Source organism: Bufo gargarizans, chromosome 3, assembly GCF_014858855.1.
Source record: "Bufo gargarizans isolate SCDJY-AF-19 chromosome 3, ASM1485885v1, whole genome shotgun sequence".
Classification (NCBI taxonomy): domain Eukaryota; kingdom Metazoa; phylum Chordata; class Amphibia; order Anura; family Bufonidae; genus Bufo; species Bufo gargarizans.
In genome coordinates, this window is record NC_058082.1 from 420,239,882 (window position 1) to 420,456,515 (window position 216,634).

A 216,634-nucleotide genomic window follows, 5' to 3' on the forward strand; every position below is an offset into this window, starting at 1 on the left:
ATCAGTTGACTGGACATGATTTGGAAAGACAAACACCATGAGGAGAAAAGAACTGCCTGTAGAGTTCAGAGACAGGATTTTGTGAAGGCACAGATGTGGATAAGGGTACAAAAGGGTTCAACAAATTTCTGCTTTATTTTAAGTTCCAATGAGCACGGTGGTCATCATATTTCTTAAATGGAAGACGTTTGGAGCTAGGACTCTTCCTAGTGCTGCCCCACCAAACTACCGTATTTTTCGCCCTATAAGACGCATTCTCCCCCCCCCCCCAAAATGGGGGGGGGGGGGAAGTTAGTGCGTCTTATGGGGTGAATATAGGTGAAATCTGGGGTGAAAAAGCAAATCCGGCGCTTATGGTATGTGACATGTACCTGTCTGTAGCGCTCGCAGCGCTCACATGTCCTGCGGGCGGCGGGCGGTGGGCAGCGGGAGGCAGGCGGCGGGAAGCGGTGCGGGTGTCTGCGATCCGCCGCAGATAGTGATGCTTGTCTGTTCCTGGTACGGGCCGGCCGGCCTCAGTAAGTGCTGAGTTGTATCGACCGGCCGGCCCGCGCTGTATGTAGGAGGAAATGGAGACTGGAGAGCAGGTCGCAGGAGCAGGAAGACGAGGGGCGGAGCTGGCATGTGTGACAGGGAAGTCTGCTCCGCCCCTCGTCTCAGTCGTGACAGTGAGAGGATCGCTGGAGCATCGGGTACGGAAATGTTCGTGCAGGCAGTGTTTTGCACATTTCCTTCCCCCCACTTTATATTTAAAATGCTGAAAGACATCCCTAAGGAATTCCAGTGTGAATAAAGTGCCACCCATAATAATAAAGCTATGTGCCCTGCCAGAAAGACATCCCTAAGGACCCCACTGTTAATAAAGTGCCCACCTCCTAATAAAGTGGGCACTTTATTAACAGTGGGGTCCTTAGGGATGTCTTTCTGGCAGGGCACATCACTTTATTATTATGGGTGGCACTTTATTCACACTGGCATTCCTTAGGGATGTCTTTCAGCATTTTAAATGTGAAGTGGGGGGAAGGAAATGTGCATAACGCCAATCTTGACAGCCCCCCCACCCTCCTAATAAAGTGCCCCCCTCCTAATAAAGTGCCCCTCCTCCTAATAAAGTGCCCCCCTCCTAATAAAGTGCCCCCTCCAAATAAAGTGCCCCCTCTTAATAAAGTGAGCTCACTCCTAATAAAGTGAGCTCACTCCTAATAAAGTGACCCCCCTTATTAAGGCATCATGCAGACATCCGTGGAGCACTGTCCATGATATCCCGGCTTGCCGTCCTGCTGAGTGCACGAAGTGCATGGCGTCATTGGTTGCTATGACGCTGTGCCCTTCGTGCACTCAGCAGGACGGGATTTCACGGACCATGCTCCATGGATGTCTGGATGATGCCTTAAAGTGTCATTGGATCCCCCCCTTTCCCAACAAGTACAGTACTGTATGTCAGCAGCATATCTCCCCATAACATTGTGTTAGTGGCAGATCCCCCCAATAACATTGTCATCCACTGATGTTCTTAGCTACATTACCCCCATAATTGTAGTGCTAACAGTTCTTCCATTACTGTATTCTATTGCAGAAAATTACCGTAGTCTCCTGCTGCATATTGTACATTTCTGAGCGATGTCAAAGCAGAAAAGGCTTTCCTATAAAATTCCTTTTAAACTAGAGGTGATAAAGTACGCCAAAGAGTATGGAAACAGGGCAGCAGAGAGACATTTTGGGCCGCCTCCAAATGAAAAGATGATTCGTGCATGGCGGAAACAGAGGATCAGTTGGAGAAAGTGGAGAAAAGTAAATACACTCTTCGTGGGAGTGCTGAAAAGTGGCCACAGCTAGACGTGGACATGAAAGAGTGGATCACATGTCACAGGAACAACGGCTTCTCAGTATCCACAAAAATGATCATCTATGAAGCCAAACGTCTTGCTGCAGAGAAAGGCATTGACGACTTCACTGGATCGGCATCATGGTGCTACAGATTCATGAGAAGATGTGGCCTTGCTATGCGCACCAAAACAACAATAGCACAAAAAATGCCCAAAGAATATGAGTCCAAGATTCTTTCTTTTCATAAATTCGTGCTGGATTCAAGAAAGAAACATAGCTATGAAATAGGCCAGATTGGGAACATGGATGAAGTTCCGTTAACCTTCGATGTTCCATCGAATAGGACCGTCGATGTGAGAGGCGCAAAAACTATAACTGTGAAGACCTCAGGACACGAGAAAACGCATTATACGGTTGTCTAGTCCTGCTGCGCATATGGCACCAAACTGCTACCAATGCTGATTTTTAAAAGGAAGACCATGCCAAAAGAGGTGATCCCACGAGGAGTGATTGTCCATGTTCACGACAAAGGGTGGATGGACGAAAATGGCATGAAAGTATGGATCGAAAAGGTGTGGTCCAAACGCACTGGAGGACTTCTGAAGAAACCTGCCCTACTAGTGCTTGACCAGTTTCGGGCACATATCACCGAATCCACAAAAACGAGATTTAAGGAAGTGAACACCCATCTGGCGGTAATTCCTGGGGGGCTTACCAGCCAGCTACAACCTCTGGACGTTTCCATTAATAAGCCATTTAAAGTGTTCATGAGGGAGGAATGGAACAAGTGGATGGCAGCTGGGAACCATGACCTGACTCCCACTGGACGGATGAAGAGGCCCACCATCACCCAAGTCTGTGAGTGGGTGAAAACATCATGGCAGGCAGTCAACGATGAAATCGTCGTCAGATCCTTTAAAAAGTGTGGCATTAGCAATGCCTTGGATGGCACTGAGGACAATATGCTGTATGACGAATCTGAAGGCAGCGATACTAGTGATACTGAGCCACAGAGTGCGATTAACCTGGACAGTAGTGATGAGGAGTTTTTGGGGTTCCCTGATGAATAGAGGAGTACTGTACCTGGACATTTAAGTCGATAATGATGGTTATTAATGCTGCTGGTTACTACTGTTAATGTTTACATTGTTAAAATATTGGTCTGTTAATTTATAAAAAGTTTTGACACACCTTTTGTCCAAAATCTTTTTTTTTCCTATTTTCACCCTCTAAAACCAGGTGCGTCTTATGGGCAGGTGCGTCTTATAGGGCGAAAAATACGGTAATCAATAAAATGTATATGTACAGCACCACCTGCTGTTTTTTTTCTTATTTCTTTGTCCTGCTCACTGAGAAGGTCGCACATGCTCAGTTTCTTTCCTTCAGCTGCCTCCTGAGCTATGATAGTGAGACCACAGACACGCCCCCTTAGCTGCCGCAGATAAGACCCTCCCCTTGAGCTGTCAGCTTGATGTAAATCTAGCAACGCAATGAATAGTGATATCTCTGGATCCATGTGAGGTACAGGGCTGGTTCTAACTTTGCAAGAAAGAGATTGTCACTTTATGTGGTAATAACTCTGGATCGCTTTTACTTATCCAAGCAAATATGAGACTGTTTTCTCGTGACATATTGGACTTCATGTTAGTGGTAAATTTGAGTCAATATGTTTTACCTTTATTTATTAAAAAAAATACCAAATTTACAAAAAAAAATAGAAAAATTTACTATTTTCTAAATTTGAATTTGCTTTTAAGACAGACAGCGATACCTCATAAAATAGTTATTACATAACATTCCCCGTATGTCTACTTTATGTCAGCATCATTTTGTAAAGGTCATTTTATTTTTTAGGATGTTACAAGGCTTTGAATTTTAGAAGCAATTTTGACATTTTTAAAGAAAATTTCTAAACCCACTTTTTTAAGTGCTAATTCAGTTATGAAGTCACTTTGTGGGACTTACATAGTAGAAATTACCCCAAAAATGACGCCATTTTAGAACCTATGCCCCTCAAATTATTCAAAACTGATTTAAGGAGCGCCATATGGTTTTTGGAGTCCAGATTTTGCTGGATTGGTTTTTAGACACCATGTCACATTTGAAGACCCCCTGATGCACCCCTACAGTAGAAACTCTAAAAAAAGACCCCATTTTGGAAACAGTGACAGTTTCATTGGTACTATTTTGGGGGAAATATGATTTTATATTGCTCGATATTACGCTTTTTGTGAAGCAAGGTAACCACAAAATGGGTACTGTGGCACCGTTTTTATTTTTTTATAGAGTTTTCCTGACAGAATAGATCATGTGTTACATCTGCGATATGGATACAACAATCCCAATATTTGTATTTGTATTTATTTTTTTCAGTTTTACATAATAAAGCATTTTTGAAAACAAAAATAGTGTTTTTGTGTCTTCATTTTCTGTTACATGGCAGGCGGGGACGGGGACAAGGTAGGTTATTGGTGGCTCACCTGGTCAGTACAATGTGTAGGTGCTCTGGTTCTGGACTGATTCACCCAATCAGGAGGCGGTTTATAACAATAAAAGTATATAGTGGAAAAAACCGGCACTCTACATCTATCAATAATGCTAGGGAGGCAGTATGTGGGATAGTAAAATATGTATTTATTTTTGTAAGGGTACGTTTTAGGAGTGGGAAATAAAGAGGTAGAGGTTCTAAAAATGTGAAGGTCCAAAGGATGAGGTTCTCATAAATAAAAATAGCAATAAGAATGATGTTTTGCCATATACAGCGTTTGCAGATGCACGATACCAGAGATATGTCAAAAAAAATATACCAAAAAATAACAGGAGTAGCAAAAAATAGCAGATATATGCAGAGTGGAGGTGTGGCACTGCAGTAATTATCTAATAGCGGTTTTCACCTTCCGTGGGTACAGTGAGTGGTTGTGTCCATTTATATGTAGTCCATAAAAATTGTCTGTCTGTACCTACGGTCTTGGGGACGGGGACAAGCCTCCCTAGCGTCACCCGCATTGGCTGCTGCCACCCAACACTGGATGTTTTCATCTGTGCACGGGGGAGAAGCTGCAGCGGGGGTGCGGGGACCAGGAGAGGCACAGGGAGCGGGAGCCAGGAAAGTATATTCAATGTGAGGGGCCCGGCATATGGGGGAGCATTTTATAGTCTTGGATAACCCCTTTAAGTTAAATGTCTGTAGTACCTGGAACCATAAATGTGTACTGATAAGATTTGGTAATATAGCATTTCCTGCTAGGTCAATGTGAATGCATCAGAATGAGCAGGCAATGATCAGGGACAAATGGTTCCTTTCCGATCATTGCCCTGTGCAGACAATTGAGCAGATTTGCTCTGTTTGAAACTTTTATCTGAGCACATTTTTCCGGGGGATATGTTTGGTGTACAGCTTGCTACGAGGGGAGAAACAGGACTACATCTCTCAGAGAGTCTTGAGAAGAAGTTTGTTAAAGGGTTTGTCCCATTCCAACAACTTATCTCCTATCCTCAGCACAGGCAATATGTGTGATAGGAGTGGGTCCCACTCATGTTCCCCTTTAAATGAAATAGGACACATGCATGCATGATGCCGCTATTCAACTCCATGAGTACAACAAGCTTTAAGCTATATCCGGCAGCCACACAGAGTTGAATGGAGCGGCAGCACGCATGCATATCCGCCTCTCCATTCAAACTGGGGAACACAGGATGCTATTCTTGTGATTGGATGGGGCCTGCAGCTATTGGACACTAATCCCCTGTTGTTGTAATGTACAACCCCTTTTAAGTGAGTAGTGGCTAAAAGCATTCTAGCTAGCTCATACTGCAGCTTTCCTATTATACCCAGAAAAAAATGTATCAAGTGTTTTCCGGATGGTATAAATGCCCTTATCTGTTATATGCTATCTACCCAGGACTGGGATTACACAGCAGCTCTAGCACAATAACCCCACCAGCCCATATACATTACTGGCTGCACCACCTTCACAGAGAAGTAGTGCGTACAATGCATGCAGCAGTGAATTTTACAGTCCACAACTCTCACCGCCCTCTTATGCAGTAAGCCGGATTGGGGTTATGCACACTGGCGCAATAATATGCACTGACTGGGTCAGGTGTAAATGATAGTTAAGAGTTTTTTGTTCGTGACGCCAATTGCAGCATGCGTAGGGTACAGTCCCAGGGCCTTTTAAAGGTGTTGCAACTCATGTACCAGGCTAGGAATGCCAGAGTGGTATAATGTCTCTGTGTAGTGAGTGGTAGGTATAGTGTCAACGGTGTCTCCTACCTGTGTACGGCTGGACTCCTGGATCCAGTCTCACTTGCAATAAATGAGTGTGTTGCTAGTAGGAGTAATTGAGGAACTTGGTAGTAATGAATGAGATCCAGACTTGAAATATAATTCAACGTGTCTTTACTGGAGGCAGCATTAATCCATATGAGGTACAGCAAAAATCTTTGGGTCCCAGCAGGTATTTGGCAATGTATGGCAGGGATCAATATCTCTTCTGCATCTATCATGTGCCTGGAGCTCTCTTGCAGGATTAGTCGTCTGCTTATGGCTCTGTAATATGTGGCAGGAATCTGTCTTCTGCTCTATCTTCTGCTGTTTTGGGGCTGACTAGCTGAGAAGAAATATGGCTTCTCCTGGTCTCTGGATGTTAACCACAGTTATGCTCACAGGGATTGGCTCTTCCTGGAGGTGGCTGCTTGCTTGTCAACCAGCTGAGGCTGAAGGGCTCAGACTGGGAATGGTGATCTTTGGCCTCAGCTGAGGCACGATCCTGAGTTGGGATCCCTAGAACTGGGAGCTCCTACCAACGCAGCCTTCCCCTAGCCGGGGTGGCTGGTACACTAATTAGAACTTCCTTTCCTCCCCATGAGACAGGAAATGGGACCAGCCCACTTCTGCTCATAGAGAGGGAGCTAAACTGGAATAAACTATTCCAGTTTAGAAACACTAAACTGTCTAAGGTCCTGCTGACACATTGCTGCAACCTGCTGGTGTACATGGAAATTACAGCAAATACATGAAACAGGCCTAGAAAATGCACATATTAAGGATGTGATGTTAGATTATACAAGATGACAAGATAATTACACTTAACATGTTGTAGCGGGGTAAAAGAGTGTAGTAACATAACTCTGGGATGTTACACTTACATATAGAAACAACATGTAACAGCGGCTGCTGTGCGCCACTGTTCCCCTGCTTACCGCCACGGTCCTAGGCGCCGTTTTCAGTGGTGATCTGCTGCCAGTGTTTCCTTTCAGCCCTGGACACAGCATGCTTGCTGCTTGTTTCCTGCAGCATTTCCTTAAAGGGAACCTGTCATGTGGATATTTGATTATAATCTAATATATACAATTATATACAATCATTAACTACTAAAAAGTGCCTTAAATGTATTCATTTACTGGTGTGACAGATGGTTACCTCATAATATACACACAAAGATGCCACATGCCGCATGCTAATGAGTTGATTTGAGTCCAGCGTGATGTCAGTGAGTCCAGCGTTTTTTTAATTCAGAGCTATAGCCACTCCCCTGCCCACCTGCTGCTGATTCATATGGAAAATAACTGTCAATCAGCAGCAGGTAGGCGGGAAGAGTCAGGAGCTCATGAATATTCAGGACTCATCATTATGAGCTGGAGCTTTTCAATACAAGATGTTGGCAGATTGACTGCGTCAATTAAAGAAAGTGACCCAGCATTTTGCTAAGAGAATCAGTCACTTATTTATTTTGCCCTTAGTTAGGACACCATAAAACTGGTGACAGGTTCCCTTTAAGGGCCTGCGCACGTCACTTCCTGTGTTTTATGTGTTGGATCATGTGACTTTGCCAACCAAGCCTAGCCCTCCTGCACATATATAAGTGGCTCAGCCCCCTTCCCAGATGCCTCAGTGTCCTGCTAAGGTTCCTGATATCCGCTTGTGTTCCTGGACTCTGCTACCTGTTTGATCCCTGCCCGCTTGCCTTGAGTCTCCTGTTGCAAACCCAGATTGCATGACCTGTACCTGTGCCGCCTGCCCTGACCTACTGCCTGTCTGACTTTGCCTCTGCCTCATCCTTTTGTTCTGCACTGTTGCTCCTGGCAACTACCCAGCCTGCTTACAACGCCCGTAACTCTGCTACCTTTCTCAGGTACCTCCTGGACCAGCTGCCTCGTGTGCCTATCCTCATCAAGAGGTAGCGACCTGGTGTTCCCCTCGGGAAAGTCTATTCCCACCATCAGGGGTACTGTAAAGATCAAGGGGTTCACTAAGACAATGCCCTTAGAAAAGGTAGGACACGTGGCACAGTGGGTTCATTGTGACATAACAATATCAACAGAAGATATGTAAAAGTGGAGAATAAAAAAAAAAAAAAAAAATTATAATATTGTAATATGTCTGTGAAGGTTCTCATTTATCCAGGTCATAAATATTTATTCCCAGAATTTTTTGTACAATCACTCAGAATTGAGAAAGCTTGTTGGAAGAACGAGTGAAACGTTTTCAAGAAATCTTCAGTATGTCCAGTTGCCTTGATTTATTCTTTACAGATATAATATTGTACAATTATAATAAGGACAGACAGGTCCACCCTTATAGCACTGCATACCGCAGCACAAAATACTGCCCCAGCAGCTCCAGATCAACATCATCCACATCATCTGCACCCTAAGGACCCTTCTTAGGGTATCTTTATATGCTTTAACAATTTGTACAATTTGGAGGCTTTTAACTTGCACAACTATCAGATCCTCTTTTTGAATAAGTTAAGTGATGTGTGTTTAAATGTGTTGAATTAGTCCATATGGATGGGTGGTTCAATTCCCAGGCTATCAAGTGATTGCACATATACATGATTGCACTTATGATAAAATTGATGATCAAAATTAGTCAAATCACATGTATTTTGAATCAAAGGGGTTGTCCAACCCACACCGCAATTGTAGTTATGTGCCCAAATATGCAATGCTTGGCAATTATCCAGTCACTGAAGCTCTGTTCCAGGGCCGAGGGTCCCATCCCTACTGCATCCGATTCCCTGTGAATCGTGACAGTGGCCGTACTAAGGGGGGCGGCGGTCCGCTCCGGGTCTCAGGGGGGTGCCAGAAGCAATGAGTGCTCCCATTAATACAGATGGAAGCGCTCATTGCTGGAGCGCTGGGTCCTGTCACTCCCCTTCCTTCAGGCCGGCGGCGCAGAGAATGGTGAAGCAGGAAAACTTCTCCTAGCTTCACCATTAAGCCTGCAGGCACAGATCGCGCTGCCGGCCTGTGTGAGCGGAGCCTGCAGCCCGAAAATCCACACATTGTTGCACAGCGATCTGTGCCTGCAGGGAAGAGAGGACTGTGAGCTTCAGGAACGGGACAAGGTGAGTAGTGAGTAGTGTGTTTTTTTTTAATGCAGAGGGGGCACAGAGGGCTATATTATTATGGAGGGGGGACAGAGGACTTTATTACTATGGAGGGGGCACAGAGGACTTCATTACTATGGGGGGCACAGGGGACTTTATTACTATGGAGGGGCACAGAGGGCATTACTACGATGGAGGGTGCACAGAGGGCATTACTAATGTGAAGAGGGCACAATGGGCATTTCTACTATGGAGGGGGCATAAAGCCATTGGGCATTACTACAATTAAGGGGGCACAGAGGGCATTATTACTGTGAAGGGGGCACAATGGGCATTATTACTGTGAAGGGGGGACAATGGAGAATTCTACTATGATGGGGCAGAGAGGTCATTACTAGCACAGTGGGCATTACTACTATTAAGGCGGCACAATAGGCATTATTACTGTGAAGGGGCACAATGGACATTATTACAATGAAGGGGGCACAGTGGGGATTATTACTGTGAAGGGGTACAATGGGGATTTCTACTACAGAGGGCATTACTAGCACAGTGGGCATTACTACTATTAAGGGAGCACAATGGGCATTATTACTGTGAAGGGGCACAGTAGGAATTATTACTATAAAGGGGGCACAATTGGGATTATTACTATGAAGGGGGCACAATGGGGATTATTACTGTGAAGGGGGCACAATGGGAATTATTACTGTGAAGGGGGCACAAAGAGGGCATTACAACTGTGAAAGGGGCACAGAGAGAGCATAACTACTGTGAGGGGGCACAATATGGGCATAACTACTGTGAGGGGGCACAATATGGGCATAACTACTGTGAGAGGGGCACAATGTGGGCATAACTACTGTGAGGGGGCACACATCTGTACAAAACTACTGTGAAGGTTGAGGGCAATACTACTGTGAGGGAGTACAATTTTTTTTTTAGTATTTGGGGGGGGGGGGGGGTACCAGAGAAAGGATCCGCCCCAGGTGCCAAACGCTCTAGGCATGCCACTGAATCGTGATGTCCTGTTCATTGTCACGTGCACCACTGCAGCCGTTCAGAGGCCTCTGCGGTGACTCTCAGCACTGGAATGGAGTACCAGTAACCATTCTTTCTTTAGGTAGAGCAGATTCGTGCACATAACTACAATTGTGGTGAGGGTCAGACAACCCTCTTAAAGGTACATTTCTTGTAGGCTGCATCGGAAAACCACCTATCTGCTAGATCTAAAATTCACTGATTGTTTGAGATTAGTGGATTGATGTCTATGCAATCATGCTGTATGCCTTAGTTTCCCTAATATATAGAACTCTGATCTACCATAAATCTGATGTTCAGCCTGTGCACCATTCATTTCATTGCTATTAAATCAGAAAACTACAGTAGTTTAATTGCACTGATGTCTCAGTTTTTTCTTTGTTATTTTTTATTATTGCTGCTTTGTTTTTTTGCAGTTTATAATGATTAGATAAAAATTTCCACTGGTGGGCCCAAGAAACCCCAGTCCTACACTTTATTTACAGTAGTTCATCTAATACATACAACGGATACTGGTTCCCCCATGTGGCCAACCTCGATACTGCAGTTACTCAACATTCCCTTAAAAGGGTTTTCCACCATTTACATTTATGGAAAAGGCTCCGCATGATGTTAAATAATAAAATTAGTCCATATTCATCTATCTGATCCCGCACTGCTGACACTTCATAGCCACCTGATGGTCTTTGCTTTCTGCTCCTTCATAACACACAGGAAATGCCCAGTCAATCACTGGCCACAGCAAGGACCCACCTCATCCAGGGAAGAAAACACTGACAGTGGACTATGAAACATCAGAACGGAAGTGGCAAGAAATTGGTAAGGTGAGTAATGACATTGTATTATTTTACACCCTGGAGAGCATTTAAAAAATATAAATGGCTGGATAAAACTCTTTAAATATTTCTCCTTCTATATCCATCAGTCCCATAGAAATTGAACGGATGAACAAAGTGCATGCTTAAACAGCTGCTCCCTTTTCCAGGGGGACCCCATTCTCGAGCTCCGAAAACTTGTCTTGGAAGCCACAAAAGAACCAAGAGAAACGTCTAAGTATCTGTCATGTCCCCTCAGCTAACATCAGCTTTTATGATGCCACAATTAAAGTGAGATTGGGTAAATATAGTATACATGGGAGAATTAAGGAAACAGACACCCCTAACCAAGAAGAACATCTTGAAAACAATAATGACTTGCAAGCCTTATACCCATCTCAGACACTGATGGCATATCGCTCAGATATGCTACCAATGTCAGATAGCCATGGGCTCCACCTCTAGGACCCACTCCTATTTCCAGAATAGGGCCCCAAAAGCGAAGGAGAGTGAACTGCGCACATGCGATGTGCTCTCCATTCACTTCAGTGGGAGTTCCAAAAATAGCCAAGCGAGCATGCTCAGCCACATGTCCATTCACCTCTATAGGACTGCCAGACATAGCTGAGCCTCAACTATTTTCAGAACTCCCATAGTGGTGAATGGAGGCTGCTCTAGTGCTGTGTGCCCTCCTTCACTTTAGGGTCTCCGTAGAGGTAGAAGGGGGTCCTAAAAGTGGGACCAGCACCTATCTGTACTTAGTGACATATCCTAGAGATTGGAATACCCCTTTAATACTCTGGAAAATGTTATGTGAAATGTTAAGAGTCAAACTGTCGATTTTTGATAGACACGGATTCTGTCTCATTTGATATAAACTAAATCTAAGATGTGAACGCAGTGTTCTCTTTACTACATGCTCGCTGTCGACACTGGAGCGGCAAGCAGGTGTTATTACAGTAGCAGTTGTAGTTACTGTACGTCATCAATATAGGAAACTGGACAACCCCTTTAAGAACTATCTTCAGCATAAAGAAGAACAAGGAGTCCTGGAAGTGATGATATGGTCCCACAGAGCCAGGACCTCAACATCATAAAGTCTGTCTGGAATTACACAAAGAGACAGGATGATCTGAGCAAGCCTAAATCCAAAGAAGATCTGTGGTTAGTTCTCCAAGATGTTTGAAACAACCTCCCTGCTGAGTTCCTTCAAAAACTGTGTGCAAGTGTACCTAGAAAAATGTATGCCCTTGTGAAGAAGGCAAATGGTGGTCACAACAAATATACTGACTTGATTTATATTTCTTTTTTGTTCATTCACTTAGCATTTTGTTAACTCATAAAATTATATGTGCACTCTAACAGGAGTAGGTCAGGTCCCCGACTGTTACTGTCAGAAAACAACAGAAAAGGTTAATTACTGCTTCTGTAGCGCTCAATAAGCTCTATGCCGTGTATATAGGAAGCTGCAATCACTGGATTGCTGGGTGTCTCGGGTTACAGTGGTAATTATGCAAAATACATTTAAAAAAAAGTGGCAGTGTCTCCCAGAGCTCTTTCAGTGACCTCTTTGAGGACATATGTGGCAAAATATATTAAAAAATAAGTAAAAATGATAAAATAATAAAATATAGTAAAATACAAAATTATAAAAATAAAGGCAAAAGTCCAAAATAAAATAAAAAAGTGTCAGTGTCCACCAAAGGACTTTTAATGACTGGTTGGAAATATTGGGACAGTATGGCAAAAATATACATTAGGTATGAGGTAGACAAAAGGGGTGTTACTTAAGAATAGGAATTTCTCTCCTTAACTAGATGGTAGTGGTTCACATCTTGCCCCCTGGAGGCCCTGACAACATGTTCACCTAGAACCGCTGACTTGGATACCCTCCCAGTGGACCAGCTAAGTATATTCTTTACTGGTTTGAAGTCCGTTGATCTTCACATAACTGCGTGCGGACTTTTGTTATAGTCAGTGATTTGGTTTTTTGTTTTTGTTTGTGGCCTCCAGTCTTAAGATTCATCTTCATTGATATCCTTTGAACACTTTATGTGTTCGATTGACATTGGTTTTTTGTCCCCTGATGAACCCCTTCAATGAGAGGAAGGGGGGAAACGCGTCGGGACACGTGATTATATAACCGATATCTTTTTCCATATATACTATTACCCAGATATCCATATGGGATAGTATATAAAGGGCACCATAAGGATAGACAGCATAGGTACGTGGACGGAGTGTGCCTACCATCAAGACACATCTCCGGGCTGAGGAGGAGTTATAAAGGGATATTGTAGGGACAGAAATTGTCATGGCTCGGATGCCCTGATGCGTTCCTCCCCTTTCTCCCTCTCATATTGATCCGCTTGTCTGATCCGGCTCGCTCGTGTGTTTGTTGTACTGTTTTTGTTTTGCGTTTTGTTGCACTAGCTGTTCCTTTTCCAGGGAATTTTAATTGACCATAATAAAGGTTAAATTTTAGGTAGTCGTACCTCAGTGATTTCGATTGAATAATTCTACGACTACCCGCTTTATCTATAATTAGAGCTTTAGTTCATTACCTTCAACCCTGAGTTTATAGGTACATTTAAAAGTTGCAAACTAACTTTCATCCTCCCTCCCACAGTCATTTTAGAACAAAGAGAATGTACTTACATGAGGCTCACATAGCTAATTAGCTGCCCTCTAGTGGTCAAGTATGAGTAATACAGGATTTACACATTTTATATAAAAACCTATCAGCCTGTCAAAGTGGTACCTTGGAACCGAACCCGAGTTCGGGAAATGTTTTTTTACAGTAGAAATTCATTAATGAAGTTATTATGCGAGAGTTCGTGAAGTAATAACTTAGGCTCATCTGAGCCAATACATTCTAATACTGTACGGAGCGCTCGCTCCATACAGTATTCAAACGAAATCGACTTCGGATGTTTTTTCTGAAGTCGACTGGCGCAGCCCCAGGCCCGGTATTTCTGGGAGGTCCAAGGCCGACCCAAACGCACAAATACTGCGGCGGGGCATAGGCGCTCATAGTTCCCACCCCCAACGCCGATCACTGCTATAGGCGTCAGGCCTGAAGCCTATGCGGTAGTAAAATCCCTGCACAGTGGGCATGATGGGACGCAGCACAGTGACGTGCGCGCGCTTGCCTCACCATCTGCGAGTGAGCTCCTGGACACAGATGAGTATTAGTTTTTAGTTATTTTTTTTTGTGTGCCAACTTTGGAGAACATTACTGGGGGGACACAGGAGGACATATTACTGAAGGGACAGTGGGGGCAGATTACTACATGGAGAGCAGTGTGGGTGCAAACTACTACATGGGGACAGTGTGGGGGCAAACTGCTGTAAAGTAGAACCGGCTTAGCTGCCCATAGCAACCAATCAGATTCCAGCTTTCATTTTTGACAGCCCCTGGAACTGGAAACTTACACCAGTTTCATAAATTATCCCAATTAGGTCTATTGAGGTCATACATTTTTTAGCAGTATAGTACCTGGGGCATTGGGGAGCACAACAGGCACAGTATTGAGAGTGACACCAGGATGGGGAGGTCTATGTAACAAACTCTGTAGGGACGAGATGCGGCTGAAAGAATTTGTCATGGTGGTCTGGGTCCAACAGAGAAGAGGAAAGAGAAGATCTACGTGACAGGAGATGTCACTGGATGTAAGAGGTATGTGGTGCTGTATTCTCCTCCAAGTCCTTTTTATAATAATTATATGTATTTTAAATTTGGCAACTACATTTTTCAGTTTAGGAGACAATGGCCCCTGGGTATTTTTTTTTTAGTCTGGCAAACTGTGTGCTGCTGTGTCTTAGATGAATGTGATGTCATATGGCCTAGGAAGAGACTGTGGCACTCACGATGCACTGCAGCCTCTTCATACAGAAAAACAAACAAAACTAAAATGGAAGGAGGGGCCCAAGTTGGGTAGACAGCCCCGGGCCTATCATGCACTTAATCCGCCCCTGCCTGTTACCTTCATTCTCTGGGTCAGTACGATTATGACAATACCACATTTATATAGTTTTTCTTGCATTTGAATAATTTTTTCTCTTTGCAACTTTATTTTTTATGCACGGAGCTTTGTGAGGGCTCATTTTTTGAGAGACGATCTATAGTTTTTATTGATACCATTTTGGAGTGTGTATGACTTTTTGATCACATTTTATTTTTTGGGGGAGGTGACAAAAAATGGCAAATAGTTTTTTTCCCATTGCGCCATTTGCCGTATGGGATATTTTTATATTTTAACAGTATGGGCATTTTTGTATGCGGTGATGTCCATAGTGTTTATTTTTTTGTGTTTTTTTATTTTGGGGAAAGGGGGGGCGATTTGAATTTTTATATTTTCTTAAAAATTTTGTAAAAACTTTTTCTTTTCCACTTTTTAGTAGTTCCCCTAGAGAACTTGAACAAGCAATCATTAGGTTGCTTCTCTCATAGACTCCATTGCATTAGCCCTGCCACAGGTAGAGTCTTCATAGGAACCAATCAGCGACAGCCTTCGCTAGGGGGAGCCTGCGCTCCTGGGTTTTTGATCTCCCAGAGGCCGTGGTCATATTTGACCAAGCATCTAGGGTGTTAAATGCGTGCAATCAACGTTATCAATCGCATATATTAGCCCTGGGTGTCTGCTGTTTAATACGGATGGCGCCCGCTGTGCTTGCAAGCGTGTTCCATATTTAAATACCCAACTCATGTCTGAATAGAATAGATTCTATCTGAATCAAAAGTGCTTTGATTTCCCTGAAAATTGGTACATATATGACACTGTAGCGGCAGCAGTAGCAGCACAGCATGGAACAGAAGCGGAAGGCATAGAACTGTGCCACAATTACCACAACTAAGTGGTACAGCAGCAACTTCTCCTCCAGCAACTTGGCCAGATGAGAATTCAGTTTGCTCACAACAGGATTCTGAGCACGTAGAGTTGTTTTCTAGCCACACATTCCATTACTGATGACTGAGCAGAGAAGGGGTCTGAGCAGGAGAACAAAGTAACTGATGAGGACACGGACGCTGTATTGGTTGTGGATGTGCCTGGCTGCCACAAAGAAGACCTGGAGAAGGAGGATATTGTTCCGATTGCTATTTTCCCATTGGTGATGCCGCCTTGTGTGCGGAAATGCACGAGCTGTTTCACACGAGCGAGTCCATTGCGGGAATCACGCTCCGTGTGCGAGTGTGATCCTCCGCTCTGGTCTTGCAGGAGCGCACAGCATTATCATGATTTATTGTTGTAAAATTATTTTTATTGTTTTCTTTCATCTTGGACATTACACCCAGTCAACGAGTTTGTACATTGTTTGTTATAACAATTAGGTACTTCGTGTTACTGTTGGGTATTCATACAGCAAGGTATCCAAGTGCATTGACAAAGTACAATTATAGATAGCCGTACGAATCTATATAACATAACCTTGCATTACAATATCAGAAACAGTTATGAACCATAATGGGAAAAGACTAGGGGTAAGAGGGGGAAGGGCGAGAAGGGAATGTAAAAATAAAAAACTAATTCGCAGGATTGGGAATTCCAAGGCTAGTTTTGATTGAGTGTGTAATACTTTCTTAGGTACGGCACTATATATGTCACTTCGTCTGGGGAAATAGACTGTGTAACAAGAAGAAAGGGAAGCATAATTTAGACTAGAGCTAGTATTTTAATACTTTGCAATGTTAAAAAAAAAAAAAAAAAAGGGGGAATCTAAGTTTCATAACAAAAGATATAAAGTGTTGAGGTCTGTCTACTCTTTATTATCTCTATCTTTAGGTGTTGGAGAATTTCCTGTAATTTTTCTATGGTCCCCATATACTTTCAAATATAGGAGTAGTGCGGGAGTCCCAGTGTGCTATTTGTTCAAGGAGGTATAGCTAAACACATTTCTGTATCCAATGTGGCTTCGTGGGTGGATCTATAGATTTCCAATTCACCGCGATTAATAACCTAGCGCTAACAGAATGTTGCAAAGGGTGCGAGTGTGTTTTGAGCACTGAATATCACTGTATATCCCAAAAAGGCACAATTTCGGGGATGGCGTAATAGTAGTCATACTGAGGTCAGAAATGGTTTTACATATACTTTGCCAGACAGGCTTTATCTTATGACAGGACCACCAAACGTGACCATGAGTACCCACTTCCCCTCGACATCTCCAGCACTCTGTAGCGCATTCAGGGAACATCCTGTTAAGACGATACGTGTGTAGTACCATCGTGTTAATATCTTATAACTGTTTTCCTGCAGTTCGGCACACCTGGACACCCTGGATGGATTGGATAATACAGTTTTGACTTGTTGGGGGCGAGTGTAATGTTTAAATCTTTTTCCCATCGGGTAATATAAGGTTGTGTGTCGTAACCCATTAGAGATAATATGAGATTGTACAGCTTTGAAATTTTGCCTTTTGGTTCTTTAACCTGTAAAGCTAATTTTTCAAAAAGGCATTATCATGATTTATAATGCTATGTGTCTCTGCATGGCCTTTTTTCCACAGAATCATAGTGACATAAAGCTGTCAGTATGATTCTGTAGAAATAAGGTCAAGCAGAGGCATATAGCATTATAAATCATGATAATGCCATGCACTCCTGCAAATCCAGAGGGAAGGCTCTCACACACACACACAGAGCGTGATTCCCACAATGGACTCGCTCGTGTGAAACATCCCTTTAAAAAAATTTTACAGACAGCTTACCGGAAGCAGAAATACTATTGAACAGAATTAAACTTGGGTGAAGGAGCAGAACTGAACTGCACCACATTTGCCACAACTAAGTGGTACGGCAGTACCTGCACCCCCAGCAACTTGGCCAGGTGGGAGTTCCGCTTGCACACAAGCTAATTGCTGGTCATAAATAGTTTTCTCATAGCCACACAGTCCGTTATGGATGTCTCATGATGAAGCAGAGGATTAGGAGAAGTCTGAGAAGGAGAAGTAGCAGCTGAAAAGGACATTGTACTGCCTGGGGATGTCGCCTGTCTGCCCGAAAGACTGTGAGATAGACGACAGACACACTGGCCAGAGTTATCACAGGGCCACCAGCAGGGGCGGACTGACCGGTTGGGCACTTCGGCCATAACAATAACATAATGTGCAAGGACTGCAAAGTTATTCGCCCAGGCCCAGCGGCTGGCGCAGTGTCACGAATCGCGATATTACCTATAGTATTCCCAGCGCAAGCAGGCACGATAAAGTCATCACGCGTCTGTGACGGGAAGCAGAACAGCGAGTCTAGGACACAGGTAAGTATTGGCTTTTATTTTATTGTGCCAAGCCAACTTTAGGGGACATTAACTGGGGGCACAGGGGGTGAAGATGCATATTACTGCACTGGGGGGCAAATTACTACATGGGGGCAGTGTGGGGGGAAATTAATACTGTGGGGGCAGTGTGGGGGACAATTAATTCTGTAGGGGAAAAATTATTACTGTGGGGGCAGTGTGGGGGGGGGGGGATCAATACTGTGGGAACTATGAGAAATCTAAAATGTCTGTGTAACAAACTCTGTAGAGACGAGATGTGGCTGAAAGAATTTGTCATGGCGGTCTGGGTCAAACAGAGAAGATCTACATGACAGGAGATGTCACTGTAAGAGGTATGTGGTACGGTATTCTTCTATAGGTAGAGCTGGCTCACTACTATGACTTGCGTCTCATCATCTCCTCCAAGTGTTTTTTTATTATAAGGCTACTATCACACTAGCGTTAAAGTTTTCTAGTATTAAATTCTGCCATAGGGCTTCAGTTTTTTTCCCCCATTCATTGTCCATGGGGACAAAACTGAACTGAACAGAACGGAATGCTCCAAAATGCATTCCGTTCCGTTTAGTTGCATTCCCAGTCTGGAGATCAAACCACAACATGTATTTTGCTTTCCGTCTTGGGATGTGGAGCAAGACGGATGACACAATAGAAAACGGTTCTGTCCCCCATTGACTTTCAGTGGCGTTCATGACGTCTCCGTCTTGGCTATGTTAAAAATAATACAACCGGATCCGTTCATAACAGATGCAGATGGTTGTATTACCAGTAACAGAAGTGTTTTTGCTGAACCCTGCCGGATCCAGCAAAACCGCTAGTGTGAAAGTAGCCTAATTTATGCATTTTGGTTGGTTTACTTTGAGATAAAATCTTAAGTCATGGTGGCACAGTTTTGGCTAAAAACTGTATCTTAGGTCACAACCCCTTGCACTCATGCCCCATCCCCTTTATAAACAAGTTGGAAAAAAGGTGTAGGAATCATAGGCAATTTTTTTAGACAGGTGTAACATGTAATAAACATGGACCCCCCCAAAAAATGTCACAAAAAAAATGCATGCAAAAAATAAAGTGCTTATACTGTCATATTTTTTTACAAGTAAACAAAAAACACCAGAGCCAAATTCATGTGTGAAAAGGGTGTATTAGACTGGCTGATAGTCTGCCAGATCATCACTAACTAGTGTTCGTATGAATGCTCGTTAGGGATGATCTGGCAGTGTAAAACTGCTGCCAATTACCTGATGAAAGAGCAAACACTCATTCATCGGGCAATTCCAATCTTTCAACAGATTTTTAAAAATCATCGTTTGCCAGTGGCAGATCGTGCTGCGCAATCATGATCTGCTGCCGGCAAACAGCGATCAGCATGGCGACGAGGGATGGCATTAACGATCACTTGACCCCATACTGAGGAAGAGATTGCCACCATTACGTACAGCAGTCTCCTCCACTAACGAGCAGGCGATTGTCTGCAAGGAACGCTTCCTTCCCAACAATCGCTTGCATAATCTGCCTGTCCAACACAGGCTTAAGTACCCTAACAGTTCGCTTGAACACCAGTTTTTGGCACAACCTGCACAAGATTAGTAAATCTCCCCCCAGGGTCTCAGGTAGATTCCACAGAAACTCAGTGAAGTGAAATCATTGTTCAAACGACATTGTTAAACTCTTGCAGATGTTTATTAAAATTAACAGATTAGTTTTTAGATTTTTATACAAAGAAATAGATCTTTTAAATTAAATACATTGTCACTCTTGCTTGTGATTAACCTCAGTTAATATAAAAATAAATGTAATTTTTTTGCCATGTTCCTTTTTTTTTTGTGTGGGATGGATTTATGGCCAAAAACAAAATTAATGTGTATAGTGACTGATGACAATCCATATTTTCATTTAGTCAGTCCAGTTTGTGAATTAAATAAGATACTCAGGGACAATTCATTTAATTTGGAACTTTAAAAAAAAAAAAAATATGTGTGGAAAAATCTACAGTTATGACATCTAGGCACTTTGTCCTAATGGAGTAGTAAAAATTGCTGCTGACTGGACGCAGTGGTAGTTAGTCTCTCTGCCCCATTATTACCCCTATAAGAGGTCTTAAAGGGAGCCCATCAGCAGTTTCATGCTGCCTGAAATACCGGCAAACTCCCCCTTTACAAATAATGTTTTATGATCTAAGTTTTACTCTGAAATGCTGCGCCATTTCAGAGAGAAGATAAGAGTCAGGCTAGGAAAGAAGAGTCTGCTCGGCGGTTTCCCACCAAGGTCTGCTTGAGCGATAGGTCTCTCCCTATTTGTGTATGCGGAGAGATCAGTCCATCGAGCGAACCTGGCCAATGGCGCAGCCTTTCAGAGGTATACTCTGACCATGAAACTGCTGACGAGTTCTCTTTACTCTAGAGCAATGCCAGCATACTTCTTAATTTCTAGGAAATGAGGGCTCCACCTCCGACCCCTATGTGCACCAGGGTTGCCAACCATCCAGAAATTTCTAGATAGTCCGTAAAAATATAGAGAACCTTTTTCCGGTGTCTGTGTAAAAAATAAAATAAAAATTTATGTGTATGATTTTTTTTTTAGGCTAGTTGTACCTGACTGGATTATTTTGGTGGTAATTATAATTTTTACAGCTCACAGTAAATGCTGGTAACCCGGTGTTATCAGTTTATAGACTTGTATTACTTATAATATTTATCATTCATTATGTTATTTTTTTTTTATTTGTCCAAGAAAACGTTGGCTCCCTGCGATTTTGGGATAAGTTGTCCAGAAAGAAGAAAAATTCTGGTTGGCAACCCTGGTGCACACCATCCTTAGTGGCATGCATAAGGCATGCTGGGACATATAGGGCCAGATTTATCATTACACATCTTACTCCACTTTCTCATATGGCTAAAGTCAGTTTTAGCCAAATCAGATTTATGATCGGCCCTTTAAGACTGTAATAAATGTGGTTTGACGGTAGCGGTTTATCTGTCAGCAAGCAGCTTTACAAAAGTCACACGTCTTTACGAAAAAGTTGCATGTTCTTTTAAAAAGTCGCATAAGATAAGCATGGTCCGCACTGGAGTGATTTTCCGCTTTTTTTTGTGACTTTTTAAATTGTCGCAATAGTAAATCTGTCTAGAGATTCATTTACATAAGAAAACACGCCCACTTTCAGAAAACTGGCAAGCATAGCGCAGAGCCAATAAAAGCCACAAATTTTTGCACAGTCTAAGTAATTGCGCAAAAATTTGCGACTTTCACTCCATTATTCTGACTTGAGCTAATGATAAATCTGGCCCATAGTCGTCTCGGTAGTTGGAGTAGACCTGTTGCTGTGATCTTGAGAAGACTCTATAGAAACAAGACTAGAGAAGACCCCTAGAATCGGTTCTATATACATCTGCAGTACAGTAATATTTAATTCATGAAAAAAAAAAAAAAAAAAAAAAAAAAAAAAAAGGGATGATATCTGGCTTATGATGGTTGTAAAAAAACGTACATTGCTAAGAGCACATAGGTTTCCAAAATGCTGGAAAAAATAATAAAAAAATAAGGTGCAGCACCAAAACCACATGCGGTACTACAGGGCCAGAATAGCAAACCAGCTAATTATAATTAAAAAAAAATATAAAAAAAAAGATTTTTCTAATTGGAAAATATTTAATCAAACACCAAAGTGCAAATTTGGGTCTGAAGTTGGTGAATTTGGAAGGGAAATACATTAACATCTGCACTGATGACTTCATTTTTAACACAAATAAATAGGAGGTGCAGAGGATACTCTTCAGATTTGTCAGAAGATCATTGATCTGATGTGGATTTTGCCGTTTTGATACCATTTTGTGGGTTAGGTCATGACAGCTGCCTGATGTTTGGTGTCCCTTTTGATACTACTTTGTTTTGCCCCTCCACAATATATAGTGTCCGGTGCTGCGATATAGACGAGTAACATCTCCACATAATCTGGTAATTATATGGTGGCTCGCTTGTTTTCAGCCACAGTTCCTACAGACATTTGCATTGCAAACAAATAAAAGCAGGTTTGTCCTCTTTCTTTTGCATTCAGGTCTGAACACAGTAGCTAGTTTCTCTTTATACAGAAGGTGGTTTTATGCAAAGAGGCTTACAGGAAGCAAGTGACATCTGCACTGCTCGTCCCTGCTGAGAAACTGTGGCCAAATACTGAACCATCGTTACCGAATAGCTGAAATAAGCAAGAAAATCTGATCAAGAAACTAGCGTCAAGATTTCACCCAGAAAACCAAGACAAATGTAGTCTGAAATGAGAAGCAGCATTGTGTGTGAATGAGTAGGATATTCTGGTCCGTAAACCTAAAGTGCACTCTTAATGGACAGAATTCTGCAAATGGTGGCATTGGCCTCATCATGTCATTCTGGCACCTTGAAGCTAAGCAAGGGTATAGGAGAGCAGAAGAAGAAGAGGGCTGTCAAGTTCATCATGTATTAAAAGCGAGGGTTGCAATAAAATAAATTCCCTGGTTTCAAGTCCCCCTTGATGTAGGATAAAAAGGTGGCGAATATAGAGCTGTAACTGTGGTAGTTAAAAACTTCTGCAAAGAGTCTGTCGCTAGAAAATTAGGAGGGGCTAGCTGCCCCAAATTTCATGCATTCGGTTCCACATCCTATGCCTGTGGTCAGGGGTAAAGCAACGTCCAAGCACAGACTCTGTTTCCTTGATGCGCCTTTGGAATCGGCACCGGTCCCGGGCAAACTCCTCCCAGTGACCTTTGCGCTCCTCTTCATTACAGATATAGTATACGGTGACTTTGTCAAAGAAGGTCACCTGAAAGAATAAAAAAAATATGATGAGAAACATACACAGATGACCAAATACAGCACTAACAGACATCTAGAAAAGGGCCGTGATCATTACCATAGGACAGTGATGGCGAACCTATGGCACGGGTGCCAGAGGCGGCACTCAGAGCCCTCTGTGGGCACCCACACCCTGAAAAAAGTATATGGTGTACCAATATGCCTTAGACTTTTCCTGCCATTCATCAGCGCAGGGCGCACTATGAACAGCACAGGCAGTGCACTGAATGTAGGCAGGCTATTGTAGATAAATGATAAAGTACATGGAAGATATACTACATTATACTGTAGCATTCAAGGTAAATTGCTGTGTTGGCACTTTGTGATAAATAAGTGGGTTTATGTTGCAGTTTGGGCACTCGGTCTGTAAAAGGTTCGCCATCACTGCCATAGGAGAAGGTTATTTTAATTGCCTTTTACATGATCCACAAGCATATCAAGCAAACATAATATAGAACATATACATTTATGGTTTTATAGGATACAGACCAAGCCCCCATAGTCCAATTAATTTGAAGACATTTGCTGATGCTGCCTAACATTTCTGGTATTCTATTAAAGAGGACCTATCTGGCAGTAGGACATGTTGAGGAGATGTCCTCGCACTTATTTCCCAATGGGCTGCTCCATTTTGCCCCCATTCTGGTTTCCTGCCCTGTATGCTAATAGGTAGCATCGGTACAGGGAGAAGGAGACGGCCATGTTTCTCAATGGGCATCTCCTTCTCCCTGGCTGTAGCGATGTCCAATCGAAGTGGAGCACGTCAAAGCCAGGGAGAAAAATAAATAAATAAAAAAATCTTCTCCCTGGGTGTGACGCGATTGGCCAGCTTACAGCCAGGGAGAAGGTAATGCCCCCCTTGAAAAACATGGCCGTCTCCTCCTCCCTGTACCAATAGTATGGATTAGCATACAGGGCAGGAAACCAGAATGAGGACATCTCAACATGACCAACAGTGCCAGGTACTTATATTGTAATGTCAGGACCGGTGAAAGGTCCTCTTTAAAAGGTGTTGTGCTACTAATAACACTTATTACCTAACCACAGGACAGGGGAAAAGTGTTTGATCTGTGGAGGGACCAACCTTTAGGACTCCAACCATTAAAAAGAAAGGGGGCCGTAAATGCCGCTAATCTGTCCCATGACGACACCTTTACACCGGCTGCATAAAGGGGCCTTAAGACTTGATGCTTCATGGTAGGTGACAAGGCACTAGAAGAAGCCTTATCAGTCTACAGCTAGCCCATATGAGCCGGTGGGTGTAGAAGTGCAGAGTCACACTAACCCACAGATGACATATCTTTGCGAAACAAATGCTGAGTAATTGCTGAATTTTAGCTTAATTTAACCCCCGTCATTCCTCACTTATTTTCCTTGTTGACCAGTACTTTCAAAAGGCACACATTTTGGCCCAGCAGATGATGCCTTTTACATAGTCCCTAAACGAACACAACAACACCTACATCAGGCATGCAGACGGTGACATTTACCACAATTATGGATTTCTACTATGCAGGAAAAATATAATTTTATATAAATATAGCCATAAATTATCTGGAATACTAAGAATAAAACAAATGAGTCGGTAGCGCTAATAGTTGGTAAAAACACAAAGGAGCGTTTTTTTTTTTTTTAACAAAGTGCTTTCATATCCCAAAAGGGACGACTTTGGTGTTGTATTTCCGATTAATCTAAACGTGTGATTTTATTTTCTCTCTTGATTGCATATGTGCCCATTATGCTACGCGTTGCCTCCCTATGGAACACCAGGTCTGTCTTCCAGTTACATCAGCCTCATCCCGCCGCGGGTTTTGAGTTTCAGTCCTTTTGCATCAGTCTGCGTCTTATCTCTTGGGAAACCATTACCAGGGATGCTACGATAAGGCTCTTAAAGATACAATAATAACTCCAACAAGGAGCCATACTGCCAGCCTGACATAGGAAGACCAAGAAAAATCAAACCCTGGTAGCTACTGAACTTAAGGTGACCGAAAAACCCAACTTAAGGCCTCCTAGACATGTATTATAACCGTAATAAGGCACCCATATAAAATCGATGGGCCCATTTTATACAGTGTGTGGTGTAAATGCGGAAAATTATAGTTTGTGGCACGAGACAAACCTAAAAATACAACTAATAAAGTGGTTGTTCCAGCTCAGCCTTTCATGGCCAAGACGGGAATAACCCTTAGGTTCATTCACACGTCCATGTTTGTGGTGTTGAAAAGGTGGTCAGTGATGCCTCCATGATGTCCGTGATGAATCCAGGTGTCTGTTTTTTGCTATCCGTGTTGTGTCTGTGGTTTCCACAGACCCATAGACTATAATAGGTGTGATGGATCCGTAAACACGGACAAAATAGAGCATGCTTCCGTGCTAAAAAACACGGACCGTGGTAATAAAACTGATGTGTGAATACACACATCAAAACTAATGGGTAAGTGTGCCGTCTGTGGAGAACACGCGCAAACGTACCTGCAACACCGCCGTGTGAATTTAGTGGGTGGATTTACGGACACAGCGTGGTTGGCTGTGCTATGCTGAGGAGCCGCTCCCATTCCCTGCTATGGGAGTTAAGGAAACAGCGGAAACATTGCGGAACGGATGTGGACCCGTTCATACTAATTCTTCTTAAATTTGGCCTTTCGTACTCCAATAGACTGATTTAAGGGGCAAATTTCTCCACAATACAGAACTAGGCCGCACATAAGGCATCTACACTCCCAAGTATCTGTATGAAGTAGTCACTGGCTCCACAGGTTTGAAGACAATGTGTGCTATAATGTGTCACATCACAATTTACTGCTAAAATAAACCAGTACCATGATAATTATATCACTGAACAAGTATGGGATGAGCCAACAGAATGCAATACCCATTAGTCACCCCCACATGACAAAGCCTTTACTGCTAGGCCAACACTAACAGCATGTACTGGAACAGCAGTGACAATAAGGTCACACCTGCTTCAGCAGCACTACCAGAATACTATGCAGTAAATTGTCACTTTCCAGCAAGTTTTAGACCCTGTGAATGGTAAGAGAAATGCAGCTTATCTTTATGGAAGTGGCAGCTGCAGATCACCCCGTACCCATCTAGATACCCTCACACCTTGCCCCCAATCAGTGGGTACTACTCAGTGCTCTAGGATCTCGGCTAAAGATCATAGTTGGTAGAGGGCTTTTGACTCCCGCGCTGACATTTCAAAGGAGGCCACGTTGTTTCTGTCCACCATTCATTTCAACGGGAGAAAGCGCTGAAGAACGCAGAGCAGCGGTTAAGAGCCGCAGCCACTCGGAGAAGGGAAATGTCAGAGTGGGCGTGGCTTTAAACTGATCTTCAGCACCACCTCTCATTGAAATGAATGGGAGTCAGAAACCATCCATCCGCCTCTAAAATGTCATCATGGGTGTCAAGATCCAACCACCAAAACGCTGTGTAATCGGGCCCTAAAAACGATTGAAGAAATGTCTAAGTGGCCCTTTTATGTACAGTGTTAAAACAGTTAAAAGGATGAAACAGCCGAAGGCGATTCGCATAATACTTAGTTTGAATACTGTACTGAGCGAGTATAGTATTAGAATGTACTGGCTCCTATGAGCCGAAGTTCGCCTAGAGACTTCGCATAATAACTTCATAAATCAATTTCTACTGTTAAAAACTTTTCCCAAACTCTGGTTCTGTTCCAAGGAACCACTTGAATCCACCTGTCCACATAACACTACCTGTGACATCAGAAGGGGGACATGTGCCATCAGAGCTGGTCAGAAGAGCAGCCATAGGCTTCGGGCCTACAACATCAAGCGATCACGTCCCAGCATTAAAGATATAGTGACTACATATTTACTACTATACACCGAGGAACATTTAATAGATGCTTCTGGTACGGGATAGCAACCAACAAAAAACTGGCACTTAAAGGGAACCAGTCATCAAGTTTATGCTGACTTTACTGAGGGCATGGTTACGATCACCCTGTAATCCATCAGTAGTGGTCGTGTTTGCACACTATAGAAAAAAGTAACAGTATTTCTGGTGGCCGACACCGTGGGAGCTCACACAGGCTGATGCTTTTTCCTATGGTATACACGACTGGTCACCGCTGCTGGATTACAGGTTGGTCGTAACCATAGAAATGAGCAGTGTATAATGTGATGAAAAAAATAATAATCAGCCAGCAGAGGAAGCAATATGGACAATCATAATACATTAGTAAGTGGCTTGTATTAACTTTCTCTACATAATAAATGCCATTTGCTGAAGTGAGACAACCCCTTCAAAGGGAACCCGTCGTCAACTTTATGCTGACCGTAACTGAGGGCAGTATAAAATAGTGACAGAAATGCTGATGTCAGCGGTGTGCCACTCATGAGCTAAAAGTAAGTGGTTGCTGGGTCCGCAACACACCAGCCCGGCACCCCCATAGAAATGCCTATTCTTGTCCACAAGCTGCGGACAAGAATAGGACATGTTCTATCTTTTGCGGAGCCGAAGATCGGGGACGCGCTCCGCAATTGCAGATGCAGACAGCACACTGTGTGCTGTCCGCATCCATTCCATCCCTATAGAGAATGAATGGGTCCGCACCCGTTCCGCAAAATTGCAGAACGGACGCGGACACATTCTGCGGACGTGTGAATGGAGCCTTATGCTGCTTTTAGTATGGGCAGCATAAAGTTGATGACAGGTTCCCTTTAATACACTAAGTTTTATGATAAAGAACATGAAATATGACCTTTACAGTGACGACATCTACTCTTCAAGTGTCCATTTATAATTCTAGAGAAAATCTCAACTCTAAGCAAAGGCCAAAAATTACAAGATACATTACCGGTTACAAAAAAAGCTCTGAACTTCCTACAGCAGGAACTTATGTAGGTGGCCAGTTGAGAAACACCTAGACAGATCTCATGGCCTTCAACACATCTTATCAGTGTAAAATTTCCATACAGAAATACACGCTGTGCAATTAGTGAGTCAAAAGGTAAAAATTCCTTCCTTGCCAAGAATGAAGCAGTAACCTAGATTTAATAGTCCATCGGCATTACTCACATGTTCCTAAACATGACATCAAAAGTTATGCAAGCATTTTGGGCCTAATGATTATTTTTTGTAGACATCACATTACTCAGTAAATTCGAGTTTTCAATCTATATGGGTTACTCATGACCAACTCAATCTTTGATCCATCACAAGAGTAGACTAATGGGGCCATCAGGATATGGCTCTAAAAAAGAGGAACTCTGGGAACCACTAGAAGGCCCAAAAATAAACATAACTAAGTCACATCCATTTCTACTATGGAACAGCTGTCAACATACAAACAGCCAAAAACAAAACTGCCATTGAGCTATATATATATATATATATATATATATATATATATATATACACACACCACATAAAAACTTTCTGACCACCTAGTGCCCTAATATGAGATGACACACAGGACATATGCTATAGAAAAGGTACAAGGCCTAACCAATTGCTGAAAATGAGAAAGTGCAAGACATAATAAACTGGTAGTCAAATGAGATATACCTTTTTATGACCAACATTGGCACTTTCCTCCATGGACACACCGTGCACCTTTCTCAATCTTGAGAGCGAAGAATCACTGGGGTGAGAGGATACAGTCAATTCACAACTTGAGGAGCTCATACAAATGACCTCTATATGTTTGGTGGCAGCTTCAGTGCTCTGTCTTTTTCGCACAGATGTTTGTACCGAGGCATTAAAGAATAAGGGGTTGTAGGGGTCTTCAGATTTGAGGAACCCATTCCATAATTTTAAGTTTTCCTGTTCATCAGCAATAAATTCATCCTCGCTATCACTGTCTGACACTGCATCACTGTCAAACCATGATTCTTCATCATCAGAAATGACAGCCTGGTCCTCAAGGTGGGAATTCACTTCCACAATAGGACCAGTTTGTAAACTAGCAGTAAAGTTCTGTGGATTGTAAGGATCGGCCCTACAAAAAGAGTTCAACAGTACAACATCCTCAGAGACAGGATCATCTCTTTCTGAGGCAGACAGTGATCCTTCACTATCAAATCCATCATCGTCATCATGATCATCATCCTTATCCCAATCATCATCATCTTCACATGAGGAACTAGGGTCTTCCTCATCATCACTCACGAATGTACCCAAAATATAGCCAATATGTTTATTTGTGCACACAGGAATAGTGGGGGCATGGATTTCCTCCTCCAGATCAGAGTCCATGGTGTCACTGTCCTGGTCATTTTTGAGACCTTTCACCACAGAACATGAAAGTTCTGTAGACACATGAGCACCATCACTATTCCACATTGGTTCATGGATTTCAGGAGGTGAAATACCCTCTGACTGGAGGTTCTGTTTTATAGCCAGACACTGCCAATCCTCCAAACTGTGATATCCTTGGTCCTGATCTGGGCTGGGTGGATATTTATTCTGGATGTTCCCCAAAATGTATGGCTTTGGAACCAGCAAGGAAAGAGCGTGACAAGGTCTGGAATTAGGTTCAGTACTTGTAGGTTCCCTGGCACTGCTCTGGTCTAAATCAAAATATGACAAGCTGTCAGGGCATATGATCTGATCTTGTCCATCATACCAGTCAGATACAGGCAAATCTAACTTTTTAAGAGCATTTTGCTGATTTTGTGCCGATTCCTCTTGCTTGAGCTCAGTGGTTGGGACATCTTGGCCCTGGTTCTGCTGCAGGAACCACAGCCTCTTGTTTCGGATATGTTCAATTTCATCTTTGGACTCCTTTTGACTAGAGGTTTCATCAAGATCTTCTTTGCTCTGAAGATTGGGTTCGCTTCCTAGATCAAGCCAAGTGAACACTCCACCTGACCCAGGGTTAAAGATACAGGACACCATCCCAACAGAAGATGAGTGTAGCTTCTTCTCACCTTCGACATCACATTGTCCACTCTCTTTCTGGGTTTTGTGGTAGCTGAAAGAGGAATTGTTGACAGAGGACTTACTATGACAATCATCTTCTTGGTCAGGGTCTACAAGATCTTTCCAGGTGCTCAGCCCTGGCTCCCACAATGCCTGCATTTTGCTGTGCCAGGTGCCCAATTCTTCTAGAGCAGTGTCCCAGGATTCTGGCTCCTTGCTGGAGGAAACATACCCTTTCCATGGACTCATGATTTCCAGATCTGATTTCATGGCAGGAGAAAGAAGTTCCTTCCAAGGACCCAGCTCTTCCAGACATTCTTCCAGCTCCTCCCATGGCCCTGACCGCAGCCCAAGGGCTTCGAGCATCTCGGGCAGCTCATCGGGGCCAACCGATTGGTGCACCAACCAGGCAGAGGGCAGAATGGAAAGGAAGGACGCTCCAGCTAGTCCCATTAGATAAGACCAGGCAGCCCCCAGCAGCTGGAACACACGGTACTGGAGCAGGCCGTGCAGGAAGCGGCCTAGAAGGGCCCGGAACCCCGGAGAGGACGTGGAGTCCCGATTGGCACACATCAGGCCTCGCTTGTACAGTCCCAGGGTGTCGCAGAACAGAAAACCGCCGCCATTAGGCTCTCCGGTAGCGATGGCGGCTACGACACCGGCCTGAGGTCCGACACCGGAGTCTGTCTGACAGCTGGAGGAGCTGAGAAGGAGAGAGCGTAGAAAGGGCGGAGGATCCCACGCAACATGGCGCAGTGACGTCAGAGTGGGGCGGAGCTTGTATGAAAGGGGAAACTGCGCATGCGTTCCCAGGAGAGTGTCCGCCAGTTTTAAAATGTGTTTGGCGGGATCAGGTTACAGTGACGGCCTCCTGTGTGATAATGAAAGCGAAGGCGCCCAGGGTGGAGGTTGCTATGAGTCTGCTCTATGGATTTCACCCCTTAAGGCCTCATGCACACGACCCTTGTTTTCCATTCCGCAAATTGGGGATCCGTTATCCGTTGCCGGGGTTTTTTCTGTTGTGTTTCTGTGTGTCTTCCGTTTTTTTGGTTAAAAAAAGTGTAATTTTAATATCCCCACCCAGGATACTAATTCTACAAAAACGGACGTGGACGCGGATGGCAGACAGTTGTGCATCCGCATTTTTGGCGGTCCCATTGGAATGAATGGGTCCGTGAACTGTTTTTCGCTGACAAGAATAGGACAGGTTATATTTTTGGGACGGACTGGAACCACGGATGCGGATAACAAACGGTGGACTATCTGCATTTTCAACGGCTCCATAGAAATGAATGGGTTCGCATCAAAAACGCTAAAATCGGCAGGACGGACGCAGAAACAAACAGCGGCCGTGTGCATGAGGCCTAAGATGCACGCAAATACTCTGAGACCCCAATGTTTCCCTGAGAGTGACCCTTTTATGGTAGACACATTGGGGGGAGAATTATTAAAAGTGGTGCAAAGGAAAACTGGCTTAGCTGCTCTTAGCAACCAATCAGATTGATAGTTTCATTTTCCAAAGAAGCTCTGAAAAATGAATGGTAAAATCTGATTGGTTGCTATGGGCAACCTACAATCTACATCAAGCCTCATGCACATGTATCTCCCGTATCTTTGTCCAATTTACATCCCCCATGTAAGAACATTGTGTAGCATCTTTTCATCTGAATCTATATTCTATTATTCCTCTGTTATTCCTACTAGAAGTTTTTGAATTTTCCATCAGTCAGCAAAAAAACATTCAACCGGAGGTGACGCTATCTAGTCAGTGCTGCCAGTGTCAGATCGTGCAAGGACACATCCCCAACTGGTGACCAACTTTTGGACCTTTATTGCAGACTTCTTGAAATGAATTAATAAACTTCCAGCAGGAATAATAGAGGAATGGTACAATATAGAGTTATATAAAAAGATGCTACAGCATTATTATTACATGGGGAATGCAAGTAGTTTACTGTAACTAAAACAGACATGTCAGAAGAGGGGACAGGGAACAGGTCATCGGGGTGTGTCCCTGCAGTCTAATGCTAGCAGCACTGATTGCACAGCATCAGACCCCACACGCTTGGTATCACCCAGTCCTATATTTATTCACACATTTCTTGTAGCAATAAAAGAGGAAAATATGGGATACGGGCATAGTCACTTGTACCTCTCCAGCCAATGACGGGCCTCAGTGGTGATGTGGCCACAAACAGCATTTCACCGCTAAAGTCAGTCATTTGCTGGAGAGGTGCTCCGAGACCGGAGGATGGGGACAGCGAGAGCAGCACGGAGCAGGAACGTAGGAATCTTCTGTGTCAGGGACTACACTGCAGGAACTGGTTAGAAATCATTTAAACTAGGAAACTCCTTTAAAGGGGGTTCTGCAGTTTGTTTAAACTGATGACCTATGCTCTGGATAGATCATCAGCATCTAATCGGCGGGGGTCCGACACCCGGGACCCCTGCGGATCAGCTGTTTGAGAAGGCAGCGGTGCTCCAGTAGCGCTGCGGTCTTCTCACTGTTTACCGCTGGCCGAGTAACGTCACGACTTGTATCAACTGGCCTGGGCGGAGCTAAGCTCCATTTAAGAGAACGGAACTTAGCCACGCCCAGACCAGTGATACTAGTCGTGACGTCACTGGCCCAGCGGTAAACAGTGAGACGGCCACAGCACTGCTGGAGCGCGCTGCCTTCTCAAACAGCTGATCCGCGGGGGGTCCTGGGTGTCCAGAGGATAGATCATCAGTTTAAACAAAGTGCAGAACCCCTTTAAAGGGGTTGTCCGGGTTCAGAGCTGAACCCGGACATACCGTTATTTTCACCCCGGCAGCCCCCTGAGCCTAGCATCGGAGCATCTCATGCTCCGATGCGCTCCCGTGCCCTGCGCTAGATCGCGCAGGGCACAGGCTCTTGTGTTTTCAATAACACACTGCCGGGCGGTAAGTTTCCGCCCAGCAGTGTGTTCGGTGACGTCACCGGCTCTGAGGGGCGGGCTTTAGCTCTGCCCTAGCCGTTTTACTGGCTAGGGCAGCGCTAAATCCCGCCCATCAGTGCCGGTGACGTCACCGGGGTTCCTGTCAGCCCCATGGAGAGCCCGGTACATCACCGGAACTCAGAAAAATGCCTTTGCCCTGCGCGATTTAGCGCAGGGCAAAGGAGAGCATCGGAGCATGAACTGCTCCGATGATCATGTCAGGGGGGCTGCCTGGGTGAAAATGGAGGGATGTCCAGGTTCAGCTCTGAACCTTGACAACCCCTTTAAGTGGCAACGTTTCCTTCCTGCCTTCTATTCACAAATAAGAGCTTTACTTCACTGCAGAGGACGGCGCTCACTGGTTATTACCACCTCCTGCACCACCAGATATACTGTAGGTGCAGTGTAATAACCAGTAAGCACTTTCCCTGAGGGCTCACGCACACGGCCATTGTTTTAGTCCGAATCCGGATGTCTTGGATGCAGACCCAATCACTTCAACGGGGCCGCAAAAGATGCCGACAGCACTCTGTGTGCTGTCCGCATCCGTTACTCCGTTCTTTAAAATGCAGAACACACATTGCTGGTGTTCTGCGGACCAAAAGGAAAAGGTACGGTCGTGTGTATGAGGCCTTACTAGCCAGGAAAGCACTTATTGGTTAACCCTTTAATGAGCAGTCACTTTTTTGTTATTATTTAGCGCACACGGTTCAAACACTTATAACTTTTAACATTTTTTGGACTACCAAAATAACTTTTGCAGCTTTTTATTACATAACACAGGGCTTTTTAATATATATTTTTAGTTTTATTAGGGGGAAACTGTAACTTTTTATTCAAACTATAGCTCATTATTTAAATATGCAAATTATTATAATTAGTTCCCTATATGTTTTGGATCATTTTAGTATACAATATGTATAGTTTCACATGAATGGGGTTATAATTGTAATGGTTTTGGTTGGTGTGGGCGTTTTACAATTTTTTCTTTTTTATATATATTTTTTTATATATATTTCTGCTACAAAGAGACCTTTGGGGGACACTGACTTCTTATTTTCCTTTTATTTGTATTTAATTTATTTTGTATTTCATATTTTTTTATCATAACTTTATTATTTATTTTTAAAATCAATTTTTGCCACATAATATGACAGTGAACTATTTTATTTAGAACTTTTTCCTTTTTATATTTTTTTATTTTATTTTTTTTATATATTTTTACAGCACTGTATAACCCCCAAGAGGTCTTTAAAAGAGCTCTGGGGGACACTGCCTTTTTTTTTTTTTTATTGTGTTTTCAATGTTTTTCTTTTAAACTTTTAATATATAGATATATATATATAGATATATATATATATATATATATATATATATATTTGCCACATGATTTTTCCCCAAAAGGTCCCTTAAAGTCCTTTGGGGACACAGACTTTTTTTTTTGCACTATTTCCACTGTAACTGGAGCATCCAAAGGATCCCCAGTTACAAGGAAAACCAGCCTGCTGAGGGGGGCTTTGTACAGGGCAGAGCTGGTGAGGCTCTGCAGTCCTCTGCCCCTGACACTCAGCGATCACGTGATCGCCGGGTCTAAACTGCACAGCGCGCCGCTCACCTGTGTGAGGAGAAGCGCTGATACACTGCTTCTGCCTTCTCCTCGGGTCTCGTGCTGTCTCTGCTGTCTCGGACCTGTCCTGCTACAGCGCAGGAGCTGTAATCTTGCAATTGTGCGACGCTCCAGGCAGAAACACAGCGCAGGAGCAAGATCTGCTGTGTTTCTGCCAAGCAGGACGGGGGCCGCAAACCAAGACTCTGGGGGCCGCATGCGGGCTGCAGGTTGTGCATCCCTGGTTTAGAGTAATCTAGGAGATTGCATGTACGACATATATTAGAAAAATGTGTAGCATCATTTTTAACTTTAGCAATGACAAGTATGCCACAAAGTCCACAGAGCAGACCTAAAGATACTGCAAATGGAGAAATGAAAGACAAGTTACCATCCGCAGCTAATCTTATGGTTCTGACACATACACTGTAAATATATATATATATATATATATATATATATACACACACACACATTTCTATCCAGTGCACCAAGCTTGTAGCATTTGGAGCAGATGGTAAAGACACACGTATATTAGTGTATTTACGGTAACCCTCTCCCTCGCCTTGTCAATGTTGCATCAGCCATGCAGTTACTGCGCATGTGCAGCCCATGTGCTGAAGTTCACCAAGTACTGTACATGTAAAACCTGATGTGTAGGCTGGATGACTACTATATAACTAGGTCACGTGTGCTGCACATTGCCAGGGTTGTGCCACATACCTTATTAAACACCTCTGTCTCTAGTAATATCATCAGTGTGTATTATAACTGAAGGGACATGATATACTATGTGGATATGTTGTGTATTGTACTGTACATTACTGCAGTATGTATACATTACTAACAGTACGTTACAGAAAAAGCTTCAAATGCGTTCTGCAATTCAACTGTTTCTGTAGATCCTATTCATCTCTATGAAGAGCAGAAATGCCCCATTACCAGTTCTGCGACATAGAACGGGCATTCTGCTACAGAACAGGTTTAAAAAAAAAAAAGACAAGGATGTTTCAGTTAATCAATGGTAGACAGGAAACACTGCATTCCTCTTAAAAAAAAAAAAAAAAAAAGAGGTTCTGCAGCTGCTAAGATGTATAATGTACCCTATGGTATAAATGATAAAAGATATTACACGTCACCTTGGAGTTTCGTGACTTGTACACTGGCGCTTGAAAGTTTGTGAACCCTTCAGAATATTCTATATTTCTGCATAAATTTGACCTAAAACTACATAATATTTTCACACAAATTCTATAATTAGATAAAGAACCAAATCAAACAAATAGGCCTGGTCATTTATGTATCGAGGAAAATGATCCAATATCACAGTTCTGTGAGCGGTATGTGAACTCTTGCTTTCAGTATCTGGTTTGACCCCCTTGTGCAGCAACAACTGCATCTGAGGCCTCTTTTACACGAGCGTTACACATTTTCTCAGGATCTGTTCAGGAAAAAACGGATGGTTTTGCATGCAAGTTCAGTCAGTCTTGTGTGCGATTGTGTTCAGTGTTTCAGTTTTTTCTATGCAGGTGCAATCAGTTATTAATGCGTTTTTCACACACATGAAAAAAATAATGAAAAATAACAATCTACATCTCTTAGCAACCCACCAGTGAAACACAGATTACGTACATCCAGATGCAATCCGTTTTTCACTAAAGCCCCATTCACTTCTATGGAACCAGAATATAGAACATGCTGCGAAATGATGCATAAAAACCCAATGAAATAAATGGGTCAGGATTTATTCTGGATGCTATGCACTGGCTTCACGCATCGCTCCCTGACTGAAAACTCACTTGTGTGAAAGAGGCTTAAGGCTGGTTTCACACGTGCGTTGCGGGAACACGCGTGAGTGCAAAACATTGTAATGCGTTTTGCACGCGCGTGAGAAAAATCTGCATATTTGGTACCCAAACCCAAACTTCTTCACAGAAGTTCGGGTTTGGGATCGGGGTTGTGTAGATTGTATTATTTTCCCTTATAACATGGTTATAAGGGAAAATAATAGCATTTTTAATACAGAATGCATAGTACAATAGCGCTAGAGGGGTTAAAAAAAATAAAAAATAATATAACTCCCCTTAATCCACTTGCTCGCGCAGCCGGCATCTCTTCTGTCTTCTTCTTTGATCTGTACAGGAAAAGGACCTGTGGTGACATCACTCCGGTCTTTTACCATGGTGATGGACTATGTGATGACCGGAGTGATGTCACCACAGGTCCTATTCCTGTACACAGCAAAGATGAAGACAAAAGAGAAGCCGGGCTGCACAAGCAAGTGGATTAAGGTGAGTTAAATAATTTTTTATTTTTTTTAACCCCTCCAGCACTATTGTACCATGCATTCTGTATTAAGAATACTATTATTTTCCCTTATAACCATGTTATAAGGGAAAATAATAATGATCGGGTCTCCATCCCGATCGTCTCCTAGCAACCGTGCGTGAAATTCGCACCGCATCCACACTTGCTTGCGGATGCTTGCGATTTTCACGTAGCCCCATTCACTTCTATGGGGCCTGCGTTGCGCGATAAACGCACAATATAGAGCATGCTGCGATTTTCACGCAACGCATAAGTGATGCGTGAAAATCACTGCTCATATGCACAGCCCCATAGAAATGAATGGGTCCGGATTCAGTGCGGGTGCAATACGTTCACCTCATGCATTGCACCCACGCGGAAAACTCGCTTGTGTGAAAGGGGCCTAAGGCGTGAGGTGAACACTTTGCACCCGCACTGAATCCGGACCCATTCACTTCAATGGGACTGTTCAGATGAGCGGTGATTATCACGCATCACTTGTGCGTTGCGTGAAAATCGCAGCATGTTCTATATTCTGCGCTTTTCACGCAACGCAGGCCCCATAGAAATGAATGGGGCTGCGTGAAAATCGCAAGCATCCACAAGCAAGTGCGGATGCGGTGCGATTTTCACGCATGGTTGCTAGGAGATAATAGGACCCCATTAAAGTAAATTCACTGCATTATTTTCCCTTATAACATTGTTATAAGGGAAAATTATAGCATTCTTAAGGCACATTTTACTAAGCATTCTGTATTAAGAATGCTATTATTTTCCATTATAACCATGTTCGGGTCTGGGTACCACATTCAGTTTTTTTCTCACACGCGTGCAAAACACATTGCACTCGCGTGGAAAAAACTGAACATCGGAACGCAATCGCAGACAAAACTGACTGCAATTGTGTGCCTACTGGCGCGGGTTTACCCTAAACGTATCCGGCCCTCACCCGCGACGGCCGTGTGAACGAGGCCTAATGCCCCTTTCACACAAGCGAGTTTTCCGCGCGGGTGCAATGTGTGACGTGAACGCTTTGCACCCGCACTGAATCCTGACCCATTCATTTCTATGGGGCTGTGCACACGAGCGGTGATTTTCACGCATCACTTGTGAGTTGCATGAAAATCGCAGCATGTTCTATATTCTGCGTTTTTCACACACCGCAGGCCCCATAGAAGTGAATGGGGCTGCGTGAAAATCGCAAGCAAGTGCGGATGCGGTGCGAATTTCACGCATGGTTGCTAGGAGACGATCGGGATGGAGACCCGATCATTATTATTTTCCCTTATAACATGGTTATAAGGGAAAATAATAGCATTCTTAATACAGAATGCATAGTACAATAGGGCTGGAGGGGTTAAATAAAAAATAATATAACTCACCTCAATCCACTTGATCGCGCAGCCCGGCTTCTCTTCTGTCTTCATCTTTGCTGTGCACAGGAAAAGGACCTTTGATAATGTCACTGCGCTCCTCACATGGTCCGTCACATGATCCATCACCGTGGTAAAAGATCATGTGATGGACCATGTGATGAGCGCAGTGACGTCATCAAAGGTCCTATTCCTGTGCACAGCAAAGAAGAAGACAGAAGAGAAGCCGGGCTGTGCGATCAAGTGGATTATGGTGAGTTATATTATTTTTTATTTTATTTTTTAACCCCTCCAGCCATATTGTACTATGCATTCTGTATTAAGAATGCTATTATTTTCCCTTAACCATATTATAAGGGAAAATAATAAAATCTACACAACACCTAACCCAAACCCGAACTTCTTTAGAATTTTAGAAGCAATTTTAAAATTCTTTAAGAAAATTTCCAAAACCCCAAACCAGTTCAGTTCTGAAGTCACTTTGTGGGGTTTACATAGTAGAAACCACTGAAAAAATTACCCCATTTTAGAAACTACAGCCCTAAAGGTATTCAAAACTGATTTTACAAACTTTGTTAACTCTTTAGATGTTCCACAAGAATTAAAGGAAAATTGAGATGAAATTTCTAAATTGAACTTTTTGGGCAGATTTTTCATTGTAATACATTTTTTCCTGTAACACATCAAGGGTTAACAGCAAAACAAAACTCAATATTTATAACCCTGATTCTGCGGTTTACAGAAACACCCCACATGTGGCGGTAAACTGTTGTAAGGGCGCACAGCAGGGCACAGAAGAAAAGGAGCGCCGTAAGGTTTTTGGAAGGCAGATTTTGCTGGACTGGTTTTTAGACACCATGTCCCATTTCAAGCCCCTTAGATATCCCTACAGTAGAAACTTCCAAAAAGTGACCCCATTTTGGAAACTATGGGATAAGGTGGCAGTTTTATTGCTATTATTTTGGGGTACATATGATTTTTGATCACTCTACATTAGGGCTGCAGTAAACGATTATTTTAGAAATCAAGTATTCTATCGATTATTTTTTACGATTAATCGAGTATTCTAATAAGAAAAAATGAATTAATAGACTGTTTTCCTTTATAAAAACTCACCAGACCCCCTGCCATCAGTCCCCAACACCCTTTGTTCTCCCCCAGTGCCATCAGCTCAGCAGGGATAGTGCACACAGTGATGTCACAGTGCAGGGATAGTGTGCTCGGTGATGTCACAGTGCAGGGATAGTGCACACAGTGATGTCACAGTGCAGGGATAGTGTGCTCGGTGATGTCACAGTGCAGGGATAGTGTGCTCGGGGATGTCACAGTGCAGGCATAGTGCGCTCGGTGATGTCACAGTGCAGGCATAGTGCGCTCGGTGATGTCACAGTGCAGGCATAGTGCGCTCGGTGATGTCACAGTGCAGGCATAGTGCGCTCGGTGATGTCACAGTGCAGGCATAGTGCGCACGGTGATGTCACAGTGCAGGGATAGTGCGCACGGTGATGTCACCGTGCAGGGATAGTGCGCACGGTGATGTCACCGTGCAGGGATAGTGCGCACAGTGATGTCACCGTGCAGGGATAGTGCGATGTCATGGTGAGGGGATATACCCACATCAGAAACTAAAAGGAAACAAAACCCAAACCACGCTGAACCAGCCACTAACGACAGGGGGTGCTCTAACACCCTATGCTGCCAATCATCAGCCCCTCTAAACAAGGCCAGTGAGCACTACTACCCCTATCATCCTCTGGCCATTCCGGCACAGGTGACACAGCTCTAACTAGAAGTCCATGCTCCACCCAACATTCCCGCTGTCACATGAGAAGAAAACAAAATTAAAAAAGCACATGATAAGCGGTGGTCTGTTACAAATTGTATGCTTTGGTGTCTAGCAGTGTGAAGTTGTGTTGCTATATAAGAGGCATACAGTATCTATAAACCCAAGAAATAAAATTAAAAAAAAAGGTGTTTTCTAGGGGGAGAAAAAAAAAGTTCCAGAATACCATAGGCTAGAAATGAAAAATAAGCATTGCTCGCCTTCACCAATTCCCAGACACTGCTGTTCTGGTGCCCGCTGCTCTCCACTTCCTGGTTCTGGCTTGACACACAGCGATGCAACCGTGGACCGCCTTAGCCAGTGATTGCCTGAGTGGGAATTTCCCGTATGTTGAGCTGGGACTAGGGACCAGATGGGACCGAAGCATCAGAACAGCAGAGGTGGGGAGATTGTGAGAGTGAGTAAGGCTAGATTCACATCTCCTGTTCACTACAATGGGATCCGGCGGGTTTCCGGCATACAGTGTACTCTGGTAGTCTGCTCCTCTGTGGGAACAGACTACAGGAGTACAGTGGTAAACGTGTTATCATAGGGGTTCTCCGTGCTGGGACACACATGGTGAGCACTAATCACACAGTGCCCCTCCACACATGCAGCCACTTACCAGCCTTCCGCCGATAACCAGCAGCCAGCAGTTCTAATCTGTACCGCCACTCACGCCCCGCCTCCTCCGCTGCCAGCCACTCAGCACACAGCGTTGAGTCATAGTGCGCGCTTACGTGCACTATGACCTGACGATGTGTCAGGATCCAGTACAGCGCGTTGCGGGCCGGCGGGTGACCACGGAGCGGTGAGCAATAGCAAGCGCTTCACTCCCGCTCCATGGTCACATGACACAAATGAATCCTCGATGCAAAAAATTTGCATCGAGGATTATTTTGTGTCGAATTACTCGATTAAATCGAGTAATCGTTTCAGCCCTACTCTACATTATGTTTTTTGTGAGGCAAGGTACCAAAAAATGGCTGTTCTGGCACAGTTTTCATTTTTTGTTTTTCACAATGTTTATCTGACAGGTTAGATCATGTGCTATTTTTATAGAGCAGGTTGCTACAGACGTGATGATATCAAATATGTCTACTTTCTTTGTTTCAGTTTTACATAATAAAGCATTTTTTTTTTTATTATGCTTTTGTGTCTCCATTTTCTGCCGATCGTTTTATGCAAGGGCTCGTTTTTTGCAGGAAGAGTTGACCTTTTTATTGGTAACATTTTTGGATACATATGATTTTTTTGATCATTCATTATTACACTTTATGGGGCAAAGTGACCAAAAAATGACGTTTTTACCTGAGGAGTTGGATCATGTGATATTTTTATAGAGCTGGTTGTTACGGATGCAGCGATAATATGTCTACTTTTTTATTTATTTCACTTTAACACAATAATAGAATTTTTGAAGCAAAAAAATTATGTTTTAGTGTCTCCATATTCTGAGAGCTTTATTTTTTTTAAAAAAATTTGCCCGATTATCTTAAGTAGGATCTCATTTTTTGCGGGATGAAGTGACAGTTTCATTGGTACCATTTTGGGGGGATACACCTTTTTGATTGCTTGGTGTTACTTTTTGTGATGTAAGGTGACCAAAATAGCTTTTTTGGGCAGTTTTTATTTTATTTTATTTTTTACGGTGTTTATTTTACAGGGTATATTATGAGATATATTTATAGAGCCGGTCGTCACGGATGCGGCAATACCTACCGTATTTTACGCCCTATAAAACGCAACTAGGTTTTTGGGGAGGAAAATAAGAAAACATTTTTTTTAACCAAAAGGTGTGCTTTTGGTGGGTTTGGAACTAATGGTGGTCTGTGGATGGCAGTGTTATGGGGGGATCTGTGAAGGACACCATTATGGGGGGATCTGGGGATGGCACTGTTATGGGGGATCTGTGGATGACGCACTGTCATGGGGGCATCTGTGGATGACGCACTGTTATGGGGGCATCTGTGGAAGACACACTGCTATGGGGGGGATGTGTGACTGACACTGTTACAGGGGGGATCTGTGGCTGACACTGTTACAGGGGGGATCTGAGGCTGACACTGGTACAGGGGGGATCTGTGGCTGACACTGTTACAGGGGGGATCTGTGGCTGACACTGTTACAGGGGGGATCTGTGGCTGACACTGTTACAGGGGGGATCTGTGGCTGACACTGTTACAGGGGGGATCTGTGGCTGACACTGTTACAGGGGGGATCTGTGGCTGACACTGTTACAGGGGGGATCTGTGGCTGACACTGTTACAGGGGGATCTGTGGCTGACACTGTTACAGGGGGGATCTGTGGCTGACACTGTTACAGGGGGGATCTGTGGCTGACACTGTTACAGGGGGGATCTGTGGCTGACACTGTTACAGGGGGGATCTGTGGCTGACACTGTTACAGGGGGGGGATCTGTGGCTGACACTGTTACAGGGGGGGGATCTGTGGCTGACACTGTTACAGGGGGGGGGGGGATCTGTGGCTGACACTGTTACAGGGGGGATCTGTGGCTGGCACTGTTACAGGGGGATCTGTGGCTGGCACTGTTACAGGGGGGATCTGTGGCTGGCACTGTTACAGGGGGGATCTGTGGCTCGCACTGTTACAGGGGGGATCTGTGGCTGGCACTGTTACAGGGGGATCTGTGGGTGGCACTGTTATGGGGGATCTGTGGGTGGCACTGTTATATATGTGCCATCCACAGACCCCCCACCCCATAACAGTGCCATCCACAGACACCCCAGCCCATAACAGTGCCATTAACAGATGTTCCCCACAAAACTGTCATCCACAGATCCCCCCCCCCCCCACCGCTCCAGTATACAAATATAAAATGTCTCATTCAATTAAAAGTGATTAAACATGCCATCTCACTCCTAATATTACCGTACACCCTAACAGCTTCTGTACAATGCAGGCAGGCAGGCCAGACGGCCGGTGCATCACTCACTGACGTCACTTGCCTGCGCCCCCTACTTCATTCATAAAGTAGGCGGTGCAGGCACGTAACATTAGGGAGTTACGCTGCTGCCCACCCGGCCTGCCTACCTGCATTCTACAGAAGCTGTTAGGGTGTACTGTAATATTAAAAGGGGGGGGGGGGCATGTTTAATCACTTTTAATTGAATGAGACATTTTATATTTGTATAGTGCAGCAATGGAGCGGCGGGGCCAGACTACAGTGACTGCACCGCCCCGCCGCAATTGCCGGGCCCCAGCTCCTCCTCCCAGTCCCTCCCCGCTCGCATATACATCGCAGCCTGCGATGTTAAAATGTCAGCAATCGCACCATAAGATGCATTTTTCCCACATTTTGGGGGGGAGGGGGGTGCGTCTTAGGCTACTTTCACACTAGCGTTCGGGCGGATCCGTTCTGAACGGATCCGCTCATAATAATGCAGACGGAGGCTCCGTTCAGAACGGATCCGTCTGCATTAAAATGGCAAAAAAAAAGCTAAGTGTGAAAATAGCCTCGGACGGATCCGTCCAGACTTTCAATGTAAAGTCAATGGGGGACGGATCCGCTTGAAGATTGAGCCACATTGTGGCATCTTCAAACGGATCCGTCCCCATTGACTTACATTGTAAGTCTGGACGGATCCGCACGGCCAGGCGGACACCCGAACGCTGCAAGCAGCGTTCAGCTGTCCGCCTGTCCGTGCGGAGGCGAGCGGAGCGGAGGCTGAACGCCGCCAGACTGATGCAGTCTGAGCGGATCCGCTCCATTCAGACTGCATCAGGGCTGGACGGCTGCGTTCGGGTCCGCTCGTGAGCTCCTTCAAACGGAGCTCACGAGCGGACCAGCGAACGCTAGTGTGAAAGGAGCCTTATGGGGCGAAAAATACAGTAATATTTGTGTTGTTTTCCCCCGCCATTTTTTATTATAAAATCAGGGGATTTTTTACTTGGAACTTAATTTTTGTATTATTAAAAACACTTTTTTGACTTTTTTTAAACTTTATTTCTGTCCCACTATGGTACTTCAACTTTTGGGGGTCTGATCCTCTCTGCAATGAATTACAATGCATCTGGATTATAATGCATTGCCTGTTAGTGTATTACACTAACCCAACCGATCACCATGATGTACTAGTACGTCAAATTGCGGCAAGTCACCTGCCGCCATGACGTACTATTACATCATGTGTCAGGAAGGGATTAAGGGCAGATACAAATTCTCACTTTTTTTTAATTTTTTTTATCCACTCCTGGTTGGCTTAAAAAACTATATAAAAAAAAATCTGAACATGTATGTGGCAGCACCTTAAATGTTTCCTTTAATTTTTGATTAGTCCTGCACATTGGCTTGGAGGAATTTTAACCAGTTTCTCTGTACAAAACAGCTTCAACTCAGGTCCTTCTACATTTCTATTGGATTAAAATAATTTTTTGAGACTTTATAACTGATGACCTATCCTCTGGCTAGTGCCGATGCCTTCTCGTACAGCTGATTGGTGGGGGTCCCGGTGTCAGACCCCACCGATCAGAAACTGATGACCATCACCCACTAGCTATTGTGAGGATTTTAGTTGCTTGGAGATTACTGTGGGTTCCTTTGTGACCTCGCGGAAAATGACATGCCTTTGCCTAGATGCATTTCTTCTAAAGGAGACTGGCAGTGCACAGTAACAGGACAATTTCATACTCGGAAGCAATACAGCATCTAAATACTGCCATGCAGGCTCCATGCACATGACCCTGCAGAGTCCTAAAGGGGTGCTGCAGAAGGAAGGCAAAGTATACCTTGTTCTGGGAAACTGATTGCTTATTAGGGTTGTCTGATCCCTGGGGGTTCCAAGCCTCCCCATTCTTCTTCATTGTATGACCACAGTGAGGAGTGAAGTGGTGGTCACTCATGTGCTATTTCTCTCCATTCAGTGTCCATGGACCAACGGAAACAGCCGAGTACACCGCGCGGCTATTTTCATGTTGATAAATGTCCTTTGCGGCACAATGGTCACCAAAATATTAGTTTGGACTAACTGTTCAAGAACTATATGTGCTCTACACTATGCAAGTGTTATTTTGTAACTAATGGGCATAACACTAGGTAGCAAGCATAGTACCTGCCTAACTTGATTCAGAGGTAAGGTGCAGTTAGCGTTGACTATGGATGATGAAAGGCAGGTGTAGAAAATTGAAAGGAGCACCATGGTTACTTATTGTGCCTCTGCTGTGTGCAACAGGATCACTATATTCATTATACCTACATACATAGCGACATGTCAAAAGTTTTGATCAATTGGGCTCCGAGTGCAGGAACCGCCACCAAACAAGGGGGCAGACGTACTTAGGCTACTTTCACACTTGCGTTCAGAGCGGATCCGTCTGAGATGGATCCGCTCATATAATGCAGACGATGGATCCGTTCAGAACATTATATTGTAAAATAAATTCTAAGTGTGAAAGTAGCCGCAGACTGATCCGTCCAGACTTTACATTGAAAGTCAATGGGGGACGGATCCGTTTGAAAATTGCACCATATTGTGTCACCTTCAAACGGATCCGCCCCCATTGACTTCCATTGTAAGTCTGGACGGATTCGCTTGCCTCCGCACGGCCAGGCGGACACCCGAACGCTGCAAGCGTTCAGGTGCCCGCCTGCTGAGCGGAGCGGAGCCCAAACGCTGTCAGACTGATGCATTCTGAGCGGATCCGCATCCACTCAGAATGCATTAGGGCTGGACGGATGCGTTTGGGGCCGCTTGTGAGAGCCTTTAAACGGAACTCACAAGCGGAGCCCCGAACGCAAATGTGAAAGTAGCCTTAGCTGAGCACAGTCCGTCCTCACTAGCAGTTCTAAGGTGAAAATGAGAGGAGTGGGCATAATTTATTACATTTGTTATGAGCAAATCATATTTATGCCTGGTCCTATTTATGATCACCCATTCTTCTCAACATTTTGGGCAGCTTTACTTATACTGAAGGTGGCATAAACTTAGGCAGGCCGTCTAGACTTGGACCAAAATTATCAAAGTGGGTCAGGCTGGATATTAAATGCATGGTTAGACACTTTTGTCTAAATTTACACCAACTATTGGTTGGCTTAACTTGTGACAGAATTTTACGCCAGAATTGTGGTGCAATTATTACACAAAATATTGTAACTTAGGTTAAAACCATGCCCCCTTGCTGGGCACAGTAGATTTTTCTAAAACTTGATGTGCTCAATAGTAATAAACTTTGGCACAATTTACAACAAAATCTAGGTGCACTAACATTAGGAAATGTGGGTGTAATGCAAGGCACCAACAAAACAGACCAGTGAGGATGAAGTCAAAGGGGTTTATTAACAAAATAAACAAAGTCCAGGTAAATTTCACTGGGCAAACAAAAAACTAAGGAAAGCCGTGCATGAGTCTCTGTGTAACTTGCCAGGTAAACTGATGCGTCACGGAAAGTCCCAGGTCCTGGGTCCCACTGGAACGGACGGAGTTTCAGCAAACTTCAGTCAGTAGCTAGCAGTACTGACCTGCACCTGGATAAGGAAGGATAACAGTGAGCACTGACCTGGGAGGCTACCTTTTATGTGCCTGCTAACAAATCCCAGGACACCAAGTGTCCACTCCCCATTGGTCATGATCCTGCCCTACACCAGTGTACAAGGCTTTGGTCGGTTATTAGTCCAATGCCAGCCACCTAATCTGCTTTGAACTTGCGGCCAGGTGCTAGTCCCTTCGCTGATCAGCGAAGAGCAAAAGCACGACTGCGTATCCCCTTGCAAACCCGTTTTCGAAGTAAATGCGGATGCACGACAGGCTCTGCGAGAGTGCGCGATCACGTCGACATGGACACCGGAATGGAATCCGCAATAGGCACCGGAGACAAGTTCCCGCGCAGCATTCTGCCACTAGCCCGGCCAAGCTGTCCCCGAAAGCCATGCGGACTTCCCCTCCATGCGAACGCATCCCCACAAAGGGGTCGGAGCTGGTGTATCAATGGAGACACGCGTAACCTGTCCCGCTCAAGAACCCTTTTTGGTCACACCGGAGTTCGACACAGATGAGGATCTTACATTAACCCCCCACTCGAGGAGGCGCCTCAGAAGACTCCAAGGGAGCTTTCCTCGGATTATCCCGGTCGAAGCCTGTCACCAACTCATCTGCATGCACCCGACGAACAGGTACCCAACATCTCTCCTCTGGACCAAAACCCTTCCAGTCTACTAAATATTGGAGAGACCTCTGGACAAAACGAGAGTCCAAAATCCTGTTCACCTTGAACTCAGACACCCCTTGGACCTCCAATGGGGGTGGAGTCTGAATGAAGGGGGTGGATTCGGCCGCCGATTTGAGAAGTGATACATGAAAGGTGTTCACTCCTCGAATCGATGGTGGAAGAGCAACCTTGTACGTAACTCGGTTGATCTTCTGCGTCATCGGGTATGGACCAATGAATCGAGGACCCAACTTGGAAGATGGCTGACGCAGCGGAATGCTCCCGGTGGAGACCCACACCTGATCTCCCACCTTAAACTTTTGCTCTACAGTGCGATGGCGATCAGCAAATTTCTTCTGTTGAGCCACCGCACTGCGGAGATTCTGCTGAACCAACGACCAAATGGGACATCTATCCTCGAACCATTGATCCACTACCGGTGAATCAGTGGAGGGCCCAGCCAGAGAAGAGAGAATTGGATCCATGCCCCCCACGCACCTGAATGGAGACATCTTAGTGGAAGCATGCTCAGAGTTGTTTTAAGCCACCTCCGCGAAGGGTAGATGCACGAAGCACCAGAGATATTGCTCCAGGGTCTGGTTAGTCCTTTCCATCTGACCATTGGTATCTGGGTGAAAACTGGAAGAGAAAGACAAATTTATACCCAACCAGGAGCAGAAAGAACGCCAGAACCGAGAGATGAATTGAACGCCTCTATCTGAAACAATATCATCCGGCGCACTGTGTAATCAAAAGACATGATTCAAAAACAGATCTGCCAATTCTCTGGCCGAGGGAAATCCGGGAAGTGGGATAAAATGGGCCATTTTACTAAAACGGTCCACCACTACCCAGATTACCGTACTTCCAGAGGACCTTGGCAAATCTGTGATGAAGTCCATGGAGATGTGAGTCCATGGAGCCTGAGGAATGGGCAATGGGAGCAAAGTACCAGAAGGGGCGGACCGAGACGGTTTAGGCTACTTTCACACTGGCGTTTCTGGGTCTGCCTGTGAGATCCGTTTTAAGGCTCTCACAAGCGGCCCAAAACGGATCAGTTCAGCCCCAATGCATTCTGAATGGATAAGGATCCGTTCAGAATGCATCAGTTTGCTTCCGTTCAGCCTCCATTCCGCTCTGGAGGCGGACACCAAAACGCTGCTTTCAGCGTTTTGATCTCAGTCTGACGAAACTGAGCCAAACGGATCCGTCCTGACTTACAATGTAAGTCAATAGGGACGGATCAGTTTTTACTGACACAATATGGTGCAATTGAAAATGGATCCGCCTCCCATTGACTTTCAATGTAAGTCAAAACGGATCCGTTTGCATTATCATCCATTTTGTTTTATGTTCATGGTAATGCAAACGGATACAAGCGTTTGCATTATAGGTGCGGATACGTCTGTTCAGATACCAGACGGATCCGCACCTAAACACAGGTGTGAAAGTAGCCTTACATCGGGCACACACACTACATGCCTGGATGTAGGCCTTAACATCCACGGACATACTGGGCCACTAAACGTGACGTTTAACAAGGGCAAGTGTTTTCTTAACACCCAGATGCCCTGCAGACTTGGAGTCGTGAAGCTGTTGGATAACCTTTAACCGAAGGTTAACTGGTACAAACCATCGCCCCATGGGCTTGTTAGGCAGACTCTCTGCCTGTGAAGGCTTGAGAAGAGAGGACAAGTCCTCCATTAACTCTGCGGTCCCTAGGGCGGCCATAAAACATTTAGTGGGAAGAATAGTCTCTGGCTCAGAGCTCAGGATGGAAGCAGCGGGACAGAGCATCTGCCTTCACATTTTTAGAACCTGGCTTATACATGAGGCGAAAATTGAAGCGGGTGAAAAACAATGCCCACCGAGCTTGTCGGGAGTTGAGTCTCTTGGCAGTCTCTAGGTACTCTAAACCATAATGGGATGTTCCGCACCCTCTAGCCAATGTCTCCACTCTTGAAAAGCCAATTTTACTCCCAGAAGCTCTCTATTGCCGATGTCATAATTACACTCGGCTGGGGAGAGCTTCCGAGAGAAGAAGGCACAGGGATGTAACCTCTCAGGGACCCCAGAATACTGTGAAAGAACTGCCCCAACACCAACCTCGGAGGTGTCGACCTCGAGGACAAAAGGTCGGGAAGTGTCTGGATGAGTAAGGATTGGCGCAGTGCAAAAGGCCTGCTTTAGCTTTTCAAAGGCTCTGTCTGCCTCTATCGTCCACTTTGAAGGATTAGCTCCCTTGTTAGTGAGAGTTACCACTATCGCAGAGAAATTCTTAATAAACTTGCGGTAGAAGTTGGAAAAAGCCTAAGAAACGCTGCAGTCCCTTCAGATCCTTAGGCCGAGGCCAATCCAAGACAGCAGAAAGTTTGGATGGATCCATAGCCAGTCCCCTTTCTTAGATAATGTACCCCAGAAAAGGCAATTCCATTACCTCAAACAGACACTTCTCTAGTTTGGCAAAGAGGCGGTTCTCCCTCAGTTTGTGGAAAACCTGTGAGACACCCGATGAGATATCAGATCCGACGAGTAGATTAGTATGTCGTCTAAATACACAACAACAAATCTATCTAAGAAATCCCCGGGGACATCATTGATGAACTGCTGGAAGACCGCAGGAGCATTACATAGACCAAAAAGCATAACAAGATACTTGTAATGCCCGTCCCTGGTGTTAAATGGGGTCTTCCATTCATCACCTTCTCTGACGCGTAGCAAGTTATATGCACCCCTCAAATAGAGTTTGGTGAAGATCCAGGCCCGCGCCACCTGAGAAAACAAATCGTCAATCAGAGGCAGAGGGTACCGATTCTTCACCGTGATCCAATTGAGGGCGGGAAAGTCGATGCAGGGTCTCAAGCCTCCATCCTTCTCCACAAAGAAGAACCCGGCTCCAGCGGGGGAAGTGGATGGACGAATGAAACCCTGCTCGAGATTCTCTTTAATATAATCACGCTGGGCCTGAATCTCAGGTCCCGTGAGATTATATAGATGTTCCTGGGGTGGCATGGTACCTGGCAACAGATCTATGGGACAATCATATGACCTATGGGGAGGTAACACATCAGCCCCCTGTGGACTGAACACATCCTGGAAGTGATTGTAATTCTGGGGTAATGTACTTAATACTTCCGTGGAGGCTAGTGGCAACTCAGGACATATACACCGAGTGAGGCATTCAGTACTCCACCGGTAAATCTGAACTGAGCGCCAGTCCACCATCGGATTATGTAGTCTCAACCAAGGGAGACCCAAAATCACAGAAGTGAATGGCATGTCCAGGACAAAAAGGCTTAAGGTCTCCCGATGATCAGCCCCCACTGTTACCTGCAGCCCGGGCGTCATCCACACAGCACGACCATCCTGGAGAGGAGAGCCATCGATAGCGGTCACCAACAGGGTGGTCTTTGGTTGGATAAGCGGGATGCCAAGTCGATGCACCAAAACTGAGTCCATAAAATTCCCTGCTGCTCCAGAATCAATCCGGGCAGAAAACACATGGACTTTGTCTTGCCACTGTAGTGAAATGGGTACCATCACTCGAGTTGGAGGAAGGATAATAGCACCTAGGAGGTTCTCCTCTATGCCCCCTAGGTACATTCGTTTCCCGCCGACAGGAGGGGACAGGTCTTAACGAGATGTCCTGCTTTTCCACAAAACAGGCACAGACTAGTGGGCCTCTATTTTCTTGGAACATGTAAGACAATTTTCAGGTTATTATGTGCATGCAATGGACTAATTTTGTAAACTTGTGTACTCTGGTCAACACATATATACAGTATTCCCCACAAAATTTGGTCTGTGTTAGGAAATTGTGTCTCTGCATACTGGCGATATATTTTAACATCTGTTCAGGAGTTCTATAGTGTGTGTGTAGTGCACAGCGGAGCCATCGGATTCTATTTCCAAGTGTACACTGTGTATTGGTTTTAAATTACACAGGATGGACCTTTCCTTCTTGATGTCCGTTATGCTGTCCTTTTTCTGGTCTTGCTTGTTACTGTAATATTTTCAGACTGTACAAAAAATATATTTGGTGCAAATCACTCCAACTACCTCAACCATTGGCTTAAAATACACCAGTTCCAGAAAAAGTGGAACATTGCCTCTAAGGGAAAATATGGTTCCTCACTTGGGAACAACGCAGCTGTAATATAGAACATATGGACTGCATCCCATTGTACTGTGAGCAGTCTTGCCATTTGTTTAGACAAAACACCAGTGAGTAGGGCCCAGGAGTCGCACTGTATCTGAAAGACATTGGCGCCGTAGCTCTGGATTAAAGCCCAGCACCAAGTGCCATATGGTGCTTGGTCTTAAGGGGACAATATAGTTAAAGAATTATTATGCATCTTTTTACAGGATAGTAAGAACCAGTATGTATTCCCTGCTGTTTGGGGAGTAGAACGGAGATTTAGGCAATGTCCACACATGACTAAAATGCTGTGGATTTTCGTGCAGCAAATGTGCATCATTGCACAGTACACGCACAGTGGATGAGATTTTTCAGAAATCTCATCCACATGATGCATAAGAAAGGAGTTTTGTACTTTGAACAATCCCTTTTTTGTTAGTAAGATCCCACAAAAATAAGCTGATCACACAGTATTGTGCTGAACCCTCAGTGATCAGCTGTAACGTGTGGATGAATCACGCAAATGTTCTTTTCTTGCAGAGTTTTCCGCAACTGAAAATCAGTTCCATTCTCCTGAATGAGGCTTGTAGAAATCCATGTTCTTGCTGCCCCACTCAACTGAATTGAACTGATTTAAAGTCGCAGAAAATGTTGCAACTAAATCTGCAGCGTGTGAAGGCCTCCTTAGACTGCCTATGTATTTATTGCTCAGACATGCTCAGCCAGGGTAATAGCTGAATAAGAAAGCCGGTCTATTAAAGGAGTTATCTCATGAATGGGATTTATCCTCTACACACAGGAAAGATGATAAATCTCATATTCCAAAAATGGGGGGTCCCCAAATGTCCTGTCTGAATAAAGCAGTAGTGCGCAAGTCTGTCCACTCACTTCTATGGGACTGACGGAGCACTCTCTGATATAATGGCTTAATGTTGCACTTGAGAACAAGTTTTCATGCTGTCCATTAAGGCACCCACAATAGCATTACACATTTCACTTACATTGCTCTGTGAGGTGTGTGTCTGTCAAAACCGTGGGGTCAGGGGTAGACTGGGAAAGTAAACTGGCAATGGAAAAAAAGAACAACTTAGAAGTGGTCCTGTGTTGTAGGCAGGTCCAAACTGACAGAAAGCAAGCCAACACAAGTAGGCAGGGTCAGTAAAATACCACCCCAGCAGAACCAAATACCACAGTGCAACACAAAACACTGCCTCCCCCGCTGCAGCATTCAACTCTATCACTGTCCTGAGGACCGCAATACATTTGAAGTCAGGAGGGCACCTGTGGTCACCAGCCAGGTGCATAAGTACTTGATGCTCCTAGCATTAATTAGCATCATTGTTTCACATGCGCGAGTCCATTGAGGGAGTCGCGCTCCGCGCATCAGCATGATCCTCCGTTCTGGACTTGCAGGCGCGCACGGCATTATGATGATTTATAATGCTATGTCCCTCTGCTTGACCTTACTTCTACAGGATCATGGTGACATAAAGCTGTCATTATGATTCTGTAGAAGGAAGGTCAAGCATGGTACAATGCCTTGTGCTCCTGCAAGTTCAGAACGGAGGATCACGCTCACACACTGAGCGTGATTCCCGCAATAGACTCACTCGTGTGACACAGCCCTCAGATCATTATGTACTGGTCAATGGCCAAGAGGAGGGCTCAGGTGGCCCGCTGATTGTTGGCCCACCAGGAAATTTCCTTGTAGGGTCTATTGTCAGTCTACCCCTGCCTGGAGTACTTAATATATAACACTCTTTTGTAAACTACACAAGGTATAGGGTATTGCAGTGAATTATATTATCTGCTGCTTTACTACAGGATAGCGAACTCTGTTCCGAGTCAATGTTGCATCAGGTGACCTGCTGGCCGATGACCAGAGTCCTGTGCCATCTGTTGCTTCAGCCTGAGACTCACATTGAGGCCAGCAATTTCATTCCGGTGTATAGTTTACAAATGGGGGTCACCATAAAAATAATCCTTCTTTAACATTACAATATTTGTCCATTCTTACCTGCTGCAATGTACGGTAAATTATAAAACTATGCATGAAGTGGACTTTGACGTGGATTTGGCAAAGAGTGACGTTTCTAGGAAGTTTATTAAAATTTCAGCATTTATATATCTATTATTTCTATAGCACTAAACTTTGCAATGGACCAGTGGAATCAGCCACCGAAAACATGTATGTCAGTTCTCATGCACAAGGCATGATTTTGTTCATCAGGAATAAATGCTGCAGATGAATATTTTCATCTTACACTGGTCTTTTCTGGGCCGCTGTAAGTTGAAACTAGACTCAGCATACAATGCCTTATGATAGGTTTACACACGGGCAGATTATCAAAGAACATTCCTGCGAACCCTCGTTCCCGACAATCTGCCAGTGTAGAGGGGCAGCTGATCATCCGATGAACGAGCGAAACGCTTATTCATCAGGTGATCCTGTCGTTCGTGTAGGAACACTAATTATCATTTCTGGGCAGCAGATCGTGCTTTCTAAAGAGCAATCTGCTGACCAGTAACTATGCAGCTGTATAAGGGCGATTGATAGCAAAAGCGATCTCTCGTGCTCATACTGTGGAGGTGATCGCTGCATCTAAATGCAGCACTTTACCCCAATGAACAAGCAGCGGACTGTTGGGAAGAAACAATACCTTCCCTATAAACGGCCGCTCCTCAGCACATGTAAATCCACCATTAGACTCAGATCCAACCAATCAACATGACCATTTTTTGGTAAAACATCTGTATTGGTTGTCTTGTAGTTCCTCTTTATAGAACCGTTCGGTACTGCATGTTATGTATTGCCCTCTATTTACTAGGATGAGCTGCTCCTTTAGTTGCCAGGTGAGGACGACACCACTTTATTTTTCTGGTATACTGTATGCTATATAGGACACTGAAGAAGCTCCTGTGCTCATCATAGAAAGCGAGTTACAGCTTTCATCATCTATTCCAGTTATACGTAAGGACTTGCTTTATCTGTCTTAGTTAATTACTTATTTTTCTTACAGTGCGTCTTCAATTTCTCATTTTTTTTAGATTACATTTTTGGGCTTTGGAACCAATTACTAGTTTTCCATAGACTTATGGACTCAAGTTACAATGGTTACAACATACAATGTTTATCCCAGAATCAATTAAAACTGTAAATTGAGGGACCACTCTAATCTGTTCTTGAAAAATCACATTAGCAGAGGCTTCTTGAAAAAATAAGCTGAATCTTTTTTTTCCTCCTAATCCTGGACAACCCCTTCAAAGGCCATATGTCATATAAAAAATATTATACAAGAATACAATCAATAAGACTGCCGAAATAAAGTTATAATCAGAACAGCTCTATTTATTCAGCACATACACAGTCATACATTTTGCATTAGTGGTCAGTAATGGGCAGGGGCAGGCGAACCACTGCCCTCAAACACAGCTCTCCTTGGGAAGCAAATTCTTAATTGTACAGGTGCACAGCATACAGGAGTCCAAATTCTCATTGCATCAGCATTACAGGTGCCAACTTCAGTGATACCCAGGTTTCTTTATGTTTTAGAGAGATTGATTTGCAGACATTTTACTGCACTGTGAAGTTTTTCATGTTTTTTTCTGTCCCCAGTATTCTGAAAATTCTTTCAAGTACAAAATTTTAGTAAGAATATTATATAACAGTCAATAAAATTTCTTGGCATCCTATGAGTGCAATCACTGGCCTGTGCAAAGACATAACCACTATGGAGATCCCTTGCATGGTCCCCTTGTTTCTAACGACACAATATTATTTTTACATGTACTTATATATACTGACATTTTTATTTTCTTCATACATCTAAAACAAAAGCAGTCCATCTGGGTGATTACCATGTGTTCAATGTGGTTCATGAAGGCGAACCATAAAGTCAGAGAAGGATAGATTCAAGTGTTTCCCGGATGGTATAATAAAAGAACAGAGACCTATGGCTAATATACAATCTTCAAGCCAAATAATAATTTAACAGAACTACAAGCCCATATACAAACATTCTCTTATATAGGTCACTCTAGGTACAGTGGGCATTGGTCCTCTTATTTGTTAATATTTTGATATATTGTTACTGCTTTACTTCCTTCAAGACTGGATTTTAGTTAGGTTAAAGAAATTGCTATGCAGGAACAGCACCAAGAGGAGACCTAGCTGTAGGAATCAAATAAATACATTGAGAAGAATGATAAATGAAACATAAAGAAGTGTAAAAACAAAATACATACAGTATAAGTCCAATACAGCTGCATGAAAAAGGTGCTTAGATCGATCTGCACTGGTAAAGCTGTCTTAACCCTCCAGGATGCACAGGTCTAAGTTTCAGGGCAACCTCCTGGACATTTAGGCTTCCTCATGCTCATGTAGCTCCTTGTCATGGACAAAGCCATTTACATTACTAGAACCTATGCTCCAGCTCCACTCACAAAAAAATAAAATAAAAAAAGCCCAAACAAAACGGTAAGTTTAAGCTAATTCTGTATTAGACTGCTTCCCTTGACACAAGGTAAACTTATTAAACATACTGTAATTTTTCCAGTCTTCGTCTGAAACCCTTCTTTAGAAGGAAGACAGTAATTATTTGCAGTCTCTTGAATTCCCTTGGAAAAAAAATATAATATATATTAATACCCGCTGTCAATTAAAATGAAAACTCCTTGAGCTCGTTTCTGGTTACAATAACCTTATCAACAAAACAAGGCATTGTAGAGAGCAGTCACCATACCGGTGATACATGCGAGGGTTGAATTACTCAGTGTGGTTTAATTAGCCATTTGGCTAGCAGAACCAAGCTTGAACCAGCAAATCTTCTCCCGACTGAGGTCTATATCTCGAAGTCGAATGGTAACCTCTCCAAGGAGGATATTTTCCCAAAATCCTTCTTCACTGAGCACCGTCAGCCAAATCTCACGTTGCTGAAGGTCTCCTTTAGGAATCCTATCATACACCAACTGTGAAATAAAAATAAATATTTTCTCAGCTTAAAGGCCACTAAACCCAAAATACAAACAAAAAAGAACTACGTACAAAATGTAACGTAATCTCCTTTATGTGTCTTTGTTATTTGCTCTTGTTTCGTCAGATGTCACAATTGCAGACCATGAAAAATACAACAGAAAATCAGTGCACTGTTCTCTCAGGCTGCAGCCATGTAATCTTCCCCTCTGATGCTAGTGCACGAGAGCCAGGAAGTATAGGAGGAGGGGGCTGGGTTTAGGCTGCATCATTTTTGTCTACACAGTTAGTGTGGCCATTTTCTTGGAAAGAATCTCCTAGTTACTAATAGTACAACATAGATTTGGTAACATAACTGGCCATAGTGCATACAGCCAAATAGCTAATCTGCCTAGCTACACAGTGATAATTCCATGCTTCAATGCATAATTGTGCAGATTTGCCTTTCAGCAGCTGTTCAAAAGCTGGGTAGCATGTGGTGGTATGCTGGAAACCAAACTACATATAGAGTATATACTCACGGTTGTCCTGATATTAATATTTATGGATGTAGTGTATACAGAATTTATGTACCAAATGTAACCTCCATTACATCTCTGCAGAAGTTGTTATCCAGCTTTCGCAGACTGTCGAATTCCAAATTTGCCTGATAAATCCCTTCATGTAGCTAGACTAACTTGCTGTACAGGGTCCTGGAAAAGCTCAGTGACACCGCTGTAGAGCTGCATTGGTGACAACAGATTCTGTTCCCCTGGTACCATATGATATCAGGGCAACATTGTATTTTATATAACCAATATGCCCCCATCACCACCTCACAGAGATTGTTACCCAGCTTTCCCAGACTGCCAGTTCAGCCTATTTATGAATTAGTAAATGCCCAGTATTGTAGAATACCTAGAAGGATTTGTTAGCCACGAGCCTGGAAAGGCAGCGTTGAAAACCCAGTGACAAATTCTGCATACTGTATCATAGCTAGACAATTTTGTGATTCAGGGTTATGGGAAAACCGGGTGGAAAATGAATGATTATAATGTGTGATTATGATAATGTGAAAGTGCTGCAGAATATGTTTGCGCTATATAAGTGAGTAAAATAAATAAATGATACGGACCTATGCCATGGACCGCTAAATAAGTCTACGTAAATAAATTATTCTCCTTAGTCCCAAATAATGTCATAGCTAGGCAGAATTGCCATTCAGGGTCCCGGGAAACCTGTGTCACCAGCATATGGAGCCATTATAGAGTCTGCAGAATACTAAATCTAGCAAGATAAATTCCCTTCCCACTCCTAAACAGTGCCATAGCTAGGCAGATATGGCTTTCAGGGTTTATGAAAGCTGGCTTACTAACATGTGGAACTGAAATAGACTACAGAATACTAAATCTACCAAGATAAAGCACATTTCCTACTCCTAAATAGTGCCACAGCTAGGCAGATTTTAATTTCAGGTTCATGGGAAACCTGGGTTATTTACTCTATGTATGGGTAACATTATATGGACAGTGTGTACAACTCTACAAGACTTCTAATCCAGTCTCCAACACTGATGAATGTCAAATTTTACTAGACAGTGGGGAAATCCCTTCTGGCTCTACAGACAAATCCCTATATACAAACTTGAGATTCGGGAAGCTGGGTAGCACTTTCTGTAGTGTCAGTGGTCTGGTACTGTATAGTATGTCTGCATACATATAGGGGGAGGCGTTTTAAGAAGCTGCTAATGTTTTGCAGTTTCCGGCTCTTTTACACTGCTCTGAGTGTCCACTGAAGAGAATAGGATGTTAAGCACCAATGCAAGATCTGAAGCGGGGTAATCCATCCATTATGTGCCATTTATAGTACTGTTGTCCTCTTATGAGCAGATGGGCCTTTCAACCCCCTCAGCACCAACATCTGTGTGAGAATGGTACCTTATACCAGCCTTATTTCCATGGAGGTAGGGCAGGGAATTACAGCTTGTAAGCACATCTAGGCAAGTACTTACCATTTCATTATAAGTTGGGTTGCATGTTTTCTTTGCCACTTTAGTTTTCCTCTTTGTTGTCTTTTGTGGATCTGGTAATAGATAGATCTTCACATACGGATTTGGCTCATTGTTATCCTGAAGGGGCTGCTCAGAGACAAATATACAGTATTAGAAGGGAAGAGAAAACACTGTGTGTGGACTTTTGAATAAACATTCTAGATATTATGTTTTAGAACTATTTATATGGAGAACAAGGTGCAGTAAGACAATACACGGAGAAGATGAATCCTGCCTTCCTTTAGTGTTCCAACAATAGCACAAAGCATTTCAATTTTTGCTCAGCTCTTTAACCTCCCTGGCGGTATGATTATGTCAGGAATTTTGTACCAAAAGTGGTACAGTGGCACTTTTCTGAAGCCATGTTATAAATAAGCACAAATGGCAGTAAAATGGCAGGCAAGGGGCACTTTACAGTGATCAACTGTCAGATCTCAGGCGATACAATGCAATCCTCTCAGATTAAAATGTATTACCTTTTTTATGTGTGTGTGTCACTTTATAATTTTAAATTTCCCGCCCAGTTCCGCTCCCATGCGCCGCAGGTGCTCGCAGGGAACGTAACCAGGAAGTCAGATGCCGGCCCGCGCTCTCGCCTGCGATCACAGCGGAGAAGGTAAGGGGACTCCGCTGACAACTTTTCAATGTTACCCCGAGCGTGACTCGGGGTTACCGCTCCTGGCAGCGGAAATTAACCCCGAGTCACGCTCGGGAATACCGCTAGGAAGGTTAAAGAGCATCTGTCAACAGATTTGTAGCTATGAAACTGTCTGACCTGCTGCATGTGCACTAGGCAGCTGGAGGCATCTGTGTTGGTCCCATGTTCTGGACTGGGAACTTAAAGCAGCACTGGAAAAAAAATAATCTAAAAAGTCCAAATTGACAAAAGCCACTGCGACACAAGTAGGCAGGATCAGAAATACCATAACAGTATTAATATATGTATATGATCCTCTAGGAGCAACGGGGACGTTGCTATTACTTCTAGAGGCTCAGCTCTCTCTGCAACTGCTGCACCCTCTCCACTTTGATTGACAGGGCCAGGCAGTGAAAATATCATCACACCTGCTCCTGTCAAAGTGGAGAGAAAACAGAGCCTATAAGTGTAACAGCAACGCCCCCGTTGCTCCTAGAGGCTCATTTGCATATATTAAAACTTCATTTTTCACAGCACTGCAGGCACATATGAACATGGGACCAACACGGATGCCTTCAGCTGCCAAGTGCACATGTAACAGGTCAGCCAGTTTCATAGGTACAAATCTGCTGACAGATGCCCTTTAAGTAACTAGCATATAATTCAGTTTCAAGAAGTAATGTTATATCCTGAAAGACGCCCTGGGCTTTCCTTTCACATTTATTATATTACAGTTTCAAAAGTGTAAATCCTTTACAACACAACAGTGTACACAGTGGGTACACCATTTTGGAGCAAACCGCACACTTGTCTAGTAATGCTACTGCAGTTTTTCTGCTCCGCTCCCTACTCCAGTGAATTTGCAAGGGGAGGATCGTACGGACACAAGCCGCAGCATGCACCGATTTGTGTCCGGCAGGTCCCCCACTTGTCAGCTGGATGTGAAAGGAATGTCTGTCGGACCAGTTATACTTTAAGTGGGGCCGGCGGACATTCCATTTGCATCCAGCTGAGCCGGATTCGGTTCATTCCGGCAGGCTGTTCTCTGACGGAACAGCCTACCGGAATGAAATACGCAGATGTGAAGCTAGCCTTAGGCTGCATTCTCCATTCATTTTCAGACCTGGTGGTATTTAGTCTGTAACCTGCTCCTTATTTCAGACTTTTCTTATGTGAGCATGTCCCTCCCAGTAACACTCGCTGTACTGCAGGTCTGTATGTTAACTTCCCCTTAATGATACCCCCTCTTGGGGATCTCCTCTCACTTTTCCTGCCAGTCACTGATGTTGAAACTATGTGATTCCCTGTAGCTCTCTGCTTTCTCTGTACCGTTGTACACAGCCTATGTGATTCTCCCCTGCAAACCTAGTGTGTGCTTTCATCCCTATCTACAGCCTAGTATGGTCTGTCCACACTGATAACTTGGATGCTTCTCCTCCTCTCCACACTCTGATCTGTGGTGTACATCATCCCCTCTCTTTTTTTTACTGTAAACTTTCTTTTTTGTATTTTTCTAAAACACTTTTTTTTTTGTCTCCGTACAGGGACTTCAACATTTCAGGGTCTGATCCCTGTTTCAATGTAGTGCAATACATGCTGTACTGTACTACATTGACTATCAGTGTAATACACCAACAGTGTGCCTGTGAGACCCAGGCTGGGTCTCAAACACTTTCGCACATGGCAGACCCTGAAGCCTTTGCGTGGCCTGGGGTTGCTACGGCAGCCATCGCGCCCCTGTCATTGCAGCGCCGGGGGCCAATGGAGAGGCAGGGGGAGTCCCCTCCCTCTGCAATCCTCTCATGTTCTGTGGTCAGTGTGGATCGCGGAATAGGGGGTTAATCCACCGGCATCGGCATTTACAGGGATATCGTGGGATACAGCAGGTGCCTGGCTGTAAGTCACAGCTGGGCCCCTGCAGCTCCGGTGCCCGCCCGATCATCATGATGTACTTGGATATCGATTTACTAATACAGGGGTCGGCAACCTTTTTTTGTACAGAGTGCCGATTTTTTTTAAACAAATCAAAAGGTGAAGCGCTCGTTGTGCCGAGCCATACGGGAAAGAAATATAACACAAATATGGCTTAAAGAGGTTTACAACTTTTCAAATAGATAGTAAGGAATCCTCCTAAGGGACCACTATATGGGGGACCAGCCCCCCCACCAACCGTACACTTACACTGACAGTGGGGAAGAGCAGCCCTCACTCATTTTAAGTGACTGAGGGCTGCCCTCCCCCACCGACATACATTGGCACCCCATATACTGGTGACCCCCACAGAGCTGCACCAATCACACTTAGATCTCATCCCCCCACAAACTAATCACATTCCGACCATCCCCCCCAAAGTAGTCAGTTAGCTTGTTCCCCATCCCCTCCAGAAATCATTTTCAGGCTCATCACTCCTTCCTCCCAATCACCCAAAGTAGACGGAAAGCTGGTTTCCCTTCCCATAACCAGCCTCCCCTATCCCACCAGCAATATTGTTAAGGCTTACCAACATCCCCCCTCCCTCAATCTGCTCATTCCCCCATCTCCCTAAACTCACAAACCTGCCCCCCCATCCCAATCTTGTCACATGCTTGTTCCTCCATCTCCCCAAGCTCACCTTCCTCCGGCCACCGCAAATCTGGCCATATGCTCATTCCCCCATCTCCCAAGTTCACATCCCCCTCACCAATCTGGTGACATGCTCTTCTCCCCAAGCTCACCTTCCTGCCCCCCAGTCCCGATCAGGTCACATTCTGGTTTCCCCATCTCCCTACCCCCAATCTGGTCACACACAAAGTCTCAGTACATTTAAATACCTCTGGCAGCATTTCTGGCAGTCCTGAGGAGGAGGAGATGCGCAGCGGCGAGGTAAAGTAGCGTTTAGGACGCGTCTGAAGATCTTTATGTACGGCGGCGGGGCATCCAACAGATGGCGAAAAGACTGAAAAGTCTTGCTGTCATTTGGTAACAGCTCACGTGCCAGCAGAAAGCGTGCCGCAGGTTGCCGACCCCTGTACTAGTACATCATATGTTGCAAATGGGGTTAAACTAAACCGCAGCGCACCTTATACTGACAGTTTTCGACAATGTATCAGTACAGGTAAAACTTACCAATCTTGAGTCTAGGACTTGACATTTTTTTATTTAACAATAAGGACAGTATTATTATACCTTTAGGGCCTAACAATGGTACAATACCCAATAAATCGGTTACTGTCAGTCTCTGTATCACCTGTACAGTTGTTGTCTTTACTTACACAGGTGCAAGGTTTTATTCCCCGGACATTTAAATGTAATATGATAAAAATGTTGCAATGTAAGGTCACACATTCTCCTTCACTGGCACTGCCTGTACCCCTGTGAATTGCTTCGTCTTGCCGCTATATGTTGTCATCACAATGCAATACTCATAGAAAAGCAGCTGATGTAATTTACCTGGCTGTGCAACTAAAGAGCAACATTCGTATACCCACAGGGGACTGTATGCCTGGCACATCCAGTTCACTAAGTAAACCTTATTGTTCCACAGCAAATGGAAGCTATTGCCACAGCTAGGCTTTCAATTCTGTGTTATTGAGATTGTACCACATACACTACTCACAAAAAGCTAGGGATATTTGGCTTGCGGGTGAAATTTATAGAAAACGTAAAAAGTTCACACTACAGTGATATTATATGATGCAATGGCGATTTCCTCATCTCACACAATTTATTGTAGATTGATGGTCAATTGACTTTTTATGGCGACCAGGAATTTAATAGCAAGGAACTGGATGACGGAATGCCTGCCCCATATATTATTTGAATGCCCTCACGCACCAGGCTGATTAAGACATAACAAAGTAGTGCCCTCCCCAATATGTTTCGACACCTCTGCAGCTATATGGCTATACTTTACTGTGTCCCATTCCCCTGATGACACTGCGGAGGTGGCGAAACATGTCAGGGGGAAACTAGATTGTTAAAGGGGTTGTCTCACTTCAGCAAATTACATTTATCACGTACACAAATTTAATACAAGGCACTTACTAATGTATAGTGATTGTCCATATTGCCTCCTTTGCTGGATGGATTCATTTTTCCCATAATTTTATACACTACTCATTTCCAGGGGTTACGACCAACTAGCGATCCATCAGCTGTGGCCGTGCTTGCACAGTATAGGAAAAAGGTACAGCCTCTCTGGTGGCCAGGACAGTGGGAGTGTGCAAAGGTCAGCGATTTTTCCTATAGTGTGCAAGTATGGCTACCGTTGCTGGATTGCTGGGTGGTCGTAACCACTAGATATAAGCAGTGTATAATGTGATGGAAAAAAAAAATGAATCCAGCCAGCAAAGGAAGAAATATGAAGAATCACAATACATTAGTAAGTGCCTTGTATTAACTTTCTCTCCATAATATATGCCATTTGCTGAAGTGAGACAATCCCTTCAAGTCTTAATCAGAAGTGTGTGAGGGCATTCAAAGAATATATTGGGCAGGTGTCCCAGAGGCTGATCCTCATAGCAGTAAAAAGATGAAAATCTGAGAATCTTATGATTGAAAACAGCATTTAGTTACATGCCACCACTACCACAGTTGTTTTTTTTACAAATAGCACCTTTTTTTTAGTACGAAAATAAAAGTTAAAAGGGTTTTCCGGGATTTTTATGCTGATGACCTCTCCTCAGGAGATCGTCATCAGTATCGGATTGGTGGGGGTCGGACACCTGTATTTCCTCCCCTTGGCCCGAGGTTTCTTTTTTAGTGAAGTATGGTGTCTGTAATAATATTGAAAACAATGTGAATTTACCAGGCTACGGATATGCATCACCATGATGAACAGCTGTTCATTCTTATAGGAAATGGAGAGTTTGACTTCCCCTCCAACTTTACCCACTGGAACGGCCCATGTTGCATCTAAAACACAAATGAAAAGGTATATTTAATAAATGCACTTTTGGAAAAGAAAAAAGAAAAGATGACCTACAATTGAGATGAGAATGACAACGTATAAACTTTATTTTGGGCTTTGCAGCAGGGTATATGTAGAGGCAGGGTCACATTAATACTGGTTGGCATCTCCCCTTGCTACAATTCAGGCTGCCACTCTGCACGTGCGGGATATCTTCCTGTGAGAGGTCTTTCCAAGTGCTTTCAACTTGGACCAGTTATTTAGATAGTGGTTGCTTGCTGCTGTCCATGGGAGATCTTTCGATCCATCCAGTCCCAGATATTCTTGATGAGGGACAGATCTGACCACTGAGCTGGCCTGGGGAGCTGCTGGATTCCATGTTGTTACCTCCATGAATACCAGGCCATGGTAGCTAATGGTGCATTACACCATGGCACCTGGTGTTGGTCCTGTGTGTCTCTGTACTATGCATGATGGCAGTAGGCGTTCTCCAGCCCACCTGTGAACTCTGATATGGCCATCATTAGTACCAAGGCAGAACCTGCTTTCATCACTTAACGCTATTATTTACCATTTATTACTTCTTCAGGGTGAATAGGAGGGCTGGAGAGCACCTACTACCATCATGCATAGTGTGGAGATGCAGTGTTTCAACCAGAAAACAGCCACCCACACCCTGACCACACTACACAATGTGCTCTCCTGGGTATCCAGCAAAACTGACCAGCACAATTGCCATATAACTCCCCATCGAGAATGTCTGGGGCTGTATGGGGCAATGGATCTCCCACGCACAGCTTCCAACAACCACTTTGGCTGAACTACGAGTCACAGTTGAAACAGACCACAGAAGGATATCCAGGATCTGTATGACTATTACCATTGCAGAGTGGAGCCTGTACTGCAGCAAGGGAGATGCCACCCAGTAAGATAGTATATGACCCTACCTCAACATATACCCTGCTGCAGTACCCAAAATAAAGGCTGCACCACCTTGTGTGATCATTGACCAAGCACCACAAGTAGTTTGTACTTTGTCAATCTCAGCTCAGTCACATTAAGTTTACCAAGTATTTTTTATTTATTTTTTCATTTTCCGCTAGTGTGTATTTTATGAAAATAAGCAATATTACATATTTGCAGTAAAAGCATGACATTCATAAGACCAGAAAGTAGGCAAAGAGGGCCTCATTTGTGATCCTCATAATGTTGCATTACGAGGGGGATGATGGACATCAATATGGAGTTTGGTCCCCTTTGTGGGAAAGCATTTGACAGGATATTGGAGTGGAGTTTTGCAATTTGTGCCCATGCAGCAAAACAAAATTTTTATTTGTGGGGTCAGTCAGTGTAAGAGTTCCAATTCATCCCAAAGCTCTTTGATGGGGTTGAGGTCCGGGTTCTGTGCAGGCCAGTCAAGTTCCTCCACAGTAACTCGTCAAGCCATGGCTTTATGGAGCTTGCTTTGTGCCAAGTTTAAAGTTACTGAGCCATACTGCTACTATTGTTTGTATATGGCGGTTGTATTTCTGTGTGCCCTGACTTTATGCACCTGTTTGCAATGGGTGTAACTGAAACACCTGAAATGAATAATTGGGAAGGGTGCCATCATACTTTCTTTCTTATAGTGTATAGCCCTTTAAATGTGTGAGCTTCACAAAATATTGTCTTGCATCTTGAAGGAGTATCTCAGCTGTAGCTAAATGTAATGATATTTTTCACTCAGCGATCCTTTGCTTTTGCACACTTTGAATCCATATGCAAATGAGCAGGTAAGTGCACCGAGGGTGGCCCAAGCCATTCTGTGTACCCTTGTTTCTCCCGCTTCCTCTGCCAGCCCCTCCCTTCTTGATTGATAGGGCCAGGGGCAATAACCATGCAGTAATTTGGCTCTGTCAATCAAGGAAAGGGAGGGGGACTGGCAGGGAAGCAGAAGGAGCAAGTGGTTTGGGACCACCCTCAGTGCACTTAACTGCTAATTTGCACATAGATTAAAAGTAGTTTTAAGGATCACTAAGTGAAAGGTATCCTTACATTCAACTGAGCTAGCCCTACAAAGCATTGGGGGTAATTTATCATAAACTGGTGTTTTATGTGGGTCTATGATATACCCTATGCTGTCTGGAGGATGCGCCTAATTTATGCCGAAGCGCACTCCTTGTCAGAATTTAGGCACATCCTCCAGCAGTCCAAGCGCCTAAAGGGAAATCTATGCCAGCTAGGAGATGGCGTAGATTTCAGTCTTCTTTTATTCCAGAAAACTGGCATAACAGAAAATAAATATACCGGGCCCCCTGGCCCTGCCCCACCACACCCTATTCTCAAGAAAGTGGCATCACAGAAATGCCACTTGCGCTTAAATTTAGCCACAATGGTGTTTTAAAAGTCGCAAACACGAGGGCTACAACCTTTTTACTACAGAAAACTAGCATAGGGGGAATGGTAAATACCCCATTGTGTCTAGTTAACAGTCAAATTCCTGGAAACAGACTCACTTTAATGAATTTAAAGAAACAGTGATGGGAAGTAAAATCATCTTGACAAAAGAACATGTCAAAGAAAAAAAGGATGATTTTACCTGACGGTCTATGTGCTACCGTGCTGCTCACATTCTTTTCATCACGAGGTAAGGAGTGGAAAAAGGTATAAACCAGATCACACTGTAGAAGAAGACACAATTGGTTATGTATGCAAAAGCCAAGAAACTATTCACTAACCATTATGTTGTCAAAGGCAGCATACTGAGCAATGGACTACCAGCTGTATAACTGCTTTACACTGAAGGTGATACATTTAGGGTATGTCTACATGGGACATCATTTGCAGTGGAAAAATCTGTGATAAATCCTTTAAAAAAAAAATGTATGTTATATGTGTATTGGTTGCGAATTTCACCCTGTGCATTCCTGTGGTGGAAATCTAAAGCATAAATGGACATCCTATGGATTTCAAATCCACCCTGTAGGTCAGTTTATGATGCTGCTTTTTTCACTTTGCGTCTATGAGATTTCTTAAAATCCACTTTGCTGGTACAACCCAATTTGCAGCGTTTCAGTCCTGTGTTGACAAACCCTAACGCTAGATTTACACAGCCTGATTTTAGGCCCAATTTTCGAGAACGAACAATCATACGAACTCTCGCTCCGTTCCTGATAATCTGCCCATGGAAAGGTGCCGCCAATCTCCCGATGAATTAACAAAACGCTGGTTCATTGGGTGAAACAAGCTTCAGGAGAACAGGTCAAAATAAAATGTTAAAGGGAATCTGTCTGGCCCCTTAGGCTAGTCTCATACTAGCATTAAGACCATCCGGCAGGCTGCTCCGGCAGAGGAACAGCCTGCTGGAGTTCATAGTATCCAGCATAGCTGGAAACAGCCGAACCACCCCCAGGGCCCTTGACTATAATTTAACCTGGAGGGGATCGGGTCTGTTTCCGGCATAAGTGCCAGGATTCGGCCAAGCAAAAACTTTTGCTTGTTATGCCGGATACAATAAACGCCTCTGCAGGAACAGCCTGCTGGATGGTTTTATCGCTAGTGTAAAAGTAGCCTTATGCTGCCCTCTAAAGTATTATAGTGACAGATACACTGATTTTAGTAGTCTTTCAATTAGGAGTAGTTTTTCACTACTTAGTAGGGCAGTATTATACCAACAGACCAATCACTGGTCAGATGGCCAATTACACACACAGATCTTTTGTCATACACACCAACTATTGGTCAGATTGGACAGATAATCTGTTGGTGTAATGCAGGCCTAAGACACAATGGCCAGAGAGGAATCTGATGTATTCATGATATGCGGCCTTAATCTTGCCCTGATTGGCATGTTTCTCTATGTGTACAGAATACATAGAAACCTGTCATTCAGTGGCCCGAGGGAGGAGGCAAGTCCTTATATCATGAATACATCAGATTCCTTTCTGCAAAGCTCACGCCATGCGCTGCACAGAATAACCTGCGAGTTCTTAACAACGACTTCATGCTAACAGAGTGCTGAAATCAGTGCGTCTGTCACTACACCATGCCGGTATCGTAAGGAACATGATCGGTTCCCCTTAAACAAACTCGGTGACCATAGAGACAGAATTTCCAAAAGGCTGCACACTGACAACAGTCTACACAGGAAACAGAGATGCATTAAGGTTGGATCTCATGTATTTAGAGGAGCGCGAGTCAATAAGAACAGCAGAAAGCTGCCATGCATGATAGGCCTATGGAGCCATAAGGGAAATAATAAGCACGGTTCCCACTAATGGATTGTAGATAGACTGGGTAGGATTACAGCAGAGCAAACAATACGACAGGTGCAGCGGGAGCCAGAAGGCTAATGCAGTGAATTATTAACCTCTTATCAGGGATTCGCAGAACTACTCTAAATGTAGCAACAGAAAGGGTTGAAGTAATAAATACAGAATAATGTTTGAACAGTTTCCCAAAAAGTCTACTTTCCCAAACATGTCATTATTTATATCCTGCAGAAATAAAATGACCACTAGGCTATGGGGGTAACCCAAAATATCCCACCTATGTGAATAAGGCTTCCATTGTGGGTTTGAATTTGTTTTTTGATGCAGTAAACAATGCTATCTAGAGGACATATTAATGTGCACACAGATGAAAACTAGGAATCTGCATCCAAATATCTATCCCAAATCAAAGATGGTCACAAATGCATATAGCAAAACTTCCCAAACCAATTAGCCCACATAATACATTCCCAATACATGTTTCAGATTCTGCTACACATATGACCAAATATACCAGAATCATACTTATATAGTAATGATATTACATTTTCCAAGAATTCTTCTGTACGTGTATGCACAGATGTGTATATTGCGTCTTTTATATGCTTTCACTGACATGCCTGCACGTGAAGCTGCAAGCTCTGAGGCCAGTGGGTGTTCCCAGTGAAGCATGCTTTCTTTCTCTACCTACCTACCTTCTCTGAGCACCATAAACCTGTGCCCCAACCCCCTCTCACTCACATTGACCACAGACATGGTTTTGCATGCTGTGATTTCTGAACTCTAAGGGATATAGAACATGTCCATTGTGAATAACCATAACCTGTTCTGACCGCGGATACCTCATGCATGAGAGCACAGCAGAAGAATCTCCGCAAGGAGAACCGGCACCTTACAAGAGCACAGATACCTCAGCATTTTGTCGGCAGCCAGTTACAACAGTCATGTGTTATATATCACTGCTGTATACAGAAAAGGTATGATAAAGGTGCTTTTCACAATGAACACTTTGCCTACAATGGTGATCTGATCTTAGGTTTGTGAATTACAAGGAAATGAAACAACCCTAATTCTCAACTGCATGAACTGCCTCTGGACACTGCAGAGAGGACGACCTGGGTGGCCCCCTGGGCTTCAGCCCGCCGAGAAATTTTCCTCTAAGGTTTATGGCCAATCTGCCCCTGTCTGCACATCTACCACACTGAGAGGTACTTTGAAGGATGGACGTAAATTTAATCCCTGTTCCAAACCTATAAAGAGGGTCAAATCAGTTCACCGCACAATTTCTAAATACACCCAAGCAATTTTGTCTAATTAACTGCAGCCAAAGGATTCTATTAAAAACTACTGTAATGCTAATGGCATTCTGTCGGCCAGGATAATACTGTATTTAATGTGTTAAATTCTTCTATCTGAAGCCCACATGACTACAGATCACAATTATAAGCCAATTCATACTTCTTGAGCAAAAAGAAAAATAAAAGCAACAAACTACCATTGAAAGTACCGCATATGGACTTTGTGTATGACACATGATTTCATCAGATCAACTTCCATGAAACTGTAACAACTATCTAGACATACAACAGGCACTCTTGTTTGTCGCCAGCATCTAATTACATGACATTTCAGGTGACTACACAAACAGAAGGAGCTTTCTGGAAAAAAAAATTGTCAAAAATATGGTATGAATACCTTTGGGGGCAATTTTTTATGCACACATTTTACTTATTTAGAGCTAAAAATCATTTTTTTTCAGTTGGTCTTCATTAAAATTTTCAACAGTTTTTGTCCTACAGGGTTTAGGGTAATTTCAGACGAACGTGTCCAGCATGGAAAACATGGCCTGTGTGAGAGCGCGATTTCCCATAATGGACTGCTCACCAGCGACTTCCCTATCAAACTGTTTGCATAGGCTGCTTTGATTGACAGGGCCAGGCAGTGACAAAGCAGCCAGGGAAGGGCTAGCCATAGAAATGAGTGGTGCTTGGGCGCAACAAGAGCAACACTAATGCTGTCATTGCACCAAAGGCCTCATTTGCATATTAAGAAAAAGTATCATAACTTAGGAACGGAGCTTCAAATCAACAAAAGAAAAACTGGGTTTTAATCAGGTGAACTATAGCTATGTGTCTATGCAAACAGCTGGAGAGGGAGATCGCTGGCCACAGATTCCAGTTGAATGAGTGTCTGTGAGCGGTTAGAAATTCAGAGATAAAAACTGTTGAAAAATGTTTTTAAATGGGAACCTATCACCGGGATTTTGTGTATAGAGCTGAGGACATGCTCATAGAGCTAGCTTGCGCATTGCGAGATTACGGCGCTCTAGCTTTGTGACGTCGGGGAGCAAGGAGGAGATTCTGAGTATGCGGGCGGTTCTGGGCTCCTTCACAGTGGGCTTGGCTCCGGAAACGTTAGTAGCCTCATTTATCTTGTTTTTTTGACACAATAAAAGCACAGAGATCTATAGGGAATGGGTATTGTGGATGTGCTAGCGGCGATCTAGCAACCCATGTCCTCAGCTCTATACCCAAAATCCAGGTGACAGGTTCAAGGTCAATTGAAAAAATAAATAAAAATTTTACTCCAAAATGAGTAAAATGCAATCCTAAAAAAATGGCCCTGAAGGTGTTCACAGACTTTAAAGGGGCTGTCCAGCCAATTAAAAAGCTTCAGAACAGTGTAAATTAATAAAAAGGTGACATTTACTGAACCCCGCTGTTCTCTGTTTCCTAGTCCCACTAGGTGCACAGGAATAATTGCTCAGCCAATCATTAGCCGAGGAAACCAGTGATTGGCCGGGCGGTCAGTTCTGTTTGCCAGTAAGGACCTGGAAGGCAAGACTGGGGACTGGGAAGAGCTGGCACAGGAACAGTAAGTGACTGGGAAGTGTTGGAATGGGTAAGGTGAGTATTACATATGTTATTTTACACTGTTCTGAGACGTTTTTTAAAACATTCTTGTAGATTTAGCTGCTGACCATCTTTCTTTCTGAATTACAAGTGTGCTCTGATGAAATATGTCGTATGAAAACCTCTACTAGATCCTCTTCTGTTTATTCCGTAGTATGTAGATCATGTTACATTCAGACTGGAACGATTACAGAAATAGATTTTGTAACTTGAACCCCATCTCGCAAAGCTAAATCCCGGTCTCACCTCAGCCACCTGAGGGGGAGCATGGATCAAGTGCCAAATATATGCATTCAAGTCATCCTTCCGGCGCTCGGCTGCGGCCTCTCCGCGAGAACGACCAATAACAAAGCGACTTGGGAAACTGAGAAAAAGAAGGAAAGCCAGATTAGCAGAAAATCAATAACGTGGGACATAAAATAATTGAGTCAATGAATTGATTACGTATGTGGAAAAAGAGAAAGTGCGGTCCATTTCAGACTAAAATGTCCAGCTGGGATGATCAGAACTTTAAGATACACAAAAGAATGACAGCAGAAAAAGACCAACTCATCCATCTAGTCTGCGCTTATATTACTCCATTTTTAGTTTTCTCTTTTATTTTTCCTTGTTATAAGTTTATCCCAGTCAGGTTTAACTTCACTTACCAAGAACTTTCCAACCACATTGTGGTTCCCACTTTAGGATTCTTCTTAATAAACACTTCCCTCCTGAACCTAATTTGACCCTTTAACAAATGTAGAAGTTTAATTTCCCCCCTTTCCCTTCTTTCTTTAAAGCTATAAAAAAAAAATATTATGTTCAACAAGACTTTCTTGGCAAGTTTTATGCTTACTTTGCCATGTACGACGGCCACCATTCTCAAGATTGACAGGGGCCCGAGCGGTCAGACCCCTGCTGATCAGACACTTATACCCTATTCACAGGATAGGGGATAAGTGTTAGTAATGGGTCACTTTAAGGAAGCTCTAGGGAAGTATCCTTCACCCAACTTGTATTAGTTCATATCCTTTTCCCCAATTTTAGATGCCACAGCCTGTGGGGTAAAAACCTTACCCATAATGGGCCTTCATCCTAAAGACCATCAATGACATGCCAAATGCCTCTGCAGTGGGCTACAAGTGTGATGACTAATGTCTATGGCAAATAATGGGGTTTAAGGGGAGTTTACACTGCACAATGTCACAGCCAAATGTAGGGAAGGAAGCGTTCCCGACAGTCGGGTGCTCACTCAGTGCAGTGAAGACCGCTGTATGCAGTGATGTCCTCCACAGTCTGAGGGATCGCTATTCGGATCCCTCATCCATCTGGATTGTTTCTGGGCAGCAGTTTGCTGTTTAGACAGCACAAATGATAACTGGCGTGCCTGCACAAACGATAGGATTGCCAACACTGATCAACGATAGGTGATCGGCAGCACATTTTGACGGGCAGAATGTTGGGAGCGAGCATTTGTTCCCGATAATATGCCCAATTATCGGGCAGTGTAAATCCAACTTTAGGCAAGGTTTGTGGGTGTAGCCAACACTCACAAAAAAATGAGAAATCCTGTGTTCAGGGTAGTTTTTTAATTGCCTTTGAGGGTGTTTGATAAAAAGCTTGGGGGCTCTAGAAACAGGGCCTTTGTTCTCCTGTGGACTGTACAGTCCATGCAGCATATATTGGAGTCCTTATCATTGTGATGAATGCAACAAAATCTCGAGAAAAAACAGGACAGACACTAGGGAGGGTGGCCAAAGGGGTCAGGATCCTGCAAAAATGGCAGACGCAAATGCTTTATATAGTAATAGCCAAATCCTACATAGAGATATACAGCCCTTGCACCCCCATTCCATGTTATTTAACCACAATAGTGTAGTAGCCTGCTTGCTTTTATTACTTGCCCTATCTATGGTAGCCTATTATAGGGCTATAGTTTTACATCATATCAAGCTGCAGCCACGTACCAGAGAAACAAATCTAGACACAAATTTCTATCCTTATAATGTGGTCATTAACGAGAATCATCTTTAAAGGGCATCTATTAGCAGATTTGTACCTGTGAAACTGCTTGACCTGCTGCATGTTCGCTTGGCAACTGAAGGCATCTGTGTTGGTCCCATGTTCATATGTGCCCGCAATGCTGAGAAAATATGTTTTAATATATGCAAATGAGACTCTAGGAGCAACGGGGGCGTTGCTGTTGCACCTAGAGCCCTCTGCAATTTCACCGACATGGACAGGCATTATGATATTTACACTGCCTGGCCCTGTCAAAGTGGAGAAGGCGCAGCAGTTGCAGAGAGAACAGAACCTATATGTGTAATGGCAACGCCCTGGTGCTCCTAGAGGCTAATTTGCATACAATAAAACCTCATTTTTCTCAGCAATGCGGGAACATATAAACATTGCAGCAATGCGGGACCAGCACAGATGCCTTCAGCTGCCAAGTGCACATGTAAGGCTTCATTCACATCCGCGTTCAGCCTTTCCGTTCTGTTATAGGAGCAGGATAACGGAAAGGGCGGATTCGGCACATAACTGAGCCGAATGGAGCCCACGGGCCCCATGGACTATAATGGGGTCCGTTAGGTTTCGTTAGGCTCAGTTATGTGCAGAATCCGTCCTTTCTGTTTTCCTGCTCCTATAACGGAGTAGGAGAACGAAAAGGCTGAACGCTGATGTCCTTTAAATATTCTCAGAGTATTGTCTGGATATAATAGGGGCAATCGCATCTAACATTTGTGAACTATGAGTCATGGGATCCCATTTATCCTAATAGTTAGGGGTCCCAGAGGTGCAGTTTATGGCATACTCTATGCCACAAATGCTGAAGATAGTAATATAATTTTAAGGGAACCATGTTTTTCATTGAAACTGATATGACCACGATTAGAATTACATCTCATTAGGCCATATTCAACTAGCCAATTGCCATATTTCAAAAGTGGCAAGTTGGGGATGAGGGTGACCCTGGAATAACAGTACTATGGATTGTGCGGTACAATATTGGAATTCCAAGCGGTCACAGCACTGGCCTGGCTTATTTAAGGTGCACGTCAGGGTTGTGTTCCTTGCTTCAAACCACACTTATTTATACCAATAGACAACACTCCAATTGGTTGATGTGATACCAATAGACAACACTCCAATTGGTTGATGTGATACCAATAGACAACACTCCAATTGGTTGATGTGATAATTAGTGAATTTTATTCAGCCAGACATAATGATGCACAATTATGGCAACGTTTCCGGCTAAACGGTAGCCCTTCATCAGGCCAGGATCTGACCACACACAAGGGAAGCTGACGCTGAATAAAATTCACTAATTATCACATCAACCAATTGGAGTGCTGTCTATTGGTATAAATATTACAGATTGTGCGTTAGTTTTTATTTTGGTTTGATTCAAAGGGAAGAAATAGGAATTTGGTATAAAACTGTGTGTAAATGATAATTCCTTTTTAAGTCCATGACTTAAAATCGGTCACCCATGTGCCAACTGTGGAGTTACCTGGGAAGTTGTGATGATGGGAAAAGTAGTCTCAATTTACTATGCAGCTCCTGAAACTCCTCGAAGGATCTCTGTATATGGTTGGTCTCATGGAGGCTCTCCCGTACCACCTGAATAACATAGACCTGTAACAAGCAACACAAACACTCATCGTATACATCACATATGCAACAAATCACTGACAATTACAAACCTTGTCCCAGATTACATTTATGTGAATGTGTACTGTATGCAAGGAGCTACAGATAAAGATTTATGGGGAGGACTTCACTTACATATCCTTTGTTGGGACTGAATATCTTCTTATAACGGGTTACGAAGACATCTCGGATCCTCCCATCCGCTTTCATGGTGTGAGTTTTTGGAGAGAAGGAGAGCGTCAACCGCTCATCTGAACCACTGAACTTCAACTGTGCCAAATTATGAATGAAGAAATTTAACTTTGTGGCTACTGATCCCAGACTGGACTCTATGAGGCTGGTGAAGAAAAACAATGATGTGTAAGGGTTAGTATGTATTTTGATGGTAACCTGACATCTACGAGAATAACTTGGCTAAAAAGGCCGCTCTGCTCCAGTTACCGGGTAAAATATGTGGTGGCATCAGCTTCAGAATCTTGTGGGCGCAAAGCATCATAGACATACTTCAAATCCTGCAGGTCAGACAACTCTGGAATTCCACATGACAACATCTAAAGCAGACAGTTAAGGGTTAGGCTTCCAACCAAATGCTAATATTTAAATAATTATAGGCTGCAGATATTTCTGGAAGAATTTAGAAAATAATCTGCTCGTTGCAATGGGCCAGATTTAAACCAACACAAGTAAGCTGGAAGAACTACTGATCATTTGAATGTACAATCACATATGGCCAAGACGTGGCTATGCGGAACATGGTTTTACTGCTAACCAAATACTGTTAATGGCCATGCAGTTTAGTAAATTGCAGTTTACCTGCAAGATTGCACAGCCAATAACAATCACTCTGAAAACCGTCACATTTTGCACACCTTATGGTCACCTGGCACCCACTACAGGTGGTTTTATCCCTAAAGGGGTTCTCCAGAATTTATGACGTATCTTTAGGATAGGTCATTGATATCAGATCAGCGGAGATCCCATTAAAGTGAATAGAAACAGTGCTGCAGTTACCAACTCCATCCTCTACACAATGGACGGAGCTAGGTAGTTCTGGAGCTCCATCTCTGATCAATTGGCACTGGCTCTACTGTCACACCACAAATCCCTAAGACCTAAAATATGCCAGCCTGGTACCAAATTTATTGGGAGCACAGAATAACTCTGGTGGTCATCTGAAAGACTAAAGCCAATCTGATCATGTCCATTCTTTTGGGTACTGTGCAAAATAATAATGTATGTACTGGATAAGGCTGTGTTTCTGTTTATAACAGATCAGTCGCACAACGGACACCATGCGCTGAGGGACCCTGCCGATTTATAATGGGGTTTGTTGGGTTCTACCAAGACGCCCCTCTGAATGAAGTCTCTAATGCAGATTTGAATAAGGTCTTAAAGAGAACCAGTCCACACCCCTGACATGTCTGATTTCATTAATACTCATATTCCACATAAAATAATAACTCTGAAGCATCTTCTCTTATAATTCAATTTCGGTCAATTCCTCTGGTAGCACTCCTAGAAATGTATAAACTGCCAACTCTGTGTCACCAGGTTGGGGAGGGGGGGCGGGGGGGTCGCTACAATACCTGCTGCCAGTATCTGACTTTGAATTGATATTTTAAGAGGAATTTGAGTATTTCACAACATGGACATGTCAGGAATTGTGACAGATTCTTACATTCTAGTGTCTAATATATAAAGCAAAACTGCCAATTTTACTATATGAAGATGGTTTTCTGAGCCCATTGCCCAAAAGCAGGCATTAAAGCAAAGTTATCTAAAAACTATATTACCCATGAGGAAAATATAAAATTACACGATAATCAATAATCAGACAATTGAAATCTAATCTAATAAAATGTTAAGGGGTCCTGCATTTACATATGAACGAGTGGTAGGCATCCCGAATGCCACTGTCGTGTCCCATCATAAAGTACCATATTACCCAAATATCCTCCTAACAAATAATGTCTCTAGGGAGAATACCTTGTTAATATGACATTTCTTGGAAGATGTCCCTTTTTATCACAGTATGAATCCTTGGGAAAAATGCTTGGAATAAAATCAGGAGACATACAGTGGTCCAATGTGATATAACAGATGGGTATAGGTGCCATGTTACAACATTCTACAACTCTGAATGTGGGCACGAGGCCTAAAACTTGGCAAATCTGCAGAATATCTGTAATTTTCATATCAACTTAATTTCATTTACCAGTCCCAGCAGATTAAGAAAAAGATGAGTATGCTTGCGGATGAGATTATATGCCTGGCAGCACAAATCCACAAAGTCATGGAAGCGGCTAGAAGTCTTGTCCCCTCCATTAATTACATAGGCCATATCTGATGTGAAGACAAAGGGTGCACGGTCCCTGCAGATGGAAAACCAGAACATGCATATTTAAAAAGGCTTTAATGAAATAGCTTACGATTTAGTATCTGACAATATGTTTTGTCTTGCGTAGTTTTGCACAAAACATAAGATATTATCATATGACATATAGCATTTCATGACATACAGGATTTCACCCACCTTTTAATGTTTCCAAACATTTGTGCATGTCCCAAGAAGCGACCAAAGTCTATGTGAAACATATGACCACTAGTCTTCAGCATGATATTGTCATTGTGGCGATCACAGATGCCAAGTACATAGGTGGCTACGCAACAACCAGCACAAGAGTAAATAAAATTTTCAACTGCCTGTAGAATTAAAACATGGAAATGTTACCAATGACTATAAGCCTAAATAGAGAGTATACAAATAAGCTCTTAGTGAGCTCTGCCTCTAATGCCACCAGATGTAAGGCAGCTATCTTATAAGTCAATGTTTGACCTTTTAAATAGGCCTTAAGACATGACTTTGATATTAAATAAGCCAGCATCTCATCTGCAGATTGCTCCTCATCAGTGTAGAGTAGAGAGTACTGGCTTAACTGGGTGAGAGACCAAAGTCAGGAATTGGAGGATACTATATCTCCTTATGGAGAGCTCCTTAAATGGCATGAGGAGTCTTATAGGCCAGGCAACGCTCCTCTGGAATCCTGAGTTACTGCACTTGAGCAAAAAATTGCTGTTACTCTGCCAGCCTTGCCGTTTTCCCAAAAAGCGGGCGTGGCAAATGAGGGGTTGAGGCCTGAGGCAGTGCCACATTTATCATCTTCGACACCTGTTTTCTGGTGTCGAACAACACTGAAATCTACGCCAGCCAGGGGTCGATTTCCGCTCAGGGGCGCAGACTGCCAGATTCCGCACCTAATTTATGACTAGGCGTAATTACCCGGGCTATGATAAATCTGTTGTTTTTAGCAAGGAAGTGTTTAAAAATAGGACATGCCACACCATATCGGTTTTATCACCTTTTCATACTCATCCTCTGTGGGGTTGTGTTTTTGTAGCCAGTCGGCTAGCGGTCTGTCTTTAAATGAGCCGGTGACTCCGTGCTCCACCTGGATCTTCCTCAGAGTTTCTGCTGATGGGATCATCTCAACCATACCTGTAAAAATAGGTGTTATAGTTACATAGTTGTTTATGCTGAAAAAAAATAAAAATACGCAGTCCAACCTATAATCTTCTCAATGTTAATCCACAGGAAGGCAAAAACCTCTGAGGCAGATGCCAGTTGCCCCATATTAAGAGGTGGCAATCAGAATAAGGCCTCATGCACAAGGCCGTATTTGTTTCCGCATCCAATATGCATGTTTTGCAGATCAGATGTGGATGCATTCATTTCAATAGGGTCGTAAAAATGCAAACAGCACACTCTGTGCTGCGGTTTTTGTCCGTCCGAATCCCGGCATATTTGCCATGTAGCAGCAAATATGTCAAAGGGGCCAGCAGGCTTTACAGTAACATCTGGCGGAACCCAGAGAGCTCCAGCAATCTGTTCTGTGCCGGAACTCATAGCATTAGAATGAAAGAAGCCTTAGTTTCTTAATTATGACAAAACTTTAAAAAAAAAGCTAAAAAAAAAAAAAAGGCTATGAAAACTGCTTTCTATCTAAGTTTCAATAAATGTCAGTGTCATATGGTACTGGCCTGGATAACAGTATTTGAGGTGCAGTCTAACAGCAGCGCTATTCACGGAGCAGCACAGAAAGTATATTTGGTTTTAATGATGCTATATACTTTTTAATGTTTATAACTAGTAGAAATAGGAAAATACTACTACGACTGGAATACTGGGGAAAAAAGCTAAAATAAGTCCCATCCCAATATGCTGTAAAGTTATAAAGAAATTATTATTCACCACTGAATCCATATCTGGTGTTGGAGTTATACGATTATAAAATGTGTTCTGGCATAGGAAGAGAATACCGGAACTGCCAGATCAGGCATATGCCCTACTGCTGATGCCAGTCACTGCTGGCGCCCAACAAATCTTATTCACTATAAAGTGATCCATCTGATCCATCGGGTGTCCGTGTGAATACCAGCATTTTGGAGGACAAAATACCTGTTCATGCAGTGGTATTCCATCCTTTTTTGTCAGAATCTGTGATGGAGGCTCTTTCCAGAACCTCCATCTAAGGCCGAATGCACACGGCAGTGTTCCGTGGTATGCCGGGCTGGATTCCTGCTGACAGCAGGAGCGCACAGCGTCATTGGTTGCTATGACGCCGTGCGCTTCATGCCGCCGCTGCACTACAGTAATACACTCTTATAGATCATACGAGTGTATTACTGTAGTGCAGCGGCGGCATGAAGCGCACGGCGTCATAGCAACCAATGACGCTGTGCGCTCCTGCTGTCAGCAGGAATCCAGCCCGGCATACCACAGACCGTTCACGGCCGCAGAACACGGCCGTGTGCATTCGGCCTAACAGTAAGGCCTCTTTCACATGGGCAAGTTTTCAACGCGGGTGCAATGCGTGAGGTGAACGCATTGCACCCGCACTGAATCTGGACTTATTCATTCCTATGGGGCTGTGCACGAGCGGTGATTTTCGCGCATCACTTGTGCGTTGCATGAAAATCGCAGCATGCTCTATATTGTGCGTTTTTCACGCAATGCAGGCCCTATAGAAGTGAATGGGGCTTCGTAAAAATCGCAAGGATCTGCAAGCAAGTGCGAATGCGGTGTGATTTTCACGCATGGTTGCTAAGGAGATGATCGGAATGGGGACCCGATCTTTATTATTTTCCCTTATAACATGGTTATAAGGGAAAACAATAGCATTCTTAATACAGAATGCTAAGTAAATTAGGGATGTAGGGGTTAAAAAATAATAAACAAATTTAACTCACCCCATCCACTTGGTCGCGTAGCAGATCTCCTCTTCTTTCTTCAGGACCGGGGTAAAGGACATTTGATGACATCACTGCGCTTATCATATGGTCCATCACCATGGTTATGGACCATGTGATGAGCGCAGTGACGTTATCAAAAGGTCCTTTACCCAGGTCCTGAAGAAAGAAGAGGAGATCTGCTACGCGACCAAGTGGATGGGGTGAGTTAAATTTGTTTATTTTTTTTAACCCCTCCATCCCTAATTTACTAAGCATTCTGTATTAAGAATGCTATTATTTTCCCTTCGAACCATGTTATAAGGGAAAATAATAAAATCTATAGAACGCCTAACCCAAACCTGAACTTCTGTGAAGAAGTCCAGGTTCGGGCCTGGGTATCAAACATGCCAATTTTTCTCACGCACGTGCAAAAACGCATTAAAATGCTTTGCACTCGCGCTGAAAAATTGTGCATTTTCCCGCGACGCACCCGCATCCTATCCGGCCCTCATATGCGACGCCCGTGTGAAAGAGGCCTAAATCTAGAATACGGTCTGTTTGTATAATCAATACTTTATTTCCAGTTCTATCCACCTACAATAACATTTTTATTCAGGGTAATATTAACAGCACTTTTATAAGCTTAATATATCTGTGGGGGGTTCAGTCAGCACAACCCTGTATGCAGGTGCACATTGCTATGGCAAAATACACATACAAACGCAAAAACACAAATGCAATCACACTCTGCAACCAGCACTCTGCCCTGCCTCTATGCTGGATGTTGAATGAGGCATTAGTGTACATTTTGGCCAAAGCGTAATAAGCCACTCACCACGTCAAGGTCGCCTCTATGAGTGGTCCCTAACACTAGTTCCTACCTGTTATGGGCCATGACAGCCACACAAAGTCCAGGGAGCGCAGGTACAGCATGCACGCCAAGCACACTCTGCTTTTAACCCCATCCAGTGCCATTACAGCTTTCATCGGATCCAGGGATGCAAGTACCAACTTGTATGCTCGCCATAGCAATGTGCACCTGCATACAGGGTTGTGCTGACTGAACCCCCCACATTTTTTTTCTTTGTAGTATATATTGGAGGCGTGGCGATCTCCATGCAGTCATGCACACCTGACTAGTTAGTCTGCCCTGGAGGCTGGTTTTAAAGTCAGTATAAAACTGAGTCTGCTTTCATAGCGCCACCAGATTTGGCTCCAGGAGACGTATATAGTGGGCTCAGCATGCATGTTGGTACTTGCCTCCCTGGATCCGATGGAAGCTGTAATGGCACCGGACGGGGTTAAAAGCAGAGTGTGCCTGGCGTGCATGCTGTACCTGCGCTTCCTGGAGTTTGTGTGGCTGACATGGCCCATAACAGGTAGGAACTAGTGTTAGGGACCACTCATAGAGGCGACCTTGACGTGGTGAGTGGCTTATTACGCTTTGGCCAAAATGTACACTAATGCCTCATTCAACATCCAGCATAGAGGCAGGGCAGAGTGCTGGTTGCAGAGTGCGATTGCATTTGTGTTTTTGCGTTAATATATCTGTGGTGGCCGGATAGCTGCATTTTGCGAACCACAGTTATGGCTAGCCTTGAACACAGAAGCATAAGAGCACAATTTTGCATGTAACCTCTAAATCAGCTGTAGTTATAATCTCATGGGAATGCTATGTTCTATGAGTGCACAGACCTAATGACAGTGGTCAGACTTCTTCGAGCAGATGGGTGACCTTATTGGACCGTGATCTGAATCCAGGACTAGATCCTGGACTTCTGTCTTTTGTTCATATTTTTATCTAGTTATTTCTAGAATGAACTTCTGGATATATATCTTTGCTAGCAGCACTTACCGAGCAGAACTAGTTGGTTCTGTTTGTCATATCGCCCTGACATTCTTCCTGTCCATTTTGCACAGTGCAGACACAATCCAACATTCCCGTCTGCAACCTGTATACATAGCTCCCCCTGCCACCGCACAGATTAGGAACTTTAATTTAGAAGCTCGGTGACAGTTCCAGTCTACTGATCATATATTTCTGGTCTAGGCTATGACAGTGAAGAGCCATAAATAATGTGTACATACTGGAAATTGCTAAATAGTTAAAGCAATCTGCATTCCTTTGTATAACTGAAGTGTAAATGGCAGTGAAGCACAAGCAAATGTATACAGTACTGTGTAAAGGTTTTAGGCAGGTGTGACAAAAATGTTGCAAAGTAAGAATGCTTTCAAAAATAGAAGTGTTAAAGGGGTAGTCCCATCTAATCTAAGGCAAGATAGGACTAAGCGCCCACCAGCAGGTGGCCAGGAAACAGCAGAGTGGGCTGGCGTGCTTTTTGCGGTTTAACCATGTTAACTTTACTCTATGAGTCATTATGATTCTGGCAAAACCATGTGTGTGCTTTTACAATTAAGTAAAAATCCCTTTAAATAGAAAAATTATACATAAAAAAAAAAAAACTTTTATAAACTTTATTTCACTTATTTTAGTCCCACTATGTGATCATTTGATTGCTTTTTTAATACTTTGGTATACGCATTATCAACTGTCACTCAAGCTGACAAGCAGTCAAATACACCACACCTTCAGAACAGACGAATAGGCATATATCCACAGCAGGTCAGGCCTCTTAGCTAGTCAGCAACCCCCCCCCAGATCCATTGTAACAATGCCTATTCTTGTCTGCAAAACGGACAAGAATAGGACATGTTATTTTTTGAGGGACTGCGGAATGGACATACAGATGTGGGTAGCACATGGGGTGCTGTCTGCATTTTTTGTGGACCTATTGAAATTAATGGGTCCGCATCCAATCTGCAAAAAAATGTTGGTCGGAGGCGTACCAAAGATACAGTCATGTGAATGGGGCCGTATGGGTATGTAAATTTGTGCCAGGGGCTTAGGCCTCTTTCACACTTGCGTTGTCCGGATCCGGCGTGTACTCCACTTGCCGGAATTACACGCCGGATCCGGAAAAACGCAAGTGTACTGAAAGCATTTGAAGACGGATCCGTCTTCAAAATGCTTTCAGTGTTACTATGGCACCCAGGACGCTATTAAAGTCCTGGTTGCCATAGTAGTAGTGGGGAGCGGGGGAGCGGCCTACTTACAGTCCGTGCGGCTCCCGGGGCGCTCCAGAATGACGTCAGAGCGCCCCATGCGCATGGATCATGTGATCCATGCGATCACGTCATCCATGCGCCTGGGGCGCCCTGACGTCACTCTGGAGCGCCCCGGGAGCCGCACGGATGGTAAGTATGCTGCTCCCCGCTCCCCACTACAGTTTACCATGGCTGCCAGGACTTTAGCGTCCCGGCAGCCATGGTAACCATTGAGAAAAAGCTAAACGTCGCATCCGGCAATGCGCCGAAACGACGTTTAGCTTAAGGCCGGATCCGGATCAATGCCTTTCAATGGGCATTCATTCCGGATCCGGCCTTGCGGCAAGTGTTCCGGATTTTTGGCCGGAGCAAAAAGCGCAGCATGCTGCGCTATTTGCTGCGGCCAAAAAACGTTCCGTTCCGGAATGGAAGACATCCTGATGCATCCTGAAGGACGGACTGTCCATTCAGAATGCATTAGGATAATCCTGATCAGTATTCTTCCGGCATAGAGCCCCGACGACGGAACTCTATGCCGGAAGACTATAACGCAGGTGTGAAAGGGCCCTTAGAGAGTAACTAAACCTTTCTATAACATTTTAATAAGATGTCCATAATAAAAGTTTTTCTAATTTACTTTATTAATTAATTTAGTATTTTCATTAGACTTTTCCCTACCTAAAGCGCACCACTCCCTGTGTGCTTAAAACTGACATTTCTGTACACTCTTGACTTCTCAGCGGTGTACGGAGTATGGTCTGAAGTTTATGGGGTTGCAGCAGTAGTGCGTACGGGCAGGAGCAGCAATATGTGCTCCTGCCGGTAGGTTTAATAACTCCTAGCAAAGCACATGGGTACCCTGTAAGGCTACTTTCACACTAGCGTTCAGAGCAGATCCGTTCTGAACGGATCCGCTCATATAATGCAGACGGTGGCTCCGTTCAGAACAGATCCGTCTGCATTATATTGTATAACATTTTCTAAGTGTGAAAGTAGCCTGAGCGGATCCGTCCAGACTTTTACATTGAAAGCCAATGGTGGGCGGATCCGTATGAAGATTGAGCCATAGTGTGTCATCTTCAAACGGATCCGTCCCCATTGACTTACATTGTAAGTCTGGACGGATCCGCACGCCTCCGCACGGCCAGGCGGACACCCGAACGCTGCAAGCAGCGTTCAGGTGTCCGCCTGCTGAGCGGAGTGGAGGCTGAACGCCGCCAGACTGATGCATTCTGAGCGGATCCGCGTCCACTCAGAATGCATTAGGGCTGGACGGAAGCGTTCGGGTCCGCTTGTGAGCCCCTTCAAACGGAGCTCACAAGCGGACAGCCGAACGCTAGTGTGAAAGTAGCCTAACCCTGTGCTATGCCAGGATTAGCTGGGCGGAGCAAGGTCCTGCTTCGATAAGCTAAGAGAACTGCATGTCAGCTCTTAGCAAATCCTAGCATAGCACATGGTTATAGAGTACCTATGTGCTATATCAGGAGTTAGTAAACCTCCGGGGGCACGAGCAGGAGCAGCAATATGCTGCTGCAGCCCCATTTATAAACTTCGCAGTCTGTACTCCATAAACCGCTGAGGAGTCAGTGGTGTACAAAAATGTCAGTTTTAAGTGCACAGGGAATGGTGCGCTTTAGGTAGGGAAAAAGTCTAGTAAAAATACAAAATCCTTTAAGTATATTAGAAAAACTTTTATAATGATTAAAATTTTAGTCAAATGTTTAGTTACTCTTTAAAGGCTTCAGACATCTTCAGAAACTTTATTATTGTTGATTTACGTTTAACAGATTTAAAATTACATTTTTGTAACAAGTTTTCATTAAAGGGGTTATCCCATGACTAATGTAAAAAATACAAATCAGACATCATATAGTACATGACAACCTCCTTCTAACAAAGCTAGAACCAGCCCTGTACCCCACATGGATCCAGAGATCTCCCCATTTATTGCTCAGCTAGATTTATATCAAGCTGACAGCTCAGGGGGCGTGTCTTTTCTGCTGGAGCTAAGGGGGCGTGTCTTTTCTGCTGGAGCTAAGGGGGCGTGTCTGTGCTCTCCCTATCACAGCTCAGGAGGCAGCTGAAGGATGAAACTGAGCATGTGCGGCCTTCTCAGTGAGCAGGTCAAAGAAATAAGAAATAAATCATCAGGTGGCGCTATACAGATACATTTTATTAAGTAGCTCAGTGGCTATGCAAATTTTTTTATTAAATACAATTACAAAAGTGTTCAGATCCAGGTGTTTTGAAAATTGTTGAATATTTTTCCTGGGACAACCCCTTTAAATAATTTAGCTTCTGTAGCTTCTCTCCTAAGACAGGCCATCTGAAGGCTCGGTCCCCAGTCCCTTTGTAGCTTGTAGTCCTCTCACATGGCATTTTAACAGAAATATTATATTTATTTTTTATGTAGTAATAAAAATGTAACATTTTTGGAGTACATTTTTTTCTAGACACAATAAAAAAAAAAGGATCTTAATACCTCGCCCTCGGCCTGTGGAAAAGCATCGGAAGATCACCATACGCATATCTAACCCCTCTTGTATCCAGATTTTATTCATGATGCGGATCATCTGTAAGGTTAGCATGTCCTGTCGGAGGTCATCTCCACACTGATGAAGAAAACAGACATTTTGTTAAGCAGAGTCATTCGTTTTTGTATTTTACTTAAAAACCCACAAATAATAACAATTCATGAAAAAAAATCATGAGTTTCTTAAAATACACTTAAACATATAAGAGGGACATACCTAAGAATAACATGGACCCCCAGAAGCAGCTCTGGGAGCTAAGACGTGTGGTCTACTTTGGTTGGTATATTATGTCTTTTACTATCTCAGTTGCGTGTTGTTACCTATTCATTGCTGGCCCCAGGATTAGGCTACTTTGACATCTACGTTTTGGTTTCAGGTTTTGCTGTCTTGCATTTAGACAATTTTCTACACCTAAAGCAAGCGTAGAAAATGATGAATGAGACGGGCCTGCCGGCTCATCCCCTTCCACATCCACGCCACGCTCACTTTTTTAGACCTGGTGTGAGCTGGGAAAAGTTGCAGATTCCGGCACGGCGTATTTCTGTATAGTAAATGACCCCCTTAGTTTACTGCCCTAGCCCCATTTTAAAAGGAACCTGTCATCAACTTTATGCTGCCCATACTAACGGCATAATAAAGTAGAGACAGGTAAATTGATTTCAGCGTCATTTATAAGTTAAAAGTACGTGGTTGTCGAGAACCAACATCACAATCATTGCAGACTGGGTCTGGAAAAGAGTCATGGCCACCTGAGAAGAGTCCTGAGTTATTCATGAATTCCTGCTCTCCTGCCCACCTGCTGATGACTGACAGTCTTCTACCGAGTTTTCTCTCTTTCTCTCTAGGAGAGAACTGCCAATCATTAGCAGATGGTGAGAGAGCAGGAGATGATGTATAACCATGACTCTTCTCAGGTATATTTGACTCTTTTTCGAGGCCTGTGCTGCACTGATTATGATGCTGGTTCTCAGCGACCACTTACTTTTAGCTCACGAGTGACACACCACTGAAATCAGCATTTCTGTCACTAATTTATGCTTCCCTCAGTGAGGTCAGCTAAAAGTTGATGACAGGTTCCCTTTACATACCCTGGCTATTGCAGAGTGACCTGTTGACCCCCTCTTGCACGCAGGGCAGAAGCCTCCTCCACCTCTCAATAAGCCCTTGCAATGAACTACATCAACAAATACAACAGTGCACAAACGAGGAAGTTTTAACACTGCTTTGAGCCATAACAACCTTTGTTTCGCCAATAAGGAAATTATAATAGTAAAATCTCAGCTATTCAGGGTGGAGAAATGCTGACAGCAAACATTCCCTGTGAAAAATATTATAATAATGCTCTTATAAGAACACTCCTATATACCATATAACCTTGACTAAAATAAGGAAAGAAAACTACATGCTGTATTTAAATAAAAGATTATAAAAGACAGATACGCCAACAATTACAGAAGTGTCAGCAGCTGTTACCTCTTAAGACCCTCTTGAAGGGGAACTAAAGCGATAATCCAAACACAAAAAAAGAACAAGCAACAAAATAGAACAATTTCCTTATGTATCTTTGTTATTTGCTCTTGTTTCGTCAGCTATCACAATTGCAGACCATGAAAAACAAATTAGAAAAGCCGTGCTTTGTTTTCTCTGGCTGCAGCCATGTCTACTACCCTTGCTTTTTCCCCCCTCTCATGCGAGTGCCAGGAACTGTAGAAGGAGGGAACTGGGTTTAGTGTGAATAACTTTTGTCTACACAGTGACTGTGGCTATTTTGTTGGATGGAATCTCCTAGATGTTAATAGTACAAATAGATTTGGATATAAACATGTGGAACTGTAATATACTGTAGAATACTAAATCTACCAAGAAAAATCCCCCCTCCTCACTCCTTAATAGTTCCTGCTGACAGCGCCATAGCTAGGTATATTTGCCTTTCAGGATTCTGAGAACGCTGGGTAACAACCATGTGGAGCTTTAACAGAGACTGCATAATACTAAATCTACCAGGACAAATCCTCCTCCCCATTCCTAAATAGTGCCACAGATGGCATATTTGCCTTTCAGTATCCTAGGAAAGCTGGTATTACGACCATGTGGAGCTGTAATGGACTACAGAATACTAAATCTACCAAGATAAATCCCCCTCCTCACTCAAACATATACAAATATAACCCAGACTATGTGTACTTCCATCCATGCAAAATGTTCGTTTTGTCTTCTTAATAAAATTAGCAAAAATTACAAAAATTCGGCTTTCACTTTCTCATTATGGGGTACTAAGTGCAGAATGATTGGAGGAACTTGATGATTTTTTTTATTTATCATACAAGGATGCAACATAACAAAATAAGAAAAAAGTTAAAGGTTCTGAAAACTCTCAATGTATTGTAAAAACAAAATGTATGAACCATTTTAGTAGTTTTACATTGTAGAGCAGGTCTCTCGGGTAAAACAGACCTATTCTCTTGATACTGGTTGTCCACTATCCTACTACCAAAAATATGCTATGCTTCACTGTATATACAGTTGCTGCTGCCTCGTCATCATAGTGATTTTGATACTTTTAGCTCTATGTTATAGCTCTACTTCCTGTATCTAATAGCCCAATATACACACATAATTTTGTCTTGAGAATCTGATAAGTTTGGTAAAAGTGGAGCAATCAAAATAAATACAATAAAAAATGGTTATGGAGCAGGACCTTATGGTACCTGAGAACTTTTCAAGGCCACAGACTACCTTCTTTTTCACTGAAAAGGTATGCAAAGTCCTCACTGATAACAATGAGACAAGTGTGTCTTCGTAAACCTTTATCAATACCTACACAGACAAATCACATAGCACATCCAGATACAAAAATTCCAGTGTAATATTGCAGGTTGGGATTTAGCTTAGCTCACTGATACGGGATGCATGTAGTACTATATATTTTACATCACACTGCACAGTTGCAGATGGATACCTTGAAAATAATTGGTATATTCTCTCCCAGTGGATCCACATTCTGGAAAGTAAGTTTCAGTGGCACGGCATTTGAGTTGAAATGTGAGCAGCCCTGGTGAAAGACATGCATGAGAGTTTACAAAAAAGCATTTGGTTAAAACAGATTTAAACTATTTTTGCAGATTTGTGATCAAAGGACTTAGCATCTCCTCAGACATTCGTGTGAATGCTTGTCATCCATACTGTTTGCCAACATGCAAACATTATGGGGGACGAACAATTGTACTAATGATTGTTAGTCCTTCATGGTTTCTATCAGCCTATGTAAACGGCCCTTTAAATTAGAACCGATTGGCACCCATTTTTGAGCGGCCCATGCAAAAAGATCCTAAGGGTTGGCAGCTCATCCCCTGCTGTACATATACGTGGGATGCATCAACTGAACACAAAAGCCTAGATATGATTCCTTCACCCCGGTCAAAGATCCAGTTTTTGGCCACCACCACCACCAATTGCCACAAAACTTTTTTTTACTAGTAGATGGAATACGGTGTTTGTGCGAGACTGGCCTAAGAGTTTTTCATGAGATTTCAATCTTTACAATGAAAACAAATTATTATATTTTTAGTTGACTTGAGAAAAGATTTTTCGGAAGTACTTTTGGCCGTTGTGTGTCCTCAGACCAAAAAAAAAAAAAAAAAAAAAAGACGTCCTCTGCTGATGCATTAAACAGTGTATAACGCCCCATTCACACGTCGGTAATTCTGCACTTCCGGGTCCGCACTTCCGTTCCACAAAAATATAAAACATGTCCTATTCTTGTTCGCAGTTGTGGACAAGAAAAGGCATTTTCTATATAGTTCTGGCAAAATGCGGAAACCACATTGCCAGTGTCCGTGTATTGGGGATCTGTAAAACACATACGGACGTCTGAATGGAGCCTTACAGTGTAGAATTCTCTTTGTAAATGATGATGTGGTCGCCATTTGGAGATGGGAAGGATATTTTTTCCCTCATAGAGCAAATTGGCACATGCCTCAAGGGTTTACTACCATCCTCTGTATCAAACGTTTACTCTTATCCCTTCCATTCATCCACATCCTTCCCCATCCCTTGGTTGAACTTGATGGACAGTTGTCTTTTTCAACTATACATACCATATGCATGTATGACTATGGGTAACATAATTCATGTGACATGGTGTACATTTAGGAGGTCACTGACCTACATGACTACAGATATGGAAACATACCCGAGGCACAATCCCTTTTACAAGAAGGCTGGGGCTTAGTGGGAGTCGACAAGATCCATTAAGAATGAAGAATTGCTTGACGTCTTCTAACCCATTTTTCAGAATTTCCTATGTAAATGAAAGAGGAATATAAGTTGTATTCTAGAACGTTTGTAAAGTTATTACTGTAAAGACCCAAAAAATAAGAAACTATTCATGGCAAAATACATACGACTTCCTGGTAATAATTACCCATAAATGAGGTTTATCAGATGACGGACATACACAGTGTCTAGCCCTGTTACAGACAATAACCCAACCATCGCACTTACGGGTCTGGATGATGGAGCTCCCTCCCGAACCTTCTGCGCCAATTTAGTCAATGTGTTCACCAGCCAACACTGACGGTCAAACTCCTCTCTCAGACCTTTCCCACAGCAGCACAGAAGAGCAGCAAGCAAGTACTGATAGCGGATACTGAACTGAGAATCCTTCAGACAGTCCTTTAGCAGCCTGTCCAAGACATATAAACCTTCATTTAAAAAGTCCTTGCAGAAAGATGTCATGCAATATATAACCTGCACAATACCAGGAGAATGTCTAAAGTGTATATCCAACTTCTAACGCCATTGTTCATTTTATATGTAGAATTAGGGTCCATTCACAAGTCCGTAGCATGTTTTGCGGATCCACAGATCTGCAAAACACAACCACCAGCAATGTGCGTTCCGCATTTTGCGGACCGCACATCGCCGGCACTAATAGAATATGCCTATTCTTGGCCGCAAATGCGGAACGAAATTGCGGACATGTGAATGGGGCCTTAATCTACATGTAAAGATGAGTAGCTACATGTAAAGATCCAAAATTGGTGTAAAGGAAAAGTGGCTTAGTTGCCCATAGCAACCAATCAGGCCGTATCCCTAGAGATGAGTAGTTTATAATGACAAGGAAAATTGGGAGAAGTGAGAACAGGAGGCGTTATAGTCACATACAGTATATTGGTAAGTTACTTGTATTAGGTTATTATACAACATAAGTATCACTTCATAAAAGGAGACAACTCCTTTAAGATAGGTCATCAATATCTGATTGTCTGGGGTCCGACTCTCATTTATTCAACAGACTTTTGGGTCCTTCAGGAGGTGGTCACACTATATTTCTTTATATATACAATTCAGTGGTCACTGGGACCAAAGTGTGTCTTTTTATCACCTCACTGACTAATTATTTTCATAAAACATACATTTTAATGATTCATTTTAAAATATTTATTTCCACTCTAAATTTAAAATTCCTCAAGACTTGGAGAGATGGGAATTATGTATAGTGCTGACACATGGACTTATTCCCTACTGGGGTGCCTGATAACTCCTCAGGACTGTCCCCCTTCTTTTCATGTGTCCTACTCCTTTCTGTCAGACTATTTTGTATGCCAGCTGTTATTTCGCTGTGTGTACTATCTCCCCTGTTGGGGTTCCCTTCTTTCCAATTCTGAACTAAAATCTATGTTACTCCTGCATCCCTACATGTTTCGCCGTACAGACGGCTTCTTCAGGGGATGGCGTGCAGGCTTCAGGGGATTGCCTGCACGCCATCCCCTGAAGAAGCCGTCTGTACGGCGAAACATGTAGGGATGCAGGAGTAACATAGATTTTAGTTCAGAATTGGAAAGAAGGGAACCCCAACAGGGGAGATAGTACACACAGCGAAATAACAGCTGGCATACAAAATAGTCTGACAGAAAGGAGTAGGACACATGAAAAGAAGGGGGACAGTCCTGAGGAGTTATCAGGCACCCCAGTAGGGAATAAGTCCATGTGTCAGCACTATACATAATTCCCATCTCTCCAAGTCTTGAGGAATTTTAAATTTAGAGTGGAAATAAATATTTTAAAATGAATCATTAAAATGTATGTTTTATGAAAATAATTAGTCAGTGAGGTGATAAAAAGCCACACTTTGGTCCCAGTGACCACTGAATTGTATATGGGTCCGACTCTCGACACCGGAACTAAATAGCTCTGTTTAAAATCCCAATGAACCAATAATGTAAAAAGATATACAACTACTACTTGCCAGAAAAAGTAGTGAGTGATCCTTAAGTCACAGATGGCTCTTTTCAGTAGGAACCTGACCAGTGGGCTATCCAGATAGCATTCATATTTCAAAGCCTGAGAAGAGACAATACGGGGAAGATGATCAAAAGGCAAAACAAAAACAACAACCAAAAAACACATTTTCTCCATAGAATAAATTTCCTTGTACAATACATACCTGTACAAGCTGCGGTAGGTAATCCAGAAGCTCAGCATCGGATATGGTATCAATCCACTGAACAGCTGTACGTCTTACTTCTTGATCAGGAAAACTGTTAGAAAACATGAAAGTACACCGTGAGTGACAATGCAGAACAAACGGGATACTTTAATGTTCAGTAAAGGGACCCGGTCATGTTCAAACTGCAGTCTGATCTGCAGGCAGGATGTCCTAGAGCTGTGCAGACCGATGAGATTCAGTATAACTTGACATTTATTGGTCTGCACATTCTGGGTTTAGGAGTCCTGTGGGCGGTCCCAATCAATGATTCATAGCCATCGCTGTATGCATTCAGAGAAAGCAGTCAATCATTGAGTTAGACCGCCCACTGGACTCCTAAACCCAGAATGTGCAGAGTTTAGAATGAATCTTTTGATATAAAACTATCAATCTTCTCAGCTCTTCCTGCTCTATAACCTGCTCCCTGCAGATCGAACCGCATTCCCTTTAAATGTAGCACATATGCAGCATAGAGATAAGAGAAGTTGGCACTTTTGCATGAAAAGACACATTAATGGTTTCTGTGGGAGGACAGATCCACTACAACTATTGGCGGATTACAATACAGATGATGTCCAGAGACATGATGAACGTTTAATGGCAGCTTTTGCCATAAATCTCGACACCTCAAATTACTTGGGAGAGCAACAAGGGGCAGAGGAGTATCCAAACAGTAAGTGTAAAGGATCCGTATTAGTATTAATCGAGCTCTGCACTGGGTTTGTGTTCAGGGGGACTGGTTTGGGGTTTGTATTTATTTACCTGCTCTGGTTTGGGTCATCAGGTAAGATATCTGGAATAGGGGGTCCTGGTCTAGGTCTGTATTAAGAGGGAGTCTGGGAACAGCACATGGCCCATGGTTTACCTGGTCCACCACGGGCCACAATATTCTACAGTGTACATGTGCAGCAATTTTAAAACCTTTTACATTATGAGTTAAAAGGGGTTATCCCATCGTTGATGCAAAAAATAAAAATCATCATATAGTACATGCCAATCTCTTTCTAACAAAGCTAGAACCAGCCCTGTACCGCATATGGATCCAAAGATCTTACCATATATTGCACTAGTTGTTCTGCTAGATTTATTTAAAGCTGGTAGCTCAGGGGGCGTGTCTTTTTACTACAGCTTTCTCTCCCATGTAAAGCCTCATTCACACGTCAGTTTTTCACGGACGTGTGCTGTATGTGTTCTCCCTGGACAGCACACGCCCCATTCATTTTAATGTGTGTATTCAGTGTTTTAGCACAGTCCGTGGGTCAGTGTTTTTAGCACGGATGCATGCTTTATTTTGTCCGCCCGTCCATTATAGTCTATGGGTCCGTGAAAACCACGGATGCAACACGGATGCCATCCATGTTTCACGGATCATTAAGAAGAGATGCTTTAAAAATTAGTTTTTAGCTGTTCAGCGTCAGTGAAACAAGGATGCAAAACGGACAGCAAAAAACAGACACACGGACCCAACACGGATCCTTCACGGACAGCTTCACAGATGCATCACTGACCACCTGCTCACGTATTTGAGCACTGACACAGATGTGTGAATGCGGCTTTAGGCCTCTTTCACACGACAGTATGTCCATTTCAGTGTTTTGCGGTCCGTTTTTCACGGATCCGTTGTTCCGTTTTTTGCTTCCGTTGTGGTTCCGTTTCCGTTCCGTTGTTCCGTTCCGTTTTTCCGTATGGCAAATACAGTATACAGTAATTTCATATTAAAAATTGGGCTGGGCATAACATTTTCAATAGATGGTTCCGCAAAAAACGGAACGGATACGGAAGACATACGGATGCATTTCCGTATGCATTCCGTTTTTTTGCGGACCCATAGACTTTAATGGAGCCACGGAACGTGATTTGCGGCCAAATATAGGACATGTTCTATCTTTAAACGGAACGGAAAAACGGAAATACGGAAACGGAATGCACACGGAGTACATTCCGTTTTTTTTGCGGAACCATTGAAATGAATGGTTCCGTATACGGACCGTATACGGACCGCAAAAAACGGCCCGCAAAACGGAAAAAAAAAACGGTCGTGTGAAAGAGGCCTAACAGTCACAGCTTCTAATGGAAGATGCAGCTGGTGGCAAATGAAAGATGGTGCTGAGCATGTGTGTCCACCTCAGCGAGCTGGATACAGAAATAAGGAAAAGAACAAACAGAAGGTGGTGCTATACAGATTTCCTTAATGGCCATACTACATTTTTATTTGCAGTTACAAAAGCATTCAGATCCAGGTGCTGATTTGTAAAATGTAGAATATTTGGGGCAATCCTCTAAGTATGAAGATGAACCATTGAAGCCATTTTAAGGAATATTTTCTGGAACAAGCATAATTAGCAATTCCTTGAGAAAATCTTACTCACAGGACATGAGAGAATTCCAAAATCTCATTGGCCCGTTTGTCACATCATGAACAGAGCCCATAAAGCTTCAGAGTCCAAACAGTTAAGTGCATAATTAGCAAATTGTTACAAACATTAAAACAAATTGCAATAAAAGTACTTACGTGGCATGAAGAAGACCCAGGGCATCCTGATGTTTCATGTGCGTCCACTGACCCAGTAACACGTAAATGTCTGGTAGGCATGACCACTGCCAACTTGGTGCACTAGCCAGCAACAATGGAAGGGAGCTAATCTCCGAGTGACAGTAATAGCGCATCTCCCACAATTTTTTCTTATCTGCATCTGTCAACCTGAAAAAAAACATGAAAAATCTCTACTATAACACAGTACAGCAACAACAATAGCAACGAATACTGCTAAACATATTTAATATAAAACATATTTGTCCAAGTCCCTTATTGATGAAAAGCCTAAGTGACAAAGTTTTAAGATATTTCGGTCATTTTGACATAGACTATAAATAAAAACAGCATACTCTATCCATGCAGCTCATACAAAGCTTGTCCACAGAGTAAACCACATGGTTGTGCAAGACCTCAGCACGGGGACCAGATTTGTACTTCGTACAGGGGCGGATTGAGAACTTACAATGGCCCTGGTAAAAATACTAAAAGCGGCCCCGTTTTGTAGTTGGGTCCAAACTGATGGAAGGCAGGGCCAGCAATACCATATTGCAGCACATTATACCACCCCAACAGAGCCAAATTACACCACAAAATACTGCCAGCAGCACAAAATACATCCCCAAAAATTTCCACTGGCCAGCTGTGAGAAGGGCCCAGGCTGCCCCCTGGGCATCGTGTAATGACCCGGTGTGCCATTACCACTTCTTTTTGGCTCCTTGCTACCATTTCCATGTGCTAGTCTATATCACCCAATGTATTTCCTATAAATGTGCATATGTATTTTTGAAATTGTTGTGTTCAGCAGATGGCAGTATTAGCGTCCCTGGAGAGGAACCTTTGGGTTCCTCTCAGCCCTCTGTAGCTAGAGGGAGGAGTTTTAGTTAGTGAGGGAGAGTCTAGCTTAGCCCCTGGAAGGGGAAGGCAGCAGGCCTGGTCCAGGTCTGGACAGGTTCTGTTAGGCCTACGCCAACCTCATCACTGGAGGTTGTGCACAACCAAGCTGAGCCGAAGCTTGAGGTACTCTAAAGCCACGACAAGAAGTTCCTAGGACTGTAAGTAAGACTACAGATTACAGCTAACTTAAATTCCAGGAGAAGAGAAAGAGTTCCTATTCATCCGGCCAAGCATAGCAGAGCTGGGATAGCTGCAGAGAAGTATTTGCCTGCCAATGTTAATGCCAATACCTGCTGATGACCAAGATACTGTTTGGAAGCTGTTTGGATCACCCATTTATGCTAAGTAAAAGCAACTGTTCAACATTACTACAAAGTCTGGATTCCATTCATTCTACTCATCCACCATCCAAGTTCAACTACCCCTTTTGCACTGCTTCGAACCACATCAAGTCTGGGATCCATGGATATCCAGGTAGGAACACCATGACAGATGTACATAACATCTAAAGAGACTGTAGGCCACCCTGCACCACTCTGGCAATCCTACCTCTGGGTACCAACATTACCATCTACAAAAGGGGGCCTTGAGCTTCCGCTGCTTAACCGCAGCTGGTGTCACGTTTACTTGCTCTTTAAGAGGGACATATTTCATAGAAACCTCCTAAGGGGCAAGGGATACCCCAGACGCTGCAACCAGTGGGCTTGTTTCATCAATTGGCATCACGAACAGGATTCGTAAAACGTTAAAAACTGTGTGCCATTAAGAACAGGATTCTGACCAAACCATACTGTTATACTAAAGAACAGGAGTCAAACAACAAAATTGCCTACCAACTTTATTTACCTGTTGGATTTACAAATCTGCCGTTGAAAGTGACTTTAATGACTTGCACAGCGACCGGCACAAAATGCTGTGCACCAGCGCCCAAAGAGTTAAATCGCCATTTTTACAGTCTATGGCGCAGTATCTTCTTCATGCCTAGAGGCGCGAAAGTAAAGAAACGCCCCTTGCTGAAGCGCGAAAATCAAGCCCAGCCTTCAGGGAGCAAGACTATGGTATGACGGGAGAAGGGAAGCTCCACCCCTGAAGCCCCTCCTTCATTTCCTGTCTGTGCCCACACCAAAGAATGCAAGATGGCGACTGAGCTGCCCAGCGAGGAAGATTTCCTTCCGGAACCCCTTACAGCCGGAGGTGCTGGATCCCTGCGGGATGAAAGGCGTCGCAACTGCTTACAAGCAGACAGTGTTGGCTGCAGCCAAGAAGTGACCACCCGGCCATACCCAGATTCGACCACTGGAGGGCACTAAACTGACTTTGGGAGCCACAGTGTAGACTGCGTCTGCAAGGTGAGGGCCAGTTGGCCTTGTTTTAAAGTGTTTTTATATTTGCAGGTTGCCCTGTTTCGTCCTCATCCTCTGACCACATGGCAATCCTACCTCTGGGTACCAACATTATCATCTACAAAGGGAGCCTTGAGCTTCCGCTGCTTAACCGCCGCTGGCGTCATGTTTAATTGCTCTATAAGAGGGACATATTTTGAAAAAAAACTCCTAAGGGGCCAGGAATACCCCACACACTGCGACAAGTGGGCTCGTTGCATTCAGCTCACCCGGAAATTTCCCTGTAAGGCCTATGGCCAATCCACCCCTGACTGTGTGCTGGAAAACCGGTTTATGAATAAATGGTAATACATTTTCAGTCCTATTCAGACTCACATTTGGATTGGTGTCTCTGTTTTTCTGTTCCATCATAGAAACAGAAAACCAAAAACGACGGTAGTGACATATCAGTCACATGGTGGACACAATGCCTCGATGTCCATCATTTTACTGGATAAAATAGCACGGCTATTTTGTTTCTGGTATTGTTGATGGAATCTGCAGCTGATCACACATAGATCACATTAGTTGGATTCCTCTGCTTATATAAGTGAAGACATATTTTAGTCACTAGAGGGCAGCACGCACAAACATCTGCAGAAAGTAACCGTGCAGGACTCCAACGTGGACAGGTTGATGGTCATTTACAATTTTCCAGACCACATTTTAAGTGTTTCAAATTAAATGACGCCATTAATAAATCATGAAGACAAATGCTTAATCCTGTCCATTCAAACGACAAACAATAAATGAGATCTCTGTAATAATATAAAACCCTAGTAACTACAAACATGAAACAAAGCTCCTCGGAGACGGGAAGTCTGAGCTATCACTAGTGAGTCTCGTATCGTAGGAGGCTCAAATGACAGGTTATGCTGCCACAAGACAAAGTCTTTGTGAAAACCTGCTACAGTCCCCTTTTCTCGCTTTATTCCCAGACCAGCCTGGGTGTTGAGTTACCATCAGACAGCTGCAGCATGCATGGGAGTGTGTGCAGTACATGGATCACACCATGACGTGTTCGGACATCTGGAGTCCAGGCTTGCGCACTACACGGTAGCACTGATGATGGTTTTAGATTGCATTATACTTAGGTGGGCTCGTCGAATCAAAATGTGCGCTAAGAACTCCACAAATCCAGTGAGCACAGCAATAATGCATACATTTTATTAAAACCTATTCTAAATGTGATAGAAAGAATTTTTGTAATACACTTTTCTTTTTATTTATTTTTTGTACGGATTCCACTAGGACCACATTACTGCTCCTGCCTGTACAAACTCAGCTCGCTTTTTATCTCTGTATAGCACATCGCCGATGTGCTATGTCAGGCTTTAGTAGAGCGTAGGTAGGGGCAGCCATATGCACTGTTCGCTCTGCTCTGCTAATACCAGCCTTCCATACCACATTGGTACAAGTTTTTAGAAGAGCGGAGGCAAGAGTTGAGTTCTGCTCTGCTTCTTCCTGTACTCGCTCCGCTAAAACCTGGCATAGCACAGTGCGATGTGCTGCAGAGTCTTTAGCGAGGGGAGCTGGTAAAGGCAGGAGCAGCGATGTGAGCTCCTGCCTGTACATCATTCACTACGGCCCCAGTGGAATCCGTACACCAGTACACTACTCACATGTCAGCGGTGTACAAGTGTACAGATTCAAAAGCGAAATATATGCCTGAACTTTAGGTTCCTATTTTTTTTAAATCATATTTAGAATAAGTTTTAACAAAGCTTATTTGAATGTTTAGGTACACTTGAAATAATCCAAATAGGCAATGTTTGCCGATATCTTAGCGCCTGCAGGTTGTTACTGTTCCTTTTGTTTTCTTTTGCCTTGCAGGCGCTGCAAGGATTGCGCCTGCACATTTATTTCACTTTGTCAGGAGGTGCTGACAATGTATTTTTGCAGCGTAAAAAAGTTTGAAAAAAAGGCAGCATTTGCATGTTATCAATAGAACATGTAACAGTTCAGTGAGATAACATTACATTTTTCATGCAGTGCTATGGGGTACACAGTCACAATATCAATAATCAGAGCATAATGTACAACTAGGGACGGAAATGAAAGCACAGTCCTATTCTCTTCAATATATTTATTAATGATCTTGTAGAAGGCTTGCATAGTAAAGTATCAATTTTCGCAGATGACACTAAACTGTGTAAAGTAATTTACACTGAAGAGGACAGTATACTACTACAGAGGGATCTGGATAGATTGGAGGCTTGGGCAGAGAAGTGGCAGATGAGGTTTAACACTGACAAATGTAAAGTTATGCACATGGGAAGGAATAATGCAAGTCACCCGTACATACTAAATGGTAAAACACTCGGTAACACTGACATGGAAAAGGATCTAGGAATTTTAACTAACAGCAAACTAAGCTGCAAAAACCAGTGTCAGGCATCTGCTGCCAAGGCCAATAAGATAATGGGTTGCATCAGAAGGGGCATAGATGCCCGTGATAAGAACATAGTCCTACCACTTTATAAATCGCTAGTCAGACCACACATGGAGTACTGTGTACAGTTCTGGGCTCCTGCAAACAAGGCAGACATAGCAGAGCTTGAGAGGGTCCAGAGGAGGGCAACTAAAGTAATAACTGGAATGGGGCAACTACAGTACCCTGAAAGATTATCAAAATTAGGGTTATTCACTTTAGAAAAAAGACGACTGAGGGGAGATCTAATTAATATGTATAAATATATCAGGGGTCAGTACAGAGATCTATCCCGTCATCTATTTATTCCCAGGACGGTGACTGTGACGAGGGGACATCCTCTGCGTCTGGAGGAAAGAAGGTTTGTACACAAACATAGAAGAGGATTCTTTACGGTAAGAGCAGTGAGACTATGGAACTCTCTGCCTGAGGAGGTGGTGATGGTGAGTACAATAAAGGAATTCAAGAGGGGCCTGGATGTATTTCTGGAGTGTAATAATATTAAAGGCTATTGCTACTAGAGAGGGGTCGTTGATTCAGGGAGTTATTCTGATTGCCTGATTTGAGTCGGGAGGGAATTTTATATTCCCCTAAAGTGGGGAAAATTGGCTTCTACCTCACAGTTTTTTTTTTGCCTTCCTCTGGACCAACTTGCAGGATAACAGGCCGAACTGGATAGACAAATGTATTTTTTTGGCCTTATGTACTATGTTATAATAATCATACATTATCTTAGGTGATAGATTGCAGTGCAATCCCCTTGTAGGAAGTAAAAAGCATAGTAGAAATGTAAAACTAAGAAATATGGTACATGGTTATCAACAATGTTATGGTCAGTGGCATACCGTCAATAGAGGGAGACTATACAACTGCTATGGGGCTGGGGGAGGAGAGGCCCAGTGCTGAACTTCCTATCTTCCCAACATGAAAGTATTGCATTTTCATGCATCTGCCACTAGGGGGAGCTGAAGGCAAAGAGGCTATTGATCTTACTTTATACTGTAAATTCCTCTCCACTGAGCTCCCTCTAGTGGTGGCTGCAGGGAAGCTGTGACTTATGTGGGAGATTTATCATTGTATGGTGTGAATGCATTGAGAAATATGATGTTCACAGCAAGCACCAAATCTCTGTAGTGCTTGCTCCATTTTTTCTGACACAGAAGTTGGATAAACTGGGTGGGACTAAGGGCAACCTCTTTTTATTACACCTTTATAATTAAAATGTATTTCACTAAAATAAAATAAAAAAAATTCATGAGAAATATGGGGTGTTGTGCTTTGCATTCTTCGTTGCATGGGAGTGTTTGATGAATGCTTACTTGAAACCTTGGTGGGCCAGGGGGGCCCGCACTCAATATTGCTATGGGGGCCATGGTCATGGGGCTATGTTGTATAAAGCGAGCGGCCAAAGATGCATTTGCAGTAAACTCTACTAAGGTTGGTCATTGCTGGAAGAAGCCTCCATGCTTTGTAGGTCAGATGGAAAAGACGACTACAATAAAAAAAATGGCAACTGTGAGTCATTGGATTTAATCACCGTTTATTCTCTGACTGCAGCTGATCAGTCCTGTACTTACCTGACTAGTATATGGTGGTAATAACTGGTCACATCACAGCAGTCATTTTTTCTATTTAGAGGTATGTTACATTGAAGGTGTTGCTAAAGCAGGGCACATGCTTATAAAGTAAGTTATGAAATGAGGGAACGTAAATCTGAATTTTCTTTGGGGAAAGTGCAAAGTGCACTGTGTGAATGGTATATCGACAGGCTATAGATATCTGTGTGTTTAATGAATATGGGTTGAGTTGATGGAGTTATTTGGGTGGTTCATTCCGATAACCGACAAGACTACTCCTCTATGGCAATAATCCAGCTGCCATGTTTCATCCATTCAGCAAGTTCGGCCCATCGGGTTTTAACTCAAATACAAGGAGTGATTTGACTCGGGGCGGTCCGCGCCCAACATCTTCGAAGGACAAGTGGAGCACTAACTGTTCTGTGACTTCACTGACAGGTGCGGGTTATGCCTCCCAAGCCTTGTAAGGGAAACAAATGCCCAGTAAACGTCTAATTAAAGTTGCTGCAGTTAAACAGATCTTGCTCGCATCTGTAACCGTGATTTAATAATGACGCTAAGTTGAACGCTACCGCGTCCAACTTCCTGGAGTGCCAAGTACCGTCAGCACCATCTGTTCTGTGATGCTCTTACAAGTGTGGGGCTGCACTGAAGGGATCACCGGGTTTCTACCTTATGCCGACAGGTGCTGGTTACCCGCTCAACATTGTTCGTTGTAGGGATTCTAATACTGGAGCAGACTAACTTATTTGGTAACAGACTCATTTATTTGCTACAAGACTAATGTTTTCACTAAAAGAATAATTTTTCAGATAAAATAATTTTTCCAACAAAAAAATATAATCAACTTGTGGGCAACTCTGCTGAGCGGAGAATTAATTTATTTGCACTGCCCACACGGTGTTAAATAAGACTGCTCTGTAACACTAAATCACAGCTGTTTGGCTAACAGAAACAGTTAAATATCAATGTGGACACGCCACAAACAGTAGAATGAGGCAGGTATAATATCCCAATTTGTGAATCAGGGCATAAAAGAATTGCTTATCTATTAAAGGGGTTATCCAATAGTACAAATACCCCCCACAATGCTTGGGCCCCTCCTATAAACTATACCCGGTCCCCGGGACCTGCGTTGCTCTGGATCGCTGCATCTCCCCGTAGCACAGATAAAAAACATCCAGCAATTGGGGGAACAGCCTATAGCAGGCCACAACGGTGACCAGCCTCCCTAGTGTCACCCGCAATGCTAGGGAGGCTGGTCACCGTTGCGGCCTGCTATTGGCTGCACCATTGCCGGATGTTTTAATCCGCATGACGGGGAGATGTAGCAGTGGCCTTCAGGGATCCGGAGGGATGTGGGTGCCGGGTAACTACCATCTATATGAGGGGCCCAGCCATTGTGGGGGGTATTTGTACTATTGGATAACTCCTTTAATCAATATGGACATGCCACATACAGTAGAATGAGACAGATGTATCACCCAGTTTGTGAATCAGGGCCCAATAGAATTGCTTATCTATTAATTCATGTGGACATGCCACAAACAGTAGAATGAGACAGGTGTAGCACCTTTGTGAATCAGGGACTAATAGATTAGTTTTTTTATTAATCAATGTGTACACCGTTCAATTAGATTGCTCTGTGCCCTACACCGCGATTAAACCTGCACGGTCCCTTAAATATCCCTACAGCTTCAGATGATCGTCCCTACACTGTCCCACTCTCGCAATTCATTTTTCTTTTTTTGTTACAGATTTTCAGGAAAACTATTTCTAGCATAACAGCGCTTCCACATCTCTCCCTAAGCACAGCTGACACAGAAATGGTGGCGAGGAAGCGGAATTAAGCTTTTAAAGGGCTGCAACATCACAGGAGGTAGATAGCTCTGGAATGGCTGGCTACACAGCATCTCGCATTCCTCGGCTTGCCTCCCCAACACTTACTTTCACTTTGTACACGTGCAGCCGCCATTTTAGGAAAACATTTGAATCAAAGTTTTCCTGAAATTCGGATCAAATTCAACTTTATTAACTTTTACTCTCTATGTGGAAACCATAAAAAAAAAAAAAGTCTACAATCATACTTACTAACACTTTAGTTAGGCATTTTTGGCACCTTTAAGGCACACCCAAACCCAACCTGGAATGCCCACTTATGCACCTTCCTTTTTTCTGTCCAATGTAGCTCACAATTGCACAGTCCCTGCAAATTCAGAGCTGGCAATTATGGCTACAAATGTTCTGTCATCTGTCATACACAAAATATTAACCACTGCCCTTCATTTACTGATGGAATGGATATTTGGGAATCGCACAAATGCGCTGCTCCGAAATATGAACTTGTGTATCTCTAGGCTGGAGGAATACTTACATCAACTTTCCTGGCTTCTAAATCTAACAGATTTCTAAGTTTTCCATATTTTTTGCTGCCCAGCCTTTACACTGGGGAAAACTTAGATATACTCAGCAACCATACTTAAAAAGACCTGTCACCCCTCCTGACATGTCTGATTTATTAACTACTTGCATTCCCCATGTAATAAAAATTCCTTTGCTACTTCTGCTAGAAGTTATAAATGAATTGCCAGCAGCTTGCAGTAAGGCCTCATGCACACGACTGTCCGCATCTTTTGCGGCCCCATTGAAATGAATGGGTCCGCATCAGAGCCGCAGTTTTTGCGGCTCGGATGCGGACCAAAACAACGGTCGTAGGCATGAGGCCTTATACAAGCTGTACACTGACTACTTTACATGGGGAAGGGGGGGGGGGGGAGAGAAACAGAACTGGATCGCACATCCACAATGCTATGCTTTGATCTAACTCGCTTATCAGCACCATATTAAAGTGTACAGCCCCCCATACTGCATGCTGTACAAGAGGCATTAGTGTACATTTTGATCAAAAGGCATAAGCCCACTCACCACGCCGAGGTCGCCTCTATTGAGTGGGACCTACTCTGACAAAAAGGCGCAGTGCAGTGCGGTGACAAAAGCGGTAATGCCCTGGTAGGCGGTGGAACCCAAGAGTCAAAACAGCAACCCTGCTGTCTGACAATGCCACCCATGGCACTGGGTCCCACCAACCCACCAGAACAGCACCACAAAAACAAAGGCCACCACGCAGTACTGCACCATGTGAACAGCTGTCTAACACAACATGTCCATTGCAATCAGGAGCTACAGGTCAATGACCACTATATGCAGACTTGTGTGATTAAAACCACCTGTGCCAAATGGGAGGAGTGCTGATGCCAGTAAAGAAAAAAATAGACCATTAATATACATGGGGGGGAGAAACAGAACTGGATCGCACATGCTTTGATCTAACTCGCTTATCAGCGCTATATTAAAGTGTACAGCCCCCCATACTGCATGCTGTACAAGAGGCATTAGTGTACATTTTGATCAAAAGGCATAAGCCCACTCACCACGCCAAGGCCTCTTGTACAGCATGCAGTATGGGAGGCTGTACACTTTAATATAGCGCTGATAAGCGAGTTAGATCAAAGCATGTGCGATCCAGTTCTGTTTCTCCCCCCCATGTATATTAATGGTCTTTTTTCTTTACTGCTATCAGCACTCCTCCCATTTGGCACAGGTGGTTTTAATCACACAGGTCTGCATATAGTGGTCATTGACCTGTAGCACCTGATAGCAATGGACATGTTGTGTTAGACAACTGTTCACATGGTGCAGTACTGCGTGGTGGCCTTTGTTTTTGTGGTGCTGTTCTGGTGGGTTAGTGGGATCCAGCGCCATGGGTGGCATTGTCAGACAGCAGGGTTGCTGTTTTGACTCCTGGGTCCCACCGCCTACCAGGGCAGTACCGCTTTGTCACCGCACTGCGCTGCACCTTTTTGTCAGAGTAGGTCCCACTCAAAAGAGGCGACCTTGGCGTGGTGAGTGGGCTTATGCCTTTTGAACAAAATGTACACTAATGCCTCTTGTACAGCATGCAGTTTGGGGGGCTGTACACTTTAATATAGCGCTGAGAAGCGAGTTAGATCAAAGCATAGCATTGTGGATGTGCGATCCAGTTCTGTTTCTCCCCCCCCCCCCCCCCCATGTACACTGACTACTTTACATTGTATCAAAGTGTCAGATCTTCAGTGTTGGCCCAGGTAAAGATATAATAAAATATTTACAAAAATGTGAGGGGTGTACTCACTTTTGTGAGATACTGTATATGTCATTAAAGGCGTTTTCTAGGATGGCTGCTGTATTCCGAAAAACAGAGCTAATGTACTCCAATGCAGCCGAGATGCAACAGTAAACACAACATATGGGCAGGAGGGATGCTGATTTTGGAAGAAAACAGTCATGTGTTTCTAATCTTGCACAATCTTTTTAAAAGGGATGTCCCGAGATTACATATCGTATTTACTATTTCCTGTGTTCACTGCAGAGTAATTAGAAAAATAGCTTTCTGAATGGAAGAACGCCATATAATCAGCTCCTCTGTAGTGAGCACGTGGCAGAAAGCTAATTCTAGCAGTAAACGGAGGATCACTATGTGGAGCCCTGGCTGCGATTAGACTGACTGAGCATGTGTAACCACCAGCACACAGCTCAGTAGAAAGATGTGCACATTGCTATACACCTTCACTACTAGGTAACACCATACTAATCCGTGTTGCGCTGTATGGATCTCAAAACCGCATCACAACACTTCAGTTTAGTCCCCATTCAGAATGCGAATGCATTCCGCTCCATTTTGTCGCATTCCCATGCTGGACACAAAACTGCTGCATCCAGCGGCATGAGAAACAGACCATCCCGGATTGTGCGCCAAAAACCATGTAAGTCAGTAGTGCCAGATCCGGCGCCCATTGACTTACAATGGCTTTAGTACGGATCCGGTTTGATCATTTTCGATATAATACAACTGGATGCGTTCAAAACTGTACAGCAAAACTGCAGATGTTAAAGTAGCCTATATCTCATAACTCTTCACTGGATAGCTTTTAATTACCGGTAGTAATTATGCTTCATTTATATTTTTATTTTATCTATGATCTATCAAAGTAATAAGACATGTAAACCTAAACAATATTTAATTAAAGTTGAATATATTTTACCAATGAAATGTGTCATTCAATAGGTTTTCAAACAAACAGAAGAGAACGTTTTAGAGGGTGAGAGAAAACATATTCAGCACTTCGAGAAATCCCGGATCCCACTACTTACCAATATAAAGACTCCTTCTGCATGGCCTCACACAACTTGCTTTTATCCTCCACAGACAAGCTGGAAATATCGTATCTGGGGCTAAAGGCTTCGCTTTCTGGTTTTGTGAATTTAACATCAAAAGCAGACGTTGGAAAGTCAATCTGTAACAGAAATATAAGGGATGAGAGAGGATCTGGTAATGTTGGATAGTTAAGCTTTCTTTCAACCCACAATATTCCCACGTGAGCGAATACTTATATCATCTCTTACTAGGACTAAAATTTCAGTCTGAGATCAACTTTTTTTTTTTTTTTTTGCATCTTAGGGTGCATTAACACAAATGTGACACAGCCACGCCCATGTAGTGGACCACAAACCGCAGATCTGCAAACCACGGGCACCGGCAGTGTGCACCACGCACTACGGTGCGAACCCATTGACTCCAAAGGGTCCACGATCCGCAAGATGCGGTGAAAACATAAAGACATGTCCTATCTTTTGTGGCGCGGAGTCACGGACCCAGCAGCATACAGAACTCCTTCCGTGTGCTTCGGTGTCCGTGCCTCCACAAAAGGTAGAACATAACTTTCACTGCGGATTGCGGACCCACTGAAGCCAGTGGGTCTGCACCGTGATGCGGGGTGCACACAGCCGGGGCCTGTGTTTTGCGGTCCACAACATGTTCATGTAAATGCACTCTCTGCCTCAACAAGAGTAGATGATGACATAGGTCATAATTCAATATTCATGTAACAATTGCTTGCCTTGTCTTCCAAATTTTTCACTCTGCGTTCTTCAATACCTGCCAATATACACTATAAATGGCTATTGTTCTCAACTGCCAAGAGAATTAAAAGGGTATTCTTAGTCATTCTTGCTTGATATTAAAATAGCCCTCATATGCTGTGGCTAGGGGTGGCTGGGGTTACAGAGGCAGCTAAGCAGGCGGTGCTATACAGTCTCCAGAGCTCCAATTCACTTCTATGTGATTACCCCTTTCAGTTGTCCGTGTGGTCTCCTGAACCTTTGGTGATCCAACAGCTGAACCCACTACTCAGAACATTAATGGGATTATGGCTTCATGCACACAACTGTATCCTTATCTCAGTCTGCAAACTACAGATACCTACAGTGTGCATGCCATGCTTTTTTCACTCCCATCAATGGAAATGACTATTCTCATCCACAATGTGGACCAGAATAGGATATGTTCCATAATTTGCAGAATGGCCACACAGATCCGCAAAAAATAAGGATGGCGTGTGACCTCATATAAATTAATAGGCCAGTATGCTACACACCAAAATGCAGCTAGCACAGGGATGGAAATACAGTCGAGTTAGTGCATGAGGCCTAATGCGACAACTTGCTACCAGCCATTCAGTAGTTAAAGAAGTGGAGACTGGTTTCATGGGAAGAAAAGTCTGGTTTCACAAAAGAAAAAAAAGTCCATTATTACACTGAAAAGTTCTTTTGCTCTCTCAGTTTCCTGGCAAAAAGACTTTAGCAGCTGTTTTATATTCATTCTTTTTCCCTTTTTCTTAATCCATGGAATTGCTGCTCTATTTCCAAATACAAAGAGTGGAGGATGTGGCACATGGAGCCTTTCTTTAACCCCCAACCTGCAAACGAAGGATCAGTGCCAATAGGCATTTCTGGTCCAGTTATTATTTGTACTGGACAAAAGAAAAATCTGTCATATAAAGGGCTTGTCCATGTTTATAAAACTATATTATAATTTGGGATTAGTGCAAGCAATCATTTTCCAAAGGCAGCCATGAGGAAATATCTTACTGACTCATGGCCAGCCCATCCTTCGACCACCTAAAAGAGAAACATTGTGGTAAAGTAGAACTAGTTTAGTTGCCCACAGCAACCAGGTTCCACCTTTTTTCCATTTTATTGGGATTGTATGTGATAGACCAACACAGAAACTAGCACGTATGTGTGAAGTGAAAAGAAAATGGTTTTTAAAGTTTTTAAAGGGGTTGTCAGGGTTCAGAGCTGAACCCGGACATACCCATATTTTCACCCAGGCAGCCCACCGGATGATGCTCCGATGCGCTCCCTGGGCTCTTTTGTTTACAATAACACACTGGCGGGTGGAAGTTTCCGCCCCGCAGTGTGTTCGGTGACATCACCGGCTCTGATGGGCGTGCTTTAGCGCTGCCCCAGCCGTTTTACTATCAGTGTCGGTGACGTTACCGGACTTCCTAGCAGCCCCATGGAAAGCCCGGTTCGTCACTGGAACTCCTGAAAATGCCTTTGCTCTGCGCAATTTAGCGCAGGGCAAAGAAGAGCATTGAAGCATGACCCCCCCCCCCCCCCCCCCCTTCCCGAGTCAATAGTCATTTGGAGTATTTCTCCACCAGCTTTGCATTTCTAGAGACTAACATTTTTATCTATTCTTCTTTGCAAAATAGCTCAAGCTCCCTCACATCGGATGGAGAGTTACTGTGAACAGCAATTTTCAAATCTAGCCACAGATTCTGAATTGGATTTAGGTCTGGAATTTGACTGGGTCTTTCTAACACATGAATATGTTGCGAGCTAAACTATTCCATTGTAGCTCTGGCTGTATGCTTAGGGTTGTTGTCCTGCTGGAAGGTGAACCTGCGCCCCAGTCTCAAGTTTTTGCAGCCTCTACCAGGTTTTCCTCCAAGATTGCCCTGTATTCAGCTCCATCCACCTTCCCATCAACGCTGACCAGCTTCCCTGTCCCTGCTGAAGAAAACCGTCCCCACAGCATGATGCGGCCACCGTTTATCACCATGGGGATGGTGTATTCAGGGTGGCGTACAGTGTTAGTCTTCTGCCACACATAGCATTTTGCATTAAGGCCAAAAAGTTAAACTTTGGTCTCATATGACCAGAGCACCTTTTTCCACTTTTGCTGTGTCCCCTACATGGCTTGTGGTAAACTGCAAACGAGAGCCCTTATAGCTTGCTTTCAAAAATTGATTTTTTTTCTTGCCACATCTGCCAAAGGCCAGATTTGTGGAATACATGACTAATAGTTGTCCTGTGGACAGATTCTCCCACCTGAGTTGTGGATCTCTGCAGCTCCACCAGAGTGACCATGGGCCTCTTGGCTCCTTCTCTAATTAGTGCTCTCCTTGCCTGGGCTGCTAGTTTAGGTGGACATTTATGTCTTGGTAGGATTGCAGTTGTGCTATACCACTAATGTTCACTAACAAACCTGTGAGGCCTCCACAGAACAGCTGTAGTTATACTGAGAATAAATTACACACAGGTGGACTGTTTACCAATTAGGTGACTTCTGAATGCAATTGGTCACACTGGCTTTTATTTAGGGGTATTAGAGTACAGGGGTTGAAAACAAATGCACAGCATACTTTTCAGAATTTTTTTTATTAAATTTTTTTTAAACGTATCATTTTCTTTTCACTTCACACATACTTGCCACTTTGTGTTGGTCTATCAAATAAAATCCCAATAAAATACATTAAGTTTGTGGGTGTAGCAAGAAAAAAATGTGGAAAAGTTCAAGGGGTATAAATACTTTTTCAAGGCACTGTAAAGAGGGTTTACTGCGCTTACTGGAGCTCCGGTGAATGATGTGGCCTCCTCGCAGCTTACTAAGCACAGCGCCGTCCATTGAATATTGGCTGTGCTTGGTATCGCAGCTCAGCCCCGTTCACTTGATTGGTACGGAGCTGTGCCCAGGGCTTCTTCAAACAGACAGGAGTGAGTCCCCTGACGATCTGATATTAATGGCCTATCCCGATGATAGGTCATCAATATGAAAATCTTGTAAACTCCTTTAGTCATTATTGTTCTACTTATTTAAACATTTTTTAATATTTTTTTAAATAAGAAAATGACATATGGTTCAATGTGCTAATGGTAATACCATATAATTGTCATTGAGCAAAAGCCATAGGCAAGCTAGTCTCTGGTGATGGAGATGACCATGGGTTTTTAGACAAACACTTCAATAATCAGTCTCCAATGCATAGAATATTTTGCATGGGCTTATTTTGCCCTATGGTTTCTGTCCGTACAATGTATAGAAGGGGGATGCACAACCTTTTCTTGTCTGAGAGCCACATTCATTCTCAGACTGAACCATTCCCAGGGACCACAACAAAATTTAAAGGGGTATTACAATTTGAGACGGTATGACATATGAAAAGTACATGCCATAAATGTCTGATAGATGCAGGATTACACTTCTAGAAGTCCCAACCATCAGGAGAATGGGTCTCCCCTTCGCCCCTGTTCATACCCGAGAAAGGAAGGGATCAGGCACACATGATTCTGTCTCCTATGTATTTTAATTGAGGCCACCTCTCCATGCTCCTGCATTACATGCCACTTCTCTCTGACATGGAAAATACATGTGAGCAGCTACCAGACACACACAAGTATGTCTATGACCAGATGGTTGCGGGTCACAGAGAAAGGCGTTGCGGGATGCATGTTGCTCCAGACTGCAAGTTATGCACCCCTGGTATAGACGTAAAGCCACAATTTCTAAAAAGCACTGGAAAGGATACAAATAATTCATAGAGAGACTTCAGGGGTAACAGTATCCAGATCAGTTATAAGAGTATCAGGTTCCGGAGTTTGCCTGATTTTGTGCTCATCCCTATCTTTTGGTAGGGACCCTGGCGGTCATGAAAATGTGAGCCTTTAATAAAGCAGTAGTCAGTCATGTCTGCTGCCACTCCAACTCCATGAGCCTGACAAAGTAATGTCTATATACTAAAGTTGCCTATATACACATTGTAATATGTGGTAAAATGACAGAAATGCAATTGCTTCTGTAATTATCTTTCCTATTTACGGTAGTCCTCGCTGTTGACATACTGACCAGACCATCTTGGGGGAATTTTTGCACAGTATATGCTGCAGTGAATAAACAGATCCCATCAACCATATAATGCCCCCTCTTTTTAGCAGCAGAAGGGTTCCTTTTTTCTATAGGCAGTAAAAACTGCACTATGAAGAAAAGCAACAATAAATTGTGGTGAGAAATAGCTTTCACTAATGAAAAATATTTCTAGTAACTCATGAAATTAGCAAAACATGCAATTTTGCCTTTGCCTCAAGACTGTGGCGGTGCAATCATTAAGGCCTTAGCCTATAAGCCCCAGCAGATACTATATTAAAGAAAACTGAAGCGCTTTAAGTCTTCCTTCCTTGGTAATAAACGTTTATTCACCAAGTCATGAGCAAGGTTTTGACCACAAACAGTCTTTATCAGACATACTTGATAAGCATGCTTATAAACATTATATTAAATATAACAATTTATTACCATGGAAGGAAGACTTGGAGTGCTGCCGTTTCCCTTAATATGGACGCGCTTATTTGTACAGTAGGACCGGGGAGCGGTGAATACATTGCTCCATGTACAGGCAGTACTCACCACTCCCTGGCCTTCTTCTGCCAGTCCCGCACACAGCATGAGGACATAGGCACGCTCCTTGACATCACGTCACTGCACAGCGTGACAAAAGCAGTGGCATCTGGAACAGGAGATGTGTGTTGATTTATTTATTTTGTCTGATCTGAGGTCTTATTAACATTGGGGGTCTGATCTAAGGTTTGATAGGGGGTCTGAGCTGAGGTCTGATTAACATTAGGGTTCTGTTCTGAGGTCTGATTAACGGAGGGGGGGGGGTCTAATTTGAGGTCTGATTAACTCGGGCTATGATCTGAGATCTGATTAACATTGGGGTCTGATTATTATTTTCCTCCTCTAAAACCTAGGCGAGTCCTATGGGCAGGTCCGTCTTATAGGGAGAAAAATACGGTAGTACTCATGGATACAACCAGTGATCACACATGGGAAATAGGTTCTGCCTACATTCCAGGGGCTGCAAAATAAAGGGAATTTCATGACCAACATTCGTTCCCGTTCATTGACCAGTGTTAAAATGGCCAGCGATCAAAGGAATAATAATAAAACACCAGTTGACCAGATTTGTCAGCAGCATATCCCCCCCAGTGTAAACAGAGAATGTGCTGGGGACAATAATGGTAACTGTATGAGGAGGGGGCAATGAATCGCTCAAACCCCTCGAAATACCTGTAACATTGAAATGGAAATGTTGATCAACCTGCTACAGATGATAATGGTGCAGAATTGAAAGAGTAATCTTTATGTATAGTGTATTATCATTAATTATTATGATTGTATTTATCATCATCTATTTAAAATCAATTTACTAAAAACTGGAGAATCATTGTAATGTGTCACAGGCATCAATGCAGTTTAGAAATCAAATGCAGACTTTGGACGGTTGCTGAATCCCTCAATTACATTGATTACAGTGCACAAAGTAAATTAATGACATGCTTCTAGGAAACCGCCATTACACAGTGCAAAGGAAGGAACGCTGCATACTAGCATCAGCAACATAAAAGATTTAAGTACAGTGGTCCCTCGATACAGTGGCCTCCGGATACAATATTTTCAACTTAGAATGGCCTTCCCTGGGCTCAGGCTGTGATCAAACCAATCAACATGCCATGTCTCTCTACCAGTGCGGTACTACATGTCCAGTACCGCCCTCTGTCTGTGCCAAGATGAGCTGCTCATTTTGATGTCAGGTGAGGACCTCTGCATGTTATTTTTCTGGTACACAGTGTGGTATACAGGACCCTGACAAAGCTCCTATCCTCATCATAGAAAGTGGATTACAGCTTCCAGGTCCTCCTGCAGACTATTATATGTTAGGACTTTCTTGATTGTCTGCTTATTTTTCTTAAATCTTGATTTTATCTTATCTTAGGATGACATTTTGGGACTTTGGAACCAATTACTAGTTTTCCATAGAGTTATGGACTCAAGTTAGAATTGTTTCAACATACCATATTCATTGGTTCCAACAGGACCATTGTAAGTTGAAGGACCACTGTACTTTTTGTCCATATGCAACTGAGCAGGCAAGTGCACTAAGGGTAGGCCCAAGCCACTGCACCCTATCTCAGGCAGCCTTTCCATCTCCTCTTTGACAGGACCAGGTGAGATGACTATGCCGTACATGGCTCTGTCAATCAAGAAGGAGAGAGAGGAAGCAGGAGGTGCAAAGGAGCACAGAGTGGCTTGGGCCCATCCTCGGTGCACTTAATTGCTCATTTGAATATGAATTAAAAGTACTTTTTCTCCAGAATGAATAAATAGTTCGCTAAGTGAAAGGTATCATTACTCTGCACTGAGCCAGCCCTACGTGGCATTGTGTTTGGTTTACCAGGGAACTTCCTGCTGACTCCCTTCAAAGCCAGATGCCAATGAATCAGTATTAAGAAACATCTTAATCATGATACACATTCCCACTAGTTTGGTCCATTCTCTTTTAGCCAGTTTACCCCTTTGTTCCAATGTCTGATACTTTGCGCCCAAGTTTCAGCCTTCCGACTGTGTCAGGCATGCCCAGAAAAAAACGTTACGTGAGCTGATGCCTAGGATTTTTTCATGTTGCAGCCATCTGCTGCGCAGGGAAAAACTATGAAGAGGAATCAGTACTAAACCAGTGCTGCAGCCCCTACATACCAGATCCCCTACATACATCTCCAGATCCTTTTTAACCCTTCCAAAAAGCTTGATGCACTACAAATCTGCTACGTCTATGCATGTAGAATGGCAATGGGGGTCATTTCCTACCAAATTGTGCCGCAAAAGTAGTGTACATGGCGTGCGCAAAATTCTTTATGCTTTGACAGTTGAGAAAAGCGTCTCCAAAAGGAGGCATAGTTGAGAGGAGTCATTAGACACACTAAGAGGGTCATTTATTACGCTGAAATATGCCTATATTAGGCGCATTTCAGGCGCAGATTGCAGTGTAGCGGCTAGTTGTACCGCAATCCGCGACTTTTTGCCAGGTCTAAGAGAGTGGGTGGGGTGTGAGCAGTGAAGGGCCAGTAGGCCCATCACATTTACCAATTTGCACACCTGTTTTAGGCGTAGAAAAAGGTCTAAATATAAGACGGCAAGGAAGCCATCTTACATTTAGAAGTGGCGGAGGATCCACCGAAGTTATGAAGAGGCCATCTAAAACGCCGGTCTTAATAAATGTGCCCCTAAAATGTTGTGCACTAATTTTTCTGGCAAAAAAATATCAGCGGAAAGTACCGTATGTCAGACATGAGGTGACATAGGCAGTAGAAAAATGTCTAACATAAGTTGTGAGCTGCACCAATGTATCATGCACCATTCGGAAAACAATTTGTACCTTTTGGCCATCTTGTAGAATAATGCATTTTGGGACAACAAACCAACACTGAGTACTATATGATATAATTGTACCAATATGCAAATGTGATGTTCACACCTGCTTCAGAAGCTCCTTTAGGGGCCTCCATCTCAGATTCCGCCAAACCAAATAGCGGACTACATTATAGTCATCCTTCAGCTCCTATATCAGAGCAGAACTATGCTAATAAAAAGTGGTGAACATAGCCAAAGACTCACTAGAGGGTTACCATGAAAAGCATCAGATGTGATCACGCAGGCAAAAATAATGACCGTGTTTGTAAGCGTTATTCACCACAAAAACAACTGTTATTTTAGCATTTGGGGCAATGGCAGTTATTTCTTCCTCTATAATTACTTTTATTACCAGATGCTTTCCTGAAACAGCTCAGTTCTCCACTAATGAATATACTGTGGTCAAATACAAGTATTGTGAGGTCCGTGTGGAAAGGTTATGGGCACTCCGAGATATACAGAAAGCAATCTCTCTGGCCACAGCTATGTAAACAGGTTATATGTTTTACAAAATTGTCTTAACAAAAGCTTTACGATGTTCTGAACTTTGTTATAGTTTTCTTATTTTATGAAAAGAAAAGAAAAAAGCTCAGAACACCAAAAACAAGACTTACAGCTTATACATGAGGATAGAAATAATATCTTGGTTGCACATAATATTTTTATCAATTTTACCTGAAGAATGGTGCTGTCCGGTTGGTTCACATTTGGTGTACTGAAACTAGCGCTACCATGTTTTGTAGTTGGCCAAAGACCGAGTAAACGACGACCACAGGTTAAAAGTCTTAAGGGGATTAAAAGAAAAAAAGTGTGTATTAGAGAAAAATAGAATATTGCCGTACTGTAGATCGAGGAAGCACAACAGCTGCAGTCAGTGTTAGTGGAATAAACATTACAGAGCTTTAACCATCTTTATTACAATTTAAGAATGTAAAGGGAGTCCAATGAAAAACATTCAACATTTTTCAAACCAGCACCTGGATTTGAACACTTTTTTATTTGCATGTAATTAAAAAATTTGTATCGCCGCTGAGCTATTCAATAAAATGTATCTGTACAGCGCCACCTGCTGTTTGTTCTTTTTCTAATTTCTCTGTCCTTTTCATCGAGATGGAAGCACATGCTCAGTTCCAGCCTTCAACTGCCACCAGCTGCAGTAGAAAGGACACAACCCCCGAGTGCATACCCCCTAAGCTGCCAGCTTGAAATAAATCTAGCAGAGCAATTGGAGCAAAGAATGGTGCCATCTTTGAATCTACGTGAGGTACAGGGCTGGTTCTAGCTTTGTTACAGGTTGTCATGTACTATATGATCTCCGATTTTCATTATTCGTGGGATAACCCCTTTAAACTTTGAAAGAAAAAAAAAAATTATCTGACATTCGTAGTCACTGGTTGACCCTTTTTACAAAACAGCAACTATAAGGATCGTTAAACCTTAGTGCAAATAATTAAATAATAATTTAAATATATTATTTAATTTAATACAATTAAATAAATAAAAAAATTACCGGTAGTATGAGACAAGTATCAAAACCAATGCAGAAAAAATCCTGTTGCTGCCTATAGAAGGCGATCAGGTGCTTCTTTATATCTTGTAGCTATCCCTGATGGACTGTATGCAACATGGTAACTCTCATTTCCAGAATTAGGGTTATCCAGACAATAGAAAAAAAAGGCTCAAATGGAATAACAGAACTAGAAGAAACAAACAGTGATACCTTACAGATCCTGGGCTGTTCCCACTTAGATTTTTCCAGGGTTCCCCGCCAGTCCGTTTTCTGGTCCCTCTCAACGCACAGGAAATAACCACACCCAATCATTGGCAGAGATGGGTCACCAATGTGGTCCGTGATTGGGTGAGCAGTAATTTCCTGTGTGCCGAGAGGGACACCAGACATCAGCGAGGACTTGGGGAGGGGGAGACCGGAGATTGGCAAGTATCACTTTTTTAATTGTATTATGCCATTCTGAACGTTAGGAAAAAAAATTAAGGGTCAGACAACCCCTGTAAACCAAAAATATAATTCCAAAGGCCCATCCTCAAATGCAAGCAGACTACTAGTAAACTGTGCTATTATCATTCAAATGAGTTAGATGAATTGTGAAATAACCCCAAAACCTGATAAACCCCAATAATAAGTGATCCACAAGTGGGTTGTCCCCTGTTGAACTTCATGGACCCAGGCATGCTTGAATGCCAATGGATTTTCTCTGGTGGGTCAGTCCAACATCACTTTACTATTAGTCTCATTAGTACTGTATTGTTAAAGGGGTTCTCTGGTTTGGAAACCCATTGTGGCATTCAAAGTAAATAAGGGGATGGTGCTTTGTCCATCACTTCACTGGAGTGTAGAACACAAAAGGGAGAATGTTTTCTTTTTGTATGCAGGTTTCTGGTGTACAAAAGTCACAATTTTGACACAAGTGACCACTTTCACAAAAGGTGGGTGGGGCATGGGCGGTGGGCTTGAAAATTGCTTCCAGGTTCCCTATAGATTTAAGTTCATCTCTGGGGCTCCCAATAGCAGTCATGTGATCAATAGATTTTTTTACTCATCATTTAGGTGAAGCTAAGGACATGTCCTAGGGCAGTGATGGTGAACCTTTTAGAGACTGAGTGCCCAAACTGCAACCTAAAACCCACTTATTTATCACCAACGCGGCAATGTAACCTGAATACTACAGTATAATGTAGTATATCTTCCATGTACTTTATCATTTAGCTATAATAGCCTGCCTACATTCAGTGTGCTGCCTGTGCCGTTCATAGTGCGCCCTGTGCTGATGATGGCAGGAAAACTCTAAGGCATATTGGTACACAATAGACTTTTTCCAGGGTGCGGGTGCCCACAGAGATGGCTCTGAGTGCCGCCTCTGGCACCCGTGCCATAGGTTCGCCATCACTGTCCTAGGGAAAGCAGATCAAAGAACTTGGATGAATGTGAGTGTAAATTATGAATTATATTAAGAACTTACTGCCTAAAGTTGAACAGGGGAGTGGTAACCCAACCCAGTGGCTGAGGGTTTCGTCTCTGCTTGTTAGCTTCAGAGGAGCTCCCAGGAGGGGGGACAGGCACCGCATGCAGTGTAATTGTTAAAAGAGTCTCTCGTGGCAGGTGGTTTATCTGGACTGGAAAACAGATCCTGCACAGGAGAATAAAAAGAAGGTAAACCACAGATGTCTGCTACAATATACTTTAAGAGCTTACAAACCATATACTGCTAAGGCCTCTTTCACACTTGTGTTGTCCGGATCCGGCGTGTACTCCATTTGCCGGAATTACACGCCGGATCCGTCTTCAAAATGCTTTCAGTGTTACTATGGCAGCCAGGACGCTATTAAAGTCCTGGTTGCCATAGTATTAGTGGGGAGCGGGGGAGCAGTATACTTACCGTCCGTGCGGCTCCCGGGGCGCTCCAGAATGACGTCAGAGCGCCCCATGTGCATGGATGACGTGCCATGCGATCACGTCATCCATGAGCGTGGGGCGCCCTGACGTCATTCTGGAGCACCCCGGGAGCCGCACGGACGGTAAGTATACTGCTCCCCCGCTCCCCACTACACTTTACCATGGCTGCCAGGATTTTAGCGTCCCGGCAGCCATGGTAACCATTCAGAAAAAGCTAAACTTCGGATCTGGCAATGCGCCGAAACGACGTTTAGCTTAAGGCCGGATCCGGATCAATGCCTTTCAATGGGCATTAATTTTGGATCCGGCCTTGCGGCAAGTCTTCAGGATTTTTGGCCGGAGCAAAAAGCGCAGCATGCTGCGGTATTTTCTCCAGCCAAAAAACGTCCCGGTCCTGAACTGAAGACATCCTGATGCATCCTGAACGGATTTCTCTCCATTCAGAATGCATGGGGATAATCCTGATCAGGATTCTTCCGGCATAGAGCCCCGACGACGGAACTCTATGCCAGAAGAAAAGAACACAGGTGTGAAAGAGCCCTAAAATATACATAAAGAGTATACAAACTATATACTGTTGCAATATGCATCAAAAGCATATAAAGCATATACTATTACAATATACATAATGAGCATACAAAAGCATACACTGCTAAAATATACATAAAAATATGCAAAGCATGTATTACTACAAAATACATATGCATTATACGAAGCATATATTCCTACGATATACATAAACAGTATATAAAGCATATACTCCTACAATATACATAAACAGTATATAAAGCATAGACTGCTAATATATATATATATATATATATATATATATATAATCACTTGAGAGGCTGCACTGTTACACAGCTAACTTTGGCTGCGCAAAGCTTGTCATGGCCATGGTCGCCGTGTAAACCCTGCCTAAAACATAATAAAATAAATAAAATTTCCTACATTCCTGTAGAGAAAGTTCACATTTTTACCATTCTGAAGATACCCGCACTTTTGGGGACTTCAGATTTCGCACATAAATCTAAACAAATGTTTCACTTCTCTGCACACAATCAATTTGTAGCTCTGATGTAGCATGTGGACTTCATTGAGGCCAGGAAGGAAACAAACACATGGAAGCCATAATGTAAGGGTAATCACGTTTCTAGCAAATCATTACGCAGCTTTATAAATGCACGAATAGAGAAACCACAGCCACACACTATCTCATGTGCAAGCAGATGTGACATTGCCTGAAACATTGGTCTGCGTAAAAGGACCATTACACAGGCCAATTATTGTCCATCGGGAATGAATTTTTTGAAAAAAAAACTCATCCCCGATAATTGGCATGATTTTGGTCCATGTAAAGGGACCATAAAAACATAACTAGTCTACCAGGCGTAAATGACTAATACTGTCTTTTCAACACATATCACATTGTCCTATGAGGCAAGTATCTTTACATCTACAAGTATTCAGTACAAGTAAAGGCATCAAATGAAAGGATTGTGAAAGCATTTGACCTAAAAACAAATGAAAGGCTGCCTGTGTAAGCATCGTCCCAAGTATGCGGCCTATTCAGAGCCGTTTCCCAAAAGAAAGCTCTGCATTTTAAAAATTGGGATTTTTCGGGGAGAGGATCGGCTACAATCACCTCTAATTAGACAGCTCCAACGTATCAAACCAAAGACAACTTCTACAACTGTGAACGCCATACACAAGGGTTTTATGTTGGCCACAGACAGTCCCGGTACAGAAAAGAATATAGGCGGCTGCAAGACACCTTGTGACTGCTTATCACAATGGGTGTCCATCAGGCATTGCCTCCAAATCCCATCACAATTGTCAGGACCGGTCAAAGAAAGTGTAATATCTGTCTATGGCCAGCTTTTTCTACAGTAGTACCTGACACATCATCAGCTCTCCTGGACAAGACATTTAAAAAGGTGACGTACTGGCAGACAGAGCCCTTAAGCACAGAAAGACCCCACATATTAAAGGTTTAACTGTCCCCTCTTTGATGTATGTCTGCTATTATCTCGATTGCCAGAAACAGTCAAAGACATACTCGAAGGATGGAAGCAGAAGATCTGCAGTGATTAGGTTAGTAGCTAGATAAGCAATCATGGTTTCTTAATGCTTAAAGGGGTTTTCCAGGATTAAACTTATCTTCCATTAAACATGCCCTGGCCATACTAACATATGTCTAATATGGTTGTATTACCTATTCTGCCCTGTTTGCCCACTTTACAAACCAGTCACATGACCTGGTTTGTTGTCTTGCTCATGTCACATGCCCCCCCCCCCCTCCCGAATTGCACTGCCCTTTGACATGATGTCAGCACTGAGAGGCAGAGTCAGGGAGGGGCTGCCTCTTTATATGTGCATGCCCCTCCACTGTGTCCACAGTCCTGCACCGCCTTTCCCGCCTCCACTGCCTTCTCCACCTCCCGCTTCATCCTTGACTTGTTGCCACTGTGTATTAGCGCTCTGATGCCACTGGTCTGTCCACAGGACGCAAAGACAGACGATTGTAATGATGACGCAGATAGTCGTCCGCTCCCCGCTTCACCATTCACCTAAGCAGCTGGCACTCCCCAGCACCAGCCCGATGTCCTGTCACACATCGCACTGCTGGGCTGTATAGAAGGAGCGGTGCCGGCTGGCAATCAGCTGTGCGATCCTCCTGCCACACAGCAACAGCGCGATATGTGAGGCAGTACCTCGTGCTGCTGGGGAGCACCGGCTTCTTAGGTGAATGGTAAAGCGGGGAGCAGACGACTCTCTGCGTCACCATTACAATCGGCTGTCTATGTGCCCTATGGACATAGAGACACCTGAGAGAGACACATACCTCAGACGAGTGGCATCAGACAGAGCTCTAATACACAGTGCGACAAGTCAAGGATGAGGCGGAGAAGGCAGTGAAGGGGCATCAATTGAGGCGGGAAAGGTGGTGAAGGACTGTGGACACGGTAGACGGACGTGCACATATAGAGGCAGCCCCTCCCTGACTCTGCCACTCAGTGCTGATATCATGTCGCAGGCAGTGCAGTTTGGGGAAGGGGGGAACATGTAACCCATCGATGTGATGTCAGCAAGACAACAAACCAGGTCACATAACTTGTAAAGTGAGCAAACAGGGCAGAATAGGTAATACAACCATATTAGATATATGTTAGTATGGCCAGGGCATGTTTAATGGAAGATAAAAGTTTCATCCTTTACACACCTGTGTCACTGTAGACCAGGCATCCTCAAACTGCGGCCCTCCAGCTGTTGCAAAACTACAACTCCCACAATGCCCTGCTGTAGGATGATACCTGTAGGCTGTTCGGGCATGCTGGGAGTTGTAGTTTTGCAACAGCTGGAGGGCCGCAGTTTGAGGGTGCCTGCTGTAGACGGTGAAAAATCAACATCAACCTCTTAAGGCTGTTTTAGATTAGTAGATCGTTACGATTCGAATGCCAGCAATTCATGGCAGACGATAATCGTGTAATGTGAATGTATGCAGCAACTGAACGATTTTACTAAAAATGCTTGTGAAATCGCTGATGCAAACAAGTAAATTATCATAATGGCAATGTAAAGGTGCAATCGTGTGATCTTTCGCCAATAGGAAGGTTGACTAGACCTGTCTGAGCAAGAGTATACAACTGAATATGAATGAATTTGTGCACGATACTCCCTGCATGTGAACGCTTGTTATCACCGGCGTTGTGTCGGTAGGTCACTTGTGTCGTCAATCGCTTGAACGATTATCTGCTCAGGGCGAGGAGAAGCCGATTGTCGAGTAGGAAACATTCCTTCCTGGCAGTCGGCTGCTTGTTAAGTGGAGACGAAGTGCTACATTTACCTGCAGCGATCACCTCCACAGTATGAGAATGAGCAATTACTGCTTCTATCGCTTGTCCCCATACAAAATCATTGCTTCTGGGCAGCACAATCTGCAGCCTGGGAACAATGATTGAGCTGCCCACAACTCCAATCATTTCACATGATGAACTAACATTTCACTCGTTCATTGGGTGATCTGCGGCACCTTTAAAAAGGCAGATCATCGGGAATGAACATTTGTAGGAACATTCGTTCCCAATAATCAGCCCAAATATTAGGGTTATCTAAACCCACCTTAGGCTACTTTCACACTAGAGTTTTTTACTGAATCCGTCATGGATCAGCTAAAACGCTTCCATAACTGATAATACAACCGTCTGCATTAGTTATTAATGGATCCAGTTGTATTATCTGTAACATAGCCAAGACAGAGCCGTCATGAACTCCATTGAAAGTCAATGGAGGACGGATCCGTTTTCTATTGTGTCAGAGAAAATGCATCAGTCCCCATTGACTTGCATTGTGGTCTATGACGGATCCATTTTGCTCCGCATCCCAGGACGGAAAGCAAACAGCAGCATGCTGTGGTTTGCTCTCTGGTACGAGAATGGAACAGAATGCATTTTGGAGCATTTTGTTCTGTTCAGTTACGTTTCGTCCCCATCGACAATGGATGGGGACAAAATGGAAGCGTTTTTTTCCAATATTGAAACCCTATGACTTGATCTCAACAGCTATGTAGGGTAAAAGACTAACCAAGTAGAGCCCTATTTTCTGCAAAATAAATAATTTCATAACCAACATTGAAAAAAGATTACCGTATTTTCAAGGCGTCTTACCAAAATACATAAAAAAATATAATAATCTAATCAACACATGCTGTAACTGCAAATGCTAAACTATACGCATCTGGGCATTCATTTAATGTATAGTGTATGCCTTTATACTGTTCAAACACATGGCATAGCATAAGTGGATGTCACAATGGGACAAGTAAAGGAACTAAGTAGGACAGTGTACCCAGTCCTTATCAAGAGTGGAATACCACAACAAATGGCTAGACACCAAACAATAATTAAATACAGGATGAGCAACACGTTCTCAGAGAAATCATAAATCACAGGTACTCATGCTGTCCTCTATTACACTCGTATTTTCCCAAGAACTTCAGTTTTTTACACTAACGGGTGTTCACCTATGATTTCCCAATTTGATGCAGACACTCAATTACTGCACATTACCTTACTGCTGACTGCCCTCCCAGTGCCAGGCCCAATAAGGTTAATGTTGTTGGAAATCAGATACAAAAGCTGTGGGAACCACAGGGAACTCCCATATCTTCTGATCCCTTTAAATCAATCCCAAGGTTACAGGAGGTCCAGCTCATAAAAGTTTCAGACTGATGAACATACTGCACTATGTGCAATATAAAGGCTTTCATCTGCCATTCAGAACTTCAGACTGCGATACAAGCTGTGCTGTATTCTCTTGTCACAGGACATAACTAATCCAGATCTCAACAGTTTTCATATCTCATGGGACTTCTACCTCCACCTTTCTTCTCTGCTGTATCTAGTCCAACTCTGCTTTTAATCTCTTTTCTCCGTCTTTTCCTGTCCCCTTGTCTTCTTTGTCCGTCTTGCTAGAAGCCATCAGGCACTTTCTAATTTTATCTGGTTTTCCACATGCTTGCTGTTGCTCCTCGCAGGGAGGGAACAGGGCATGGACAGAGTCAATTCCTGCAGGCTATTTTGGGAGCACAGCTGAGATGTAAGACCCTGTGGACTGCAGAAAACAAAGGTGCAGCCCAGGAACTTCTAAAGGACAAAACCCTCCGAGTGTCCTACTATGAGCACAAGTGTGATAGTTCAATAAGGCCCAACAAGTCAGGTCATGTATTATGTTAGCGTGGTTATTTCCAGAAAGTACACAAAGTAATCAGGTTCTCAAACAAGAGAATAATAGAGTATATAATAAGGTGCTCTATCAATCTGCTTTATGATTGCACTTAGGAAAACAAGTACCAATAGCACATAGTCCAGAAATCCTGTTAATCTGGTAGGTGACAAGAATAGTCCTCTGCTTTTGGGGTTAAAGAAGATGGGACACAGTACAATGCATTCAGAAAGTCTGCTCTTTCCCTTTTTTTTTATATATTTTATGTTGCACCCATGTGCTAAAATAAAAATAAAATTCAGGGTTTTTCCCCCATCATTCTGCACTGTACACCCCATAATGACAAAATGAAAACAAAATGTTCCAAATCTTTTCTAATTTATTGAAAAGGAAAAGCTAAAATACTGCATTGACTCAAGTATTCAGACCCTTTAGTCATGACTTAGTTGAAGCATCTTTGGCAGTGATCACAGTCTACAGTCTTCTTGGGTATGATGCCAGAAGGTCTGCACACCTGGATTTGGGGATTGTCTGCCATTCTTCTCTACAGATCATCTCAAGCTCTGCCAGGTTGGATGAAGACTGTCGATAGACAGCCATTTTCAGGTTTCTCCAGAAAATGTTTGATTGGGTTCAAATTAGGGCTCTGGCTGTGCCACGCATGGACATTTACAGATTTATCCCTAAGCTTCTCCTGTGTTGTCTTGGCTGTGTGCTTAAGGTCACTGTCTTGTTTGAAGGTGAACCTTCAGACCAGTCGGAGGTCCAGATCAGGTTTTCATTAAGAATATTTCTGCACTTTGCTCTATTCAGCTTTCCCTTAACCCTGACCAGTCTCTATCCCAGCCACTGAAAAACACCCCACATGATGATGCTACCACCACCATGCTTCATTATAGGGATGATATTGGGCATGTGACGAACAGTGCCTGGTTTCATCCAACAGCACGCTTACAATTGAGGTAAAAAAGTTACATCTTTTTTTTGCATACTCTAGGTGGACTTTCATTTGTCTTTTACTGAGGAGAGACTTCTTTCTGACCTCTCTGCCATACAGCTCAGATTGATGGAATACTGCAGTGATGGTTGACCTTCTGGAAGTTTCTCCCATCTAGACACAGGATCTTTGGAGCTCAGCCAGAGTGACTATTGGGATCTTTATCCCCTTTCTTACCAAGATCCTTCTCCCCCCCCCCCCCCACCTCAATTACTTAGTTTGTTAGGGCATCCAGATCTAGGAAGAGTCCTGGTTGTTGTAAACGTCTTCCATTTAAGAATAATGAAGACCATTGTGCTCTTGGGATCTTTAAGTGCAGCAGACATTTATTGTACCCTTCTTCAGATCTGTGCCTCCACACAATCATGTATGTGAGCTCTACAGTCAGTTCTTTACCCCTCATGGCATGGTTTTTGCTCTGATACACATTGTCAACTGTGAGACCTTATAAAGACAGGGGTTTGTCTTTCCAGATCATTTCCAATTAAGTGAATTTACAATAGGTGGACTCCAACCACGGTGTACAATCATCTCAAAGATGATCAAGATTTCAAGTGTCATAGCAAAGGATCTTAAATGGGTTGTTCGCTTTTTTATATTGATGACCTATCCTCAGGATAGGTCATCAATATCAGAACGGTGCGGGGGCCGACTAGGATGGCTCCGTCCTATTCACTTGAACAGGAAGAGCCTTCTTACCGAAGTGAATAGGGGAGGAGGAGTTGTAGCACCCCTGCCGATCTGATATTGATGACTCATCTTGAGGATGGATCATCAATATAAAAAAAATATAATTTTTGTGTTTTTTTGTTTTTTAGCACAAGGCCGCAAGATAACAAAATGTAAAAAAAAAAGGGAAGGTGTCTGAAGACTTTCAGAATGCATAGTATACCTAGTAGTGTAACTCCTCAGCCTACATTACACTCAGGAGACAGCAAGCACACCATCACACTGCTACCGATGTTCACACCATTTGGCCCTGATGTTTAGGCACAGGCACTGACACTGACATTGTTTTGCAAAACAAGAATAGGCATTGTTACAATGGGTCTGGCAAAAAGTGCGGAAAGCACACGGACCACATCCGTACTTTGTGGATCCGCGATTTGGATACAGTCATGTGAATGTAGTGGTGGGGTGGCACAGACAAGGTTGTGATGCACGGCCAAATGCCACACAGCTTTCTGGATGAAACAACTGTTTTCCGTCAAATTCATGCAGCCATTGAACAATCAATTTAAAAACTAAGGCGACCAAACACCACTGTGGCCTCTCTTAAGAAATATATTCAGATTATTAGGGCTTACATTTGGTCCCAAACGATGAGATGAAACAGGTACTTGTACATATGAATCCTGCGAGTTTGTAGGGGACTGCACAGCTCCTTGCCTCCATGACTCAGAGAACAGGATACGTAGAAATCTTCAAAACTGTATGGAGACAATAACATACAAACTTTAGGCATTGGTGGTCCTATTGCCCAATTTGCCAAACTTAATTTAATACTGTAAAATTATAGAACAGAATACACAGTCTTAATACACAAGCCATATTTTCTCTATTGTGCAAATTCTAACAATTTGGTCTGTGAAATGACATATTCATCTAGGCACAAACATTACTATGTAAACATCTTGGGCACCATAGTTTTCTTAATTAGCTTTTGGATCTTTATGTCTCTTGCTGTCATTTGTGCTTAAAATTAAACAACTGTACTTGTCCTGAACAATAAAATGGTACAATGTGGATACTGCACATAAAGCCAGCTATAATGCACACATAAAGCTAGCCACAATGATCATGGTTCCAAGGAATCTTCGTTTATGCCTGTTGATCCAGTGGAAGACAAAGAAAAACTGTATGACATGAAACAACTGGCCTTGCAGTTATGTCTACACTGTCTAAAATGTAATAATATCCACATGGGATATCTGCTACGTGAATTGTAATTCCAGAAGAATCAAAGGCACAACAGGCCATGCTGCGGAAATTACCCTCAAATCTGTCCATCCTTCCTTCTGCTATCTGTGAATATGGTTTCCTTCTTGCACATTCACATAGATTGTACCGTAGCTTGTGGATTTTGGGGTTAGAACCCTCCTTAAAACTTGAAGTAATACTGATATCAATTTGGGCAAAATATCAATATGCATTTATTAGGAGATGACGTGACAATCTGTTCCACCTTCTTTACACGCTGCACATGGTAAACTGACACTTAAGGGAACCTGTCATCAACTTTGTGCTGCCTATACTAACGCAGCATAAAGTAGAGACAGGCGAGTTGATTTCAGTGGTCTGTCATTTATAAGTTAAAATTAAGTGGTTGCCAAGAACCAACATGACAATCATTGCAGACTGGGCCAGGAAAAGAGTCACGGCCACCGGAGAAGAGTCCTGGTTATTCATGAATTCCTGCTCTCCTGCCACCTGCTGATGACTGACAGTCTCCTACCTAGTTTTCTCCCTTTCTATCTAGGAGAGATCTGCCAATCATCAGCAGATGGTGAGAGAGCAGGAGATGATGTATAACCAGGACTCTTCTCAGGTAGGTTGGACTCTTCTCAAGGTCTGGGCTGTAATGATTATGATGCTGGTTCTCAGCAACCATGTACTTTTAGCTCATGAATGGCACACCGCTGACATCAGCATTTCTGTCACTATTTTATGCTGCCCTCAGTGAGGTTAGCATAAAGTTGATGACAGGTTCCCTTTAATGCAGGTTTAGACGGGCCGATGGATCGGCCGATTGTTGGGAACGAACGATTCCATCCCGACAGTCGGCTGCTTGTTCAGTGAAGGAGACTGCTGCATTTGCATGCAGGGATCTCCTTCACAGTATGAGGACGACCGATCACTATTGTGATCCCTCGTCCCCAAGCAGAATCATTGTTTCTGGGCAGCAGATCGCTGTTTAGAGAGCAGGATCTTCTGCCCGGAAATGATGATTGATGTGCCTGCAGGAACAACAGGATCACCAGATGAATGAGCGGTTTGTACGTTCATCGTGTGATCGGCGGCACATTTAGATGGCCAGATTATCGGGAATGAGCAGTCAAAGTTAGGGCTGAAACGATTATTCGAATAACTCGATTAAATCGAGTCAAAAAATTCATCGATGCAGTTTCCCTGCATCGAGGAATCGTTCAGATCACGTGATCACGGAGCGGGAGTGAAATTAAGCGTCTCACTCACCGCTTCCGTGTCCTCCGGAGCCAGAGAGGCAGGACTGAGCGGCCGGCACAGCGGAGGGAGGAGGAGGAGGGAGTCTCTCCCTCCCCACTGTGCGCGGCTGCCGCTGAAGACCAAGTAGGAGGAGGAGGGGAAGAGGGGAGGGGAGGGACTGTGGCCACTGCACCACCAATGAATGTGCCGGCCATATCCCACAGGGTCCCCCTCCTCCCCCCCATCATTGGTGGCAGTGTCTGTTCCGATCGGAGCCCCAGCAGTGTAATGCTGGGGCTCCGATCGGTTACCATGGGAGCCAGGACGCTGCTTAAGTCCTGGCTGCCATGGTATGTTAGTAGTGAGCAGAGAGCAGCGCATTATACTCACGTGCGCTGTGGCCGCCGGTCGCACCTTCTTCTGTCTGTGCGGCGGATTGCTAATGCTTACAGCATTAGCAATGCGCCGCACAGACCTATGAGAAGGAGCGACCGGCGGCCACAGCGCACGTGAGTATAATGCGCTGCTCTCTGCTCACTACTAACATACCATGGCAGCCAGGACTTAAGCAGCGTCCTGGCTCCCATGGTAACCGATCGGAGCCCCAGCATTACACTGCTGGGGCTCCGATCGGAACTGACACTGCCACCAATGATGGGGGGGAGGAGGGGGACCCTGTGGCCACTGCCACCAATGATTAATACTGGGGAGGGGGGGAGGGAGGGGGGGGGGGTTGCGTTACCAGAGGGGGCATATCAGAGGCTGGGGGAGGCAGATCAGAGGCTGGGGGGAGGGAGGGGAGGCAGATCAGAGGCTGGGGGGAGGGGGGAGGCAGATCAGAAGCTGGGGGGAGGGGGGGAGGCAGATCAGAGGCTGGGGGGAGGCAGATCAGAAGCTGGGGGGAGGGGGGGAGGGAGATCAGAGGCTGGGGGGGAGGCAGATCAGAGGCTGGGGGGGAGGCAGATCAGAGGCTGGGGGGGAGGCAGATCAGAGGCTGGGGGGGGGAGCCAGATCAGAGGCTGGGGGGGAGCCAGATCAGAGGCTGGGGGGAGCCAGATCAGAGGCTGGGGGGGCCAGATCAGAGGCTGGGGGGGGCCAGATCAGAGGCTGGGGGGGGCCAGATCAGAGGCTGGGGGGGGCCAGATCAGAGGCTGGGGGGGGGCCAGATCAGAGGCTGGGGGGGGCCAGATCAGAGGCTGGGGGGGGCCAGATCAGAGGCTGGGGGGGCCAGATCAGAGGCTGGGGGGGGGGAGCCAGATCAGAGGCGGGGGCAAGCAGATCAGAGGCTGGGGGGAGGCAGATGGAGAGAGAGTGGTTAATGGAGGCTGCAAGCACCACCTTGGCATGTATAAAGTTATTGGTTTAGAGAGGGGTTAATGAAGGCACCTCCGATGCTTTCATTAACCTCTTCAGACCAATAACTTTATACATGCCTAATGCCAAGGTGCTTCCATTAACCCCTCCAAACCCAATGGGCATGTATAAAGTTATTGGTTTGGAGGGGTTAATGGAAGCACCTTGGCATTAGGCATGCCTTCAAACCAATAACTTTATACATACCTAATTACGTACGTTATTTTAAGTAGCTTTTTCTTATTAGATTACTCGATGAATCGAGAAATATAATCGATAGAATACTCGATTACAAAAATATTCGTTTACTGCAGCCCTAGTCACAGTAATGGTCGGTTCCAGATAATCTGGATGATTATTGGTTCATGTAAATCCACCGTTAGCAATGAAATAGTACTCATTATAGAGACCATGTGTGCCCATACAGATTCAATAGTGACAGCTACTCTTCCTGACTTCTCCATACAAATACATGCTCTCCAAGCATGCATGTCTTCTGAATAGGCAGGAAGAATAAGGCACTGCCAGATACCTTTGGTGGTGGCTTATCTCATCTGGAAACAAGAGAATTGGCCATTGAAATACAGCATGCTTAATTCTTCTTTCTCCGATGTGACCTGTCAACAGACAGCTGGAAGGCACCTATATACATAACATGGACCACTGGTCCCACCAAAATCAGCAGGTTTGGCCAACTGTGCTCTAAAGGGGTCTTTATAACCATTATTCTAAAAGCCATTTGAAGGGTGTTGATAAATCGTATAACCCAGTGGGGTAACTCAAAGCACCTACCATGTGCCTTTGCAATACTGGTGCCCTCTTAAGGGGTGAGGGATTTTGGACTCTCTTAGGCAGCAGGGCCCAGGTGTGGCACAATATAAACCCAGCAGCATGATTCTTGTCTACACCCTCCATGGCTGACCGCGCTGAATACGCTCGTGTGAAATTACCCAATGTAAACTATTAAATGTTGTGGTCTTCATTGTTACATTATGTAGACTGTATTTCAGTCTTAATTTATCTTTAAGCTGGACATTCTAGCGTGTAAGAGCCTCTAAGACGCTGTGACTGTGTGGGGGAGGAAAGCATAGGAATACATATAAACAGATTAGAGATGAGGGGGCACGTGATCTATGGTACATGAACAAGTGGAGCCAGTGCCCAGCTGCAAGCCTCCATCCCCACCCTTTCCAAAGAGATTCACAAGGCAAGTTGTAACAGATTTATTAAGGGAGGGGTGAGGGTGTAGAGAAAAATACCAAAGGTCACGCTCTCCCCATTTCTACACCTCCTCTAATCTCCACCTCTTCCCATAGCATAACAGAAAGAATGAAAGGCACCTTTAAACAAAGGGGACCCCCTCCCTCCCAAACTCCCTGATGTTGCAGCCTAGGACAAGCAGAGCAAATCCTGGAACTGACCATCTGTCAGTGCACTGAGCAGGGGGAGGGAGGGAGAGGCTGGGAGAATGAGGAAGCTATGGGACAAGAGCAGAGAATTCCAGCACAGCTGCGAGCAGAGGGGAGCGGCTGAATGAACTGCTCCCTATTCATCCCATGGCACTCATGATCAGGAGACAGAAAGGCCGAGCATGAGGGGAGGGACTGGCAACAACTACTGTCTTCATCAGCCCCCTGCGGTCAGTGTCTCAAAGTCAAATGATGCATTAAAGGGTTTGCATTTACAATGTCAGTCCCTTATGTACTATGCAGGCAGCTCAATCGCATTTCATCCTTCTTTTGCATGGGAAAAAATGCTTTATATACACTATTTTTATTTTACTCATTTAAGCCTCATTCACACATCAGTGTTCGGTCAGTGATTTTGAGCAAAAAACAGGTGCGGCTCTAAACACAGAACAGGTGCAGATCTTTCACTTATACCTTATGTCTGTGTCCTGTGTCTTATGTCCTGGCTTTGGCTCACAATCACTGATGGAAATCACTGACCAAAACACTGACGTGTGAATGAGGCTTTATATGGCATTGACTTTTTCCACACTGCTTTACAGACATTATCGTCACTCTCTGTCCCCAGTGGAGCTCACAATCTAAAGACATACTGATAGGGAACTTAAAGTGTGGGAGGAAACCAGAGGAGCCTGAGGAAACCCAAGAAAACATGGGGAGAACATACAAACTCCATGCAGATGTTGAGGAACCTAGAACCCCAGTGTTAACCACTGAGCCACTGTGCTGCCATCTACATGAAGATGAAATTAAGATTGTGGTTAGGGAAAAAAAAAATATCTATCTACGGCTACTAGTTGTACCGAGGTGTAGCTACGTACTAGCCCCCCATTATCTACTTTTCTATGTGACAAAGGGGCTTTTGGCCCCTACAAACACCAGGGCTCAGGTGTAAACAATCTTTTCCCCACCCCATAGTTACACCAAAGAGCAGTAGTATCTCACCACATCTAAAAATGCCCATAAACCAGATACTTTTGACCTACACATATGAAATTCTCTTTGAAACAATACACATGGAGTCCTGTGACAAGACATTTGATATCTAGCTCATTCATAGACACCCATGTGATTCTATGGAGCATCTGGTGCTAAAAATGTCCTATAACCTGGAAAATAAGACCAAAGTTTTAACAGTTGCCTGTATCTCACCTGGTAGCCCATGAAATGGGGATCCGGTGTGCTGCATACACTGTAAAGGCTAGCGGGCTTGTAAGGAGTGATGAGTCTTGGGTCATGCTTAGCTTGCGTTCAGCATGTAGCACCGTCTGGAAATCAGCATTGAACGTGCTACAGTACAGATGAACTAAATCCAAGATGGCTGCTGTAAGGCTCTCCACAACTTTTTCTGTAAAAGAGTGAATTGTACATGATTCACATAAGATTAAAGTCAAAATAATTACTTTTTTCACCATGTTGGTTGGTGCACTCCAACAGCCAAAATCATTTGCCAATGCAAGAAATACACCAGATGCACCTCTTGTAGTCCTGAAGAACTGAAAAAACTGAATCTAGGTTCACATGGTAAAATTTGATAACTGTAAATTACAATAAATAAATAAATAAATAAATAAGGGTTTGGATGGAGTGATTTTCAAAAAAAAATGTTAATGACTCCTCTATACCACTGGCTGTGGTCAGAATGCGAGTAGAAAATCATTGCACTACGGTAAGGTGGGAGGTGCTAATTTCAAACTTCCGCACTCTATACACTGTGACACTGATTTATCATTCCTTCACTCCAGATTTCTGGCATCAAAAATGAAACTTAAAATTTCTGATAGGAATTAGACATAGGCTACTCTCACAAGTGTGGCACAGCTCTGCGGCAGGCTGTTCCTGCAGAGAATGCCGGGAACCAGTCAGACAGAAGCCGCTGTGGCCGTCATATTTACTGGGGGGCTGCCGGATCTGATTATAGTTAATGGGATCCAGCGGGCAGGCAGCAATTTATGGCTATGCTGGATCTTTAGAACTCCAGCAGTCTGTTCTCTGCCAGAACAGCCTGCCGGAGAGCTGTGCCACTTGTGTAAAACTAGCCGTTTAGGCGTTACCAATGCTGAAACAACTATACATCGGACAGAAAGGTCACATGCATGGGTCCTATTCAAATAAACACCAGAGCTACAAGGTAACAACTGATCAGTAGGGGTGCAGGGTTTCGGACCCAGGTCGATCTAATATTATTGATTGTCGATCCCGAGAACAGGCTATCAACATCAAATACCTGGACAACCCCTTTAAAGTGGTATTCCCAGTAGGTACAGGCGGTAACCTTGGGCTTAAAGAAAGGGAAGCAACTCTACTAATTGTGAGGTTAGTGAATACAGTCATAATACCAGTATTATGCAGTTTTTTAAATATATTAAAGTTGGAGCATGCAATGAAATTTTATACGGCACATTAAACTTTCAATGACATAGCAATAAACTTCAGTTATGTAAAACCAGTTTGTGATGCGCAAGATAAGTATATACTAGATGTACTGTCTCCGAAAAACATTTCTTTTTACTAATAATTATGGTTTATAGGTATTTCTTCATCAAATAATTAAGTATTAAAAAGCTAAATTTCTGCCAGTCATTCCTCAAAGAAGAATGGAGAACTGCAGGATAATAGTCAGATTATTGCCCAATAATAACATTTTACAATGTCTCTGAACTTTATTGGCCTCATTTATATAAATTTAATTACGGATCAAGAGAACATGCTGGCTAAAGAAGTATCAGATCAAAAGATAAGGTTTTTGGACTAAAGGTAAAATGGGGATGTCAAAGAAGAAGATTTTGGCAGAACTGACCAACTACCTAATGTGCCCCGACACTATCCCGATCGTAGAAGTCAACAGAAACAAGAGTCAGGCAGTCTGGCCTTCAGCATGCCCAATCAGAAAGGGAGATAATAAACCCCTGCCAGAGGTGTCTCTCAGCCAAGCATGCACCAAGGAAAATAATCATATGTAGCTCTGTTAATAATTATTTGCCAATATTTTATTATATTGTGCCGTATCTTTAGCTTACTTACAGAAGGATTATTTGTATCTAGATGTGCTTGGATGGAATTTCTAATATGACCTTGACGCTGTCATTCTGACATTAATCTTTTTTAAGACTGGGTGATTTTCCATTATTTTTTACTCCCAGCCCTCCCAAATACATAACTTTATTTTTTTTCATTCACATAGCTGTCTAAGGGCTTGTTTTTTGTGGGACAAGTTGCACTTTCTAATGGCACCATTTAATGTTGCATATAATGTGAGAACTGGAGGTGTAAAAAAATTCCAAATGGGGTGGAATTATGAAAAGCAGAAATACAATTCTGCCATAGTTTTATGTTTGTTTGTTTTTTACATCGTCTACTATGCGGTAAAACCGATCTGCTATTTTTATTCTCCGGATCAGTGCGATTACGATACCACATATGTATAGTTTTTCTTGTGTTTGAATGCTGAAGAAAAAAAAACTTTGGAAAAAACTGATTTTTCCTCTGCATTGCCATATTCTTACCCCCATAACTTTAGTATTTTTGTGTGTACTGAGAAGTGCAAGTTCAATTTTTTACAGGACAATCTGTACTTTTCATTGATACCATTATGGCATGTGTATGGCTTTTTGACCACTTTTTATAAAAAAAAATTGTGGGAGGCGAAGCAACCCAAAAACAGCAAATTGGCCATTTTGACTTTTTCCCCCCATTTTGTTTCCATTTACTATATGGGATAAATAGTTTTATATTTTAATAGGATGGGCATTTTTGCACATGGTGATACCCATGATGTTAATTTTTTTTAATTATGTATTTAAATTTTGTAGCGATTTGATTTTCTTTTTTTTTAAATATTATTAAAAACTTTGCTTTTCTTTTTCACACTTTCTAATAGTTCTCCTAGGGAACTATAGAAAGCAATCATTAGATTGCTTTTCTCATACACTCCAATGCATTACCATTGGAGTCTATGGGAATTATACTTTGTTCCTGTGGATCCTTGCCACAGGCAGGCTCTCCAAAAGAACTAATGTGCGGCCACCCTGTACCACTCCTGAGTACAGAGGCGGCCACACACTACATACCACGGCGAGGATTGGGGGAGACTAAGTACAGCCAGGAACGCATTCTCCCAGTCTTTAACCTCTCAGGAGCAATTGAGGCGTTAAATGTATGCGATCAACGTTATTGTCGATCGCATACCTTAATCTCGGGTGCCTGCTGTTTAAAACAGCAGAGACGCCATTTTTAAATGCCCGACCACCGATGTTAATTTATGTGGGGTGGTTGGGAAGTGGTTAAGGAGGCACCAAGATGAAGCCTCATTCTGATAAGCTAGCTGGAACAGTCAAAGACAAAAGCAGAATTATAGACAATATAATCCTTGTAGTCAATTATGTATTAATGTATTAACTTGACAGGTGGCCAGAGAAATGTCTTAAGAGCCAATTTTTGCAGGGAAAAAAGACTAGGTTTGTGGATCATTCTCTGTGGCTGGGGGTCGCCATATGTACATCCTTTACTTATGTTTATTTTCCACTCATAATCTCATTACTATCATTCTAAATCTCTTATACTCAATAAACGATCCTAAAACTTTGCTCTCTGTGACAGGAGACCAATATTTACAGAAATACGGGAAGTACAAGACTTCTTTATGATATGCCTGCACTTGCATATTGTCAGGCTGCTCAGTCATGATGACAAATCATAGGCAGCATCACATCATTACCATCTATTGTAGAGCAGTGCCGTGTGTAATGACGCCCTGCCCCCTAGACAGCTCCACAAGTATAGTGCTGCTCACATTCTAGGACAGGTTACTGGTGGCCACTTTAAATCATTCCTGGAGAACCTCTTTGAGCTAAAAAATTTGGTTCCTCTAATAAAATAGATCTGCAGTAGAACCTGCATCTGTGTTCTTATCGGTGTCAGAGGCTCCGATAGGCCAACTGCAAATTACATAGTTTGTGATAGAAAGAAGAATTTTCTGTCAAAATTACAGATACCTCAGTGGAACCTAATGGGCCACCTTACAAGTCGATGAGGCTCACTGGTTACTACCAGTGTTTGTGGACAGGGCCTTTAAAGTGAGAATTGTAATTCTTCATTTGGAAGCAACTCCTTTATAATATTGTTCTTAGGACTCAATGCACACGACCGCTGGTATTTTTGCGGTCCGCAAAACACGGATACCAACCATATACGTTCTGCATTTTGCCAGGGCCTCTATGCAACAGTCCTATCCTTGTCTGTAAAAACGGACAAGAATAGGACATGTTCTATCTTTTTTGCGGGTCCAACGGAACGGACATTCGGACGCGGACGCATCCTTTGCAGCCCCACTGAAGTGAATGCGGACTGAATGTGGAAAAAAAATATGTTCATGTGCATGAGCCCTTAACCAGACTCAACCCCTTTCCACTCTGGGAATCATTCCTAGAATAGAAACCACAACATCTAACTGGTTAGACAGAAGAAAGGGACTCTTTCTGTTACCTCATCAGAAAAAGTACACGTATAGCCTTGTCCTTAACAATCCAAACTATAAAATGATGACGTTACTTAACTCACACAGTGAATGCCATGAAAACTAAATAAATGCCAGAATTACTGTTTTTTATTTTATTCACCCTGCCACCCAAAAACAGAACGAAAACAAAAAAATGAAACCCCAAACGGTATCAATGAAAACATCAAGTCCTCCTACAAAACAAGCCCTCACACAGCGCCGATGAAGATGCTCAGAATATGGCCACAAAAACAATTATGTTTTATAAAAGTGTTTTTTATTGTGCAGCAGTAGTAACATGGCAAAAAACTATAAACATTTCTAGCATTGTTCTGGTGAACGCAGAAAAAAAAAAAAATAATTGCTGATTTATTTAATCCCCCATCCCCCAAAAATTTAGAAAGTTTTTTTTTTAATACATTATATGCACCTCAAAATAGGGTTGAGCGGCAAACCAGTGTCAACAATATACTGCAGTATTAAGAAACAGCGATATAGCAATATCGCTGTTTCCAAATAACCGCTGTATTTGGTGACGTCATAGGAGCGGTCATATGCGTGCTGACCGCTCCTAAATCTGTGTCAGCTCGCCCCTGCATTGTGCATATGCGTACCTTACATATTACTTCCTGCAGTGGACGCCCCCGGCTCCTCCTCGCTACTATATTCATGTTTCCGCCCACTGGCCGAATACGAGCGAGGCGCGCAAAGTCAGTCAGCAGTCCGTGTCCAAGCCAAGGTGGGGTAAGAGAAGTGAGAGACCCTAACGGCCCAGGTGTCAGAAATAAAGTACTGACTAGGTCTTCTGCGGCCCTGGCCCTACCTGCAAGCTGCACTGCACATGGTGATGGCACTTGATAAACTATAATGTCTCCCTGTTGCCCCTATACAGGAGCAACAAGAAGACATTACCGTATGGGGGCTGCAAGACATTATTATACTGATGGCGGAGGGGTTACAAATTGTTGTCCCATACAGTATAATGTCACCTTGTGGCCCCCTTACAGTATAGTTCCTAAGTCCAGACAGTATAATGTCTCCCGCTGCCTGGCCATACAGTATTTAATGTCTCCTTGTGCCCCGCTGCCTTCCCATACAGTTTATGTCTCCTTGTGCCCCACTGCCTGCCCATACAGTATATAATATCTCCTTGTGCCCTGCTGTCTGCCCATACAGTATATAATGTCTCCTTGTGCCCCGCTGCCTGCCCATACAGTATATGTCTCCTTGTGCCCTGCTGCCTGCCCATACAGTATATAATGTCTCCTTGTGCCCTGCTGCCTGCCCATACAGTATATAATGTCTCCTTGTGGCCCCCATACAGCATAACGTCTCCTTGTGGCCCCCATAGAGTATAACGTCTCCTTGTAGCTGCCCCCATACAGTATAACGTCTCCTTGTAGCTGCCCCCATACAGTATAACGTCTCCCTGTGGCTGCCCCATACAGTATGCATGCACTCCATGATTCCTGATTCGTGTACTACACAGCTTGATTAGGGGCACCAAAATTGGGCCCGAAACGTTGCTATAACATGTACCACTGATGGTGAAAAATCAATAAAAAATGCCAATCTTTTGAAGATCATCTGGTGTGCTTTCTCAAAATTCAATATTGAGGACTTGTACAGATTTCTAGGGTGGAAGAAATTATCCTGGGACGTGCACCCACGTAAGCCCTTTTGGATGAGGGCTGCAGTTGTACCCTTGTATACAAGTCTCCTTGTGGCTGCCCCATACAATATGTTATACTGTATGGGGCAGCCACAAGGAGATGTTGTTATACTGTATGGGGCAGCCACAAGGAGATGTTATACTGTATGGGGCAGCCACAAGGAGACGTTATACTGTATGGGGCAGCCACAAGGAGACGTTATACTGTATGGGGCAGCCACAAGGAGACATTATACAAAATAACGTTTCCTTGTGGCTGCCCCCATACAGTATAACATCTCCTTGTGGCTGCCCCCATACAGTATAACGTCTCCTTATGGCCCCAGGTGTTTTTTTCTTCTAAATGGGTATTTATCGTGATATATATTGTTATCGCGATACATTTCTTAATATCGTTATCGTGGGAATATTTTTGATATTGCCCAACCCTACCTCAAAATGGTTCTATTAAAAACTACAACTCACAAAAAAAAAACAAGCCCCTGTACACCAATATTGACAGAAAAATAAAATGATGGCTCTCAGAAGGTTAAAGAAATTGACCCATTGTTAAGGTCAAAATAGAGTGTCCTAAGGAGGACATTTATTACTATAAGATGACAGATAAAGAGATAGGCTACAGTTCTGCCTGTCTGAGACTAAAACCATACAATAGACATATTACCTCTGTTCTCTCTTTTGGTCAGATAGCTTGGATCCTGCAAAAAGAAAAATTAATAAATATAAAAATAACCTTGTGTAAGCAAAGTATGTTTGAGGAAAAGCTAAATACTCACTAATAACCCTCATCAATGGTGAAACCAAGATGTGAAATGTAAACCAAATACAGACAGTAGATGAAGCAACAGTTCCCTGCCTGTGTGTATTGTTTCAGATCTAGTGTTCTGTACCTTATTGGATTTTATCTGGACCCTGGATGGGCATGGGGGCAGCTGGTTGAGGGCACTGCTAATTTCCAGGGTCTCCACAGCTGCTAAAGCATTGCAGATAGCTTTCACCGACTGTACCACTCTTTCAGCTCGTAAATGGAAATCAGCCTTCAAAGCAGAAAAGAGAGAAACTGAGACATGGAAACTACGACGGCAGAGGTTACAGAACTGAAGAATTGGCATGTTAGCAGTGTCAGTGGCTGGGGGAGCCAGACATTACAACATTTCTACATACAATTTTAATAATTTGATATTGCTAGGGGGAATTACAAATTTTTATGGTGTAAGATATTACTGTGGTGAATATAACTCAACGTCTGTAGGAGCAGGTAGAGTGCAATGTTAAAGGTGTTGGTCAACTTGTAAAAACGTTTTGCAATAGTCCCTAATCTACAGTCACATCACAATTTATACCGCCGCACAGCAGAATGCCCCAATCCCTATTTGTAGCCTGTGTAACCGCCATAATCCTCCAGTGCTGCATCCATAGGGTGCAAGATGGCGGCAGTGATGAGATTCAGCCATGTCACCACTTTCTGTGCCGTCCCTGTGGTGACATGGGTGAACAGAAAAGGTTATGAAGCCAGAATTCAAGGGAACAATAATTGTTTTAATCAAGTTTCTATGTCAGGCCGCCACCTTATGCCTTAAGGACACAGCACTGGAGAAATATGGGCCACAAATGGGCACCATGGGGCCGTCTGATGTACGCTACATCAACAATAGGATTAGGGGATACTGTAAAACATCTTAACAAATTGGCCAACCACTTTGAAGTGATATTTAAATTCTAGATTTTTCTGACACTAAATATGTTAGAAGAGGTTGCTGGGACCATCACCAACGCCATCTTTCCCACCACTGTAATGCCGGCATCATTTCTCTATGGATAGGATAGTGGCCTTAACCAGCTCCCAGGACCTAAGGCTGACCATACACATTAAATAACCATTGGCTGGCTAGTCCCACCAAAACTGGTGGGTTTGGCTGACAAACATGTACTGTGCATGGCCAGCGCAAGTGATGATCTAGCTTACCAATTACTTGTGTCCCAAATATCTGCATTGAACATACAAACATATATCAGATTTATGAAGGCCTGAGTATGCGACTTGTCTCCAAATAGCTCTAAAATGTATCTTAATTATGAAGAACGTGCGTTTGTTGTAAAATCATGTGTGAACCACAAATGAAGAGGGACTTACATCTGATGCTACAAATTCATCCACCTCATTTTGGAATTTGTCAAAGAGCAGAGACAGGGCCTGTCTGAGAAGGAGAAACATATTAGCTGCATCCCATAGACATATCCGGTTATGGAAACATGGAACTTCTCAAAGCGAAGGAAATGATAATCCAAACTGTTAACGTTAAACACAATATTCACCACTGATTTGTATGTGCCAGATACAATAAACCAGAAATTTAATTATATTTCAATATATTATTGTCAGTCTGGTTTTACTATGTCAGTGCCTTTAATGTTTTATATGTCTGGATCCTCATCTTCTACCTGGTGATGGTCTGTTTAGCAGGTCTCTCCTGAAGGTGGATATGAAGATTAAGAGTAGATGGGCTCTGAATGTCACTGGCCTGGAAGAAGAAAATCATTATTACAGTATATACATTGTACTCCATCCAACTTAGGGCTCTTTCACACTTGCGTTGTTCTGTTCCGGCATAGAGTTCCGTCGTCGGGGCTCTATGCCGGAAGAATCCTGATCAGTTTTATCCTAATGCATTCTGAATGGAGAGAAATCCGTTCAGGATGCATCAGGATGTCTTCAGTTCCGGACCGGAACGTTTTTTGGCCGGAGAAAATACCGCAGCATGCTGTGCTTTTTGCTCCGGCCAAAAATCCTGAACACTTGCCGCAAGGCCGGATCCGGAATTAATGCCCATTGAAAGGCATTAATCCGGATCCGGCCTTAAGCTAAACGTCGTTTCGGCGCATTACCGGATCCGACGTTTAGCTTTTTCTGAATGGTTACCATGGCTGCTGGGACGCTAAAGTCCTGTTTGCTATGGTAAAGTGTAGTGGGGAGCAGTATACTTACCGTCCATGCGGCTCCCGGGGCGAGTGACGTCAGGGCGCCCCACGCGCATGGATGACGTGATCGCATGGACACATCATCCATGCGCATGGGGCGCTCTGACGTCATTCTGGAGCTCCCCGGGAGTCGCACGGATGGTAAGTATACCGCTCCCCCGCTCCCCACTACTACTATGGCAACCAGGACTTTAATAGCGTCCTGGCTGCCATAGTAACACGGGACGCATTTTGAAGACTGATCCGTCTTCAAATGCTTTCAGTTCACTTGCGTTTTTCCGGATCCGGCGTGTAATTCGGGCAAATGGAGTACACGACGGATCCGGACAACGCAAGTGTGAAAGAGCCCTTATGTCATAGTTTTGATCAGTGGGTGTTTGAGTGCAGAGACCCAAACAGATCACTCAAACGAGCAGTTAGAGGTGCTCAGACACAATGTATCTCTTCAGCAGAAAGTCTAGAGCCCCTGTCCAGGCCGTCTGCAGCAGCATGGAGAGAGAGTGCTCCAAGGGCTTCTAACTTCTTGTTTTAGCAATCAACCGGGGTCTCACTACTTGGACACTCACCCATCAAAATCTTTGATAGGTCACTTGCAAATACAGGAACATTTTAAAAAGTTTCACGTAGTATGCACATTATGTAGTGTCATTCGCTTATAGGTAATACAGATGTTTGGAGTCTAAGAAAATGTTATGAAGCCATAATTTAAGGGAATAACTAATTGTTTAAATTATGTTTCTATGTTAAAGAGGACCTATCACTAGAGATGAGCAAATTTAATCTTTTGAAATTCGTTTGCGCTTCGTTTGGTGGTAAAAGCAGAATTGGTTACCACGGACCATAACGCAATTCTATGACGGAATGCCTTTAGAGGCATTCCGTCATAATAGAAGTCTATGGGCTGCAAATTGGATCCATCCCGTTTCCGTTATGCAGGGGAGTCCTCTCCCTCAAAAAAATTGCATTATGGTCTGTGGTAACGGAATCCATAACGCAATTCTGCTTTCACCACCAAACGAAGCGCAAAATAATTTCATAACATGAAATTCGCTCATCCCTACCTATCACCATGAAAATGTAAATTAATCTGCTGGCACCATGCTGTAGATCAGGAGGAGCTGAGCAGATTGATATATATTATTGTGGGAAAAGATTCAGTAAAACTTTCTAATTTTTTTTCATTTATATTCTGGCTCATTCTGGGCTTTGAAGTGAAGGAGACGGTCCTATCAGTGACTGACAGTCTTCCTTCTAGGACTGTGTATACAGAGATAGCTGTCAATCACTGACTGAAGACAAGGAGACGGTCCTATCAGTGACTGACAGCCTTCCCTCTAGGACTGTGTATACAGAGATAGCTGTCAGTCACTGACTGAAGACAAGGAGACGGTCCTATCAGTGACTGACATCCTTCCCTCTATGACTGTGTATACAGAGATAGCTGTCAGTCACTGACTGAAGACAAGGAGACGGTCCTATCAGTGACTGACATCCTTCCCTCTATGACTGTGTATACAGAGATAGCTGTCAGTCACTGACTGAAGACAAGGAGACGGTCCTATCAGTGACTGACAGCCTTCTCTCTATGACTGTGTATACAGAGATAGCTGTCAGTCACTGACTGAAGACAAGGAGACGGTCCTATCAGTGACTGACAGCCTTCCCTCTATGACTGTGTATACAGAGATAGCTGTCAGTCACTGACTGAAGACAAGGAGACGGTCCTATCTGACTGACAGCCTTCCCTCTATGACTGTGTATACCAAGATAGCTGTCAGTCACTGACTGAAGACAAGGAGACGGTCCTATCAGTGACTGACAGCCTTCTCTCTATGACTGTGTATACAGAGATAGCTGTCAGTCTCTGACTGAAGACAAGGAGACGGTCCTATCAGTGACTGACAGCCTTCCCTATATGACTGTGTATACAGAGATAGCTGTCAGTCACTGACTGAAGACAAGGAGACGGTCCTATCAGTGACTGACAGCCTCCCCTCTATGACTATGTATACAGAGATAGCTGTCAATCACTGACTGAAGACAAGGAGACGGTCCTATCAGTGACTGACAGCCTTCCCTCTATGACTGTGTAATACAGAGATAGCTGTCAGTCACTGACTGAAGACAAGGAGACGGTCCTATCAGTGACTGACAGTCTTCCTTCTAGGACTGTGTATACAGAGATAGCTGTCAATCACTGACTGAAGACAAGGAGACGGTCCTATCAGTGACTGACAGCCTTCCCTCTATGACTGTGTAATACAGAGATAGCTGTCAGTCACTGACTGAAGACAAGGAGACGGTCCTATCAGTGACTGACAGTCTTCCTTCTAGGACTGTGTATACAGAGATAGCTGTCAATCACTGATAGGACCGCCTCCTGGACTTCAAAGCCCAGAATGAGCAGGAATTTAAATAAATGAAATACAAGTTATATCTGCTCCGCTTCTTCTGCTCTATAATATGCTTACTTCAGTTCAGACACCATGTTCAATGTGACAAATTCCCTTTAAACTCATGTTTTAGGAATTTCTAGTGATGTCAGTTTTAATTTTCCATGTCACTATCTATATTTAATTAAAACTGCAGTTTTCACACTACACACTGAGCCTAATAATAGGGAGACAACCAGTGTTCTCTGCAGATCACTTTTCAGCATCACAGGCAGAATTACAAAGATAACACCTATATATAGATAAGACAGAATCACACATTCACAATAGGCGATGTGCCAGCTTATCTACTTCCTTGTACCATGACCTCTGCACAGGCCACAGCTCCTGCCATTGTGGCTGCTGGAAAGAATATCCCTAAATACTGCTAACAGCAACTCAGGCAAAATGGCTGCCACCATAATTATGTGCAGAAAATACAATAAAAATTAGTACAATAGAAAAAGAAAACAGATTATAAAAAAACGCCATGGTTCACTATTTTTAATTAGCAAGAAAGAAAAAAAAAAGGTGATATACAACCTTTAAAGTGACCGTCCCTGTCAAATCAATTCTCTTTCTATGAATGGGGTTGGCCAACAACCAAAATGTATCACATACCCACAGAATCGGTGATAAAAGTATGATCATTGGCTGTCCAACCATTGGGACCCCGCCACCAATCATGAAGAGTGGAGGTACCAGAATCTCTTGTGCAAGTGCAGCAGCAGTAGTGTCCACGTGTGACCATCACTTCATCACTATGGGACTGTAGGAAATAGCCAAGTGCAGTCCCATAGACAGTTAATGGAGCAGTGGTCATGCACGTGCACTATCAATTCAGGCACCCCCATGATCATGGAGGTGCCAGCAGTCGTAGCTTGGACTGGGAGAAAATGTCTGTATGTGGGTAAGTAACTGGCTCCGTAATAGAAAACAGATGGTGGTTATTAATGGTACATACTCAGATTGGGTCACTAGTGGAGTACCTCAGGGGTCAGTATTGGGCCCTATTCTCTTCTACATATTTATTAATGATCTTGTACAAGGCTTGCATAGTAAAATATTTGCAGATGACACTAAACTGTGTAAAGTAATAACACAGAAGAGGACATCAGGCAGCTGGTGCCAAGGCCAATAAGATAATGGGTTGCATCAAAAGGGGCATAGATGCCCATGATGAGAACATAGTCTGACCACTTTACAAATCACTAATGTATTTCTGGAGTGTAATAATATTACAGGCTATAGCTACTAGCGAGGTGTCGTTGATCCAGGGAGTTATTCGGATTGCTTGATTGGAGTCGGGAAGAATTTATTTTCCCCCTAAAGTGAGGAAAATCGGCTTCTACCTCACAGGTTTTTTCTGCCTTTCTCTGGATCAACTTGCAGGATAACAGGCCGAACAGGATGGACAGATGTCTTTTTTCAGCTTTACAAAATATAGGCGTCATTTATCTAATATATAAAGCTCAGTGTGTGTGTGTGTGTGTATGTCCGCTAAAAGAATCCGCACCGTCGCATTTGGCACACAGGTACATCAGGTGTCCGGGAAGGTTGTAGACCAGGTCTCAGCTCTCTAGCACGTACCGTTCCAGAGATATTCCCCCAAAAAATGCAAATATGGCACATCACATGACCTACATTAGTCAATAGAAGCCTGCAGGTCTTTCTCTTCATATCCAAACTGCTATACACATGGTCACATGACCGTTATCAGCCAATAGAAGCTCTCAGGTCCTTAGTCTCCACATACACCCAGTTTTACACCAGGTTTCCATAACAACCCAGCCATATTTCTTCACTGCTGCAAGTCAGCTTTAAAGGGGCAGGGCGCTGTGGATGACACTGTTAAGGGAGCAGAGTGCTGTGGAGGTCACAGTTCAGGGGGCAGGTAGGGTGGCCATTCAGGCAACCCTCAAAAGACGGACTTAAAAACCCCTTCCCGGGGTCATGCTAAACCACGCCAGTTTAAAAGGCTGGGGGGGCTGTGGATGTCACTGTTATAGTGGATACTGCGATATGTTTTAACGACACACACAAACATTAAATAAAATAGATTAAATATACCCGTGCAAAGCCGGGTCCTTTAGCTAGTTATTAGATATACGCCAATTTTTGGTCTATATCTGTCGCAGATTCGGTCACAAGGGGGATTTGCGACCGAATCTGTGACTTTTTTTTCCCCCCACTCATGCCAAGTCTAATAAAGGGAGCATGGCATCTGTTTTAGGCGTAGAAAATTATCTAAATCTATGCCAGTAAGGGAGGAGCTGGTGTAGATTTAGGCGGGTGGTGGATGCACCTAAGTTATGTAGAGGCACCGGTCTTAGTAAATGACCCCGAATGTTACTATGTACAGTCATGTGAAAAAATTAGGACACCCTTTGAAAGCATGTGGTTTTTTGTAACATTTTTAATAAAAGGTTATTTCATCTCCGTTTCAACAATACAGAGAGATTAAAGTAATCCAACTAAACAAAGAAAACTGAAGAAAAGTCTTTTCAAGATCTTCTGTAAATGTCATTCTACAAAAATGCCTATTCTAACTGAGGAAAAAGATAGGACACCCTTGCCCCTAATAGCGAGTGTTACCTCCTTTGGCTGAAATAACTGCAGTGAGACGGTTCTTGTAGCCATCTACCAGTCTTCGACATCGGTCTGAGGAAATTTTACCCCACTCCTCAATGCAGAACTTTTTCAGCTGTGAGATGTTTGAGGGGTTTCTTGCACGTACAGCCCTTTTCAAGTCCCCCCACAGCATCTCAATGGGATTCAAATCTGGACTTTGACTTGGCCATTCCAGGACTCTCCATTTCTTCTTTTTCAGCCAATCTTTGGTTGATTTACTAGTATGTTTTGGGTCATTGTCATGTTGCATGGTCCAGTTCCGCTTCAGCTTTAATTTTCTAACTGATGGTCTCACATGTTCTTCAAGCACCTTCTGATACACAGTAGAATTCATCGTGGATTCTATGATGGTGAGCTGACCAGGTCCTGCTGCAGCAAAGCAGCCCCAAACCATGACACTTCCACCTCCATGCTTCACAGTTGGTATGAGGTTCTTTTCTTGGAATGCTGTGTTTGGTTTACGCCAAACATGTCCTCTGCTGTTGTGTCCAAATAATTCAATTTTGGACTCATCTGTCCAAAGAACATTATTCCAGAAGTCCTGGTCTTTGTCAACTTTATCTCTGGCAAATGTCAGTCTGGCCTCGATGTTTCTCTTGGAAAGCAAAGGTTTCCTCCTTGCACACCTCCCATGCAAGTTAAACTTGTACAGTCTCTTTCTGATTGTAGAGGCATGTACTTCTACATCAACAGTAGCCAGAGCCTGCTGTAGTTCTCGAGATGACACTTTAGGGTTTTTGGAGACCTCTTTTAGCATCTTGCGGTCTGCTCTTGGGGTGAACTTGCTGGGGCGACCAGTCCTGGGCATGTTGGCAGTTGTTTTGAAAGCCCTCCACTTGTAGACTATCTTCCGGACAGTGGAATGGCTGATTTCAAAATCTTTTGAGATCTTTTTAAATCCCTTCCCAGACTCATAGGCTGCTACAATCTTTTTTCTGAAGTCCTCCGACAGCTCTTTTGCTCTCACCATGGTGCTCACTCTCACTTCAACAGTCAGGAGCACACCAAACTAAATGTCTGAGGTTTAAATAGGGCAAGCCTCATTCAACATGCAGAGTAACGATCTACTAATTATGTGCACCTGGTGTGATATACCTGTGTGAGATCTGAGCCAATTTAAGAGGGAATACATGTGAGGGTGTCCTATCTTTTTCCTCAGTTAGAATAGGCATTTTTGTAGAATGACATTTACAGAAGATCTTGAAAAGACTTTTCTTCAGTTTTCTTTGTTTAGTTGGATTACTTTAATCTCTCTGTATTGTTGAAACGGAGATGAAATAACCTTTTATTAAAAATGTTACAAAAAACCACATGCTTTCAAAGGGTGTCCTAATTTTTTCACATGACTGTATCTTCAGCGATGACCATACATTTATCACCTCTATTTTGTAGATGGGTAATTTAAAAGGACTCTCATGTGAAAACACTGGACAAACTGAAATAGGAATCAGAAACAGAGGACAAATAGAGGCGGTTAGTCTTACCGTTCTGGTAAGATCTCCCCGCACCATCTCTTTCTTCATCAGCTGAAGCTGGACATCACTGTCAAACTTTCTGCATTGCTGAATGTATTCATGGCTTCCCAGGGGCTGTTCACTATGAAGAAAGACAAAGATTTATGGCATACTTTCCCTAGAAGAAGATATTGAGGATGTAAATCAACCAGCTCCTTAAAAAAAGGAACACAGGATATCTCACTGCTGGGACCCCAAGTAAAGAGCTTGGGGTCACAGCCAATTTACGTGAAGTGCCACTTCAGGTGGAATGAGGCATTATGGAGATTGCATTGGGATCAATAGTCTGTCCATACAATGCATGAACATGCTTGGTCCTCAAAAGGAGGAGATGTATTTTTTTTACATTTTAGTCATTCTCTGCTCTGACATGAGGGTCCTGAAAGTGGAACCACCCTGTATCAATAGACTTCATTGATCTTGATTTGGAAATGAGACACTCCCTTTAAATACACTTGAAGACAGACCCACTAAGAGGAAAAGGAAATAGACAGCTGAACTGAGTATACTGCTCACTCCTGATGTCCATCTACCCAATGGTCTCATATTTAGGCTGACCAGTCTGAAGCCTTCTCAGATATGGTTGGAGTTTCTGTTCCTGATATAACAATATATTCAAGGACAGCATGCCAGACATCTTAGGCTTTTTAAGCGTGCAATCAGGTGTACTTGCTAAAGCTTGCCTGGGGTACCACAACATCTTATCCAGAAACTGCTTGTTAGTATCTGTTTCTCCATTACAGGATCACTTGTGCAGAATGCACCTGACCCTTTAGGGTAAGGCTATTTTCACATATGTGATTTTAGGATCTCAAAACCAGAGGAAAACGCTTCGGTTTTGTGCCCATTTATTTGCAGTGGGGACAACACTGAACAAACCAAAACGGAGAGCATCGGAATACACTCCGTTCTGGTTTGTTGCGTTCTGTGACTGGGCAGAAAACTGTTGCAAACTGCAAAATAAATCCACTGCAGAAATGATGCCCTGTGTGGACATACTGTGGATTTATCTATTGAAATATAAATGTGCGATATTCAAAATTGAAAAAAAAAAAAAAACACTGGGAATCCCAGCCTCTAATAATAAAACTTTTACCGAGTCTGTTCCTGGCTGTATCCGTTATCTTAACAGACTTTATACTTGGTTTTCATTGTCTGCTAATTTCTCCTTGGTTTGAGGGTCAGGGAAAAGTGTCTACAAGGTCATTAACACTGTAAGGCTACTTTCACACCTGCGTTTGCGGATCCGTCTGGTATCTGCACAGACGGATCCGCACCTATAATGCAAACGCTTAGATCCGTTCAGAACGGATCCGTTTGCATTACCATGAACAAAAAAAAATATATATATATTTTTTTTTTCATGGTAATGCAAACGGATCCGTTTTGACTTTACATTGAAAGACAATGGGGGACGGATCCGTTTGAAAATTGAGCCATATTGTGTCAAATTCAAACGGATCCGTCCCCATTGACTTCCATTGTAAGTCTGGACGGATCCGTTTGCCTCCGCACGGCCAGGCGGACACCCAAACGCTGCAAGCAGCGTTCAGGTGTCCGCCTGCTGAGCGGAGCCCAAACGCTGCCAGACTGATGCATTCTGAGCGGATCCGCATCCACTCAGAATGCATTAGGGCTGGACGGATCCGTTCGGGGCCGCTTGTGAGAGCCTTTAAACGGAACTCACAAGCGGAGCCCCGAATGAAAATGTGAAAGTAGCCTTAAGGGAGTATTACATGGGCAATCATCTTGCCTGTAATACTGCCGCCGATTGCCCGATGAACAGGCAAACGCTTGTTCATCGGGCAACTGTGATTTTAAAGCATGCTTAAAAATAATTGCTCGTCAGTGGCAGATCATGCTGTCTAATTACGGCAAACCACTAGACAGCATGGGGACGAGAGATGGCATAGTGATCCCTCCTCCCCATGCTGCAGAGGAGATTGCTGCATGTAATAGCAGCAGTCTCCTCCACTAGCAAGCAGGCGATTGCCAAGAAGGAACGCTTCCCTCCTGACAATAGTCTGCCTGATCGGGGTGTCTAATACTCTCTTTACAGTACTAATTTATAGCAACTGGAAACAAACGCCTACTACAGTGCCAATCAAGCACTGCTGCGCTATAGTGGTCTGTAAGTTGAAATGTTATACCATGAAAGGTATTTATTACCTATCCAACAAGTAGATGATAAATGTCAGATCACTGGGGGTCCAACCTCCAGCGATCCCGAGAATATGGGGTCCCTGAATCCTCTTCTCTGAATAATGCAGTAGTGCACATGTCAGTCCACTGCTCCATTAACTTCTTATGGGATTGGACCATAGAAGTGGATGGAGTGGAGGACTGATATGCACACTACCGCTCCATTGAGAATGGGGATTCGGTGATCCACCCCTAGTTCTTGGGATTGCTGGGGGTTACTTACTCTTTAGATAGGTGATAAATCAGTTTTGTAGTATAACCCCTTTAAAGGGGTTTTCCAGGACTTGGATCATGAACATCCGATTTGTGGAGGTCAGACATCCAGCAGCCACCATAAACTATATAGTGGATGGGAGATTTCTCGCACTGTGTAGTTTCCAGCACTGGCATACTGAAGCTCAGTTCCCATTGACTTGATTTGAAGCTGAGGTGCAGTAAGTAGTTCGGTACCTGAGCACGGACGCTACACTGTGGACAGAGCCTTCTGCTTCCAGTTCCGCCCGCTTACATCTACCTCTCATAATTATTAGATGCAATAAACTACCACCATCCAATGCAGGGTGTATTCCAACATTGAGCATGCAGCAGCACCACTATTTCCCATAGTCAGTGAGAAAATAAGTACCGCGTGTAGATACTCTAAGAGAATGGAAAGGCCAATGGTGCCAGAAAGGAAACTGAATATGTGAGAGAATAAACTTCTATCAGAGTACAATCTGTATAATTGGAAGTTTATCTACTGCAGGAACTGGGCAGGGTACCAGAAACCGTTCACCCAGACTCTTAATCGCAGCACCTCCTGCATCCTGAGGCGACCAGCCTTAACAAAATACGGGTGGTATCATTTTCACAAATACGAAATTCAACTACAGATGCAAATTAGCAGATGTGGCAGCTTTCAGCAACCCTTTTCTTGGCGAATGTGGACAGACAAAGTCCATTTTGTACATTTACAAGGACAAACTTAAAAGAGCTTTCTGGGACCTAGATATTGATGATCTATCCTCAGCATCGGTCATCAGTATCAGATCAGTGGAGGTCTAACACCCATCCCCCAACCAACCGGCCTTTACAGGCAACTGTCTGTGCCAGAAACTATACAGTGAAGATAGGTCATCAATATCTAAAGGTCCCTATACATGAGATGACAGAGCAGCAGATTATCGGGAAGAAGGAGTTCCTTCCCAACAATCTGCTGCTCGCTGGTGGAGGAGACTGCTGCATTCACATGAGTATGGGGTGGAGCAATCGCTATTGTCATGGTTCTTTCTCCATACTGACAAGCATTCCTATGAATGTTCATAAGCAATTAAGTCCAAGAAAACCCCTTTGAAGAAATCCATATAGAATGGACAACTCTACATGACAGCACAGAGCACTTACTTCTGCAGGAACTCCTCCAAACCACACAGTTTGAGCACGTAGTCAGATACATTGAGATTCTCCAGTTCATCATTGGTGTAGCATAGAGTCTGGTAAATGAGTAGATCCACAGTAGAGGAACCTGTGAAAAGAAACCAGAAGTCATGCAGTTATTTAACATGGGCATATAGCTAGTTATTGCTAATAATGGCCATCATGTGATAAATAAAATGTATAAAAACCGTACCAAAACCCAATACAGGATCGGGAGCTTGACTACACAGACCTGCGATCTCATGTATATGGGGAAGGTCTCATTAGATGTCAGGAAAACATTATTAAAAATGTAGGCCCCATTCACATCATGTTTTCAGCCTCTGAAGGCCGTGACGTATTTCACCGTTTCAGGATGTGCTGACTAACCTTGTGTGTTGTTTTTGCAGTTTGCATTTGGAGGTGTTGCAGCATCTATCTCTGTATTACACTCCTAATAACCCACCTTTCCCACAGGCTGTTTTTATTCAGTGCAATATATAAGTGGAGGGTGCTCTCCCGGAAATCATTTGAGGCCAGTTGGCACTAATAAAGGAGTCATTATAGAGTAGGTTCCTATCTGAAAGAGGTCACCTTGCCGTGAACTACCCTTCAGCAGAGCCAAGTGAAGAAAACTTGCTTTGCTACCCAAGAGGTCATGGTTGGGGTACAGTTTCTCCTTATGGAGGTGGCGAGTATGCATGTGGAGTATCGTAAGCCAGTCAACACTCTGAAGAAGAGTACCCCCCAGATACATATATAATGCCCAGAAACCCAGAGAAGAATACTAGTCCCTCTCCCCTTCTCACTATCTCTCATTTCCCCAAAACAAATCACAAAAAAATTCAGATTCGTTAGAACCCCTTAACTTTTTGGGAAATTCAGGATGAATTCCAAACCAGTACCAACGATTCATTCATCTTCAATGGGCACTAATGATTGTGATTAAAATATACCGGCTAAGTACTTTCTATTCATTTATATAGTTATTATAGCATTAGTTCGTATATTCAACAATTTAGTCCTGTTGCATTGTGCTCTGTTTGGTATTGCACGGTGTATGCATACAGTGGAGTATGTCGTTCCATAGACTCCCATTGTGATAAAATATATATGGTACATACCACTTGCTATACATGCAAATTTTATTTATGCTGTGTTATAGTAGTTTGAAGGACGCCAAAAGGAGAATCTTTTGGACTCCATTAAGTGAATAGAACCCTATGAATACTCCCAGAATGTACGTTACATACAATAAAGGAATGTGAACAGGTATATTGGCTTTAACATGCCTTTGTCGAGTCAGTTTGTGCCCCTCTCACCTACTAAATAACTGTTTATGATCAGTATCAGCGAAAACGACATCTGCCAAAAAAAAGCACTTTAGAGAGAACCGAGATGACTTCTTATGTGTATGGCCATCCTTGTGGTATGTAACGAACAATGTGCAACTTAAATAATTGTGGGTGTTTATCATGATCCAAGTGGTGTCACTGATGCAAAGGTTAGGTAATAATTCAGCACTCTTCCTATTTTACACTTGGTTCCCTTAAAGGGGTTTTTCCATTAATAATTATATGTAGTATATTACTGCGTCCATAATACTGTGCTGGTTAATTTCCTAAAACAGTAAGACTCACATTTACTAATGCATGTGCACCTAGATTCTAGAGTAAACTGCGCCAAAATATTGAGCAATTTGGCGCATCTAGGTTTATTCGTGCCTAGCCCAGGAGTGGTTTACCAAGAATGGGATGTGGCTTCACTGTACAATGGCTGTGTGATGGGAACCAGAGGGTTGGAAGTTCTGTACAGACATGTTAAGGCTACCATCACACGACAATGAAAAAAACTCCAATAAAAACAGAAAACACTGTCAGTTTTTCATGGACATTTTTAATCCACATGTGCATCCATTTTCTGTCCATTCGTTTTGCATCTGCATTTAACAGCCGTTAAAAATAGATGACTTTCATTCCCTATTTTTTAAAACCCCAACCCTTGCAATGCCCTTAGTATATATAATGCCCTCCAGTATAGCTCACCCCCCCCATAGTACCCCCAGTATAGACCATGCCCCCCATAGTAGCCCACGAGTATAATGGCACCTTTAGTGCCCCCCAGTATATATATATATATATATATATATATATAAAATGCTTCCCATAGTGCCCCAAGTATAGATAATGCCCTATAGTTAATGGTCCCTATAGAACCCCCCAGTTTAGAAAATGGCCTCTTTGTGTCTTCCAGGATGGAGAATGGCCCTCTTTGTGCCCCCACCAATATTATAAACTGCCCATAGCATTATAAAATGCCCCCTTTGTGCCCCAATATTACAAAATGCTCACTTTGTGCCCCCAGTATTATAAATTGCCCTCTTTAGCCCCATCCCACGATTGTGTAAACCCCCCCCCCCCCCCCCCCCCCAAAAAAAATATCTAACAATATAAGGATGCGACTCTCCAAGCATGATCATTCTGCAGCCTCCGGTGCAGAGCAAGAAACCAAGTGTTCTCGGCATGCCTGTGGTGAGTTGTATGTGTGCATATTATATATATATTTTTTTTTTTTACTCATTTTTAATGCCCCACTGATTTCTATGGGGTTTGACGGGCAGTGAAAAAGGCCCAAAATAGGACATATTCTATTTTTGGACGTCCATTATTAACTTGCCATTAAAAAAATGGCCATGTGTATAGGCCAAAAGATTTCAATGGTTCTGAAAATGGCCATGTGACAAACGTTTTTAACTGTTGTGTGAATGCAGCCTAATGAGCACATTACTATATGCTTAGTAAGATAAAAAAAAAAAAGAAATAAGTAATATGAGCACTTTTAAGGAGGCGTTTAAGTGTTTAAAAGTGATGGCCTATTTTTAGGCTAGGCCATCAATATTAGACGGGTGGGGATCGAATTCTCTGCTGATCAGCTGTGTGAAGGGGACCACTTATTGTTTATTAGGCAACAGCTCTGTATCTTTAATAGCTCTTTCTTTGTCTGGTGTTACAATTCACTACCATTTTGTCCAAATAAATTGAACTGATCTTTAATACCAGACACCAGCTGTTCTGTATGGGGCAGTGTAAGCAATGAAAGCATCTTCAAACAGTTGATGGGTGTACATGTCATCAATTTTTAAGAACCGGAAAACACCTTTAGGCTTCTGGCTTCCTTCACACAAGGGGGGGGGGGGGGATGTTTTGGGGATAACTTCCAACAACCAGAATACAACTTTAACATTTAGTATGATACTATGTTTTGCCATTTGGGAACAAATTCTGGAAATAGTCTAACATGCTTTTGGACAGATGAATAAAGACCAACTCACAATCACAGGTGAAAGTCAGAGGATCCCTCATGTTGTCAATGATCACAGTGATTTTCAAGCTCACTCCAGGACCCAGGTGCTCGGGACTTAGGTTGACAGGACTCCATACAATACCTGTATGTATCTGATCGGTCATAGTTTGACCAGACCGTAGCCTAAAGGAATATAAACAATGATCAGATGTAAGCTATTAAAGGGCATCTGTCAGCAGATTTGTACCTATGAAACTGGCTGACCTGTTACATGTGCACTTGGCAGCTGAAGGCATCTGTGTTGGTCCCAAGTTCATATGTGACCACATTGCTGAGAAAAATTATGTATGCCAATGAGGCTCTTGGAGCAATGGGGGCGTTGCCGTTACATCTAGAGGTTCTGCAACTGCTGCGCCCTCTGCACTTTGGTTGACAGGGACGGGCAGTGAAAAGGTCATCACACCTGGCCCTGTCAAAGTGGAGAGAGTGCGGTAGTGGCAGAGAGATCAGATCCTCTATGTCACGGTCTCTCACGTGACAGGGGTCAGAAGATCTAAAAGACTGGCTGCACGTGATGTGATCTGACAGCCTCTTTGGTTTCACTTGTTTCTGTGTTGTTGCTGGTTATGACCACACCTCTTGTCTCAGGTGTAGCTTAAGTGGTCATTCCAACATCTCTATTTAGTCTGTTCTCACCCATCATGCTATGCGGTTGATAGCTCGTTTCTGGTTTTGGAAGTGCTGGTGTTTGGTTCTCCACTGAGTTGCTGCTCGTCCGCTTACTTCGGAGTTAAGTGTCTTTTCCTATTTTATAGCTTGTTGTATTGCCCTATCTTTTGGTATTAGGCCTGAGGAAGTCTCCTGTTCCTTCAGCTGGGAAGGAACAGGTCATATTTTGTCCTGACACTATCTTCAGGACCCTTTAGGGTCAGATAGGGCTCTAGGTTCCGGCGTATGAACATTCCTACCATCGAAGTCTGTTCATACTGATAGTAGTCAGGGCTCGGTCTAGGGATTCACTAGGTGGTGACCTTTCCCCTTTCCCTAGTTTCCAGGCCTAGTACCTTTTCCCTTCCGTCCTGTGTTTGGTGTGGAGTTTACTACCCACACCGTGCCGTGACACTCTAGGTGTAACGGCAACTCCCCCGTTGCTCTTAGTGTCTTCATTGGCATATATTAAAACATAATTTTCTCAGCATTGACGACACATATAAACATGGGACCAACACAGCTTATAAGAAAGCACTGGATTACTTACCTAAGCAGATTACATCATGTTGCCAATACTTTCTAATTGGCGGCGGGTCTGAATACTGTTAACCACTGTAATCCAAGGGCCCAGCTTTTTTTCCCTCCCCAACACCAGTCCAAACCCACTGTGGTAGTTTTCTGTGCAGGATATGATCAGGAGCAACCCAGGGCAAAGAAAACTCTAAATTAGCCTCTATTCCTTTATTGAACTTCAGAAATCTAGTGGCCAAACCTATCTGCAATTGATACTATATTCTAGTCATACGCCATCACTTGCTTAGGTGAAAAAACTAACTTAAAGGGACTGCCACCTCCGAAACAGAGGGGACAGTGAGAAAGGCAAAACAAGCCCCGAGAAACTTCACAGAGCAAAGCATGCTGGGTTTGGGTTAGAAGACCTGATGAAAACAGGAAGCTCTGCATGTAAACATCTTGCCCAGATGAAATGATATACAGTACAGACCAAAAGTTTGGACACACCTTCTCATTCAAAGAGTTTTATTTATTTTCATGACTATGAAAATTGTAGATTCACACTGAAGGCATCAAAACTATGAATTAACACATGTGGAATTATATACATAACATATTCTAGGTTCTTCAAACTAGCCACCTTTTGCTTTGATTACTGCTTTGCACACTCTTGGCATTCTCTTGATGAGCTTCAAGAGGTAGTCATCTGAAATGGTTTTCACTTCACAGGTGTGCCCTGTAAGGTTTAATAAGTGGGATTTCTTGCCTTATAAATGGGGTTGGGACCATCAGTTGCGTTGTGGAGAAGTCAGGTGGATACACAGATGATAGTCCTACTGAATAGACTGTAAGAATTTGTATTATGGCAAGAAAAAAGCAGCTAAGTAAAGAAAAATGAGTGGCCATCATTACTTTAAGAAATTAAGGTCAGTCAGTCCGAAAAATTGGGAAAACTTTGAAAGTGTCCCCAAGTGCAGTCACAAAAACCATCAAGCGCTACAAAGAAACTGGCTCACATGCGGACCGCCCCAGGAAAGGAAGACCAAGAGTCACCTCTGCTGCGGAGGATAAGTTGATCCGAGTCACCAGCCTCAGAAATCGCAGGTTAACAGCAGCTCAGATTAGAGACCAGGTCAATGCCACACAGAGTTCTAGCAGCAGACACATCTCTAGAACAACTGTTAAGAGGAGACTGTGTGAATCAGGCCTTCATGGTAGAATATCTGCTAGGAAACCACTGCTAAAGACAGGCAACAAGCAGAAGAGACTTGTTTAGGCTCAAGAACACAAGGAATGGACATTAGACCAGTAGAAATCTGTGCTTTTAGATCTTTGGTTCCAACCACCGTGTCTTTGTGCGATGCAGAAAAGGTGAACGGATGGACTCTACATGCCTGGTTCCCACTGTGAAGCATGGAGGAGGAGGTGTGATGGTGTGGGGGTGCTTTGCTGGTGACACTGTTGGGGATTTATTCAAAATTGAAGGCATACTGAACCAGCATGGCTACCACAGCATCTTGCAGCGGCATGCTATTCCATCCGGTTTGCGTTTAGTTAGACAATCATTTATTTTTCAACAGGACAATGACCCCAAACACACCTGGCTGTGTAAGGGCTATTTGACCATGAAAGAGAGTGATGGGGTGCTGCGCCAGATAACCTGGCCTCCACAGTCACCGGACCAGAACCCAATCGAGATGGTTTGGGGTGAGCTGGACCGCAGAGTGAAGGCAAAAGGGCCAACAAGTGCTAAGCATCTCTGGGAACTCTTTCAAGACTGTTGGAAGACCATTTCAGGTGACTACCTCTTGAAGCTCATCAAGAGAATGCCAAGAGTGTGCAAAGCAGTAATCAAAGCAAAAGGTGGCTACTTTGAAGAACCTAGAATATGACATATTTTCAGTTGTTTCACACTTTTTTGTTATGTATATAATTCCACATGTGTTAATTCATAGTTTTGATGCCTTCAGTGTGAATCTACAATTTTCAAAGTCATGAAAATAAAGAAAACTCTTTGAATGAGAAGGTGTGTCCAAACTTTTGGTCTGTACTGTATACACCAAAAAAAAATAATATGAATGTCCGCCCACTAGTTAAGAACAATCAAATACCAAAAATCTATATATTTCTTAAATTATGCAAATCGTGAACATATAAAAACAGTCGCAACAGCGGCATACATGCATGTTTTTATGTTCACGATTTTCATAATTTAATAAAGATATAGATTTTTGGTATTTGATTGTTCTTTACTAGTGGGGGGGGGGGGGGGGCATTCATTCTTTTTGGTGTATAGATTAGTCTGGCCGCACTGGATCCTACTGACAGCATTAGTTGTTGGGCTCCATCTTTTGGGAGGGGGGGCAGATGAAATGAAGCAGATTTTACTCATGTCCTTACAATCTGCATACATTTCTTCTAGAGATATTTCTGTCTTTCTATTCAGTTATGGTGGAGTACAGTCATTTTGTGTTACCCTCAGCTGCAAACTGAAAAGTGACAACCATTATGGCTGTGCTCTTACCATGTTTGATGTCAGGGACCCTCACAATCACTAGAATGAAGAGGATGTGGAGTACAGCTCAGTCCCTTCATTCTGGTGATCAGTTGAGGTTTCGGTGCCCAGACCCCTCTAACCACAGATTCTGACATATCCTTATCAGATTTCTATATGAATGTTGGTTGTAAAATCTCTGTAGAATGCCCTACTCATTAGCCTATACATCCACGATGCTGCCATGGTGTCCACACCCTCTTTATCCAATTCTAATAAATGTTTACTCACACATCCAGCATGTGACAAAAAGCAGCTGTCTCCTCATCCCTTTGCTCTGACATCTCAAACAGCTCGCAGCCGTTGTGCTGGGGATACGTCCGCATGGAATCCTGTACAAGAAGCAGCGACATAAGACATTCCAGGTCTTCCTCTTCCGTTCATGCAACAACCCTGATAAATATCTCCTGTGCCCCCTCACTGAGGATTGTTTGTCACAGACAGTAAACACCACAGATAAGGTAAGATACGGTGACAAACAGGCAGGGAGACAATGCAGGCAGAATATAAAGGAGCAGGCCTTACATGATCATACAACATGACTAATAAACCATGGCTGAAATTATTTAATAGACATTTGATATACTAATCAGCAGGAAACAGGGGCTCTCGGCTCCCAGTTATACTGTGAATATCCCTTTCCTTCCCCTCCATTCTCCCTGCTTTCCGCTCTTACTCCCTCCCTGCCGGCCTCTCTCTCACCCATGTAACACTTCTGTGCAGGTATCCCTCATACAGTGTAAAGGAAATGTCACCAGAACTGTGACTTCATAAGAACTGCTCAAGAGCAACCTTGCTGGGAAAGAGGGAGAAGCCACATATATTGCCAAAATCCATATAACATGCAATATGTGGTATATACGTGGTAACTCATACAGGTTACAATATTTCAAGCATCTCATGTTGGCAAAGAGTTAATAATTATGATCTATACACTGACATTATTCAGTAGAAAAAATAAACTGTATTACGTAATGCACTGATAAATATATTTGGACTCATAACTCACCGGTCCAATGGACGCTCTAATATTCCTATATGGTTTCTTTGCATAGGTCCGTGGTGGTAGTTGAGGTGGCATTGTGTTGCTTCGAGCTACTGGCTTTCCAGTCACATTCTTTCTTAAACTTATATCCTTCCAATGTCCTTCAGCCTGGCGCAAAAGCTCAGAATCATAGGTAGGTGCCAAATTAAGGCGAGTAATTGTATCATTAATTTCCTCATAGTCTAAATCCAAACATCCCTCTCCTCTTCTTAATAAAGTTGCATCTTCCTCTTCTGAAATCCTCCGACTAAGTAGTTTGCCCCCCATATCTTCAGTGTACACATTTACATCCCGAGAATGAGAAATCTTTTCAGTAGATGAAGAGACATCTTTGAAATACTTCATAACCTCAGAGTGGGAGGGTACTGGAGGGGACATATTTTTGGGGGACCTTTTTGGAGACCTTCTTCCTTCATCTTGACCATTTCTGTGGTATGTATCACCATATATATACAGGTAGTCTCTAGAGGGTGGAGGTTTGTTTCTTGGAGGTGAAGGGACTGTTGAGGAGGATTGGGAAACATCTTCCCAGGAGATGAGCGGACTCTCATCGGTCAAAGGCTGTTGACTATCTTGGCGGTGCCTGGAAAGTGCATCATACTCCATTTGCAGAGCCTCTGCTAAAGCAAGTTCTTTGCGACTCATTCCCAGTGCTTCTAGGCCGTTCCATTTTTCCTTCTTTCCACTCGAAGTTGACATTACTGAGAATTTATAGTAACAAAGAAAGCAGACAGAAGAAGGCTATTGTCGAGAAAAATCCTTTACGGTTGAACGAGGCATAATGCTTTAGAAGGCCACCTTGAAGAAAGATAAACATAATTATGAAATAAAAAAGTTCAAAAAAAACATTTACTTATATAACACACATTACTTCGAAAAGGCTTTGGCATGTGATTTTCTTTTAAGGCGGTTTCAAAAGACTCATGTCTAGCCTGACCACTTTTTACTTTCTAGCCAGAACCACGTGTTCTTGGATGACATTTTGGGTAAAGCAGCATTTCCTTCTCAAGCCCTCAACTGCCTGGAATACCTTTAACATGTTCCAGCCATTTCATTGCTGCTTTTTAAAGGTAACATTTCCTCCACAGTTACTAAACGGGGTCTGTCAGCTGCAAAATCACTTGCAATGCCTGGTAGGCCTGCCTCCCTATATTGTACACATACCTTTTGGAGGCAACTATGATCCTGAAATCTGGAAAAATTAGGGTATGACCGCAAGGTCAGGTTTCCTGGTGCAGTTTTGGAAGCCAAAATCAGGAGTGAATTGCAAAAGGAGAGTAAGGGCTCATGCACACGACCGTTGTTTTGTGGTCCGTTATCTGAGGGGTTTTTTTCTCCGATTTAAGTCCTCTTCCGTTTCGTTATTCCACAAAACATATCCGTATGGTTTCCGTATGCGATCCATTTTTTGCAGATCGGAAACAGTAACTTATTACTCACGAAACACATGAGCAATATGGACTGGACATAGCACTTCTACAGTATGGATCCGCAAAATACGGATAAAATATGGATGTGTTCCGTGTGCGTTCTGTATTTTTTGCGGACCCATTGACTTGAATGGGGCCTCGGACCGTGATTTGCGGACAATAATAAGACATGCACTACTTTTTTGCGGAACAGAAATACGGAAACAGAATGCACACGGAGTACCTTCCTTTTTTTGTCAAATGAATGGTTCCGTATACGGTCCGCAAAAAAAACAGAACGGACAAGGAAAGAAAATACGTTTGTGTGCATGGGCCCTAAGGCTGCGTTCACCTCCTCATTTCTGAGATCCAGCAGCCTGATCAGGAGCAAATGCCAGCTGTTGGCAGGACAAAAAAAACTTCCAGGAAACTGGTAGGACACATACTAATTGTTCCTTTCTGTCCCTATTAGCCAGTCGTGCATCCAGAATCACTGGTGTACAGCACATATACTTGAAAGTATACAGCCATTTATTCCAACCTGCATATACGGTAGCTGTTTCGGCCTAATTAGCCTTCATCAGTGTAAGGTGTACAAACCACGGCTTTAGGCCTCATGCACACGGCCGTGTTCCGCGGCCGAGAGCGGACCTTGGAAACCCGGCCGGGATTCCTCCTGACAGCATGAGCGCACGGCGTCATTGGTTGCTATGATGCCGTGCGAGTCATGCAGCCGCTCCTGTACAGTAATACACTAGTATAGTAGTGTATTACTGTACAGGAGCGACTGCATGAAGCGCACGGCGTCATAGCAACCAATGACGCCGTGCGCTCATGCTGTCAGGAGGAATCCCGGCCGGGTTTCCACGGTCCGCTCTCGGCCGCGGAACACGGCTGTGTGCATGAGACCTTAGGATGATAGGTCTTGGAGAGTGCAAATCTAAATTACACAGCCCGATGAAGCAGGCGATTGTTGGGAAGCAGGCGTTCCTTCCCAACAATTGCCTGCTCGTTAAAGGGTTTCTACCACCAGAAATACTGTTATGTAGCTGACTGACATTAGCGATGCGCCCATGTCAGCACTACATAACAGTATGTTTCTAATGTTAGTCCCTGCAGCCGTTTTTGTTTAAAATGCACTTTTATTATATGCTAATGAGCCTCTAGGTTGTGCCCGCCCAGCTCCTCTTGATTGATGCCACTGTTCCCTGCATCGTTGGCGAAATCCCGCGCCTGCGCCGTTCATTCCGGTCTTCGGCGCAGGCGCAGTGAGTGAATGATGCGATCCTGCTGCCGGCTTCCTCACAGCGCCTGCGCCGACTACGTCACAGTGAGGAAGCTGGCACCAGGATCGCATCATTCACTCACTGCGCCTGCGCCGAAGACCAAAGTGAACGGCGCAGGCGCGGGATTTCGCCAACGATGCAGGGAACAGTGGCATCAAGAGGAGCTGGGCGGGCACAACACAGGACCTGGGCGGAATACAGGGTGAGTGGACGGAGCCTCTAGGTGCCTGATTGTATGCCCATATAGCACCTAGAGGCTCATTAGCATATAATAAAAGTGCATTTTTAACAAAAACGGCCGCAGGGACTAACATTAGAAACATACTGTTATGTACTGCTGACATGGGCGCATCGCTAATGTCAGTCAGCTACATAATAGTACTTCTGGTGGTAGAAACCCTTTAATGAAGGTGAAGAGCTGCATTTACATGTGGGATCCACTCCACTGTATGGGGATGAGCGATGGCTACTGCTATTTCTCATCTCCATACAGATTTATTGCAGCAGATCACTGTTTACGCTGCATAATCTGCAGCCCAGAAACGATGATTGAGGTCTGCATGAACAATTGTTTCACCCAATGAACTTGTGTGATCGGCGGCGACTTTACATGGGCAGATTATCAGGAGCGAGTATTCATACTAACATTCATCCCCGATAATCAGCCCGTGTAAAGCAGTCTTAAGTTAGACTGAAAGATTTTAAAGGGAGTCTGTCACCTCCATATGGCCATATACAGTGCTTACATGGCTCTGCAGCACACCTATACAGGATTGTAACAGTACCTTTGTTCTTTTCTTTAGACTTGCACCAACAGGAAAAACGAAGTTTAATTCATATGCAAATGAGCACTCGCAAGTGCCCAGGGGCGGAGTTCAGTGTGTAAGTGCCCAGGCTGCCCTGCCTTCTTTTCACTTTACTCCTCCCCAGCCTCTTCCTTTGCCCTATCGATGAGGCAAGAGACTTGGAGGGCGGGCAAAGGCAGAGGCTGGGGAGGGGTAAAGTGAAAGATTTAGAGGCGGGATAAAAAGGAATGGTTTTGTTCCTTTTATCCCTCCTCTAAATCTTTAAAAGGCTAATAAGCCTGAAACTACAATATGCTGTAGGTTTTGGTGTATACCATATTGGGGACAGGTTTTTGGTATATGGTATACACCAAAACCTACAGCATATTGCAGTTTCAGGCTTATTAGCCTTTTAGAGTGTATAGGTATCAACGTAGAAAATAAGAAAATGAGCAATAGATAAGAAGACTCATGCAATTATTATTTCAGAGTACGAGGGAGCTCGTTCCCCCTCATCTAAATGTGTTGCAAAACGCTCATTCATCGAGTGATCCTGTAGTTTGTGCAGGCACATCAATTATCCTTTCTGGGCAGCAGATTGTGCGGTCTAAACAGCGATTTGCTGCCCAGAAACAATGCAGCTTTCTCCTCCACTGAGCGAGCTGCCGACTGCTGGGAAGGAACACTTCCTTCACGACAATGTGCTGCTCATTGCAAGGTGTAAATGCACCTTTACTGACTTATTTTGCGCGGAAGCACAAGCATCATGATAGTCTCCTTACGGTGAAGGTTTGGTCTTTAGAGGTGAAGGCACAGTTGATGAGAACTGTACAATATTTATGCAGGGCTCCAGATGAAATGAGCCTTAAAATTTGCAGATGGCGACAAGACTTTTTAGTCTTGTCGCCATTTGAGACTGGACCACCGCGCTGCTGCGCAGCCTAGTATCAGTTAAGGAACATGGCACGCGCCATTGTCCTCTTCACTAGCACAGTGGAGAAGGTGGGAGTCCCCCCCTCCCCACTGTGACGCAGCCGCCACAGCCACCAATGGGGAGATAGCAGGGAGGAGGAGTGAATGAGCTGTGGCCACTGCGCCACCAATGAAAGTAAAACATATTAATACAAGTATAGGCAGCGGTATCACAGACCCGGCCTCAATAACAGGGCATGCGATACGTGGCAATTAACCCCTCTGTTGCCACATCTGAGGGGTTAATTGCCGCGGATCGCATGTCCTGTTATTGAGGCCAGGGTCTGTGATACCGCTGCCGACACTTGCATAAATGAGTTAAAGAGGACCTTTCAATGGGTCCAAAGAATATGAACTTAGTAGCAGGCTACATAGAGCGGCGCCCAGGCATCTCACTGCACTTACTATTATTCCTGGGCGCCACTCTGTTCGCCCGCTGTGGCCCCCGGCATTTTCAACATTCAGAGCAATGAGGAGGAGACGTCAGTGTCTCCCCTTCTCCCTGACAGCAGCGCTGTCCAATCGCAGCTCAGAGCCAGGGAGTTATTTTTTTCTCCCTGGCTCTGAGCTGTGATTGGACAGCGCGGCTGTCAGGGAGAAGGGGAGACACTGGCGTCTCCTCCTCCTTGCTCTGAATGTTGAAAATACGGGGGGCCACAGCGGGCGAACGGAGCTGCACCCAGGAATAATAGTAAGTGCACTTAGATCCCTGGGCGCCGCTCGATGTAGCCGGTTACTTAGTTCATATTCTTTGGACCCATGAAAGGTCCTCTTTAATTACATTCATTAGTGGCGCAGTGCTTCCCCCTCCCAAAGCCCTCCAGCCCATTATTAGATGGTTGGTGGCGCATTGGCCACAGCCCCCCCCCCCCTCATTGTTATATGGTGGCCATAGGGTCCCCTCCTCTCCATTGGTGGCAGTGGCAGATTACACTGATGGGGCTCAGATCGGTTACCATGGAAGGGACAGTTTCTTCCCGAAAATTTGGCGATCACCTCCACTGTATAGTGACGAGTGATGGCTACTGCTATCGCTTCTCCTCATACAGATTCATTTCTTCTGGGCAGAAGATCGCTGTTCACACAGCACAATCCGTTGCCCAAAAACAATGATTGTGCTGCTTGAAAGATCATTTCACCCGATGAAGGAGCATTTAGCATGTTCATTAGGAAAGCAGCACATTTACATGGGCAGATTATCCTGAACGAGCGCTTGTAGTAACCTTTCGTTCCCGATAATCTGCACAAGAACAGTGCACTGTACCGTAAATCCTCCCATCAGAGTCAACAATGAGAAACTGATCTAAAAAGAACCAGTCTCCTGAGGTTTTGTAGACACCATATAGCAAGAGCATGTGAAAACCCTGTAAACTGTATCCTTGCATTTGGCAAGCAGTGATGTCACCGAGAATATATCAAAGTAGGAATATCCAAACATAACCAGATTTGGATCGAGTACTAGGGAGGTCACTTGTGTCAATTTGCTCATTTTAAAAGCACTCCATAATAGAATGTCTGAGCATGTCGTCAGTGTTATTTATGTGGTGTGGTTTGCGCATATTTCATAGGCAGTGGGGATACTTTGCCTCTGATGCACAGTGTGAATACAACCACAGAAAGTATAGGAGCTGAATACCATTAAACATCTATGTAAAAAACTGAAATGCCAGAGCAGAAGTGTGTATGAGGAAAATATTTTTATTAGAAAATAATATTAATAAGATATCTTATTAAGGGCTTATTTTATCAAAACCGTCTAGCAGAATATAACGGCCTTGTTGCCCATGCCATCGAACCTCCAGAGATTGAGAATGGTGTCATGGTTTTTGCCTCTTAAGCCTCACGCACACGACCGTATTTCTCATACGCGTGCTATCCACGTTTTTTGGAGATAGCACACTGACATACACATTAATTTCTATGGGGCCAGGCACACATCTGTATTTTCTTTTACGGATCGGTGGTGTTGTTCTGCAAATTATAGAACATGTCCTATTCTGGTCTGTATTTTGGATGAATTATAATCATTTCTATTGATGGGAGTTAGGGAAATGTGTCATGCGGAACAGTGGTTTGCATACCGAAATATGGACGCGACCATGTGCATAAAAAGTCTTATTCACACGTCAGTGATTTCCATCAGTGAGTGTAGAGCCAAAACCAGGACTGGAGCCCCCACAGACATAAGGTATAAGGGAAAGATCTGCATCTGTTCTGTCTTTAGAGCTGTACCTGGTTTTGTCTCAAAATTGGAAATCAATGACCGAACACTGACTGTGGGAATGAGGCAGAATCCTGGATGTGTGCTGTCCATGTTCTCAATAAACCGCACCCAAATCTATTAACTTTAAGGACTCGTTCACATCACAGTTTCTCCTTTCCGTTCAGTGTCCGCTTGGAATATGATTTTTGAACAGAGACGGAAGTCCTGCATGCAGGACTTTCGTCTCCGCTCAAAAAACATATTCTGAGCAGACACCGAACGGACCCCATTATAGTCTATGGGGTCTTTAGGCTCCGTTAGGTCTCAGTTATCTGCAGAATCCGTCCTTTCCGTTCTCCTGCTCCTCAACGGAGCCGGAGAACGGAAAGGAGAAACGGTGATGTGAACGAGGCCTAACGTGTTTATTCACACACTAGTGGATTTCCACTGACCCACAACACCAGAGATATGCACTACTTTGGTCCATGATGCAGTGCAAACGTGCCCATTGATGTCCGTGGGACACATGGTGCTAGATACGCCAACTCCAGAAACACTTGTCCGTTACAGACATCTTCACGGATAAGACCTTGACCGAACGTGTGAATATGCGCTTTACTACTGCATTACACCAAATTAAAAAAATGTCTTAGAATCTCCTCGTCCAATGATTAGCTTTATTCCTAACATATTGGGGAATATTTATCAAAACTGGTGTAAAAGGAAACTGGCTTAGTTGCTCATAGCAACTAATCTGATTCCACCTTGCTTTTTTACCTTTGGAAAATGAAAGGTGGAATCTGTTTGGTTGCTATAGGCAACTAAGCCAGTTTTCCTTTACGTCATTTTGATAAATCTTCCTTATTGCCTTTTTATTGTAATGGCATTTTCTCTTACTATAACATACACTGAACTACTGTCCTATCATCTCACCACACTCACAATTCTCCAGCGCGAATCTGCAGAATCTGTGAAGATATCACTCCCTCCAACTTCTTCTACAGAAGGAAAACTATCTGGCTGTAGGTTCTAATAAGGGATGAAAAAACACCAGATGAGTTCCACAAATTCCTGAAGGAGGATTTATCGCATATTTAGCTGCAATGGAAACGGACATAGACTGCTCATGGTGAATCCATAGCCCAAATAGTTGACAAAGAACATGGTTCTTGAATTTCACTGTATAAACACAATCCATTACAGATGCCAGAGGAAACATTCCCAAGAACCATGTGAACTGTGCTGACAGATAAATCATCAAGGTAAATGATCACAGAGAAGCCTAAGCTATACACACATATCTGAGAACTGGATACGCCTCAGGACCGGCAGTGTTGTCTTGACTGCTCGGCCTGGGCACCTCTTCCGAGACCAAGCTGCTCCTGTGGACATTAGGTGAAGGTAGTTGCATTGTATTACTTTATCTAGGTATATTAGCAGTTATCCTGAGGTAAGCAGTTCATATCTATGAATAAGACCTCAGACAGTCATGCTACAGCACAGCAATACAGCAGCAGGCCACATGAGGTTTCTGCGGCAAGACGCTGACTGACCCAGTAACTACTTGCTTTATGCCAGAAGACACCACAAGCTAACTACAAAAACCAACACAGAGATACTGTACATACTGGGATCAACTGGGAAAAAATTGCAATGTCAAAAATATTTCTCAGTCATGTATGAAGAATATATTGTACATAAGTCCACTTACACCTTAAAAATGACAGATGTCTCAATTAGACCTGAAACATTTTAGACTGGATTCACTTATCCAACTGGACATTTTCCCTAAATAGACAGAAAACAGAAGAAAGAGTATGTCTACCCACAATCCATACCACCTGGACACACACATAATGCATCACAGAACAATAAGGGCGCCTTCACACGTGGCAGAAAAATACGCCAGAAAATAGACCACATAAAGACATCCCCCATGTTGTCACATGAAGTTGAAACGTGTCACTCACTGCAGAATAACATTATGCTGCATATAAAATTATGGAGGTCATTCATTAAGACTGGTGTTTTAGACAGTGGTCTTTATAAGCCCTATAGTTGGCAGTGGATCACCGAAGTTTTGTAGAGCGATCCACTTCTGTGTATCAAGCGCTGGTCTAAATGTAAGAAAGGTTCCTTGAAGGTTTACATTTAGACCAAACCAGGCGTAGAAAATGATGAATGAGAGACGGACCTCCTGGCCCGTGCCAGATGTTCTGAAACTACAGCTCCCAGAATCCTCCATTCACTTCTAGGGGAGTTACAAGAATAACTGAGTAAGTGTGCATGCTGGGAGTTGTAGTTTCACAGCCGCTGGCGTGCCAAAGGTTGCTTATCTCCATCTAGACTAACATCCATAGCATTACCTTCCACACAGATACATTGCACAGATATGTATATAAGGATATACACAAATATTTGTCACTGTACTAAAATTTTTTATTATATTAGTTTTTCTGATATTTTTCCTTCAGTTTTGCTTCAGGTTACTTCAGCGTTTTCTGGGATTTTGTTAAAGTTCTTTGTGCATGTCATCAATTTTTGATCAGTTTTTCACACGCGTGAAAGAAAAAAACTGGAAATAAGGCCTCATGTACACGACCGTGGTTTTGGTCCTGCAACTGATCTCCATTTTTTGCGATTGGTTGCGGACCCGTGTGCTGTCCGCATCCTCACTTCCATTCTTGTCAATTTTGAAGACAAGAATAGGCAGTTCTTACATAGCGAAGGACATACCGTACCGTAAAATGCAGAAAGCGCGCGGTCGGTATCCTTATTTTGAGGATCCGCAATTTGCGGACCACAAAAACAGCTACAGCCGTGTGAATTAGGCCTAACACATAGCATCTCCTCACAGCCATCAGTAAGAACAAACAGCCCTTTGGCGTGGTTCTGTTTTTTTTCACTGAATCATTGATTTGAATTGGCAAGTCCTACATGAAAAACACAACGCACCACATGCCCTGCATTTGGTTGTGTTTTTCACGCAGACCCATGAATTCCTATGGGGTACTTCTTGAGTGAAAAAACACAAAAGATAGATGCAGTTTTTTCATGCAGCAAGATCATATGAGAAAAAAAATAATACACGGATGTGCATAAACCTATTGACTTTAATGGGTTTGTTTTCACTACAGGACCTTTTCAGTAGATATCACAGTAAAATTCTTCTAATCAAGAATTACTGGGTCTAACATTCTGGATTATTGGGTCAGTTATGAAGGGCAGCATGGTGTCTCAGTAGTTAGCACTGAAAGAGTGAGACCACATGCGATGTCGAATGGCTGAACACACACATCAAAATCGCGCTACGGTTTGTCATCGCATGTGGACTTGGTTTGGAGATGTGCGTTCAGTCACACCTTGTGGTCTTACCCTTTCAGCACTGAGACACCCTGCTGCTCTCTATAAGAATACAACAATCCAGAATGTTAGGTCCTCTTAGATTCCAGTAATGAGACATAATCCAACTTAGTCAATATCTACAATTGTATAGGTCAGGGGTAGGCAACCTCCGGCACTCCAGCTGTTGTGAAACTACAACTCCCTGCATGCATACTTGCTCTGCTCTTCTAAGAACTCACTTAGAAATGAATGGAGCATGCTGGGAATTGTAGTTTCACAACAACTGGAGTGCCGAAGGTTCCTGATCCCTGGTATAGGTGCTCTCTTTGCTTATGTTGCATTTTTAGAGCTATCTTTTTGTCTACCCCAACTTCCCAACCCCAAAACATCCTAGTGGATTACTTGTCTTCTATGAGATTTGCAGGTGAAAGTGAGAAACTAAGTGGGAATATGTTGGCACTACCGTATTTTTCGCTCTATAAGACGCACTGGCCCATAAGATGCACCTAGATTTTAGAAGAGGACAAGAAGAAAAAAATATTTTTCATTACACCTCAGGTCAGACCACCAATGTTCATAAGACCCAATAAGACCTCAGATCAGACCCCAATGTAAATGACCCCCAATCAGACCTCAGATAATAGCCCCATGCCTCTCATCAGCCCCCATAATCAGCCCCATGCCTCTCATCAGCCTCATGCCAGATAAAATAAATAAACCACTTACCTCTCCTGCTCCGAATACTGCCACTCCTGACTGCCCGCGCTCTGTCTTCCTCCTACTGTCGGCTGTGCTGTGAACTGGTGCGCACAGCATGAGGTCACAGACAGCCACTGCACAGCAGACAGCCGAGGACCAGGTAGTGGTAAGTAGGGGTGGGCGATATGGCCTAAAATCTATATTGCAATATAATTTTAAGCATGTGCGATATATATCGCGATATATTGTTTTCTATATTTGGGGGGGCCTGTTTAAACTTTTTTTTTTTTTTTTTTACTTTTTATTTAATAACTATTAGTCTCCTTAAGGGCTAGAACGTAGAACCCTTGTCATATTCACCCTAATAGAGCTCTATTAGGGTGAATAGGACTTTACACTCTCCCTGCTGCCCTGTGCTTTGTGCACGCAACAGCAGGGAGCTGAGTCCCCTCCCCTAAACGGTGCCATCCACAGATCCCCCCCTCCCCTAAACGGTGCCATCCACAGATCCCCCGCTCCCCTAAAACTGTGCCATCCACAGATCCCCCCCCCCTCCCCTAAACGGTGCCATCCACAGATTCCCCCCCCCTCCCCTAAATGGTGCCATCCACAGATCCCCCCCATCTCCCCTAAACGGTGCCATCCACAGATCCCCCCCCCCCTAAACGGTGCCATCCACAGATCCCCCCCCCCTCCTTCCCTAAACGGTGCCATCCACAGATCCCCCCCTCCCCTAAACGGTGCCATCCACAGATCCCCCCCCTCCCCTAAACGGTGCCATCCACAGACCCCCCCCCCCCCCTAAACAGTGCCATCCACAGATCCCCCCGACGCTCACAGGAATACATTTAAAAACCAATCAGTAACTTTATTAATTGGTGATGTCTTTACTGTATACCTTACTAGGTCTTAGCTCCGGTAACAGCAGGCAGTGCGGGGGGCGGCGCTCACTCACTGACGTCACGCGCCTGCGCCGCCTAGTGGGAGGAGCAGGCGCGTGACGTCAGTGAGTGAGCGCTGCCCGCCCGCACTGCCTGCTGTTACCGGAGCTAAGACCTAGTAAGGTATAAAGAGATCACCAATTAATAAAGTTACTTATTAGTTTTTAAATGTTCTACTGTCAGCGGCGTGGCCCTGCATATTCTAACCCCCAGGCAAGCGTCCCTGTCACCATGGGAACGCCTGGGGGTTAGAATATACCATCGGATTTGAGTTTTCACGCGCTCACTGAGATCGTGAAAACTCAATGATTTACTGTCAGTCCCTCCCCTCCTCTTTTGTCATTGGCGGTCAGTCTCCAATGAAGGAGACTCTCTCCTTCTCCACTGTGCCGGCTCAGGAGAACATGGTGCGCACATAGAGAGCGATCATGGCGATATAGGCGATATGCTCAAAATCCATATCGTGGCACAAATTTATATCGCATATCGCCTATATCGTCTATATCGCCCACCCCTAGCGGTAAGTACTGAGCCTTCACCGCTTCCTGGTCCTCCGGTACTAACAAGCGCTTCTATAATGGATTCGCCCCATAAGACGCTGGGGCATTTTTCCCACAAAAAAATGCATATTAGGGAGCGAAAAATACGGTCTATAGTTCAAGAGTTTTCCTGATGGATAGGTCATCAGTATCTGATTGGTGGGGGTCAGATACCAGCTGTTTGAGAAGGCACTGCCGCTCGCAGTAGCGCCGGGGCCTTCTCGTAGCTTTCCCTAGGCCATATGAATGGGGTTGAGCCGCGATACCAAGCAAAGACCCTCACCGATCACATACTAATAACCTATCCATAGGATAAGTCATCAGTAAAAATATCTCGAAAAACCCTTTTTATAAATAGTCAGTAACAAAAAAATGCACCTATAAGCATTTGTTCACATGTCCATGTTTTCACATTTATTTTTTCAGATGTTTTTCCTTTTCACAAATAAGAGCAACAAAGAGAACAAAGCAGAAAAAAACATAGATGTGACGAACATGCCCTAAAAGTAAAAGAGAATTTGGGAAGTAAGAAGAAACATGGTGATACTACAGCCTAATGTTTGCTTAATTTAGGCTGATCTCAGACGAGCGTAGATTGTTGTGATGATGTTAGTTTGGGTCATTAGACCCATGTCAGGCCCGGATTTGCAAGTCCATGCATGTACCTGAATAAGGCTAGTTGCACACTAGCATTAGAGACCCAGCAGGATGTTCTGGCAGGGAACAGCGTGTCAAACCTCTGCACACTCGGCATTGCTGGACGTTTGTAAGGTTCACTATAATGGGGACTGGTGGAGATCTGGCTGCATTCCCGCTAACATGCTAAGGACTGGCTGGAAGAAAACATGGCCCCATCAGCTATAACAGGGACTGGCGGAGATCGAGCCATATTTCGGTAAATATGCCAAGAATCCGCTGGAAGAAAACCGTTGCATGCAGTACTTTTATTCAGTCTAAAAAAAAAAAAAAAAAAACGGACACCAAATGTGCAGAACGGATTCACAAAAGTTTGTTGTTTTTTTTCTGTTCTTCTGACGGATCAGAACAGAAAATGAAACTGTGATGTGAACCTTGCCTTAGCCTCCTATGAAACTAGCCTTAGTTTCCTGCTCCTGTAGGATCATATTTACCATCATCAGAATGTTTGTATCATTGAGAAGAGAATTAAAGGAATTTAATGTGTACTCCATATACAGTAAGGCCAAATGCACACGGCCGTGAGCGGTCCGTGGTAAGACGGCCTGGATTCCTGCTGAGAGCAGGAGCGCACGGCGTCATTGGCTGCTATGACGCTGTGTGCTTCATGCCGCCGCTGCACTACAGTAATACACTTGTAACTGTAGTGCGGCGGCGGCATGAAGCACACAGCGTCATAGCAACCAATGACGCCATGCGCTCCTGCTCTCAGCAGGAATCCCGGCCATGTTACCACGGACCGCTCACATCCGTGCAACACGGCAGTGTGCATTCGGCCTAAATCTAAACTTGAAATAGAGTGTGACTGGAGCTAATATAAAAAAGTCTAATAATTAAAGTAATTGCAGGTCCTTTATTGTCCAAATCTAGGATCAATCACCTCTTCACTCATAAAATTAGGACAGACAAAACATAAAAGTCTATTGCACACATATAATAAATAAAATATTATCAAACAATACTTTTAGGCTACTTTCACACAAGCGTTTCTATTTTCCGGTATTGAGATCAGTCATAGGGTCTCAATACTGGAAAAAAAACGCTTCCGTTTTGTCCCCATTCATTGTCAATGGGGACAAAACGTAACTGAACAGAACGGAAAGCTCAAAAATGCATTCAGTTCTCATACCGGAGAGCAGCATGCTGCGGTTTGCTTTCCGTCCTGGGATGCGGAGTAAAACTGATCCGGCATACCCACACTGCAAGTCAATGGGGACAGATCTGTTTTCCCTGACACAATAGAAAACAGATCCGTCCCCCATTGACTTTCAATGGAGTTCATGATGGATACGTCTTGGCTATGTTAAAGATAATACAACCGGATCCCTTCATAACGGATGCAGATGGTTGTATTACCAGTAACGGAAGTGTTTTTGCCGAGCCCTGCCGGAACCAGCAAAAACACTAGTGTGAAAGTAGCCTTAGCCTGCCTGATTAAAGGCTGTGTTAAAATCTAGTTTTTGCCCTACATTCACATATGCATTTGGAAAAAAAAGATACAAAAGCACAGTACACCCTGGTAAAAAAAAGATTTTTTGGGTTTAACAATGGAACTCTATGGTGACGAATGCCACTCAATGGCATCTGTTTAACGTATAATTTTTTTATATGTTAAACTCAAGATAAAAACCTGATGTGAACCCAGCCTAAGTTAAAAGATCATCTATGCTACAAAAAATAGACTGCTCTTATGTCCTTGTAAATGTCAGATTACATGCAGTGTTTATTTGCTAAGACTAAGCATTTCATCGCACCCCTTCCCCCGTATTCCCAAGGTACCGTCTTGTGAACCGCCCAGCATCTCCCTAATGACCTGCAATGGAAGAGGAGGAGGGGGTTACCCATCTGTAAAGGAAGAAGCACAAGTCAGGGCGGGGAAGGGAGGGTTACACTGTATGATCACAACCCCCCTCCTCCTTCTGATGCTTGTGTCCTGCACCTGCTGCCCCTGATCTACAGACGAATCAAGCGGAAAATTCATCACAATGTCTGGGGGAATGTTTATTTCTGGAAGGCAGTTTCCCACCATAAGCAGAGGCGTCAGGGTACAGCTCTGCTCATGAGGCCTAGTAATGGCGGCACTGACAGACAAAAATGTAAACACCACCTGCTTCACTTCCTCCTTCTCAAATCTCCACTTGAGCATCTCTAGGTACTTCTAGGCTCAATGGCCTCATAGTTCGAGGATTTGATTGGACCAAACAGAAGACTGTGTAAAGAAACAACTTAATACCCTAGTCATTTATCATTCAAACATAATACATAACTGACAATCTTCAAAGCTAGTGTTACAACCTTTAGAAAAAAAAAACAACAGGTGAACTAAAGTACATTACCCAAAAATTTTCAAAATGTCAATAAGTTACATATTAATCCACAAAAGTTTGATAACAATTCTAGCTTATACATTCTTCTTATTTAACTAATAAACAATTTAACTTTATTGAAAGTAAAACCACACATCACATCACAGTAGCTAAAAAAAAAAAACCTCCAAATCATAAACAGTAAAGAGTCACACAAAAATACATATAATAACAATAAAAGCAAAATGGAGTCTAAATATAAACCAAACCTAGGTAGGTAAGACACTCAATGTACGAAGGCTGCATGCAACAAAACTAAAACAAAAAACAAACCAGATACAATGGACCTTCTTTGACATGACCACCCAAAATGACATTAATAAAAGTGGTCCTCTCACAGCTGACTGGTATGGATAGTACATATTGGAGCTAAGGATCAGTCACAGGAAATCTGGTCTAGATAAAACAGCGATATTCGCAAGTGGTGTTTTTTTGGAGAGGTTTTACTGTAATGTTTGTAGAGAGACAGACCACAGGAACACTATGGTAATAAAGAAGGCAGGGATAAGTTGTTCTGGGACAATTATTGTAAGTCGAAAACATTGTAACTTGAGACTATATCTCTAAGGAAAACTGGTCATTTCTCTTTAAGGAGACTCAGCATCCTTCCAAAGCTGCATTCAAGGCACTGCACCCAGCCAGCCAGAATTCTACTCCGTACTAATGAGGCGCAAGCACCCCGAAACAGCTGTCTACAGATGGATATCTGACTTGGCTACATTCCCATGTCAAATCCCAAGGCATGTTAGAAAGCCAAATTTTGATTCATAGGGAGCCAATTCTACAAGGTGGCGCTGGCAAGAGGATTCCCTTTCCTTGGGAGATGCCTCGTTGCATATTCATTTATCAATAATTCTCCATACTATGAATTACTTCCAGTAAGTCTCCATACAGGACTGGTCTCTTTAAAAGGGTTGTCAGCTCTGAATCAGAGCCTTTTACGCGTGTTTATAACACACTGCTGGGCAGAGGCTTCCGCCCAGCTGTGTTTCTGGTGACATCACTTGCTCTGATGGGTGGGCTTTAGCGCTGTCCTAGCCGCTTTACAGGCTAGGGCAGCGCTACAGCCCGCCCATCAGTGCTGGTGACGTCACCGGGAACACTGCTAGGCAATTTTAATCTTTCAGCAGGTTGAAAAATTATCGTTTGCCGGCAGCAGATCATGACCATTACCATGAAGATCTGCGCATCTAGTATAACCTTTATACTTCCCGAGCAACTCCCCATTCCAACACGTCCATGTGTTTCCAATGGGGACAAGGGAGTAGCCTGCATGCAGGAACCTCTTGCAGCTTATATCCCTTAACATCAAGGGATCAAGCATGATGAAGTCCAACATGCCTGACCTTTCTTTCCCACAGTTCATTTACATATTTAATAGCCGATATTTGAATCCAGGAAATTGCCTCAGTCAGCCGACGTTAATCTAATATATATGGCCAGCCTAAAAATCAGAAAGCAGTGCTGGAAGCTGTAAATCGCTTTCTATGACGAAGGCAGGAGCTTCTTCAGATGCTCTACAGAACGGACAATGCACCAGAAAATTAAAATGGAGCGGTCTTCATCTGGTATCCAAAACAGCAGCTCATCCTGCCCCGGCAAAAGAGCGGTACAAAAGATGAAGTACCGCACCACACTGTAAAGACGGTTAGCCAGTGCAGCACTTCAGTTATACAGGCGTTCTGCCAGTGACATGTCCATATCAACTGGCCAGCCCTTCTAGTCAATCACACATGTGGTAGATCTGGACTGTCTGTGGCATGTGGTTTTCAGGGAGTTTTTCATTCACCCACTGTGTCCTTTCAGGCAGACCCCCTTCATTGTCCCCATTCAGTTTTGTCCCCATTCATTGTCCATGGGGACAAAACTGAACTGAACAGAATGGAATGTTCTAAAATGCATTCCGTTCCGTTTAGTTCCCAGACCAGAGAGCAAACCGCAGCATGTTGTGGTTTGCTTTCAGTCCTGGGATGCGGAGCAAGACAGATCCGGCATGACCCCCAATGTAAGTCAATGGGGACGGATCAATTTTCTCTGACACAATAGAAAACGGATCCGTCCTCCATTGACTTTGAATGGAGTTCATGACGGATCCATCTTGGCACTGTTAAAGATAATACAACCGGATCCGTTCATAACAGATGCAGATGGTTGGATCATCAGTAACGGAAGCGTTTTTGCTGAACTCTGCCGGATCCAGTAAAAAAGCTAGTGTGAAAGTAGCCTGACCTGAGGCTATTGTAGGACCACTGTGGTATTAGGGACTCAATATGCTACCCAACAGTAGTATTAATTTCCATTGACTTCATGGCTTGAAACGCATGAAAGTTACCCAGGTCGAGTCGGGCTCTAGCTTTTGGCTTTGTACCCATACTGCAAGCAATGGTGAGGCAAACAACTTAACAAATAGCATTTGTCCTTAAGTAATGACTCCCAAAGAAGAAAACTGCAAATAAATTCTTGTGGTCCACGCCTATACAGGAGTGGATAATACAAAGCAACAAAGGGGCATGAGAAGCCTACGCAGCACTCACCGTTCCCCAGCGAGACATCTCTTTAAAGTAAATTCTTCTGACAACTTCCCATTGGCTCCATCAATATCAGCCAATTCCGTAAAACAAACACACAAAACCAATATAAATGGAAATCTATTATTAGCCACAGAAAGGCCTCACATAACATTCATAGCATTCGAAAATGTAATTAATCAGCAACAGAGCAACCAACTCATGAAAACTGCTTAAATGACTAAAAGAAAACAGCTAACACAAAAGCCACAAAAATAGTAAAGTAAAAACAAATGGGAATATAAAGCCTCATGTAATAATCGGCATGGAGGGGCTAGAACCGTTTGGTCATTGAGGAGGGTCCCCTGTTTGAGAGTTAGGCTACATGCACACGACTGTTGTGTGTTTTGAAGGTCCGCAAGTTGTGGACCCGCAAAACACAGATGGCATCGGACAGCCATTAATATAACTGCCTGCTCTTGTCTGCAAAACGGACAAGAATAGGACAGGTAATATTTTTTTTGCGGACCACGGGACGGAGCAACGGATGCGACAGCACACGGAGTGCTGTCCACATCTTTTGCGGCCCTATTGAAGTGAATGGGTCCGCATCCAAGCCGCAAATACTGCGGCGCGGATGCGGACCAAAACAACAGTCGTGTGAGTGCGTCTGGATGCGTTCCATTTTGCGAACAGATAGCATCCAGACTGAATCCTGACTAGGAGAATAATTTTTCACTGATCATCTTTGTGTTCAGGAAAAAAATATTAACGCAGTCCTTGCCCCATAGAAGTTAATGAGGCTAGCTAAAAAACGGAAGGCATCAAGATGCAATGTGTTTTTCACTGATGGATGCTAGGAGATGTTGATTTTTCTTAACGCACGTGAAAAAACGCATGTTATCTGGATGGAAAAAACAAACACTGAATGCAATCGCAAGAAAAAAATTATTAATTTAAGTTTTTTCACTGAACCTTTAGACACAGCTTTCTACAGTCACGAAAAAATATTACTATTAAAATGGATTAAAAAATACATAAATAATATAGATAGGATGATAAACCGCTCTAAGGTTTTCATTGCATTTTTACTCCAAGAATAGTGTAGGAAACCTGACAATCATTAGTCAATGATATCCATCAGGATCAGTTTGAAAAAAAAAAAACGGAGCCTTGACTGGCACGGCAATTTTTAAGAGCCAAGATAATGGTAGTGTGAATAGAGCACAGACTAAAGCCACTCCGGGGAAGATGCTTTGCATTTCCAATATCTGTAACAGCAGCATTAGATGCCATTGTTTTTTTTATTATAAGAGAAGAGAATAATTAGCTAACTACAAAAAGGTAATAGTGAACACGTTTTATGTTATAGAACAGACTCGGCACAAAAAAAGTTATATATAATTATAGGTCAATCGAGTAGTCTAAGGAGTGCTGACCTCACAGCCCTAGTAATAAGGCCTCTTGCTGGCCGTGCATATTGCGGTCCGCAATGCACGGGCACCGACTGTAGGGCAGCCGCATACGGTTCGCGGACCCCATTCACTTGAATGGGGTCCGCGATTCGTCTGTTCAATTTTTTTTTTGCGGAACGGAAGAACCTAGGGCGGGCCAGAGGGGTGAACGGGGAGGGGTTTCGTATGAAAGGCACCGAGGGGCCTGGGCACCGGCCGCATGAACGCCGCCCCTGGGCACCTTCAGAAGCTAATTAACATATTGAATAAAAGCGTTTTTCTGAGAAAATCGGCGATGGACAGCAATATGGAAGGTAGCATTCTAATATGGGGAATGTAATGGAGATCCTGATGTTAGTGTTCTATAATGTTGATTTTAGGTGAAAGACTCCCTTTAATACAGCCGCCTCCAAACGGAACGGATGCAGCCGGTGGTATTAAAGAAAACTGAAGTATGTTCCTACGGTTTTGAGATCCACTGCCGATTCTCCAAACCTGAAAGGAAAACGCTGATGTGAAAGTAACCTTAGATGCATCTTATGAGTAAGGCCTGATTGTCTGCCATGATATCTAAAACTGATATGCACAGAGGTAACTGACATACCAGGAAACTCACCTTTAGTAAATAAATCGGGAACTAAACAGGTATTACAAGATTCATGATGAGTGCACAGAAAGGCCTTGATTTTACAACAGAACATACACCCAGCTCCCAGCTGACTAACCTGATGCTGCTCCCACTCCTAGGCGGATGTTTTTGCTAATCCCTCCGTTTTGGTAGAAACATGTTCTGTAATCCAAGCACTTTACAGTATCTAAATCAAAAGCAATCTGCCTTTATAGCGTAAAACTTCCCTTGTGAACGCTTCACAATAAAAGCAGCTGGGAAAACTCTACAACACCTCCTGCACATAACAAAATGGCGGATTCACAAAACACGGGTTCCGGCAATGTGCGATCCGCATTTTGTCTGCAACACAGACAAGAATAGGACATGTTCTATCTTTTTTGCATCGGAAATACCGATGCAGACAGTACACGATGCAGTGTGCGGTCTGCATCTTTTGTGGCCTGACTGAAATGAATGGATCAGCATCCGATCCCCAAAAAATGCGGATTGGATGTGGACCAAAACTTCAATTAGAGCCCATTCACACGACCCTAGGTGGTCCGCATTGCGGATCGCAAACACCGGGACTGAAATATACAGCACCGTCTGTGTGAAACCCGTATCACAGATGCAGCACTATTCACTTGAATGGATATGCACTCTGCAAGATATGGCACAGTGCAGAGCAGAGGCACGGATCGGAAGCCCACAGAAGCACTATCAAGCGATTCTGTGGGTTTTCAGGTCCATGCCTCCACACCGCAAAAGATAGGACATGCCCTATCTTTTGTGGATCGCGGACAGATTCAAGTCAATGAGTCCACACCACAATACTACAGGATTCATATGGGCGATCCGCAGCATGGACACAGGGCACACTCGGTCATGTGAAGAACTCCTTATCTTGCACTGATTTGGAACTATATGTTGTCTTCTTCACCAGTTTCACCCAAATTGAAAGTAAACGTTCTGCTGGTTCGTCCTTCAAATCTATATGTGGTTTATCTGAGGTCTACAACCACGACAAGTTAGCACGGAACGGAACCCTACGGAAGCACTATGGAGCGCTTCTGTGGGGTTCCGTTACGTACTTCTGTTCTGCAAAAAGATAGAACATGTCCTATCTTTTTGGGGAACGGAGGGATGCAGACCCATTCAAGTTGAATGGGTCTGGATCAGTCCCGGAGGCCTCATGAACGTTCTCCGTTTGACCGCAAATTGTGGCCCCAATGCACGGAACGGAACACATACGTTCGTGTGAATGAGCCCTTAGGAACATAATTGAAATGAACAGGTCTAAACAGACCCGCCATTGGGGTCTGTTCGATTTCATCCGTCATCCCACTTTTTTACTGGACAAATAGTCTTACATATAGAACTTTTTTGTCTGCTATTTTTGACAGAATCTGCAATGGAGGCCCGGAACCGAATCGCCAACACAGAGGTGAACACAGCGTTACCTAAAGCCTTGTATAGCTGACTACAGACACATATTTTTCATGCCAAATACCGTGGATTCCGCAGCATCCAAAAACAACTGACCAGAAAATCATTCCCTAACAAAAACAGAATCAGAGATGTCCCAGAATCTACGCAGTAGCACATGTTGTGGAAGAGAATTGTAGGATTTCATGGTCATGACCACGCCTGATACTTTCATTTTCAGAGAGATAAGCTAGATAAGTTTCTGACAGGGGCTTTCTCCTCTCTCTATCATTCAAAACACATTTTGAGCATCTGTAACGCCCCAGAGGTGCATTACCACCTTTTACACCTCTCCACCATCTCTTATGGTTGATTCAATGTCATCATGTGTATTTATTCCAGGTTCAAACACAGCAAGCTTGGCAGAGCTATTTTGTCTAGAATAGAGCCCTTCTATCCATTCTAGCTCTCTCTAGAGAGGGAGGAGTTTTAGTTAGTGAAGGTCAGTCTAGAGTACCCCCTCTTGTCCCTGCTGGACAGGCCCTGCAAAAGCCAGCAGAGCACCATCAGCTCAGTTGGATCAGTAGGCCAAAGCAAAGAGCCTCAGGAGCTAGGAGGAGAAGTTCCCTGAATAAAGATAAAGACAGAGAGACTACAGCAAGCTATGTACAGCAGAAAATAAAAGTTTCCTGTTAACACAGCAGAGCTAGAGAGCAACAGATGTAGTAGAGCAGAGTGTGTTTGCCTGCCAGAATGCATGCCAAAGCATGCTGGTAACCAAGACAAAGTTGAAAGATTGTTTCCTGATGAAAGTTTATTCAAGTAAAGCGGTTATCAAGTATACACAAGGTCTGGACTCCATTCATTCTACCAACCCCTCAACTATTCACCATATTTGCTCTGCATCGGACGACAACGCCTGGGGTTCCAGGGTATCCAGGTAGGAGCACCTTGACACGTGCACAGCCACATCTAAAGGGACACTATGGGCTACCCTTACACCACTCTGGCATTTCTACACCTTGGGTACCACCATCTACAAAAAACACTAAGGAGGGACCCCGGCCCGCATTCTAACCCTGTCCGTTGCACATCCATTGTCCACATTTTGCATCCGTTTTTGTCAATTCCGTCAGAGAACCATTTCTTTTAACAGCAGAAACATTCCACCTTGCAGAACTTTTTCTCCTGTCTAATATAACAGATCTCAGAACTTTCTGTAACGGAATCATAATGATAGCTTTATGTCAGTATGATTCCTTTACAAAAAGGTCAAACAGAAGCACACAGCAGTATGAATCATAATAATGTTGTGCGCTTCCTAAGTCCAGACTGCATGGTCCCTCTCTCACACGGAGCATGGATCCCACAAGGGTCACGCTAGTGTGAAAGTGCCCTAAGACTGGCGTAAAAAGCAAGTGTAAGTATATGTGCCCCATTTTTTCCTACGAGACTTAAGTCCACCAGGTATCAAAAGCAAGTGACAGCAAAGAGATTAATAACCAGCTACCACAATCATCCAGCTGTCCAGAAAACGTGCCTAAGTATTAGCCAAAATTGATGCGAGTTTTGTGACAGTTAGAGATGCTCAAACATGATAAAAATTAAGATTTTACCCGCTTTTTTGTATCCAATTAGGAGAAGGCCAATTTACTTCTATAATGCCTCTTTCACATGTCAGTGATCCATGTATGCGTCTTAGGGCGCATTCACATGACTGTAGTGTTTTGCGGATACACAAAACACAGATACTGGCCGCATGCGTTCTGCATTTTGCGGACCGCATATGGCCAGCATTATGATAGAAATACCTTTTATTGTCCGAATAGGACATGCCCTGTTTTTTTTGCAGGGCCGCAGAACTGAATTACGGATGCAGACAGCACGCGGCGTGCTGTCCACATCTTTTGCGGCCCCATTGAAATGAATGGGTCTGCACTGGTTATGCAAAACTGCGAAATGGATGCGGACTCATTCATATGGCAGTCTGAATGAGCCCTTATCCATGTTGTCCAGGGAACTCTCATGTATCCAAAGACTTTAATGTGTCCATTCACACATCAGTGGTTTACAACAAAGAGTGGGTCCATGGTGAAGCCACAGAAGCTTGATTATAGATCCCTCCTGCAAATTATAGTCTATGGGTATGTGATAACCATGGATGCCAACTGTGTTTGGTCCGTGATGTTCACAGATCGTAGCTAAATGATGCTCCGGAAACTAATTTTCAACCTAGTGGTGTCCGTGAAACACCGATAACACACAGACTGAAAACCATGGAATAAGTCTCCTCTTGTAGAATAGCAAAACACACATAGATGGATGGATGGATGGATAGATAGATAATGCATATGTGACTTAGCTAATTATGCATTAGGGCTCATGTACACGTCCATTGTTGTTTTGCAGGATGACATCTGTGTGACTGCCTGTGTTACATGCGTTTTTTTTTTTGCAGAAACATTGTAACAATGCTTGTCCTTGTATCCAAAACGGACAAGAATAGGACTGTTCTATTTTTGCAGACATAAGGATACGGAATGCACACAGAGTTATTTCTGTAGCCCCACTGGAATGAATGGTGCTGCATACGGGATGCAAAAATAAAAAGGAACGGACAAAAAATACAATTGTGTGCATGCGCCCTTAAAGGATAACTGTCATATTTTCATTAAAAAAAAATCAATTGTAGCATAGGTTACTGCTGCAGCAGCATTTTGCATAAAGCAATCTTTTGTTTCTTTACTTACCACTGTTTTCCTTGAGTTTCCCCTTAGTTACAGCTGTTTTGAATCCTACATTATGAGGATCTTCTCAAGATGGCAACTATGCCAGTTCTCTGAGGCCAAAACTGCATTCCCTCGGGTCACATACAAACTTGCTGTAGCCAGCAGCTTCCTGCCAGCCAATCAAATTGGATTACTGAGAGACACGCCTCCTCACTCTGAAGCCTAATGCAGGCATGCAGTGTGAAGGGCCGCCCCTCCGTCTTCCTAGCCGGAGACAGATGAGCCATAGCAACAGTCTTTTAAAGGGAGCAGTGGAAAGGGACAGAGGACATTAATGAAAGCTGTTATTATAAGGTAATTACAGATCTTTTGACAATCATTGACAGACTAACTCAGATATACATGCCTAGCTCTAATAAACTACCGGTAGCAAATAAAATAAAAAAAATATGACAGTTATCCTTTAACAGAATTCGCTGGACAGTGAAGGTCTCATGACCCATTATAAAAAAAAATAACCAAAAAACTCCTAATATTCTTATTGCAGTAACCTGTACCGAATGAATGAATCAATCCCTGTTTACCAGCAACTCCCAAATTGTGCAATTGGTTAACAAGGACGTGTCACCTCTCCTGACGCACCTGTTTTAGTCATTATTCCATTTTCCAAGAAAAAAATTCTGGAGTCTGTCTTCTGTCACAACTATATGTTGTAACATTCTTCTTACTAATAATTTATGAATTTCCAACCGGTTTTTACCATTGCCCTTATGATAGGGGCGTGTCCCTGCAGCACTGATAGGACACAGAGACCTGCCCTCCTTGCATCATGTCAGTTACTCCTCCCTTCAAATCTGAAGCCTCCGTAACAAATGGGAACATAAGTCATTTCGATGCTGTGAATTCAGGTCAGAGGAACAGTGTTCGGTCTGGGCTATGTAGCTGTCAATTGGAGCGCGCTCGAGTGAAATTAGCCTAAGGTCCCATGCACATGACTGTATTTTTGGTCCATATCCGATCCGCAAAAATGCATTCATTCACCCATTCATTTTAATAGGGCTGCAAAAAATCCACACAGCACACCATGTACTGTCTGCATCCTTAGGTCTGTTCCACCATCCCACAAAATAGATGGAACATGTACTATCCTTGTCTATTGTGTAGACAAGACTAGGCATTTTTAACATAGGGTGGCATGTGCCGAATGGGAAAATGTGGGATGCACACGGCCGGTATGTGTTTTTTGCGGACCACAAAATAGATACGGTTGTGTGCTTGTGGTCTAAGGCCTCCTGTACACGAACGTGCGCACCCCGTGGCCGTGCTGCAGCCCACAATGCAGGAACACCGACCATGGGGCAGCCGCAGCGGAACGCGGACCCATTCACTTTAATGGGTCCGGGATCCGCCCATTCCGCAAAAAGATAGGACAAGTTCCCACTTTTTGCAGAACAGAAGTATGGGACGAAACCCCGCGGAAGAAGTCTGTAGTGCTTCCGTAGGGTTCCGTTCCGTGCTTCCGTTCCGCATCTCTGGATTTGCAGACCCATTCAAGTCAATGGGTCCGCATCCGTGATGCAGAATGCACAAGGAACGGTGCCCGTGTAATGCAGATCCGAATATCTGGCGGAACACCTACGGGTGTGCAATAGGCCTAAGGCTGAGTTGTAACACATGCATATACCTGCCGTCCCACAATTGAGATCTCAAAAGTTCTCCAAGCCTGTCCTTTCTAGATCATGATACAATCATCTTCATGAACCAACCGATAATCTATATGAGATAACAAGTCTTTCTGACCGATCATGTTGTATATGAGCTGAAAGACTTGGTGACCAGATCGATTCTGACCCATGCAACACTCCAATATCTCTACGTCACGCAACTAAAGCTGGGCACACTCTTGAGAAAGACGTTGGCCGAGTGCTCATTCAGCCGGCAGATAGTTCTCTTGGCTGCACTATGAACAATCACAATTGGCCCAGTGAACATGTTCAGTATATTTTACTGGGAAGCGATAAATAAGTCATTGCCTTAAAATCTTCTGTCCTACATACCCACTCCTCCTTTCCCTAGGCATCTGCCATCAGAAGACAGCTTGGAGACCTCAACAGACATGAAACTCTCTGGTGATCCCATTAAAAACGTGTTCATCCAATTCTCAGCTCAAAGTGTATGGCCAGTGGTAAGTTATATGCACACAACAGAGCCCCATATCAGTGCCATATGGCGGCCCCATACATCTGAGAGGTTTTAAGGGTACGGCAACACAGTCAGGTTTCTGCATGCAGTTTTTGAAGCCAACCTCAGAAGTGGATCATCAGAGGAGAGAAAGTATAAAGGACAGATACGACTTCTCATCTTTTATTGTATTCACTCCTGGCTTTGGCTTCCAAATCCAACCCTGAGGAGCCATAATACCCTTGTGTGTTTGAGTCCTGAGTTGACCCCATTGGCTCTAACAAAGGAGCCAGCAACACGACAGCCACATCCAACCTGACAGGAACTGGACCTTTCAAAGACAGTAAGTTGGGCACCAGTAGTGAATTTCTACCTGGCTCCAGGAATTTGTCCGGCCCGCACCCAAACACAAACTACAGAAAGCACTTTTACATATAGGAAATACTGCTTTCTCTCTGTTGTGCTGACATCTAGACAATCTACACAGTATAACGTGTGTCCATTCAGGTCCATGGGTCCTGATTAGGGATGAGCGAACTCGAACTGTATAGTTCGGGTTCGTACCGAATTTTGGGGTGTCCGTGACACGGACCCGAACCCGGACATTTTCGTAAAAGTCCGGGTTCGGGTTCGGTGTTCGTCGCTTTCTTCGCGCTTTTGTGACGCTTTCTTGGCGCTTTTTGAAAGGCTGCAAAGCAGCCAATCAACAAGCGTCATACTACTTGCCCCAAGAGGCCATCACAGCCATGCCTACTATTGGCATGGCTGTGATTGGCCAGAGCACCATGTGACCCAGCCTCTATTTAAGCTGGAGTCACATAGCGCCGCCCGTCACTCCGCTCTGATTAGCGTAGGGAGAGGTTGCGGCTGCGACAGTAGGGCGAGATTAGGCAGATTAACTCCTCCAAAGGACTTGATTAACTGATCGATCTGCAGCTGTGGATCATTGAGCTGCTGATCCTCAATTGCTCACTGTTTTTAGGCTGCACAGACCGTTTGTCAGTCTCATTTTTCTGGGGTGATCGGCGGCCATTTTGTGTCTTGTGGTGCGCCAGCACAAGCTGCGACCAAGTGCATTTAACCCTCAATGGTGTGGTTGTTTTTTGGCTAAAGCCTACATCAGGGTGAAGCTGTCACACCAAGTGCATTTAACCAGCAATAGTCTGTTCATTTTTTGGCCATATACAAAATCAGGGGCAAGCTGCGCCTGTCACCAAGTGCATTTAACCCTCAATGGTGTGGTTGTTTTTTGGCTAAAGCCTACATCAGGGTGAAGCTGTCACACCAAGTGCATTTAACCAGCAATAGTCTGTTCATTTTTTGGCCATATACAAAATCAGGGGCAAGCTGCGCCTGTCACCAAGTGCATTTAACCCTCAATGGTGTGGTTGTTTTTTGGCTAAAGCCTACATCAGGGTGAAGCTGTCACACCAAGTGCATTTAACCAGCAATAGTCTGTTCATTTTTTGGCCATATACAAAATCAGGGGCAAGCTGCGCCTGTCACCAAGTGCATTTAACCCTCAATGGTGTGGTTGTTTTTTGGCTAAAGCCTACATCAGGGTGAAGCTGTCACACCAAGTGCATTTAACCAGCAATAGTCTGTTCATTTTTTGGCCATATCCCAGTCTAATTCTGTCACTAAATCCATACCGGTCACCCAGCGCCTAAATACTAGGCCTCAAATTTATATCCAGCTAAATCTGTCCCTAGTGCTGTAGCTGGGCGAGTTATTTAGTGTCCGTTCAAGCACATTTCTTGTTCTGGGTTGAAATACAATTCCCAATTTAGCAATTTCATAATTTAGTGGTTCCTGCTATATCAGAGCTCTTTGAAATCTATCCCAAAAAGGGTATATAATATTGAAGGTGCACATAGGGTCATTCAGAGTAACTTCACACACACCCGCTACTGTGTATTTCCAAGTCTAATTCTGTCACTAAATCCATACCGGTGACCCAGCGCCTAAATACTAGGCCTCAAATTTAATTCCCTCTAAATCTCTCGTTACCCACCGCTGTACTGTTGTTGCTGGGCAAGATATTTAGTGTCCGTCAAAGCACATTTTTTGTTCTGGGTTGAAGTACAATTCCCAATTTAGCAATTTCATAATTTAGTGGTTTCTGCTATATCAGAGCTATTTGAAATCTATCCCAAAAAGGGTATATAATATTGAAGGTGCACATAGGGTCATTCAGAATAACTTCACACACACCCGCTACTGTGTATTTCCAAGTCTAATTCTGTCACTAAACCCATACCTGTCACCCAGCGCCTAAATACTAGGCCTCAAATTTAAATCCCTCTAAATCTCTCGTTACCGTTGTCCTGTTGTAGCTGGGAAAGTTATTTAGTGCCCGTCAAAGCACATTTTTTGTTCTGGGTTGAAGTACAATTCCCAATTTAGCAATTTCATAATTTAGTGGTTCCTGCTATATCAGAGCTATTTGAAATCTATCCCAAAAAGGGTATATAATATTGAAGGTGCACATAGGGTCATTCAGAATAACTTCACACACACCCGCTACTGTGTATTTCCAAGTCTAATTCTGTCACTAAATCCATACCGGTGACCCAGCGCCTAAATACTAGGCCTCAAATTTAATTCCCTCTAAATCTCTCGTTACCCACCGCTGTACTGTTGTTGCTGGGCAAGATATTTAGTGTCCGTCAAAGCACATTTTTTGTTCTGGGTTGAAGTACAATTCCCAATTTAGCAATTTCATAATTTAGTGGTTTCTGCTATATCAGAGCTATTTGAAATCTATCCCTAAAAGGGTATATAATATTGAAGGTGCACATAGGGTCATTCAGAATAACTTCACACACACCCGCTACTGTGTATTTCCAAGTCTAATTCTGTCACTAAACCCATACCTGTCACCCAGCGCCTAAATACTAGGCCTCAAATTTATATCCAGCTAAATCTGTCCCTAGTGCTGTAGCTGGGCGAGTTATTTAGTGTCCGTTCAAGCACATTTCTTGTTCTGGGTTGAAATACAATTCTCAATTTAGCAATTTCATAATTTAGTGGTTCCTGCTATATCAGAGCTCTTTGAAATCTATCCCAAAAAGGGTATATAATATTGAAGGTGCACATAGGGTCATTCAGAGTAACTTCACACACACCCGCTACTGTGTATTTCCAAGTCTAATTCTGTCACTAAATCCATACCGGTGACCCAGCGCCTAAATACTAGGCCTCAAATTTAATTCCCTCTAAATCTCTCGTTACCCACCGCTGTACTGTTGTTGCTGGGCAAGATATTTAGTGTCCGTCAAAGCACATTTTTTGTTCTGGGTTGAAGTACAATTCCCAATTTAGCAATTTCATAATTTAGTGGTTTCTGCTATATCAGAGCTATTTGAAATCTATCCCTAAAAGGGTATATAATATTGAAGGTGCACATAGGGTCATTCAGAATAACTTCACACACACCCGCTACTGTGTATTTCCAAGTCTAATTCTGTCACTAAATCCATACCGGTGACCCAGCGCCTAAATACTAGGCCTCAAATTTAATTCCCTCTAAATCTCTCGTTACCCACCGGTGTACTGTTGTTGCTGGGCAAGATATTTAGTGTCCGTCAAAGCACATTTTTTGTTCTGGGTTGAAGTACAATTCCCAATTTAGCAATTTCATAATTTAGTGGTTTCTGCTATATCAGAGCTATTTGAAATCTATCCCTAAAAGGGTATATAATATTGAAGGTGCACATAGGGTCATTCAGAATAACTTCACACACACCCGCTACTGTGTATTTCCAAGTCTAATTCTGTCACTAAACCCATACCTGTCACCCAGCGCCTAAATACTAGGCCTCAAATTTAAATCCCTCTAAATCTCTCGTTACCGTTGTCCTGTTGTAGCTGGGAAAGTTATTTAGTGCCCGTCAAAGCACATTTTTTGTTCTGGGTTGAAGTACAATTCCCAATTTAGCAATTTCATAATTTAGTGGTTCCTGCTATATCAGAGCTATTTGAAATCTATCCCAAAAAGGGTATATAATATTGAAGGTGCACATAGGGTCATTCAGAATAACTTCACACACACGCTTCTGTGCATTTCCAAGTCTAATTCTGTCACTAAATCCATACCGGTGACCCAGCGCCTAAATACTAGGCCTCAAATTTAATTCCCTCTAAATCTCTCGTTACCCACCGCTGTACTGTTGTTGCTGGGCAAGATATTTAGTGTCCGTCAAAGCACATTTTTTGTTCTGGGTTGAAGTACAATTCCCAATTTAGCAATTTCATAATTTAGTGGTTTCTGCTATATCAGAGCTATTTGAAATCTATCCCTAAAAGGGTATATAATATTGAAGGTGCACATAGGGTCATTCAGAATAACTTCACACACACGCTTCTGTGCATTTCCAAGTCTAATTCTGTCACTAAATCCATACCGGTGACCCAGCGCCTAAATACTAGGCCTCAAATTTAAATCCCTCTAAATCTCTCGTTACCCACCGCTGTACTGTTGTTGCTGGGCAAGATATTTAGTGTCCGTCAAAGCACATTTTTTGTTCTGGGTTGAAGTACAATTCCCAATTTAGCAATTTCATAATTTAGTGGTTTCTGCTATATCAGAGCTATTTGAAATCTATCCCTAAAAGGGTATATAATATTGAAGGTGCACATAGGGTCATTCAGAATAACTTCACACACACGCTTCTGTGCATTTCCAAGTCTAATTCTGTCACTAAATCCATACCGGTCACCCAGCGCCTAAATACTAGGCCTCAAATTTATATCCCGCTGAATTTGAATACAATACATTGGGCCAAATAATATATTTGTTGTTGTGGTGAACCATAACAATGAGAAAAACATCTAGTAAGGGACGCGGACGTGGACATGGTCGTGGTGGTGTTAGTGGACCCTCTGGTGCTGGGAGAGGACGTGGCCGTTCTGCCACATCCACACGTCCTAGTGTACCAACTACCTCAGGTCCCAGTAGCCGCCAGAATTTACAGCGATATATGGTGGGGCCCAATGCCGTTCTAAGGATGGTAAGGCCTGAGCAGGTACAGGCATTAGTCAATTGGGTGGCCGACAGTGGATCCAGCACGTTCACATTATCTCCCACCCAGTCTTCTGCAGAAAGCGCACAGATGGCGCCTGAAAACCAACCCCATCAGTCTGTCACATCACCCCCATGCATACCAGGGAAACTGTCTCAGCCTCAAGTTATGCAGCAGTCTCTTATGCTGTTTGAAGACTCCGCTGGCAGGGTTTCCCAAGGGCATCCACCTAGCCCTTCCCCAGCGGTGAAAGACATAGAATGCACTGACGCACAACCACTTATGTTTCCTGATGATGAGGACATGGGAATACCACCTCAGCATGTCTCTGATGATGACGAAACACAGGTGCCAACTGCTGCGTCTTTCTGCAGTGTGCAGACTGAACAGGAGGTCAGGGATCAAGACTGGGTGGAAGACGATGCAGGGGACGATGAGGTCCTAGACCCCACATGGAATGAAGGTCGTGCCACTGACTTTCACAGTTCGGAGGAAGAGGCAGTGGTGAGACCGAGCCAACAGCGTAGCAAAAGAGGGAGCAGTGGGCAAAAGCAGAACACCCGCCGCCAAGAGACTCCGCCTGCTACTGACCGCCGCCATCTGGGACCGAGCACCCCAAAGGCAGCTTCAAGGAGTTCCCTGGCATGGCACTTCTTCAAACAATGTGCTGACGACAAGACCCGAGTGGTTTGCACGCTGTGCCATCAGAGCCTGAAGCGAGGCATTAACGTTCTGAACCTGAGCACAACCTGCATGACCAGGCACCTGCATGCAAAGCATGAACTGCAGTGGAGTAAACACCTTAAAACCAAGGAAGTCACTCAGGCTCCCCCTGCTACCTCTTCTGCTGCTGCCGCCTCGGCCTATTCTGCTGCTGCCGCCTCGGCCTCTTCCTCCGCCTCTGGAGGAACGTTGGCACCTGCCGCCCAGCAAACAGGGGATGTACCACCAACACCACCACCACCACCTCCGTCACCAAGCGTCTCAACCATGTCACACGCCAGCGTTCAGCTCTCCATCTCACAAACATTTGATAGAAAGCGTAAATTCCCACCTAGCCACCCTCGATCCCTGGCCCTGAATGCCAGCATTTCTAAACTACTGGCCTATGAAATGCTGTCATTTAGGCTGGTGGACACAGACAGCTTCAAACAGCTCATGTCGCTTGCTGTCCCACAGTATGTTGTTCCCAGCCGGCACTACTTCTCCAAGAGAGCCGTGCCTTCCCTGCACAACCAAGTATCCGATAAAATCAAGTGTGCACTGCGCAACGCCATCTGTAGCAAGGTCCACCTAACCACAGATACGTGGACCAGTAAGCACGGCCAGGGACGCTATATCTCCCTAACTGCACACTGGGTAAATGTAGTGGCAGCTGGGCCCCAGGCGGAGAGCTGTTTGGCGCACGTCCTGCCGCCGCCAAGGATCGCAGGGCAACATTCTTTGCCTCCTGTTGCCACCTCCTCCTTCTCGGCTTCCTCCTCCTCTTCTTCCACCTGCTCATCCAGTCAGCCACACACCTTCACCACCAACTTCAGCACAGCCCGGGGTAAACGTCAGCAGGCCATTCTGAAACTCATATGTTTGGGGGACAGGCCCCACACCGCACAGGAGTTGTGGCGGGGTATTGAACAACAGACCGACGAGTGGTTGCTGCCGGTGAGCCTCAAGCCCGGCCTGGTGGTGTGTGATAATGGGCGAAATCTCGTTGCAGCTCTGGGACTAGCCAATTTGACGCACATCCCTTGCTTGGCGCATGTGCTGAATTTGGTGGTGCAGAAGTTCATTCACAACTACCCCGACATGTCAGAGCTGCTGCATAAAGTGCGGGCCGTCTGTTCGCGCTTCCGGCGTTCACATCCTGCCGCTGCTCGCCTGTCTGCGCTACAGCGTAACTTCGGCCTTCCCGCTCACCGCCTCATATGCGACGTGCCCACCAGGTGGAACTCCACCTTGCACATGCTGGACAGACTGTGCGAGCAGCAGCAGGCCATAGTGGAGTTTCAGCTGCAGCACGCACGGGTCAGTCGCACTACAGAACAGCACCACTTCACCACCAATGACTGGGCCTCCATGCGAGACCTGTGTGCCCTGTTGCGCTGTTTCGAGTACTCCACCAACATGGCCAGTGGCGATGACACCGTTATCAGCGTTACAATACCACTTCTATGTCTCCTTGAGAAAACACTTAGGGCGATGATGGAACAGGAGGTGGCCCAGGAGGAGGAGGAGGAGGATGAGGAAGAGGGGTCATTTTTAGCACTTTCAGGCCAGTCTCTTCGAAGTGACTCAGAGGGAGGTTTTTTGCAACAGCAGAGGCCAGGTACAAATGTGGCCAGCCAGGGCCCACTACTGGAGGACGAGGAGGACGAGGATGAGGAGGAGGTGGAGGAGGATGAGGATGAAGCATGGTCACAGCGGGGTGGCACCCAACGCAGCTCGGGTCCATCACTGGTGCGTGGCTGGGGGGAAAGGCAGGACGATGACGATACGCCTCCCACAGAGGACAGCTTGTCCTTACCCCTGGGCAGCCTGGCACACATGAGCGACTACATGCTGCAGTGCCTGCGCAACGACAGCAGAGTTGCCCACATTTTAACCTGTGCGGACTACTGGGTTGCCACCCTGCTGGATCCACGCTACAAAGACAATGTGCCCACCTTACTTCCTGCACTGGAGCGTGATAGGAAGATGCGCGAGTACAAGCGCACGTTGGTAGACGCGCTACTGAGAGCATTCCCAAATGTCACAGGGGAACAAGTGGAAGCCCAAGGCCAAGGCAGAGGAGGAGCAAGAGGTCGCCAAGGCAGCTGTGTCACGGCCAGCTCCTCTGAGGGCAGGGTTAGCATGGCAGAGATGTGGAAAACTTTTGTCAACACGCCACAGCTAACTGCACCACCACCTGATACGCAACGTGTTAGCAGGAGGCAACATTTCACTAACATGGTGGAACAGTACGTGTGCACACCCCTCCACGTACTGACTGATGGTTCGGCCCCATTCAACTTCTGGGTCTCTAAATTGTCCACGTGGCCAGAGCTAGCCTTTTATGCCTTGGAGGTGCTGGCCTGCCCGGCAGCCAGCGTTTTGTCTGAACGTGTATTCAGCACGGCAGGGGGCGTCATTACAGACAAACGCAGCCGCCTGTCTACAGCCAATGTGGACAAGCTGACGTTCATAAAAATGAACCAGGCATGGATCCCACAGGACCTGTCCGTCCCTTGTCCAGATTAGACATTAACTACCTCCCCATAACCATATATTATTGGACTCCAGGGCACTTCCTCATTCAATCCTATTTTTATTTTCATTTTACCATTATATTGCGATGCTACCCAAAGTTGAATGAACCTCTCCTCTGCCTGTGTGCTAGGCCTAAATATATGCCAATGGACTGTTGCAGTGGTGGCTGACATGAAGCCTGATTCTCTGCTATGACATGCAGACTAATTCTCTGCTGACATGAAGCCAGATTGTCTGTTACGGGACCTCTCTCCTCTGCCTGGGTGCTGGGCCTAAATTTATGACCATGGACTGTTGCAGTGGTGGCTGACGTGAAGCCTGATTCTCTGCTATGACATGCAGACTGATTCTCTGCTGACATGAAGCCAGATCGTCTGTTACGGGACCTCTCTGCTCTGCCTGTGTGCTAGGCCTAAATATATGCCAATGGACTGTTGCAGTGGTGGGTGACGTGAAGCCTCATTCTCTGCTATGACATGCAGACTGATTCTCTGCTGACATGAAGCCAGATTGTCTGTTACGGGACCTCTCTGCTCTGCCTGTGTGCTAGGCCTAAATATATGCCAATGGACTGTTGCAGTGGTGGGTGACGTGAAGCCTCATTCTCTGCTATGACATGCAGACTGATTCTCTGCTGTCATGAAGCCAGATTCTCTGTTACGGGACCTCTCTCCTCTGCCTGTGTGTGTGCTGGGCCTAAATATATGCCAATGGACTGTTGCAGTGGTGGCTGACGTGAAGCCTCATTCTCTGCTATGACATGCAGACTGATTCTCTGCTGACATGAAGCCAGATTCTCTGTTACGGGACCTCTCTCCTCTGCCTGTGTGTGTGCTGGGCCTAAATATATGCCAATGGACTGTTGCAGTGGTGGCTGACGTGAAGCCTCATTCTCTGCTATGACATGCAGACTGATTCTCTGCTGACATGAAGCCAGATTCTCTGTTACGGGACCTCTCTCCTCTGCCTGTGTGTGTGCTGGGCCTAAATATATGCCAATGGACTGTTGCAGTGGTGGCTGACGTGAAGCCTCATTCTCTGCTATGACATGCAGACTAATTCTCTGCTGACATGAAGACAGATTCTCTGTTACGGGACCTCCCTCCTCTGCCTGGGTGCTGGGCCTAAATATATGCCAATGGACTGTTGCAGTGGTGGCTGACGTGAAGCCTCATTCTCTGCTATGACATGCAGACTAATTCTCTGCTGACATGAAGACAGATTCTCTGTTACGGGACCTCTCTCCTCTGCCTGGGTGCCGGGGCCTAAATATCTGAGAATGGACTGTTCCAGTGGTGGGTGACGGGAAGCCAGATTCTCTGCTATGGAACCTCTCTCCAATTGATTTTGGTTAATTTTTATTTATTTAATTTTTATTTTAATTCATTTCCCTATCCACATTTGTTTGCAGGGGATTTACCTACATGTTGCTGCCTTTTGCAGCCCTCTAGCTCTTTCCTGGGCTGTTTTACAGCCTTTTTAGTGCCGAAAAGTTCGGGTCCCCATTGACTTCAATGGGGTTCGGGTTCGGGACGAAGTTCGGATCGGGTTCGGATCCCGAACCCGAACATTTCCGGGATGTTCGGCCGAACTTCTCGAACCCGAACATCCAGGTGTTCGCTCAACTCTAGTCCTGATAAACAAGCTTTCATGTACACAACCGTATTTTGCATCCACGCCCAATTTGCATTTTCTTGTGGACAGCTCATGGACACATTCATTTCTATGGGGCCGAAAAAAGAAAAAAAAAATATCCGGGCAGAAATACGGCTACAGTCGTGTGCATGAGGCCTAGAGGTCGCCATACAAATAACTCTTACCGTTATATGTTGTCACTTATTTGTCAGACTTTTGTCACAGATTTGCTACAGAAATTTCTGCAACTGGAAATTGTGAATGAGGCTTTATTTTGCATGCCTTTGGTCAAGCCCCATTCACACATGTGAACCAATCGACTGCGTGAGAACTTACCAGTCACCATCCAAACCATTATATGTTATATCTGCTTTGGTTAATGGGAATCTGCTTCGCGAGACGGAATATTCTGGATAGGACATTGATATTGGCAAAAGCACCTATATAGGAACAATTTTCCAAGGGGATTCAATCCGTCATGTCGAGGGAAACGTCTTTTGGGATTGCGCGTTCCCCGCGCTCATCGTATAGCCAAATCTTTCAGTCTATGGCCAGCTGTATATCTAGCCCACAGCAATGGAAAACACTCAGCTCGGGATCAGTTGCACAACACAGAGGGCAATCCTCCGCTCCTTTGTCATGACTCCAGCCCCCAGAAGTCCAGGAAGCTCTACATGATGGCTCACTGTTGCTATGCTCACAGCAGATACTCTCAATACTGTCAACGACAGGGTCTTATTTTCGGGGTGCTCTGCAGAATATGGGGACTGGCCATTCAATTCCACCAAATGATTTCCATCTGCATCCCTACTACACAGCAAGCAGCACAATGTTTGCAGGATGCCTACATTTCTATCATATTTCTAGACTGATGTGGAGGCATCAGCCACCTCCTGCCTCCAGCTCCAAAGCTGCAGCCAGCATCCACCCGCCATGCACCTTACACAGAAGCACCCCCAGAAAGCAGAGGTACTGAATGACCAACCGCACCCCTGCTGATACAAGTGCGGCAGCACAGGGGTTAAAAGGAGCCGGCGAGCAATGGCGGTCCCCGGTATATTTTCCGCTCACCTGCTTCCTGGTACAGAGTGCAATCCTCCGGAGAGATCAGGGGAGATCCGAAGGAAATCCTTGTGAAATGAGGCTGAATGTGAGCGGAGCTGTGTGTAAGCTCAGGAGGCTGGGAGCAGCACACTGCTTCACTGGGCAGACAATAGGACACCAGAGAGTTAGTCGCCACCTGCTGGACGCGTGCAGAACTGCACGATAGCTCATCTGCATACAGGCTTTGTACTGATGCGATGCTGCACTAGTTGTGTTTCTTAGCGGAATGCTTAGCTGCAAGTGTAAATGATGAATAATTCATCAGTCCTAAACTATACTCTCTTGAGGAAGCTGAGAACCAATCCCTTACCTCTCCAAAAATGGAAAAGTGTAGCTTAAGTGTAGTGCCAGCTACGACCACTAGAGGGAGATCAAGTCCAGCAGGGTTACTGTGCAAATTATTTTGTACTTTATACTAAGCAGTAATCAGAAACAAAAATCGGCCCCATAAGATTAACCCCTTCCTGACAATCATTTTCTCTCCTTTTTTCGTACACATAGTCATATGAGGGCTTGTTTTTTGCGGGACAAGTTGTACTTTCTAATGGCACCGTTTAATGTTGCATACGATGTAGTGGGGAGCTGTAAAAAATATAAAAATGGGATGGAGTTGGGGGAAAAAATGACATTTTGACATTGTTTTATGGGTTCCATTTTTTACGACGTTCCCTATATGGTAAAAATGAGGCGTTGACTTCAATTTGCATGTCAGTACGATTACAGCAATACCACATTTATATAGTTTTTCTTGTGTTTTAATACTTTTAAAAAAAACTTAGAATTTTTTTTTCTTTGAATTGCCATATTCTGACCTCCATAACTTTTTATGTTTACATCTATGGAGCTGAGTGAGTGCTCATTTTTTGTGAAGCAGTCTGTAGTTCTTATTGATGCCATTTGGAGGTGTGTTTGACTTTTTGATCACTTTTTATTACATTTTTATCGAGGTGCTGCAACAAAAAAATCCAGAATCAGCCATTTTGATTTTCTTCCATTAAGAATATGGGATAAATAATTTTATATTTTAATAGTTTGAGCTATTTGGGATACAATAATTCCAATGTCCTTTTTATTCATTAATTTATTTATTTTGTAAAATGGGAAAAGGGGGGTGATTTGAAGGAAAGAGACCAGTCATCTTAGGCCCCTTTCACACGAGCGAGTTTTCCGCGCGGGTGTAATGCGTGATGTGATTGCATTGCACCCGCACTGAATCCGGACCCATTCATTTCAATAGGTCAGTATACTTGAGCATTTTAATCAGTTTTGCGTTGCATGAAAAACGCAGCATGTTCTATATTCTGCGTTTTTCAAGCAGCCCTGGCCCTATAGAAGTGAATGGGGCTGCAGTGAAAAACGCATTGCATCCAGAAGCAAGTGTGGATGCGATGCGATGCGTTTTTCACTGATGGTTGCTAGGAGATGTTGTTTGTAAACCTTCAGTTTTTTATCACGCGCGTGAAAAACGCATCAAAAAGCATTGCACCCGCGCGGAAAAAACAGAACAACTGAAAGCAATCTCAGACAAAACTGACTGAACTTGTTTGCAAAATGATGCAAGTTTCCCTGAATGCATCCGGATCTAATCCGTCACGCTCGTGTGAAAGAGGCCTTAGAAGGTCTAGAACAATCAAGGCCTTGGAAGATAATGTCAGTAAGTTGCTGCTCGTTTATGGCAAAAGACTGCTATGGTAAGGGTTCATTGCCTCCGGAACCCAACACACTTTGAGACGGACTGGCCATCCGGATCTAAATTCTGCACCCCTCGGCCTGGGAATTGCAGAAGGAGTTAAGAAGAACAGAAAAGCAAGTCTGTGGTTATTTAGAGAGACTGCTAATTGTACTTAGAAGGAGAGTCAGAGAGAACTACTATTACCATCATTGCCACTGCTCACACACAGTAAGGGCTCATTCAGACGGCCGTATGCTGTCCGCACAAATGCGGATCTGTTTTTTTTGTCGACAGTTCAGCATGTCTGCAAAAAACAGATTGCATTCCGTTTTTTTGCTGATCCATAGACTTCAATACAGGGAGTGCAGAATTATTAGGCAAGTTGTATTTTTGAGGATTAATTTTATTATTGAACAACAACCATGTTCTCAATGAACCCAAAAAACTCATTAATATCAAAGCTGAATAATTTTGGAAGTAGTTTTTAGTTTGTTTTTAGTTATAGCTATTTTAGGGGGATATCTGTGTGTGCAGGTGACTATTACTGTGCAGAATTATTAGGCAACTTAACAAAAAACAAATATATACCCATTTCAATTATTTATTTTTACCAGTGAAACCAATATAACATCTCAACATTCACAAATATACATTTCTGACATTCAAAAACAAAACAAAAACAAATCAGTGACCAATATAGCCACCTTTCTTTGCAAGGACACTCAAAAGCCTGCCATCCATGGATTCTGTCAGTGTTTTGATCTGTTCACCATCAAAATTGCGTGCAGCAGCAACCACAGCCTTCCAGACACTGTTCAGAGAGGTGTACTGTTTTCCCTCCTTGTAAATCTCACATTTGATGATGGACCACAGGTTCTCAATGGGGTTCAGATCAGGTGAACAAGGAGGCCATGTCATTAGATTTTCTTCTTTTATACCCTTTCTTGCCAGCCACGCTGTGGAGTACTTGGACGCGTGTGATGGAGCATTGTCCTGCATGAAAATCATGTTTTTCTTGAAGGATGCAGACTTCTTCCTGTACCACTGCTTGAAGAAGGTGTCTTCCAGAAACTGGCAGTAGGACTGGGAGTTGAGCTTGACTCCATCCTCAACCCGAAAAGGCCCCACAAGCTCATCTTTGATGATACCAGCCCAAACCAGTACTCCACCTCCACCTTGCTGGCGTCTGAGTCGGACTGGAGCTCTCTGCCCTTTACCAATCCAGCCACGGGCCCATCCATCTGGCCCATCAAGACTCACTCTCATTTCATCAGTCTATAAAACCTTAGAAAAATCAGTCTTGAGATATTTCTTGGCCCAGTCTTGACGTTTCAGCTTGTGTGTCTTGTTCAGTGGTGGTCATCTTTCAGCCTTTCTTACCTTGGCCATGTCTCTGAGTATTGCACACCTTGTGCTTTTGGGCACTCCAGTGATGTTGCAGCTCTGAAATATGGCCAAACTGGTGGCAAGTGGCATCTTGGCAGCTGCACGCTTGACTTTTCTCAGTTCATGGGAAGTTATTTTGCGCCTTGGTTTTTCCACACGCTTCTTGCGACCCTGTTGACTATTTTGAATGAAACGCTTGATTGTTCGATGATCAAGCTTCAGAAGCTTTGCAATTTTAAGAGTGCTGCATCCCTCTGCAAGATATCTCACTATTTTTGACTTTTCTGAGCCTGTCAAGTCCTTCTTTTGACCCATTTTGCCAAAGGAAAGGAAGTTGCCTAATAATTATGCACACCTGATATAGGGTGTTGATGTCATTAGACCACACCCCTTCTCATTACAGAGATGCACATCACCTAATATGCTTAATTGGTAGTAGGCTTTCGAGCCTATACAGCTTGGAGTAAGACAACATGCATAAAGAGGATGATGTGGTCAAAATACTCATTTGCCTAATAATTCTGCACTCCCTGTAGGGCCATGTCCTGATTTTCACTGACTAGTATAGGACATGTTTAATTTTTTAGCTGAGCCGTGCAATGGAAGAAAAGGGCCCCATAGAAGTGAATGGGACAGTATCTAATCCACAAAAAAACAAATCCGCATTTTTGCGGACAGCATACGGCCGTCTGAATGAGCCCTAACTGGGAGGAGATTGTACTGTGATATACTTAGGAACTGTGTCTTGTGCTGCTATATGTACTACTACTCCCATCACTGATTTAATAAAGAAAGACTTTATTTATTGCAACCAACGGGCCTGATTATTGATATAACATCAAGGGCACCTCAACTACTACCAGACAGGAGCCCCAGAGAGATCCAGGGTGTGCTCCGAAGAAAGAAAGGGTGCGCCCTTCATTCACTGTGCATGGCCCAAGGACAGCCAGGGTGAAGATTGCCACTAAGGTTGAGCGAATTGACTTCGGATGAAACATCCGAAGATGATTTGCATAAAACTTTGTTAGAATACTGTACGGAGCGAGTGCTCCGTACAGTATTAGAATGTATTGGCTCCGATGAGCCGAAGTTATTACTTTGCGAAGTATCACGAGACTTCGGGTAATAACATCAGAAATTAATTTCTACTGTTAAAAAGCTTTTACCGAACTCGGTTTCAGTTCCATGTGGTACCTTGGAACCGAAAGGTTTTTAACAGTAGAAATTAATTTCTGAAGTTATTACCCGAAGTCTCGCGAGATTCCCTCTTCCCTAATTGCCACTACCATCATAGCCACTACAACTCTTCCCATCCTCGCCTCCCCTCTGGGTCACTGCACTGGTAAAGGGAAGTTATTTTATTATGTTACCTGCCCCACAATCTATTACTATAATGAAATTTTAACTTACACAATCCCTTTAGGCTCCATTCACACAGTGGCTTTTGACTGGAGTCCATGCCAAAAAGCCACCAGCATCAGGCAGGAAATTAATCATCAGTTCTTGCCGGAAACCTGTTGGAAGCAGGAAGAATTGGCAAGTTCAAGGATCTGAGTGACTCTAACAAGGGTTTACTTGCAATGGCTGGATGCCTAGGTCAGAGCATTTCCAAAATGACAGGACATGAAGGACCAGTGATGCCCAGCTAACGTCCCTGATGAGGCTGCCTTTCTCATATTATTCATCAGTTATGAGCACTCCTGTATGTGAGTGCCCTGTCCAGCTATTAAAACAAGAACAGCCCTGGCTGAGTGAGATGTGCGCACTTTGATAGATTTAAGTCAAATCAACTTTGTAAAGTTGTCCTTTTTTAAATTTAAGATTTATTGAAGGTTGCAAAAGTGCAAATGACTTTTTAACCCTTCCCCCCTATTTTAACAAATTTTGAAGCCATGAAGTTTTAATAGCAATATCTTTTGGCCATCTTCAGCAGTGCCATAGACAGTGAAAGGAGCAACGCTGCACATTTTCCACCACTGTGTCATTCATAAGGGGGACCACCATTCTTCTAATGGTGGAGAGCCCTGTGGTTGGACTCCTACCGATCTAGCATTTATGCCTACAGTATTCCCATACTCTGACATACGTATACTATGCATGCACTGCCTGTGACATCACTGTGTTTCTGCCTATTTGTAAGAGATGACTGTATGCATAATCTCTACACTATGACATCAATATGACTGATTACTTGTCACGGCACGCACGGTGTGGGTGGTAAACTCCACACCGAACACAGGAGGGAAGGGAAAAGGTACTAGGCCTGGAAACTAGGGAAAGGTCACCACCTAGTGAATCCCTAAACCGAGCCCTGACTGCTATCAGTATGAACAGACCTCGATGGTAGGAATTTTCATACGCCGGAACCTAGAGCCCTATCTGACCCTAAAGTGCTCTAGAGATAGTGTCAGGACAAAAGATGACCTGTTAATTCCCAGCTGAAGGAACAGGAGACTTCCTCAGGCCTAATACCAAAAGATAGGGGAATTCAACAAACTAGAAAATAGGAAAAAACACTTAACTCCGAAGTAAGCGGACGAGCAGAAACTCAGTGGAGAACCAAACACCAGCACTTCCAAAACCAGAAAGGAGCTATCAACTGCATAGCATGATGGGTGAGACCAGACTAAATAGAGGAGTTGGAATGACCACTTAAGCTAACCAGCAACAACACAGAAACAAGTGAAACCAAAGAGGCTGTCAGATCACATCACGTGCAGCCAGTCTCTTCTGACCCCTGTCACGGGAGAGACCGTGACATTACTGTCATGTTACTTTACTTTTGGCTTTTCGTGTGTGCTGTGACATCAGTGGGAGAGAATTTATCGCAATGAACATATTTGAAGTCAGTTTTACTTGAGCCTGTGTGGCTGTTATTTGCTGGGATCATCTAGTTTAATAATTTCTTGGTATAAATGTGCCACTGATAACCTGACTAATGAGCAACCTTTGACACTCCAGCTGTTGGGAAACTACAATTCCCAGCATGCTCCATTCATTTCTATGAGAGTTCTTGGAAGAGCAGAGCAAGTATGCATGCTGGGAGTTGTAGTTTACCAACGGCTGCAGTGTCAGAGGTTGTCTACCCCTGGGATAGGCCATCAATATCAGATCGGCGAGAGTCCATCACCAGGCACCATCGATCAGCTGTTTGAGGAGATGACACGTGAAGTGCGCATGTGCCGTCTCCCTTCTCTCTTCCTGCTCGTTGCTGCACATATGTCTTTGGGACAGCAGAGCTGAACAGGAAGAGAGACATGAGATGGCTGGTACGCACTTTACGCGCAGTCTGTTCATACAGCTGGCCGGGTGTCGGACCCCCGCCAATCTGATATTGATGACCTATGCTGAGGAAAGGTCATGAATAGAAAAAGCACGGACAACCCCTTTAAGTGCCACATAAAATGATCATTGGTCGGCTGCACATCGCCCTGTGTACACAGGAATGTGCTGCTGACAAAAAATTTAACTGTTTGGAGACGAACAATCGCAATAAAGATTGTTTATCCTCATATGATGAATACTTAAATGAGCAGGCAATGAATGGGACAAATGGTTTGTTCCTAATCATTGCCCTGAGTATCGGCCCATATAAATGGGCCATTACCTTTAGTCCTCTCCAAGGTTAGGGGTTGTTCACATAACATTTTTGCCCTCTATCTACCATATATTCTGGGGGGAGATGCAAAAGTGTAGTACACTCTGCTTTTCCATCCTTCAGAATCCAGCAAAAAGGCATATATTAATAGATATGTTTTTTTTTTTTAAATGGAACCCTTTGATGACGGATGCCACTGTATGGAATCCGTCAGAGGTATACGTTGTATACGTCGTGTATAACTTAAATGTGGAAATCATTATTTGAAACAAAATCTAGTATAAATACAGCTTTTATTGTTAATTATTTAAAAAATGATTGATCACCAACCAGAAAGGTCTGGTAATTGGCACAGGCTATAAATTTAGGGCATTGTTTGTAGGTCACTTCGGAAAGGCTGTCCATTATATCGTTGCAATACAAACACTCCCACTCCACCACATACACACATATTCCTATACTGAAACATTGCAAATAAATTTACAACCAGCCCCACATTCTGCACTCATACATAATGAAAGTGCATCCTCATGGATATCTAGGCAATAGATAGATGCTGTAAGCGCCACCTTAATGTGTTGGGCATAGCCATAATAAACAGACATAAGGTTCCACAAAAATCCAGCCTTTAAATATGTCATGTCCCTCCCCCCAGCATGGATGAGGCCCAATAGGAGATAAAAGTGTCACAGAGACCCTCCCTACTGCTACCATGCCACAACCAGCTGGTTTAGTGGGTGGGATAGTTCTGAGATTACCCGTGGCTTAAAGAAGCACATCATCATGCCGGGAAGCGATGCAGTAAAGATATTACAGTGCATTCGGCAAGTCTTCAGACCCTTTCATGTTTTTCACATTTTGTTATGTTGCGTCTTGTGCTAAAATAAAATAAAATAAAATAAAAAAAATTTGCAATCATTCTGCGCTTAATACCCAATTTAGCATAGGGAGTCTCCCATTTCTCTTGATCATCTCTGAGATGTGTCTACACCTTGGTGTCCATCTGTAGTAAATTCTGTTGATTTGATATGAACTGTGGTGATTGGTGTCTTAACAAGTTTCCACTCACCTGCAGTAGTCTTTATAGCTGTAGTCCTGATCACTCTGCTTACTGTAAACACTGTAGCTTGGAGAACGTCAGTGGCCTGGAACCCTGTAGTCTGCCTAGAGTAGTGGTCCTCACAAATGAGTTGGATCTCTAGTCCCTAAGGCCCTTGAAGTGGGGGCAGATGGACGTGCTCCCTCACTCCAGGCATGCCAAGCTAACTCTCCCTCCTGACAGCGATGCTATTCTCCACACTATCCCACCCCCTGGCCAGCTGGTTGTGGAAAGGCAGCAGTAGGGAGGGTGTCTGTGACGCTCTTACCTCCTATTTGGTCTCGTCCATGCTGGCTTCAGCAGGAGTGGGGAACGTGACATATTTAAAGGCCCGAGTTTTTGTGAGACCTTACGGCTGGTTACTATGGCAGTGCCCCACATGTGACAATGTTTACAGCATATGTGTGTTGCCTAAATACCCCATGGGGATGCACTTTCATTATGTATTAGCGCAGAAAAGCGTAGGAGGAGATGTATGGACGGTTGCAAATTTATTTACATAGCTTCAGCATAGGGAAATGCATGTATGTAGTGGAGTGGGAATGTTTACTCTTTGCAATAAAATACAAGGGTGTTTCCCCAGTGGCCTACCAAAATTGTCCTAAATACTTAGCCTGTGCCAGTTACATGATGGTTTATCATCAGGATTATTATTTTTTAGCCCGAAGCTACCTTAGACCACAATTAAAATAATAATTATTATTATTATTAACAACAGATTCCATGGATATTAAAGCACCACCATTCTGCAAAGCCACCCTTCCCTGCAACTGGGCAACTATCAACAGTGACTGGATAACCAGTGATGGTAAAGAATCAGAAGATCATTAGCGAAGAGCACCAAACCATGGTATTAACATGGAAGGACGTAGATAAATAGGTAGTCACCAAGGATAAAGTTCGGATACAGGAATCATAAAATGTTGGTGGCATGTGTGAATGCTGGTAACGGTAAGGGCCCCCAAGTTTCTTAAGACAGATAAAGCCTTAGTTGTGGGCCAAGTCTTCACATCTTTTTACAACCCAAAAAGGATGTGTGTAGTTGCAAGTTTGAGCACTATCCTAATAAATGATACAATAGGGTTCTTGTTCTTCACAGGATGGAAATTTGCTAGCACTGGAGTTAGGCAGCATTTTTGCATGACAATGGGGCACATTTAGAAAAATTGTCATTTTGCCAGTAGCTTTCCTTTTTTCTTTTTTTCTCATTTATTGGAGAACACTCTCTTAACTGACGTATAGGATATACAAAATTAATGAAATGTCACTATGCCTGTATTAAAGGGAGTCTGTCAGCAGTTTTGAACCTGGAAAATTGTAGTCTGCTATATGTAGGAGCCCCTGGAGAGATGTGTAAGTATATGAGTCCTTACTATTACTGCTGATTGCCTATAATTGGGTGGAAATGCGAAATATAGATACGAGGGGCAGTAAAGACCATAAGGTTAGGTTTACATGTTGTTTTACAACATTGCCACAGTTGATAAGGTAATTGCCTACTCAATTTCACAGGCGAAACATGCTTATTATTATGGGTTATCCCATGATTAATCTAAAAAATTGAATTTGATATTGTATAGTACATGACCATCTCTTTCTAACAAAGCAAGAACCAGCCCTGTACCTTTCATGGATCCAAAGATCTCCCCATTCATTATTTCAATTGCTCTGCTAGATTTATTTCAAGCTGGCAGCTCAGGGGGGGTGTCCTTTCTCAGGAGTCATGGCCTTTTGGCTGCAGTTCTCTCCCTATCACAGCTCAGGAGGCAGTTGAAGAATGAAAGGATGAGCATGTGTGTCCACCTCAGCGGGTGGACAGAGAAATAAGGAAAAAACAGCATGTGGCGCTATACAGATACATTTTATTGAATAACTCATTGGCTATACAAAATTTTTAATTACATGCAATCACAAAAGTATTTAGACTCAGGTGCTGGTTTGAAAACTGTAGAATATTTTTTGTGGGTCAACCCCTTTAATAAGTTTTTCCTGTAAAAGTCAATACATATGGGTTTTGTTGCTTTATTTTTATATTACATTTTTTGCTCGTTGCAGATTTTATTGGCAGTATGCCCTCAAAACTACAAGGCTGTTTTGTGTTGCGTGATTTTTGGAGACCTTAATTAAGGTGGTACATATTGATGTGGTTGCTCCTCCTCTCATTGGTTGCTGATACACTACAGAGGTAACTAGGAGCAACACACTGTATGTGCAGGGTCTGCTCTCCTGAACATAGATGCCCAACGGCATAGGTAGGTTTAGAGTAGGACCTGCCTGAACCTGAGACCACCTTGGTACTGGGTAGGTGGCCACAGATGTGTTTTGATCAAAATATATTGGCTTAGAGTCTCAGATTTTATTATGAGAGTGAGGGCTTAGGGCTCTTTCAAACCTGCGTTCTTTTCTTCCGGCATAGAGTCCCGTCGTCGGAGCTCTATGCCGGAAGAATCCTGATCAGTTTTATCCTAATGCATTCTGAATGGAGTGAAATCCGTTCAGGATGCATCAGGATGTCTTCAGTTCCGGAACGGAAAGGTTTTTGGCCGGAGAAAATACCGCAGCATGCTGCGCTTTTTGCTCCGGCCAAAAATCCTGAAGACTTGCCGCAAGGCCGGATCCGGAATTAATGCCCATTGAAAGTCATTGATCCGGATCCGGCCTTAAGCTAAACGTCGTTTCGGCGCATTGCCGGATCCGACGTTTAGCTTTTTCTGAATGGTTACAATGGCTGCCAAGACGCTAAAGTCCTGGTGCAACACGCCAGACCTGCAGGGTATAGCGACAGTGAGGTCACGGTATGGGCAATCGAGGGTTACTCACTTTCTGGAGGACCCTGGGCAGGCATGTAGCAGTGAATGAGAGGCAGACACTAATTCCTCTGGGGCACACTCTGGGTGTAGAGACCTGGCCTGATGTTGGGTGAGGTGCCCTGGTTGTTGCAGGTGTTTAGAGTGCCTGAGGCAAGGTCCCTTTAAGGTTCGTGACGCCAGTGCCTGTGACGGTGGCACACCGGTTTATAGTTGGAATAAGTGAGGTACACAGGTGGTATAGTGAACCAAACTGTTGCTTTACTTAACAGTCCAACTTTATACATCAAGATGGTAATGCAGTTCCTTATATCAAGTACTTCACAAGCAGGCCTCAATACAAATACTGGCAGGTATAATTCGGTGCAAGATACTCAGAGGGTAAATCCACAATACACTCAGAATCAGGTTGTACCTTTACTCAGAAATAGCGTACACTGTTCTTTCTAGAACCCCTGTCTGGCTTTCTATCCCAAGGCCCGGATGCCTGAATGCTGGCTTAAATCCTTGGTAAACATATCTTCCTCTCGTATGGATTCTTGCTTTACTACTTTATAGTTCCTCTGCCCATTAGATTACTTATCTGTGCTGATGACACTGTCTCTGCTTGACTTGAGGGTAACTGCAGGTTTTCTCCCAGGAGGTGCTGTCCTACCACTGGGGTGTCTCAACTGAGCTATCCTTAGCCTCAGGAGCTTCAGGCTGACGAGGTAACTCCTCTAGTCCCCTGGACTACACTACGGTCTCCAAGCAGGCTGTACTTCATCTAGCCCCTTGGTGCAGCTAGAAACCAGGACTGCTCAGCTGCATGTCAGGAGGAGGCCCTCAGCATATCCTGGGCTGGCCTGGTGCCTTCTCACTTCTGTCTCCACAGACTCCTGACTATGACCTCACCCCTCCCTGTCTGGGCCTGGACATTTATACTAGGGGCTCCCTATCTCCCTCTAGTGTCTGGAATGCTAAAGTACACCCCACTAGGCCTGCAAAGCATATAACAGGGAAAACCATTGCATGTAAAACACACAATAAATTACATTGAATGCATGGATAAATACAATATCACTGTCCCTTGTGAGTAGAAGTAACACGCTACCCAATTGACCCTTGTGTAGTGCCCACTCCTACCTAGTGGGACACTACACTGGCAGCCATGGTAAAATGTAGCAGGGAGCGGGGGAGCAGCATACTTACAGTCCGTGCGGCTCCCGGGGCACTCCAGAGTGACGTCAGGGCGCCCCACGCACATGGATGACGTGATCGCATGGCACGTCATCCATGCGCATGGGGCGCTCTGACGTCACTCTGGAGCGCCCGGGAGCCGCGCGGACTGTAAGTATACTGCTCCCCCGCTCCCCACTCCTACTATGGCAACCAGGACTTAATAGCGTCCTGGCTGCCATAGTAACACTGAAAGCATTTTGAAGACGGATCCGTCTTCAAATGCTTTCAGTACACTTGCGTTTTTCCGGATCCGGCGTGTAATTCCGGCAAGTGGAGTACACGCCGGATCCGTACAACGCAAGTGTGAAAGAGGCCTAAGTCGATATATCGTGTTTGCATCTACTGCTATAGCGCATTATTTTCTGTGACTTTATAAATGCTGCCATGCATTACTATCATATCGTGCAGGGATGTTTTGTATATTTTTACCGTGATTTTCCTTACATGTGAACCAAGCTTTATGATGCTAGGCAGGGTCTCCATGTTTAGGTTTTCTGATATAGTTTTTGAAGCTAAAACCAGGTGTGGATCATAAAGAGAGAGAAAATATAAAAAACAAATGCAACTTAGGGTGGGTTCACATTACCGTTAGGGATTCCGTTATGGCTTTTCGTTATAACATGGTTATAACGGAAAATAACGGAATCCATAAGACGGAAGGACGAATCCGTTCTTCTGCCCATAGACTTGTATTATGACGGAATGCAAAATGGAAGCCTTTAAAAGGCATTCCGTTTGCTCTCCGTTTCTAATAGAAGTCTATGGGAATCAAAACGGATCCATCTGGCCTGTCGACAGTACTTTGTTTTTTCCGTCTTGCATAATGGGACCCAGACGGATCAGTTATGCTTTCCCATAGACTTCTATTAGGATGGAAAGCAAACGGAATGCCGTTTTGCATTCTGTCTGGGCATTCCGTTATTTTCCGTTATAACCATAACGGAATCCCTAACGCTAGTGTGAACTCCTGGTTTTGGCTTCAGAAACTGCAGCAGAAAACCTGAACGTAGCCCTAGGCTGGAAACACCACCGGAGCCTTTGAAACAAAGATCCTAAACATAGGCACAAAAGTACATACACATAATCATCTTTCATGCATGAAAGACATTTGTTGTATAAAACATCATCTTTAGTAGACAATATCTTCTTATATTACAAACTTACATTAAGGGGTTTTCCAGAAAGTGGAGGGTGGGGGGGGGGGGCTGCTTAGATGTTGATTATCTTATCAATGGTAGAAGCAAGAAGCCTGCAACTGGTCTTGTTTGAAAGCTGGCATTCCAGGCTTTCATGCCAAAATGACAGCATAAGGCCTCACTGCACACGACGTGTTCCGTTTTCCGTGATTTTCTGCGGACCCATTGACTTTCAATGGGTCCGTTAGAATACTCGGAAAATGCACCATTTGTCACCCGCGTCCATGATCCGTGTTTCCTGTCCGTCCTATTTTTTTGACGGACAACGGTTCGCAGACCCATTCAAGTCAATGGGTCTGTGAAAAAACACGGAGGCACACAAGATTCATCCGCGTCCGTGATCTGTGTCCGTAGGATACTTTCGCACAGACGAACCTGCAGATCCGTCTGCATAACAGCTTTTCAGATCTGAGTTTTCACATTGTGAAAACTCAGATCCGACAGTATATTCTAACACAGAGGCGTTCCCATGGTGATGGGGACGCTTCAGGTTAGAATATACTAAGAATAGTGGACATAACTGCCCCCTGCTGCCTGGCAGCACCCGATCTCTTACAGGGGGCTGTGATCCGCAAAATTAACCCCTCCGGTGCCGCACCTGAGGGGTTAATTGTGCGTATCTCAGCCCCCTGATCGGGAGCTGCCAGGCAGCAGGGGCCAGACCCCCTCCCTCCCCAGTTTTAAATTTATTGGTGGCCAGTGCGGCCCCCCTCCCTCCCCAGTATTAAATTCATTGGTGGCCAGTGCGGCCCCCCTCCCTCCCCAGTATTAACTTCATTGGTGGCCAGTGCGGCCCCCCCTCCCTCCCTTCCCGGTATTAAATTCATTGGTGGCCAGTGCGGCCCCCCCCCTCCCCTGTATTAAATTCATTGGTGGCCAGTGCGGCCTCCCCTCCCCCCCAATTAAAATCCCCCCCATCATTGGTGGCAGCGGAGAGTTCCGATTGGAGTCCCAGTTTAATCGCTGGGGCTCCGATCGGTTACCATGGCAACCAGGACGCTACTGCAGTCCTGGCTTCCATGGTTACTTAGCAATTTTAGAAGCATTAAAGCATTATACTTGCCTGCGCTGTCTGTGACCGACCGGGCGCTCCTCCTACTGTTAAGTGAAAATGATGTGTCTATTTGTATTTTGATACAGTAAAGATCTATCTTAAGAGTAAGTACATAACATAATAATCAGATAAATTATGAGATCAAGTCAGGTGTAGAAGAGAAAGAAGAGAGGGGTAGGGGAGATATAGGGAAATGAGGGTGGGGTGAAGACTAGCAATTCAATGTGTCAGCTACAGTCCAGACATTTCAATTTAATGTCCCAAAACATTATAAAAGAGTGAAGATGACATCCTTTTCCAATAAGTCCAGCCATTTCTTCCAAATCTTGAAGAATTTCTCAGGATTGTGGACAGAGTTCCTTCTCTTTTTTTCAAATTCACATACTTTGGTGAACTCGGTGAACCATTCACCTAGAGTAGGTGGGTTTTTCTGAAGCCACCGTCTAGGAATCAGTATCTTTGCGGAGTTAACGTGCATAATAACGTGGATTAACGTGCATAAATCTGATTTCAAACATTGTTGATGGGTATTATAAATATTGAATAAAACCATGTTTATAGACAGTTTGACATCAGATCAAAATACCTTATTAATAATTTTATGTAAGTGACAGGTCTGTGCTATAAGCAATGCACCGCACAGACCTTTCACTTACCAGTAAGAGGAGTGACCGGCCGGCCACAGACAGCGCAGGTAAGTATAATGCTTCTAAAATTGCTAAGTAACCATAGCAGCCAGGACTGCAGTAGCATCCTGGTTGTCATGGTAACCGATCGGAGCCCCAGCGATTAAACTGGGACTCCAATCGGAACTCTCCGCTGCCAGCAATGATGGGGGGGTGATTTTAATTAGGGGGGAGAGGGGAGGCCGCACTGGCCACCAATGAATTCAATACAGGGGAGGGAGGGAGGGGGGCCGCACTGGCCGCCAATGAATTTAATACGGGGGGGGGGCCGCACTGGCCACCAATAAATTTAATACTGGGAGGGAGGGGGGGCCGCACTGGCCACCAATGAATTTAAAACTGGGGAGGGTGGGGGGTCTGCCCCCTGCTGCCTGGCAGCACCTGATCTCTTACAGGGGGCTATGATACGCAAAATTAACCCCTCAGGTGCGGCACCTGAGGGGTTAATTGTGCGGATCACAGCCCCCTGTAAGAGATTGGGTGCTGCCAGGAGGCAGGGGGCAGTCATGTACACAGTTCTTAGTATATTCTAACTTGAAGCGTCCCCATCACTATGGGAACGCCTCTATGTTAGAATATACTGTCGGATCTGAGTTTTCACGATCTAACTCAAATCCGATGGTATATTCTAACATAGAGGTATATTCTATGGTATAGGTATATTCTAACACTGAAGTGTCCCATGGTGATGGGGACACTTCAAGTTAAAATATACCATCGGATTGGAGAAAGCTCTGATAGGGACTCCTGACTTTACATTGAAATTCAATGGGGGACGGATCCGTTTGCAATTGCACCTTATTGTGTCAACGTCAAACGAATCCGTCCCCATTGACTTGCATTGTAAGTCAGGACTGATCCGTTTGGCTCCGCACAGCCAGGCGGACACCAAAACCTTTTTTTTTACTTTCCTTCATGTCTGGTGATCCTCCAAAAATCAAGGAAGACACACGGAAGAAAAAACAGACACGGATCACGGAACAACGGAACCCCGTTTTGCGGACCGTGAAAAAATACTGTAGTGTGCATGAGGCCTAAGTCCAAGCAACAGAGGAGATATCACTGTTAGGCCCCTTTCAGACGAGCGAGTGTCACGCTCCGGACTCGCAGCGCAGCACCCGTCCTGAACTTACAGCACTGCCGGGGTGGCATAGCATTATATTGATTTATGATGCTATGTAATCCTTACAGTTCTGGAATGTATTGGATTAGGCCCCCTGCACACAAACATATGCACCCTGCAGGTCCTGCTGCAAAATGCGGGCCGCAATGCACAAACACAAACCGTGGGGCAGCCGCAGCGGATCGTGGACCAATTCACTTGAATGGGTCCGCGATCCGGCCGTTCCGCAAAAAGATAGGACATGTTCTATCTTATTGCGGACGTACGGGACGAAACCCCTACGGAAGCACTCCGTAGTGCTTCTGTAGAGTTCCATTCCGTGCTTCCGTTCCGCATCTCCGGATTTTAGGACCCATTCAAGTGAATGGGTCCGTGATGCAATACGGCAACGAGAAGCACACGTTCGTGAGCATGGGGCCTAACACTGACATAATGCTTTCACTGTTATCCAATACATTCGGGACCGCTAAGGTTTACATAGCATCATAAATTAATATAATGTACGCGACCCCAGCAGTGCTGGAAGTTCAGGCAAGGGTGCTGCGCTGCAATTTTAACAGTGATATCTTCCCATGTATCTGGTATTGTCTGAAAGCTTGGAATGCCAGCTTTCAAACAATACAAATGCCATTATAATGGTACAATACCAATACTCTAGCTGGTAGATATGAGCAGCTAAGGCTACTTTCACATTAGCGTTTTTTTGTGGATCCGTCATGGATCTGCAAAAACACTTCAGTTTCCATAAAACAACCGCATGCATCTGTCATGATCCGGTTGTATCATGTCTTCTATAGCCATGACGGATCTGTCATGAACACCATTGAAAGTCCATGGGGGACAGATCCATTTTTTAATTGTGTCAGAGAAAACTGATCCGTTCCCATTGACTTACATTGTGTGCCAAGACGAATCCTGTCTTACTCTGCACCACATCGCAGAAAGAAAAACTGCTGCTTGCAGTGTTATTCTGTCTGCGATCGGAGCACAACCAAACGGAACAGAATGCATTTTGGTGCACTCCGTTTCGCTCAGTTCAGTTTTGTCCCCATTGACAATGAATGGGGACAAAACTGAAGTGTTTTCTTCCGCTATTGAGATCCTATGATGGATCTCAATAGTGGAACTGAAAACGCTAATGTGAAAGTAGCCTAAAGCAGCCCCCTCCCCCCCTCCCTGTCAGTCTGGAGGAGAATGAAGGAGCAGTTACAGAGCTGAAAGCCTGCAGGAGGAAAGGAAAAATAGTAAAAATATATAGAAATGTGACATTATCATCACTGTACGGACCCACACATTGAACGCTGTAAAGAAAAATTCTATAAAATAATGTAAAAATTGCGGTTTTTTAATCTCCTCTAAAAATAAATAATACAAGGTATTTAATATACTATATATACCCCAAAATGGTTCCTAAAAAAACTACAACTAATCCCACAAAATAAAATAAAAATATAGGAGAAAAAAATTCAAAAGTTATGACTGCTAGAACAAAAAGAGGGAAAATATTATTGGTTCTTAAGGCTTAAATAATTTTGTCACTATGGGGTTAAAAATGCAATTGCGTCCCCTGAGTTGTGCGCCAACAAGACTTAATGCAGACACACATTAAAAATTAACAATAAAAAAGTGACATTTTGTGGGAGGGTATTTCCAATGTAAACGGGACTGTTAAGAGTGACTAAACCCCCTTTGGCTCTGCTCTGCCCCTTTGGCTTTCATTGGCTCTACTTGGCTTTTTGAGCTTTTGGAGTATGGAACCTATATACTTTCTATGGATCCATAATTCACACAATACACACACTATGAACAGCACTGCTGACCCTTGTTTTTTTTTTGTTTGTTTTTTTTCAAAAGTTTAGTTACACTTTAGATTAGGTTCTCCAAGATTTTCTTATTGGGAGCAGGGGCAGTGTAATAATAAAAAAAAACACCTTACTTACAATTACTTTAAAATCTCCCTACACCCTGGTCCCTGCTGCTCTAATCCCAGCTGGGCCTGTAGTAGTATTCATGTGCTGTTTATTGTTCCTGTGGCCACTGCAGCCAGTCACTGGCCTCACTGCTGTTTATGCATATGTGACTGCTGAGACCAGTGACTGGCTGTAATGGTCACAGGACCAATAAATGTGATATCATCAGTAAATTTTACATGGCCCACTGATCCAAAATCTTGGACAACCTCTTTAAAGAAGTCGTCTCATCTGAGATAGTCCCTATCACCTGGGATGATCAATTAATTACCTCAGATCCTACTCCTGACACCACCAGCTAATGGCTGACTGTGCTAGGGGAAGCCATGGCAAAAAGTAGTATTTCATGGTGGGCATTTAGATAAATGGCAGTCCTTGTGCTGCAAGCCCAGGAGAAGCAGAGCGGAGGTAGTGAAGTCAATCACAGTGGCAATCCTCACACCGATGCTCTGTAGAGCCTTTCTTTCCTCGTGGTTCACCCTGATCTTGGGGCTACTGCCTGATGGTAGTCGGGGTGTCTTTGATGTTATAGGTCTAGTGCGGGTGTAAGGCAAGAGGTGAAGGGGCAGTTGCTGACATATGGTGCAGGAGTCAGTAACCAGGTCAATTGTAGAAAATAATGTCTTTCTTGACTTAAATGCAGAATGGGAGTTGTGGTACATCTAACAGTATCAGAACACAGTTCCTAATAATTCACAGTACAAATCTTCTCAGATAGCAATGTATGGATTTGAACAAGGGTGGGGATTGTAGTACTCATTCCTCTCTGTCGCCCTAAAGTCTCTTTCTATGGCTGACAATATAACTTTTGCTATGATGGCTGTCATTTCCGGCTGAGGAATACAGGGTTTGAGAGTCAGATGGCCTGACCGTGTCCCACTGTGAAGGGTATCTAAAGCAATGTCCTTCTCACAGCAATAAAGTCATTAGCTTTGATCAGCAAATACCCTACTGACTGATGCCAATTCTTGGCCATGCAGATTCTGGTCCTTCTTGTTTTTTGGTATCTCTTTCGTGAGTACTGTACAAATGGTGAGGTCCTTCTCTAGTAGATAATCCTCAGAGAAGGCGAATCTCTGGATCTTTGGCCTAATGCTATGAGGAGTGGAGCACATGTACTTTCTTCTTCTAACACACTACTAACTAGACTAACTAGATTGAGCTAGGGACAAATTCAAATCCACACCTAACTTCCTGCAGGGGTTGAGTCAGGATTGTTAACCCCCACTGATCCATACAGAAATATACTGGATACATTACAAAGCATTAACAGATGAGATAACATTAAAGGGGTTGTCCGGGTTCAGAGCTGAACCCGGACATACCCTTATTTTCACCCCGGCAGCCCCCCTGAGCCTAGCATTGGAGCATCTCATGCTCCGATGCGCTCCAGTGCCCTGCGCTAGATCGCGCAATGCACGGGCTCTTTTGTTTTCAATAACACACTGCCGGGCGGTAACTTATTGTTTTACTGGCTAGGGCAGAGCCAAATCCCGCCCATCAGTGCCGGTGACGTCACCGGGGTTCCTGTCAGCCCCATGGAGAGCCCCGGTACGTCACCGGAACTCTGAAAAATGCCTTTGCCCTGTGCAATTTAGCGCAGGGCAAAGGAGAGCATCGGAGCATGAACTGCTCCGATGCTCATGTCAGGGGGGCTGCCTGGGTGAAAATGGGGATATGTCCGGGTTCTGCTTTGAACCTGGACAACCCCTTTAAATAGCGTAAAAAAACAAGAATAGCTTGCAAGTACTCTGGTCTGAGGTACTGCACTTCTGATCAGTGATGGACGAACATCAGCCTGGACGATTCACGAACGCGTTCAAATGTTCGCGATCCACGCGTTCGTGGCGGGCCCCATTCACTTTAATGGCAGGCGAACCTGAAAAACCTTCAGGTCATTATTGCAGCCACCAAATACTTACAAGACGTGCACAAATCGTCCCACAACATGGACAGTGACATACCAGAGGGGGATCAATGGAAAAAATTTCCACAAAAAATATGTATTTTAATCAGGGGCCATTTTTATGCATCTTAAAAGGAAACTGTCAAAAATGTGGATGTCATGGATGGTGTAACAGAAACAAGAAGTTACAAATAAGGATCCGACTGGCTTGATCCAAAACTAAGGAACAAAAGGGGTGGCCCCTATTTAAGCCCTGAAACTCTCCCTGTCTTCTCAGCCCATGCAAAGATCTCTATCATAGAAAATTGCATGCCCTCGTGCCTCGACTGTATAACACCTGAACACCCTATAATAGTGAGGGGACACAACCACCGGCTCCCTACACTTAATACGGAGGGAGTCAGGGTCACCTAGGATCAAGCAAAGAGGAAAACACAAATCAATGAACAGACTTATCTGTAGAAACATCAGTTGTAGCATCCAACATGTACACACTCCAGGAAGTTGTATAAACCGCAAGGTAAGGCAGTATGGGGAGGATATATATAGGGAGGCAATCACTGCCAATAGATGACAGCTGGGAGAGGGAGGAGAGATGTCAAAATGAAAGCAAAACAAAAGAAGATCATGCAGAAGGTACTGGAGAACGTCTAACAGAACTTCTCAAAGATCTGGTGGTGACAGTGGACTGCTGGAGCCTAGAAAAAAAATATTTTAGGCCACGGGAGTACAGGCCCCAAAAATTAGGCATTCATCGGACAGAAAACATCAAGTGATTATGTGACTGGAGGTATATTAGACGGTCATTGGATAACAATTTTACTTCAGGCCAGTGGAGTACAGGCCGCTGGATCTCACAGGCCGGAAGCTGTATGAGTAATACTCACAGTATTACT

At 43.8% G+C, this 216,634-nt stretch overlaps 2 protein-coding genes across 2 annotated transcripts; both read right to left on the reverse strand.

Moving 5' to 3' along the window:
• Positions 1-21,711: 21,711 nt before the first annotated feature.
• PPP1R15B (protein phosphatase 1 regulatory subunit 15B) lies at positions 21,712-30,751 on the reverse strand. The gene is made up of 2 exons (XM_044288409.1): positions 28,660-30,751; positions 21,712-23,086 (listed from the first exon to the last, which is right to left on the reverse strand). Exons 1-2 carry the CDS (start codon positions 30,586-30,588, stop codon positions 22,889-22,891), a joined length of 2,127 nt encoding a protein of 708 aa, XP_044144344.1. The 5' UTR covers positions 30,589-30,751; the 3' UTR covers positions 21,712-22,888.
• A 23,958-nt stretch (positions 30,752-54,709) lies between these two features.
• PIK3C2B (phosphatidylinositol-4-phosphate 3-kinase catalytic subunit type 2 beta) lies at positions 54,710-196,110 on the reverse strand. Its single transcript, XM_044288410.1, has 33 exons — positions 195,988-196,110; positions 158,832-159,665; positions 158,054-158,154; positions 154,073-154,227; positions 150,730-150,850; positions 147,115-147,226; positions 140,031-140,110; positions 139,723-139,786; positions 138,479-138,625; positions 138,253-138,286; positions 131,572-131,767; positions 125,740-125,862; positions 117,278-117,445; positions 114,975-115,083; positions 106,079-106,221; positions 94,581-94,769; positions 92,027-92,120; positions 91,829-91,923; positions 90,082-90,262; positions 89,771-89,878; positions 88,538-88,630; positions 85,527-85,656; positions 78,070-78,206; positions 77,244-77,413; positions 76,926-77,082; positions 75,152-75,261; positions 74,846-75,047; positions 74,571-74,695; positions 71,321-71,438; positions 66,491-66,572; positions 63,811-63,917; positions 58,349-58,474; positions 54,710-56,354 (listed from the first exon to the last, which is right to left on the reverse strand). The coding sequence occupies exons 2-33, from the start codon at positions 159,564-159,566 to the stop codon at positions 56,166-56,168; spliced, it is 4,701 nt and encodes a 1,566-aa protein (XP_044144345.1). The 5' UTR covers positions 159,567-159,665; positions 195,988-196,110; the 3' UTR covers positions 54,710-56,165.
• Between the last annotated feature and the right edge of the window lie 20,524 nt (positions 196,111-216,634).

What these genes read in the sequence shown, in the direction of transcription:
- PPP1R15B (XM_044288409.1), bottom strand. Translation starts at nt 30,588, where the DNA reads ATGTGTGCCAATCGGGACTCCACGTCCTCTCCGGGGTTCCGGGCCCTT. An exon ending in CCAATGTTGGTCATAAAAAG is followed by an intron (nt 23,087 to 28,659) that starts GTATATCTCATT and finishes TTATTCTTTCAG; the next exon opens with GTGACCTTCTTTGACAAAGT.
- PIK3C2B (XM_044288410.1), bottom strand. Translation starts at nt 159,566, where the DNA reads ATGTCAACTTCGAGTGGAAAGAAGGAAAAATGGAACGGCCTAGAAGCA. An exon ending in TCTGACTTTCACCTGTGATT is followed by an intron (nt 150,851 to 154,072) that starts GTGAGTTGGTCT and finishes TTCTTTTCACAG; the next exon opens with GTTCCTCTACTGTGGATCTA. An exon ending in CGGACAGCACCATTCTTCAG is followed by an intron (nt 106,222 to 114,974) that starts GTAAAATTGATA and finishes TTTCTGTTACAG; the next exon opens with ATTGACTTTCCAACGTCTGC.